Genomic DNA, 288,358 nt, shown 5'->3' with positions numbered 1-288,358 from the left:
CAAGAGGTAGCATCCTTTTTCATCCTGGCAACTCACAGACATTGGTTATTTATACCTTCAGGTCCCTCTCAAAAGCTGCAATGTCATATATCCAGGTCATTAAATAAACTGCTAATGACAGAAATTCTATTTTACCATTATCCCCTTCGGTATCACTGGCCACCATAGCATATCAAATCTGTCTTCCATTCCCTTCCATAAAGAAGGGGAACTGTCTATCAGACTCAGAATCTTAACTATCAAGATGCAAAAGGTCAGGATAGCATCTAAAAGTCCATAGCTGACAGGTTTTTTTCTCAAGAGCACACAGATTTTCTAACACAAACACTAAACACAGAACAAGGATAAACTTTCCCAGATGTTAGTCCAAGGCAGTGACATGATCTTTCCAGGTGATCACAAAATTGTGATCACCGCTTCACGGTGATGCACAGCTCTGATCTCCCTTTTTTCAGGGTCAGCACAGCACAGTGCATATTTCAGCAGCAACTCATGGCACACTTTACCCTTGAGGAGGCAATTACTGTGGACACGAGAAGATTCTCCAGATCCTATGCCCCCTACTGCTGTATAAAACCCTGCACAGAACAAACATATATTGCACTTAAGAAGTTAGGGTAACCAATAACCTAGGTATTACTGATAGAGTTCAAAACCCCTGCTCAGTCTGAGGCAATGTTTGTCCACTGAATGGAGATACACCTGCAGCACCTGTAGCTGTGCTAAAGGTATCATGAGTGGAGTTAGCAGCAAAGACAAACACACACACCCCTACCTAAGTTTCAATACTGTGCAATCTGCCAAGTGCCCTAGAGAATGTCTATATGTTAGGATACAATTTCATAGCTATTAATATCCAGGTAGCTAAATTAAAGCCAGCTCACGTACGTGCCACAATCATGCTTTCAATCACAGGACAAAAAATATCACAAAGAGATAAAAAGTGGAGTTAGCAACAAATACCAAGATTTTTGTGGGCACGCCGGACTGCACAGGCAAGTACAACTGGCTTCAGTACACACCTGGAAGACAGCCAAGGCCTGGTCATGCATCATGTGACGACACAAGCACTGTACTTTAGTGTGGTTCCTCTGAAGTCTCCTCATGCTGCACTGCACAGCAAAGCAGTGCAAACACACTGGTACAGGCAAAGGTTGCAGTGCTTCCTATTTCTGAACAGGACAGCTTTTATTTAATGTTGGAGCTATCCATTGTTCCCCAAGTTGCTGCAGGAAAAACACAGCCCACATTTTCCTTGTGTGGCTGAAGGAGGTCCTGGCACAAGAATGGGGTTCTTCTCCACAGGAGAAGGGTATGAGTTACTGCTCAGTTCAGAAAAATTTGTCACAACATTATTTTGTTCAGGCAAATTATTAAATCTTCTCTTGTGACTTGTTTTTTCCACCTATAAAATTCACGTATGTGCCTGAGAGAAACACAGTGCTACCTCTAAACAGCCCTTCAGAGATGAAAATATCTAGGTTAAGTGCTTATTAAATATGAAGAACAGGTAAAAGTGCATACAGAACCATCATCATCTTCCCACATCTATGCATTATTTTTGTGTGCATTCTGTAGATTTTAGTGCTTTCTTTTGTAACCAGGTACAGAGAAATACATCCTGAGTTCAGCTGCTGCAGAGAAACACTTAAAAGGGTTAAAAAAGTACATATCTATTTTAAGCAATCAGCAACATAAGATGACTCTGATAATGTCACTGTCTCTAGTAACTAAACTAGTTTAGGAGATTAAAGGTGTCTTCTGCCCACTTGTCCCTGATCCTCAAACTGGGTTTATTCAACCAACTTGAGATGCATAGTATAAATACATTCAGCAAAACCAGCTAGGTTAAATTAAAAATACAAAAAAAGAAGAATCAAAAGATCACATATGCACACCCATTGGTCTTGCAGAAAGGAAAGAGGTGAAAAAGAGTTAATCCAGATCAACTAAACAACCTGTTTAAATAAGCAGCTATGTAAACATGGTTGGATAGCTGTGGTGCCCAACCTCCCACATGCAAACACTGAACTACACTCTCACTGGGGAAGAAAGCTGGGCTAACAGCTTTGGTGAAAGGCTCCTGGGCTGGCTGCAAACATGTCTGCTAATTTTGTAATTTCTTTTCAATTTTAGTTTTGATGGGGCCCTCACATACATTTGTCCTGCATGTGTAGGTCCAGAGGCTGACACCACTCTCTGCTGCCAACGAGCCCCAGCAGACCTTGTGCAGAGCTGCTTCACTGTGAAGTCCAAGAGGAAAAAGCTTGAGGAGCAGAGAATCAAACACTCCTAGATATAGGGATGGCACTAAACCCATACCACAGCAGCTGGGTACATCACACTGCACATTAGCTGTAAACCTGTATGCAGGCACATTACCAAATAGTTTATGTCAGGCATTTTCTCACACTGCTGCTTGGCAAGGACAAAACACTGGTGCCACTGGCGGGCAGTTGCTGCCTGGGACTGCCAGTCTCCAGGTGTCTGAAAGCAAGAGCAGCAGAAAACAGTTGAAAAAGAGACTAGCCTTTGTAATCCCCATTTTGGACACAAAAAGGGTATCCAGCACAGGTTTGTACATGAATGCCCAGGAGCATCCTGCAGCTCCTCAGCAGGTGATGTGGGTCATTACTCCACGTCTGCATCGAAGCACAGGGGGATGTCATGGTCCCAGTCTCACTATGAGCACACTGCCTATAGAAGGCAACCTGGACCACCTCTGCATTGCATGTATAGAAACGTAAGTACCTTAGAGGGGAACAAATGCTGCAATCCAGATGAAGCAAAGGGTGTTGAAGCTCTCAACCAACAAATTCCTGTCAAACTAAGCCAAGACTATTCTTACTGTTCTTACCTCAGAACCTGCCTAAAAAATGCATTTAATATGCAGGTCTAGTCACAGTATAGTAGTATACAAGCTATTGGAACAGTGTGTCCTATCAGGAGCATTGACCAGGCACTAGTCAGGCAAGAAGAGACCTTCCCTATCATGAGAGGAGGCTCTTTCCAGTTGTGATGCTGTGCCAGTTTTCGACCATAAGGCATCTTCCAGAAACAACCTCCCACTTTCCAAAGTTGCCTCTGGCCTGGGTGAAATTTCACTACATGAATTGAAACTGTGAAGACACATCACTGAGACATTACAAAGCCTGTTAAAGCTTGCATAGAGTTATACAAACTCTACAAGGGAAAGCAATGAGCAGATATGGTCTATGTTGCTCCAGTTTCCTTGTTTTCATACATCTATTTTGAAAGATATGTCAAAACAAAGAGAAGACCACAAAAATAAGTGAGATGCATCTTCTGCAAGTGTTACACTTTAAGCTAAAACACAGCCTAAATGCTCAAAAGAGCACATAAAGATAACCTGACTTACTATCAGATTTTAAACTTTTTCTCTCCAACCTCTCTTTCTTAAAAAACTTGTGTTGACTCACTAACCCTGTCAAAATTAACAATTTGAAAAGCAAAATTTTTATGTGGTGTTAGTTGGGATGTTTCTGTTTACTAAAAAGCTACCAAGACTTTGCATTTATACCCCATGTGATTTACTTTGTCTCAACTTTATTTCCATTTTATTTGCAAGAATAATAATTGCCAATATCAAACTATGCCATTTTGAATGAGAACTGAATACATGCAACACATTCCTATTTCATGTGCAATTGTTAATTAAATGAGAACAAAGTTCCTGCTAAAATATCCATAACATAAATAACTGAACTTCATGACAGGAAAGGCACCAATGCTAAAATCCTGAAATGCTAGATCCTGAGATTCTCCCTAGGTATTAGAAGCTGAGTAGATAGAGCAAAAAGGTGCCATCTCTTTGTATTTACTGGCAAGGAAGAATTTTTTTTAATGTAAATTAACTACTCCAGATGACACTAGACTCACTTATTCCATTTTGTCCTATCTGGAGAAGGAAGACAAAAAACCCTTTAAATGAAAGCTTTGTCCACCTTCCTACACTAGTAAAAATAAAAAATCTTCAAGCTAGCAGGAAGCAATATTTGAACAACTACCTGTGATAGTATTTGTGTTTTACAGAGGTGTACAGCAAACAGTGCTTCATGAATACACCATCTGCCTAGGCAACCCATTCTCAGAGTTTCAAAACTACTCACCAAACACGACAAGACATTGAAGTACATTTCAGTAAGAAGTGGCAAAGTTTCCATGCATATCACTGGGCTGCAGATATAGTATCATGAATTTCCCTCTGGTTTGCCATTTAGTTTTTGCATGGCCTTGAGCAAGTTACTTTACACCTCTCCTTTTCACTCTGCTCACACATTTCTTTATAGTGTCTTTAGAGGTTCTTTACTTCTCTTATTAAAAAAAAAAGCTATTAAACTGTAGCCTTCATACAGTGAGAACTTCTGTCAAGTTCTGCAACACTAACATACACAAGGAGTACGCCTGGCAGTTCTGCAATTTGGCATTGTGTTTATTCACTGTGCTCCTCTTACCCTCAGGTTTCAGTGAGCTCATCAATAATAGGGTCCAGGGCTTTTGCCATTCCCTATTCTGGAGAGGATTTTAGGATAAAGGGAATATAATAATCTTAACCTAGGTAAGACAAATGCTCCTGAAAACAGCAGAAACAAAAAATCCTACCTTAAAAAACCAAACCTGTCTCCCACCATATTGCAAAACTTCTTCTCTGAAGTATGGAAACCTTAAAGTTTGTTAGGTTGTTTTTAAATAGCTGTAAAGGACAGCTGTTTCCTCTGATTCATGATTTGAAATAGCTTTATTATTTCATTTCAAAACTCTCCCCTTGCCAATCTCTGGCCAAGGAAACAGATTAAGACAGACATACAGTCGTTAAGTTTAAGTGGTTCAGCTCAAAGAGTTAAAACTCATGTAGTCATGACGATTGCCAGCAAAGTAGCATATTAGGGCCCAAAAAACAGATGTGCTGCCATGCACATACAGTAAGATCTGATATTCACAGAAAAAATCTTTCCACAACAACTAAAGATATTTTAATGCAAAGTATATTTTACAGCCTATATTGAAATTTATCTATAACATATTTTACTTAATAAGAAAACAAATAAACCATTTCTCCATATTTCCTGTATTTGACTCACACTTGCAAACCCAAAACAACAGTAGAAAAGCTGAGTGTAAGATTGTTAATTAGTTGGACATGTGTTTTTCACTTGATCTGAGTGTAAAGAAGGCACCATTCTCTCCTTTTATGTTAGAGTACATTTTGTCCATACTATTGCAGTGCCAACACAAACACATTCTTACGTATAACTTAAGAGGGAAATTACATGTAGCTTTAATTTCCATGCATCTTTCAAAGGCACAACTAAACCCAGAAAACACCAGAGGAACAGAAACACAACCAAGAAAGAGCCCCTAGCCATCATGTATTTCTAAACACAGTAGTTCTTGAGCACTGTGAAACAAAAAAACCTACACCCAAATGAAGATACCAGCTAAATAACAAAAAATGGCCATTGCTAGAGATATTAGCGCAATTTTCACAGGACAGGGGAAAAAAACAAATTAAATAACTTGCTGTTTCTACCCTTGTAATCTTTTATTTTCTAAGTCAACACAACAAAAATTGTAGCATATTTCTCCTGCACAGTTTTCCAAGAAGTCATGTTTTCAAGGGAGTGAATAAAACATTTTCAGGGTCACAAGTTCAGCAGGTACAGGGCTATCTGCCTTTTCTCCTTGGCTAATCACCATGCACAGCCTGGAGCAATAAACCCTGCTATGGAAAAGGAGAGAAATGGGGGATGTAGGACTTTGGTTGTCCCTACTGGCTTCTATCAAAGCTGTTTAGATGGCTGATGTATTCTGCAGTCAAGGTTCACGTTGCCGCTGCAGAGGTGCTTACATATCCATCTTTATTCACTTAGAGCAAACAAGTACTTTCTTCTCTTTTCCGTGCCCTTCTGAAACTCTTTCGTATGACACTAGAAGTATCTGATTGTGGTTCGGAGGAATATATTAAATCATCCACCTGCAGCCAATGGCTCTGGTGTGATTGTAGCCAACAGTGGAGAGGCAGCCTGTGCAGGCAGGCCACTTACAGGCAGAAAACACAAAGGGATGGCTTCCCAAAAGGCACTGGTGGTACCACATAGGTTGAAAACAAGTGTTGTTCTTCAGCGGCTGAAGTTCACCAAGATCATGTCATTATTTCTTCCAACAGAAGAAACCAGAATCAGATTCCCGGCATTCCCGAGATACATGACTTAGTGTTACAATCATCATCTACTAACAAAAGCTAAAGAAAAAAAGTAAAATCTTCAGTTACACACTGTAGCTTGGACAAGTGCAAGACCCAGTCCCAGCTGCTATTCTTCCCCTTTGTTCTGGAGCACAATAGGTACAGTGAAAGTGCAGCTGGGGTAAGGCAAAACAGATAATTTGACTGAGTCAAAATTAAAAAGGAGGAGAGGTATCCTGAGTCTTAAGTATCATTTTGGCCATAGTAATTACTTTGGTAATACAATGCTTTCTGTGTGACAGGATCGGCTTCACAGTTCTTTGGGCTTCCCCATGTTTTTCTTTCATTATCTTATGAAAATCTTGGTTAAAACTTGATATATTGCTCTGTGCCACAACATACATGGTAGATATGGCTGTGTTGTGCTGGACTATGAACAAGAAAAGGGCACTGCCATCACTGCATCCATGCAGAGAAAGTACAGGTCTCCCCACAGAAGTGACCAGGGTCTGCTGACCTGAGTTTTGCTCTCACCACCAAGCCCTGTAGGATTTATGAGACTGCAGTTCAACCATAAAGTGCAGCATAAGGACTCATAAGGACTTACCTAGAAAGAAGGTTCTGTCTGGGAGCAGCACTGATTCCGTCATACCTGCAGACTTCAGAGACTCCGTCTTTGACATTAAGTCCCATAAGTATTGAACTAGCTTTCCCACCATGGCAGAAGTGCTTGATCTAGACTGACATCTCCATTATATCATATCTTTCACTTTCCAGAGGACTGGTTTAGCAAATTACAGCATGTATGATAAATCTGATTCCTATATTCTCCATAAGAAAACAACACCAAAAGGACCTTCATGTTCCAGGCATATCAAACTACATTTACCTTCTCAAGAACATATTCCTTCTAGTAGAAAAACAGTAACTACTCATATAAGATTTGTTTCTTTGCCTTTCTCTTCATGCAGTGTTCTCATCAGTGATAATTAAAATCTCTTCCTGAAAAAAGTAAGCTTTAATGTTTATCCTTTCTGTCCCTACAACAGCTATTATAAAGGCCCACTGATGTCCTTTTGGGTCTTTGAAATACTCATTCTTCAGGTAATTGAAACCCAGGATCCATGGAACAACTGGACCAGACACAAAGAGGTGTTTCTGCCACTCCTTCCCAGTCAAGCTGACTTCAACTTCCAACATCATCAGCTCTTGAGAACCTCCAGTCACCCCAGAAATAGAATAGACTCCACTTCCACATATTCTGATTGCATTATAGTGCATTGTGCACCACTGTCAAGAAAACCTTTGTATTCTTGTGGGTCTGATGTCCCAGGTCTTTGGATCGACATAATCCAATGGACACAGCTATCCCATGCCTCTACCTGGCTAGAGGCAATGCATGAGAGTGTAATAAATGCTATTATTTTGGTCTGTGTCTGAGCGTGTCATCTGCTAAGTTATAGGAAAACATGAATGTAAAGAGAGTACTTCTAATTTAGATAATCAGTGGAGCATAGGGGGGTGAGAAAGTAATTATAACATGCTGGGAAACCAAGCATAATATTGTACAAATCAACTGTATGACACTGGATGTTTTCTATTATCAAGACCTTGTTGCTCCTTGGCTTAGCTCCACAGTGCAAGATGGATACTAATATCCTTGAAAACACAATGGTAAAGGTTGCACATAAGGATGAGAAAGCTGATGGTAGGAGGAAGATAATGTGGGCAGGGGTTGCACAACCCCTACCCAACAGGCGAGCATGCCCAGACTGTTGCTATTTATGTAATTAATAGACAGTGTTTGGCTGCCACCCAGGCATTCCCTTATACTGCATACCAGCCCTATACAGTATAATGGATAGCTGATAAATAAGGACACCAGGAGTGGGGAAGCTTAGCTCCGCGGGGATGCCCACTAAGCATGGATGACGTCCAGCTGCTGCCAATCCTGGTAGTCCTGGCCTGTCTCCTCAAGCAAGCATCAGTGATAGGAAGCAATCACTGCAGCATGAACTATTTTGTATCCTTTTGTATCCTTTTATTAAGTTTTAAGTATTTTATCTTTTTATTCCCTTTTGTATTAAGTATTTTTATATTTTTTATTCTTTTTTGCCAGCTGGTATTGCAACAAATGCTATTTGTAGTTTTATGACTGTGATTATCTTTATTCTGGACATATATATAAAATGAACTGATTCAGGCATGGCCCCTCTCGTGCTGGTTTTGGTAGTTATGACTTTCTCTTTATGCATACATCCAGAAGGTCTCTTCCAGAGGATTGGACACGTCATCATCCCTCCTACTCTGTCCAGGGGCTTGCCCATGGGAAACTGGAGCTACATCTATCCTCGATGAGTTGCCTCTAGTATTCATTTTTATCTTTACTCTTGTCCTGTGCTGCTAGACCAGAGGTGGGTTTCCCATCCAATCTTCGCATATCTTCCCTGTGTTCATTTAAAAAGAGTCACAGGTAGCCTGGTGTAGCCAGGGGAAGCCTGTGTCTAATAGCTAGGGTTCTAATTTGCACTGGCAAGACATTGACAATGCTCTCTTGAAATCCTCTTGGAGTTTCTTGTGGTTATTTTTAACTTCCTCTTAGAGTCCAGAGGTCTGCAAGCTGTTGCTCTATGGAAGAGATGTGGACCTACAATGGGGTGTGGAAAATCTCATCATAGGTCGAGAGTTTACTGAACATAGTTCCCACTGCCTCTTGGTCCTCCTTACAGTGCATTGCCAAAAAGAAATTAGAGTGCAAGGATGGCCCTTGGCATGGAAGTTTTAGCCCCATTTTTGAGGTGAATTTGACCTGGTCTGTGTCATAATTGGATTGCCATTCCTTGCAAAAAGTATTCCTAGTGATGTCATTTCTCTCAGGTGTAAGATTCCTTCCTCCATGGTCTCTCAGGAGCAATGATGCCCCTAGAGGTTCTCCCTGTAAGCAAACCTCTCTCTCACACTTGTTAGAAGCTGTGTCCACAGATGAAGGTATTCTGATTTCCTCACGAACCTCTGATCAATACCCACATCTTGAGACAGAGATCCTAAAAACCTCACATCAGTACCATCTACCTGTGCACTTTCACCTGCAAGATACCAGACTCAGATCAACCAGGTTAAAATGGGCTTATTTGGTTATTGAGCGCAAATTGCCAGACAGGAACAGAACTTTCTGTATTTTACATACAGAAACAGCACTTTTTAAAATGCAGATCTGATGCAGCACATCTGAAACAAACGTACTTCTGCATTCTATAGAAAAACACTTCAAGCACTTGAAAATCTGAAAGGCAGGTGACTGTGATTAGCTATTTGCATAATTGGCTTTACTGATCTGTCCTAGTTTAGTAAGCTGGGACCAGTTTATCACTGTGTGGGTGTGACCAAAGCTGTGCATTCTAAACCCTCTATTCCATTTCTCATGAACTGTTAACAGTGGACCATTTGCAGCAGCTGCCCAGGGCACACCGATGCCCGTAGGCTGTAAGCTGGGTGTTAAAGAAGCCTGTGAGATAAGAGGTGTGATAACTCCCTTCCAGGAAGTCATTAGCACCTCCACACCCAGCCTGAGAGGTCATCTGCTAATGGTCCATCAATGATTGCAAAAATACCCCATGACTCACAGAGTTAGATCACCCATTGTGGAACTCCCTGCCTTGAGGGAGGTACTGGGCGTTCCCACCTGAACCTGAGGTATATAATTTTGGAGCTTGGGAACTTCTGGGACCACTCATTGGATCCGGAGGAGGACTAGAACTTTTACAGGACTGTGACCATTACTCTCAACCAGATTGAAATCATCATCTGCACCAACAGGTTTTTCTTTCCCTTCCTTTTACTTTCGACTCAGGGGAAAAAAATGGGCCTCAGCACAGGGGCTAACAAACACCATTCTTTTTGTTCCCCAGGGTGCTGGGTTGTACTTCTGGGTTTTGTGGGTTAAAACCAATTTCTCTTTGTATCATTGCATTTATTGAAGGATTTTTATTAAATTGTAATTCTGACTTATAAACTCTTTTGTGTTGGGTTCATTTCTACTGCCGTTTAAAGCAGCACATGATCATAATCCATTTATGCAAAAAATGGTATATAGACACTACAATTGCTCCAGGGAGAGTCCACATGGCCATTGAAGGATCAAGCGTACATTACTGTTTCCATGAAAAGATTAAACTCAGGGCTGTTTGTTAAGCCAAGGTTTATTAAAACCCTAACCATGAAAATAACTTCAGATCTGCCCTCCTGGGTCCTGCCCATAGCATTGCATGGAGTCCTGATGCTCCACGAGGGAAAACTTCTGCATTATCACAGCCCCACGCCACCACCATAGCTAATGCACAGGCTTCCCATCATAATAATTTGTGTCAGATGTTTACTTAGCTACTGCCCTGCTAACTCTTGAGTGTTTGCTCGGACTGCACTGGTTACAGAGGCCATATGTTTCACTCAGGATGGCTGATAAAGTCCTGCTGACATAGAAGGGAAAAACTAAAAGCATCTTAAGAAGTTCAAACCTCAAAGTTGTTTCGCAGTCTTATGTATTCCAACTGTTGAACATGACAAGATCATACAATAGGAATATGCAATCACAGAATGTTGTGGGTTGGAAAGGGCCTTTAAAAATCATCTATTACAAACCCTCCATCAATCAGGGATATTTTCAACTAAATTGGGTTGCTTAGGGCCCCATCTAGCCTGACCTCAAATGTTTCTAGGGATGAGAAAGACATCCACAACTTCTCTGGGAAACCTGTTCCAGTGTTTAACCAGCCTCATTGCAAAAAACATTTTCTTTTTATGTAGCCTGAATCTAAATCCTTTCTGTTTAAAGACCCTCTCTCTTGTTCTGTTACTCCATGCCCTTGTAAAAAGTCCCTCTCTGGCTTTCTAGTAAACTCTCTTTAGGTACTAGAAGGGTGCAGTAAGGTGTCTTTGGAGCCTTCTCTTTTCCAGACTGAACAAGAGCAGCTCTCTTAGTCTTTCATCATCAGATAGGTCTTCAATGTGTCTAATCATTTTTGTGGCCTTCCTTTAGAGCCAGTCCAACAGGTGCATGTCCTTCTTGTGCTGGGGACTTCAGAGCTGGGTGCAGCACTTCAAGTGGCATCTCACCAGTGCAGAGTAGAAGGGCAGAATCAACTTCTTCACCCTGCTGGTTATGTTGGTTTCAATGCAGCCTGGGATATTTTTGCCTTTCTGGACTGCAAGTGGGCATTCTTGAGTCATGTCCAGACTCTCATCCACTAGCACCCCAAAGTCCTTCTCATCAGGGCTGATCTGCTCATCTCCCAGACTGTATTGACATTAGACGTTGCCCTAACCCAGGTGCAGCACCTTGCACTTGGCCTTGTTGATTTTCGTGAGCTTCACGAGTCCACTTCTCCACTTTGTCCAGGTTCCTCCGGATGGCACCTCATCCTTCAAGTGTGTCAACCCCATCACTCAGTTTGGCATCATCTGTAAATTTCCTAAGAGCACACTTGATCCCTTTGTCTGTGTCATTGATGAAGACATTAAATAACACTGGTCTCAATAAGGACCCCTGAGGGACACCACTTGTCGTGGATGTGCATTGGGACATTGAGCTGTTGACTACTACTCTGTGGATTTGACCACCCAGCCAGCCAATTATCCAATGAACAGTCCACCCATCAAACCCATATCTTTCCAATTTAGAAAGAAGCATGCTGTAGGAAATAGTCTCAAAGGCCTCCTAGAAATCCAGATAAATGACAACCATAGCTCTCCCTTTGTCCATTGATGTAGTCATTCCAATGTAGAACACCACTAGGTTGGTCAGGCAGGACACGCCTTGTTGAAGCCATGCTGGCTGACAGGCTAGTGCCTCTCAGGGTCCTCCTTTCTACGCGTTTTAAAAATGGGTGCATTATTTCCCTTTTTCCAGTCAGTGGAGCCTTCATTTGACTGCCATGTCTTTTCAAATATCACAGACAGTGGCTTGAAAACTACATCAGCCAATTCCATCAGAAGTATGAGATGTATCTTCTGATCCCATAGTCTTATGTGTGTTCAGGTTCCTCAAGTGGTCACAAACCTGACCTTTGCTCCCCAATCCCTGCCTTGTGGTCCACCCACTTAAGAGGTGCGGGAAGAGAGATAGACACTGAAGACTGAGGCAAAAGACCTGTTGAGTACCTTAGTCTTCTCATCTGTCGTTACCGGTTTGCTAGCCCTGTTTAACAGGGTGGTACTTCTTCTTTTACCTTATATTTCTAGCTGACATATCTGTAGAAGCCCTTCTTGTTCTTCTTTGTGTCCTTTGTCAAGTTCAAGGCCAGCTGTGCCTTGGAGTTTCTGACCCCCTCCCTAGACAAGCAGGCAGCATGTCTATATTGTTTACATGATACTTGTCCCTGCTTCCACTGCCTGTGCATTCTTGCCCTTTAGTTTGACCAGCAGATCTTGAGTTATCCATGCCAGTCTCTTGCCTTCCTTTCCTGATTATTTACATGTGTGGTGTCTTGGTCTGAGCTGGCAAACTGCCAACCCTCCAAGTACAGGGTCAGAGCCTCCCTCCCAACACCGAGGAAAGAGAGGAAAAGAGGGGAAGCAAAAAAAACTTCAAACCCACATTTATGCTAAAACTACATATATTTTACAGAAAGAAAGAGAACATTAAAAGAAAGTACAAATACACACTCACACAAGTTGGACACAGCAAGGAACAATTTCTCACTTCTCAGTACACACACAAATCTCAAAATTTTAACCCCAAATTTTCTTAAAAGACTCAGTCCCCAGAGAGTCAGACCCGAGCAGAAAGAGAAGAACCAACAACAAACATTTTACTTCCCAAAACAACTGCTGGGCCAGTGCTGGGCCTGGTCCTCCCCATCTCTCCTGGGACTGCACCGTGTGTGTGTCCTCTCAGCAAGAATGCTGTGGGGTGACTGACTAAACCACACTGATTCTACTTCCCTGGAAAATGATGTCGTAATATGGTATGGAATAAAACACTATTGGCTGGGAGGAGTCAACTGTTGGCTTAGTCCAGCTTAGATCAGCTGATAGCTCCAGGCCTAGTCTGAACTTCAAAAACTCAAATTTAGGCCCATGTAGGTGAACCTATGACAGTGGATCAAGAGCTCTTGCGCTCTAAGGAAAGTGACCTTAAAGACCTGTCAGCTCTGTTCTGCTTCCTTGACCTTGAGGGCAGTTTCACAGGGGACCTTATTGCCTAAGTCCTTGAATAGCCAGGGTTTGCCTTTCCAAAATTCACAGTCCTGACTTCAAACTTTGCCTGTCACATATCCCTCCGGACTGCTGACTCCACCAGTTTATCTTCACTGCAGCCTTGGCTGCCTCCAATCTTGATGTCATCCATCAACTCACTTGCACCGGTGACCACCAGGTCCAGTAACAGATTCCCTATAGTAAGGCTATTATCTGGCTTAAGAAGTTATTCTCCATGTATTCCAGGAGTCTCTCTATAGTTCACCCTGCTGCTTTTCCAGTAGATGTCAGGAGTTGAAGTCCTCTAGCAGGATGAAAGCTTATGAGTTCGATTCTTCCTGTAGCTGAAGTAAGAAGGCTTTGTCACCACTAGGCTCCCCTTTATTGGGCAGCCTATAATAGGCACCAGTCACAAGGTCCCCTTTGCTGCCTCAGTCTCTGATTCTCACCCATAAGCTTGCAACTGCTCTTCAGAGAGAGCCCTGCACGATCATTTGTTCATACAGAGGGCAACCCCTCCACCCCTCCTCCCTTGCCAGTCCCTTTTTAAGAGCCTGTAGCCACTGAAAGCTGTGCTCCAGTCATGGGATTCATCCACCAACTTTCTAGTAATGGCAATCAGGTTGTAGGGTTCTAGCAGCATCGTGGCTTCCAGCTCCTGTTTTTTTGAAGATCATAATGGTGAGCTGATTCGTATGTCTGGGGATGGTCTCTACCTATCAAGAAGTCCATAGGGACTTAGTGAGGTGAAAGGACCCAAGTAAGTGTCTGGCACCTCCACAACAAGCTGTGGAGAAGTGAGTGTCTACTCACTTCTTATATTCCTGTTTATTCTCTGAAATCTTGTAGTTCTTTGGTGAGGACCATGATTTATATTCATCTTTCCAAGCTTAGTGTTACCTTTCAAGTCAGAGGTGGAGAGAAAGGAAATAATGGCTCTGGCTTGTAATAATTACCAGAGTCATTCTGCTCTTTCCAGAGGAAAAAAACAGGACAACCTGTCTCTAGTTACTCCACAGCTTCACTTTAAGACAGTGTGGAAAACCCTCTCTTTTTTTTTTTTTTTTTTTTGGGGGTGGGGGGGCACCAACTAGTGAAGTTTCACTCATAGTTGCATTGACAGCAGATCTGGGGTATGGAGAAGTTTCTCCTTGGTCACCCTGGAAAGGATCATAGAAACAATCAGCAACATGGTGTGGCTAAGACATTGAAGACTATTTTGTCCTGGAGGGAGCAGACACATAGTATCTTTGGTATATTAGTGTCTCCTAGTTCTGCACAAGCCTCACCATACTATCTTGAGAACTGAAATACCTTAATCCCACTACAATCTTCTGTTTTGAAATACAGCACATGGACAGAAGCTGACAGGGTGCTCCAGGCAATGGGGTGTTCTCAAAAGCTCCTTATAATTCTCACATTGATGGCATCCTTCTGTGAGTAGTTAGATGCTACAGGTAATTTAAGCCTTAAGGCACAAAAGAAAAGAAAAGGAAGGCAGAGTTTTTGGGGCTTGTTTGGTTTGGTATTCTCATAGCAAACAGTTGGAAAGAAGTAACTCACTTAAGTACGCAGTTACATTTCTGGAAAACAGAAACCACTTTACAGAGATGTTCTTCCACTTTTTGCAGAGGTTTAGCACTAATATCTATTACACTAATGACAAATGCTGCTTCATGAGCAAGCCTATTGGCTTCAAGAGAAGAGAACAATGACACATTGTCTTCCAAAACTATCACAGAATGCAAGAGTCTCTTATATTTGCTTGAACAGGGTCAAACACTTCTTTTTATTTAAGATAGATCTAGTCTTACAGTTCAATTGAGACCAACTTTATGCAGAACACTACATGTTATTCAGTACAAAAGAGGTCCTTGAAAGTTTAACAAAAAGCTTTTTCATGGATTTTTTTTTCTTTGACTGGAAACTCTCTGCTGGGGGCTATAAAGATTTGGGGGGTGGATGATGTGCTTAAAGCAAAAGAAAATGCTAACCATGTGAGAGCCAGCGAGAGACAAGTTTGCAATTTGCCTCATTAAAACTCTCATCATTGCCCATTTAACCTCCAAAATATTTGTGAGGATTTGTCTTCTTACAGTATTCTGCTTTTCTACATCTCTTTTCCTGTCAGCACTGTTTTAACTTTTGAATTTAAATCCTCCCTGCATGCACAAGCACAACCCCCAGATGAATAAAAATTATGTTTCTTCAAGACAAAAGCAAGATATGGCAGGCTGAACTAGCCTAACACAACTAATAGCACAAGCTGCTGCATTTTCCTCCAGTCTAGGATCTTGTTGACCCTTTCAATAATTCAGACAAATTAAATATACTGGCAGAAACATAAGTCAAAGTTTTTCTGCTCCATGAGTTGATTTGATGCATGGAAGGATATTCAGAAAGAGCTAGGTCTGTACAATTTACCATGAGGATCAGAGGGACAAGTTAGGGAAGATCTTCCACCTCTTTCTAAGAAGAAGCAGTTTCTTAGGCAGTCTCTCTGGTAGAGCTGCACTGTCTCCGTGTGGACACAGATGTAAGTAGCTTTGTGTCATACACTGCAGTAGCTTCTCTCTCTCATTATCCTTAGGCATGTATCTGCCAGCACTAGCTAGGTACTTTTGTAGCACGAGAGCTGAACCATGGAAGGTACCAAGACAGAAAACATACATAGCACACTAACTGTGTCCTTACAGTTATGAAAATACAAGCTGTGTGTGGACAAGTCTTTACTTGTTGGAATTAGCAAATTGCAAAGAGAAAGTGATTACTAGAATCACACAGTTATTCCTAAATGTATCATTGAAAGTGAATACTAAAGCTCTTTTGAAGACTTTTGAGGCTGTCTGAGAGGTTTTGTGCATTTACTGTCTTGTACACTCTGCTGTGCCAAAGCTAACTGCATGAGTGCGGGAATGGTAGTGCAACCTCTAAAGAAAATGCATAAAGATCCTGCTGACAGCACCAGGAGGAATGATTCATTGCCTTCTTTGCCTTCTCTCTTGGTGTGGATGTTGCCTTCCCCTCTCTTTGTTTACTTTTTTCTTCTCCCTTGTTTAGAAACTGGCATAATTTCATTAGATGCTTGGCAATATCTGTATAAAAACCTGAATTTTGGTACAAGGTGCTTATCTCAGGAACCTAAATATGCACATTTTTTATAACAAGAATGTCCAAATCTCACTTACTGTTTGTTTTGTTGCATCTGGGATGGTATCCATCTCTGTTCTACACAAAACACATGAAACAGTCGAGCTCAGTAGAGGCAGTAAAAAGCCAGACTTCTCTGTTCCTATTCAACACACTTTGCCATGAGGTGCTATTTTTATTTCTGTATTTGGAATATTAAAGAGGAAGTAGATGGAAATGTGTGCTTCTTGTGGCTTTGTTACATCAAATATTCTGCACTAAATTGTCTCAATATTTGCTTGTTTCTGGCATGCTGACATCTCATAACCTACAGTGAACAGGAAATCATCAAGAATTATTCTGTTTACTTTTAGATGTGGAACACACATTGCTCATAATTAAGTGGCAGCATCCTAAGCACATATGTTAGGTAAAAAGTCGGACTGAACTCTATGAAAATTAAGCTTGCCTTTCTTAATCCCAACTAGATGTTACCAATGGCATGTAACTAGTCTGATTTTGTGCTTTCAGCAAAAGCATTTAGCCACGATGTTTACAAAAATGACTGGGGGCAGAGAGAAGAGAGTGAAATCATATTCCTCAAATTTTTCAAGTCAGAATTTCTACCCATGTCTCATGAGATAAAATACAACTCAAAAGGGAAGCATTTTGAGATGCAGAATGAAAACTCAAGGGAAAAACCAAAGCATTCCAAATACAGATAAACTAAGGTAGAATATTTACATGATTTGAAGGCTAACTCTTGCATTGCAAGTTTTCTTTGTTAACCCTAACTACCTGGAAAACCTACTCAGAAAGTTGATACAGTTGGTATTATAAGGGTCTATTTTCTCTGTTCTTCTAAATTAAGCACAGCTGAAGATGTAATGACATGCAACACTATCTTTGTATTCCGGAGGATGTGGCTGCTTTGTATCTTTCCTTATTGCGCAGAATAAATCCACATCTAAGTCACTCTGGAGGTTCATAATTGCATCCAGATGGCCACATATTCAGCTCTGATCTCTCCTGTCTTCATAAGACATAGTAATTTAGACATTCGTAAGGATTAAACTTCTGGTATTCACAGCCAAGAGCCCAGGCATCTACACCCTGAATTAGAACTGGATTTAGGAGTAGATCTCCAAAATTATGACATTCATGTATGCCAGCAAGCACCAAATTGCCAAATTTGGGTTTTAAACTGTCTTTAATCTCTTCTTGCAATTTTCAACCATAAACCTGAAGTTGGACATCTGAGTTTGCCCTGGTTTTCTACCGAAGAAAACAGCTCTATTAGAAGATGAACCCTATTGAATAAAACATTTGGTTCCACCTCCTACTATTCAAGTGGAATAGAATTTGAATGCAGGTTCTGTGTTTGAATGCATCTCCCACAAAAAGACCAACCTATCTTCACCCATAGTCCTGGCTGTACCAAGCTCAGGTACACAGATGCCACCTGGGAGCTCAAGCTCTTGGTGCCCCATGCACAGAAACCATGAGTCTGGGAATCCTGCACCCAAACCTTTATCTTCTTCTGGCATTGTGAGCAGATAATCCAAGGGAGGTCATATATTGCTAAATGAGCTCGCTAGCAGAAAACTAAGGAGAAGCTAACAATATTTCTTAGCAAGTAACTGTTAACTAAATATCTGGTTTTTATATTCAGCTACCAATTCTTCTGCCTCAGACACAGTAAAGAACGCACAGATGTAGTCAGCTGACACTGACTGGATGCCAGGTACCTCCACAATTGGACAGGAGAGAGAAAATATGTTCATAAATTAAGACAAAGAAAGGGAGAATTCATGCTCCAAGAGTTTACCAACAAAGTCAGAGGAGGACAATGAGAAGTAAAACAAATCTTCAGAACACCTTCCCCCCACCCATTCCTCCTTTCTGGGAACTACCTCCTCCCCTAGCAGCAGCACAGGGAGACAGGGAGTGGGGGCTACAGTCAGTTCATCAAAGGTGGTTTCTGCCTCTGTTCAGGGAGAGGAATCCATTCCCTGCTCCAGCATGTGGTAACTTCCAGTCTGAGTCCTTCCAAAGGCTATAGGTCTTCATGAACTGCTCAAGTGTAGTCCCTTTCCATGGGGTACAGCCCTTCAAGCCAGCTTCACTGTGGGTCCCCCAGAGGGTCACAATTCCTACAAGGAAAACCTGGTCCACTGTAGGCTTCTTCCTCCATGGGTCTGCAGGTGCCTGCCAAGAATCTGGGCCAGCAGGGGCTTCCCACAGGGTCACAGCCTCCTTCAGATATCCACCTGCTCCAGCATGGGTTTTCTCCACAGGCTGCAGGTGGATCTCTGCACTCCGTAGACTGCAGGGGCACAGCTGCTTCACCATGGTCTTCACTACAGACTGCAGGGTACCTCAGCTCCAGCACTTGGAGCACCTCTTCTCCTTCTTTCTTGACTTCACTCAGTGATGCACATGTCCTCTTGAAAAGAGATATGTAGCCACGTGAGGGTCAGCCTCTTCCCCTAGGCAACAAGCGACAGGATGAGAGGATACAGTCTTAAGCCAGGGGATGTTTAGGTTGGACATTAAGAAGAATTTCTTCACTGAAAAGGTGATAAGACATTGGAATGGACTGCCTAGGGAGGTGATGGAGACACCAGAGATGCTAACAAAAAGACTGAACATGGCATTTAGTGCCATGGTCTAGTTGACACAGTGATGTTCAGTCATAGGTTGGACTCAATGATCTCAGAGGTCTTTTTCAACCTGATTGATTCTGTGATTCACCAGTCTTGGTGTCTGCATAGCTCTTCCTCTCACACATCATTCCTCTCCTCTCTGGCTGCAATTACATCTTTGCCGTAAGTTTTCTTTTCTTCCTTGTTAAATATGTTATCACAGAGGTGTTGCTACTATTTATGACTGACTCTGCCTTGGCCAGAGTGAGTCCATCTTGAAGTTATCTGGCATTAGCTCCATCAGATATTGTGGGGTGAGAGCCCTGATAATTTCTTGATGAATTAAAGGAAACTCCTCAGCCCCTGGAGGGGTGCTCCCAGGAACTATTGTCAGAGGACAAAGGAACACCAGTGGCTTTCCAAAGGTGCTAATGCAACACTGATAAGATTAGCAATGGATGGAGTGTTGTGGAAATGGAGCAGCCTTCCTTTGTCACATCTTCTGGGAGCCACTCCTTTGGCCTATGTCATCTGTCTATCACCCCAAAAATAATTATCAATCATAGTCACTCAAACTACCTAAGGAAAAAAAATGTATAAAAAGAGATTGGACGTGAGCAAAAAAGGGGAGAAATGCCATCATCTCTTGGGGGTAGCTGGAGTGCTGCCCTGTCTCCTCTCACCTCTTTCAACAATGTAGGGGTGAGAAAGTCATGTACTCTTTATACCTTATACTTTACACTCTTACAACGCTTATTATTTCATACACTATATCTTATGTCTTATACTAGGCCCACTATCTTATAAGGGACCTTATAGTCTTATAAAATGCTTCCACTCTTACCCTATAGCTACTTTGATACTAATTTTACCAGCATATATCTCTATAGACATCTTATTTACTAACTCTATTTTGATGTATCTTACTGTATATTGGTTGTTGTGTTCCTTTAAGGTGTGCAGTTCCTTTTAACATGTGTGTAGTGGGAAACAGCTATATTCTTTCCTTTAGCTTCATGTTACCAAGTATGTTACTTCAAAGTGTGAATGTAACACGTGTGTTACTGGAAAGGAGCTATATTCTTCCTTTTTGCTTTGTGATATAAAGAATGTTGTGTGCAGTTCATTTTGTTGGTTTGTGTTACCGAGAGGGTTCAGATTTTTGGTTTAGGTTGTTAAGCTTCTGGTTAGTAATTTTCTATTGTTAGTTAAGTATGTGATGAGGGAAGGGCATTGTTTGAGTCTGTACTGAAGCTTAGGTTGGTGTGCTGTCTGTAGCGTGTGATTTGTGCGGGTTTCTTTCGGGGGTTTTGTCATCAATTAAATACAATCATGCAGCTAAACGTTATCACCAGCAACACGAAACCCACAATAACTGTCACATAGTTGTAATAATAAAAGTTATTTTGGCAGCTGCTACAAAGAAGGTTCTTTCTTGCTCTTAGGTGGGGTCTCATAGCATATCAAAAATCCTTTCACACAGTGGTTCTGTCCAGTGTTATCTCTTTAAGTGAGACACAGACTGGCTGATTTGCATTGTAAAAGGCTTTGATATTCTGGGGAGGTTTATAGCTAGTAACTTTATATTAATACAGGTGGGACAAGAAATCTTTGCATTTCTGCCCTCTCCTTTTCATGTGACAGACATGGAGTAAGGCTTTAGTGGCTTCTCGCAGAAGCCACCCCTGTAGCCCTCCAGCTAACATAACCCGGCTGTGCAAACCCAGTACAACAGAGTGCAGATGCTCAACAGGGGCACTACACTTCAACTGAAACAGTTGTTAAGAAATTCTCACCAAAACTTGGCACCATTCTCTTGCAAAAGGATGTCCTGGTCCAGGTGCTGCACTGGCCCTTCTAAGTCATGCTAACACTGTGATGAAGAGCCATTCTTCTCTACAAAAGTTGCATCCCTCTGATCCCTACCTAAAAGACATACAATATAGTATCATTGGGTCTTCTCACTCCCACTCTGTTACCTCCAATTGAGCAACAGAAAAATTCAGATCAAGTAGAACACTAAATGCTGCTGATTCAGGTATCTGTGAGGGAGTGGCATAATTTCCCAACTTTTGCTGATGACTTTTGGTATGATCCCAAGTGAATTCCTTAAACCTTCATTTCTCATATCACCTTTTTTTAATAAATTTGAGTGTTTACATTTACGTATATATACTGATGACTACTGGCTCTCCACCCTTCCCTGCTCACACATGCAGACAAGCACTGGCATACTACCATAGTGGAGACATTGAGAAGCTTAGATGAAGTTGGTATAAGCAAGAAGAGAACCCTCCTGACCTTCCTGTGAGGTATGCTAATGCAGGACTATGCAAATTACTAGCAGAAAAAGTGTTACTTTGCTCTTAATTCTATAATTACTTTAAATATATGCAACCTGAGGATAATGTGTTGCTGACAGAACTATTTTTTGTTGGTTTGATAGTAGAAATATTGGACTATTAATCAAGGGACAGGACTACCTATTATTAATGTACATAATTACGAAGAGAGCTCCCACGAGTCTACAATATAAGCCTGCTGGTACACACAGCTGTTTAAGTATTGGGGTCTTTCTGAAGTGCAAACTAATAAGAATTTACTAAAACAATGTGTTTAAAGTAGACTTGGGGAAGGGGGAAAAGCACTTTTTTTTTTTTTTGCAATACAGAAAAAGTACTTTTATACAAGACTGTTGGCTCATCGCATTCCCTGGGAACTTGGACCTCATGGCTGAAAGGTTTCAAGAGAAACAAGTATGGGAGTAATTAAAGAAAAATAATTTTAACTACTTCCAAAGAGTTCTTATTTCAAAAATTGATTGTTCCAAGGTGTTCCAAATCAATTATTTAGATGTGTAGAGCAGAGCCAACAAGATAGAATAAAAGGGGCTTAGTGAGGTTACAAGCCTGAACCTGAAGCAACAGTCTCTGTGGCAGCAGAAGCAGGCAGTTCAAGGGTCTAGCAACTGGTGCACACAGAGGTAATCTTAGTGCTGGGGAATGCCAGGGACCTTCTGCAGCTGGATGTAAAGCTGCAGTAGGGCTCATTTACCAAGAGAGTCCTCGGATTCAGGACGGTCTCATGTGAGCCACCTTTCCTACAGGGACAACACTGAAAAGCAGACATTTAAGTGGAAAACCTGACCTCTGTATTTAAACAGCTGCCTCAGCCCCTCTCCCTGCTGCTTTATTTCATCAATTCCTTCTTTAGTCATGTCCCATATGTAAAATGCAGTTGGTGATAAGAAGAAATCTGTAACACTGCGGAAGATTTCCATCTGTCCTCCTACTTGACTTCTAAGGTCACTGTGAAAACTGTGTCCTGAAAAAAAATTGAATTGGTGGCCCTTCTCACCTCCTTTTCACAACTAACTTTGAATTGAAGATTTCAGTTAAAGAAATAGAAAAAGGCTTACATAAGCAGAGGAAATTAAAATAACAAAACAGGTAAAGGATCTTTGATTGTACAAGCATATAGGCTGAAGCACAGCCAGGTGAATAAATGAATAGACAGGGCAAGGAGTAAGAATGTCACAGCAAAATAAAGAAACCATGTGAGAAAGGGTCATTTAAGAATTCTGGAAAATATGTTGTGTTGAAAAGTCACCCCTTCCTTGCCTTTAAATTCAGACTTCATCTTGTTTCTGCATCATCTAATATTAATTAAAATAAAAAGTATGTGACAGAAGCACATAGTGGAGAAAATAAGTCAGATTTAGAATAAGAATTTTTAAATCCCTCCCAGAAGTTGTCTAGTGGCCTTCACTTGCATCAATGTCAATCTTCTTTGCAGGGGAAACCACTGTTTTTACTCCATCTCCAGGTCTTAACTGCTCTGAAAGGACATTAAAAGGTGTTCCATTTGAAGTGTGCATTTGCATTTTGAAAAGGGATAATGACTGCCCATATTCCCAGTGAAACAGGTAATATCTCAAGCAGCTGGTCATAAAAGTTTTGTTCAATTTCTTGGCAACACCTAGGAGACCCAACAGCAAACAAGCATGAAACTGCACTACCCCTATGCAGGTAAGGATCCTGAAATCAGTCTATTTTCCTTACAACTAAAGTTTTCACTGTATCATAGATTGCTAGAATCATAGAATTGTGTAGGTTGGAAGGGACCTTAAAGAACATTTCATTCCAATTCCCCTGGGCAGGGACAGGGACACCTTTCACTACACCAGGTTGTTCAGAGCCCTATCCAACCTGACCTTGCATGCTTCCAGGGACGGGGCAGCCACAGCTTCTCTGGGCAGTCTGTTCCACTGCTTCACCATCCTCAGTAAATATTTTTTTCCTAATACTTAATGTAAACATACCCTCTTCCAATTTGAAACCATTGGCCCATGTCATGTGATTACTTTTGTAAAAAGTCACTCTCCATCTTCCTTGTAGGCTTCCTTCAAGTACTGAAAGCCACAATTAGGCCAACCCTCAAGCCTTTCCTTTTCCAGACTGGAGAAACTGAACTCTCTCAGGCTTTCCTCACAGGAGAGGCACTCCATCCCTCTAATCATCTCAATGGCCCTCCTCTGGACCCACTACAACAGGGACACTTTCTTGTGCTGGCAACCTCAGAGCTGGATTAACATTTCAGGTAGAATCTCACCAGAGTGGAGCAGAACGACAAAATCACCTCCCTCAACTTTCTGGCCATGTTGCTCTTAAAGCAGCCCAAGATACAATTGGCTTTCTGGGCTGTGAGCACACATTGCTGGGTCATGTCCAGCCTCTCATCCATCAGTAACCCCAAGTCCTTCTGGCCAGGGCGGCTGTTGATCTGTTCATCCCCCAACATGTGTTGATACTGGGGGTTGCCCCAAAACAGCTGCAACATCTTGCATTTGGTTTTCTTAAACTGCCTGATATTCACATAGGCCCATTTCCCAAGCTTGTCCAGAAAATTGTAGGTATTGCTCAGTATGAATCTTTGTATTTTTTCCTAGCACAAGGAGGAAAACGTTAAACTGGGAATGTTGGAGCCTTTGCAGTTTGTCAATGCAATCCCTACAGAACAGCAGGCGGTTTACTAGCCCAAGCATCCAGCGAGCCTGACCATTGATCCTCAACTAAGCAATACAGTGCTGTTTTTGAGCTCTTCTGTATTGCTTTCACACAGGATAAGACAATTTATCTGGAGTTCAGTGCAGCAGTTCCTGTGTCCTCAGACATGGCAATCCCAGCAGGTTGGAGTTCACTGCCTACATAGTGAACATAGGGACAGCAATAACAGTGAAACTTACTGTCCCACAAAGATATTATCCTTTCTGATTGCATTTTGTCTTCTCTGCTCCTTTATTCTGCAGAACTGCCATAGTATAGTGTATTTTCCACGTGCTGCTGCATTCATCTGAGCAATCTTGTCTCTGCACTTCTGTTTAGGCTGCTGCTAGAAGTATAAAGGCCAAAATACCATGAGTAAAATTACTCACAACATTTCAAGCATTTCTAGAACAAGAATGTATCTACATTTTGGAAAAGGTTTGCCCTTTTAAGAGCTTAGTCCAATTTTAGGGACCTAAGTTATGTGAATCATTTCACATTATTTTTGTCCATTCTCTTCTCTTAATATTAACATGGAGACTAACTCCCTTTTGGTGCATGCTGCATTTACCTAGTCAATTGAAGTACAAAGTAGACCGTGATGGCTGCAGTAGAGCAAGATGTGCTGCTGCTGTCCTGGGCCTTGCTGCTGTCGTCGATACTTTGCACTTTGAGTTCAGGGAAGTAGAAACATTTTATTGCCATTCTCTTTCTTTTGCTTTGCTGGGCATTTTTTGAAGCGCTTTATGAATCTAGAGTAATGAAATCTGGTTTTGATGGGACACAGAAAATTGTTGTTACATCTAATTTGTGTGTGTGTTATATTGTAGTTTTCTTTTAATTTTCTCCTTTCTGTATAAATATATAAACCTGTGTTGAGTTTCTAGGTTTTTTTCTTTCCTCTCTTTACTCGTCAGGGGGAGGGAGGCTGACACTCTGTATTGGGAAGTTGGCATTTTGCCAGCTCAACCCAAGACAACACCCTAAAAGAAAGTATGTTGCTTTAGGCATGCTGGTGTGAGGTATGGATCTGCTTATTATATTGAAATTAGACGTTTCAAGTCTCCACAAATACAACTATTTCAAAATTTGGCAATGACTTTAAGTGAATAGGAAGGGATTTCCTAACCACAAGAAATGTACTTTAATCTTGTATAAAGTCAGAAGCAGTTCTGCTGGCAGATAATTTTTTAATTCCCTCATCTGTACCCACTTGATTCAAACAAAATGTGACCATGTCTAAGAAACCAGAATTTAACAATGAAAAACCTTTCTGAAAGATCACAGTTACTCGGCTTCTGCACGTTTCTTTGACAGAAAAATACTCAAAAGTGTTTTGGTGGGTTAGAGGTTCAGGCACAAAAGGCACCCTAATGTGCAGCTCATCTCCTGTGTCATTGAGGTGACCTGTGTGGGCTTCCCAGGGACACAGACACCCCACCACCAGTGAGCCTCAGCAGATGCCTGATCTGGGCAGGGAAGAGTTGCTGGGGCTGCACATGGAGACTTCCTGAAAGGAAACAGGGACCAGATGAACAGAGCAGAAGAAACCAGAAAGCATTCTAAATGATCAAGATAACCATGGTGACTGTACAGAGAGGTCACCCACTCCTTGGGTATGCTTCAACAGCAGGCAGAAGCCAAGGCAGGGAAAGGAGGAGCTGGAGGAGCTTTTCTTCTCCTTCCATGGTGACTGTTTTCCAGGTCTGCCTTGAAGGCAAAAAAAAGGAGCACCATGGTGGGCAAATCTGGACCCTGACTAGAGGAGCTGGGAGACCTCCTAGTTGTCCCTGAGGAAAGGCTGAGAAGTGGGAAGATAGTTCTCATCTAAAATGAAATAAAATAGAACTAATCATGAATAAATAAAAATAAAATAACAATTAAAATTTGCATTTTATTTTATCTGTTTTCAGTACCGTAAATAAGGCCCGACTTCAGATATCAGTGAAAACCAATTTTTACTTTCTTTTAAACACTCAGTGGGTACTTCAGGGAAATCAGGATAAGGCCAATAGTGAGCTGTCTCCATAGGGAGTAGATGGAAACCACAGCAAGGAGTATCACAGACCACCTGGAGGGAGCTGCATGCAGGAGATGTATTGTGAAAAGCTAAGGATCAAGGAAAGGTTACATCTCAGCCTGCCATGGACCACCATGATGTAAGTCCTTGTAGCCTAAGAAGTTGAATTAATTCCTGCAAGGACTAATTGGCCAAGAAAGATCCTAGGGCCCTCAGACTGTCCCAGCACCACAGACACCTTCATCTCCTCCCACCAAAGATACTGTAAGTCCAGCCATCTTAGATCTGAATGTGTATTAGAGAAAAATTAGCCTATGCATTGCCGACACACACATGCTGCTGAAGATTCACTGTCTCTGTACCAGGTTTTTAAGAGGGGAAAGCTTACAGCTGGCAGTCAGCAAGGGGAATCTGGGTTAAAAGGAGCTCAGAGTGCATTTTCTTTCTCCTAACTGTACCCTAGAACACCCTATAAGAAATGGAGCATACTTGAATACCAGAGGTAACCTCTGCATCATGAGCCCTTTCTGAAGTGCATATGCTCATCTGCTTATTCCATGCAGATATACCATCTCTTTAGGCTGGGGTCCCAGCCTAAAGCAGAGTTATTTCTGTGGCATGTCTATTCCCCTAACATGCAAGTCCTAAACCTCTGCCAGTGTTGTGCAACCCAGAAGAGGGGGTGGTCTAGAAAAAAAGCAAAAAGAAGACTGTAAGCATGGTGAGCTTCTGTTGAGAGTTCTACAAGATCAGATCAGTACTTCCATGCTAATCTTGCCAGGAAGCAGTCACAAGAAATAATTTCAGAACTGCAGATGATACGTTATGTGATTTAGCATCAGAAATTTAAGTTAAACCTGTAGCAGCAGGATGCCACGCTGATCTGCCAGAATGGCAATGAAACACAGAAGCCAGTTGCCCTCCACCTTCCAGGATCCTGAAGTACCTGATATTTGCTGAAGTTTGGAGAAGTACCATAATTCTAAAAGCAGATATGAGCAGGCCACTGACTTTGGGAGAAGATAGACCAGGACATCCCCCAGTTCAAGAAGGAAGTACTCTAGTTTTCTCTTGACTGCATAGAAATGGCTACATTAAACACTGAAATCTAGTAAAAGTAAGCCAATAGATGTGTAATTCCATATTTTGGTAAAAATAGGGAATGGGATTCCTGAAGATCTGTATCTTCTAATGTTCTCATAATGGTATGTCAGATGTTACCTCATCACTTGCCCCAAAGATGCATGTGTAGCCATCAGTCAGTCTGTCTGTAGCATTCAGATAAACTCTGAACTGATATCAAGGGGGAAAAATGCACCCTCGGGATTTTGAATTAGAAAGCCTCTGAGGTCCGTTCTGACCTGCAGGACCATGATCTAATTCTGCAATTACAAATACAGCCATCATTTCCCCCAGAACAACAAAATCACCTGAAGCAAATCAGTCAACTACCATTTGCTTCACTCTACTGGTATTTAGACTGTGTTCCACCATCCTTTGTTTCACTTAGCCTGTAAGATCCCTAGAATAAGAGTAAGGAGGCATTATTTCCAGTTACACTTCACCTTCTAAGAATTTTAAATTTATCACTCTATGATTCCGTATAATGTTCATCCCAGTACTTTTGGTATCTTTCCTCTCTTATTTGTGGCTTCTTTAATTTTCAAGTCCATTAGACAGATATCTCCATTCCTGACTGTGGGAAACAACACACATGTACATGCATCATAAATGAAACAGAAAACCAGCTTCTATGGATAGGAAAGCTGATAAGTGTTGATCTCATCTTTCATTGTTGCTTGCAATTGATTTGGAATAAAGCTCTTTAGGTGGGGGGGTGTTGGGTTTTTCCCTTCAACTGCATTTTAATGTATTTGAGGGCTGTTTCTGTTTTATAGTGGCTGGGCTTCATGAAACATTGGGGTGTTCTGTGGAGTAAAACCTCTGCTACAACTCTTCTAAGAATTAAGTATGTCCAAGAACTCGAAACCCATAGTTATGTCATTATTTCAGGTTCAAAAATGGTGATTTAATTGCTATGCAATGTCTTTCCTCTTTACATATTGTCCACTTTACCCCTCTCAGCCTTCCTGAAGAGTGGTATCACTAACTTCAAGTGTAGGTAAGCAAAATTTGTCCATTGTTAGTCTGAGGCCTATAGGGCTTATTTGCTTTTCTCCAGCCACTTTTGAGCATTCAAGTTTTCTCATTTCTATACCTTTGCAGCAGATCTTCATTCATATAACTTTGGATGTGTTCCTTTGCTCAGACAAAAAGAAATCCTGGAAAACTTCATTCTCTCAATGCAAAGAATTTTTTTGTTCTTTCTTCTCTCCATTCTTTTCACCTTTCCCCAAAACCCGTCTCCTTCAGCAATAATTTCTAGCCATGTTCCACTGATTGTGTTTTCCTGCTGTGCAAAGTGATTTTCACTAATCTGCTACTTGGTAGGTAATTATTAAAATAGTTTGTCCATATTCATAAGTAGTAAAACATCACTGATTTTGGTTAGAGTCATATGAAGAATTAATGTGGCCTATTAATCTTACAGAATGCTGTTGATCTGAAAGCAGATATGTTTTGCAGTTGCCAAGAGTGTTGCTGTCTTCTCCAGCTCCTAGGGTTGTAGGGATTCTACAGTATCTTCACCTAAGATAAAAGTTTTGGGAAGCTATTTTTTGTCCAACAGAATTATTTGCTTTACCTGGTGATTGTAATTAACATTAATTTTAAATTTTCTGATGAAAGTATGTCAGTTTGTGCTCCATGATATTTCTAACAATATATGCTATCACTGTTGACCCCATGTTTGGGTCAAACTTGTCTATATAATGAACCTATGCTCTCTTTCACAGTATATCACTAAAGTCTTTTTAATAAAGAGCTTGTGTAAAAACCATCAATTTGAGTGAACACTTGGAGTAACCAGATTTCCATGCAAGACTTTTTCTCCCATATATTCGTGGCCTTCTGATGTAAGTGAAAACTTGGACATTTCTCTTTGGACAAAATACACTGTAAATGACAGAACGAAGTTCAGTGCTATCCTAGTTCAGCAGCCGGGACCAGTTTATCACGGTGTGGGTGTAACCAAAGCTGTACATTCTACATCCTCTATGTCATTTCTCATGAACTGTTAATAATGGATCATTTGCAGCAGCTGTCCAGGGCACACCTGACACCTCAGGCTACCAGCTGGGGGTTCAAAAACACTGGGAAACATGGGAGTGTTTCCTTGTTTTCATACCAATGTGTAATAACTCTTCTCCAGGGAGTTGTTAGCACCTTCACACTCAGCCTGAGGGGTCATGTCTGCTAATGGGCCATCAATGATTCCAAAAAACTCCATGACTCACAAAGTAAATTATCCATAGTTAAACTCCTCACTCTGGGGGAAGTACTGGGTAATCCCACCTGAACCTGAGCATATATAATCTTGGAGTTTTGGGACTTCTGGTACCTCTCATCAGATCCAGAGGAGGACCAGAACCTCAACAGGACTGCGACTGCCACTCTTGACCAAACTGTGACCATCATCCTCACCAACAGGTTTTCCTTTCCTTTTATACTGGACTCAGGGGAACCACATGGGGCTCAGCACAGGGGCTAATAAAGACCATTCTGTTCATGCCCCAGAGTGCTGGGTTATACTTCTGGGTTTTGTGTGTTAAAACAAATTTTTTTCTCTGTATCATTGTATTTATCGTAATCTTTTTATTAAATTTTAACTCTGACTTGTAATCTCTTTTTGAGTTGGGTTCATTTCTCCTGCTGATTTACTCTTCCAGCACAAGTGCTTTTAAGGTCTTTTCATTTGATACAAAAATTGATTTGCTTGTATGTCCATTGGTCTTTTTTATTTTAAGTGGCTAGAAGATTGTTAATGGTAAATCTTGAGGATAGGTGCTCAACTTGGAAAGAAAACATGGAGGAGGGGAAAATTAGCAGACAGGTAGGAGATACTTCAAGTTTCTGTCATCTGGAAAGACTCATGGGGGAATTACAGACTATTTATGGTATGTGGATATTTTAAAGAAAAAACCTATTAGTTTTAATCAATTACAAGAAATCTATGTTAATATTAAGTTTTAATGAAAATACATTGTTTAGATGCATTATCAAACCTCCTGTAGCCATTGTTTTATAAATGTATTGCATATTGACGGGTCATTTTGGCTTCACAACCCAAAAGATTACAGACCAAGATTGTTTGAAAATCTTAACAGCTCTGTGTCTCAGAGAAGATCATAAAGTAGAAGTCTATTGATACCGAAGAAGAACATGTGCACCTGTTAGAAGATTTATCAAAAGCCCCTTGGACTCTGTATTCATTTATTACACCAACTCAACCAGGCACAAAGAACTGAGAAATCTGTAGCTACAAATTAAACTTTGTCCTTTTGGTACACAAGCTTAGTTTAAAAAAAAGGATTTCCAAGTGACCAGTTTGCATACCCAAAGAATAAGGTCACGTTTTCGGCCCCATATGCCCTATCTTTGCACAAAAAGAGCAAAGGACAGTGCTGCTAAGAACTCTATAAATAACTCAAGAGCAAGATTTCTCTGCAGTTTGATCTGACTATGAAGACTACACTTTGCTATAGGTAGTTAAAGAACAAGTATTTCAAAAAGATGAAAGGAAGAACAAAAATAAGCTAAGTACATGAATGCGTATTTTAGAAATGCAGGTTTGAAGTTCAGCAACTAACTGAATCCATGAACAACAGAAGATATGATCGTCTCTGCTGTAGAGAAAATCCCTGCTGAGGAACAAGGTCCCATGGAGCCTGTTGCAGGCAATGGTGGCCAAGGATTCAGTTGAGGATAGTAGACTGCACAATCAGCAAAAAGGCATGAGTGAGCCTTGGCTTTGCTCTCTACAACATCTAGACTGGACGAGAAGAGGACCAGTGGCAGGGAAGAGACAATTTGTATCTCTAGACCCAGATCTACAAATTAAAGAGTAATCCAAGCCCATCAATAAGAGTGGAATTTTTATTAGTAGTTTTATTATGTGGTGACTTAAGTCCTGGTGCAGCCACAGGTGAGGGCTTATCTTCAAAAGTCTCTCAGAGGCAGGTCACAAAAGCAGTTTTGACATCCTGCCCTACCTGTTAATTTAATCCTTCTAAAGAGATGCTCAAGGTAAAGCTCATCACCAACCTTAGTAGAGCCATGGGAAACAGTTTGGGTATAGGTCACCTTCAGATGGTGGGACATGCTGGCAGGACTATCAGCAGCATCACACGGGACTAACACCACCCATGTAGAATGGGAGCAGAAAAGAAAGAGGGAAAATGGGAAAGTTACAGCCAACCCGTTCACATGCTAATTAGAAATTTGAAAATAGCATTTATAAAAATATTCATGAGGATTAAAAAAAAGTAATAGGAAGAGAAGAAATAATTTCCAGCAGATCTCTCCAGAATGAGATGCTTATTAGACAGCTGGTTTCATTAAAGTCAGGTTTCCAGGCAGCATCCAGAGAATTCCAAGGCATGTGTCAGTGTCTTGGTTTTGTTTTGGTTTTCCAGCCCCCGAGCTGCTCTTTTTCCTTCCTCCGCTACTCAAGGAGGGAAAAAGGAAAAGGGAAAATAAACTTGAAAGAAACTGAGTTAAGTCGGGGTATATATGTATCTTTCTAAACATTTACATTTTATATATACAATCTGCACCTACAATAGGAAAAGGGAAAGGGAAGAAAAAAGGGAGGGGAGAAACACGCACAACAAAGAGACAAAACAGAAAAAATAGGTACCAGACACCCCCACCCACCCTCCAGGCAAACTAGCACAATACAATCCTACTAACAACTCTCACACTCTCTCACGTCCTCTCTGATCTCCTGAGTGGCTCCAATAAGGGACCGAGAGCAGCAATACTCCCTGTTCCCAACCCTTGCTGGAAACAGAAGACCCACCCACATCCTATCTCCTCCTCTCATATCCTCCCTTGTCACGTGGGAGGGGGGGAAAAAAACAGGTGAGGCATACCTGGGAGATGAGGCTTTCTTTAGCTACACCTGGTTACCAGGGAAGGCCTGGATCAAACCATCACAGTCTGAAATAAAAATCAGACGCAAACCAGGAGCACTCAGATAAAACCTGGCCAAACCTCCAGGGAAATTAGCAAGTTCCCATGTGTGCTTTTAAGTAAATGATCATTATGTCTGCTTTATTGTTGCAGTTCTGGATCCTAATGAAATTCTCTCTCCCCCATGCCTCTAGGTAACAAAAGGGGGTGGTCAACAGCTCTGAATTCCAACTTGATTGCTGAGGAGGTGAGAGGGGAGGAAGAGGTTTCTCTGGAGTGGGGGATGTCTCTTTTTGGCCAGTTGCATTGAGGAGAAGCCACTGTTTTCTTGGACTCATGAAGGTGTCTGGAGGTAGCTAAGTTGCCTCGGTTTCAGCCACCCACAGCTCCAGCTCAGCTCTGGTATTCTGTGCTGCTCATCAGAGGGAGAGAGGAGAGGGAGAGGGCCTTGGATTTCTGCTACAGATCCCTTTCCTGAGCTAGTTTTCCATCTACAGAGGAGTGAGTACCATACTGCCAGCCAGAGGGTTCAACTCCATCCTTTTTCATGGCTTTCATCTCCCACATGAGTCATTCAGAGGAGTCAGCACCTCACTCATCACCTTTTTGTCTTTGTTTTACTGGAGGAGTGTAACTTTGCAGCCAGCCGAGGTGCGGCAGCAACCCTGCTGTCTGTAAATATAATTGCACCAAAGGGAGCACAGACAAAAATTCAGTTTCATTTAAAAGGTTTGTTATTTTCTTTGGGGGTGCAGTGTAGTTGTTTGTTCTGTCCTAGTTTTGGATTTATTTATTTGTTTGTTTGTATGTATGTATATATATATATTTGTAGTTAAGAACTCTTATCTTTGTTTCTATACATTTTTCTAATTAAAACTCCCAAATTTCAGAGCTGTGGTGATTTTGGGGGGAGGCCCTTTTCTGGTCCATATAAATATCTTAGTTTTCTTCTAAACTAAGTGTGGTAGTTTGGGCTCTAGTTTTAACTATGCCTCAATTTAGTAGGCTCAGACAATCTATGTAGATTAGGAGAGACGGGAATCACCTGACTTAAACAACCAAAGAAATATTTCATACCGTATGACGCAAACCTGAGATATGAATACAGGAGTAGGAAGTGTTCTCACAGTTCCATCATGGCCGAAGTAGAGGCAAGACACACAGCTGCTGTCTTGCTGGAGTGGGCCCTGCTGCTGCTGCCGCTACTTGCCTTTTGTTTGAATTCAGGGAAGTAGAAACATTTTGTTGTTATACTTTTTGTTTCTTTCTGGGTGTCTTTTGGGGTGCTTATAGACCTAGGGTGATGGAATCTGTTTTCGGCGGGAGGTAGAAAATTGTTGTTATATCCAACGTGTGTGTGTGTTACATTGTAATTTTCCCTTAATTTTCTGTTTTCTGTATAAATATATATAGTTAGTTTAAGCATAAACCTAATTTGAGAGGTTTTTTTCCTTTCCTCCCTTTTGTCGGCGGGGGGGAGGGAAGCTTTGACTCTGTATTAGGCAGTTGGCATTTTGCCAGCTCAACCCAAGACAATATACACATTTATATACACACAATTATATACACCATTTATATACACATTTATATACACCAATTAACCTTGCATGAAGAGTAACACTGAGGAACCACCATTATTCTGGGGTGAGTAAATTTTTTTTCTGTAGTCTCTTGCTTTTTATGCAGGCTACACTGGTGAGAAGACCAGATACTTAATCAGAATAGCCCCACATGCTAGAGCTGTACTGGAGTGTACACGGGGTTAAAAAGGCAGTACAAACAGCTTTGTCTTCACTGACGCTTAATAGATAAGTTTTTTGGGGACAAGGAAGCATTAGTCATTAATTTGATGTCACTTCCATGGATTAATGGTTGAGTTCTGTTCACAGCACCAGCTGGAAGTTTGGCAGTATCATATGCATGGGACAAAAGTAAAAGTATAAAGAGATGTGGAGGAGAGGGAAGGTACTGCAATGCATGCCAGAAACTTTGTTTGGTTAGAGCATGGTGCTAATAACACCAAGGTTGTGGATTTGATCCCTGCATGAACATTCACTTAAGATGATCCTTGTGAGACCCTTCTGACTCAAAATACTCTGTGATTCTGTGGTATAGACATATTTCTCCTTTCCTCTAAGAACTATAAAATGGTTTGGGTTAACCCTTTCCAAGCGGATGTTGAACAGTTCTAGAAATGGACACTAATAACTTTTCTAGGCAACATGTTCAGTGCCTCACCACTCTCATAGTAAAGAATTTCTACCTAACATCTATTCTAAACCTACCATCTTTCAGTTTAAAGCCATTCCCCTTTGAACTATCACTACATGACCTTGGAAAAACTTGCATTCCAGCTTTCTTATAGGCCCCCTTCAGGTACTGGAGGGTCTCACCAGAGCCTTCTCTTCTCCAGCCTGTACAACTCCAGCTCCCTCAGCCTATCTTCATCAGAGAGGTGTTTCAGCCCACAGATCATCTTTGCGGCTTCCTCTGGATCTGCCCAAACAGCTCTACGACCTTATGTTGGGGGCCCCAGAGGTGGTCACAGAGCTCAAAGTGTGGTCTCACCAGAGAACAGTGGAGGGGCAGAATCATCCCACTCAAGCAGCTGGCCACACTTCTTTTGATGCAGCTCAGGGTACAATTGGCTTTCTAGGATGAAACTGCACATTGCCAGCTCAAGCTGAGCTTCTCACCCACCAACACCCCCAAGGTCTTTCTCCTCAGGGCTTCTAAAAATCCATTCTCCATCCTATACTTGTGCTTGTGATTGCCTTGAGCCAGGCGCAGGACCTTGACCTGGCCTAATTGAACTTCACAAGGTTCTCACAGGCCCACTTGTTAACTTTGTTCAAGACCCTTTCGATGACATCCATTCTCTTCAACCTAGTCTGTTGAGACTTAAAGGATGACTCTGACACCACGTGTACAGCAGAGCCAAGCACCAGGACCTGACTGTCTGTTCATAGAGGGCAATCCAACATGCCTTCCTAGCAGAGCTGGCATGAGGAAGCATCACCTTCCATCCTGGCACAACAAGAGAGTGAGATTTCTCACAATCACACTTCTCTCCCTTTTGTCAAAAGCAGGAGCAAGGGCTGCAAGCTATGGTGGTCCTGCCAGCAGGACTGACACCTTCTTTCCTACACTGACAGACCAACAGACATATCACAAACTGTACAGAGCAACCCTGTCCAAGGGAGGGACATTCACACAGTCTGATTAAATTGCTTTGGTCACCAGCTGGTTATCTTTTCGTATGTCTTATTTTTAATTTTTTACTCTTATTTTTTCCTCTGTAAACCAATCAACACGATTGGTTTCAAAAGGCTAGCACGAATTTTGAAGTGTGCACAGCACTGATCTCTGCACTCAAAACCCCAAACTGTGCTCTGTTTCTCACAGTGAGAGAAAGAGTCATACCAACACCTCTGGACTTCATAGGTCCAGTCCACTGAAAGTCAACAAAGGAACATCAAGCAACTGTATGTTTTTTCCTGCGTAGTGGGAGAATCCACTAGCAGTCCATTGGGATGACTCTGCACAAGACATGCCCAAGAGTTAAGTGGAGGGTCTCACAACAGCCACTGCCAAGTCCTGCAGGGCTGCAAGGAATGGAATCTGTTGGGCAAAACCCTTCTGTCATGCTAACTAGAGGCAGGCAACGGTTAGGCAAGGCACAGAAATTTTAACAAAGGGACCCATGCAGTTGCAGTAGATTACATAGCAGCATATGTTTTCCATTTGGGGCATTTGATCAGCTCAAAGGCCTTTCTGTTTTCAGAGAGGTACTTGAATTCATCTGCAGCTCAAAGAGCAGACCCCAGTGGCAGGAGGCATGGTGGGAACCCACTGCTTTCAGAGTCCTGGGTTCCAAGGTGGTATTGCAGGGGACACTGGAATGGGTTTGCAGAGTTATTGCATGCAGCACAGCCCCTAGATGTGAGAACTGCAGAGAAATTGAAGGAGAGGCATCTGGAAGCAGGGCCATCAGCAGAGGCTAATTTTACAAATTGAAACAACAATAATAATGGTAGAGGCATGACAAGCCTGGTTGCAGCTGGTTAGGATTCAGACAGCTTTATGCTGTTTTGATTAGCCAGACATTCAGCTGGTGGGATGCTTCTATGGGCACATGTGTGGGTGGGAAGATAAACACAGCTGAGCAAATCTGGTCCCTCATCTTGCTTCTCCACAAGCAAATGGGCTTATCCTCAGCTCAGATGAGAGCCATGGCTGCCCTTCCCACATCCAAAAAGGTGCAGCTGCATTTTAATGGTAGTACATCACGAGAGCATTTGTGGCAATTTTGCTAATGTTTATTGTTATAGACAAAGCGCAAATGCTTTTAATGCTGTGTCAAGGTTGTGAAACTGAGAGAAGAAAAAAAATGTACTGCATCACTTGGGAAGAGGAGAAGGGAAAAGCAGCAACATCCTGACAAAGAAAATATAACAGTTTAAATAGGATTCTTCCTTGTCAAGCTAAGATTCCCCTACAGAAAGCTGACTTTCAACAAGTTCTTGACTGTAGAAATGAGGCAGACTTTATTCAAAGCCCATATTTTGGTTCGTATGGTATGTTAATGGCAACAGGTTGTAAACACAAATTGAGCCTGAAAGAAGACCTCCAGGGAACAGGTGAAGGGAGAAAGAAGGGAAATATTAAGTCATTAGAAGGAGGGAAAGCAAATGTATGAATGGCTTGAGAATGAAAAAAACCCATCATCTTTCCAAGGCAAATTGTTTCACAGTTCTCCTATCTCTTCAGAAACACACTATATATGTTTTCCCTTTTCTCTGTTTCAAATGGACGGTGTTCTCCAATTCTACAACCTTTAAAAAACCCAACGTATCTTTCCTGTAGCTTATATGAAAATATAATAAAAAATTATCATAAATTGACAGCAATATCAACTCTGTATTCTGTCTTCCCCTACAGCTTCTCAGAATTGGAATTCTTTTTCATAATGAATGGTAAAACAATTTATAGGAGGCACAAGCCTACCCAGGGGTTAATAAATGAGCACAGATAGCTGAAAAAGCACAGCCAAGACTTTGTACCTCACGGTGGATCAGAGGTTGTAAACCCACTCCTACAGTTTGCTAATTCCCCTCAACTGCACCTCAGTGTCCTGTCAAATCTTCATTACCACTGAATTCCTCTTTTGAGCACCCAACACATCAGAGATGCTGAGGGGTGGTAATACTCAGATTACCACTAAACCCTTTGCCACTGCTTCTTCCTCCTCTCCTGTTTCTGCCATTTAAGAGGCCTGTGTGTAAATACTCCCTGACTCCATATCTGTCAAGGCTCTTCAAATCACATCAGCCAGCACCTAGATCAATTTGACAGACACATAACAACTCCACAAGGAGAGAGGCAGCATGCCTTTCTAGCACAAGAGCTTTAAGCATATTCAACAACTTATTTTCATCTATTAACACTAAGAGTTTAGTGCAAAGGACTACTTTATCTCCAGTTCTGCTGTCTGTGCCCCTGCCAGCGATATCCTCATTAATTAGAATGCAATGAGGGTAAGTACTTAAGCAATTACACAGCAGGAGGTGGAAACCCGAGATGCTTTGTGCCCATCTGTGAGCTGGAAGGGAACCAAGGGATTTCAAAAAGTAAGCATAAAACAACATATATAGCTGCTCAAAATGAAGAGGGAAATTGTTTGCCTGACACTGCTTGCCTCAGGCTTGCCTGAACAAGAAAAATCCACCATATTCACGTAACTAGGAGGTGAGTGGAACTTATTGATATCAATTTACTTAAGCAAAGGATGCAACATATAAAATATAATTCATTTTGCCTTTTGTCTCCTCTATATCATGTAAGGTGTGCAGTACATACCACCATGCAAAAAATGGACTTTTTCACATCTTTATTATTGGTCATGTAGTAGAAGTAACTACTTAAACAAATTATTCCATGTATATTGTTTGGAAACGACCATGTAATTAAAAATTCCATTTTTGATCTATTGTTTTTAAGTAAAATAAACCAAAACTCTTTGGAGAAGACACAATTTATCATTCAATCAGCACCAAAAAAAGGTGCTGATCTGGTTTGTATGTCTTATTTTGCTGAAAAAAAGTCTTAAAAGTGAGCTAGAATCTATGAAACTCATTACAAAATACAAATAACTGGTTTATGGATACAAATACTGTTAGAATTGTTTGAATTGGTTATATCATGACTCAGTCTTAATCTTGATAATCCACTCAAGGAGAGCCTACTGTTTATCACACAAGAAGGTTTTTCTGCATGGAATGGGATTTCTCCTAACACCAGTACTGCCTGCACACCTTGTTCTATGGAAGCAGAAGGACCACGGTCAGAGTGTGGGCCCTTGTGAGCTAAGAATCTGACTAGCACAACATACAACACAGAAAATCTTTGAACCTTTTCCCCCATCATAGAGTCACAGAATAGTTAGGATTGGAAGTGACCTTTAAAGATCACCTAGTCCAAACCTCCTGACAATTTGCAGGGGCATCTTCAACTTGATCAGAGCCCTTAACTTAGCTTAAATTTTCCCACAAATGGGACATCTACGACTTCTCTGGACAACCTGTTCCAGTGTTTCACCACTCTCAATGTAATCAATCTGTTCCTTATATTTTGAATAAATCCACCATCTTTTATTCTAAAAACATTATCCCTTGTCCATCACAACAGGACCTGCTAAAAAATCTGTCCTCATCTTCTTACAAGTCCCCTGTAAGCACTGGAGGGCTGCAATGAGGTCTTCTTGGAGTATTCTCTTCTCCAGCTCTCAGCTTGTCTTCATAGGAGAGGTATTCCACTTCTCCTATCATTTTTGTGGCTCTCCTCTGGACCCACTTCAACAGATCCATGTCTTTTCACTGCTGAGAACCCCAGAGCTGGATGCAGCACTCCAGGTGAGGCCTTACCAGAGTAGAGTAGAGGGGCAGAATCACCATCCTTGATCCACTGGACATGTTGTTTTTGATGCAGCCAAGATTAATTATATGTTGGACTCCGAAACAACCAAAGGAATAATTTAGAATTCCAACAACAATAATTAAATGCAATCTGTATCCTACTTTCCTACTCACTGGCTTTCTGGACTGCCATCCACATTGCCAGATCATGTCCAACTTTTCATCACCATCACCCCCAAGTCCTTCTTAGCAAGACTACTCACAATCCCTTTGTGCCTTAGCCTTTTTTTGATACTGGGGGTTGCCCTAACCCAGATGCAGTGCCTTGCACTTGGACTTGTTGAACCTCTTGAGATTCCCATAGGTGCACTTTTCCAGCTTGTCCAGGTTTCTCCTTCAGGTATGTCAACAACACTACCCAGCTTGGGCTCATCTGCAAATTTGCTTGAGGACGCACTTGATCCTTTTGTCTATGTCATTGATGAAGATATTAAATAACACTGGTTCCACTACAGACCCCGAGGGACACCCTTGTCACTGACATCTGTTGGAACACTGAGCCACTGACCACTACCCTAGGAATGCGTCTGTCCAACCAATTCCTTATCCACCAAACAGTCCACCCATCAAATCCAACCCTCTCCAAATTAGAGAAAAGAATGTTGTGGGGGACCAACTCAAAGACTTTACAGAAATCCAGATAAATGACTTCTGTAGCCTTTTCCTTGGCCACTGATGCAGTCACCCCATCACAGAAGGTCACTGGGTTGATCAGACAGGATTTCCCCTCGGTGAAGTCTTGCTGGCTGTCTTGAGTCATCTCCCTGTCTTCCATGTGCCTTAGCATATCTTCTAGAAGGAGGTGTTCCTTGATTTTTCCAGGCACAGAAGGAAGGTCAATAGGTCAGCAGGTTCATTTTAAATCCAGCTGTTTGGCCATCAGAACAATTGCAGAATCAAGAAAATCTAAGTTTTGGCCCTGTTCTTTCTACATAGTGGTTGGTCCAGACATATCCATAAAGATGGACCATCCCTGCCAAATTCACAGAGACTGTCTAGCCATTTGTTGTTTGGTTTCAACAGAGAATAAGTTTGTTCTTGGTGAAATTTATCTAATTTGATCCAGACATCAGGAAGTCTCCAACAGTAACTGTGTCATCTGTTCCTCCGCCCAGGTGTACCCAAGAGAAAGGATTTCAGTTACTCACAAGGCTCTGATGGGCAGCTGTGAATGTAACCATTCCTTAGCAGATACAATACCCTTCCAGCATCAACAGTGTAGTTCTGCTGGATATGAGCTAGCTGACCAGTCCATCCAAAATCTATTTGGTCAGAGAGCATGCAACATAACAGAAACTAGTTGTTTTCATATGTAACAGATTGACAAAATCTACCAACTATCAAAATTAAAAAGTAATTAACCACATTGTCAGGATTGTCTAGCACATGAGGTACAAAACATAGAGGCAGCAGAGAAAATGCAAAAACTTGATGACATGCAAAGGCAAACCAAAGGATTAACTGAAGAAATTTAGCACTCCAGCAGCAATAATTAAATATAATCCATCTTCTACTTTACTACTTGTTGATTTATTTTAGTTTGCCAGTGTACTGAGTCATACAAAACTCCACTTCAGGACTTCAATGTCTGTTGGCTCTGGTGAATTTTTATTAAGTATAAAGGTACTATAAAGAAAATTGAATTTAATCTTTTCAATCCATTCCTGATTATAGGGTGGGCCCCTTTGCTTCTTTTTCACCATATCTTAAAGCATTTATCTGGGGACTTGCAAGCCAAACCCAATGGCTGATCATTTAAGGATAGGAGATGGAGCGGCCAAATGCTTGTAAAAAGATCTGACTGTAATAGTTTGACCTAGGCCTTTTCCAGGTAACCAGGTGTAACTAGGGAGGGGCTTGTCTTCTAGGTATTCCTCACCCATTCTTTTCCCCTCCCATGAGAAAAGAGACAGGAGATGATGAGTTTAGCTCTCTTCAGTTTCCAGTAAGGGTAGAGTGCAGAGGGCTCTCAGCTACTCTTAGTCCCTTATCAGACCCACGCAGAAGATCTGGTAAGAAATGTCAGTGTGACCGCCCTCCACGTGAGAGGGAGAAGTTAGCTTCCTTCTAAGAGCGTTCAGTGGGATTGTGTTGTACTGGTTTACTTGGTGGGAGGGTGGGAGTGTTCTTTTGTACCTATTGTTTTTTTCCTGTTTTGTCTTCTTTTTGTTGGCCATGTTTTCCCCTTCCCTTTTTCCCTCCCCTTTCCCTCTCCCTATTGTGAGTGCAAATTATATTCATATAATTGTAAACATTTAGAGAATACATATATATATATATATGTATGTATATGTATATATATATATATATTTATACTGACTTACCTTGGCCTCTTTTAAGTTTTTTTCCCCTCCCCATTCCTTTTCCCTGCTTGGAGGAGCAGGGGGAGAAGAGAGGGGCAGCTCAAGCTGGGGGTGGACCAGGACGAAACCAAGACACCAACCCAGTGAGTATCTACTGTAAGAGAGAAATCATGCAAAACAGGGTTTAATAGAAGAATCGATGGTACATGTACAAAGCAGACAACTTCCACGGGCAGCAACTTGCTGAAGTGAGGGAAACAGGCATTTTTTTCCACACCGGAGTGCTTGCCATGCAGGGAAGGAACTGAAGAGCAAGCTAAGAGCGAGCATGGGCCCTGGTGGGGAGCAGTGCTTCCCACACTCCCAGCTCAGCACCCCAACTGCAGCAGCACACTCAAGTCTGCAGAGCTTCTCCTCAGATGAAGTTCACCAACCTCTACACATTGGTACAATGAAATCTAATTTTCCCTGAGCTGCTGAAGATCTCTGCCCCAGATGTGCTTCAAATAAAGGGACAATTTGTGGTGGAGCAGAAAGGAATTTGGAAATCTCGAGTGTCCCTGGAGCAGTGGGCAAGAACAGTCACCACAAAAGGGCCCAGTGACAGTTAATGGAAGTTAGCCAGACCTTTATTCCTACTCTCCTTACCAAAGATGGTTTGGATGTTTCCAGAGCGATCATTTCTGATATAGAAACTTCATTCCTTCAATCACAATAATTGTTTGTGTCCTGCCATTATAAATAAAGTTTGAAAGAATCTCTGATTTTAATTTTCTCCATAACATTTCATTTTCAGATGTACTGCCAAAACCACTAACACAAAACCAAAATAACATAAATAATCATCATGTATTCTGAATTAAGAGTATGCTATTTTTGTCATCTGTATTTAGAAACAAATAATTTTTTACATTATTTCTCTGGGGGAAAAAAAGTAAATCTCGTCATTACTAGAAAAAATAAATCATAATTTATCATTTTGTGTTTGACATGAAAATACCTGCTTCTGGACTGAACAGAAAAACCTTAATTCCAACAAACTGCTATCACAACCTATGCCATAAGTGAATGTCGTGACTAAAGTACAGCTTTTCAATTTCTTTCCATCATCTACCATCAAAGATACTTCTAAAACAAAAATCTTGCCTTCATCCAAAAGTAAATCTGGTTGAAACAAACTCTAAAGACCTCAATAAAAAAAGTGACAAAATAATGAGGTCTGGAAGCAGCTGATAAGCATAAGAAAGCTTAAACAGAGCATGAATTTTGATCTTTATGGCTCCTACTACCATCTCACCAAGGGCCTGGAGAGATCTGAGTTTTGAGTTCTCAGATCAGAACAAAGTGCAACAACACAGTAGGGACAACACTTTGCAAAATCCAAGATGCAACATTTCCTTCACCGAAAAAAGCTCACAGAGGAAATCCAGGGAGAACTCCCCAGTCACCTTCGTAAACGTTTACAATTTATATTTTCACAAATACTTGAGGAATTGGCTTCGCAGGCTCAATAAATCTAATCCCAGAGGGCAAATTGGACTTTCATTTGCACAAGAGAATAATCTGGATTGTCCTAGTGATGCCAATCAGCATTCCTTGGGGTTATATTCATGACAGGGCATATGTTGTTTCTCATACAAAACAAGAAAGTGCACTTCAGAGTCTGTAGCAATGAATCACTGATGGCATTAAACTTGTTGACTGTCAAAAATCATAGAGTCATAGAATAATTAAAGTTGGAAAAGATGTCTAAAATGAAGTCCAGTCTTTGACCAAACACCACCATGCCCACTAAACCATACCATGAATTGTCATGTATATGTGGGTTTTGAGCTCTTCCATGAGTGGCAACTCCCTGGGCAGTCTGTTCCAATGCTTAACCAATGTTCATTCAGTGAAGAAACTTTTCTCAATAGCCAACCTGATCTTCCCCTGGTGTAACCTGAGGCTAATTCTCCTAGTCTCATCACTGGCTGGAAGAAGAAGCTGAACCCCCCTGGCCGCAACCTCCTTTCAGGTAGTTGCAGAGTGTGATAAGGTCTCCATTGAACGTTCCTTCTCCAGATTAAACACCCTTCAGCTGTCTCAGCTGCTCCTCATAGAACTTGTGCTCCAGACCCTTCACCAGCTTCATTACCCTTCTCTGGCCACACTCCAGAATCTCAATGTCTTTCTTGCAGCTAGAGGCCCAAAACTGAACATGGGATTCAGTGCTGAAAACAGGGGGATGACCACTGCCCTGGTCCTGCAGCCAACACTTTCTGATACAGGACAGAATGGGCACACTGTCTTCTCATGTTCAGCCACTGTTGACCAGCACTCCCATGATTTCTGGAAACTCTTCTCCCAGCCTGTAGTGCTGCCTGGGGTTGTTGTGACCAAAGTTCAGGACCTGACCCTTGGCCCTGTTGAACTTCATACTGTTGGCCTCAGCCCATAAATCCAGCCTGTCCAATCCAGCCTGTCCAGCCTGTTCAAATCTACTGAGCCTTCCTGCCCTCCTGTAGATCACTCCCACTCAACACGGCATCATTTGCAGACTGATGGTGCACTCAATCCCCTCGTCCAGATTATCAATGAATATATTATGCGATTTACTACTGAACTGTCAATGTGGGTGCAGGCACCAATCCTCAAATAAGCCAGCTACACATCACTAGTTCTTTTATTTCAATTTTGCAAGCAGGATAAAAATCTGACATTGTTTTTATTTTCCTTCAAAGCACTGTACAGATAATGAATGTACATGTTTGTTGTCACACACAATTCCTCTGAAACTCAGCAGGTAAGTAGAAACACTATCTGTTCACAGTAAATATAAATCAGTTTGTCAAAGCCTTCACTCCGGAAGAGATGCAAAATTCAGATATATCAAAATAATGTCAGTATGAGAAAGCTGTTATGCATCTTATGCACGATTTGCTGATGAATTACCACCAAGTGCTGCAGAAGATGCATTGGCCAATTTCTGCTGAAGTGATAGCACTGCTCCCATCTGCTGCCCAGACAGCAGACCTGTCTTCCAACAACCTAAGTGACTTCCTGGGACAAGGATTCTTTGTGGATGCATGACACTTTCAGGTGTAGTCAGCAGTTAGCCAATTTTATTATTGTAATGAATTATTACTCATTTTCATATGCCTTTGATTTGGGAGTTTCAAGACAGCGCTCAGAGAAAACCACTAAATGGAGTCATACAAGCCTAACCAGAAATTACTGGAAACATTAAGGGCAATTTACTCTTTCAAGATTATCTAGGCTAATTTTGCAGCCCGAAGAAGTTCAGAGGTAATTTGGACTAATCTGAAATGCTGGATGCTTCTGCCAAACAATCAGTAAAACAAAGCTCTGCTTTTGCTAGGCACTAGTTACCACTACATAGGAAGAGGCCATTCTATTAAAATGTTACATTGCTTATTCCATACCAGAATTGTCTTTCACAATATCAAAAGGCCACAAGGCTTTTTGAACTTTGAAACAGTGGTATCACAAGTTTGAAAATAAGAGTGTTAATTCACCCTCAGGCAATATATCAAATTTTGCCAAACGGATCAAAGCAATGTCTCTCTCTCTTGTCTTTTTTTAATGTGCTTCCAAGTTGGCAGCTTCTATAACAAGTTGCAATATGATACTATTTCAAACAGAAGAGATAACAAGCAGTACCATGCAAACCAAATTGCTTAGTAGAAACTAAGGAAAAAATACATCTAGATAAATATATCATGTGATGGGTGAACAAGTAGATGGCAGGGCACAAACAAAGGGTTGTAGTAAATTGGGTTACACTGGGCTGGCAACCAGTCACTGGTGGAGCTCTGCAGGGCTCCCTTCCAGGCCCAATTTAACATCTTCATAAGCAATTTGGATGCAGACGTCTGTATTTTGATGATTCCTCTAAATAGCTTTAGAACACAGTTATAGGGGGGTTTCAGTTCTTTACACCGTGGAGTACCACTGTCCTTGTGAAAGTGGGAGCAGTCAGTCCCTGGACAGAATTTTCATCCTGATTAAAAAAAAAAAAAAGTGTTAAAAAAAAATCCAGCTGGACTTGCCTAAACTCATCCAGTAAGGATTGTCACCCCAATCCACAAAAAGGGCTGCAAGCAGGACCCTGGCAACTACAGGCCTGTCAGCCTGACCTCTGTGCCTGGCAGGGTTATGGAGCAGTTCATCCTGAGTGCAATCACACAGCACCTTCAGGGTGGACAAGGGATTAGACCCAGCCAGCATGGGTTTAGGAGGGGCAGGTCCTGTCTGACCAACCTGATCTCTTTCTACGATCAGGTGACCCACCTGGTGGATGAGGGGAAGGCTGTGGATGTGGTCTATCTGGACTTCAGCAAGGCCTTTGATACTGTCTCCCATAATATACTCCTGAAAAAGCTGGTAGCCCATGGCTTGGACAAGTGTAGCCTCTCCTGGATTAGCAGCTGGCTGGAGGGTCGGGCCCAGAGAGTGCTGGTGAATGGAGCTGCATCCAGCTGGTGGCCGGTCACCAGTGGTGTTCCCCAGGGGTCTGTATTGGGTCCAGTCCTGTTTAACATCTTTATTGATGATTTAGATGTGGGGATTGAGTCCATCATCAGCAAATTTGCTGATGACACCAAGTTGGGAGGGAGTGTCGACCTGCTGGAAGGCAGGAGGGCTCTGCAGAGGGATCTGGATAGACTTGAGAGATGGGCTGATTGCAATGGGATGAAGTTCAACAAGGCCAAGTGCCGGGTCCTGCACTTTGGCCACAACAACCCCCTGCAGCGCTACAGGCTGGGCACAGAGTGGCTGGAGAGCAGCCAGGCAGAAAAGGACCTTGGAGTACTAATTGACAGGAAGCTCAACATGAGTCAACAGTGTGCCCAGGTGGCCAAGAAGGCCAATGGGATCCTGTCCTGTATCAAAAATAGCGTGGCTAGCAGGACCAGGGAAGTGATCCTTCCCCTGTACTCTGCATTGGTGAGGCCACACCTTGAGTACTGTGTTCAGTTCTGGGCCCCTCAGTTCAGAAAGGATATTGAGATGCTGGAGCGGGTCCAGAGAAGAGCAACAAGGCTGGTGAAGGGACTGGAGCACAAGTCCTATGGGGAGAGGCTGAGGGAGCTGGGGTTGTTTAGCCTGGAGAAGAGGAGGCTCAGAGGTGACCTCATCACTGTCTATAACTACCTGAAGGGAAGTTCTAGCCAGGTGGAGGCTGGTCTCTTCTCCCAGACACTCAGCAGTAGAACAAGGGGGCACGGGCTTAAGCTCTGCCAGGGGAAATTTAAGTTGGATATCAGAAAAAAATTTTTTACAGAGAGAGTAATCAGGCATTGGAATGGGCTGCCCGGAGAGGTGGTGGATTCACCATCCCTAGAGATCTTTAAATGCAGATTGGACGTGGCGCTGGGTGCCATGATCTAGTAAATGAACTAGAGTTGGACCAAGGGTTGGACTCGATGATCTTGAAGGTCTTTTCCAACCCAATCGATTCTATGATTTTATGATTCTATGATTCTATATTAATGTCAACAGAATTTGGGAATGAAGTTTGTATCGAAAAGGGGCTGTAATTCGAAGAGTTTGTTCACAAAGAAAATGAACTGCATGCTTGACACACCCCAAAAGGTTTTTCGTCCTGTCTAATGTTTTAAAAACCCAAAGATACTTAGCTAGCATAAGTCAATACAATTTCTCTACTTCAGTAAAATACATCACGAAAAATATATATGGTACAATTTAAGTTAATTAAGGCCTCTCCTTTCAGAGGATGCAAATTACAAAGCTTCTGCAGCAACAAGATACAAGACAGCAGCAGTGTAGAATAAGCATCTTATCACTACTCACTTTGCCCCATTCCTATAATCACTGAGCACAGACATCAGCACAGTACAGTTGTACAAATGCACATCACACTGGCCCTAATCAGATTAAGTTGATCATTGTTTTTCTATGTACTGCTTTCTGTGAAGTTGAACTGAGCTTTTTGACACATTCAGGACTGCAACAACTCCTCTTACAAACTTGTACAGGACTTAAAACTCCACCACATCTGTAATTCCCAGGCAGAAATGCTCAGCTAGTACAATTTGATCCCACAGAGCTCTGCTGATACCCCACTGGGAATCTACTTAAAAGAAATAATGCTCTTCAGCTTTCCAACACAGAGGCTCAAATAAAACTGAGGTTGAAATAAAAACTGAGAAGTGAATTAGCCAGTGGAGGTATAACTTCTGGTAAAGGTTTACTGGCTATTTTAATGACACCAATCTATACAAGAACTATACATCTGAGATGATAATAAAACTGGCAGCTGGCACCTGTGCAAACTCTTGCCTGTTCCTCCTGAATGCAGAGAGAGAGAGGAGAACTTCAGTACTCAGTATATGACTAGCTTCTTACTTATCTGAGCACCCACCAAGGGTGAGCCTGGGAGACAAGGACTCTGTGCTAAAGGGACCTTCACTCTGACACACTTCATGTAACCAGGAAAGGGGTGTAAAACAGCTTTCTGGAGGTGAGACACTGGCATTTTTAGCAGTGATAACACTCCAGGCTCCCACATGGCAGAGGAACTGCACTCCTGTCTGCTGCAGCAGACATGTGCAGACAGGGCAACAAGCTGCCATACAACACATATATACCAAGTTAAGCTTGGTTGTTTGCAGCCCCATTTCTACACTCAGAATATTTGTCTGATGCAGTGGCTACAATGGCACAGTCAGGATGGTGAGATCAGGTCACCAAGAAAATTCACCTACCCAGTCCACACCAACTCTTTCTCAAACACTTTGTGGCTTTGTCCTCAGAAAAACACCAGCTGGCAGATGTTCTGCCATAGTTTCACTTCCAGCCACATTACAGGAGCATGATGAGGAGGAAAGTCATGAGACTGGGAACTGCAGAGATAGCCCATCATGTAGCCCACCTAATGCCACTAAGGGGAGCACCATCACCCTAACTGCCTTGGGCCAGGGTGCCGACAAACCATCATATTGTACCTTTAAAGCAATAATGCCAGGTAGCACAGTAACAGGGCTGGATCTTGCTGAACTAGACTTTACAAGAAACCACAGAAAAAGAAGCAAAAGGAAAATTTGAAATGCTTTACTCTTTTGCAAGTGTTTTCGGACTCACAGATTTTGCCAGACTGACTTGAATTAAAGTGGCCCATGGTCCCCTCATTAAATTCAGATGCCATAATAAAGTCCTGTATTTGGTCATATTACCATAGCATAACAAGTTCATTACTGCAATCAGTAACACCTAGCAAGGGGACAAAACTAACATGAGCACAAAATTAATATCAGAAATAAACTGTTTCTAACAGACACCATCATCATGCATCTTCCAGTGTAACAAAGAGGCAGCTGCTTGAAATCCCTCAGCTGGTAACAGCATGAGCAGAAAGAGCAAAATCAACTCTCCCTCTTTAGATTTGCAGCCACACTGAATAGCATCATGTATTGCCTATGTTCTGCTCCAAATAGAAACTGAATTAGTTTCATCCACAAGTCCTCAAGTTTAGCCATTAAATCATTCAGAGCTGGGAAACAAACAGTAGTTTCTGTCCAAGTATTTTCATTATATGAGTTTGAGCAACATCCACCACCTAAAATCAGCAAAGGAAATTCTTTTTCATTGCTGAGGCATAGCTAGTGAATCCTAATTTTGGTGTCAATAATGAATGATAATTAGTCAGTTACTGGTATATGTGGGAGTTACAACACACAAAGACCCCAAACGATGCTTAACAAAGCTTCATATTGTTTATTGCTACATCAATTTAAAGCCTAATTTATGGTCTATATAATGATCAAATTAACTTGCTATGGACTGTCATTATGTCCTACCCTCAGGAAATGCCCTAAATAGTTAGAGCTAAAGGAAGGACTCATTGCTAACTATATTAACTCACGAGTGAAAATAACATCACAAGTTATAAATCAGGGTTGGTTCAACAGCAGCAACAATTATGAGTTTTGCTCTATAGGGGGCCGATTAGAAATACATTTCCATAACCAATAGGAAAACAAATAACTGATTTAGGAAATGCAATCACTCTGACTATTTTCAGTAACTAGTAAGCTCCTGAGGAAAAAAAGTATGAGACAAATTCAAAAGAGATTGTGTATGCTGGGTTAAGTCAGTAGGTATGTTTCTGTGTGTGTCAAGACGGAAGAATGTGTGAAGCCAAAAAGAAAGAAAGGCATGAAATGGGACCCATAAGAAAATCTTTTGGGGGAAGCCATCCCTAATCCTTCTCCTTATCATCCAGAGACAGATGAGGATTCAGACTTGGAGGAAGACCATTCAGCCCCCACCCCAGACCTAGGAGTGCAGCTGGGAAAAACAGAGAGCAGCAGGTTCCTAGGGAATTGTTTCCTCTCAGGGAGGTTCCCATGCAAAGGATATGTCAATGTCTCCTTAACAAGCATAGAAGTGAGAGAATCACAAGTGAAATGAAAAAGCTCTTGGAGGATCCATTGGGTCTAGCAGAAGAATTAGATCAATTTTTAGGCCCAAATATTTACACACGGGAGGAGATGCAATCTGTTACGGAAATATTTTTCTCAGTGGAAGAGGCAGATGATCCGAGTGGCTGGGATCAGAGTTTGGGATTGAGACCATCCTCAGGGTGTGAATGGAATGTGTGGGGAACAAAAGATGCCAGTGGCTAGACCAGCATGGAACCAAAATACAGAAGAAGGCAGGCAGAATATGATAGACTACTGGAGTTGCATTATTAAAGGGAGCAGGGAGGCTGCTCCCAGCGCACAGAATATGTCTAAGGCTTTCAAAGATAGGCAAGGAAAGGATGAAATGCCCACTGAATGGCTGGAGCAGTTAAAAGGGAGTATTCAGAAATACTCAGGAGTGGCAGTGGATACCCCAGCCAGGCAGCAACTAATGAAAGTTTGTTTCATAACTCAGTCATGGCCAGACGTAAGGAGAAAGTTAGAGAAGGTAGAAGACGGGAATGAGAAGGGTTTGAATTGAGTTCGTTAAAGAAGTACAGAAAGTATATGTGAGGAGAGAGGAAGAAAGGCAGAGACAAAGGGCAAATTTGATGTTACAGTGGTGAGGGAAGTGTGTAAGAAAGGAGAAAAGGGCTGAGAAAGAGCCAAAGAAGAACCATGATGGAAGAAAAGGGAAGCTCTGGGAAGCATGGAAACGGAGGGGGTGAAAACATTAGGAGATCTGGATGGAGGAAGAAAGAAGTTTAATACTGATACAGTAAATGAACGAGGCAAGGGAAAACACTGTTATTATTGCTGCAAAGAAGGGTCATTTTAAAAGAGAGTGCCCAGAAAAAGTGGTAGACACAAAGGCATTCCAGTTACAGGGTGATATGGATTAGAGGTGTCAGGGGCTCTACCTCCTGGGAGCTGAGTCTAGTGAAAAGCCCTTGATATATTTAAAACTGGGACCCCAGGAGGAAGATTATGTGTTCCTTCTAGATTCTAGAGCAAAACGTTCTTGTATAACGAAACTACCAGCAGGGGTTACTATATCAAAGCAAAAGCTGTGGGCAACAGGGGCTAAGGGTGAAAAGTTTGAGGCATCTGTGATTCGGGGAGTGAGAATTTTAGGAAATAGGTGGGCAGTCCAATGGGATTTGTTGTTTATACCAAGGGCAGGTATTAATCTGTTGGGCAGAGACCTGATAGGTGTATTAAGTGCTGGGATAATGCCATGTGAGGAAAGAGTTATTGTTAAGTTGTGGGTGCTGAAAGAGGGGTTAAGCATAAACTCTGAAGTATGGGCAGAAAACAGAGTACAAAGGAGGTTAAACCTAATTCCAATAAGGGTGAGATTTTACACTGAAAGACCAGTGAGACTGAAACAGTATCCAATTTCTTTGGAAGGAAGGAGAGGCTTAGTCCCAGCGATAGAAGGATTAATTAAAGATCAGTTAATAGAACCCTGTGTGTCTCCTCATAACACGCCTATTCTGCCAGTTAGAAAAACCAATGGGACGTATAGATTGGTTCAGGACCAGAGAAAAAAAATAAAATTGTTTAAATTCAGCATCCTGTGGTCCTCAACCCTTATACCTTAATACGTAAAGTACCACCAAAATGTGAACAGTTTTCAGTCACAGATCTCAAGGATGTGTTCTGGACTTGTCCGTTAGAAGAAGGGTCAGAGACATTTTTGCCTTTGAGTGGGAATGCCCAGAAACTGGTAGAAAACAACAATACAGGTGGCCAGTACTCCCACAGGGGTTGCAGAAGCTCCAAATTTATTTGGACAAGGCTTAGAAGAAGTAATAGAAGCTTTCTGTCCAGTGAAGGGAGTATTTGTGGTTCAGTACATAGAAGATTTATTGGTGGCTGGAGAACATCAGGAAATAACTGAAAGGGAGACGGTGAGGTTATTAAATTTCTTGGGGAATCAGGGATTAAGGGTAACCAAGAAAAAGCTACAATTTATGGAAAAAGAGGTTAGATATTTGGGACATGCTCTTACAAAAGGTGGGAGAAGAATAGATCCAGAGTGCGTTAAAGGGATTTTGATATTACCAGTACCTAGAACAAAATGAGAAGTTCAGCAATTTCTAGGATCAGTAGAGTTTCATAGATTCTGGATTGAGGGGTATAGTCAGAAGGTCAAATTTCTGTATGAAAAATTGACCGAGGAACAAGGGAAAATAACTTACTGGACTATTCTGTGGAGGAGTTTGAGAAACTTGAAGGATTAAAAGATGCTGTGACCTGAGTTCCCATTTTATCGCTGCCTGACTTAGAAAAGGTTTTGGATCCGTTTGTTAATGTCTCAGAAGGTACTGCTAAAGGGGTTGTGACTCAGGAGTATAGTGGAATGAGGAATCCCCCCAGTCGCCTTTTTATCTAAGATCCTAGATCCCATGATTATGGGTTACCCTATATATATACAGGTGATGGCAGCAACTGCCATATTGGTAGAAGAGGAAAGGATATTGAGATTTGGGGCTAAAATTATAGTATACACCCCACAAAACGTCAGGAACATATTAACACAAAATGCTTGAAGATAGATGACAGATTCCAGGATTTTGAAGTATGAGACTACTCTGATGGAAAAGGATTATTTAAGGATAACAACAAGCACAAGTGTAGATCCATCTCAGTTTTTTTTGGGGGAAAAAGAAATGAAACCACAAGAACTGGAACATGTATGTCTAGAGATTATAGAGTATCAGATGAAAACTAGGAAAGATCTCTCAGAAGTACCAACGTGAGGAATTTCTGTGAGTTTGTTACAAAGGACTGATTAATAAATGCGAGGGGGGGAGGGGTTGAAAGTTCTAGTGTTAGTAGTTTCTTTAAGTAAACACAGTTATATAGTCATAATAGCGTTCTGTTAACAAAATGAAGGTTTCTAGGAGTTTCTGGGGGGTTTCCATGGGGAGGGGTGGCTTGGTAGCTAGGTAAAAGGCAAGAAGTCTGTAAGACAGCAGCTCCAGTCAGGGATTACTGCCAGGGATGTTCCAGCCAGTGCCTAGGTGTGGGAGAAGACCTAGGTTTTGTGAAATGGCAAAAGTACTACAAAAGCTGGGTCTGCGAGGACACAGAATCTACAAACCCCAATGTCCCTAATATTCATATCTTAACTCAGTGGTGTAATCAAAAGTGCATCACAAACATGTCTTCCCTATTGTATTTTCCCTTAGTCATCCCATATCCAAGTTTCTTCTTCCCTTAATCCCCTAGGGTTTCTTTCCTGCCATTTCTCCCCATTGGTTAGAGTTCTGTATCCTCACTGGTTCTTATCCCCATTCTCTGACTGGCTGATATCCTTGTTCTATCACTGGTTGTTGTAATGTTCCACCCCTTTATCCTATTGGTCCATTTTCGATCCTTTATTTGCATGTTTCCTGACCAATAGAAAGCCTTGTACCGCCCACCCTTCCAGAACCTTCCCTGCCTGAGATTATATAAAGGTTGCTTCTTCTGCCACCAAACCTCCTGGCCTCTGGTTATCCTTTGGCGCATCTGGGGCTCAGGTGGGCTTGGCAGAGAGGAAGCCTTCCCCAGCTCTGGGGAAAAGTCTTCAGAGCGATTTCATCCACCAAGAACTAGGGCAGATACGGCAATATGGACCACCAATCAGAAGGAATGTCGTAACAATTAACTGACCATATAAAGATCTCCGACTGGGAAATTAGCCAGCACAACAACATCCAATCCCAAAACAACAACCCAAAAGAGGAAGAGGGATGAGCCATCAAGGGAGTGGGAGGGGGCATGGAAACAAGGGTATAAATATAACAAAGCCAAGTCTGCTCCCAGGGTGTGCTTGTCGGTTGAAACTGAGCAAAGCACCCTGTATTACAGTGAATAAAATTTTTGCTCTACTTTCAACTGAAAACCGTCTTCAAATTTTTGTTCAGAGAATTTTTCTCACAAGTGGGGCTCGTCTGGGATCCAAAGTCCACTGGCTTGACTGGGGACTTGGAGGACCTGGACGGCGCACCCCACCCATTTCAGTGGTCCGGGAACCCAAATCCCTCTTCAGGACGGGAGCGACTGAGGCCCTGAGATGGACAGCGTAGAGCAAAAATATAAAAAGCCGGATCCAGTAAAGGGGAAAAACCATGGCATTGTCATCACCTGTGGACAGAATCCAGTAAGAAAGGGAAGAATTCCCCAAGTATTACTGGAAATGGGATAAGGGAAAAAGGGGGGGCTGGCTGAGGAGTGTGTGTGTGTATGGCTGAGATGGGATGTAGTCCCAGGGCAAGTGAGGAGCCCTTCTAGCTGCATTTCTGTACCCTGGTGATGGGATCTGCCAGCAGAGGGGCAAAGTGAGGTGCCTGTGTGGAACTACTCTGGGTGGGGAAAGATACAGGGATTGGGAGGTCCCCAGGTTAGGGTCAAAGAAGTGGCCAAAGACTCCTCTGAGGCAGGGAGGAGGGTGGGAGACATGAGGCTTGAAGAAAAGGGTCCCTGAGGGGGTTCTGAGGGTGGATTGCCCATCCCTGGAATCTATTACAGTTGTTGGGTCTCCACAGGTTGGTCCTGGGGCGGGCTGGTGGTGTCTTGGGCTGGGTCTTGTTTGTGTGTGTAGGAGAATGACAATCCTACAATCAGCTGTCCCTGAAGAAGACCAATGCACTGTGAATGTTTAAGGGATTCTAATGGACATTTAATGAATGTTTTTTGAGTTATGTATATTTTTTCCTGTTTGGTAATGGTTATTTAAACAGAGTCCTAGTTGTTCATTTTTCCTGTAGAGATCCTATGTTTTTGTTCCCCTAATCCCTCAGGGCTGCTTTCTCACCTCTGTCAGAGCCTCAAATTTCGATTGGCTGTTGGACGCAATCCCCTATTGGTTAGTTGTTGAATCTCTTCTCCTGCTATTGGTGCGTGGACGCGATCCCGTATTGGGTAGTTTTTCAATTCCTGCACCTGTTATTGGTGCGATTTTCAATCCTGTTCTCCACCAAAGAGCATCCATGTCCCAACCATACTTCCAGAGAGTTCCACCCCAACCCTATAAAAGAATGTGTTTCACCTTAATAAAGTGCTTCCATTCCACTGCCTCTTGGAGTCCTGTAATCTTTCTGGGAGCAACACTGGGAGTGGGAGCCAGGATCACCAATCCAATGGCTGCCAAATTGGTGACCCATGTGAGGAACAGTGGATGCCTCTTCAGGGAAGAGGGTTCCCCAGCTACCGAAGATCACAGAAGGCTCAGACGGAGGAGAGGAGGGACCTGAGATTTTTCTCACACTCCCTTTACCTTGGGGGGGCGGGTGGAAAGGAAGGGAAGTGTCTGACAGGCAATTAGGCAGTTGGTATTTTGCCAAGCTAAACTAAAACACTGGATCATGAAAATCTCAGGTACACCAAAGGGTTGGGTGAAGTGATTTGAAGTAGGACTAGAGAGGACTTGAGGGTGAAGGCTGAAGAAAAATTCAACATGAGCCAGCAATGTGTGCTCATAGCCCAGAAAACCAGTGAAATCCTGGGCTTCATCAAAAGCAGCGTGGCCCAGCAAATCAATGGAGGTGATTCTGCCACTCTTCTCTGATCTCATAATACCCCACCTGGAGTGCTGCATCCGGCTCTTATGACCCCAACATAAGAAAGACATGGAACTATTGGAGCAAGTCCAGAGAACAGACATGAAGCTGCTAAGAGGACTAGAGCACCTCTACTATAAAGACTGATAAAGTTGGGACTGCTCAGTCCGGAGGAGGCTGCTTGGAAACCTCATAGCAACCTTATGATATCTGAAGGGGGCCTACAGGGAAGCTGGAGAGGGGCTCTTCATCAGGAACTGTAGTGATAGTACAGGGGAGAATGGGTAGAATCATAGAATCATAGAATCGATTGGGTTGGAAAAGACCTCTGAGATCATTGAGTCCAACCCTTGGTCCAACTCTAGTCCATTTACTAGATCATGGCACTCAGTGCCACATCCAATCTGTGTTTAAAAATCTCTAGGAACAGTGAATCCACCATCTCTCTGGGCAGCCCATTCCAATGCCTGATTACTCTTTCTGTAAAGAATTTTTTTCTGATATCCAACTTAAATTTCCCCTGGCAGAGCTTAAGTCCATGCCCCCTTGTCCTATTGCTGAGTGCCTGGGAGAAGAGACCAGCCTCCACCTGGCTAGAACTTCCCTTCAGGTAGTTAAAGACAGTGATGAGGTCACCTCTGAGCCTCCTCTTCTTCAGGCTAAACAACCCCAGCTCCTGCAGCCTCTCCCCATAGGGCTTGTGCTCCAGTCCCTTCACCAGCCTTGTTGCTCTTCTCTGGACTCGCTCCAGCACCTCAATATCCTTTCTGAACTGAGGGGCCCAGAACTGAACACAGTACTCAAGGTGTGGCCTCACCAACGCAGAGTACAGGGGAAGGATCACTTCCCTGGTCCTGCTGGCCATGCTATTTTTGATACAGGCCAGGATCCTATCGGCCTTCTTGGCCACCTGGGCACACTGTTGGCTCCTCTTGAGCTTCCTGTCAATTAGTACCCCAAGGTCCCTTTCTGCCTGGCTGCTTTCCAGCCACTCTATGCCCAGCCTGTAGCACTGCAGGGGGTTGTTGTACAAACAGAGAGGGAAAATTTAAGCTAGGTATTAGGAAGGAAGTCTCCACTGTGAGGATAGTTGTTGGAGGTGGCAAGTACATGGATGCAAGAATGGAGAAGGGCAAGAGACCGCCGGACAGAATTTGACGGAGGGAAGGTCCAGGAGGACCAACCCTGAACTGGACTGTGCCCCTTTAATACGGACTTTGCTTGTTTCTACCCCTGTTCTTTTTCCTTGGATCCATACTCCCCCTGTCTCCCAGTTCTAGAACCTTCCCCCAGGCAGGCAGGGGCTGTCACCAAGGCTGTCACCAAGGGTGCAGCTACCATTGGTCAGCTCCCTCTAGGGGGCGGGCCTTGCCCTGCCTGTCATTAGTCCACTCCCCAGTTCACTCCCCCTCAGTTCTCCTACCCTATAGTTGTTAGTGGATTTGCATGCTCCGCCTTAGTTCCTCCCCTTTTCCAGAACCTTCCCTATCCCAAGTTATATAAACCCCTGTTCCCCTCAATAAAGGGAGATCAGCAGATCAGCCTGGATCTTCGGATCAGGTCAGACCATCCTTGGCTCCTTGGTGTTTGTTCTCAGCTCACGAGGCAAACCATACCTTGGGTCAAGGAATAGCCGCGAACGACAACTCAGCAGGCAGTCTGCGAACCCCGTCGCTGGTCTGGTCCCTTCGCAAAGAGACCAAGACTGCGACAGATAGTGAGATACTGGAACAGGTTGCCAGGGAAGTTATGCATGCCCCAGTCTTGGCAGTGTTCGAGGCCAGGTCAGATAAGGTCTTGAGCAGTCTGGGCTGGTGAGAGTTGTCCCTACCCCTGGCAGGGAGGCTTAGGTCTAGATGGTCAATTATGTTGTTTATCTATCTTTCTTCCGTTAGTAAAACATTGTTAATAAAGTCAACAAAGTCATGTTTGCAAATGAAGAAAATTAGAATGCTGAGGAACAGAAAATTTAATTTTAACTTTCCCAATCTTCTGAATGAGCATGTATGTGTTCACTAGGATTTGAACTCAGCCCTTGCTACCAGTCAAGTCCCAACAGAAAAGTCATAAAAGATAATGAAGTTTATTAGGCCTTTCCCTTTCCAAGGCCTAAAACAGCAGCTTCAGATCCTTTTTAACATCCAGGCTATGATGAATCCTGTCAAAACAATTCACATGTCTCTTTCTTGTGGTTTCCTTAGTAAAAAACACAATAAAAATTCTGTTCATACTCAGTTTTGACCACTTGCCTAAACTTATTTCACTAAATTGCCAACAAACAGGATGCAGTGTCATACTGAAATATCACTTCACCTGAGACCAGCCAAAAGTGACCAACAAAAGGCTGAAAAAATAGCCACAGAAACTATGTGTAACAGGGCTCGGTAGGGTGCTAAATACACAGTACGAATGAATTTTGGGTGAAGAGGTGTTTGGCTGGGGGAATTACTCAGAATCAAGCTATTGCTGTCTTCAGGGAGTATTATTCAAGTGTATCCTTTCAGGTGGCTTAGTACTTTCTCTTTCACTAAGAAAACCAATCCTTTCCTAGCAGTGTACTTGCAATATGTTGTACATGTTCAGGGATTGCGGGGGGGAGGGGATGACCAGTTTCATAGTGAAAGTACTAGAGAAGACACTAGCATTGCCCTCAGCCCTCTCACTGTGGTTTAGGACCCTCACTTGGATTTCAGGATTCCCTCTGAGCCCCAGCAGTGCTTTCCCTGCAGGACAGCTGCAGTTTGCAAGCTGAGAAGCCCCATTAGTTAGTGGGGGAACTAAAAAGTAGGAGTTACCTACATAAACCATAGAGCAGTGAGTAGTGCAGCCCTGTGCCAGGACCAAGAGGCCAATCAAATGGTTGTGTTCACTCCAAGATGTTTGTCTCTCCCCCATGTGGTTATGATACTCCCTTTTCCTATTTTACACTGCTTGGATGTTGGGAAAGTACAGCCCAGGGTAGTACTGCAAAGTACAGAAACCATTCTGCCCCTAATACCCCTTTTTGCCATTCTTCAGTGCTAAATACCTCTTAACACAGAAGGAAAGCTCTCAGCTATCACTCCCAATTTCAAAGTTGATAACAAAGTGACACTTTATTGACATGGCTGCTGCCTTAAACAGAGTAGGGCAAGAACTTGCTGGGAAAAGGGGTGGAACTGGGGCAGAGATAGGGTGGAACATGCAAAACAAGGGGTTGGATTTACTATATAGGGAAAACTACTGCAATGCAGCAAAAACTAACCAATCATAGGGAAGGGTTCAGGGCCATAAAGAACAGGGGACTTTTCCAGAAACCACAACTGGTGGAACAACATGAAACTCATCAAACATTATGCAAACTTGGAAATAGAACAGTAAAACAATCCATAACCATGAAACAGTCTACTCATTTTCAGTTGTCAGTTCTCTAATCTTCCAGGGTCCATGGTCTGATGTCATCTTTCCATTCTTCGTGTTCCTGCACTCCCACATTAATTCAATAGTTATTCAATACACCGCCAGAGGGTGGTCTAGGTGAAGCTGGTCTTTGAGGAGCACATGGCAATGCTAGATTTACAGAAAGCTGAGCTATGGAATAAGCCAGCTCTGCTAGTTTTCCGCATGGATGCATCTTGTTAAATGTTGGATCATGCTGAAGCATGCAGGAAGTAGAATCATCATCTTCCAGAACAGCTTCTGACTGTATTGCCTGTTCTCATTTTGACTTACTCCAAGATGAGTGGAAAAAAATTTTAAAACTGGCAGCTCTGTGTTTTCTCTTATTTGTGACTCCAGTTGTTCTCTAATACTCATATAGGTCCCATCATTATTTAGTAAAGTATGCAATCCTGTGCTTTGTGTTTCCTGGTTTGCAGTGTCAGTTTCTAGAGGGTGCTTCACTGACATTGTCCCACATTTTTACTATTTTGTACAGGAAGATGTAAATGAAAGTCCATCTGATCATCCATCTGAGTGAAGACTTCCTGAAAATACACTCTTTACAAAGGAAGAACTTCTCAAAGCCTTAACTGCCAATCCCCTGGAAAATTAAGAAAGTTGGGACTTTCAGAGTGATGGTGTACTTTGTCTAGCTGCTTGCTGGTCACTGTGGTACCATAGCTAGTGTTGTAGAAAATGCTAAAGTGCCTAAATAAAAAAAATGTCTAGTTTAAACCACAGCTTTCTCACTGAAAACACTTCACCCTAACATTTATCCAAAGGTGATACATTTGTTCAGTCTGTAGAGCCATCCAAACTCTGAATCCCTTCTAATACTGCCAAGAGTTAATGAAGCCCACAACAAAAAGGAATCTTATCATCCAGTGTATGAAAGCCACTGAGTAGTAGCAAGAGTAGAAATTTTAGTCCTTATCAAGGTACATCAGAACTGACCTTATATTGCCAAATATGTGCTCGCCATATTAAAACAAAATCTTTCTCAGGAAAACTCTCTGGTGCTTAGAATTGGAGTGTGAGAGACCTCATTTCACCACAGTTTGCCTTATATCTCTGGACTAGAAGGATTCTCTTTTTGCTTTCTTCAGTTCACTGCATGTGAAACAAGAAGAACACCTTCCCTTTTGCCACAAAGGTATTGTAGATGTATGTTTCTGAGGCATTCCTACAGCAATAGAACTGTGAATTGTTTCAACAATCTGTGGTGCGAAATATTTTTTAATTTGTCTTTATAAGTAATTTGTTTTTAACTGGCTTGCAAGTTTTTCAAAAGCAGCTTTACAAATTAAAAAACTAATTTGATATATTCATTCAGCCTTTGATAGGAAAAAATAAGTTATTTCTACAGGGTTCATGCACCCCTTGAAGAATATTCCAGATAGTTCTGTGATCAAGAAGAGCTGTGTGATCAAGAGTGACTGCAGGTTGATCGTTTCCTGATCAATTACTATCTTCTACTGGGCATTGAATACAAAAATTTTGTCTTCCTCAAAATTCTAGTGCTGGAGCTAAGGAAAAATAATTGTGTTCATTTTGCACCCCATCACCTTGGTGACATTTCAGGCAGCCAGATGCAGCAGCCTCAGCTTGCTCTGGGGAAACACCATAGGTAGAGTTAGAGATCTACGTCGGGATGTGTTACCATGACAAACACAAGCACAAAGCAGGCACTGAGCCCCCAGTTTGCCCTTAATTGGAGTAACATACAGGCAAGCAGGAAGGTGACAGACTGGCAGTCGCGGATATGCTACAGAAGAAATTTTCTGTCTTATTTGTAAGTGCTAAGTTTTTAATGTGCAGACATACTTGAGAGAAAAGTTTATAACAGCACTACTGTTGTTCTTTTTGCAATGGATAAAATGGCAAACAGCAAATCTGTCAGCCTTTTACCTTCATGCCTTTCAGCCTGACAGCAACCTCTCACAAAAATATATAGAAAAAATAATTTGAACTCTGAGGAATTTAATAAAACAGGAGATTAAGTAATCAACTGTAATTGAGCTGAAATCAACAATGCTCCACCAACTACAACTATTGAGATGATTGGTTATTTATTTTGACTTTATAACTCCTTTTAAGGACTGGTTCTGATGGTATTAAACTCACTGATGAAGGCCCAAAAGCATCTTACCTTCATGTGCTGCGCTCCCTCTACTCCCCTGCTGCCTACAAGGAACATTATTAGTCTCTCTTAGCTGTGTTCTGTGCAACACAGGTACCACAGTCACTACCAGGGAACTGCTGTAGTGTTTGCCAAGCTTTGCTGTCTACAGTAGTGATGGTAAACACTTAGATTTTACAGCAGAAATAAATTTGACAGAGACCAGAATGTTTCATCATTTCTGATACAGCCATGATCATTCTCCCAGACAGGAAATCTTCTGAGCAATTTCTTGGTGAAATCATTAGTTCGCTTTATTAATGTAAATCTATTCTGAATGCCCATGCTATCCTGGCTGTGTAGTACATCCCCAGAATCCAAGATGGTGCTGTGTCCTCTAAGGTTGCTCTGCCTGGACCGACAACAGGCAGATCTTTGGGAGTTACTCAGTCAGAAGCCTTGTCTGCTGAGGTCTGACAGTGAAGAAAGCAGCAGTCATTCAGATAGGGTCAAATGAGGAGCTGGTGAACAGTTTGAGCTTTAGGAAGCTGAAAGCCATTTACAGAATAACAAAATTTAGGTTGAAAAAGATATAAAATGTCATTGGGTCAAAGCTTTGACCTCCACCTTGTCTACTAGAGCATAGAACTAAGTACCATGTCCAGTCATTTCTTCAACACTTTCAGGGATGTTAACTTCACCAGGTAGTCCATTCCAATGCTTAAGAACCTTTTACATGAGGTTATTCTTCCTGATGTCCAACATGAACCTCTCCTAGAGCAGCATGAGGCCACTTCCTCTCATGCCATCACTGGTTGCCTGGGAGAAGAGGCCAACCTCTACCTTCCTCTAATTTCCTTTCAGGTAGTTGTAGAGAGTGATAAGGTCAGCCCTATACCTCCTCTTCTCCAGGTTAAATAACCCCAGCTCTCTCAGTTGCTCCTCATAGAACTTACCCTGTAAGGCTCTCGCCAGCTCCAGTGACCTTCTCTGGGACTCATTCCAGCACCTCAATGTCATTCTTGTAGTGTGGGGCCCAGAACTGGACACAGGACTCAAGGTGAGGCCTCATCAGTGCCCAGTACAGGGTGCAAGTCACTGTCCTGGTTCTTCTGGCCACACTATTGCTAATACAAACCATGATGCCATTGGCCTTCTTTCCCACCTGGGCACACTGCTGGCTCATGTTCAGCCACTGTTGACCAACGCCACCAGGACCTTTTCCACTGAGCCGCTTTCCAGCCACTCTGCCCCAAGCCTGTAGTACTGCCTGGGGTTGTTGTGGCCCAAGGGCAGGACTCAGCACTTGATCTTGTTGAACCTCATACCATTAGTCTCAGTCCATTGATCCAACCTGTGTAGAACTCTCTGCAGAACTTTTCTGCCCTTCAGCAAATCAACATTCCTTCGCAACTTGGTGTCACCTGGAAATGGACTAAGAGTGCCCTTGATCCCCTCATCCAAATCATCAGTAAAACTACTGAATGGGATTGGCCCCAGTGCTGAGTCGTGGAGAACACCACTTGTTACCGGATGCCAATTGGATGTAACTCCATTCACCACTACCCTCCCAGCCCGGCCATCCAGATAGCTTTTAACCCAAGGAAGAGTGCACTTATCCAAGCCATGGGCTGCCAGCTTCTCCAGGACAATGTTGTGGGACATGGTACCAAAGATTTGCTGAAGTCCAGGTAGACAACATCCACAACACTTCCCTCATCCACTAGGTGGGTCACTTGGTCATAAAAGTAGATCAGATTTGTAAAATCAAGAGCTGTCTTTTCTAAATCCTACTGGCTGGGCTTGATATCCTTGATTGTCCTGTATATGACATGATGTCACTCAAGATGATCTGTTACATAATCTTGGCAGGCACTGAGATCAGGGTCTGAAAGGCCTGTAATTCCCCAGATCCTACTTCCTAATATTCTTATGAATGGAATGTGAATTTAGACCCCAGAAGTTTGAGCTCTAGGTGAGAGGTGAGGGGAGAACAAGTCCATATTTGGATTCCCTGTCCCTGGAATTGTTAAAAGCTGGGCGGAACAGAGCTTGGACCAGCCTGGTCTGTTGAAAGATGTCCCTGCCCATGGCAGGGGGAGTTGATTTAGATGATCTCTGAGGTGACTTCCAACTCAAATCATTGTATGATTCTAAGTCTTTAGATGTGTCACTACAGGGCTGGTTGTGGATACCTCCAGGTTTCCTTCAGTTCTCTAGACCTGAAAGCAAATTACTGTATATCATGCAGTCTTAATGACATTCTTTTCAAAACCACAATTCTAATTTTTTTTCTTTGGAGTACTGTTAGGAAGGCAAATGTCTGATAGAGACAGTCAAAAATGGTGAAGTCTGTAAAACCTTAATTCTGTAGTTCAAGTATGGAGTCTTTTTGAGCAGTTCCAGTGAATTCCATGTATTGGTAAGTGTTGGCAGAACAAGCTTTGCTATTCAAATTTTTGCTTAACAAAGAGCAAAGAAAGCCAAGGAGCTCAAAGAAGTTGCCAGCCAGAAAAACCTTAGCAGTAAGTCTCAGATGAGAACTCTGTCGCATACCACCATCATCTCATGTGCTTATTCATACCATAGCATTCCAGTTTTCTGTTTATTGATTTACAAGCTACAACAGTTTTGAAGTTTCTCTCAAGCCTATGACTTGAGTCTCAAGTTTCAAAACAATGAAAAATTGTTTAACCACCACCTAACAGAGTCACTATGAACAAAACCCTTCATTGATGCCAAATTGACCCTTCTGGACAGAAGGCATTAAAGGTTGCTGAAACATAAGCAGGAAATCCAACTGCAGGACCACAGGAACAGTCAGAATCAATGCAACACAGAGGATGAGACTGGAGTCCAATGAATTATTTTAACATTAAATAATTAAAAATCAACCAGCAGCATTCACTTCTTGCTGTGTTGGGAAGGAAGAACAGAAGCCACCACGCTGGCTGAGCAGACAGATCCTTCAGGCACTGCAAAAAAGAATTCTTTATTTGCTTCTCAAAAGCTGTTAAGCTCTTGTCAGAGGTTAACAAAATGGCTTCTGCTGCAGTGCAGTGGTTAAAAGTGCAAACAAAAGAGGCATTGTTAGGTGTGGTATAAAAAGCTAATCAAAGCAGGGCAGATTTCTTGATCTCACTGATGCCAGTTGAGATGGAAAATGACCCTTATCTTCCCTAGGAATGTTCCCCCAACTCCTGAGAGCAAGAGGCCACAAGCTCTGCTTTTACGCCGTTCTAGTTTAGAAACATTGTGTGAAACTGAATATGCGTTGGAACAGTACAGAGATACAGAGGATGCTTCTTGCTCCTCTTTTTACCTCAGCATACACAGAGTGCCCAAAGATGTTGAATTAGCATTCCAATACTTTATTTTGCTACATGAAGAAGGCAGTTTGTACATATAAAGTTACTAGCTCTCCCCAGGGACAACACGGATTCAGCCAGGCTCAAGCTCACCACTGCACAAATGTGACTATCCATTCTCAAGACCAGTCCACTCCAAGAAGCTGAAGAGGAGCCTTAGTGGAAATGTCACCGGTATTCTTCACAAAACATCTTATGGTGTCCTACGAGCCCAATTCACACAGCCTACACCATGTTCCCATCATAAGCAACTTTCAAAACCACCTTGCATGCAGTGTGACCTATTAGGTATGAAATGGCTCTGATGTACATCAATATCTTTATATTCTGGATTTTTCCTCTTACTATCCAGCCTCCTCCCCTGCCTCCCTAGATATTGAGTAATTGGGAGTACTTAGACACCAAACCACTCTAAATTCAGAAAAAATTACCAGTTGTCATACCAGTTTCGTTCCCTTTCCCTTCCCTTTCCCTTCCCACACCTTCCTTTCCTTTCCTTTCCTTTCCTTTCCTTTCCTTTCCTTTCCTTTCCTTTCCTTTCCTTTCCTTTCCTTTCCTTTCCTTTCCTTTCCTTTCCTTTCCTTTCCTTTCCTTTCCTTTCCTTTCCTTTGCTTTCCTTTCCTTTCCTTTCCTTTCCTTTCCTTTCCTTTCCTTTCCTTTCCTTTCCCTTTCCCTTTCCCTTTCCCTTTCCCTTTCCCTTTCCCTTTCCCTTCCCCTTCCCCTTCCCCTTTCCCCTTTCCTTTCCTTTCCTTTTCCTTTCCTTTCCTTTCCTTTCCTTTCCTTTCCTTTCCTTTCCTTTCCTTTCCTTTCCTTTCCTTTCCTTTCCTTTCCTTTCCTTTCCTTCCCTTTCCCTTTCCCTTTCCCTTTCCCTTTCCCTTTCCCTTTCCCTTTCCCTTTCCCTTTCCCTTTCCCTTTCCCTTTCCCTTTCCCTTTCCCTTTCCCTTTCCCTTTCCCTTTCCCTTTCCCTTTCCCTTCCCTTCCCTTCCCTTCCCTTCCCTTCCCTTCCCTTCCCTTCCCTTCCCTTTTTCCTTTCCTTTTTCCTTTCCCTTCCCCTTTCCCTTCCCCTTTCCCTTCCCCTTTCCCTTCCCCTTTCCCTTCCCCTTTCCCTTCCCCTTTCCCCTTTCTTTTCCTTTCCTTTCCTTTCCTTTCCTTTCCTTTCCTTTCCTTTCCTTTCCTTTCCTTTCCTTTCCTTTCCTTTCCTTTCCTTTCCTTTCCTTTCCTTTCCTTTCCTTTCCTTTCCTTTCCTTTCCTTTCCTTTCCTTTCCTTTCCTCCTACCCTTTCCACTTTCCCCTTTCCATTTCCCCTTTCCCCTTTCCCCTTTCCACTTCCCCTTTCCACTTCCACTTCCCCTTTCCCTTTCCCTTTCCCTTTCCCTTTCCCTTTCCCTTTCCCTTTCCCTTTCCCTTTCCCTTTCCCTTTCCTTTTCAGGGTGCATGTCAGGGTGCACTGACATGCAGAAGTACAAGTACTTGAGGAGAAACAGGTCACAGGCCCCGGCTAGGGAGTTTCACCACCACTCATGCTCAGATCTGAGGCAAGAAGAGTCAGTGGAAGCTCTGCGTTCACCCTTGGAGTCAGAGCAGAGTGCATTTGCTGTGACAGCACAGTTTTTCCCCTCTCTGTTTTCCCCAAAGGGAGTTGTGCATGCTGTATTGTATTAATCATAACCAAAGAAAATGCTGGCATAGCAGAGTACCTGACATAGCTGTAGCTTTGCTTTAACCCAGAAGAGCAGCTCCTGAGCACCAGTGGTGTTGTATAGCCTGTGCTGACACACCAAAGACAGCTGCAATTTTTTGTAGGATGTAGCTATGTATTTCATTTCAGCACAGATAATCCCACACTGCTTGCTTGAGGGCAGATGTGAAGAATAAGACCTTTTCCTGAAGTGATGCAGTGTAGCAACAGTTCCTCATGCATCCACATTTATCTAGTAAATGTACATCTAATAAGCAATAAATACCTTGTTCCTTAATGTTCATGTGCTAGAAGTATTTCAGTATTTGACATTAGAGGACTGTGCATGATTCTTGGGGCATTTTAGCCTTCAGAAATATATTTCAGTGTTTTGGTTCAGTTTCAGTCCTACATCTGAATAAAATCCTTACCAAAAGAGTCACCAGAGTCAAATCCCACTGCTACAAGAATTTATTCCGCAAAATAATGATGTACCTTTGAAGCCAGAGCTGGGAGCTTGCAAATCCCAGCACAGTAATTGCCCTGCTGCAAAAGGCTTCAGACTGATTATGTCCTTTAATACACACACACAGGGGTGCAAATACCTGCCCCAGAGCCTGCTTCAGGTGCCTGGCACAGTGTAGTGAAGGGCAAGTAAAGACTGGTAGGACTGAGCTGGCTCCCCCAGCCTTTCCCCTTTTTTAATTGCTTTGTATCTAAAAAATCATGTATAGCCACATAGGAAAGGCATCTATATCCAAGAAAACTGAAAAACTGCTGAGTTTATTCTACACTTTCAAAGCAGAGGACATATAATTTTCTAGACATGAAAGCTTAACAATGCCTTAATTTAAGCCAGCTGACTGCTGGAAATATGATTGCTGTTAGAAAATTAACAACACATGATAATTTGCTTCTTCCAGAGTTCATCACTTTGAACATGGAGATGAACTGAATGTTTTCAGGTCATACAGAAAGAAAAGCTTTAAAGGATTTTTAAACCTGGGGTGATTTAAAGTGAGACAAATGCTGTCTGTTTTAAGTTTGCTGTATTCAGTCCCACTCTTCCATATTAAAAAGGCTCCCTTACCCTTGATCTGAAACAGAATTGTGACTGATGACAGCAAATATGAATATGAAAAATATGAATGTGCTACTGACTCCAGGGGAAGAAGTCTCTGATTCTTTATCGGATTTCCTGTGGGGGCTTCTTGATCAGAAAAAAAAAAGTTATTTTTAAAAATCTGTCATCAAGCGAATGCTACTGCTATGATATATCTTAATAAAATTCAACTTTAAAGGGGCTTTATAATAGGAAGAACAGAAAACAGAAATAAAGGAAACGAATATGCAGAATTCTAATATGTGGCAGGTAAGAACAGTACTAAGCAAAAATGAGTCTAAGCTATGGTATCTAAATTTGACTACCATCTTTCACAACTACTGGAGTTGCTATGTCTTTGGGTGTGGTCAATAGTTACCACCTTGTGTTACAACTGATTCTAGTATTCCATTTCCTTTGTCTTTTGTTTGACAGATGAATAGACTGAATCTTCACCAACAGAAGACAAAAGAGGAAACTGCAGGTATTTTCTGAAGACCTATAGATAGAAAATGGGGTTTTTCCCTTCTTACCATGGAGAATCTTCCAGCCTTCAGCAGCCATCTTTTGTATTATTTAATACATAGAGATTAGACACTTTATTCAGCTGTGAGTTGGACATTTTGTCCAGAAGGATCCTGTGAGCAACAGTACTGAAAGCTTTACGGAAATCCCAAAAGATTACATCAGCTGGCTTCCCTTGATCAACCAGGTTGTAACAGGAAATCAGGTTGGAAAAGCAGGACTTCCTGTTATGAAGCTGTACTGGCTGTAACCAGTGACAGCATTGTCTCTCAGCTGTTTATCAATACCCCCCAGAATAATCTTCTACATAACTTTACCAGGTATTGAAGTCAGACTGACAGGCCTGTAGTTTCCAGGGTCCTTTTCGTGAAAATTGTGACAATTTGCTGGCTTCCAGTCAGGTGGGACCTCTATGGATTCCCAAGACCATTCAAAAATCAAGAGAGGTGTTAGAGGTCAGCAGATCGGTAGGTCTTTGGGGATCTCAGGAAGAATCCCATCAGACATCATAGATTTTTAGGGATGTAGTTGAAGTAGCAGATTCCACACAATTTCAGAGTCAGATGGGAACTGCTGATTCTTGCAGTCATGGTCCTCCAGCCCAGGACACTGAGACCCCCTTGGTCCATCATCTGTGTTCAAGACATTAAACACCTGTGTCTTTTTTCTGTTCCTGTTTCTGAAGTGACCCTCCTCATTCTGTAACAGGCCTATGATATTTCTGTACTTCCTATTGCCATTATTGTATTTGGAAAAGATTTTTTTTATATTGTCCCCCACATTTCTGGCAGCTTCAATCCAAGTCAAGCTTTGGCCACACAAATTTTCTCCCTACAGCAACAAGCAGCAGCACTATTCTTCACATGTCGCCCGACCCTGCTTCCACTGGGAATATGTCTTCCTTTTTTGCCTTTATTCCAAGAGAAGATACATGCTTTGTCAAATGGGCCTTGTGTCTTATCTGCTTGAATTCCAGTATTTAGGAATTGTTGCTCCTGTGCCCTTAGGCAGTGATGTTTAAAAAGTGACCAGAATGGATCGATACCAGAACCTGTAAAAACATTTTTCCAGCAGACCTTACTTTCTAATTCCCTGAGCAGCCTAAAGTCTGCTCTCCTTATGTCAGAGTTGAGGTTTTCCTGGCATGTATCCTCCTGTCAACAGAGATTTTAAACTTGATGCAAGATGGCCACCAATCTCTACTTCACTGACAAGACCCACTCTGTTGACGAGCAGCAGATCAAGGAGAGTATCTTTCTGAGCTGGCTCCCTTAGGACTTGTTTCATATAGTTGTCATCCAGGTTGAAGCCCGTAAGAACAAGGACAGTTGATTTGGAAGTGTCCCTTAGTTCCTCAAAGAATGATTCATCAGTGTCATCATCCTGGACAGGAGGTCTATAGCAGACTCCCACAGTGGCATCCTCATTATTTGTTTGCCCATTGATTCTTACCCAGAGGCTCTCAGCTGTGCATGGCTGACTGTGAGCTTCATACACTCTAACCCTTCCTTTACATACTATGCCATCCCCCTGCCTCTTCTGCCCTGCCTATCCCTCCTGAAGAGACTGTCACATCCAACAGAGCACTTCAATCACAGGTCTCATCCCACCCAGTATCACTTTTACCAGTGATGTCAAATCTCTGGGACTGGGACAGAGTTTTGAGCTCCTCTTATTTGTTCTTCATGCTGAGTGCATTGGTGTAGAAACATGTCAGGTGTGGTACATCGCGGCCAACACCTCTTCAGGCAGATTGAGGGATCCCATGAATGCAGGTTTTCTCAAGTTTTGGCACACCATTCCATCACTCATCACTGGCAAGCCTGATTTTCTCCCTTTCCCCCTTCCAAGCTGGTTTAAAGCTCTGTCAATGAGCCCCGTTAGTTCCTATGCTAGAACTTTATTCCCCCCTCTGAGAAAGGTGCATCCCATCAGGTGTCAGTATAACAGGTGTTGAGCAGATCATCACATGATCAAGAATCCCCAAATTTTTGAGATTACACCAATCTTGGAGCCATACATTGACTTCATGGATCTGCCTTTTTCTATCAATATTATTCCTTGTTTCTGGAAGGACTGAGGAAATCACTACCTGTGCTCCTGATCCATCTACCAATTGTCCCAGTGTCTTGAAGACTGTTTTGATGGCCCTTGGACTTCTCTTTGTTTTTTTCATCTCTGCCAGTCTGAACAACCCATAGTGGCTAGTAATCAGAATGCCTTAGTAGACTGGAGAGTTCCAGTTATGCCCCTTATCTGAGCCCCTGTGAATTGTGTCTGATCTGCATATCTGGCCTTCCATTCCCCTTTAGAAGGGAGTCTCCTTTACAACTACCCTTCCTAACTATATTTATGGTCAATAGATGAAAAAGGAACTGGTAATACTTGACAAAAATGGGAAATGCATGCTTTTCTTATGAGCGTTACATGTGGGGGTTCTTTATAAGCAGTGTATGTGAATTTATGCAGCTTTGGCATACATACACTCATGATTCATACAGTGTTTTCAGGTGTCAGATATTAATTATATGAAAACCAGTCTTATTTGATCATAAAAGAAACTGTTCCTCTTCCCACCAACACAGTGACAAAATTTCTAGTAATTTCAAAAGGAAGCAGGAACAGATCAAGAAACTAAGTGACCTTTTACCCTGCTCCCAGTTTTTGCTCTTTAGAGCTATTATTTATGTATGAAGATCAGCATCATGAATTAAAAATACTTTTACCTTCTGACTAACCATGAGTTTCAGTGAATGGTCAGAAAACAAAACATATGAAGTCTGTTTTGTCTGCTTAGAGTGGTGATAACTGGAACAGCATTGCTGCCCAGCACAGTCTGTGTAGTGAGACCAGCTGGCAGCCAAGATCCGGTGGCCAGCTGAAACAATGCAAACTGAAGGGATGCAGCTGCAGGCACACACTGCCTCCCAAAGTGCCCCACACACAGGGGCCTGAGATCCTGAAAGACTGAAAAAAGTTATTGCTTATGTAAGCCCAATCATTAAGTCTTAACTGGGTTCCCTGTGTATTCTAGAAGGTTCTTATTCCCTTAGGGGTTTTTTTGTCTTTTGTTTGTTTGTTTGTTTGTTTAACGATATTTTTGATTTAGATTTTAGAAATGAAAAAAAAAACCTAAACAAAAAAAAGAAAGAAAAACATTCTAAGAAATTCTGTCAAGGTGTCCAGAGCAAATAAATTTTCATTCATGTTGTGTGTGTTTGTTCTCACTGACAGGGGCCTAATGTTTGGGGGCAGGAGTGGATTCAGTAAAATTAAACCAGAGCCAAAGTAGTCAACACTTTGGTCATGCAGGAAGATTAAGATATACAGTATGGGTGCAACTTGAGTTTGTGGTGCTAGCAGATCTTTAGCAGGCCTGCTGTAGATTGTTGAGCGAGTCACAGGTGAGTCTTGAGCCAGGTTTAAGCAGCAGGTCTAAAGGAAGAAGGAGACTCATTCTTGTCTCTCTAGAGTGACTGGACAAGCTGCACAGTGACACTAAGTGAATCCACCAGCCACCTAATCTGTTTGAGGCCAGCTTGTGCAGCAGCCCTGTAAAACTACAAGCCTTCCATATTTTCTCCTGCCAAGGTGAGGGCAGATATGGGGGGTAAAGGGAGCAAGTTGCACAGACATGTTATCTTCCACTCTCTGTATGGAAACAAGCACAGACAGGGCCTCCCTACCACCACCCTTATATCCCAAAGACTAGAAATACACTGAAGAAGATGTGCTGTAACAGGAACAAATTGCTAAAGAGTTATATCCTGCCCAGAGAGATAAAGGCAAATTGCAACTTTTAGTGTCATTGTCTCCTGCTGTGAAATCTCTAAGGATCAGCATTACCTCCTGTATGGACTGTGTGCACCTATTGTATACTAGATGTACTTATCTAGTCTGTTTCCACCCTAATTGACAACTACACCCAAAAAACAGCCCAACTTTTTGGTCGTTAAATTTTCATTTAAGCTGTAAAAAGGACCTCCTATTTTATTTATTTTTATTTTATTTTATTTTTCATTTTATGTTATTTTATTTTATTTTTAATTACAACTTGAAAGCCACCATAAGTATCTCTTTCCTGGCATCTTTATGCCAGAGACAGGCATAGTGCAGTCTCACTGACATCAAATTTCACCAGAAGCCATCACAGTCCACTAAAATGCTGCAACTCTTATTCTTCCTTTTGAAGAAGAAAAAGCTTGCCCCAGGCTAAAAAGTTTATATAGCAGAATTCAGTCCCAGACTTCAAACAGCTGAATGGAGCTGCTGTAAGAAGGGATTATAATGAAACAGCCTCAGAGCTCAGAGCGTGGGGGTGGGGGAGAAAGGGCTGCTAAAGTGAACCCAGAGCCGAATGTTTCCTGTGACGTTCCAAGCTTCAAAGTCATATGCTAAATTGGTGTGCTCAAACAAAATATGACATGATGTATAACCACACTTAAGAAAACAAAATTTTAAAAAATGTCCTTAAGCACTGTGTGGTCTGTTGGGACACAATTACCAGAGAGCCGCATTAGATGCCACAGAGCAATCTTCATTCCTGGATTGGGTGACTCATGACTGCTGGCACAAAATAACATCACACAGTCCAATTCCTAACCTACTGCTTCCTCCTCAGATCCTTCAGGGCATGCAATATGCCATATTTCCTCTCATACCATTTTATAAACCACGCACCCATCCAAAGTCTGCAGCCCACCTCCCAAGTTTACTACTCTAGCAGTAGGGACAGGGAGAGAGATGCTATCTGGCAGACCCAAATTATCCCTGCCCTGGACAACTGCTGTTCAGTATGTTGACCTCCACTCTGACTGCTCTCTGGAGTGCAGGGTGCGTGTCCTACTCCACAGCCCCTGCAATAACATCCCACAATGGGGCAGGGGAGACGGCTGAGGACAATACACTCTTAAACCACTTCAGCAGCAGACGCCAGCACACAAGTCCACAGGGTATCTTCTGATCTCCCTTCCCTTAGGGGTTTGCTTTTGATGGGGCAGGAGTGGAAACAGAATGTATAACCCAATCCCCATGCAAAAAAATCTTTTCCAATCCCTTTTGATGCTTGGCTTTGACAGAGGCAGCCTACCTCCTTATAGACCCATATGTTCACCATAATTAACTTTCCCACGCCAGCTGGGAGCAGAATGTCACAGCATAAAAGTTAATGCTGATGGGACATTATCTCTTCCTGCAGTTGCCTTGGGCAATAGGGACAAAAAATGAATTAGCAGTGTGTTTCTGTCTCTAATACCTATGAGTTTAACCAGGGAGGATAAACAAACAGAATTTTCCAATAAAATAAACAGAACTGACATTTAAATACCATCATTAAATTTAGGAATGATTAACTAAATAAGAAAAATATATTAGCCAAAAAATTGCCAGTAATACATTTAGGAAAACAGCAACATTTTGTACTTTAAGTCTCCTGGCCAGGAAGAACATATAACTTCCCGTGCTTGGACAAAATGCTGCAATCTGGACATTTACAAAGGCCCTTTAAAAAATGAACTGCAATTATTTGGTATTGACTGAAGAAAATCATCCTTTCATTTTGAAGGTTTTTTATGTGTTTGTTGCCCTAAATACCAAGTGGCTCATATATATATTAGAAAACTAGTTCTCTGCTCACTTCAGGATGAATGCCTGACAATGGAAAGGGAGGGGAAAGGCAACAGAAATTCTCTTCTGGCTCCCAGAGACCTGGGATGTATGGTGGTCTTGTCCCAGCCGCAACACAACCCTGTCACAACCACACACATACAACAGTCAAGCTCCTGCTATGAAGAGAAGTTATTTCAAACAAAGACTACAAATTGATAGTTTCAGACAAAAGCCAGATCAAGCAGAACAGCCACTAAATCAACATCCCTTCTCATTATGGTTTTGATCAATCAAAGTGTTCTGCTTGTCTCTGGTTTGTGTGTTAAAGTCCAACATTATGAAAAGCAATACATGAAGAGGGAGGTGGGCCCTCTGTTACTCCCTGTGGAAAAGCCTTCTGCTGACTACAGCGGCAGCTGAATCAGTAAAGTCTTTAAATACATAAAAGAGATCATTCACCCTGACTGAAGATCCTGGGGATGGTGGCTTATGGTCATATTCTTGCTATCAGTAATTTGGCTTACAGCTGACTGTAAAGTACTACTTTGAATATTTTATGCAGACAAGAAAAAATGTAGAAGAAGAATTCAAGATTATAATGAACCAACTACAATATCTGAGGCAGCACAATGGAAACAATAGTAACTGAGTCACTGAATATATGGTGCGTCATATTTCAAAAGAGGAGCATCTCTGAATGAATCAGTTATTTTGTAAATAATATACAACCTCTTTATTACAATATCAGGCCTGTGAGCAACCTATCACCTCTGCATTTTTGCTGTTATCTTCTAAGTTTATACTACTGAAGAGTGGAGATGATGCAATTAGTTTTCAAGAAACGTACTCTGTTAGGAAAAATCACATGACAAGAACTGCTGTTTGCCAGCTCAGCATCCAAAACATTCAGCCTACTGGCTCTTCTCTGTTTTAATGGAAATTCATTTATAAATATTTATTTTGACATTCCAAGTTGAAGCACACAAACCCTGTCTTAGACGTTGGTTCCAAAATCTCAACTGTTTCAAGGGCGTGGTCAGACTGTAGGTTTATCATTTGCACAGGCTGCTGCCTTCCCTCTGCTTGAACCACAATGCTACCAGAAAAAAACAGGCTGAGACACATCCCTCTGTCTTTCTTGCCCCAAGACAACCTTGGTGGCAAGCAGGGAAGACCTTATCTCTCTCTACAGGGCTTTTTCTAATTATGACTTTCAGTGCCTGAAGCCTCTATGCCATTAGCACAGTGTCCCTATGGTCCCAACCCTCTGCTCTCTCCCTGGGTAGGTCTTTGCATTTCTGATTCTCCTCACTTAGGGCTTATGGGATTATAATGGCATCATACCCCCACATAAAGAATTTTATGTACAGGTGGAGAATGCAAACTTTTAAATATGCCAGCAAATTATGTGTTGGGCATCTGATTTTGTAATTCTATTTGTATTAATTACTTCCATTTAGAGATTTAAAATTATGATAATAGTTTTATATCTAATCAATCAAGGCTGAATTTGATTTCTTCTTTTGAGAATATGTAGGGAATTAATAAGTTAAATATCCTTCTTACTCCCATGGTCCCTTACAACACCTTCTTATTCACAGTCCTTCACTTTCCTCCTCCTTGTACCCACAAGCATCCTGCAGCCCTCTTTCACACCCTACTTTCATATTGAATTGAATATTTAACACTACCACCATGACCTTTCTTCAGTCAAACCTTCTGACCATTGTCTCCAGACTAGAAAGGAGGATCTCAGTGAAGTTCTTCTTCACATGTCCTCAGAGTGGGCTTAAAAGTGAATGCTTGATCCTACATGCTACCCTAACAATCCAGATCCAATTACCCTTCATCTAGTTTTCTGGAGACAAACATTGACAGAAGACTTTTACAGACTGCCATCATTCATATTTCCTCATTATAGTGATGAGAGACACAAATGAGACATTCAAACTTCACTAGGCCCCAAATTTTGGTGGCTCAGGGAAAAATGAAGCTTAGCCATCTTCCACACTTTTTCATTTTTTTAACAACAAAGATTATCTCTCTAGTTCAATTTTTAGAACTCTGTTCCTATCTTCATCTTTGTTCTTTTCTTTAAGGCAAGATGTACCCTAAGCCAGATCAGATTTTAATAACTTTTGTGGTTGCTGTTTAAAAAAAATCCACAAAGTACAGGGTTTTCTCCTATTACAACTAGTATTTTACCAGATATAAGCAGAACCTTTGTGAAAAAAATTTCCAGTTGAAACTTTCCAAAAATATGGAGATCATACAAATCAAATCCTATTTTTTATTTCTTTTTATTAAAATGAATCTGATCAATCTTAATAATTGTCCAATGAATAGGAAAGCTTTTAAAAACTTGAATATTAAAAATTCAGTAGAAGAATCAAAAAATATTGATTCGATCCATCTTTGGGTCTCCTTTGTAAAAAATATAGGGTAGCTTGTAAGTATTTCCAATGAAGTGTGTAATATGAACTCCTTATATCATCACTCAAAAACTGTCATAAGCAATTCATAACAGCCATCAGTTCCTTCTGGACTCATTGGAACTTACATCCTGGAAACACATAAATTGTTTCCAGTGCCTCTTTATTTATTAGAAGGTCCCCAAAGTAAAACAAAAAAAGGATATTTGACTTCTGAATTACCTACATATCCTCAAAAGAAGAAATCAAATTCAGCCTTGATTAATTAGATATAAAACTATTATCACAATATAAAATCTCTAAATGGAAGTAATTAATACAAACAGAATTACAAAATCAGATGCCCAACACATAATTTGCTGGCATACTTAAAAGTTTGCATCCTCCACCTTTACCTAAAATTTCTTTATGTGAGAGTACAATGCCATCATAACCCCATAAGCCTTAGGCAGTGTCTTTATCATGGCAAAGAGATATTATAGACTTAACCAAAGGAGGAAAATGCTATTCTTTAACAGATTAAGCCCAACATTAACCAACATTAATCATCACAAGCCATAATTTCAAAGTAGTACATGAGGCTATTGCAAAACAAAAAAAAAACCCAAGCCACTTATTATAAGCAGAGTCTTGCATGCCTTATTGGTTTTAGTGAACACACAAAAGCTTCCCCTTGATGAGATTTAGCAAGTCAACAGAAAAAATTACCAAGGGGTAACTCATAGGTGTGACAGGGTAGTCTTCAGGACAATCTCACCAATCACCAAATTATGGTCTTCAAAAACTGCAAAGCTCTGCACCTCAGAGAGCAGGCCCTTAGCTACAATATCATACAAGGACTTTCAACACACACTCTTGAATGCACACACATGGAATTTTGTCATTCATTCTTGGAACAAAAACTTTGCACTCCTCTACCAAGGAGATCACATATCCTTTGATTTCTGAGAGAAAGGTGAGAACTGTTAAATGCAAGGGAAGGTCAGGGCTCAGACATGAAATGCAGAAGCTCAAAATTTATTTTTTAAAAAAGGAATCCTTTTGTATACAGCATTTTTTGGAAAAGTATTCTTTGGAAGAAGGGGGAGTACAAACTATTTGAATCTGCTATATTGAGGATTAAGAAGATTCCCATCAGCCATGTAAGTGTGGATCTTATGGCTGCTCAGGCATTTTTTGGGGGGTCTAAAACTCCAAACTGTGAGCTGAGCTCCCCTACATGGCACCTGAAAAAGGAGGGCTACCCCCATTCATACTGAACAGTGTCCAGATTTGAAATTACTTAGGACCTATTCCTGGTACTTCTTTATTGACCTTGGCCGAGTCACTTGGATTTTCAGTGTAAGTTCTGATATATCTAGAATGCCTCGACCATTGATTCTTATTCAGTGTCTATGAAATGTGCTGGGTTTACCTGGCGCTAAATATTTACCCCTTCTCCTGACCCCAGGTCAGCAGTTGCTAAATAAGCCTTACACACAATTAGAAAATTCTGACATCACAGTAAAAGTTCAAAAATAATGTAAAAGTCTAATCAACACATTAGAAGTTTCATCAAAACTTATATGTCATAGAAAGCCAGGGAAAAGGGTTGGTTTAATAAAATTATGCAAATAATCAAAAGCAGATCAGAATCAGCATAGCAGAGAAAGAAGAACAAAAATGCTGCTTCCAAGACATGGAATAGTTATCCTACAGAGCACTGAGCTGCATCAAGTGCTGACATGAGCATTATGTCAATGTGAATATTCATCTTGCTTACTAACTCATTTTGAGCAATATTACTAATAGATGCCTAAATCCCAGAACAATTAGGGAATGATCTCTCCCACTTTGGGCTAACCTGGGGCCTCTAAATACAGGGAGATTCATTTCAGGACTCCTAGTTACAAAAAATTCTTCCGTAAATTTGAATTTGATTAATGACCTGTTTAACTAACTCTGTAAACCCAGTGGGCACCCTTTGCAGGATGAACTTTTTAGGTATCCTTAATGGGGGCTGCAAAATGGAAAATACAGGCATAGTGGTATAGTAAGAGCTGACACAGCTGAAGAACACACAAGGTGATCAGAGCCACTGAAAGGACGAAAGTTAAGGATGCACTCATTAATTAAAATACAAACAAAACCCAAATAAACAAAAACTGACAAAATAAAAGTTTTTCCAAGCTTTGACAACTTATTATAGCTGGAAAACACATTTTTCTTTTTCTATTCCATAATAATGTTCAACTAGGAGAAGTAATGGTTATAAGTATTTTCGTTTCCAAAATAAGATTTTTTTCCTCAGCATTATATATTTTAAATTCAAGAGAGAGAAAATTAAGTGTAATTAACTCTCACAGCAAAGACAAAGACTTTTTCCATTTAAAGGAAAAGTTTCGGTGTAAAAATTGAATTCAATAAGGAAATAACATTAAGAAAACTACCCCTTTTCCTGAAGAATCTCATGGAAAACCTGACATTTACAATACTACAGTGGAAGAAAAATAAGACAAGCTAGAACTGAAGATAACACCAAAACAAGCTGTGAGGCTTTTCCAGCATGCTTTCATATGAAGGCATATTTTAATAACCACTTTCCATTTTTTACTTGCATGTGCCTATCTCAGAAACATTTTATAATTTCGTGAATCACTTCTGATTAGGTTGTTGGCCAATCTATAATCATAAGACTGGTAAGTTTGTTTATAAAGACAGTGTGTCTGGGTACAACGGGTTCCTCGTTGAGGTTTCCTGTACTGATTAAATCACTATTCCATAATGTAGTTTTCTTCATGTCTGCATTCAGTGGCCAAAATATTGTCTTTATTTATATTATTAGCTAAATAAATCTTGGAAGTTTTAAGTTTGCAGCTATGTAATTTCCAGTATCAATTTGCTAAAATTAGATGTACTGTACTTTCCACTTACTAAAACCACACTGTCTTTCTGATCAGAAGTGTACAGGCTTTTAAATTCTGACACTACTTTTTCAAGAGTTGCTGTCAGGAAAGTATAAACAACATTTTTTTCCCTTAACACTTACCCATGGAAGTTTGATAACAGCATCTTTATTCACTGTGATTTAATAGTATTTTGCATTTAAAAAGTCCAGCAAGAAATTGCTTTGTCTTTTGAGTTTGAAAATGTTCTGTTTAATGAAGAGTTTGCTAGCATTTTAAAGAAAAAATTTTGGTATGGTTTTAGCTCTCTCCTCTGCAGGTGGAAGCTGATCTGCTGGGCCCTACTTAATTGTTCCATTTTCTTCTTAGAGATAAAGCCTATTATTAGACTGAACTATCCATATTTGCTTCAGTGAATCTTCCATTTGTTTCAGCCATCTCTAACCATATTCAGTGGTAGTTTCACCATAAACCATTAATAAAGGTAGTTTCACGCTACATAGTTTACTTGGTCAGCTGGTACTGAGGCACTGGAGAGTCCCCTGATGCCAGTGCAGGAAGGGCTGTTTCTTCGGTTGTTGGAGTACCTGTGTGTTGGAGAACACACCACTGGACACCACACCATTTTTATTGAGATTGTCAGGGTCTCAGATTTTCTCTTAGCTGAGAAAGCCAGTCTGTTCCCTGGAAAAGATTTTGAGGATGAACATTAAAGCATAAAGCCAGTGATATCACCCTCATGGATCCAGGAAAGCAGGCACATAGAAGGTTGGGCACAGCAAGGGCTACCCTGTTACTTCATACTAAGAAAACTGCATCTTTACTTCACACAGAGACTGTAAGTGGAGACTTTAATCAAAACGACCACATAGATAAAGCCTGAGAGGGAGCAACTATTTGTACACATGAAATAAGAGCCTTTGTTCAAAAAAGATTACTTCCATTGTTTGCAGAATAAATTTACTCAAAATCTATCAGAAACCACCTTGACCTTTCACTTCCCAGAAGTGACAAAATATTATAGAACTTAAGTGAGCATGTATAGTTAGTCTGCTTTCAAAAGATGTGCTTCTTACCCAGGGAATTATGAGAGACTTCTAGCCCACTTGGTTCCTCAAGTATTCAGGATAGATGATGAGTAGTATTTCTTGGTAGTCAGTACATCAGTCATCATTCTGATTTCTTGGAATAAGAAATAGATGAAAGCTCCCTTGTTCAAAATTGTTTATGAAAACAGTTTATTTGAAAACTAAATATCTTATCAAGAAAAAGCATAAAGAAAAAAAATTGGTACAGACCTCATTATGATCAATCAAATGGAGATGTCTTTTGCTCTTTGCTGTAGTATAAATATTGAAGAGATGGATAATTGTAGCTGTGGAGCACTCTCTACCTTACCTTATCTATAGATATTAATGTAAAGGGGAAAACAATTGCCTTTCAGTTCTAACTTTCTGTGTATGAGAGAAACAAAAGGATGCAATATAGAAAAGTAGTATGCAGAGAGCACTGTACATGGAAGGTACGCATCACCTGTATAGAAAATATAACAGGTACTCTGCTTGCTCAAATCAGCATGTTTGTTTGGTTTTATTTTTAAAGGTGCATAGAAAAAGCAAGTCAAAGAAAACAAGACAAGGTAATCAGGCTGCATGGGTGAGAGATGTGGAGTTACTCTGTCGGGCAACATTCATTCTGCCTACACTCACCTAAAAAGTAGTTGTCTAATCTTAACAGGCTTTCCTAGGTTTCCTCCACAGTTAGTGAAAAGGGATGTGAACCTCCATAGGCCTGTTCAGCCTATGTACCTTAAAAGGAACAAATTAGCTTATAGAACTGGCTTTGTGCACTGACAACAAAGGGAGCATAAGGTGATCTGCGTGGCTAAAAACCTAACCTTCAGCTGATTCCTCCCTGTTTTGCCTTCATCTCTGTGATACCATGGCCACTTGATTCCTCCAGAGTTACAGAGGACACATGTCCTTCTGGAATCCTTAAAGCCTGTGAGCCATTGGTTTACATGCTGCCAGTGCACTCAGGCATGCACAGGACACACGTGCTTTATAAATATCTCCTAGCTCTAATATCTGCACAGAATAGATTCCAGAGGCTTTGGATCCTGTGCCACACCTGCAGCAATGTGGAGATACCCATTGGCTTCATCTGTTGTAGAACAAGCATAGATGAGAAGGAAATCCTGAGGGTTATCCTGCACCCTAATAAAGTGCAACATCTGGCCTTTGAAAGTATGCATTGCATTTTTATAACTGCTTTGCCAAGTTTCTTTTAAAAGTGTGAGGATTGTAAGGATACTTTAAAAAAATTACGCACCTGCCCATCACAATCCTTTGAAATGTATTACCTCACGCTCCAGGGATTGGAGGAACACATATCATTTAGGGAAGGTTGAAAGTTTGAAAAACTTCAAAGTGACAGAATTCTTGCCTTTCACAGAGAAACAGTATTGATTCTGTAAGTGGGGAAAAGGCAACACATCAACATGAGCCATCAGTAGTTTAAAAATTAAGTTCTCATTTTAAGAGTTCAAAATGAGAATGTGATTATTCAATGTCATCTTGAAATGAGATTTTCCTGTATCCCAAAACAGATGGTCCACAGTTAATGTTTCCTGTACCTAAAATAATTTATTCAGTCCCACAAAAACAACTTTGAACAGCTGCTGAAAATAAATATTAATTATAGCAGGAAGATATAACTATCTACTATGTCCCAAAATCATCAATAAGTCAACAAACACATTCAGAGATGACAGGAGCCATTACAATAAATGGTACCTTGGTTTGTGTGTGTGTTTTGAAACCAAAGAGACTTTGTCATTTATGGTTAATTATTCTGGGATCACTGCCATGATTTTAGTCAAGATTTGCTATCTGGTTTTAATAAATTAATGAGGTGTTGGAAAAACCTTTATGTGCACGAAAAGAACGCATCATCAGTCTTTATACAGCAGTCCCAATATCCCAATATCAGCTGCTGTTCCTCTCCTCAGAAGACACCATAAATGACTACAGGCACACCATGTGTTTAATTACCTAACTAATCCTTCTGTATAATACAATGCAGTCTTATGCTTATATTCACCATTTCATCTTTCCCAGAGAGACTGTTCCAGTTTAAGTTCTCCATACTGGATGTTTATTACAATCTTTGGGTGATTTTTCAGCAAAAGCAGCTATATTTGTTTGAGAAGAGAGCTGGGAAAAAAGACATCACTTGAAATTGGTGAATCTGTCATAAAAGATGCCTGAGATCAGACCCATATATGAGACAGAGATAAGGAAGGGAGTATCAACCTCAGTTATTTAAAATGTCCTTGCAGTTTCTATAAAAATCTGTCCAGACTGGGGCAGCTTACACACCAGAGGTTTGTTGCAAATGCTGTGGCTGCTCAGAGCTTCAGCTGCTGCCTCAGAAGCAGCTGCCCCCCTCTGCATCCTTCAGCAAGTCTGGGGCAGGGCATTGCCTGGTCTGGACAGGGCATTGGGCTCTCAGGCACTGGCCAAAGGTGCTATGGTCACCAATGGACCATCTTGCTGATTCTCACATGGGCTGGAAGAAGCAGGGTTTGGACCAGCCCTTTGGAGATGTAAGAGTCCTGCCAGATGAGAGATGGGAGACTTGAGCAGGACAGAGAGTTTGCACTGCTGATGGGCACTGCCATGGCTTTTTTTGCCAGACACCTCCAAAAGCAATGTAAATAGGGCTGATCCTAGAAAATTGAGCCTCCTCTGCTCTTCACCTTCAGTAAGGATTCAGAGGAGCTGGACTCTCAGTATGAGGTAAGGTGGAGGACCTGGGCCAGAAGCAGGATATGTCATCTTGTAACTAGAGAAGATGATTTTGCAATGCATATGCTAAATAAGATTGGTTAAAACACTGTCATTTTGGCATTACTTATGTTGTAAATACTTTGCAACCCAGATATTTCATGATATCTCCTTTTTACAAAGTTTTTGTATCAGTGCACTATTAAGTATAAATATAAGAGAAAATAAAAAATCTACTAATATTTAACAATAATGATAACTAATAACAGATCAGTGCTATTCCCTGGAGAATGGAGGATGAGGTGAGAGGGCTGGTGGCCCAAGGAGGGGCTGGGAATTACTAGCAAAGCATTAATTACCTGAGAAATACCATGGGACAAGGTTGTCCTTTCTTTAGCAGGGATGCCTGTGAACTTTAGCTTTGAAAGCCTGATTGTAATCTGTAAAGCATGGACACAGGAGAATGAGTACTGCTCCCAGGCTTGCTGCTGTGGGAGCACAGAGGCCTCCACTGCTAAGCAAAAGCAGCAGAACGGATTAGACTTTCCTGTTCAAAAATTATTAGTATGTCATTCAGTCAGATCACCCTTGAGTAGAACTGAACATTCCCACTGAAGCAGCAGTTTAAAAAGTTTTTCTCTGGCTGCCTCAATCCCCTGAACCTATTTAATTAATCCAGCTGTCAGACATTTTTAATTGTGTTCTGCTCTCTACTTGCTCTTTTTGTGCCTGAGTCTAAATATTGTACTATGTAGGGTATTGCTTATGTCAAATATTTCAGCTTTGTACCTTAAATTAGTCTGAGGCAAAAGATGTCAAATCAGTATCTGGTTTCACATGATGGGGTTGATTCATATATTCTGATGGGGAAAAGTTCTTTTCTTCAAGTTAGCAGTGGGGAGCAATTAATGTAACTTCTTGGACTGTCTTAATGATGCACTATTGTAACAGGGATAAATGCAACATATGTGCTAGATATGGAAGGATATGTATTTTATACAGTGCTCATAATGATCTCATCTGGACCAGTATGCTGTAACAAGTCTTCCTAAAATGTCAAGACTAGAAGTTTATTTATACACAAATGCATACACAGACATATATACACAACACACAGAGAAAACATTTATTATGCTATAATTCCTGGATTTCTAGCAATTCTATATGCAGCCATGATTTAGAACAAAATAAAAATAAGCAAATAAGAACAACAACAAAATCTTAAAGGAGTTGAAGAACCTGGGTGGGAAAGGTGTAGTCTCTGAGCATCTTTGCACCATTGGGATGCTGCCAATCTCAACCAGAACTTTATTCTTGCAGGTGAAAGATGCAGGTACCTCCTGAGACAGGCAGAGGATGTGCAGCCAGAGTAGGTACTTAACATATTTTTCTTGTTCTCCCCCTCGTCCTACATGACCATAAAGGCCAATTAATTTTCTTTCCAAATAAGAGGACTGCACATGTCTAAGTAGGTCTTATATTCCGTGGATAAAAGCAACAAGAATATATCTTTATAAGAGGAAAAGTATCAATCCTATCCAAGTCTTTGGCAGCCTTTGTCTCAGAGACCACTACACTATGTGTATGACACCTGGCCAGCACTGTGTTGAAGGCTTACCAACAACGGCGCTTTGCTTGCATACCACTTACAAGGAAAGTTTGGGACCTTCCCTGGCAAATGTCACTCTGGAAAAGATTGTGCTGCTTAAAACTGAAGCTTCTTCACATGAACCTCCACACCCACAGAGTGCAGCAGGCTGGCTCTGTTCTATCCAAGCAGGAGAAGGAACACTCCTATAGCAACTTTATTTTACTTCCATTTGTTACATACAGCAGAAACCCCAGGTAGCTTCAGTGACAAGATGTCTTCTGCTACAACAGCAGCAGGTAGCTCTTTCTATGACCAAACTGATAGCCTTCTCTCATAAGATGGCCAGATAGGTCAACGAGGGTAGATCACTTGTCTGCCTCAACTTTAAGAAGGCCTTTGACACTGTCTTCCATAATATCCTCATAAGTAAGCTCAGCAGAAATGAGTTAGACGAATGGACAGTGAGGTGAACCAAGAACTGGGTGAATGGCAGAGCTCAGAAGACAGTGATCCCCAGAGTAGGATACAGTTGGAGGCCTGTAGTCAGTGGTGTTCGCCAGGGATCAATACTGGGTCCATCCTTATTAAACTTGTTTATCCATGACCTGGACAAAGGAATAGAATGTACCTTCAGCAGGTTTGCCAATGATACAAAACTGGGCGGAGTGGCTGATACACTGAAGGCTGTGCTGCCATTCATCCATTGATAGGCTGGAGAGCTGGGCACAGAGAAACCTAATGAAGTTCAACAAGGGCAAGTATAGCGTCCTGCACTGAGGAGGAATAACCCCAAGAACCAGCATGGACTGGGGACTGACCTACTAGAGAGCAGCTCTGCTGAGAAAGACCTGAGTCTTGGTGGCCGAGAGGTTAACCGTGAGCCGGCAGTGCCCTTGTGGCCAGGATGGCCAATGGTATCCTGGGGTACTTCAGGGAAGAGTGTGGCCAGCAGGTCAAGGGAGGTAATCCTGCCACTCTACCCAACCCTAATGAGGCCACATCTGCAGTGCTGTGTCCAGTTCTGGACTCCACAGTACAAGAAGAACAAAGAGTTACTGGAGAGGGTCCAGTGGAAGCCACAAAGATAAGGTATCTGGAGTATCTTTTGTATTAGGAGAGACTGGGAGCTGGGCCTGTTTAGTCTAGAGAAGACTGAGTGAGGATCTCACTAATCCATATAAATATCTCAAAGGTGGGTGCCAAGAGGATTGTGCCAGGCTCTTTCATATGGTGCCCAGCAACACCACAAGGAGCAACGGCCATAAATTAAAACACAGGAAGTTTCACCTAAATGTGCAAAAGAACTTCATTATGTTGAAGGTGACAGCACACTGGAACAGGCTGATCAGGCAGGTTATGGACTCCACCTCTCTGAAGGCATTCAAAACCTCCCTGCACATGTTCCTGTGTAACCTGTTCTAGGTGACCTTGCCCTGGCAGTGGGATTGGACTGGATGATCTCCAGAGCTCACTTCCAACCCTAAAAATTCTGTGATTCTTTAAATCAAGAGCACACAGACTTTCCTGCAAGTGTGATCATACCCAAATCAAGTAAAAACATTTAGAATAAATCTTAGCTCCCATCCTTTAAGATCTGTTAAAAGCCTAGTTCCTTTTAGAGGGAAATGCAAAATCACATGTCTTCCATGTTATTTCGCCATTCTGCAGAGCAATTCATAGAGTTACACTGAAGGGAAATATTTACGTACTCCAAAGGCTGAGTGTCTTACTCAAGAATGAACTTCTATAAATTAGCATAAGCATGACCAAATACTGAACTCTGAAAAACTACTACTGGACCAAGCAAATTCATAATAAAGCAGTTTACTGGGCAGTAGTCAGAATACGTCTGTTGGGTGATGGCCCCTGATAAGCCCTGATGGGTTGAGGGAGACACCTCAGCCCCCTGGAGAGGTGCTCCAGCAGAGAACAAAAGCTTTCAAACTGATGAGATTAACAAAGGGTGGAGTGTTAAAAAAATGACACAGCCTCCCTTTTCGATATCTTATCAGTCAAGGAGCTACCCCTCTCTCAGGCATCTGCATCACCCTACCAAAAGATTGACTTTTAGTCACACAAAACTATATGAAGGAAAAAAAAGGTATAAAAAGTGTGGAGTTTAAACTCCAGCAGAGAGGAGAAAATGCCACGACTCTGTGAAGGGAGCTGCTGCAGCTTGTTCTGTCTCCTCCAACCTCCTGGAACAATGGAGGGGTGAGGAGACCATGTGCTTTCTGTTTTTCTATACTTTACTTTTTAACATTGCTTTCTTGCAAAGCTTATTCCTTTATACATTCTATCTTACATTTATGCTAACAGCTACTTTGATTCTTGCTTTATAAGCATCTCCTTTACTAACTGTGTTTTGCTACCTTAATACTAATAACAGTAACTTGCTTTACACTTTGCTACTTTAATTGGTTATTGCTTTTTGCTATTCTTACTTTATAAGACCGGCTCTGTTTTGCAACTACAGTAACTTGCTTTACTTTCAATGTGCAGTTTCTTTTTCCACATGCGTGTTGACAAGAAGCAGTTCTGTTCTTTCCTTTTGTTTTGTGTTACAGAGAGAGTGGTGTGCAAGATATTTTATTGTCTTATGTTATTGAAAGAGTGTCTAGATAAGTGTTTTCGGTGGCTGTGTTTTTAGTTAGTAGTTCTTTGTTGCTAGTTTCTGTTTGTTGTGAAAATGGGATACATTGCTGTATTTTAACTTGAGTTTAGTGTGTTTGTCTCTGTAAAATGTGTTTTGTGCTGGTTTCTTTTGGGGTCTTTTATTATCAATTAAATACAATCTTGCAGCTGAACGTTATCACCGGCAATGCAGAACCCACAATAACTGTGACATATTTGTATTAATAAATGTTATTTTGGGAGCTGTTGTGAGAAAAGTTCTTTTCTGGCTGAAGTGTGGCTTCATCAGAGGTCAGAAATCCTTCCAACCTGTGGGCTGTCCATTAGTTGACAGAAAGTGTTGGGGACATAAGGCTCTGATTATCTAGAAGCACTTATTGCTAATAATTTTCTCCTTGGCTTAAGTGTAGCTTCATAAGCATAGGTCAGAAACCCTTTCAACCTATGTACTGTCCGTTAGTTGACAGACAGTGTTGGGGACATAAGACTCTGGTTGTCTGGAAGCGTTTATAGCTAGTAATTTCTTATTAATACAGTTAAGACCAGAAATCTTTGCATTTCTATCTCCCTCCTCCTTTTCACGTGACAACATCCAAACATGCGCTCACATGTACAAAAGAATGAGTTATGTATCAATAATTTCACAGTTACTCAAAGAAACTGTCAACAAAGAGAAAAGACTGAAGAGGAAGGAATGTTTAAGGAGTAAATAAGCACAGTGATGATCTGTAAATTTTGAGCATTACGATGCATGTGACATGCTAGTTGAAATAAAACAGTTGGCTACATTCCGCTACATAAGTCATAACATCTCTAATACCACAAGGATAAATAGATAGGGGCTAAATCTAATTGAAAACAGAAGTAAAATACTGATTAATGAAAATGCTAGTACAGACGGCAGACACAACATCAGATTGAGGGTATGAAAATCAGAATTACCTCAGATAAAGTGGAAGCAGAAGTGAAAGATTTTGTGCATTCTGGATTGAAGCAATTGGACAAACTCAATCTCAAAATTTTTAAGGCTCTTTTCTAGGAAATATTTTCTTTGATAATAAATATTTTCCATAAACCTCTTAAGATAGTGAAGGTACCATAGAAGCAGATAACAGCAAACTAACATCCATACTCAAAGAACAGGGAGAAAAAATGAATTAAGAAAACCAACCTATGTTAGCCAAACCTCAATAACATATAAGGTTTTAGAGCAAATTAGGAAAGGCACCTTAAGAAAAGGCAAAGTGAAATGGAAACAGGAGAATAAAAGAGTATCAAAGCTAAAGCCAGGCCAATGTATTCTTTCTCACAGAATTACAAATTATGCTGAGTTGGAGGGGAACCACAAGGATCATCAAGTCCAACCTTTAAGCCCTACACAAGACTATCCCCAACAGTCACACCATGTGCCTGAGTATCATCCAAACACTTCTTGAACTCTGTCAGCCTTGGTGCTGTGACCTCTTCCCTGGGGAGCCTGTTCCAGTGCCCAAGCACCCTCTGCATGAAGAACCCTTTTCCAATATCCAAACTTCCCCTGACACAACTTCAGGCTGTTCCCTCAGGTCCTGTCACTTATCACCACAGAGAAGAGATCAGTGCCTGCCCCTCATGAGGAAGTTGTAACTGCAATGAGGTCTCCCCTCAGTCTCCTCTTCTCCAGGCTGAACAGACCGTTCCTCATACGGCTTCCCCCTAAGGGACCATCTTCATCCTCCTTTGGACACTCTTTAATAGCTTAATGTCTTTATCTCATACTGTGGTGCCCAAAACTGCACACAGTATTCAAGGTGAGGCCAATCCAATGCAGAGCAGAGTGGGACAATCCGCTCCCTTGATTGGCTGGGGATGGTTTTGACTGTGGTAGAAAAGAGGAGGTCATTGCTGGGCAGGGTCAAGCAGGAAGGTCCAGGATAGTCCTATGGAGCCTGGGAAGAGGAAATGTGGATGAAGAACACCATGGCAAAGTTCAGCAGATGAGCAACAACATAATTATGTTGCCTGAATGCAGTTTGAATAGTGGACCTTAAATAAGGTCCTCCACAGGGAGAAGCAAAATGCTGATTGAGAAAAAAAATTGTATGGAAATGGATAGTTTAACAGAATCTTCCAATTAGATAATTCTGGGTAAAAACTTCAAAAATTACCCAGATCTCTCCTTTCTTCTTCTGTTTTTCTTTTAGAGAAAAAACCTGGTGGTGGCTTTATTTTTGTTCTTAGTGCAAAACAATGTGTCATCCCAGACACTTACTTTATATGAAAGAATTCATAAAATGAAAAGGGTAAAATAAAAACAAAATGTTCTGAAAATACTAAAAGAAAATTCAAAGGCAATAGCAATTTTCAGCACATCAACTTTTTACCTGAAAACAAGCTGAGAACCAATTCCAAAACATAAGATTTGGCTAGGAAAAAACAATTGTGTCCCAACTGCATTGTGAATTCAACTCTAATTCTGGTGTGCTCTACCTTGCAGACACTGGATTTTCAGCCTTAGTAATAGTTTCCTCCTGCAGTTTGAGTGTCAGCTGGAAGCACACTGTGCAGGTGGGGGTCTAGTGAGGGGGTGAGTGTAAGCGCATTCCTTAAGGAAAGCTGTTTTGGAGTTCTACCTTTAAGAGATCAGAGTTACCTGGAGTATGTGTGGTGGCTTGTGACCAGTGAAAGGCTGTGGTGTATGCAAGGTGAATTGGTTAACCAATTATGTGTTGGCATGTTGGATATGAGAGTGCTTAAAAGGCATTACTGCGTGAGAGAGAGATCTACTAGGATGTGAGAGTGAGTCAGATCTAGGTCTACTGCTGTAATAGGAACCAACTACTTCTACTATGAGCTATGAGAACTGTCTGTTAACCTATCTTGAATAAACTCCTTAAGTTGTGAGCCTTCTGATCTAGCCTTCTGATGTCTGCTGTGCCAGAGCTCTTCTGACCGCCAATCCACACCCAGCTCGGTGTAGGGGGCTCCCCCTGTAGTCTAGGGGCTGTAATTCTGGCTGTGCTGAAATTGAGGGGCTTGGCTGCCTCCAGCTTTTCACAGCAAAGGTCTGCTTATCTCTTTTGCCTGTTAAAGAGAGAAACAGATTGGAAACACAGAGCAGAGATGGAAAACAGTGTGTTTTGCACCATGCCTCTGGTTCATGGCAGATGGTAGGTGATAAAGACTTGGCCTTGATACTTGTCTGACCAGCTCCTTCTGGAAGGGACATAGAGACCCATGAGTCTCCTGAGCTCCACCTGCAGCTGGAGCTGAACAGGCAGGACACCGTGTTCAGCGATATCTGAGGACTTTATTGTTGCAAATATTGCTTAACCATAATAGTTGGTTTCAAAAGCAGTTTCGACTGAGCAGAGGCCAATAACTGTATGCACCCCAATGTTCAACTTGCATCAGGTATTTTAATGAAATGTTTTTCCAGGCTGCCAAACTATTCCTCTTCATTAATAGCATCTAAAGCAATAGGCCAGTGGCTTCTTTTATAAGCCTATATTTATATTTGTTCAACTGAAAGGACCTAGTTTTAACATATTTAATTTAGTGATAAGAACCGAAAATAAAAGCTTGCAGGTCTGAAGGATACCACAGCTCTTCAGATGCTCGTAGTAAATATTTGCTCTCAGAAACATGCTGTGGTTGATTCTGGTTCAGGTAATACAGTGCATATGCTTTCATCTGCTGGACTGTGGTTCCAGGAAGCCCTGACCAGGCATTCAGTTGCTAAATCCCTATGTATACATATACATATATATGTATATATATAAAGAGCTCAACAGCAGTGCACCCTTTACTTCCTTAAAGTTTCTTGTATCTTGAGCCAATGCTGTACAGTTGCTTTTATATAATATGTACAAAAATCACTGCCTCTTGCTGATAGGTGGTTGTTCTTGTAATTGTGCATAGCAGCTCCTTAACCTTACAAAGTAACACTAGATTTCAAATGAGCATGTGAAAGGAAGCAAAAGAATAAAGCTTCAGGAACAGTTCCAAGGCAGCATATGATTTATTTGTATCTTGTGATGCATCAGGGAAGAAATTTTTTGTTTAGGGATTTTTTTTTTGCTTTCTGTTATTTCTGTTAAATGGAACATATTAATGGAACATATTTAGGCTGAAGGTGCTGAGATGCAATAAGTCAAACCATAAAGAAGCAACTTTTATGGAGTTGCTTTTCAAGCTAGGACCACATCTCTGAGGAAAATCTGCTGGAATTCATATTTAACCAAACCATCTGGCAGTGCTGACATGTCTTGCGGTAACTTTCATTGGAGTTTGTTGTGAAATGTTTACTTTATTGTTCTTCTCCTTCTTCCCACATTCCTTTGCAACTCCAGCTTCCCCACCCTGACCTCACAACAAAGAAATTAACCAGCCTCTACCACAAGTGCTTTGGAACAAAAGGAAAGGACATGTTTTGTTTTGTGAGAAGAGAAGGTTGATGATGATCCTTGACTTTGCAAGTACAGATGAATGTGATTGGTTTTCTGGGCTTTTCCATGTATGAAGCTAAAAGAGCTACTGAAGTGAGTAAAATAAAACACTTACCTCAGTTTACAGAATTGAGGCTATGTTTTCAGACATTTGGTTGTTTATTTACTTTCAAAAATTAATCAAAATGATGGAAAATTGATTTTAATGTGCCATTAGGCAAAACATGATTAGAATTGGTAATCCATGAAAGGCATTTATGTCATGGATAATTTCTAGACTGAAATTAATTCTGCAGTATATTAATGACTGTGCCCCAGTACACGTTCTGGCAATTTCACTAATTCTGTCAGGCTGTTCTTGTTTCCTTGTCTTACTGCTGCTGTTTCTGAAAGAGACTTTCAGGATGATCACAGATGATGCCAGTGTGGGTAGACCTTTATTGACATGTCTTTTAGGTCACTGAGGTAACAGATGGCAAATGTATTTCATTTCCAATAATGAAATAATAAACATGAGCACAAATAACTCATACTCAGTAGCCTTGCATTTAATTGATACTCTTTCATTCTGTTATATTGAAGATTTCTCTTTCAGAAGTGCATGGGGAGACTTTGTAAGATAAAAAAGGCTCTTGTTCTACTGATTGCTATAGAGGAGGGAAAATGCAGAGTGCTTCCTGACTGCATGTAATAAGAATTGAATGCACTGGGTTGTAAATCAGAAAAGATACCATCACAGCATGCAAGTTAAATGAGAGCTCGGCCACAGCACTTTCTTAGAGATTCCTGCATTCTTTCCTTATTGGCCTATAAGACTGAGACATGAACAGATATACAGGCACTGCTGAATAGTATCATTTACATTTATGTATTGCCAACAACAAAAAAAAAGAGAATGCACAGCTCTCCTACTATCTTTACCCTTTTAAGTACTTCTGTTACAGAGGGAAGCACTCCTCCTCTTAAGGTTGTTTTATTTTTCATTAAAACGATCTCAAAATGAGAAACTGAGACTTAGAAGTTACTAATGTTTTCCTGAGCTGGCCAGTGTTCATGCTGATGTAGATGCTGTAGAGATATAAAATGTTAAGGCAGAGGCTCCAGTTCCTTACCTTATGCATGTGTGTGTGGCTCAGCTTCGTGAACGAAGATTTGGGAAGGGCTGTCCCCACGTGGGTGTGCCCTTCCAGCCTGCGCAGTGCAATTTTTTTTTTTTGTACGGTGAGGCACAGCGTGCACAAAACTGGCCCCACCGTTTAAGTCCTGAGGTTCATCTGCCACGGCCGAGCGAGCTTGGGCGGTGACAGTGAAGTCCTCAGGACTAGAACCTACAGCACCCGGCATTTCCCAGGAGGTCTCCCATCCAAGTACTTAACTGGGGCTGACCCTGCTTAGCTTCTGAGATCTGACGGGATCGAATGTCAGGGAGATCATAGAATCATAGAATCATAGAATCACAGAATCAATTGGGTTGGAAAAGACCTCCGACATCATCGAGTCTAACCATTGGTCCAACTCTAGTCCATTTACTAGATCGTGGCACTCAGCGCCATGTCCAATCTGCGTTTAAAAATCTCTAGGGATGGTGAATCCACCACCTCTCTGGGCAGCCCATTCCAATGCCTGATTACTCTCTTTGTAAAGAATTTTTTTCTGATCTCCAACTTAAATTTCCCCTGGCAGAGCTTAAGCCCGTACCCCCTTGTCCTATTGCTGAGTGCCTGGGAGAAGAGACCAGCCCCCACCTGGCCAGAACTTCCCTTCAGGTTGTTATAGACAGTGATGAAGTCACCTCTGAGCCTCCTCTTCTTCAGGCTAAACAACCCCAGCTCCCTCAGCCTCTCCCCATAGGGCTTGTGCTCCAGTCCCTTCACCAGCCTTGTTGCTCTTCTCTGGACTCACTCCAGCACCTCAATATCCTTTCTGAACTGAGGGGCCCAGAACTGAACACAGTACCCAAGGTGTGGCCTCACCAATGCAGAGTACAGGGGAAGGATCACTTCCCTGGTCCTGCTGGCCACGCTATTTTTGATACAGGCCAGGATCCCATTGGCCGCCTTGGCCACCTGGGCACACTGTTGGCTCCTGTTGAGCTTCCTGTCAATTAGTACCCCAAGGTCCCTTTCTGCCTGGCTGCTCTCCAGCCACTCTGTGCCCAGCCTGTAGCGCTGCAGGGGGTTGTTGTGGCCAAAGTGCAGGACCCGACACTTGGCCTTATTGAACTTCATCCCATTGGAATCAGCCCATCTCTCAAGTCTATCCAGATTCCTCTGCAGAGCCCTCCTGCCTTCCAGCAGGTTGACACTCCTTCCCAACTTGGTGTCATCAGCAAATTTGCTGATGATGGACTCAATCCCCTCATCTAAATCATCAATAAAGATGTCAAACAGGACTGGACCCAACACAAACCCCTGGGGAACACCACTAGTGACCGGCCGCCAGCTGGATGCAGCTCCATTCACCAGCACTCTCTGGATCCGACCCTTCAGCCAGCTCTTAATCCAGGAGAGGGTACGCTTGTCCAGGCCATGGGCTACCAGCTTTTCCAGGAGTATATTATGGGAGACAGTATCAAAGGCCTTGCTGAAGACCAGATAGACCACATCCACAGCCTTCCCCTCATCCACCAGGTGGGTCACCTGATTGTAAAAAGAGATCAGGTTGGTCAGACAGGACCTGCCCCTCCTAAACTCATGCTGGCTGGGTCTAATCCCTTGTCCATCCTGAAGGTGCTGTGTGATTGCACTCAGGATGAACTGCTCCATAATCCTGCCAGGCATGGAGGTCAGGCTGATAAGCCTGTAGTTGCCAGGGTCCTGCTTGCAGCCCTTTTTGTGGATTGGGGTGACATTCACCAACCTCCAATCATCTGGGACCTCCCCAGAGAGCCAGGACTGTTGGAAGATGATGGAGAGTGGTTTGGCAAGCTCTTCTGCCAGCTTCCTCATCACCCTGAGATGGATCCCATCTGGTCCCATAGACTTTTTAGGATCCAGCTGGCTCAGTAAGTCAGTAACTAATTCCTCCTGGAATACAGGAGGGCTATTCAGCTCCCTCTCCCTGTCCACCAGCTCCGGAGGCCAATTGTCTTGAGGGCCACCTGTCTTACTGGTGAAAACTGAGGCAAAGTAGGTGTTAAGTACCTCAGCCTTCTCCTCATCTTCCTTAACTATATTTCCCTCCAAATCCAACAGAGAATGGAGGTTTCCCTTGCCTCTCCTTTTGTTATTAATGTATTTATAAAAGGACTTTTTGTTATCCCTAACTGAAATAGCCAAATTTACTTCAAATTCCACTTTTCTTTCCCTAATTTTTTTCCTGCATGACCTAGCTCTATCTGTAAATTCTTCATAAGTAGCCAGCCCTTTTTTCCAGAGTCTGTAAACTTTCTTTTTATCCCCGATTTCTTGCAGAATCTCCCTATTTAACCAAGCCGGCCGTCTTCCCCTCCGGCTGGCCTTTCGGCACACTGGTATAGCCTGTTGCTGTGCACTCAAAATTTCCTTCTTAAAACATGTCCATCCCTCCTGGACCCCTTGCCTTTAAGGGTTGTTTCCCAGGGTATGCTCTGAATCAGTTTTTTGAATAGGCCAAAATCTGCTCTCCAGAAGTCCAAAGTAGAGGTTTTAATGGTGGCTCTCCTTACATCCCTGAGGACGAAACTTCTATTATTTCATGGTCACTATGCCCCAGGCAGCCTCCAACCACTACATCATCTACCAGCCCCTCTCTGTTTGTAAGCAGTAGGTCTAGCAGGGCCTTACCGCTGGTAGGCTCATTTACCAGTTGATGAAGGAAATTGTCCTCTATACACTCCAGGAACCTCCTTGACTGCCTCTTCTCTGCAGTATGAAGCTCCCAGCAGATATCTGGCAGGTTAAAGTCACCCACAAGAACAAGGGCTGGAGATTTTGAGACATCCGCCAGCTGCTTGTAGAATAATTCATCTCCTTCATCATCCTGGTTGGGCGGTCTGTAACAGACACCCACAAGGGTGTCAGCCTTGTTGGCCTTCCCCCTGATTCTGGCCCACAGGCACTCAACCTTGTCACTGCTGACCTCAACTTCAACAGAGTCAAGAGACTCCCTAACATATAAAGCCACTCCTTCACCTCTCCTTCCCTGCCTGTCCTTTCTGAAGAGCCTGTAGCCCCCCATAGCAGCACTCCAGTCATGTGAGTCATCTCACCACGTTTCTGTGACAGCAACTATGTCATAGTTTTCCTGCTGCACTATGGCTTCCAGCTCCTCTTGTTTGTTTCCCATACTGCGTGCATTGGTGTACATGCACTTCAGCTGGGCCATTGATTTCATTCTCAACTCGGGCTCTATGCCCTTAGGCTTATCTCTGGAGAGCCCAGTTGCTGTCCCTTCCCCCTTCAAACCTAGTTTAAAGCCCTCCTAACCAACCCTGCCAACTTATGGGCTACAGTTCTTTTGCCCTTCCTAGATAAATGAAGCCCATCTGCTTTGACGAGACTGGGCAACACAGAGTTTGCCCCATGATCAAAAAAACCCAAAATTTTGACGATAGCACCATCCCGTAAGCCACCTATTAGTAAGCTGGGCTTTCCTAAACCTCTCCTCATTCATCCCAGCTAGCACAGGAACTGAGGCAATTACTACCTGTGCTCCTGTCCCCTGAAGAGATCGGGTCAGTGCCTTGAAATCTTTTTTAATTACTCTGGTACTCCTTTTATTAATGTCATCACTTCCAACCTGGACAACCAACAGCGGGTAATAGTCTGAGGCTTGGATAAGCTTAGGAAGTCTTTTGGTAATATCCCTCACCCTGGCCCCGGGAAGGCAGCAAACTTCCCTGTGGGACGGGTCTGGCCGACATAGAGGGCCCTCAGTTCCCCTCAGAAGGGAGTCACTGATTACAACAACCCTTCTCTTTTTCCTCTTACCTGTAGTTGTAACCTGTCCGGTAGACTGGGGGTAACCAGAGGACCTTGTAGACAGATCCTCCTCCTGACTGTCCTTCACCAGACAGTCCAAGTCCAGGGCCATATTCCTGTTTTTTAAGGGCACCTTGGCAGGTGAAAGGGGTCGAGAGGGGGTGTTTTTGCCTCTACGACCAGGCACCTGTTTCCATTTGTCCCCATCCCTATGGTCTGTTCTGTCAGCCTGATGGCCGGAGGGGCTGGGCTTCACCACTTCCTGCTGGGCTTCCTTAGGAGTGGAAAGGGTGTGACTCCACCAGTCAATTTCCCTTTCACTCTCCCTTATGTTTCTGAGCCTATCCACCTCTTCCTTTAGCTCTGCCACCAGACACAGCAAATCATTCACCTGCTCATGTCGTGTGCAGGTGCTTTTCACACTGTCCTCTGGTAGTAGGTCCAGGCTCAAACAGTCTATGCAGCCAGAGGCCTGAGTGGCTGCATCCTTTTTAGAGGGTTCTGTCTCTAGTGACACCCCCTCTACTGGTAACAGAAGCAACAGCTTTCAATTTTTTGGGAGGCATGACTGCCTTGAGCTGTGGGGAAAGGTAGAGAAGAGAAACAAACAAACAAACAGAGAAAAAAAAAAAAAGACTGCAGAAATACCTAGGCTTATGCCCTGCCTGTTTGCCCTGCCTGTGCCAACTGCCGTGCCACGCCCTCACTGACGTGCCACGCCCTCACCGCCGTGCCACGCCCCTGTTTGCCCGCTCCTGTTTGCCGCGCTCCAGGTCGCTTGCACTCCCTAGAGATGTTTTTAAAGCCTTTCACTCTCCTGCTAACGAGCAAGCACCGCCTCCAACTCCCCTCTGAGTCACCTGCTGATAGCTGAAAGAGCAGCAAACAAAGCCTGCCAGGAAAAGGTGCAGAGGTATCCTTTCTATGTTCTCCCATTCCTACTTTGGCTAAATCCAGTGGGCTTCAGCCAGCACATAAACACTGTGAGAGCAGTAAAACAACCAACTATGATGTGCTTTGTGAACAAAATAGCAATGAAGACATTATGAAGAGAAATGTTAAGGCAATTCAATACTGGCCATGAAAGAGATATTGTTTTGCCAGATATATAATCTGGGAGACACCAAATAACCTAAAGGATGGGCACACCCAGAAATTTTTCATCTTTTCCCCAAGTATAATGTTTGATTTAATGAGACACCATCTCTCCCTGAAGACCTTGGCTGGCCAAAGTACTTCTTCCATGATTGATGCTACAATGCCCTTCTTGGACAGCCAGCTCCAAATGCAGTTGCTTGCCAAATGCAGTGCCTCTGTCCCTGAGGGTGGTCACGCTTTTGTGGACCTCTATCATTGTCTTCCTCAGTTGCTTCTTTTTCAGACTGAGAACTCTGAAACAATAAACAATTTTTTTTCTTAGTGGGAACAAATCGATGCCTTTGAACATCATTGTGTGCCTTCTCTGAACCCTTCCCAGATCCATTATATGCTGCTGAAGATGGGAGTAGTGGAACTGCACACAGTATTCAATTTCTGCATAAACCCTCAATTTACAAAGGGATATAATGATCTTCTTGATTCTAGTCTCTGTTACTTTTCCAAGAATTCTTATTATTCAATTTGCTCTTTTGACAGCTGAGCATTTATCATAATCTCAAAATTTTGTGGTAGTAATGGTCAGCTTGGAAAGCACCATTTTAAATTTGGAATTAGGATATTTTGGTTTTCTCCTTTGAGGCTGACTTTTTGATTATCTGCCCTGAATTTCAGCTGTGTGTTATTATCCAGTCATTTGGTCTTGTGAGATTGTCTTGAAATTGTTGAAGATTGCCCTTTTCAGATACCCTGAATAAATAAGCATCAGAAATGTCACCACATTGCTGTTTCTATGTCATTTTAGATTTGTTCAACACCACAAATTCCAGTGCAGATCCTTGAAGAATGCTGCTTGCCACCTCCCTTCATGGCATAAGCTGATTGCTTGCCTCTGATGTTATGACTGCTGAATGTCCCTACAAATCCTTGGTGAATGACCTTGCTGATAGCATTAGAAATGCAGAGAGATTATCTGACAGTCATGCATAGACCTCCACACCTGCTGGTCTGTCCAAACAACTCAAAGAGGGGTGTAGAAGAGGATGTGCCTTTGCAAAACTGTGCTGACGATTTCCAAGTCCACGCCTCTCTTTCCCTATTTGGTTAGTGTACACCCATCCTTCTTCATTCTATATATTTTCATTCTTCACAAATGAGGAAGGCATCTTTAAGGCTGTGAGGTCAAAGAAATGCTGAACAGAAAGGGTTAGTTTTGGTTAATCAAGATCTGAGATCTCCTGCTTCTTGAAGTCTATTCGACTGCTTTTTTCTCCCGCTCCTCAGGTTTTTATTGGTTTAACCATTGGAGTCCTGTGTCCTTTACTCCAAGGCTATTCATGAGACTATGAAATAACACCAGTGCCCTAAAACATGTGTGAGGGAACTGTCCCTCCAGAATGACAGTTCTCCTTACAGCACAAGTTACTATCAGCATTCCTGAAGAGACTCATGGGTCCTTCTGTCCCTTTCAGAAGGAGCTGATCAGACAAGTATCAGGGCCAAGACTTTATCACCTACCATCTACCATGGACCAGAGGCATGGTGCAAAACACACTGTTTTCCATCTCTGCTCTGTGTTTCCAATTTGTTTCTCTCTTTAACAGGCAAAAGAGATAAGCAGACCTTTGCTGTGAAAAGCTGGAGGCAGCCAAGCCCCTCAATTTCAGCACAGCCAGAATTACAGCCCCTAGACTACAGGGGGAGCCCCCTACACCGAGCTGGGTGTGGATTGGCGGTCAGAAGAGCTCTGGCACAGCAGACATCAGAAGGCTAGATCAGAAGGCTCACAACTTAAGGAGTTTATTCAAGATAGGTTAACAGACAGTTCTCATAGCTCATAGTAGAAGTAGTTGGTTCCTATTACAGCAGTAGACCTAGATCTGACTCACTCTCACATCCTAGTAGATCTCTCTCTCACGCAGTAATGCCTTTTAAGCACTCTCATATCCAACATGCCAACACATAATTGGTTAACCAATTCACCTTGCATACACCACAGCCTTTCACTGGTCACAAGCCACCACACATACTCCAGGTAACTCTGATCTCTTAAAGGTAGAACTCCAAAACAGCTTTCCTTAAGGAATGCGCTTACACTCACCCCCTCACTAGACCCCCACCTGCACAGTGTGCTTCCAGCTGACACTCAAACTGCAGGAGGAAACTATTACTAAGGCTGAAAATCCAGTGTCTGCAAGGTAGAGCACACCAGAATTAGAGTTGAATTCACAATGCAGTTGGGACACAATTGTTTTTTCCTAGCCAAGTCTTATGTTTTGGAATTGGTTCTCAGCTTGTTTTCAGGTAAAAAGTTGATGTGCTGAAAATTGCTATTGCCTTTGAATTTTCTTTTAGTATTTTCAGAACATTTTGTTTTTATTTTACCCTTTTCATTTTATGAATTCTTTCATATAAAGTAAGTGTCTGGGATGACACATTGTTTTGCACTAAGAACAAAAATAAAGCCACCACCGGGTTTTTTCTCTAAAAGAAAAACAGAAGAAGAAAGGAGAGATCTGGGTAATTTTTGAAGTTTTTACCCAGAATTATCTAACTGGAAGATTCTGTTAAACTATCCATTTCCATACAATTTTTTTTTCTCAATCAGCATTTTGCTTCTCCCTGTGGAGGACCTTATTTAAGGTCCACTATTCAAACTGCATTCAGGCAACATAATTATGTTGTTGCTCATCTGCTGAACTTTGCCATGGTGTTCTTCATCCACATTTCCTCTTCCCAGGCTCCATAGGACTATCCTGGACCTTCCTGCTTGACCCTGCCCAGCAATGACCTCCTCTTTTCTACCACAGTCAAAACCATCCCCAGCCAATCAAGGGAGCGGATTGTCCCACTCTGCTCTGCATTGGATTGGCCTCACCTTGAATACTGTGTGCAGTTTTGGGCACCACAGTATGAGATAAAGACATTAAGCTATTAAAAAGTGTCCAAAGGAGGATGAAGATGGTCCCTTAGGGGGAAGCCATATGAGGAACGGTCTGTTCAGCCTGGAGAAGAGGAGACTGAGGGGAGACCTCATTGCAGTTACAACTTCCTCATGAGGGGCAGGCACTGATCTCTTCTTTGTGGTGATAAGTGACAGGACCTGAGGGAACAGCCTGAAGTTGTGTCAGGGGAAGTTTGGATATTGGAAAAGGGTTCTTCATGCAGAGGATGCTTGGGCACTGGAACAGGCTCCCCAGGGAAGAGGTCACAGCACCAAGGCTGACAGAGTTCAAGAAGTGTTTGGATGATACTCAGGCACATGGTGTGACTGTTGGGGATAGTCTTGTGTAGGGCTTAAAGGTTGGACTTGATGATCCTGGTGGGTCCCTTCCAACTTAGCATATTCTGTAATTCTGTGATATTCTTGCCCCAGTTCTTTTCTTTTGGATCATTTCATAGCCACTGCTTCATTTCTTTCTGTTCCTCACAAAGGTGTTTTTATTTCCCAGTCCAATCTAACCATCCCTCGCTGGCAGTCTGTAGAGACAGAGGCTGACATGGAAAAAGAGAAACCTGGAGAGGTGGAGCTGTACCCAGCCACCTATATCTCTTGTCATTCAATTGCCCCTGTCTGCAACTTTCAGGTAGCCATGGTTAAAACTTTCTACAAGCTCCACCAACTCCCTTCAAAAAGAGACACATACATTAGTTAACCTGAGATAGACTAGACTCACAACACCCATTATTTCAGCCCATTCACTGGACATCTGTCAAAGTAATAAGAAAATTGTTATAAAAAAAGAAATAAAAATTCATCTAATGGAAAGCATTAGGCATACATAATAAATAATGTGAATTTTTGCTGCTGAAGGAAAGATGGACTTTCTGTAACATGAACCTGACTCCTAGTCTTAGAGGGCATTTTCCCATGTTTTACCTGTCCCTCTTGTGCCTCTTCCCATTCCTTTAGTCTCTCGTGTTCCTTCCCACATTTTAGACAAAAGTGAAATCTCACCAAAACAGGTCAAGGCCTGACTGAGTGTCCTCTTCCGTGGAGGAGGAACTCATTGTACCATCATAAGAGCAAACTCAGGTATGCAAGAAGTCATGGCAAGTGATGTCAACTCTTCTATTTATAATCAGTTCATGGATTTTAGGCATATAAACTAACTTATACTTTACCTAAGCAGGATAAAGATTTCCTTCTCAGTTAACATGAGTCTATAAAACAAATAAGTATTATAGACAGAGGTGGTACAGATTCCAGATGATCTCAGTTTCCCAGGGCTGATGCCACTCAAGCAATGTCTGAAGTGGCTCTGAGGGTCCCTTTCTGCCAAGCACCAAAACACCCAGAGGCAGAGGACATCCTGGGGAGTCCACTGAAACATAGTTTCGGATGGGAAAAGAAAAGCCTGGCAAAGAGGTGTGATGCCTGTTGTGGTGGAACACTGGCAGACTTGTAGAAAGTCTGTATCACAAGTCACTCAAGGAGTGACTTACAAACACCTGCCGAAATATGATGTCACCACACAAGGATTGGGAGGAAGCTCTGCCAGCTGGCAAGGGCTAAACCACTGTCAGCCAGCCTTGTCTGGGAATACAGCAGCACACACAGAGCAGCACATCTGGTGACCTGGTGCTAGCTGAGAGACAAGTGTGCCCCAGCATCTTCAAATCTTGCTGTTATATTCATTAAAAGGTGTCCTTGGGGGTGATAGATGAGAAAAATACCTACTCTGGGCAATTAATTGTTATCTGATTTAATTAAAGGGCTGTGTAGTTGAGAGCTGATAAACACACAACAATGCTAAGCATTCACAAAAATTTCTCATTCCCACATTTTTCCCACCTTAGGAGGTTATTAGAAGCCCATGTGAACTAAACAGTTCATCATCACTAAAATGGAAAAGACACACTTTGCTTCATTAACTCAGTCAACCACTGCAAAATAAGTGTCCAAGGAATTCTAAGACCCTAATATATCTACCCAAAGTCTGAAACTCGGTCTATTCACCCAGAGTTAGGCTTGACAATAGTTGCCAGTGTATAGTTGTGAAGAGAGGGACATCTTGTAGTGACAGAAGTTACTGTTGTGAATTTAAGTGCTCAGATATGGTACCTTAAAATGAAAATGTAGCTGAAAGAGCATGAATAGTGTATTACAAGAAAAAAACCTATAAGTGTAGAGACTCAACCTCAGCAAAGTCCAAGCTTTAAAGCAGAGTTAACACTGTGTTGAGCCCAGCACGGACCAGAACCAGGTCTAGATAAGAAATGAGCACAAGTGGCATTGACAAAACAAGATAACCTTTTAGAAAATAGCATTTCCCATACTTTGTTTCCACTGTTAAGTCTCAGGACTTGCAGGTCATTGTCCTTTATGGAGGACCAATCTCCAGGGGTGCAGGACTTAGATCCTCTGTTCAGAAAGGAGACCATCACCAGGACTGACTCCTGTATATCCTCCACTGTCCTGCCAAGCACAGCATGAGGGTCAGTCACAAGCACTGGAAGGCTTGAGCAGGGCCAGAGGGGGTCAGACCACCACTGGGAACCCCACAAAAACAGACTGAACCAGGCAACTGACAAGGAAGCGGTGGAAAATCCAAGGATGAATACAAAGTAGTCCTGATTCATTTCACTGGCTGAGGGCAAATGCAATTTTTATATTTAAGAAATTATCATATGCTGTCCTTCTGTCCTCCGCCTTCCCACCACATACTTTTCCTAATTGCCCTGATTGCACAAATTGCAAAGGGTTCTGGAGAAGTGGAGCATATTAAAAAAAGTTAAACTGTCTTTGCTTTTTTTGACTTTTTTTAACTGCTTCATTGCATAATATTAAAAAGCCTGACTTTGGGTCCATTACCTTAAAACAACAGAAGATAAACAAGTCATGAGCTTTGTCAGGATAAGATGCATACTAAAGACCATTTAATTTCCATCAACCATACAATTACCAAACAACATGCAATTTTCAAGCATTGCTATGCTTCCTTCTGGCTCTGTCAGTTTCAGATCACGTTAGTGATTTATGAGATGTTACACTGATCTGTCAAGCTAATGCAAAAGCACTTGGAACAGCCTCAGCTGCAGAACCATACCAACAATCTCTTTCCTTTAAAAAAATAAAAAAAAATATTTTTTAAAAAAATTAAAAAGAGGCAGCAGAAACTGCATGTAAACAGACTCTGAAAGTCAGGGAGATATTTCACAAGACAGGTCAAACAAACATCTCACGCTCACCAGAAGAGACAGTTCCACTTTCTCAGAACAAAATCAAATAGATTTGCAGTTTTTTTCCCCAACTGAATGAGCTGAATCAGCTCACCAGGGGTCAAGGACGTGTGAGCCAATTCAAGGGGGACCATAGCACAGAGGAACATAGACAGTAGACAATAACTCTGGAAGCAGAACCTTTTCCTGATAGCAGTGACATGACAGATTTGCTCTGCCAGTGCAATAAAATTACACCTCCATTTGTATCTTAAACCCAGGCTAGCAGAGATAAAGTTGGCCATTGAATGGGTGAAAGATAAGAGGCCAGCTTCCTAACAGCAATGTCTGGCTGATCCAGGGGAACTCTGAATCAATCAGCACCAGAACTTCCCAGGCAGAAAGATCAGCACAAAACTAGGATTTTTCTGGGCAACATTTAACACAGGTAACTTCACAACAACCACTACCACAAAGCAGAGGCATATAGCAGCAGGTGAAGTGCTTGCTACCTCTCAGAAAACTATCATTTTTGCAAAAAATGAAAAGGCAAAACTAAATGGCCAGTATGTTTTTGAAGGTATCCGCTATGTGCATGATAACCAGTGTCAGACTGTAAAACCTTAGGGTTCTTTGAATCATATTGCTTAAATCAGTGCCATTTTCCTCTTTTCTGGTATAAAAGGCCTGGAGTATAAACAACAGGAATCATGGGGGCACAAACTAGCATTGTATGTGCACAGCAGGACCTGTCTGGAGAAAAATTACACTATGACTTCTCAAATGGACATAACAGAAACAAACTCCTTTTGTAACTTCTATTGAATTTATCTTTGCAGTTGCATAACATGTAACTTCCCTTCCCCAGTTCAACTCTTACAGAAATTAGGACTCAGTGATCAGCCTCTGAGTTGGATCCCGTGATAAATCATTAAATATTTCAAATCTAAAACTTGGAAATTATCCTTTCATAGGCATATGAGACTTGACCTTAGCTCTCCATAGTACAAGGGTACTTTGCAAGTGAACATTGTAAGTCACATTAAGAGCCTTTTTGGAACATTGTTTTCCTTCTCATGAATAGTAAGAAGATCTCTTGCTAGCAGGAATCTACAGCATACACCTATTCACTTGAAAAGGCAAACTTTGAAAAATAATGTGGAAAAAATGACACAATTTGAATGAAAATTCTTCAGACTCATTCCTGTCATCCTGCAGATAGTAAATAAGTCTCAGCACAGATCATATTTTGCAAAGAATTCAATATGGTTCCTAGAATTCACCTATCAAAAAGAAAATCAAAATAAACAGAACTCCCCCACTCCTGCCTTCCCAAGAAGGATGACTGAGTGGAGAAAAAAAGAAAAAAAAAAAAGATAACCTGAAGTTTCCTGTGGAGTTTTGATAATTTTTTTATTTTTAGAAATCTACCAGAGAAGAGAACCATTTCTGTGCTCCTGTTTCCAAGTTTTGGTAAACTGAGCAAGTGACAACTCTGCAATCAGGACTTTTGGCTGTTTATATCCACCATGTGACACCTTAAGAGACCAGAGAGTTTTTAGTGTGCCTCCTGCGACAACAAAACTCAAGTTCGTAACTAAACAAACAGACACACAACAAGGTAGGACTAGGGAAGGACTCATCAGCATGTGTTGCTAGCTCACATGAGGTAGCCTAACACTGTAGTTCAGACCCATTTCAGTCTCCTGTCCTATCCAGTTCCTGCCATCCTTTTCAATTCTGTGCTTGAGTTGGAAAGTAGGGTCTCTATCCTTTGTAGCTAAATTTCTTTCAAGGAGGGAAGTAGCTGGACAAGAAACAAACTGAAGCATCTTAAAGCACTATCTCTAGGATTATCCAATTTGCATTTTAAAAACAAAAACCAAATATGAGCTATTTTGATTCAGGAAGATCATTAATAATCTTTGAACTCTGCTTGTCCTGTAAGTTAGGACCCACAACCATATTTCCATCTCCTTTCAATCATCTCCCCTTATGAAAACAGGTGTCGTATAACAGAATATTGTCCAAAAGGGAGTAAACAGGGAGTAAAAGGCATAGAGACTGCCAAGAGTTACTGCAGATGAATCTGAGAATTCAGTTTTTACAGACAGCTACCTATCCTTGACCCTTATATGCCGTACTACCTAAAGCATCTCCAAATAATTTTCATCCATAGACTTCACTGGTGTCTCTCCTCTTTATTTACCATCGTGCTACCACTTTTCTGTGTATGGATGCTGACCTTCATACCAAACAAACTATTTTAAAAACCTCAGACCTTGACATAGTAAAAGGATGCTCAGAGCTTAAAAATCAGTGCCTCCTTCTAAATCCCAGTAGTGCTAATCACAAACATGGTAGATTTAAAAAATACCATAAAGTCCACTAAGCACAGAAAAGTGTTATTTTTATGAATCTGGAACTCACCAAATCTACAAATAAGAACAATTTCATGGTTGGACTAGGTCCAGCTGAGTTCTGATGCCGTGAGAGACCCCCATAAAGCAGGACTCTGAGCCAAGTTAGTATAGCACAAGATAAAAAGCGAAAGTCCTTTAATATCAGGCCTACGGACCACAGGAATACATGATGACACGCATGTGCACCCCCAAGCTTTAGTTTCCATGGCTTTTATAATATGATCCATTCACACATTTCTCGGTCCAGCCCCGGTCCCACCCCTTTTCCACCCCCCAGGAATTGGGTCTGGGGTTGATGTGACCTTCTCTTCATCAGCACTCCTCTTCCTCAGCACACACAGGGCTCTTGGAGGTTTTCCACTGTTCTGATTTCTGGGTCACTCTGCCCCATGTTTATGTCTCATTCTGCAAGCTTTCTGATAGTTTTCAGCTCTTTACCTTGAAGAGAGTCTAAACAAGACTAAATAACTAAAAGAATTTGAGCTACTGATATGTGCTAGGGGTTAGGATGCATAAATATTGAACTTAAGCTGCCAGAAATATTAACACACTTCATTTGCTACAGCTACTGTGTTCCTAAAATCTATAAAATGTGAAAATCGAAAATCAAAAATCCTTCCTGCATCAGTACCCTAACTCTCCAGCAACCAGGTACAGCAATGTGGGTGTAAGAAGAATGGTCAACACAGCGATAATTTCTGTGGACAATGTCCCTACAGGCCTTCCTGAATCAGAGTTTGTGTATTCAATCTCTTTCCACTGATTTGCTCAAGGTCTTCTTGAACCATTTTCAGTAAGCAGTTACTTGCTTTGCTCCAATTCAGCCTCAGGTTCCTTGCATATTGCTGTTACAGAAGACAGAATGTAAAGCTGGATTTCCATGGCTTCCCCCATATGGAACAGAAATAAAAAGAAGCATAGGGAAGCACAGTGGAAACTCAGCCAACCTGCATGGATGTGAACCAAACCCACACAGTTACATTGGCTGCTCTGTTTCATGTTCTTTGAATTTCTAGGACTTAACTTTGGGAACTTGCTGCTTCACTTTCCCGTGGGCAAGAAACCTGGCAGGAGAAAAGAGAGGCAACAACTCTCGTTTTGCTGTGAGACATGGTTGGGTTTTCTGGCCTCAGGTGAAACATGAACAAAAGGAAGCGAGTCCCAAGTCATGTACTCCATTCACTTCAGACCCCACCACTAACTTTCACCCTAACCAGTCTCAAAGCAGGGCTATTCAGACCTGGTAGAAGAAGAAGAGAACTCAGCTGCTTCAGTCTGTGCTAGAAATTAGGGGTAGCGAAGGGGAGCAATATCCCCTCCCACAGCTCTGACCCTAGATCCTCATATTGCTACAAATTGCTATTTTCACCTAATTTGATACCCTTGCAGTTCAATGAGCACATGTTGGTAAACAAAGCAGCAATGGAAGGGCAGTATCCTGTTTACATTTCACTGCAAGATGATTCACTTACAATTCTTCAGCAGGCAGAGTCTGTAATCATGCAAAAGGTCAGCAGTTTCTGCTAGAGCTTTTGCATTTAGTCAGATAGTGTTTAGGTTAAGAAAAAAAAATCTGATGTTGATATAATCCTGCTGAACAGTCTTCATCTTTCCTGGAAATCAAGAGTTTGACGTAGATGGAACTTCTTTAATTTAAAGCATGGAAAAAACTCTCCATGTTTCAAAAGAGATTTGATTACCTTCAAATGTATATCAAATGTAATCTGCCTGCAAATTGTACCTTTTGGTGGGCATTGGCAATATGACATCTCCCATAGATCTCCAAAACCAGCATTGCCGGACTTGCAAGGTGAAGGAACATAACTCACCCTGAGCACCCATGTCCTCTGTTAAATGGGGGTGGGGAAAGCCCTGTTATTAGTTACATAAATACCTAGAACAAGCAAATAATCTAAAGCACTTACCCTTCTATTACAAACTACATAGCCTTCAGGATCAGCCATTTAACTTCAGCATCCAGATATCAGGACATGATATCCAGCAGAGTAGGAGTTGATCAGTTTATGATGAGCTATGATTTCTTCATGCTTAGCATATGCCTGAAACCTCATCTTCCTGGTCACTGAGCTGTACCTTTCACATGCATTATGTAATATCTTATGGTAAGACCTCAGTGTGAGGCTACAAAACATGCAGGCAGTGCTTGTCTCCAGCTTCTGCAGGAACACACTTCATGAAATCCATGCACAAATTCAGCTTCTGCAGGAACACACTTCATGAAATCCATGCACAAATTCAGAAACAAGCTATTGATTTAGAACTTGACACCAGCTCTTAAATATAGCAAACCCTCCCAAGGTATATCCTGTTCAAACACTAATCTTAGCTTGCCTGTACCACAATACACACAAAGTACAACCTTCCCCAGATGTCAGAAGAGCCTGACCTTAAAATGCTGCATGATTTATATTACAATCAAATAAACATGGCTTCTGAGAAGGTTAGAGCTACTTACTGCTTTCCAAATACTCCCTCACATACACACTTTCAAGCCAAAGTCCTTAAATCAGTAAGTACTTCAACAAGCCCTCGAGCAACTAGGATATAATTATTACAGCAGCAGCTCTTGATTAAGGACTTGTTTTAAAAAGTGTTCATTAGTTTGCTTGCACATCTGATTGACTGTGATGGAAGGGAGCCAACAGAGAGTAGGGCACTGGTGCCCCTGCATAGTGCTCGGAGCATCAAGTACATGCCTATTAGAAGAATCACCACCTGTTTGTTTTCCCTCTCTGCTGTACCTTAACCCCTAAAACCTCCAATCTCTCCTTTTCTTGCTGGCCTAATTACTATAAATAGTTCTGTGTAAGTCTGTCCAGATTGCAAAGAAAGTCTGACCTGGTTCCAAAGCATACACAACCAGAGGGAGGGATATCAGCATGGCTGTGGAACTGACCTGCTGAGTGTTTTCCACTTCATTCTACTGCTATGTAAAATAGAGGCATCTTATAGTGATATGAAAAGTAACACTGTATGACTGCTAATGTTATATTAAGGACTGCTCAGAAAAATGTCAAAATAGCTCTGTTTTATGAGTACTTTTAAATAAGCAGAAAGATTTAATCACAATTTCACCTGTACTATGAAAAGAGGGGTTTATAAATTTTAAACATCAGGGCTATGCAACTGAATTATCACAGGAGAGTTTGCCACAGTTACACTGGAAACCACAAGGAAGGCAGCTAAAATTACCTTGCTCCGTAAGTGAGACAAAAGGCACTGAAACAGGAACAACAGGAATAATAAGTACACAGGAGTACACTTGTTGATTCTCCTGGCAAGGTTCCTCAGCATCAGCTGATGGTACCACAAATCCTCAGGAAGGAGGGACCCCACACACAGAGGGGCCCAGGCACCAGCAGAAAGATCTCTCTCACCAGTTCTACTCTCGGCACCAGCACAAACATGAGCAGATACTTTGGGTCCAGTTTCCCAATACCTATGTGTAGCTGGTGGGAAGTACGTATAACCTCACTTTGAAGATGATACATACCCTGGAGCCAGCTGGGTTTTATGGAACATTCTATGAAAAAAATCAGAAAAACTTCTGTAGAGATGTCAGGAAGGCTCATTTTCTTCCTGACACTGCAGAAATGCAGAGGAAATACGCTTGTCTTCCCAGTTACATGTGAACTTCTTCCAGCTGTATAATGTTCACTATTTCAGGTCAGACATCGGTGCTGCTTTCAAGCAAGTGGCAGGTCTTGCACACAAAATTGTTTATATTCATAATTCCAGAAAATTATGTCTTAACAGTTGCAAGCTGTTTGGGAGCAATAGATCTTCTGTGCTCCCATCTCCATTCCTCTTTGAACGTTGTTTGACATCACCAGGTCTTTAGACACACAAGCTTTTAACCTGCTGCTGATTCCAACCACTCCCAAGGTTTTTCCCAAGCTTTAGGAGGTTTTCTGTTCTGTTTTGCTGTACTAAATATCCACTTGCTTGTTTGTCTTGGCAAAAACATTCCTGTGTTCGCACTTGAACTTTTAAGAACCTGGAGGAATCTAAGAAACAACCACCTTTTTCTCCACAATCTTCATGTGATGACATTGGCAGCCGGTGCCCCTCTGCTGAACATGGTTTGTTTACACAGTTCTTCCCAAGAACTACTTCTCCCCCTTTTCCCTCCCCAGAGTTTATTCTCACGCTCCTGACAACACAGTACTATTGGATATCTTGACTCTGAAGAGCAGTTCCCTCTGCAAAAGGGCCACCTCTGAGGCAGTCAAATGCCAGATATTCAGGCCTTATAAAATGTGTTCTACAAATACTGCACAAAGAAAAACAAAAGTGTATTTCTTTGCCTTTGTAACTACTTCCCTTCCAGTTTGCTTCCCTTGCTTTGTGTGTGTGTTTTTTTTTCTGTTGATAAGCACAGAGGACCAACAGATATAGAGATCACAGGGAGCTCTCTGCTGTCAGTAGTTATTTAACACTTAGCAATCACCAGAGGCCTGGCAGGGTGGCCATGACTGTGCAACACTGCACTGGTGATGAACCCTTTCCCAGGACTGCTGTGGTTCTGGCACAGCAGTAGCCAGAACTGACACGTTGCAATGTCCAGAGGTGACTTTGCAGGCTTCTATGAGCAATCATCTTTGGGATATACAAATGTTTTCACACTGCGCCTACAGCAGCAGTAACAGGGGAAATCTCCAAGCAGCAGGATGGGCTGGCAGCTCTAAACATCACCTCCCCTCATCTCAGAACAGAACCCAGTGCCAGGGCACACTGTTTTGGCAGAGGTCACACTGGCTGTACACCAGCATGGCACAGTGCTGCAGAACCCGTGGGGCCATACAGCAGCCTGGCCCCATCACAGCCCCTCAAATTTCCTGCTGCTGTGCCACAGTGGCACAGCCCCAAGCAGCCAGCACCAGCACAGTGGGAAGCGCAGGTGGCATAGCCCTGGAGATGCCTCCCAGAAGAAGGTGGGAACTCCAAGCAGCCCAGAGTAACATTACCTCCACATGAAGAGTAATCTTGATGAATTTGAACCCACTGCCCATCCTTGAAGGTATTCAAAAGCCATGTGGATATGATCCTGGGCAACGAGCTCCAGACAGCCCTACTTGAGTAAAGAGGTTGGGCAAGATGACCTCTATCCGTCCCTGCAAGCCTCTAACATTCTGTGATTCAGTGCAATCTTAAGATCTTTCAGTTTCTGCTGAAGAAAGCTGTGTAACTCCAGTTCAGCCATATATAAAATTCATAAAATCTATGTGACCAGCTTCATTCAGTGCTTTTGTTGAAGACTGTAGAACCAGAATAGAATAAGATTTTAAAACTCATAAAATACAAATCAGCATATTTAGATGAACATTGTCAGATGGACTTAGGTCCAAGAAAATCTTGCTTTTCAGTAGAAAAGAAAAAAATGGTTTAATCTAGCTGTCCCTGCATGCCTGCAAATCAAATATTATTCCGATGTATGGGAGGTTTTCTGTTTATATAACCTGAGAGTAAGAATACTACAGAGATCCAGAAAATGAAAATTGCTTAAATCAACATGAAAATGAAAATGCTCAAATTCAATAATATGTAAAGTGAATTACTTGCATTGCTTAATAAACAGAGACAAAAACAAAGCTTTAAGACCTGCAGGCAACAAGTCACAGCAATATTGGTTAAAAAAAAAATTACTTTGCCCCTATCCATTTATTTTATTCATGTGAAGGCTAGCAAGAATGTAATAAAGAATGTCAACACAAAACTAAGTATTACAAAAGTGTATTTGCATTTCATTTAGGAAAGATCTGATACATGAAAGCCAAGAGCTGTTGATTGCTGGGTTTGTTTCCCAAATGAAAACCCAAGCACATTGTAAGGTCTCTAAAAACAACAACAAACATGATGAGTTCATTGGACAAAGTGTTCGCTTTAACCCCAGAATATATTAGTCTGTATGTACAAACACTGTGAGATGAGTTCTCTGTTTCTCAATTACCCACTGTGGTTTTTAGACATATAGTAAATAACCTTTGGAAAGGTTGCCTACAATTTCCCTGCATAGTAAGACAATTCACTGCTCAAACATAAAAATAAATCACATACTTCACAAAAAAAAGAATTGGCTTTCTTTAAAAACCCTGAAAAGGGGAAGCATTTGTCCTGTGCTCAGTCGGTGCACTGGCAGCAGTGACCCCAGAAGTGACCCCAGCAACAGCCTCGTGCCCTGCAATACTTCTCACATGTGGGGAAAGCATGCCAGAGGGTCAGACCAGCTCCACCCCAACTTCTAAGAGAACTGATCAACATATTTAGAAGTTACCATGTGGTTTAGCTTATACTGAGAAACAAGTGGCCAACACAAGAAGTATCCACTGAAGAGATGTTAGAGAGATCTGCAGGTATTATGCCTGCACAGATGACATCTGCAAGTTATTGAACAGGCAGGTCAGGAAGGAGATAGCTTAGTTACATACAATCTGCTCTTCCAGACCCTCATTTAGACTTATTCATTCCATACCTACTATACTTGGAAATATCCTGTGAACACTCAAGGCCTTAGCTGAGAGTTTATATTTTGATTCACCAAGGCAGGATTTTAATCAGTAACAAACACAGACAGGTAACTTGTTATGACTCTCGGGAGGTAGTCCCAGCCTGGAGGGAGAAGAAAACCATATTCTGCTTACACAAAGCTGCAGTTGGGTGTTCCTCTGAACCTCTTTATGTTGTGTCAAACCAAGCACTTTCAGCAAACGCTGCACCTCTGCTCACTGCATCAACCCATGTAGCTTTGGATACCTGGGCCTTACTAACTACAACACAGTCAAACTTCAAAGCAACACATCCTTTAGCAGAGAAGGCAGAAAAAAATGAAACATTCCACAGAAAGTGAGATGGCTGTCTTGGTTTGAGGGGAAAAATTAAAATGTTTACCCACAAGTGGGGAAGGGGGCCTCCTCCACAATAATCACGCCACTCTTTATCAAATTTAAGAAAAGGAATTTTAATACAAGAAGGATAACTGTTCTTAACTGCTATATATAAACAGACTAGTGCAAACCGCTTCCCCAACACCACAAGAGAAAGAAAAAAAACAACAAAACCCAGCAGGTTTTCCTCCAGGAGGAAAGTTATACTTAAGCAGTGTCAATGTCACAGCCCGGCTGGCTGCGGAGTGAGTTTTCCAGTCCCTCTCCAGCAAGACAGACGAGTGGTGAGCTCACAGATGAACTCTGTCTCTTCCCCCTGTGTTCCTTGTCCAAGAAGCAGGAAACACGAACAGCCAGAAGCAGTCCCAGGGCAGGCAGCAGCAGTGGCGACCAGAAACAGTCCCGGGGCAGGCAGGAGCAGCGAGCTGGCTAGAAGCAGTCCCGGGGCAGGCAGTGGCAGCGAGCGGCCAAAAGCAGTCTGGGCCAGGCAGTGGCAGCGAGCGGCCAAAAGCTGTCCGGGCCAGGCAGGAACAGCTTCCCTCCTCGTCAGCCACCACTCCCATGTTCTGCCAAGCTAAGAAAAGAAAGGTGATCCCAAAAACCAAAGAGACAAACCTGCCCCCATCCAAGTGATCAGCAGTTAACTACTTCTTTTGTTAACTGCTGGCATGGGCAGTTAGTGGCAGGGGAGAGAATTTACATAATAATCCCAAACTACAACATTATCCACCCCTAAATTCTCTTCCATGCCAATACTCTACATTAAACTTAAATTTTCTTTCAAATATTTAAATGTTTACAAATACAGTAATAGGAGTCGTTTACCCAGAGATAAGTTCCCCTTGAGGTATGCATCTTGTCTCTCCATCTTCCTGCATCACCCACCAGGTGGAACCAGATCCTTGAGCAAAGACAACCCCATGAATGGGTTTGCCTTTGCCTGAGGCAGGGTTGATCCAGACTGTTTTCCCTAGCATACCTCTCAGGTGTATTACAGGGACTTTGTCTCCATCTACAGTGTGAAGGGGTTCTGATTGGGCAGGACCGGCTCGATCGACAGAGCCTCTAGTGTTGACTAGCCATGTAGCCTTTGCTAAGTGTTGATCCCAGTGTTTGAAAGTCCCTCCACCCAATGCCTTCAAAGTGGTTTTCAACAGTCCATTACACTGTTCAACTTTCCCGGCAGCTGGTGCATGGTAGGGGATATGATACACCCACTCAATGCCGTGCTCTCTCGCCCAGGTAGGAACTATGCTGTTCTTGAAATGAGTTCCATTATCTGACTCAATTCATTCTGGGGTGCCATGTCACCACAGGACTTGTTTTTCCAGACCTAGGATGGTGTTCTGGGAGTGGCATGAGGCACTGGGTGTGTCTCCAGCCACCCTGTGGTTGCTTCCACCATGGTGAGCACATAGCGCTTGCCTTGGCGGGTCTGTGGCAGTGTGATGTAGTCAACCTGCCAGGCCTCCCCGTACTTATACTTATCCCAGCGTCCACCATACCACAGGGGCTTCATTCTCTTAGCCTGCTTAATGGCAGCACACATCTCACAGTCATAGATAACCTGAGAGATAATGTCCATGGTTAAATCCACCCCTTGGTCTCGTGCCCATTTATAAGTGGCATCTCTGCCCTGATGGCCCGAGGCATCATGGGCCCATCGAGCCAAGAACAGCTCTCCCATGTGCTGCCAGTCCAGATCTGTCTGTGATACTTTCACTTGCGCAGCTCGGTCTGCCTGTTGGTTGTTAAGATGTTCCTCATTGGCCCGATTTTTGGGCACGTGTGCGTCTACGTGGCGGACTCTCACAATCAGCTTCTCTACTCGGGTGGTGATGTCTTGCCATATACCGGCAGCCCAGATGGGTTTCCCTCTGCGTTTCCAATTGGTTTTCTTCCATCGGTCTAACTATCCCTGGAGAGCATTGGCCACCATCCATGAGTCAGTGTAGAGGTAAAGCTTTGGCCATTTCTCTCATTCAGCAATGTCCAGGGCCAACTGCACGGCTTTAAGCTCTGCAAACTGACTCGACCCACCTTCTCCTTCAGTAGCTTCTGCAACTTGTCGGGTGGGACTCCATACAGCTGCTTTCCATTTGCGATTAGTCCCTACAATGTGACAGGAGCCATCGGTGAAGAGGGCGTAGCGCATTTCCTCTTTTGGCAATTGATTGTATGGTGGAGCTTCTTCCGCACGTGTCACCTGCTCTTCCTCTTCATCTGCTAAACCAAAATTTTCACCTTCAGGCCAGTTTGTGATGATTTCCAGGATCCCAGGGTGCTTTGATTTTCCCATATGGGCGCGCTGCGTAATCAGTGCAATCCGCTTGCTCCAGGTAGCATCAGTGGCATGATGTGTAGAGGCAGCCTGTCCTGCCAACATCCACTTCAACACTGGTAGTCGAGGTGCCAGAAAGAGCTGTGCTTCCGTGCCAATCACCTCTGAGGTGGCTTGAACTCCTTCATAGGCAGCTAGGATCTCTTTCTCTGTGGTCGGCCTTGAGTCTCACCAGGCACCTTTTGCCAAAGGCTCCGAGACAGCCATTATTCCCGGCAGCAGAGTAGAGCATGTTCTGTATGTCTGGTCCTGTCCTGACTGGTCCAAGGGCTACAGCCTGAGCAATCTCATGCTTGATCTGGTCAAAGACCTGTTGCTGTTCAGGGCCCCAGTGGAAATCATTCTTCTTACGGGTTACCAAGTAGAGAGGGCTTATGATCTGACTGTATGCTGGGATATGCATCCTCCCGAACCCTATGGCACCCAGAAAGGCTTGTGTTTCCTTTTTGCTGGTAGGTGGAGACATTGCTGTGACTTTATTGATGACTTCTGTTGGAATCTGACGGCGTCCATCCTGCCACTTCACTCCCAGGAACTGGATCTCTTGGGCTGGTCCCTTAACCTTACTCCGTTTGATGGCAAAGCCAGCTCCCAAAAGGATCTGGATGATTTTCTCTCCTTTCTGAAAAACCTCTTCTGCTGTGTCCCCCCACACAATGATGTCATCGATGTATTGCAGGTGTTCTGGAGCCTCACCCTTCTCCAGTGCAGTCTGGATCAGTCCATGACAGATGGTGGGACTGTGTTTCCACCCCTGGGGCAATCGGTTCCAAGTGTACTGCACACCCCTCCAGGTGAAAGCAAACTGTGGCCTACACTCTGGTGCCAGAGGAATGGAGAAGAACGCATTAGCAATGTCAATAGTGGCATACCACTTTGCTGCCTTGGACTCCAGCTCATACTGGAGCTCCATCATGTCCGGCACCGCAGCACTAGGTGGGGTAACTTCATTCAAGCCACGATAGTCCACAGTCAATCTCCATTCTCCATCAGACTTACGCACAGGCCAGATGGGGTGTCCTAGTTCAGCAGGAGGGACCAGCTAACCCTGTGTGGGGGTGATCAAAGCTGTGTATTCTACCCCCTCTATTCATTCCCCAAGGTCAATGGGCCATTAGCAGCAGCTGCCCAGGGAGCCATTATCACCTTCACACCCAGCCTGAGGGGGGCGGAGCTGCTAATGGGCCATCAACAGCTCAATACCCCCTGGCTCCCAGAGTTAATCACCCATTGTGTGAGTCCCTGCCCAGGGGGAGGGACTGAGTGCTCCCTGAGGGTACATAGTGGTGGGTAAGAAGACCTCGGGAACTTCTCATCGGATCCAGAGCAGCAGCAGGACCTTGACAGGAGGAGATCACCACTCTCGCCCAGACCACAGCCCTTGCCTGCACCAATAGGTTTTTCTTTTCCTTTTGCTCTGGACTTGGGGGAACCACAGGGGTCTCAGCACAAGGGCAAACAAACCCCCTTGGGTTTGTGCCCCAGGACACTGAGTTATACTGCTGGAGTTTTGTGAGTTGAAAGCAATCTCCCTTGTGTGTCAGTGTTGTTATTGTAATATTATTATTAAATTTTAGCTCTGACTTATAATCTCTCTCGTGGTGAGTTCATTTCCCCTGCTGGTTCACCTTTAAACCAGCACATGGGACTGTTGAAGGGTGAGTGGGTTTTGCTGACCACCCCTTGGCTCTCCAGTTAATGGATCATCTTATGGATGGGGATCACAGCATCACGGTTCGTTTGGTATTGCCGACGGTGCACTGTTGTGGTGGCGATTGGCACCTGCTGTTCCTCAACTTTCAACAGTCCGACAGCAGGACTTTCTGAGAGACCTGGCAATGAGTTTAATTGTTCAATCCCTTCTGTCTGTACAGTGGCTATTCCAAAAGCCCATCTATGCCCCTTTGGGTCCTTAAAAATATCCATTCCTGAGGTAGTCAATGCCCAGGATACATGGGGCGGCTGGACCAGTCACAATGGGGTGTTTCTGCCAATCTCTCCCTGTCAAGCTCACTTCAGCTTCTAGCACAGTCAACTCTTGAGATCCCCCTGTCACCCCAGAAATAGAAATAGTTTCTGAGCCCACATGTCCTGGTGGCATTAATGTGCATTGAGCACCGGTATCAACCAAAGCCTTATACCTTTGTGGGTCTGATGTGCCAGGCCATTGAATCCACACAGTCCAATAGACACGGTTGTCCCGTGCCTCTACCTGGCTAGAGGCAGGGCCCCCCTCACACTGATCCTGGTTGTAACAGTCAGAACCTTTTCTCGATGAGTACACCTGGGAGGTGCCCTCCTGTGGATCAGATTCTTGCCCATGGGAAACTGGGACTGCACTTACTCTCACTGACCTTCTTTCATTCTCCTTCAGTTCTTGTGCTTGGGCTGCACAAGCACGGGTGGGTTTCCCATCCCACCGTCCCATGTCTTCTCCATGTTTGGCCAAGAAGTACCACATCTCAGTTCGTGAGGTCTGTCCACTTCCTCTGTTTGGGGGGCGTCTGGCTCTGATTTCAGAGGTTCTCATTCACGCTGGTGCCACTTGGAGACTGTCTCTAATCTCTGCTCTAATCTCCTCTCTAAGTTTCCTCTGCTCATTCTTTACCTCTGCAACCAATGTCTCTACAGCAGAAATATAGGCCTGCATTGGGCTATGGGTCATGCCTTCATATATCCGCAGCTTATTTGCTACAGCGCCCACTGTTTCTTGGTTCTCTTCCCTATACATGGATGCCAAGAAATCCGTGTATTCAGCTGGCCCCAAGTGTGAGAGGTTCCACCACATATGTGGTGTGCATCTGACCTTGTCAGGGTCATTATTGGTTTGCCCACCCCTTCCAAAAAGCACGTCCATCATTGCCATCTCCCTCAGACGTAAAATTCCTTCTTCCATCGTCTTCCAAGTCTTCTTAATGTGATGTTCCTGCAGGATTTCTCTATAAACAAACTTCTCTCTTACACTCATTAGAAGTCATGCCCAGAGTGAAAGGGGCTTTGATTCCCTCACAAACCCCTGTTCAATAGCCATATCCTGGGCCAGAGCCCCCAAAAACCTGGCTTCAGCACCATCCAGTTGTAAGGTTTCACCCATAAGGTCCCAAACTCGGATCAACCAAGTCAGGATGGGCTCGCCCGGGTGTCAAGCAATGTCTTTCCGCAAACTACGGAGATTATCAAACGACAGTGACTCAGTGATGATCTCAGGCTCTGGGTCTGCTTGCTGTGAAGGTGCAGCAGCCCCCTCTTCATCCGCTGGATGGGCTGGTTTGGTCTTATATTTCCTTTTCTGGATAGGGGCTACTTCCATAGGCTTGGACTGTCCTCCTGGTTTAGCCTCGTCCTGCATCACTGTAACATCAGAGGTTTTACCCTCTTCCCCGTTTTTAGCCCCATCCTGCGGCACTGTAACACCAGGGGTTTTACCCTCTTCCTTTTTCCCCTTCGCTGTGGCATCAGGGGTTTTATTCTCTTGCTTTTCCCCCTTCACTGGGCTAGGCTTCTGAATGCGTTCTCGAAAAACCCTGGCCCTACCTTCAAACATTCTGTAAGCCGCAGGGATACAACCTTGCAGAAAAACCATAAAGAGCAACATATCTCTGGCATCCAGGGAGAATTTAAACATCTCAAAAGCAGTTGTAGCAGACTTGAAGGGGGAATGGACGAAGGGTTGGGAGAAAAGATTTCCCTCTGTTCCTTCCCAAGGGTCAGTACTATTATCACTGAATCCCCAGAGGTAGCAGCTTAGGTTACGGCAGGAAAACAGCCTTGACAGCACCACCCAAATGACACCCACAGGCATTGAATTCATAGCACCATAAATCCAGAGTAAGAACTCAATAATAATTGTGGCTATTTGAGTTCTACTCATTGATTTGTTGATAAGACTTAAACCTGCCGCTCCTTTTGGCATAAATTTGTACCAACAAAAGGCCAATATATTATACAGGATGGTCCTGATGAACCCTAAACTCAACACCCACATGGGGCCACAAGAACAGTTATCCTTCTTTGTTTACAAGCCCCACATTCGGCGCCAAAAATATGTCTTAGTTTGAGGGGAAAAACTAAAATGTTTACCCACAAGCAGGGGAGGGGGCCTCCTCCACAATAATCATGCCACTCTTTATCAAATTTAAGAAAAGGAATTTTAATACAAGAAGGATAACTGTTCTTAACTGCTATATATAAACAGACTAGTGCAAACCACTTCCCCAACACCACAAGAGAAAGAAAAAAAACAACAAAACCCAGCAGGTTTTCCTCCAGGAGGAAAGTTATACTTAAGCAGTGTCAATGTCACAGCCCGGCTGGCTGCGGAGTGAGTTTCCAGTCCCTCTCCAGCAAGACAGACGAGTGGTGAGCTCACAGATGAACTCTGTCTCTTCCCCCTGTGTTCCTTGTCCAAGAAGCAGGAAACACGAACAGCCAGAAGCAGTCCCAGGGCAGGCAGCAGCAGCGGCGACCAGAAACAGTCCCGGGGCAGGCAGGAGCAGCGAGCTGGCTAGAAGCAGTCCCGGGGCAGGCAGTGGCAGCGAGCGGCCAAAAGCAGTCTGGGCCAGGCAGTGGCAGCGAGCGGCCAAAAGCTGTCCGGGCCAGGCAGGAACAGCTTCCCTCCTCGTCAGCCACCACTCCCACATTCCGCCAAGCTAAGAAAAGAAAGGTGTCCCCAAAAACCAAAGAGACAAACCTGCCCCCATCCAAGTGACCAGCAGTTAACTACTTCTTTTGTTAACTGCTGGCATGGGCAGTTAGTGGCAGGGGAGAGAATTTACATAATAATCCCAAACTACAACATTGGCTTAAAAAGAAACTAAGGACTGAAACATGATCTGTTTTCAGAGTCCCTATACAATGTAAAAATTTCTAAATATATATGCACATATACACACTCATATGCATTGGTTTTAAAGAGTTTACAGCGGGATAAGTAAAAAAGAATCAGCAAACTTACTATATAGTCTTTTTTAACAGATTTCATTATGTTTTTGCAACATCATCTCCATATGAAAGTTATAAAAAGTTTAACAAGAAATTTCAATACTTCAGCTGAAGAAAATTAGATTTCCTACTCAAAACTCTCACCTCCAGAGCCCCTGCATGCTTATATCACAACATGCAGTGACATTTATAAGATGATTAGTTAGCTCTCCTACATTTCACCTTGCTGTGTTGTTCATCCACTGTACAGCCAAGTGTTTTCTTTCAAGCACTTGCTGCCTGGCAGCCTGATCCTTCATATTTTTGTCTGCTTTATCTAGTCTGCCTTTTCCAGAAGAGCAAGGTAGAGTACAAAATGCTCATTCCTATAAAAAGGAATGATTTGCACCTATCTTACAGGCAATGAAAGTAATTGGACTCTTATGTCTCTTATATGAAAATCTGGACTCTTAGAATGGCCTCTGATGCACAGCTCTGCCTCAAGCACTGCTGCACAGCAATGCCATCTGCTTATAGCAGCATGATGCACCACGCACGCCCCAACTTGTGCACCATCACTGTAATCATCAACGTGTGAAAGATGAAATCTGATCTGCCTCTGGCATAATCAGGAGAAATACTCAGATTTGAAACACTGCAGGAAAGTGCTGCTGAGAACTGAAATGCCCAAACTTTTCTTGAAGGGCTAAAAATGCAATTGAAGGAGTAGAAAGATGAAGGCAGATGATTACTTTTAAATCACTCTTTGCAAGTGTGTTTTGGGGTATTGTTTTTTAAAGGAGTGAAAATCTGGGCCCTGATTTAAATGGTGAACAAAGTGGAGGCTAGCATGAGAGATATAGCAAAACCTCTTGTGCAGGCAGATAGGGCAAACAATTCCTCCTCTACAGAAGTAACAAGAATAAGACCTATGGATTTACTTGTCTTGGGTGGATGCCTGCTGTTTTCCAAGGAGCTGAAGACAATACTGGGCAGCTTTATTCCACTTGGACCTCCATGAATCCTCAAAGTTCTACCATAAAAGAACTTAGTACTGTGTAAGTGCAGGACCTCCATTATATATGTAGCCCTTGATATTTACTTATAAAAATCCTTAAGCAGCTTTCTAGCCCCACACATCCCTACTCCTTACAGCAGGATATGTTCACAACTACAATCAAATATGATCGAGAAACTAGAGGCCATTTAACTGAGGACACAAATACCTGCAACATCTCTTTTCCAGTGTGATTACAGAAGAAACTAAAGAGGAGAGCTGTCCATCTCCCTGAGTAAAAGGCAAAATACCACCTCACATCCCAGAAACAGGCTGGCATGTCAATACATGTTATTTCTTAACTCCTTTAGGTCTGGATAGCTAAAATAAATTTGCTTTTAATTAGAAGTCTAAAGTCAAGTTATGAAGTCTTGTTTTCAACCATGGTATCTGTTACTCCCACTGGTGAATAGGAAGAAGTTGTTCTCAATCTTTGAAAAATAAGGTAATTAAATGTTCAAGTAAAGGTGCTTAATGCTAGGAACTCAGATTTCAAGTGATGCCCAAAGAGTTTTTGTTCTGATTTTCACATTTTGCAGATTTTAGGAACACAGTAGTTGTAGATTTTTAGAGGGTTAATATTTCTAACAGTTTAATGCCTTTCTATCACTACCCCTGTCCCAGAACAGGGAACTCAAATTCCTTTAGTTAATTAATCTTGTTTAGACTCCTTTCCAAGGTAAAGAGCTGAAGGATATCAGAAGGCCTACAGAATGAAACATAAACATAGGTCAGAGTGACCCAAAAACCAGAACTGGATGAACTCCAAGAGACCTTTGTGTGCCTGAGGAAGAAGAGTTGATGGAGACAGAGGGGCTTGACAACCCCAGACCCAATTCTGGGGGTTGGACCAGGGGTGGGACTGGGCTGGACTGGGAAATGTGTAAAGCAATGATTGGAGGGATCTTATTATAAAAGCCATGGAAACAAGAACTGGGGTACATGCATGTCATCCTGTATTCCTGTGGGCTGTAGGCCCTGTGTTATTAAAGGACCTTTACTTTTTATCTTACCCTACGCTAACATGGCTCAAAGTCCTGTTTTGGGGGGGAAGGGTCATTCACGGCATCACAAGATATTTGTTCAAAAGCCATAAAAACTCACTACAAGTGCTCATGGCTCATTTCCAACACAGATGTATCATCACCAGAAGTGCAGGGTAGAATAGAGATTAAAACTTCTTATAAAAATCCAGGGGGGGAAAAAACCTCCTTGAAGGTAGCTGCAAGTTGCAGACTATAAAAAGACATCTTGTCCTAACACTGAAGAGAAGCAATCTAGCTGAAAATACAAAAGAACATGTCTCAGTTATGTCTCTTCTGTCCTCTGGTGTCAGCTTTTTGTGATTAACAGAATCAGAACAAGCCTTTTTGTGTTGTCCATCTTAACTGCCTTTTTTTTTTAAGCATATTGCCCTATTTGTTAACACTGAACCCTGCTGAGGACACATCTAAAAAGAAGCCAAGTTTTGACTGAAAAACACCAGTCCTCCCCAAAGCTACCTTCAAAGTTTCAGACAGCATGACTGTAGCATGTGAGTGCAACCAGCAAACCTCAAATAGGGATTCCACTCCACAGGAGTATCATGGCAGAAGAGAGACAGCAACTGATTTTGCTCCCATCTTTCCTTTAAACATGTGTTCTTGTATGCACAGAGTTTTTGTAGCTAAAAATATGATGGAACACTCTTTTCCACCTCAGTTTACAGTGAATCTATACCTGCAGGCTGTTGTACTTAAGAACTTCTCTAGCCAAACTCTAATAAGCAGCAGACAGCCATTTCAGGCGTTTATGCCAAAGTACAGGCATAAATTGTTCCAAAACAGAGCAGTTCTACAAACAGTGCAATTGTCTCTGATTTAGGTGTTGGTATTAAAGTATTAGAAAGGCCTAGAACACATAGTTACACTAGATCAGAAAAACAAATCCAGATTAATAATAATTGCATGGAATCTGAGCACAACAGAGCCCAGCAGAGCAGAAGCAGGGAGCAAAGCGAGCCGAAGATCTCCAGCACCCTCTTCTGGAACCTGTAGGCACCACCGCCGCTAGAAACCGTTTCTGCTCAAGTACCATCGATAGGCTCAGGTAATTACACACGCAGAGGGGTAGCTACGGGATGCCAGTGCCCTCAGCAGCACTGAACTGTCTAGGATAGCCTATTGTTTCGAAAATTTCGTGACGAGATTTCGCCTGTTGAGGTATTGTTCCTCAGTCTCTACATACACTGATACATGAGGATGACAGTGCCGGCACATTGCAGCCGCTGGGCTCCCTTACCCCGAACAGTGTTAGGAAGTACCTTTACACACACACTCCCACCCACTGCAGTGCTCACTGCACCTCCGGTGGGGCAAGGGCTCAACCCACTCACCATTCATCTCCCCCACAACAGGTCCTCCAGCTCACCTCCCAATAAAACCAACAACACTATGTCCCCTATCACCCTGCAGTTCTGTCAAGATTGCCACTATTTCAAAGGTAATCAACAAGCTTTCTTCTTTGCTGAGACTTTCTACTTATTCATTAATGGAGCCTGTCCATACTTATTTGGTAAATCCCAAATTATGTTACATAGCAGAGATGGGTTCTATCTTTTTTTTTATTAAAATAATTATCAATGAAGCAGTTGCAGAACCAGGCTCCTCTTCTCAACTCCCCTGCATCCTCCATCCACACGCCACCAAGCAACTCACTGCTCAGCCAGAACTGTACCACCCACATTTCTTCCACTTGTGTCCACATTTAGTCTTTGGCAGGGTTTGAACACCATTACAGCACTCAGACATCCACTCACCTGCTTGCACCAGGTACAGGCTGCCCTAAGAAGCCCTCCAACTCAGCCTGGAGCTGTAAGTCCCTGTTTTCCATCACTCCTTGGAGCTCCAGCTTCCCCAGGCATACTTCTGTGCCCCCCAAACCCTGCTGAGCCCCCCCACTCTCACGGTATCCATTGCTCCTGCAGACAGCACAGCAGCAACACAGGCTGCCCTCAGGGCTCTCCCTCAGTGTGCTGCAACAGCCCCACCAGGTGGGTCAGGTCCAGGTCCTGATCCACAGCTGCAGCACCGACAAAGCCCCTCTAATTCAACATAGTCAAGCTGACCATCCTTGATTTTGCCCAGCTGTTTCTACTAAACACTGAGCTCTTCCACTGCCCAGCCCTGACAGCAAAGCCTCTGCAGAGTCCTCTTCACTCTTGATTACTACCATTTCATTAGAAACTTCACCGTCCCTCAAAGCCAGCTCTACCTGCAGTTGCTACCTGCTGTTGCGCATGCAGGGAAAGAAGGCAGGGAATTCTAGAGGATGATGGTGTCATGTCTATGTCCTGCTCCCTTAGGCCAAGTGCAGCAGCTTTTGGACAGGTCCTTTTGCTACTCATTTGCTGTTTCTGCATCACAAAATCTACCACAAATTCAAAGGTGAAGCCATTTGCCTTTCTGAAGTCTTAATAATGGCCAGACAGGAAAAAAAATAATCTGTAAAAAATGCAGATTTATTCTACACTGTAGCTGCCCAGTTTTGACCAATGCATGAGTTTACCCAGGCTGTGTATAAGTTTTCTTTTTATTTTTTAACAGTCACATACCAGCCTCCCCTCCTCAAAGAGCTGGCTCTCCCCTGCTCTAGCAGTGATCCATCCTTTAGGTGAGGGCACTTCTACACTCCAAGGTTACTTGGAGGACGCACTCTCATCCTCACAACCCACAGAACTGTGCCTGCTCCTAAAAACCCCTTCAGGATTTTACAGAAGATTCAGCTTTTTTCTAATCTTAATTTTTCTAATTAAGAAGCTATTCTAACATCAGGACCACCTTTGTTAAGTGGCACAAGACAGACATTCAAAGCAAATTAAAGTCAAGATGAGAATTAAAGAACCTTGCTGAAGGCCAGGAAGCACAAGCCCATACAACCCTCAAGCCCTTGCAGGCATGTGTTACCTGTTAGTCTTTAATTGCATGAGCACATACCATTCACCCGGCAGGACACCTGTCTTACACAATATTTTGTTTTTACCTACTTAAAACATCATCCATGCTGTGCACAGAACACAGAACTACTCCTCTCCCTGTTAACTGTGTCTGTACTCCTGTACCAAGTTCATTAACTTACCTTTGTCCTTGTTGTTAGCCCAGAGTGTGATCATTTTCTTCAAGTAAATAAATTAGCAAGGTTAAGAAAAAAATTTTCAGAAACATCTACTAAAATCAATATCTTCCTTGGTCATTGTTAAGCCTCGCATGTCCTGACCAGCTTTCTGTTTTCTCAACATAAAGCAAAAAATAAAAAAAAAAAAAGGGGACAAGAAATAACAGAACCACATCAAACCCCCTAAATGAACCACCCCAAATGCTGACTTTCTTACAATGACATGGCTTAATTTGGGATCATCAAATGCAACAAATATTGGCTCTAATCTTCTAAGACAATATCAGCCCCTGAGAGGCAGGGAGGAACACTTCACGGACATCAGACTCTCACTCTATGTGATCAGAACAGAAACATTTTGAAGATCTTTCTTTTCAAAATTATGAGCCTATTTGCTCCCATTTATCCTTGTCACTGAAAGTTCTTTTCCCTCTTTTGCCATTCAGTTCTTCAGGGTTGTGGCTGCCTTCAATGAATCTGCTGGGCTCTGCCACCCTATAGCTGTGTCTCGAGTGACTTGGTTAGCCAGGGAAAACTAGTCCCACAGAGTTATGTGGCAGTTAAGTGGAGACAAACAGATCACTCCACTGCAAGCATAATGCAACCATAACCACAGCCAGTATCACCAGTTTCACCTGCAATAACATGTTTGGTTTTCAGCAGTTTAAAATATTAAAAATTATACAAATTTATAGTTAACTGGAACATTCAGATCCTTCCAAACTGTATTTTCAGAATAACTAATTCATTCATCTCAACCATGAAAATGTATTTATTCTGTAAAAAGATCATCTGTGCATGCTCACTTTGGAGATGGACAATGAAAGAAATTGAAGAAACATAAATGTTCATGTGAGGATTTAGTAAAATATCTGTGTAATTTACATACATACTTGAGCTTCTACCTGAAAAAGCCTTCCAATGCAGACAGAAGTATTTCTCAGCTTTTGGTAATGAAGCTTTGCATAAACAGTGGCTTGATTCAGCAGGCTGCTTACAGTATATGTCAATACCTCACAGATCAGCTCATTTCCAACCTTTTCCTTTCAAACAATATGCCTTGCTACATAAAGCAATGTTGTAGGGGAAAAAAAAGTGAGCGTGGAAATTGAGGGAAAGGCACTTTGGCCTGGGGTAGAAAAGAATGTGATACTCATGACAGGGGCCACCAGTAACACCAAGAGGTACAAATTGTAAGCACAGGAAATGGGTTATTGCTGACAATTCCACAATGTCCCCTTGTATTGGATTCAAATTGTAATAGAGCACACACAGGCCACACAGTGCGTGCTCATATATGCTAAATGAGTCAAAGTTCAATTGTTTTTCACTCTCCCTATGATGCAGTCATTTGAGCTCATGTAGGGATGCCCTATGACTTGCTAAAAATGGTACCACTTCAGCAGTCTTCAGCAGGAAGCAATGGCAGGTGCAATTACAATAGCACAAAGCTCTCAGATATCAAGCTATGACACAGAAGGAAAAAGAACCCTAAGAAGGGCATCATGCCAAATCCATCATCCTTGAGTAAAAGCAGAATCAGAGCTGTAAATCATGACCAACTATTGGCTATACTGATTAACAGACTGGAGGAAAAGCTACATCATGTTGCTGTGACAGCTTTAAGGCAACTGTGGATACTGTTTGGTTTCAGAGTTGGTCAGGAGCAGTCTGTTGGTACCTGATGCAGAGAGGCCTGTTGCAGAATCTAGAGGCTGAGAGAAATGCAACTGAGAACAGCACACAGCCAGTCTGGTAGACTAGACAGCTTAGGCCACCAGGCTGTTCCAAGTTTTCAAGCACTCAGAATTTATTGCATCAGTTCTCAAATCTGACCATTCCTGGCAGAGTGGAAGGAGTTTGTTTTCCTTTGCTCCCCAAGCTGAAACTCTGTAGTGCCTTGCTTAGTTCTTGCAGGAGTTATCTGCCCACATCTCACAAGAAGAACTCATGTTCTCCCATATTGACCCAAGCTCCATCAGTCTATTAAGCAGATACCTGTTTGGACATCAGCAATCATCAGTTGCCAAAAATACTTTTTCATTTCAAAGCTGTAACTTTAACCTGCATAGGAAAGGAAATAAATGAGCACTTGTCCTGCAAGTATGGAATATCATTTCTCTACAACATTCATGCTAGTGCCAGGGATGTAAAAAACTGCATACTATGAAGATGTCCAAGAAGATGTATACAGAATGAAGCCTAAATAGCAAACTTACTCTCAGGTATCTTTCTAGGAATTTAAGAAATGCATCCCACTATATACCTTGTGATACCTCACAGATCCATCAGATGATTTTGACCGCACAAAAAACTGTGATGGAAGCAGACTTTGGTAGGCACTGGATTCAGTAACAGCAGTCAACAAATTGGTATGAGGTACCAGGTTTTCTTCAGTCTGTCTGAAGATCTTTTCCAGACAGCAACCCACTATGAGACAAACCCCAGAAGCTGCTTATAAATCTCCGAGGAAGCAGAAGCCTCCTGAGACAAGAATTTTTGACACTGCCTTATGCCTCACACAGAGCCGGATTGCCTTGCAGATCACTGCCAGTGCTGGTTTAGCAAATGCATTTCCAGGTACCTCTAAGGAAGGCTGCAGAGAGATCCAGGGCATGAAATAAACCTCATTCAGTTTGCAATACAGCTCAATGATAACTAAAAACTACAGCATGAGGAAAGCTGACCAGCTGGTCAGCAGACTTATCATCCTAATGAGCCAGTAATTCTTGGTGCACAAGTGAAATAATCCTTTATCAGAGCAGAAGTTCCTTGCAACTGACTATACTGCCTCAGCCACTGCCTAGCAGCAAACAGAAAATGGGAAAACAAACACATCCTTTACTAAACTCCTTCCAGTTTCTAGCAGCGAGCAGTTTAAATGTATTTACTGTAGAACAGGTATTCCTTAAAGAAGAAAGCCTAAAGGTGAGATCTCCATCACAAATCAAGCAAATTTTTCCCCCCCACAGGCAACTGAATAGGTGAATAAAACAATTTCCTTCACATTTGGTAACATTTTTCAAAGACTGAGATGACCATCAAAATCTTCTTCAGAACATTGATTGGATCCAATGAGAGTCAGTGGACACCTTTAATGTGGTTAACACTGTTTTCAGGAAAGGTAACCAGCTTCTCTTCCTCCCTAAGTGAGAGGAAGATCTGGCACAAGTCAGTGACAGAGGCCTCTGGTCATTCTAGATTAGATAAAGCAGTCCCAGCTCCCCATCATAAACACAGGTATGCTCAACACCAGCAGCAGGCAGAGGGCACATCACAGATCAACAGCAGACAGGAAAAGTCCATGTTATCTCTTCTCTCCACTTCTGAAGAGGGTTGGAACAGGGAACAAGGAGCACATCCTTCCCTGCCAATAGAGTGAGGATGAGGAATAGAAATGGTAGTGACTGCCAATCATACAGCAGTGCCATGTCTGCATGCAGCAATTGGTGATTACCATCACTGAAGTCAAACTCTTTCAGCCCAGCACTGACAAACTGTTCCAGCAGACATTCTTTACCATCCAAAGCTGATTAGTATCTACCATGGCCATGGGCAAGTTACTCACCAACTTCTTAGGCCTTTAAGTCAGACATTTGCTCAAGCAGAAAAACAAGAGAGGATTTACCCTGGGAATGGACCATAGTCTACGTATGAGAGCAGAAGGCAGCAAATGAATACTAAAATTGCCCTAGGAAAGGAACAAAGTCAGAGATGGATAAAGTTGCATTTTCAATACTAGAGAATCAGATGTCAATCTGCTTTACATCATCAAGCACTGAACAAAAGGGAGGGGAGCAGTGCAATAAAATGCTTTCATACATTTTATAGAAGTGAGGTATGAAGACCAAACATTGTTTCATGTAACAATTTCCAGGAAAATAAAAACACCTGAAAAGAGTTCCACAACAAGTGACTATAGAGTTTCTTTAGGTGACACAGAGGACAAATATTCTCTACTCAGCTTTGCTGTAAGTAAATATAAGGCAATGCAATTCCTCAATGGAAATACCAAATCTTACCCACTTCCACACTCTGTGAAAGGCAAACAGAAGTAACAGAGCAGAGAGATAACCATTTTAGCTATGGAGTATGCTGACCTCTGTCAGGTCTCTGAACTGGTACAACAGACCACTGTACAGGACAAAAAAGTAATCCAAAAGAATCAGACCCAAGAAAAGAAGCCACATACTTACAAAGAAGTTACAAAAGATGTAAAGGTGTTTCGTTCTACAAAGCAAAGCAAAACCACTGCCCAATTCCACTTACCTCCGTTGCTCACAGCTCATTATAATCACGTCTTCCATTACCAGTTTCAGGATACAAAGAAACAAAAGAAGTACGAGGTATGACTAGTATTTCTACTTTGTCTAAAGAGAATTTTCTCAATTCCAACTTGTGAGTTTCCCAAGTCTATAAAACTGTAACATAGTTCTTCTATAATTATATGATCTTCCCAAAAGGTTAATTACAGAAGTGACACTTGTTACTAAACAATAAAGAGGGAGTGAAAAGTCTATATCCCACTCTGAGAAATGCCAAGGCAAAAAAGTTTTTACTTAATATTAAAAATAGTGCATTCACATACCACTATATAATTAGGATAGGCAGAAGATCCTGTTGATAGTATGTGAAAACCAAAAAGTGCACAAACTACACCAAGGTGTCAAAGTCAGTAAAAAAAATGTAAGAAAGGAAAAGGAGAAAGGTGCGTAAGGCATGCAGGCAGGAATGACTTCATTATTGATATGGCAATTTTCTTCTTAAAAAGGAAACATTTTTATCTTGTTAAATTTAGATTAGAAAATGAAATATTCAACACATTGTGTCAGAATTAACTACATCAACATTTGCATGCCCATTCTAATACCAAAACTGACCTCTTGAATAGAAATAATGTATTTAAATTAATAATAAAAAAGAAACATACCAACTTTGGCCTAAAATTGATGCTACCTTATTAAAAAAAATATTTTCCCTAAGAAATATGGTCAAAATCTCAACTTTATAAATACTTTTGCTTTACAGTTCTAAACTGCAAGTAATTTACCATAAGAAATAGTACAATTCAAAAATATCTTGAAGGGGAATGTCTATATATATCAGCTATGTCATGAACATATGTGACATCACTGAGAGCAATTGTGCTTTTATGAATTAACGCTACACAGTTTGTACAACTGTGGAAAATATTTTAAGAGCTAAACCAAACCAAATAAAACTGTGAATAATACAATATTATTTTTTCAATGTGCAATCATAAAGTCTGACATAAAGTAAGCAAAACAGGTGGTTATTGCACAGATATACTTCTGCTGGTGTAAAAGAAAGATCTGTGATGAAAGTATTTTTACCTCATTCTGATCTGCAGCCACTGCTGACAAAGTACTTTCAATATAAATGCAAACAAAACTTAGCAGATTTAAAAACAATACCCATGATGGTATGCACTGAGACAATACTCTGTATATCAGTTTATTTCCCATGTAGTGGACAAATCCAGTCAGTGTAATGATTTTTCTGCATGTTGAATAGTAAAACTCAGACTGCTTGTATTTCCACAAGAAATGTTTTCGCTGTGAGAATAAGGGTCCTGCAATACACCTCAAAGATTTCAAATCAAAGGTTAATTCTACAAATTTGGAACTGTAACATCGGGTATTTCGCCATTAATAACAACGGCGACATTACAAATGGCTAAAGAGCAGTTATCTGTGGAAGTAGAACAGCTCAACAGCTCACTTAAGGAAGAGTTTTAGTGCATTTTGCTCATTTTAGCCAACATGCTACATTGCCCTTTTTGTGTACAAAAAGAAATTACTTGGTAAGCAAAACACTGTGTCAAGTTGCCCTTTTTTTCTCAGACATTTTAAGACAAGAAGCTTTGCAAGACGTTACACAATTCTTTGCTTTTATTATTAAGTGAGAATGTCTGATTTGTATCATTGTCACATTGCTAGTCAGAAATGCTTCAGTGATGAAAGTCAATGCTGGGTCAACCCAAGGCCTCATTCTACAACATTTGTTTACAGAAAAATTATAGTGATTTTCAACACACCCAACAAAACATTCCTTGCTTTCTTCAGGGAAAAGTCCCGTGATTCTTCCTCTAGTAGGCATGTTACTCCATAAATTAGAAGTTTTTTTTTTTGGACAACACATTCCCAGTCTTCATGAGAACAAAATGAGCTTCTATAGATGTTACAGAAGTCTTCACACATCATCATCATCTGATGTATCAGTGCTGCTTGTCTCAGAATCCTCATTCTCCAGAGCAGGTTTGAAAGTGCTGTTTTTCCAGGGGCTAAATTTAAACTTGCAGATGAGGCCATTTTTCAAAATGCCATTTTTCCGAAGGCCATTTTTTTGTAACTGAAACGTGAAAACATGATATATTTAGAAAAAGAAAAAGCCAAACACAGCAATCTATTGCAATTCAGCATTCTCTGCATCTTTGTTTCTGGGCTACACTGTATCCACAGCACTACCTTCTTGTACACACACACCAAGGAAAACTTCCCTGAGCACCTTTACTTCTGGGCCAGCCACCTGTATCCAAGTACTCCAATTGTGCTAAACTCCAGCAGTCAATGAGAGTTCACCCACTTCCCCACTGGGCTTTCCCCAGAGATCCTTCCTCCCAAATGAGCTCTTCTGCAATGCTTTCCCACACTGCTACAAACACTTGTGGTAAGAAGGTCATGGTCTGCAATAAGGAAGGGGCCCAGAAGAGAAGCAGCAGGAGGGATGGGTAACCCAGTCTGTCTACCTGATGCCATTGGACATTCAAAGATACTGAAGAGAAAGGAAACAACCGATTCTATAACAAGAAAGGAATTACTGCATTTCCACACATAATGCAGAAGGTGAGTAATCAGACAAGCATTTGAGAGTTTAATCTTTCAAATGCTCTCATCAGTATGTGTGTGACTAGACTTACAGAAATATCAAAGGTTCAGATTTAACACCACACATAATTCTCCTTTCCAGTCCTACTCACTCACCCCACCAGGTATACTCAACACTTTGAATTAAAAAAAAACTAAGAAAAAATTCACTCTAGATTGACATTTCATACTTTGTCACAAGTGAATTAAGTGTCTCTCGGTTCCCAACACATAAAATGCAGACCAGAGAGTACTCAAGAAAACTGCATAAAAACTTTGAAAGATTCTCTTTTCTTAGGCTAAGATCAGGAGCTGGAAAGCCTGTGCAATTAGATCACCAGCAATGCTGAAAGTACTCAGAAGCACTTCCTTACCCTTCCCTTGATATTCTGTGAATAGGCCTTAGCTACAATCAGCACTCATACCCTGTGTTTTTAAAAGCAACTTTACTTTCAAAAGCACAGTATTGAAATGATACCAAAAGAGCAACATCAGTAACCGTCCAAATTACTGCAGATCTTCCTGAAAGGTAGGCATTTCGCATAAACCACAGGTTAACAATGGAACATTAAGTCAATGTTACCTGTTCACTAATGACTTGGAACTCCCTCATCTCATCCTCTGTTAGTGGGGCACATGTCTCGTCATTTTCACTGTCTTCCTGCCAGCCCATCTCCTTTAGCAACCTTTAAATTCAAAAGGACAACATCAAGGAATGTACTACACACATTCATTCAAGCTCTGTCTATATATATTTCTAAAGACCTCTAACAAAAGCATTGATTAATCAGTTGGTATTTTTCTTAGACAAACTCTTACATGGAAGTGGGTTCAAAGCCTTCAAAAAGATACGTTAATCACAGAAGCTGAGTTCTCAGGTCCCTCACAGATGATCCTGTTATACCACTAGATGTGGTGAAAACTGTACCTTTATTCTAAGGCAAGAGATCTGTGTCAGGTGGAAAATTGAGAATTTATTTCCTTAACATAACTTAAAACTGCCAGTGGATCAGCAGTGTATCCCCTTGAGAACAGTAAGAGACAAAGACTCACAGTGAGGCAATCTGCAGTTTTTCCTGGAAAACAGAGCTGCCATGAGGAGTATTGGTGGTGTCCTCTGATGGGAACCAATTCAGGATGCAACTGCCTCATATAATTTCTTTTTTACAGCAAGACCTGTGCCAGGCTTCCTTAATCTCTGTCATCAGCACATGTTGGTACTTCAGCACAGACAAACTACAACTAGGACTGAATTTTGGGATGAGAGGAAGTGAAACAAGAAAGATTCCTCTTGTAACTGAGATATCCAAAGAGGCAATAGGCAACATGTTTTAGCTAGTGCCAAGATAAGGATAGCAATATCTGAGCAGGAACAAGATGGTTTTACGTATGAAGATGCTGTCTGAGGGTGAAAACACTGTGACACTTAACAATGACAATATGAACTTTGTTAGCTGTGAAGCTTTTGGCAAAAAGATTAGCACATTCTTCAGGCAAATCAGGCATCTGTTGACCTTAAACATTAAAGGAGATTAAAGCACAAAAAATAAAGAGGTTTCTAAAATATAAGCCAGAACAGGCACTCAGGACTAAAGAACAGTGAATATATTAAAATAGAGAAGTAAGACAAATTCAGAGCTGATGTCACATCCAGGCACTTCAGTTAGCCAAACATCAGCACAAAAAATACCCTTTAATATAATCGTCCCCACAAAGAACTCTATGTCCCAATACAATGCATGTGCATTAGGCAAACTTGTAGGTTATCTAAGCAACTAATTACTGTTGTTAGAACCACAACAAAAACTTGTACTTGTAGAAGAAGGAGAAAAACACCAATCTGTTAAAAAGAAAGTCAGTAGGACAATAACAGAAGTGGAAATTGCATCCTCTCTAGCATTTGGAAAAAGCTGAACAGTGTAACAGCCAGGAACAATTAAATAGTCAGGAAGCAGTAGAAATAATATGTAAGTCATCCAGAATTCTAAGAGAACACATGCTTTTGTTGAGCTATACAGAAAAACAGTCAAAATGCCAAACATAGTCAGTGATACTTGAGACAAAGTTTCTGCAAGCAAGCTCAGATGTTAACACTGCATTCAATGAAGTAAATAGTTACAGAGCTTCTGCTAACATAAGTAAAATTTAGGGTAATGGCTAATTAAGTTATAAGCAATATTACGTAAAGTTACCAGTACCAGTATACCTTTAAATTGACACTAGGCTTATAGAATGATTAAACATGTGAAATATATAAACAAATTAAACTTTGGATTAGCAAACTTGATGCCAACGGGATTGCTGCATTTTGGAAACTTGTCCACCAGGAAAGAAGCTCAAGATGCATTTTGTACAAGTGCCAATATGTTATTAGGTATGCAAAAGTATCCTGGGAGTTAGGCTGGTGACTTCAAGTACAATGTACCACAAAAAGGCTTACTGTAACATCTGTCCACAAGCACGCTAAGCTCACAGCCAACAGGCTGGGACAGAGGGAGACAAAGGCTCTCTGAGACACCACAAAGGAAAGACATTTGCCCAGAAATCCTATGAAGGCCATTTAAAGTAATTTGAATTGAAAAATTATGAGTTAGATTTGACTCCCATTTTCCGCTCCGAAAATCTCTAGTGGCCTAACATTTCATAGAATCACAGAATATCCTGAGCTGGAAGGGACTCACAAGGATCGTTGGGTCCAACTCCTGGCCCTGCACAGGACACCCAAAAGATCATACCAGGTGCCTGACACTATTGTTCAAATGCTTCTTGAACTCTGTCAGGTGTGGTGCTGTGACCACTTCCCGGGGAGCCTGTTCCAGTGCCCAACCACCCTCTTAGTGAAGAATCTTTTTCTAATACCCAACCTAAACCTCCTCTGACAAAACTTCAGGCCATTCCCTTGTGTTCTGTTACTGGTCACCACAGAGAAAAGATCAGCACCTGCCCCTCCTCTTCCTCTCCCAAGGAAGTTGTAGACTGCAGTGAGGTCTTCTCTTCTCCAAGCTGAACAGACCAAATGAGCTCAACCACTCCTCATACAGCTTTCCATCAAGGCCCTTCACCATCTTTGTTGCCTTCCCTATCAATGCTCTCTAATAGCTTAAAATGTCTTTTTCTTATATTGTGGTGCCCAAAACTGCACACAATATTCAAGGTGAGGTGGCCCAATACAGAGCAGAGCAGGACAATTCACTGTCTTGATCGGCTGGCGATACTTTCCTTGATGCCCCCCAGGACACAGCTGGCCCTCCTGGCTGCCAGGGCACTGCTGACTCAGATCCAACTTGCCATCCACCAGGACCCCCAGATCCCTTTTCTGTGGAACTGCTCTCCAGCCTCTCCTTTCTCAGTCCATACGTACATCTGGGGTTACCCCATCCCAGGTGCAGAATCCAGCACTTGCCCTTGTTAAACTTCATACAGCTGGTGATTGCCTATCCCTCTGATTTGTCAAGATTCCCTCTGTGGGGTCTCTCTTTCCTAGGGGAAGCCAGTAGCTCCTCTCTGCTTAGTGTTGCCAGCAAACTTTGAATACCTTCAAATCCTGCATGCAAGTCATTCCTGAAGAGAATCTGCCCTAAGATGGAGCACCGCAGAAACTGGTGACCAGTTACCAACCTGATATGACCTCATTTACCCCCTCTGCCCAATCCATGAGCCAGTTGCTCACCTACTGCATGACGTGTTTATCCAGATGTGTGCTGGACATTTTGTCCAGAAAGAGACTGAAAGACTATCCATAACTCTACTGAAATCCCAAAAGATTACATCAATTCACTTCCCTTGATCAACCAGGTCAGTTACCATGTCATAGAAGGAAACTGAGTGAGTTAAGGAGGATGAGGACTTCCCCCTGGCAGTCATACCTGGCCATGTCCAATGACTGAGCTGTCTTTCAAGTGTTTTTCAGTAACTCCTAGAATAATCTTCACCATAATTTCCAGTCACTAAAGTTAGACTGACAGGCTTATAATTTCTCGGGTCATTCTTGCCCTTCTTGTAAACTCGAACAATATACACCAGCTTCCAGTCGACTGGGACCTCTCAAAATTCCCAAGACAATTTAAAAGCCATTGAGAAAGGTCTTGTGATGACATTAGCCAGCTCCTTCAGCAACCCCTCAAGCCCCAGAGACTTACAGCAATCCAGCTGGAGCAGCAAATCCTACAACTGGGTTTGACTGTGACTTTATCATTGTTGCAATCATCCTCCTCCAAGCTTTAACACCACCATCAGTGTTGAAGACCAAGGCAAAGTAAGTACTAAAGGTCTCTGCTTTGTCTGTGTACCTGTTTATGAGGTGACCATCCTCATCAAGTAATGGGCCAGTGTTACTTCTGGTCTGCATTTTGCTATTTACGTATTTTTGAAAGCCCCTTTAATTGTCCCTCACAGTACTGGACAGCTTCATCTGTAACTGAGCTTTGGCCACAAAGACTTACTCTCTACAATGGCAAGCAACACTTCTGGAGTCTTCCCACATCCAAGGTATTACCAGTTAACATCTGGCAAGCTGAAATCCCCCATTAGGACAGGGGCAGTTGATTTAGAGGTCTCCCTTAGTTCCTTAAAGAATAGTCAGTGTTGTCATCTTGGGTGGGTGGCCTTTAGCAGACTCCCACAATGACATCTGCTTATTTTGTTTGTCTCTTAATCCCTACCCAGATGCCACCACTAACTGCAAGTTCCATACACTCCAGCCCCTCCATGAGATACAATATCACTCCCCCACCTCACTACCCATCTATGCCTCCATAACACCCCAGTCACAGGACTCACTTAATGCCAGTGAAGCTGCATCCACAGGACTAAGCCAAGGATTTCTGTTTCCACAGCCAACGGTGGAAAAAAAGGCACAAGGCAGGGGTCATTTCACTTTTCATATTCATGAGGAGTAAAAGGAAATGAAAGTTTCTTCTGCAGGTACTACAAAAGGAACAGTTCTCTAGTCCAATGTATTCACAGACTCTATTACAAAAAAAAATCTGTCTCATCAATCACTGCAATTCTGTAGTTGCCAAAAACATAAGAATCTGACAAAGCTCATGACAAGTTTCTCCAGACTGAGTTGTGATTTTCCAGCAGCATCACTCTCATCTCTATCAATCGTTAGTGTAGTTACTTTAATAACAGAATTGTTTCAATTCTTTTTGTGAAGTTACTTTCTCACCTTCCAATGCACTGTCTTGTGATATCACTGACAGTGTCAAGTAGTCAGCTATAGAAATAATTAATTACTTTAATCATGACAACAAACTCAGTAGAATTTTATGTAAGATTTAAAGTATTAATATAAATGGCAATTACATGCATTGTTCCTCCTAGACATATCTAGACCAAAATCAGATGGATGAAAATTTGCTTTTTTTTTTAATACAGAAATACAACAAATTTTAACTAAAGCAAGTTTAGTTAGTACACAAGTCTAATAGGGAAAAAGTATACTCCGTGTTAAACTAGTACATGTCTAAAAGATAAATTTTACATTACTCATGAAACATCTTATGTGTTCTCAGTTTTTAGATTCAGAACTAGTAAGAATTTATGAACATGCTCACTTCCCATGAAGTAACACACTTTATACAATGAAATACATACCTATGCTCTGCCTCAAGTGAGCTTGAAAGAACATTTGCCTGAGGGAAAGCTGAAGACTGAATGATCTGTTGAGGTGTAATTGAAGCATTGCCATTCTCCTGTGGAATTTCATTTTCAAAGTTTTGGTTTATATCTGTCTCATGATGAGGACTGTTGCTGTTATGCAAGTTAAAGGACCCACCATCCTGTTAAAAACAATTTTACATTACAAAGTTTAAAAGTGAATTCCATCCACAAATAAATATCCAGAAGTGCTGCAGTTCAGTGATTCCATTTAGATTAAATTAAGTTTAAATGGAGAGACTGCAAACTCCCTCAGAGGTACTTCTGTTCATAACGAATTACAGTTTGCAATACCTACAGGCTCCAGGAATCTCACAGTATGCTACTGATCAGATAATGTCGAAAGCAACTCCCGAGCTTTTCTCAAACTTTTTCTGTAAAGTTTCAAACACATGAAAATTCAAGCTTGCTTAAGCTGCCCTTCATACTTACAGAAGTACATGAAGAGTACTGAGATTGCTGCCAGAAGCCACTTTCTATCATTTATCAGCAGTCACGGATAACCAGAGAGGTCACAGGTGACTGGAGCCTGGCAGATGTGACACTCACCTACAAGAAGGGTTTGGAAGGCGATTCCAGGGAAACACAGGCCTGTCAGCCTGACCTTGGTACCAGGGAAGGTCATGGAGCAGATCAGTGTGAATGCCATATAAGTGTGGCACATATAAGACAAGAAATGGACAAAGCCCAGCCAGCACAGTCCTCCTTGATCAACCTGATATCCTCTCATGACCAGGTGATTTGCTTAGGAGATGAAGAAAAGGCAGTGGATGTTGCCTGCTTGGACTTTAACAGAAGCTGGCAGCCCATGGCTTGGACATGTGCACTCAAATGGGTAAGAACTATACAGATGACCAGGCCAGAGTGGTGGTGAATGGACTTACATGCAGCTGGCAGCAGGTTCCAAGTAGTGGTCCCCAGGGCTCAGTATTGGGGCAAGTCCTGTTTAAAATACTTACTGATGATCTGGATAAGGGACTTGGGTGCACTCTCTGTTTGCAGATGGGTGGGTGCGAGTGTTGATCTGCAGGAGAGTAGGAAAGTTCTGCAGAGGGATCTGGACAGGCTGGGTCAATGGGCTGAGGTCAGTGGTATGAGGTTCAACAACGTCAAGTGCCAAGTACAGACTGCAGGTCACAACAGCCCCAGGCAACACTACAGGCTGGGAAAGAGTGGCTGGAAAGCTGCCTGGTGGAAAAGGATCTGCGTGTGCTGGTCAACATCACTTGAACATGGGCCACCATGTGCCCAGGTGGCCAAGAAGGCCAATGGCATCATGGCCTGTATCAGCAATAGTGTGGCCACCAGGACCAGGGAAGGGATTGACCCATGTGCTGGGCACTCGTGAGGCCTCCCCTCAAATCCTGTGTCCAGGTCTGGGCCCCTCATTACATGAAAGACATTTTGGTGTTGGAGTGTCCAGAGAATGACAAAGAAGCTGGTGAAGGGTCTGGACCACAAGTTCTATGATGAGTGGCTGAGGGAGCTGGAGTTGTTTAGCCTGGACAAAAGGAGGCTCAGAGGGGACCTTATAACTCTCTACAACTACCTGAAGTGAGGTGGTGGCAAGGTGGGGATTGGCTTCTTTCCCCAAGTAACAGGCGATAGAACAAGAAGAAATGGCCTCAAGTTGTGCCAGCAGAGGTTCAGGCTGCGAATCAGGAAGAATTTCTTCACCAAAAGGCCTGTCAAGCATTGGAACAGGCTGCCCAGGAAAGTGTCTGGGTCACCATCCCTGACAGTATCTAAAAGACAAGTAAATGTGGCACCTGGGGACACTACTGGTGGACTTGGCAGGGCTGGGTTACTGGTAGAACTCAATGGCCTTAAAGTTCTTTTCTAACATAAATGAATCTATGATTAGGTTAATTTACTAAGCCTAATTTATTCTTTTTCTTGTTGCTAAAGACACACATACCAAAGTCATTAACATGTATTAACAGTTACTGCAGAAAGATAAAAAGAAACTACTAGGCAGCACTGAAGAAAGATTTACATCATTCAAAATGTAATTCCTTCATTTAGAGATCCAAACCTATGAGTTAACAGCTGGTTACTACAAAGTAAGTAGTTTATGATTCATCTGAAAACTACGATGGCTGGATCTACAATAGGTATGAACAAAAACTACCTTCTCCCGCACATCATGATTCTCATCTTCATGTTCCTCTTTCATTCTCTCTCGTTTCAATGCCTTCAGAAATTCACTCTTCTTATCAGCCCGCATCCTCGTCAATTTTGTTAAACGAGGCTGACCAGATCTGTCCACAGGGGATGAGGAATTTGACCGATTACACTGACGTAGGAATCAGAGAAAGAATGTTAGAACTTTATTCATTTAGATAACTCCTTGAAAGAAAAACAAAAGCACATATAGTTTCAGGTTTCGCACACATTTGCAGTCAAAAGCAGAGGGGAGATTTGTATTTCGGTATATAAACTTTTAACAGGTAAACCTCAGGATGCAGATTTATAGTGCACTGCTAATGAAGAGTGGACCTTGGCAGCTTTGAAATTTAAGCCTATCAGGTTATACTTCCTAATGCAAGGGGTTTATTCCAAAACAAACCTACCAAGGAAACTGTGAAGCACATAAAGGCCACTAATGTGCCTTCCATCTTTTCTCACACATTAGCGTTCAAAAAACATATTTAATACAATTCTGCACAAAACTTACGATTGCCATCATCTAACCAAATACAGATTTGATGAGAAATACAGACATTATTTTACCTCTTTCACTGAATTTTTTGTCACAGCAAATGCCTTCACAGTTGTTTTGAAAGGACTGAAACTGCCAACACCATATGCAGACTCAGGAAGAAATGCATTTCCAAGTTTATTTTCTTTTGCTTGATTTTTCCACTGTGTGGGCTAAACATAAACAGAAATTTAAAGTCATTCACTACAAAAGGAGCCTTTTCAGAAATCTTCAGAAAAATTATTAAGCAAAACCAAATCGTAACTACAACCTTAATGTAGTGCAAACGTCTGCTTTCTTGTGGAAAGGAAGCTGTTTATGAGCAATTCATCTGCTCACAAATATTGTTTACACTACTTATATAAAGACTCAAATTTCAAAAAAATTAAGATCTACATACTTGAGGTATTAGAATGAAAATTTGAGTCTTAAACAGCTGAAAGTATTCTTTTTAAGTGCAGAATGTTAGAGTTAAGAACTAGCCCATCATAAGCTCTTAAGAGCAGAGGAAAATTCCTGAAATAAAAATCTGGAGACAATTTCAAAGAGACCAAAATGACACTAATCATCTCTGAATATATCTGGGACAAATTCTGATGGTATTATTATGCTGCCTATACCTCCCCACTAGGTATCTAATTTTTTTCTATTAAAATCAAGTATACAAAAGGCACTATTGTACCGTTAATTAAGAACGTATTTTTCACTCTCACTTGTACAGCTCCCGCACTTCTCAAAATGGTAAGTGAGAAATAAAGAGAGATCCAATCACAGCATAGTTTAAAAGTTGTTTCTCTTCATTTTTGGGTTTGCTGCACTTAGGAACAGTAGTTTCAGGGATGAAATAAGCATATTCAGAATCACAGTGTGATTTTCCTTGGCATGTTTTCCATGTCAGCAACATCCAATACTCACCTTTGCAGGTGAAGTGACAGGTTTGGGGACTAATCCTTTGTAAACATTTGTGCCAGTTCCGTTCCTCACTGGCTGTGAATGAAGACTTCCCACTGCTGGAAATCCAGATATACACAGTTCTTTTGTATTGCCCTTTTTAATGACCAGCATTCTTTGAGATCTAGATTTAGGATTCAAAGGGTACTCTAAAAAAAAAGAAAAATTAAATGTGTGTGTGTGCACATATGTGCATGTGTATACAATCTTTCTAGTTTCTAGTTCAAAAGGTACTGGACAGCTACATGGTCCAGAGCAAACAGGCATAAATGCAGAACTCAGTTCAGTATTAGCTCCACAAATAACATACTGTACAAACCTGGATAAACACATGTTCTGTTTCATTTTCTGCAACCTGTAAAATATTTTACTTGGCAATGCAGGAACTGCACTTTTTGAAAGTAAAGATATTCTTCAAACAAGCCAGCTACACGGTTCTACAGAATGCTACACAGCAATTCTAAAATCAAAATACTATTAGTCGTTGATAGTTACCCAAACTTCAGAAGAGATTCTGGCTTTCATATCACCCTTAAGGTTTCTAAAAGAATTAATTACTTACATATTTATTAACAGCTCAGTTTAGAGCCAAATGGTCCACAGGGAGGCTCTGTAAACATGAGACAAGATGTGCACTACTCCAGACCATGCCAATAACCAGTTTCTCTAGTTCATGCCTCAAATGGGCAAAACAGGACATCTGAAGCTTACAACATTTCCACGTTCAATGGAGTGCCTCTTAAGAGACATACAGTCAGCTGTCATACTAGAGAAAATAACATTTAGTATTTTCAGGGCACACCTATTAAAAACAGATATAAAATTTTCAAAAAGTCAAAATATATATATATATTTGGTACATGCATTCCAATGCTGTGTTAAGTCTTTTCCAAGATTATCACCTCTTTCTACTGGCAATTCTATTTCAGTGGCAGAGTCATTATATCTTCCATTTGAAAAAACCTATCTTAAAAGCATATGTGACTTCAGCTTTCTTTTGCAGGCAGAAGTTACAAAACATTTGCCATAATTGTAACTTCATTCTCATTAAACCTTATGACAAAGAGTTTTCATTGTACTTGCATGCTGGCATCAAGTATACAAATGCTAAAATGAAATCTAATAGAAGCATACATTTTTAACAAGTATTAGAAGGAATTGTAACACTCCTCTGTACTAATATGGTTTTCTTTAAAAGGAAATAATAGCAGGCCTAATTCCAGTTTTTCAATTACAAAACAACGTTTTCAACTGCAAAGCTGAAAAGTTTTAACAAGTCTCTGCACAGTATCTTACAGGTTGGACTAGGTGATCTTCAAAGATCCCTTTCAAACCAAACCATTCTATAATTTTATGTAGCTAACAGAACTGTTCCTTCCTTTGCTTGTGAAGACTGATGTCCAAAATGCCTGGAAAGCTTGCCTTCCCTCAAGTTGCTATATATTTTTCCCAGCTTGGTTAGGAAAGAATTTAGTTATTGTTGTGATTTTCACATGAAAGCTGCTAAATACACAAAACCAGAAAGCTCTTCAATTGTTCAGGATCCTGCAGAGGTTCATAGCAATTACATATTTATATCGAAGGGTTGGCATACATCCAAAGTTACCCAAGAGTGCAAAACAAACTGGGGAAGTATGAGAACAAGAATCAACAAATTAAAGCACCATTTAAAATCTAAGTATTAGCAATAGTTTAAGTAACAGCTTTTGTGTTTAGTTAAAAATATTTTTAAATAATAGGAAATGTTCTTATTTTTAGTACATTTATTACTTTAAAACCTCTGCAATCTAAAGCTACCACCTTCTTAAGGGTAAACAAGTGACAAGATAAAACCCATAGAATTGTAAAGTTATAGATAAATGTGAGCAGATAGAGATGAGAAAACAATCCCAGACCACAGTTCTGTTCAATGCCTGTCCTCAGGATTGGATTTGTTACAAATAATTCATAAACACAACCAACAGCTTAAGACATTTGCTTCCAGAGAGAGACCTTAAAGCTAATCTACACTTCCAAGCCTACCAGGCTTCTCTCCAAATTCTTCCAACATGTTTAATCAGTCAGAAGCATAAAGCCTTCAACTAACAATCACATTGCCAGTTTAGGTGACCCACCTGCACTGCATTTCTTTTTGAAAATAAAGATAAATGTCAAGATAAATTCTTGACATCTTTACAAGAAGAGGTATACTTGTTCCAAGAAAGAATCCTAGCTGTGACTGCAACTACAGACCAATCAACTGATACTCAAATAGAAGTGTCAGCTCTTTGAAAAAAAGATACCTACATTGTAGTAATATTAAATTTTCCTAATTTCAATCTATACCTTTATAATTCTAAAAAAAGGTCTGTGTATTAAATAAAACTACTCTATATCTCCACTACCTTTTCACATTTAAAAACATCAAAAATACTCACCCCATACACCTGCAGCTAAAGATTTATTCTGGTTTGGTTCCCTCTCATATTCAGGGTTTAGAGATGGCTGAAAAAAAGTTTTATAATTATAAAAAAATAAGTCTTGAATTCTGGGATGAATGAAATGAAGAATCACAGCAACGCCTGCAGTATGACCTCTGCTGACAAAGATGTTTAAATGGAGACAGACTAGACACTTCTCTCTGTGATCCAAACAGGTCCGTGCTCACTTATTTCTCTTCTCCAACCAAACACCTCAAGAAGCAGCTGACGCCATTACACAAACCACCCAGAGAAAGCAAAAAAAACACCAATGTATGTTTCTTCAAAGAGGAATATCACCCTCCCCCTTACATCCTACATTCTAGACTAAAGCACTGGATCCCAAAAGAACACTGGCATAAAGATCACTTTGTTACTATTTCAGATTTCCAATAAGGTAACCATGTAGAATTTAATACGTACACATATCACAGCAAACTGGAACTCAACTGTAGTTTCATTTAAATACACTAGTGACAATAAAAAACATATCATGATAAAATCTGGATACAAAATGAGAAACATGCCAGAGGACAAACAACTAACATCCTCCTACTACAGATCCCTTCTATGATGACTTGAAACTAGTGACATTTCATGAAGTAGCTCGTAATGGGCAAAACGGTAATTGCAAAGAAAATGAAACCTTGTTTGTTATAATTACAATTAACTTACAAAGTCCTCAGCCTCAAACTGATTGGGTACTTCTTTGTCTTCCTTTTTGCGCATTTCATTATCAGGTACAATGTTTTCATGCAGTCCTTGCCCTTTTCCACAGTGGAAAGTGCTGGTGCGAGTACGGGAACCTCCGCCATGGTATGCCCCACAATGGTTTAGGTTTTCTGGACAATTTCTGCCTTGTGAACGCCAACTATTCCTCTCTTTTCTCCCAAAATGCCCTTCAGATTTTTAATTTCAAAGAAACATAATTACAAACAATTTAAAAGAATATTCTATTTTTGCATAATTTTTAAAGAAGTTAAGTCAGCAGCTCTGTATTCTGGGATATGATAACATAGTAAAGAAATCTTCATTGACATAAAGAGCAGGGAAAAATTTACACAACAGTGCCAGAAAGAAAGGACAGTCAGCCAACATTAAGACAAGTCAACCTCCTTATTCAGCCACAAATTTATATACTGTTGGTAATGTATTAACTCAGTGCTCGTATTCTTCTCAGGAAAGAAACACACTTGGAATCATATTACTTAAACCAAGCCTTAGGGCTCACATCCCCACCCAGATCTGTCTTTCCATGGGCTCTATTTTAGCGCTGAAAAAGAATTTAACCTAGATAAGCTCTCATCATCAGACAACTTCTCTAGCTAGAGTACTACAAAGCAGTTACATAAACATATTCACAACATTCTGTAAATTATACCTCCATTAGGCCGTCCAATGTTAGGATCAAACTCCTCTGAAGAGTTGTGTCTTCTGCGATTTGTCTCAAAACGATTCTCTGCCCACGAAAAATTTTCAGAATGTTTCTCAAAATTCAGTGACGACTGCAAAGGAACACAAGTGGTAGACCTGAGATCTGATTAATAACAGAATCATCAGAACTGAAACATGGACATTGTTCACACTATGTGCAGCAATCCATTTTTTGAAGAACTTTGAATGACAGATAATGCGGCAGTCCTCAAGTGTGCGCATGTTCGGAGCTCTGTCACCATCTCTCATGCTGGCAAAGTGATGCTGTTTCTTCTGCTCCAGGACACTGAAACAGCACTGAGCACTCTGCTTGTGACACAAGGTAAAAATTCCAAGTGTCCCTGGTTTTGGCAGCAGAACAAAGCACAAGTGACATGTGTTGCAGCAGAGGAAAAAAATAACAAAAAAGGTACGAAAGGACAAAAGACCACAGTTGGAAAGACAGAAAAGAAGTCTGGCGTCACAGTTTGGATTGTCAGAGACCACACATACTCATTCCATAGAAAGCAAGAAGTCACTTCCACCACAAGCAGCTGTACCTAAAAGAAGCCAAAATCGTTAGTCTTGTCATTATAACTTAATATGGAAAATATAGCAACTCATGAAGTACAAATAAAACTAGAGCCAAAAGTGTACAGATTCACAAAGATACTGGAAATTTTCAGCTTCTAAGTAGACATGTAAGAAATTTTTTAAAAATTAAATTTTAATTTATCAGCAGGAAGTACTTTATAAATGAAAACCTTATATTGAGGAATAGCCTTCAGAAATCAAACCACATTCTGATTACAACTCAAGACTAAATGAAAAAATATCTTGTCTTATCCAACCCATCTTCTTTATAACTTCTGTCTGGCTGTGCCTTTTTAAGAGTCTACCATGTCTTTCACTGATACATGTTGAAAATTCAAAAACTAACGTTTCGTTCTGCAGAAGTAGTGCTGAGTCCTTACTGCTGTTCACAGATATGCCCCAGTGAGAGGCAGCAGAGAGTTGTGTTACCTCCAATGCAGATGAACTAAACCCCCCTTCCATCCCAGCAGGCTCACTGTGCTGCACATGTACAAAAGATTCAACACATCTCGGGGCCACAGGAGGTACAAATGTATAAAAGCACTGCTGGGTGCAAACATGCTTGTTGACAAAAAACTCAGCATGCACCAGCAATGTGCGCTCACAGCCCAAAAATCCAACAAAGTCCTGGGGTGCACAAAAAGCAGCAAGGCCAGGAGGTTGAGGGAGGCGATTCTGCCCCTCTACTCCACTCTGGTGAGACCCCACCTAGAGTACTGCATCCAGCTCTGGGGTCCCCAGGGCAGGAACAACATGGAACTGTTGGAGCAAATCCAGAGGGCCTCAAAGTTGACAAGGGGACTGAAGCACCTCCCATATGAAGAAAGGTTGAGAAAGACAGAGCTGTTCAGCTTGGAGAAGAGGAGGTTGCATGGAATTCTCATAGCAACCATCCAGTATCTGAACAGGGCCTACAGAAAAGCTGGAGAGGAACTCTTCATCAGGAAGTGTACTGACAGAACTAGGAGGAATGGCTTTAAACTGAAAGAGAGTAGGTATAGATTGGATATCAAAAAGAAATTGTGAGGAACTGGAACAGTTTGCTCAGAGAAGTTGCAGATGCCCCATACTGGAAGCGTTCAAGGTCGTGCTGGATGGGGCTCTGAGCAGCCTAGGTTAGTGGAAGGTGTCCTTGCCCATGGCAAGGGGGTTAAACTAGACAACCCTTAAGGTCCCTTCCAACCCAAACCACCCTGTGATTCCAGGAGTATCGACTTTGCCACACCCAAAGTACCAGTACCAACTCTGCTGCCTCAAGCTCACTCCTCCTGAGCTGTCGCTTCAAGAGAAAAAGCACAGCAGTAATGGTGAAAGCCTTGAGTTTATTTCAACAGTTATTACCCAGTCACATCTAATTAAGCTATATCAGTGTTGAAACTACTCCACCAAAGTGAGCAGGGAAAAGAAAGCCCCCCATGAAAAAGGACATCAGAGAAATGGGTTTAACTACCTTGGAAAACATATTGAAGAAAATTATTTCCTTCTTTCCATGTCCCCCACAGAGACAATGACATACAAAAAAACATACCCAAGTTCTACTGAAAATACCCCTGCAGACCTCAAAGTGTTGTTCAAAATTCACTTCTTAAAATTCAAACTCAAAATAAGCAGATATGTTTAAAACTCAAAGCATATACTTCCAAATGATACAGAAGTCAAATGCAAATTGACTGCCTGCTCAATTTGAGACCTGGGAAGCAAATTACTGGACAAACTGGGAGAGAGAAAAATCAGAAAACTGCAAAAAACAATTAAAATATTTTAGTTCAAAAATTTTAAAATTATTCTAAATATTTCAGTAAAAAAATAAATCCTTAAACAGATTTTGAATCAGTTGTCAAAAATTTCAGCAAGTTCCAGACCTGACAATCATAGGTGAAATTTTAGAAGACAGCTTTGTGTGCTCATTTACATACAACAACATTCTAATATTGCCTTTGGAATTTAACTTCCATTTTTTCATAGTAACTTCAAAAAACAATCAACATTTTCCTAAGTGCCACTGACAGCATTCACATGTAATGTTTGAGTCGTACATGATACAATGAATCTAAAGCCTCTAAATTTTGTGCAAAGATAATGCAGTTTGCATTTTCCCCACATGATGGAGGTACCAGCCTATGAAACCTGTTGTGGCAGAAATAAGTCAGGTTTGTAAACAACAGAAAATCTATTGGCAAGTTCGGGAAGTTGAGAAATTATCTGACTCAGTTCAGCCAGCCAAGAAAAAGGGAAAGAAGCAACACAGATTTCTGGCAATAAAAGAAAATTTAGTGATTAGCAAGATGTAAAAGTGAACTTCCAAAAAGTGAGTTTATTTGCCTGCCTGCAATCTCCACATACACTCTTTGGAGCAATTCTTCCTTAAAAGTTTTGTCTATATGCCAAGATGGCTTTATGCACCTTCCCATTTTCACCTGCCCATCTGCAATACTGCACTGACACAAACAGAGTAGTTCCAAACCTGGACAAAACCTACTGAGTGATGCATAGCCACTCATCTAGGTGGATTTTGCTCTGTCAATAAAGAGATTACAGAAGAGAGGAAATCAGCAGCAATACATACGATGGATTTCAGTCAAGCTGTAATCTGCATGTCACATTAGAAAGCTCATTCACAATCACTGCTTCCTGGCATCAAGTTTTTACAATGCTAACCTTGAGCTAGGCTAAGGAGGTAAGGAGGAACATCTCAGGTACCAAGGATTGAGGGGGGAAACCAAGCTTCTCTAGCTGCAATTGCTAGAACTGCCTCTTCAAGAAAATAAAAATTTTCAAGTGCTTATTATCCAAATGTACTGTATGTCACAAAATGCTGATCACTGAGGGAGAAGGTAATGCAGGGAAATAAGGTGCATTCCCAACAATGACACACTAATACTATAACTGAGTAAGCATCCAATACAGAGTTATTTTAAGAGAAGAAGGTCTAACTAAACTCCTTTAGGCAAAGAATCATGGAAGAGAATAGGATCCACAATACACACTTGCAATGTAATTTTGCATAATTCAGGAATGCAGCGACAAATACAACCCATACCTCAGATACATTCGAGTGGTAAAAGAGAAGTTCTGAAAGTTACTTTTATCCTGGTGTTTTGACACATCAAGCATGCAGGTAAAGCTCTTTCAGGAGATTCTTGAAATATGTGATGCAGACTGTTTTGCAATTGTTGTACCATATTAAATAAAACTCCAATTACTTATCCAATTTAAAACATATTAAATTGAAAAAAAAAAACAGATCAAAAGTTTTGAATGCATTGGAAGTGATGAAGAATGAAAACCGAGTCTGTGAACCAGCATGGAACAGATAGGCCTGATGTTCCCAGAAAAGTAACTGAGTTGCTGATAGACTATACTAAACAAAGGATATAGCTGAGTCAGGGAAGAAGCAGCATAACCAGAGCAATAGAAATAAGGACATTCAACAACCTGACCAAAAAACTGTGTGTGTGTTAAGTGTGTGTAGACATACATAAGCAAAGTAATAGAACTAACACTTCCAGCTATTTGTGTGTTTAATAATACCATAAGCCTATTGCCATAAATTTATCGTGACTAAGCATTTTTTCATGGACACGAAAGACTGCATGAAACTTTATATAACTACACTAAATAAAGGCAAAGTCATTTTCATAGCTGCAGACAGAGATATTGCACTCAAAACATTGTAATGAAGACAGGTGTATATATAGGAAAACAGATGACAGGAGTTTTAATACCCAGTGCTGAGTCTGCTTCTGCATTTGCACAGATTAAGAAGAAATAGTAGAAAGACAGGCCAGGAAAAAACAAGCATTCCCAGGATAGACATACTCAAGACTTCCTAGAATATGTGCAAATCCTAACAATTCAGAGATTGCTATTTCCTGTTTCCAAGTTAACTGACCCATTATATAAAGTAACAGTAGTTTAAAACAACCAGAGTGAAGATGCACAACAGTTTAAAAGTACCGCACTCCACCAAGCATCTCATCATCAACTGCAAAGCCATTCTAGAAGATATAAAAAAGGATTTTTTTTATTATCTGGATGATACAATAACACTCCTGAAAAATTTGTGTATGTATGTATGGCCAGACTTTGCAAATAAAGATTTGGGCAGGGCTCTCCCCATGTGGGTGTGCCCTTCCAGCCTGCACAGTGGATTTTTTAGGTCAGGCACAGCATGCACAGAACTGACCACACTGTTTAAGTCCTCAGGTCCTTCTGCCAGGGTCGAGTGAGCTTGGACAGTGACAGTGAAGTCCTCAGGACTGTCACAGCACCTGGTACTAACCAGGGCTGACCCTGCTGAGCATCCGAGATGTGACGGGATGGAATGGCAGGGAGGCTTTGAACTGCCAGGGGATGGTCCCCACTGAGATTCGAACTCAGGACCTTGGGATTCAGTCCAGAGTGCTCTCATTTATGCCACAGGACTGCCCTTGCAAAATTTATAGGATGCAGAGAAAGTCCGAAGCAAGAATATCAAGTCCATGCCTCTGTCTTGGTACTTCTAGGATGGAATACAGTCATTAATTTTAAACTTCTGATGGAGGCAATCTTAATTCAACCACAGCTCCTGCTTCTTTATATGAGTTCAGCTGCCCAAGCAAAAAAAAATTCTACTGGAAGTATGAGTTTGACAATCTTGGTACAACTACTTAAATCATGACAACAAAATTTGCTAGATATCACCTGTCATCACCCTTTTCACTAAGAGGTTTTTACTGTGATTGAGGTTATGACATTTAAACTTCCCAAATAATGGGAGTGCCTGTTCAAAAGAATAACACAGAACATACCTTTGTTGATGATGGTGGAGTAGGAAAATTAAGCCAGGCTGGAGCAAAGTCATGCTGCGCCATTTAGGTCCAGTCTCACCAAATCAATGAAAAAAGGCTCAGCACCTCATGGCAAGTCCCTGCAATCAAAAGAACAAGAAATGAGTACTTTCAGATGTTACAAGAGGATTACACTTGTTGTGCTTTGATCAGTATTTCCCTTCTGTTTTCCAGTACTGTTTTCTCACACACATCTGGTTTAGCATATAACTACCCTCATGTCATTTATTTGTGCTTTTATTACTCAAGTGTCACACAAATATTGCAGCTATCATGAAAATACAACTGTAACGTTAATTTCTTTATTTCCTCTTCTAAGTGGGATGAAGTATTTTGTGAAGTTCTGACTCAGAACACTATAGCAAAATAAGCTTGTTGAAATACTTCTAGTACTATCTAGAATGGCTTACAGAAACTATTTCTTTAGCTTCCTAGAAGCTGATATTTTTAATTAGTCCTTAACAGTTGGTCTCAGAGGCCATATTAAAATTCCTTATGAAAAACTAGATGCCTGGGACAACCACAAACCCCACATTGCCTCTAGCTTCAATGGAAACAATCAAAATCTCGTAAAATTGTCCTGTTTGAATACAGGCAAGAGAAAGTAACAGCTAAAGTTTAAAACCCAAGAATACTTCTATCCTACACTCTTCCCACAGGTAACAAAACACTTCTCCATAAGCAAAAGAATGCAAGGTAATATGAACTGTATTATCTGAAGCTGAACTATAGCACAGACAGGAAAGAAATGGAGGAAACACTGCCTGAATTATGACAGGGTAACTGAATCGTGCTCTGCAGCCAGTCCCTGCAAAATGACCAATAATTCAAAAATGCCTTAAGTATGATATATACACACTACTAGAAACTCACCTCCTAAAAACACAATTAGCACCCATATGCATTTCGTAGGGAGACCCAAGTAAATGTGTATTTCACATCTCTGAACAACACAGTGCAAATCTGTTTGTCAGTGAGTGCTGATGTTGTTCACTGTAATCTATGGCTGCTTAACGTAAGAACTGTGGAATCTGGTACATGGTAACCCTTAATCATTGTCATATTCTGGCCTGAACCAGGCTATTGCAGATTTCCAGTGACAGACAAGAATGCCCCAGCTTCTAAAAGGAAGTCTAACAGAATTCTTAGACTGTACTTAGTGTTAAACTGTAGTTAGGTGAGTTGCTGGTTCGTTTTAAAGACATGATGTCATACTTAGGTTTTTAGGTACTCCAATACCAGAGTTAAACTGTAAGGTAAGATGGACAATTATTATCATTAAATAGAGAAGACAAGGTTAAAAGTATGTCTCACACAAATAACTCACTATAAATTATTCTGCTGAAGTCATCCAACACTCACTTCAAAACTAACCTCACAAAAATCCAGAGAAATTTTCCAAATATTTTAGTTATGTTAAACTAAAGCAAAACAAATGAAGAAAGTTCTAGAGTTAATGAACATTCACATAAATGGCTTCTCATTCTAACAGGAACCATATTCACTTTCATACTATTCAGCAATACTATAGAAAAGCATACATGTTTACAGATGAACCAACAAAAGAGATGTTAAATTCAGAAACAACAAATCTGAGCATATTCCAGGAAAAAAAAATTTTATTCTCCTTCCCTCAGATACAGTTCTCATCTCCAAGTAGAAGAATCATGAAATCTTTAGAGAGGATCAAGACAGGTATCCATACCAAAAAATCAGCACAACAACAAAATCTTCAGATCAAGGCACTCACAGTCTGAAAACCAATGAATAAGATCAGGTTTACATCAAATAAGAACGTAACAAAGATTCCACAAAGCATTACCAAGTTATTCATGCATCAGCTATTAGGAACAGGACAACAAATGCACTAACAATGTGATTTTTTAGTAGATTGATCTAACTGTTTTGAGAAAACTGGTCGAGCTTCCTAACACTACTTATGCAACTGCCATGAGAAATGTTTGTTATTAACTCGCTAACATTCCGATCTTTTACCCTTTGCAAAAAAAACAATAGTTCAGAAAGACTTGGTGATCACCAACCATCCTAGGACTGTAAGAGTGTTTTTGAAAGAGCTTTTCCCACAGCTCACTGACTCTGGGTGTCTATTTCTTCATGTAACAATTGTTCTAGAAGCAGATTCAAGTCTTCCTCATGTTCTCAGCTTAAAAAGCTCTAAAAAAGGTTTTGATAGTGCTGCTCTGTCATATGGGTCAATCCTTTCTCTACAAAGCAGTATAATGAAATGGTAAAAACAGAGGCCTGGGCCATAACTACACAACACTCAGAGCACAAAGTTAGCACCAGAGTATCTGTAAATACCACTAAGTCCATAAAACTCTTTTAGAGCTAATTCTTCCAAATAGTTTTGATAAAAGAACAGTGAGAACAAAAGCAAAGATTTGTTTCTAGAACATTATTGACCAAATTCACAGGCTTACAGTTAAAGACCAGCAGCAGAAAAGCAATTCCTGTGAATATGAGCCTCCACACCAAAGTCAAGAAAACACTTTCTTTCACAAATTCTACATGTGGTTAGTCTGGCAAGGGAACATCGAGTACTTTCACTATTAAACCTTTCTAACTTTGAACAGGCACAAACATTTCAGCCATAATTAAATGGGAAACAAACAGCAGGTCAGGAGAAGATATTTTCTTAAAACTGCTTTAGAGTACATTGCCTATTCAGCTTAAAGTTACAGGTCCATGTTCTACCAGGCTTCATTAATATTCTTACAGATGTTAGCTCTCTGATGTTGCCAAAAAATTAATTCTAAAATGTATTTTAATATAAAAAATTTCCATTACAAGTGTAATCTCTGCTTAGATAATCTGACTGAAACTTGATAGCTCTATGATACTCTTCATTCTCAGGAAGCTGTTTTAGATAAATTGAAAACAGATCCCAAACTGTAAGAATGGGATGTCAGCACCACAGGCAGGATTTACTGTGCTTAAATCCCCTCATGATCAGCTGGGTTGCCAACACTGGTGTGTTCCTTGCTTGCTTTACAACTTAACTTAGACCAACAACCAAGTCTAGCAAATTATTCTGCAACACATTCCAATACCAGAAAAGTTTCTTCTGCCAGGTCTGAGTCAAGTGTTTTTCCCTTGCTATTCAGGTACTTTACTGAAGCTATTCCAAGAAGTAAGAGACATGTCTGCATTTTGCAACCTTTATTCAGATTTGTATTATCCACAAACTCAGTAAGTGTACACTCTACTTCATTACTGTAGTTATTAATAAAAATACCGAAGGGACTTCTTATGAAATGTACTTGGTAATGTATTTCCAGCTCGACATCAAACAACATCTGCCTTTACAGAGACTGAGGAGACACTAAGGCTTTGCTAACACTGATCATCAGCAGAAACAGAACTACTTTTAAATTAAATGGAAACAACATTTAAAGCATTTGAACAGAATGACAGTCAGTAAAATATGACAATGCTTTAGTTATACTGACATGAAAAATCCATATGTCTGCAAATTTTCTCACATGCACATCACCCTACAGACAGACAGCCCCTGTTCGGTGACACCACCAAAGCAGCTGATGCCCTCCCAGCACTAACACAGCCACCAGAATCAAACTTACTGAGGCAAACACCACAGATTTGAGCACAATCCCAGCATTTTCAGAAACACTCCTGGCAACAAAAGAGTAGGCCCAAAATTTATCACTGACCATTTAAGCCATCAATCCGTGTCAGTACAAATCTGCTGCTCTTCAACCAATGTCACAAAAGCTCAGCTTGTCTAATACTGAAGCAGAGCTGCAAAATTCTAGAAAGGTAAGAAAAAGATACCGAAGTACTGCTATCCTCATACTATTAACACTCAAATGTCTTTGATCAGACTGCTCAAAATGTTGTCCCTTCTTAGCAGTACCCTCTGGGGACCAATTCAAGTACTGTGCAGAGAATTCAGTAAAGAAAGTCTTCCACAACCCACAAATTCAGGTAAAATTCATGTGTGCCTGTGTTGTGGATAATCAAATAGTTTACAGTGAAGCTGAAAATCCTGTTCTTAAGTTTTACATCCTGGGGGCTTGGATTTGAGAGACGTCTGTAAAGCACCGTGCTTCAGGCAGCATGAAGTAATTACTCTAATAGTCAATGAAATGAAACAATTCTATCATTTTGTGAAGTACAATCTTCAATAATATGACACTGACTGCCAAGGAATAATGAACAGCTGGTTGCAGATGATACACAGTGAAGAGATTTGTCACAAATACTACACAGTCATCTACTCTGAGCCACATCTGCAGCTAAAATAAGAACACTGCACCAAATACACTTGACCAACATACAAAAAAGCTTGGGATGGAGCGTTTCATGGTTCAGTCAATAAGTCCTTTTGGGACAGAAAGTGTTTCTCATGAGTTGTCAAGCAGCAGGAAACACTACTTTCTAAACAAATTTGTGTTATATGAAGAGCATTTGGGAAACCTTAATATATTCCCTCTCTTTTAGAGAAGGAAGTAACATGCAGAGAAGCGGAAAGCCACTGGAGAATTAGGACTCACGACTTCTGTGAAAAGGCTAAGAAACAACACTCAAAGTCAACCCCAAACCCTGCAAAACAACAAAAATTAAACTACCAACCATTAAACCAACCATCATTAGTTTAGCTTGTGCTTACCAAATAAATATTAAACAGTATAGTCAATTTTCCCTTCACTACTACATTTTTCCTTTTTAAATTACCACAGAAAAAGACATAAGTGAAAATCACACTTTGAGTAAAAGCACAGAAATTCAGAATTTTATCTCAGCCAATAATGAACTATTTTCAGCATTCAGGGAGAAGAAAAGTCTAAGCAAATCACTTGTCTTGTTTTGCCTTATAAAATGAGGACATGAGATGTATTTAAGAAGTGGTTATGGACATCCGAAGGAATAAATTTCACCAAGAAAGGAGATATAATAATTCAAAACCATCAGAATCAGAGGAAGATATCAAACACAGTACACTGAGGCTGGATACATGTTCTAAAGATCAGAAGAGCACCATTTTGAAATAACTTTAAGACTTTAAACAAATGCTTGAACCTGTCAGTTTCTGACAGGTTCTGACTTCTAACTCAGACACTAATAATTGTAAGTAAAGAGTTAAATGGGGCAGACTGTGCATGTACACAAAATTAACACTGTAATTATTAATCCACTTTTTCTGCATCCTCAGTGGTAACCATGTAAGAATACTGTCTCCCCAGCAACTATTTCCCCTCTCTCCTCTGCTACTTGAAATCCATACACTGCTTAAAAAACAAACCTTTTCAGCATGAAGAACCCCTTTTTTTTCCTTGCAATAATACAGATAGCATTCAATGTGGTACAAAAGCAGAAAACACCATTGTATTCACGAACATTCAGATGACCTTAGCAAAGTGCTTCTTCAAGCTTCATCTTAATATTACAGTTTTCATTTTATATTCAACCTCCTTTATTTTACTATTGCTGGGACTAAAAGTTAAACAGCCAAGACTACTAACATTTATGTTTCGTTTGCAAAGCTTGCTTGTAAGCTAAAACCTCCACACAGTTCTCACACAAAACAGGGGAATGAGCAGATCAAGAAGATCCTGATGAACAAACTGTTCAAAACAGTGTTATGGAATACATCTTGGCTTTAATAAATGCAATTTCTCACATTTTAATACAGTCTGTGTAATTTCTTATAGTAAAAATTCATTTTTTTAAATCCCTTTTTTTCCTCCCCTATGTTTACCAAGAGACAAAAGAGGGGGAAAGGGAAAAAAATGCTTGCTTATTGTGACTCCGTAATGCAAAATTGGACTGTGTTAAAGGTTCAAACACAGGAAGGTGGTGTTGGAGAAGCCCTCTCAGAGAATTTTTCTCACCATACCAACACAAAAGGTTTAGGCTTGGAGTCCCAGGAGTGAGGACAAAAGATAGCTGACGACTTCTAGATTCAAGGTTAATGGTTGGGTGGAATGACAAAACAGAACCCCAGCACCTGGAGGTGGGGAGAGGTTTTTCTTTCTTTGTTCCCTGTGTGCTGCTTTGACTTTTTGGGGTTTTTTCTTTGGGCAGCTGCAGAAAAAAGAGACACGGCTTGCTGGTGAGCTCTCGTTTTTTGGCACTGCTCTTTGCTTTTCCCCCTCCATCTCTGTGCACCCTGTGCTTTGGCAAGAGAGAGAAGAGAGGAGAGACACAGCTACTTCAGGACACTGCAGACCTTTTTTTTTCCATCTTCTTGGGGATCGATTTGGATTGCAAGGAGATTCCTGGGAACTACCACCATTTCCTCCACTCCCAGCTTTAATCCTTCTTCATTTGGGACAAAGGACAAAGAGAGAGAGAGAATTCATGTGAGTGCTCCCCACTGTCTCTGCCTTGCTGGGAAAAAGACTGAGAATTCACCTCGCAGCCAGCCGAGGTGTGACACTGACACTGTCCATAAATAGAACTGCTCCAGGAGGAATCTACATTTGGGGGTTGTTCCCTTTTGTTTTTTACCTTTGGTGCTGGGGGAGTAGTTTGCTCTGGTCTTTTCATAGTTATATTTATATCTACATATATATGTAGATATATAGTAGTTAAGAACAGTTATCCTTCTTATATCCATTTTCTAATTAAAGTTCCTTTTCTTAAATTTAATAAAGAATGACATGATTATTGTGGAGGAATCGTCTCCTCTGCTTTTTTGGTAAAGATTTTGGGGTTTTTCCTTCTAACTAAGACAGACTGCAAGCACCACAATCATGTCAGTTGCAGATTTCACTCTCCTTCACTCTGGAACAATTTCACCAAACAGGCAGACTGGCTGCACGTGGCAATACTTTCCAACTGCTGGAGAAGCCCAAGAGCACCACAGGCCAAGCACAAAGCAAAACCCCAGCAAGCATCTGTTACTCCAACTCGTATCTCTGCATAGCACAACAACAGTGGAATACACTGCAGTCACATACCAGACTCAGTACAGACAATGCAGAGTCACTACAGACAGAATCATGTGCATTTATTAACCCAGCTGCAGTGCCACACCAGGAAGAAGTTGTGCTGCCAAAAGTTATGAAGCAAGAGGATAAGGCATGAAGAAAGATCTAGACTGTTTTTTCCCCCATGCCAAGCACCTATAAAATTAGCCCAGACAAAGCTTTAAAATAAATAAAATTAATACTAACACAAACAACAACAACAACAACAACAAAAACCCAAAACACTAGAAATAATAAGAGTCTCCAGCTCAAGTTCTCAAACACTTACAATACAACCAGAGTATTTTCATATAGCAGAAATTCATATCATGTTTTCTGGTCTGCTCCTGATAACAGTGGAGCAATAGCAAATTCCTTTACAAAAGTCTTTAAACTGGCCTTAAACATATCACAAAAACAAAGGCTACTGAGGCCTGGAATAAACTGGTTACATAAAATGTAATTCACCTGATCACTCCTGCTCCCTGATAAACACAATCCTTCCCTAGAATTTCTCCTGGATTCGTATTCATTGAATCTTTACAACATTAAAAATCTCCTCTAACTATTTACACAAGACTAAAAATAGAAACACAGCATCTCTGGAAGGGCACAATGCTGTTCAGAAGTTGGAAAAGTGACTCCTATGATAATTCAACTCGAGGCAATCTCTGTACTGCCTGTGTCAGTGGACATGAGAGCCCACAGGTGGCGGATAAGGAGGAAGGAACCGGAACCACCTGAAATATTGCAAGGGCAGAGAGCAGAGCAAGCAGATGTAATCAAAGCATGTGCAACTTCACTTCCATGGTTTTACTATAAACAGGTCAAAAAAGACAAAAATAGACCTCATTATTAAAATACAGAATCCTGAAAGGACCACGGAATATCAAATAACATGCATTCAAATTTAACTGCTGTGACTTTTTTTGAGAGGTTCATTATTCAGTTTAAGGAGCTTTAACTAGAAGAAATACATTTGACATGACCTTTTTAATAAACTTAACTATAAACACTGTAACAATTTCACAGCTTCTAAGAATCAAGTGTAAAAACATGTAACCCTACCTTGTTTTTTTCCCCAGGTCCACACCCTTCACAGATTATTGAAGGAAGTTCTCAACAATACAACTCTTTAATTTATGACAAACAGGGCTTTGAAATTTAAGTATCAACTTGTAACAAAGTTACCTTGCAACACCCTTCTGAGGGCAACCTGTCTTACTCTTGTCCTAGAGGCCTGCAGCATTAACAAAAATAAAGTCTCCATCCTTGTTTTCACCTTCACACACGAGAAACATAAGTTTTTAAATTTTAAATTTGCAAATTACCCTCAGAAAAATTAAAATATAGCATCCAAAGACAATTTTGAAAGACTAATGACCAACTTGTATGTATGTATGGCCAGACTGTGCAAATAAAGATTTGGGCAGGGCTCTCCCCACGTGGGTGTGCCCTTCCAGCCTGCACAGTGGATTTTTTAGGTGAGGCTCAGCATGTGCAGAACTGGCCCCACCGTTTAAGTCCTAAGGTCCATCTGCCACAGCCAAGTGAGCTTGGACAGTGACAGTGAAGTCCTCGGGACTGTCACAGCACCCGGTACTAACCGGGGCTGACTCTGCTGAGCATCCGAGCTCTGACGGGATGGGATGGCAGGGAGGCATTGAACTGCCCGGGGACGGTCCCCACTGAGACTCGAACTCACAACCCTGGGATTCAGAGTCCAGAGTGCTCTCCTTTATACCACAGGACCGCCCCATGACCAACTTGTACTTCCCCAGAAATTCAAACCAAGTATCAGCCTCTGCAGTCCCTTTATCACCTGTGTGGTCCTTTGCTGAACTCACTCCACCAAGTTTCCATCCCTCTCGTATCAGGAAGCCTGTAACAGCGTTACGCAGCCTATACTGTGACACAGCCCTACCCATGAGGCATCACCAGGGCTGAGCAGAGAAGAAAATTGAACTCCCCTGGATCTGCTGGCAACACTCTCCTCAATGTTGCCCAGGGAGATGTTGGTTTCACTTGTTAGGAGGATGGTTTGCTGGCTCACCGTCAACTTGCTTTCCAACAGGACCCTCCAAGTCCTTCTCCGAAGCTACCATGAGCAGCTCCTACTACCCACAGACAGGTGTTCGCATTTGCCCTTTGCTTCATAAGAATCCTCTCTCCAGTTGTCCAACCTGTCCAGGTTGCTCCGCATGGCAGCACAAATATAAGCAGGGGTGTGTATCACTGTTTTCTCCATTTTTGATCAGCTGCAAACTTGCTGAGGGTTAACTCTGCTCCACTGTGCAAGACTTCAATGGGGTTGTTCAGTAGTAGGGGCTCCAGCATTGAACCCTGGGGTACACAATAATTGCTTCTTCCAAATGGTCTGTGTGCCACCTATCGCAGCCCTAAGAGCCAGGCCTGACCATTCAGCAGGTTTTGGATTCTCAGCACTCACTTCCCTGGACATACTTGGCAGCTTCTCCATGAAGATGACGTCATGGAAGACAATGTCAAAATCCGTACTGAAGTCAGGATAAACCCCATCCATTGCTCCTCGTTCATCAGTGAAGCAGTCACCTCACCATACAGGGCTATTAACTTGGCTAAGTGTCATTTCCATCATGAAACCATCCTGACTGCAGCCACTCACCTTCCTGTCCTTCACAGGTTTGGAAACAAGTTTCCAGGATCAACTCTTGTCCAACTTACCCATGGACTGAAGCGAGGCTGACTGGCCTGTAGTTTCCTGGATCCCCCTCCCTACCCTTCCTCAAGACAGGATTAATATTTGCTCTCTTCTCATACTCAAGAACACCTCCCAATGACTATGAGACCTCCCAAAGATAATGAGGAATGGCCTCGCAGCAATGACAGCACCCAGATCCCTCTGCACTCATAGAAGCATCCTGTCAAGCCACATGGACTTTGAAGTTAATTTAGCTAAGCTTACCCTAACCTGATCCTTTCTTCACTGAGGGTGGAGAAAAAACACAGCAGAACTGGAAGATGACAAGGACATGAGATCAGAGACTGCCCCCACCCAATTTTAAGAGCATGTTTAACTTGTCTAACCAGTATTCAGCTGGCAAACACAGCTCCACTGGTACTGAACAGATCCAGCTGCAGCGAGGTCTCTTCAAGAAGAGTACAAAATAAAAATAATTCCCTAGCTCAAAACGCTGTCTTCAATATTTAAGACAGGTTCCATTATTGTTGATGAGATCCATTTGGTAACACTATTTGTCTGAACTACTAGAATAAATAAAAATAGCTTTGCTTTTTCATAATGTCCTAGCATGAAGAAACAGATAAAATAGTGACATCACTACAATAAGCAAAAGACTGACCAGTGTAATAGTAAAATAGCAAAAAACCCTACACACTTTATAAACCTGATTTACTAAAAGTTTGTGTGCTTTTGGCCACATTAACAACTACATCTCTTTTAAGTGGTGCTGACAAAAAATCTGCAGGAAAAAGAAATCTTGAAATAATGCTAAAAATTAGGAAAAAAACCCCAACCCTGACAGCTGAACGCACCACTAGAAGACAAGGCAAAACAGTTCTGGATACTTAGCTACTATACTCCCATGCTCTGTGGATAGTCTATATCATTTTACAGAAAACAGTTTCTGTGACATTTGGGTATTTCAGAGATTGTCAGAAGACCATTAAAAGGCAATCTAAACTCAAATAGTTAGACATACTTGAAGGTTGTGAATGGAATAGCAAATTTAATAACAGACAAGAAAAAAAAAAAGAAAAAGCTTCAAGCCATGAATTCACAAAGTTAGAAGGGAGATACAAATTTAAATTTCCTGATGCCCCCCAAAGATCAGTTTAGAAGTTCAGTCTATTGATTTGCACAGAGAAAACCATGAACAAATAAATGCTAAAAGCACATCAGTATATGCACATTCATATATTCCAGGGAAGTCTAAGAACACTATGTGTGCATATCTAAGTGACATGTTCCTATGATCTTTTGCTTCACAGATTATTATTACCTTAAGTACAGCACACCATAAACTACATGTGGGAACCTCAACTCATTTGACAACCCATTCTCATCTTGTCACCATAATTCTTAGTATAATGTTTATATATGCGGCAAAAGAAGGTTGTAAACCATCAGAATTAAACTGTATTATAATGTTGCAAGAGTAGGGGAAAAAAAGGTTACATTCAGTGTCTCAAGTTTGTATCTCCTGCTGCTGCTTTGCTTCCTTGGTACTGAGCTCCAGCAAGTGTATCAAATTATTTCATGGGCATGAATTTCAGAGGGTCCAACAAGTCAGCCCGCAGGATGCCTTAGAAAAGACTGACCATCAGGATTAAAACCAAATGTTTACTATCAAAGCATTTCATGACAACAAAAAGATAAAGGCAATTGCCACAGTCATTTTTTTTCTGAAGAAGCATCACCACAGGCAAAATTCTCAGCTACACAGAGCAACTCTAGAATACCAAGCTACAGAATAAACTGTGCCTTCAGTCCTCCCATCACAGGCCAGCTTCAAATGTTTACTTCAGATATTTAGCATGAGCCACAGAAAAACTACTAAGTTGTGGCCTGAATTAGGCAAAGAAACCATGCACACAAGTCCCAGGCATCAGACTACACTCTCTTTATACACAGAAATATCAGCACTTCTTTCAAACTAAGTAGGCCTTCAAAATAACCCTCTCTATCAAAAGACTTTTCTTCTGCCACTAAACACATCTTCTGCCAAAAAGACACTTGCTGTGATTACAGATCCTTCTCTCTTATCTCTAGTCAAAAGTAGCACTAATTTGAAGCTGTTAAGTGTAGACTCTAACAATACTTTTGTTTTAACTCTATGAATCTCCATTTTCATCCCACTTTTAAAGATAAATTTTCTTAGGTATCTTCCTTACTACTCTGCAATTCATGTGGTTCCAACAAAGCAAAACAAGCTAATTCCAAATTATTCTGCTATCCAGAATTTGCATGTTAATAAAACAGAAAATAATATTCAAACTCTTACACAAGCTTCACGAGTTCAGAAATCTCTGCAAAAGCACGACAACTACTTCAGCTTAAGATTGTTTCTTTCTTTTCTCTCCATGTAAACAAACAGCCACCTTACATGTTTACAATCAAGCTTTTAACTCTGAAGGGAAAGTGTTGGTGCCACCGTTGCTACATTTTTTTTAAAAGTCATTTTTTTAAAAGTCATTTTTTTAAAAGTCATTTTTTTAAAAGTCATTTTTTTTAAAAGTCATTTTTTTAAAAGTCATTTTTTTAAAAGTCATTTTTTTAAAAGTGTTAAATTTGGATATGGTAATTCTCTCAAGTTTTTTGGTTCTCTAAAATTTATTGCCAAAGATTCACACCTTCAATGAAAAGGAAAGAGAGTTGAACCTTTAAAGGTCTATCCCACTGGTTTAAGAGACATTTAAAAGTTCTGAAACAGTTCAACTCAAGCCTCTTCTTTCTCAACCATGCTACTGCAGAGCACACAAATCCTCTAGTTTTAGTTCTGGTGTTCCCAACATCCAATTTAGAACTGTCCTGATGAGTATTCTACCACTGGGCAATATAGAAGAACAAAAGAAGATATCCATACAATTTATAATTTGCCTTCTTCCCTTGTGTTTTAAAAAGAAGTACAGGCACTAAGGCTTTGTGCAGAACACTAAGGAGCAAGGTCCTCTGTCAAACCTGAACCCTCCTAAAAGTCTTATGATGTGCCTGGGCATGAGAAGTGTCCAGAGTCAAACTGCAATGGTCCATTTTTTAATCATTTAAAACCAACATATTCTCTAGTACAGGCACAGCACTAACACCCACCTTTACAGAGACTTAGGGAAAAAAATAAAACAAATAGCCAAAAGAGAAAAAGGAAAATCCACTTCCATTTTTATTTAAGTCTCAAGCTCCTTATGGGAGGATGAACCAACCAAAGCACACATTATTTTGCATAAGGATCTAGAATGTTAGCAGACTTGGAGAGGAACACTGATGTTCTAAAAATCCCAACCACTGCCCTTCATCATATGGTCCCCTTTTCTACACACACACATCTGAAAAGCAACAGGCTTTACATCACCTCTGTGAGTCCAATATAAATATCACAATAACCAAAGTTAGTTAAGTGCTTCAAATAACATAATCATGACTTTTTATCAAAAAAATGTTTTTGTCCTAGCACTGCAACAAAAAGTAGGATTAAAAAAAAATTTCGTAACATGAGATATCATCATATTTGAAGGTAAACTACAACCAGATCTCTTCGGCATGTAACTCTACACAGTTCAGTGTGCAATGGTTCTGCTAAATGGTACTGATCATTCAGCAGAAAGCTTGACAAACACTAATTTCTTGCTCTTTTACAAGGTTCAAAATCCAAGAGCTGAAGTGTGAGTTCAGTAAATCACCATCCCAGTCAGCATCCACCACATAATGAAATCACCAGGAATTACTGTGCACTTTGAAGCCTTCACAAGGATCTGAAGAAGCAGCAGTTGAAAAAGGTAGTTTTGATATATCCTGAGCATATAAAGCAAAGAAATAGTTCTCTATATGAGCTGTTTCCCTGACTATGTTTACCCAAAATATGAAAGGAGGCAAGTGTGGAAGAGTCTACAGCAGCACACAGGGCATTAACATCAGTTGCCAAGTCATACTGCTCAAACACACACAGCAACAAAAACCAAAACAAAAAGCACGCCAAGTTTCATTCACATTTATTTACAATAAGGTCTGCAAATAGTTCTCCTTGCAGGACAGAATTTACTCAGACTACAAGAAAAAAAAATTAAAATCCACTTCCTGAGAAATTATTGATGAACTATCACTGTTTTATCCACACATTTTAAACAGAATAAGCAATTAGAACGGGGTAGAAGAGGGAAGGAGCATACAGTACATTAACTTGCACAAAGCTAAGTATCTGTTCAGCTGTGCTGCAAGACTAAAGGGAACTTCTCAAAAGCACCCACCAGCAGATTTTTCAAACAGCAGAGCAGTCTACACCACTCTTAAAGAATTAGCCAATACAAATGTACCCTTTTTTACAATTCTACCAGAATAAAAATATCAGTAAAACACACAATTTGCTGAGAGTTATTCCACTACAAAAACAATGTTTACATCAAGGTTTAATGTATAAGCTCCTAGGGGCAAAAACTTATCTTCACAGTTGTCTGCAAACCACTTAACAGACTATCAGCACTTCCAAAATTAAAATCAAAGAAAGAAATTAAAGTAGACCAGCATGCTTGGCATTTTCTCCTCACTAGGCCTCATTCACATAAGACTTTTGTTTAGGGTGCAGGGCACAGCTGTAAAACACACCTGAATCCTTGTGGAACACATGCACACAAATAAGAAAAAAACAGTTCTACAGGATCCCAGAGCATAAAGGGGTAATGTGTGTGTCTCAAACACCAACAGCTGGGTGGCTGTGGAGCCAACCAAGGACCTGGTATTAACACTCTGCTAAAACTCCCAACAAAACAGGATGTGGCCAGAGAAGGGGCCATGCAGAAGTCGTGAGTGTTCTCTTTTTCTCTTTTTGTTTTTCATTCTTTCTATTGACCTTTCTTTAATTAATCTCTTACCTTTTCTCTTCCTTTTCATCCCTTATCCAAAACCCACTGCCATGTGCTTACATTGCACATCAGGGATTAACATGCCAATTTAGATGCCAAGTGTGTAGTTTTGTGGACCCTCCGACTTTTGTCATTCCTTTCAACCAATGAGCATTTACACATCTTGGGTGCTTCCTCCCCCTTAAGCGTTGGACATCACAATTTCCCCAGTCTAAAAACCATGAAAAGAATAAAAGAATTACCTTACCAGCATACAGAGAGGTGTACAAACAGAGCTAATTTAATGAAGCTAAAAAGCAAACTTCAAAACCTCCAGAAGAGAAAGAGTCCAGATAAAGTCACCCAAAATAGTAAGCAGGGGAAGAAGCTCCTTGATTTCAGTTAGAGCCTCTTGACAACAGGTAAAAGTATCTCTTAAGTCTGTAAATAGCTTGGAAAAAAACAACTCATCACTTTTCCTAAGAGCTAAAAAGTGAAAACTTAGATTACTATCATGAGCGTAAAATAGACAACAGTCAAATGAAATGGCCACTCACACCTGGACTGTTCATTTACCAAATGCTTTCAAACAAAACACATTAATCCAAGCACAGGAATGGGGAAGATCATTCTTTTCTATTTTCTCGGTTCCTTCACATGGACTCAGCTCCTCAGTCAATTCCCAGCCACACCGAGACTCAGCACAGACGAACCCACAAGCCACAGCCAGAGATTACAGGAACAGTCTCCTGTTCACGCTCCACAGTTTCTATGGTTTTAAAAAACAACAAAACTAATATAGAAGTCAAAGTGACAAAACAGCAAAACCACACAAAGCAGAAAAACAAATCTAGTTCAACTCGTGGATACTGACAACACATGTGACTTCAGTGAGCCTGAGAATTTATAAAACTTAGCAGATCCAAGTCCTTCATTTGTGAATAAAATCATGAGCTACAGAACAAAAAAACCCCACTCCGGTAATCTTTAAAAACAGTTTCACATGCTTAACTTCACTTTTTCTACAAGGTTTTAATACAAGCAATCTTCCCAAACATCTTTGCAGTGCCTTTATTGAAAACCTTTTTTTTCCCATTAGTTTCCTACTAATTAATATTGCGGAAGCTCTCAAAAATATTTTAAAAGCTGACGACTAAGGTAAATATGTAACGTTTACCAGATACTCAGTTTAAGATGTAACCAAGAACACTTTAATTATTTAAAGCTTTATGAATCCTCAAGGTGGGGTAGGGGAGAGAGAACTTCAGTAAAATTACCACTGACTTTTGAGTTACGTTGCTCTGTTCATCTTTATTTTCTTTGAGGCAGTAGCAGTTCGGTTGAATGCAAACCTACAAAAAATATTATAAACATATTAATTTCCACATTTAAACTTTATCTACAGAAATATTTAATGACTGTAGGAGGAAGGGAACTGCAATACATCTCAAAATAACATGTAAGATATGCCAGTTCACCACCAGGTTTTGTTTTGAATTCCCCCAAGATGAATTGTTTTGGTAACGCTACACTTGCAGACCAGCCAGACTCACTCATTCCCATTACAGACCAGAAAAATACATTGAACCCAATTTTAAAATATCAGCACGGTATAAGGTTAGTCTACACAGACAGTAAAATAATTTTTGGTCAAAACCACCTAACTAGGTGACAAAGAACAGTGGAGAGGGGGAAAAAAAGGAAAAAACGCCCCTACATTGCTATTACCTTGATGCTGCAAAAACATCTAATACAAATGGAAAGACTGAGGCATGCAAGGCATCCAGCAGACTTGTTTAGGAGGATATAACAGCTCATTGTTGAGATGACAATATTAACATGAAGGCTAAGTTCCTTCCAGATTTAGTCTACTTTTTAATCTCCCATAAAAATCCCATTCCTACCTACACGTTTCTCCATGCACAAGTATTCTTCAATTACATAAAGAATTATTCCATTAATTATAAAAAACAGCAAGTAAAAATTAAGAAGCTCATTTCAAGGTTCTCAAAAACAAATCCCTAACAACACCCAGGCAGTAAACATCACTGGTTTAACTGTTCTACTGATAAAACGTTTATTCAAGTGTAAATTGATTTATGAACACTTACCTAATCCAAGAGGACTGCACAAGGTGTTGGTACTGCGTGATTTATATTTTCCCAGTTTGTTCTCCTTGAGATGATACCCGGAGTTCCCGTTGATACTACATTCGTAGCAGTTTGACATAGATTTCACCTCATAGAAATCAGCTGCCCATCCTTCTCACTTACAGATCTTGCAGATATTTACAAAGTTGGCCAACTGTCTGTCTTAAAAGGCCTTTCTTGTCTCTGACAGCTTTTTCTCTTGTCTATTCCATGTAAATATTACTATAAGAAGCATCAGTTCCAGGTAAAATAAATACACGTTTTACACCACAAACTGTGCAGCCAAAAATCCAAATTTCACACATGAGCTGTGGAACATTTCCCAGCTTCAGGTAGTAGAGGCATTTGTAAACAACAGCTATCTGGATACCTCCATATTGCTTATTGGCAACAACATTTTTCAATAAAAATATTAAATAAAATATAAAAGAAAAAATGATAAACTTCTATTAGATTCTTCATTTAGGAAAAAAGTCGCACTGCAGACTGACAGAAGGCTATGTCAGAAAACCTAAAAAATAAGGTAAGAGGGAAAAAATATCTGCCATGAAACTTTTCAGCAACGTCTACACAGTGACTCAGGCCACATCTAACCTGGAGCCAGTAAGTAAAACTGGTTACGCCTATGACCCAGACAGAATGCTGGCTAGAAGTAGAAGAGTATCAAAAAACAAGAAAGCACTTTATTTTGCCAGCTGGAGTATTCAGAAGTTGATAAATTTAGCGATATATCCATGCCATGTGGACAAAAGAATCCCAGGGTGATGTGCTCAGCACTGCTGGAAAAAAAACCCGTCACGACTTCTTCAATTCTCTTCTAAAATGACTACTGCTTGTTAGAGAAGCCTTTTCAGGTCGAAGCACGCACAAACAATCCCAGAACAGTGTCCGAGACTTCTCCCCTTTCACAGGAAGCAACTGCTCACGTCAGTGTCAACCTTTTCTCTTCTCTACGAGATGAAGCAAAAGGCTACAAACATCCAGCACTGACTGTCGTTCAAGCCGACTACGGTAAAAAGAATCAGAATAATCAGTTCTCCTTTATGAAATCTCGACTGGCGTTAGAAAAATAGAAAACAAACAAACAAAGAAAAAAACACAAACAGAAAATCGCGGCTTAAAAACAAAAACAAACATAAACCTGGATCTTAAAGAGCAAACACAGCTGCAGTAGGGGAGCCGAACGCGAGAGCGGAAGCCTCGGCTACACCTCCACTCACAGCCCGGAGAGGGCGGCAAGAATGTGTGACGGAGAGCGCAGCCTATCAACGGAAACCTTGTCCTGCTGCTCATTCCCGAGAGCAAAACAGGGGCAGGGAGGGAATGAAAGGGGGGCGGGGAGGAGCGCAAAAAAGGAGGGTGAGTTTGGGGCGAGAGGAAAACAAAATCCATAGGGAAAAGCAGGGTAACTGTCGTTTTATTGGGAAAGGTGAACGGCTCTGCAGAAGACAGCGGGGCGGAAAGGGCTGCCCTGGGACCCTTCCCAGGGGAGCGCCCGGAGGCCCCGGACCGCCCCTCGCCGCCCGGGGGTGCGCGGGCAGAGAGGCCCCCGCACCGGAGGCGGGCCCGGCGCGGCGGGGGAGGGACCGGAGCGGGGCGGCAAGGCTGCTCCGCGGCTGCTCTGCCCGTATCCCGGGGGCGCCCTGAGGGTATCCTGTGGTTATCCCGGGGGTATCCCGGGGGTACCCCGCGTGTCCCCGCTCCGCCCGCACACGCACCGCGCGCCCTCGCTTCCCCCCGTCAAAATGGCGCCGGCCCGCACCGCGCGCGCGAGCCTCGCGAGAACCGGCGCGCGGCCCCCTCTAACCCCCCCCCTCCGGGCGCGGAGCGGGAGACGGGACTTCACGGGCCGTCCCGAACGTTCCGCGCGGCAACGGGAACACCCACTCCCCGCCGCCGTAATTCCCCGTGTAGCGGCGCAACTTCTCCCGGCGGCCCCGGCACCGGCGGAGAGCGGCGGGCCCGGGCCGTGGCGGGGTCGGACCGGCCGCTACGCCGCAGCGCCAAGTGCGGCCCGAGGCCGGTAAAAGCACCAATAAACACTGTTTAATCCAACAACAAAGTATGGGGCATCTGCGCTGAGCGGACGCGAACACCTTCCTCTGAGAAGCACGCGAGTGGAAATGCCCCGGGGCGTCCGCGCCGTCATTCATTCTGCGCGTGCCCTTTTTGGGGAAAACGGGAGGGATGGATTCTTACTGCCTGGGATCCAAATATCTGGAGTAACGTTTTGAAATCCCACCTCCAACGCAAGTAAAAACGTTTTTGTTTTTCAATTAATTAGTTAAAAGAAGTACATTTACAAATTTATATTCAGATAGCCTTAGGAAAGGTGGTGGTGACAAGTGTTCGTAGCACCTGCATTTGATTCTGGATCTTCTTTCAATGACAGTTTTCTCTATAAAACTTAAATCATTGTAGGAACTGAGATTACGCACTGACTTTTGACAAAAATCGTTTCAAAGTTTCCAGTCCTGACAAACTCTAGGATTCTTTTTTTTAATGTATTTTACATTTATGTGTAGCCAAAATAGGCCATTTTCACAACTTGATAAAAATTACAAGAAAGCAACAATTACCAGAAAATTTACTAAAAATCAACAACTGAGAAAATAAAGTAGAAAAACCCATGATAGTTTAATCCTTAAACTGGCAGCAGCTCTGAAATAGCTGTTGTCACATTAAGCTTCTGCTCAACTCTGAGCAGTTGAACCGCAGTTTTGGTTTCTAACACCAGTGATGTTTTTCTAGCAGTTGGCATTTTGCCAGCTCAAACTATAACAAGGACCCTGTCACAATCTTGACAGCAGTGCAATCTCCTTCCTCTACCTCTTCCCTGAAATTGCTTGTCATTTTATTTGCCCGCGCAGCTGAAGTGAGGCTTCTCCAGGCAGGGTGAGAGAGCAGTCCCTCTGCTCCTTGGTTATTTGCACAGCTTGATGCCAAGCCTGAAACCATGAAAAGGAGAGGCAGCACAGTCCTCTGCCACCTGGCCCAGCTGTGAACCAGGTTTGAGGAGTATACACGCAGCCACTAGGACTGTAGACTAAAACTGTCCACACTCTCAACTTTCACGGTTAAAGCACTTTTCAAAGGTGTAACTGAAGGCCTACACATCCATCAATGTAACATGAATCAGACATATGCTGCAGTAGTAGCTAGAAGCTACTGGTTTTTCAATCAGGAAAAGTGACTAAAAGCATCCCAGGACTCCAGGACTCACTAGGCTGCTTGTCTCAAACACACACAATTTCAAGAAATCTCTGACCAAAGAGTTCAAGTCCCAAAACAATATACACAACCCGAAAATATAATGGATAATAGTCCAAGAAAACAAGGTAAGAGGTGAACCCAAAGAACATGAAAACAAAGTGCATAGACTCTATAAACTATCTCCAGGCCATTTTGATGACACACATGTAAGACATTTAAGTGAGTTATGGGTAAAGCCTCCAAGCTGCACAGCTGTGCTGAGCATCTAATGTGTTTGCAATGCATTATATATAAATATGTGTTGCATATATACAATATTTGTATTGTACAAGTGTGTATATTTTATACATTAGGGAGATGAATTGAATGTATGGCTGGATGGATAGATAGATAGACAGACAGACAGATAGACAGACAGATGATATATCATGGCTATCAAAAGAGGGATGCAGCAAGTACCAGGAGTTTATCAACTTACCCATATCAGTCTTCCTAATAGGTTTCTGTTCATGATGCTTTGTATATGATCCTTCCCTTTCCTTCCACTTACAGGAACCACAGAAAATGCTGTGATACCCATTGGGAAAAATAATTTACAGTAGTAATGGGAAATGGGTTTGATTTCTATCTCTAATTATTTCATAAAAGAAGGTATCATGCCATTTCCATTTCAGGATAACCAATCCTTGGGGCTAGCAAACAGCTGAGGTGATGTAATTACCTTACTGAGGTCCTTACCTTACTGAGAGGAAAGGTCACACTGAATTCAGATTGAGAGCTCTCCTCTTTTAATGCATTTCAGTTTACACATCACAAGCATTCAAATAGTTCCAGCAAAGTCAACAGGACATTCTTAGCATGCAAGGATTAGCTAAAAGGAACTAATTTGCTGGCCTGTGAATTTGGTTTGTGAAGAGGTTCCTGCCATGCACAGCCTAACTACACCAGGTGGTTGCCCAGGTATATAAACAGTTTATAGCAGCAAAACAATGCTACTAAAGCAGATAGTTTTGCTTGTCTGGGAAATACTGATAAACTCATATGTATTCCACCACTGATGAACAAATCCTAGCATAAATACAACCATTGTCTGTCATGAAATACAAGAGGAAAGACAGAAGCCTGTCAGAATGGGAAATCTCTGAAGGAATATTTATTACCACTATTGGGTTTAAAACACATTATTTGATTTTCTAAATCTAAACTGGACTTGGATCTTCAGAAGTCTTCCAGAGCAGAGATTCAGGTGAAAGTGTTAAAGTGAGTGACTGCTTCTGAAACTATGTAGGCTAACCAAACAATGTATGTTTTGAAAAACTCTTGTAGGGGGTTATGATGACATTTGTCAGAAATTGACAGGGAGGGAAGACATCCATGTGAGCAGTCAAGCAAGTCTTTTGCTAAGCAAACTTGAAGAAGTAGGCCAAGATTTTTGTCTCAGATGTGAACACATATTTTTAACAGTCTTTTCAACAAACCATGATATAAACAAAGTTTAACTCATGTAGAATTTATATAATTGTATAGGTTGAGATTCAGGGACAAGTTAATAATTACCGCATTTGAATAAATGGGTATCTCTGGGTAGTTTGATGAAGTGAAAAGAAAAACACATTTTGCAGTATCATCCAAATTTAGTGTTCCAAATACTATATGTAATTTAAGGTTCTGTTTACATCAGACTACAGACTGTGAGATAACTATAGAAAGACAGTTTATTCAGGGACTGTCTACATCAGTATAGAAAATCACTGAATACATGCAATGAAACCAAAATGCAGGGGAAATGCTGAGGTTTAAAAAATGAAAACAATAACATTTTAACTCGCTCCAAATACTACCCATTCATATTCAATACAAGTCTTAGAATTCATTCTAATATGAATAATGTATAATGAATTAAAAAAAATAGTGCACAAAAGTGGATCAGAGAATCATTGATGCTGGAAAAGACCACCAAGATCATCAAGTCTAACTTTGACTAAACACCACCATGTCAACTAAACTACAGTACTAAGTGCCATGTCCAGACATTTCTTGAACACTTCGAGAGATGGCGACTCCACTACTTCTCTGGGCAGCCTGTTCCAATCTGTAACCACCATTTCAGTGAAGAAATGCTTTCTAAGGTCCAACCTGAACCTCCACTGGCATAGATTATGACTATGTCCTCTTGTCCTGTCACCAGTTGCCTGGGAGAAGAGACCAACCCCCGCCTAGCTACAATCTCCTCTCAGGTAATTGTAGAGAATGATAAGGTCTCCTCTGAGCATCCTTTTCTCCAGGCTAAACAACCCCATCTACCTCAGCTGCCCCTGATAGGACTTCTGCTCCAGACCCTTCACCAGCTCCATTTGATCTGCAGACAGAAGACTCTACAACCACAGAGGTTATAGAGAGATACATTTATTTCGACTCTGGGTGCATGTACCATAGCTCCTTCAAAGACATGCACACCCATATGCTCCCAGGCGTGCTTATATGCAGTCAAAACATGTATATTCATTACTTTCATACATATGCATCAGTTTTCCTAGAAGAGGCAGGCTTTATTCTAATCAGTTCTGAGAACTAATTTCCATTTTCTCCACCCCAGGCTCCTCCTCTCTTAGTCTGTGTGTTGGTTACCGGTGTCCTTGGGCCGGGGCCTCCAAGGGTCTTTGGGGATGAAAATCTTAGTCTTCCTCAATATGTCCTTTTTACCTAGGCTTGAAAAGTAACTCAAACCAGTTTTCTTGGCTACTTTTGTGCAATTAGCTTGTTCTTTTGACATATCTCTTGATTTACCTCAGTTCCAAATGGTGTCCGTTCTATTTCAAGAACTTCAAGGATAGTTCTAATTGGGAACTGTCTTGGCTCTTTTCCTTTCCTGTGCACAAACCTCTACATATTTGTATTTTATATTTAAATTACTTTTACAGTAACTGCTAAACATACTCGACAAATAGTTTTTATAATAACTGTTAAGCACATTCTGTGATAGGTGGCAAACATGTCAATTGGTAAGGGCAAAACCCTTCATCACATTGCCATTCTCTGGACTCACTCCAGCACCAAAATGTCTTTCATGTAGTGAGGGGCCCAGACCTGGACACAGGATTTGAGGTGAGGCCTCACCAGTGCCCAGCACACAGGGACGATCTCTGCCTTGGTCCTTCTGACTACACTTGCTCATACAGGCCATCATGTCATTTGCCTTCTTGGCCACCTGGGCATATGCTGGGCCATGTTCAGGTGGTGTCAATCAGCATCCCCATGTCCTTTTCCACCAGGCAGCTTTCCAACAACTCTTCCCCAGGCCTGTAGCACTGCCTGGGGTTGTTGTGACCCAGGGTCTGGACTTGGCACCTGGCCTTGTTGAACCTCATACCACTGGCCTTGGCCCGTCAATCCAGCCTGTCCAGACTCCTCTGCAGAGCCTTCGGGTCTTCCAGCAGATCAACACTCCTGGCCTACTTAGGGTTGTCTGTCAACTGACTGAGAGTGCACTTATTTCCTTCATCAAAATCATCTGTTGTCACGTGAAAGGGAGGAGAGAGACAGAAATGCAAAGATTTCTAGTCTTAACTGTATTAATAAAAGTTATTAGCTATAAGCACCCTTAGAGCTTTATGAACCCAGCACTGCCTGCCGAACTCTGGATAGAACACAGGCTGGAAAGATTTTTGACTCCCCTATGAGGAGCTTCACTTAAGCCAGGGAAAAATTATTAGCAATAAGAGCTTCTAGATAATCAGAGCCTTATGTCCCCAACACTGTCTGTCAACTAATGGACAGCACACAGGTTGGAAGGGTTTCTGACCTCTGATATGAAGCCACACTTAAGCCAGGAAAGAACTTTTCTCACAACAGCTCCCAAAATAACATTTATTAATACAAATATGTCACAGTTATTGTGGGTTCTGCTTTGCCGGTGATAACGTTCAGCTGCAAGATTGTATTTAATTGATGATAAAAGACCCCAAAAGAAACCAGCACAAAACACATTCTACAAACACACTAAACTCAAGTTAAAATACAGCAATGTATCCCATTTTCACAACGAACAGAAACTAGCAACAAAGAACTACTAACTAAAAACACAGCCACCGAAAACACTTATCTAGACACTCTTTCAATAACATAAGACAATAAAATATCTTGCACACCACTCTCTCTGTTACACAAAACAAAAGGAAAGAACAGAACTGTAGCAAAGTGTGAAGCAAGTTACTGTTATTAGTATTAAGGTAGCAAAACACATTCAGTAAAAGAAATGCTTATAAAGTAAGAATCAAAGTAAGAAAGGAAGAAAGTAAAGTTAAGAAGTAAAGTTAGAAAAAATAGAAAGCACATGGTCTCCTCACCCCTACATTGTTCCAAGAGGAGCTGCAGCAGTTACCCTCACAGAGACATTGGCATTTCTCTCTCTCCTCCTGGAGTTTAAACTCCAAACACTTTTTATACCTTTTCTTTTCTTCCATGTGGTTTGTGTGACTAAGTCAATCTGTTGGGAGGGTGATGGTGATGCAGATGCCTGAGGCGAGGTGGCTCCTTTAAGCAGTTATAGAAGATATCACAGAGGGAGGGCATGTCATTCCTTAAACAACAGTACATGCTATGTTAATCTTACCAGTTTGAAAGCCTTTGTCCTCGGCTGGAGCACCCCTTCAGGGGCTAAGGCATCTCCTTCAACCCATCAGGCCTTATCAGAAGGGCCATCACCCCACAATCTGTAAACACATTAAACAGGACTGGACCAATACTGAGCCCTGGGGAACACAACTCATGACCAGCCACCAACTGGAGGTAACTCCATTCACTGCCACTCTCTGGCCCTGGCCATCCAGTTTTCACTCAGTGAAGAGTACACCTGTCCAAGCTACAGGTTGCCAGCCTTTCCTGAGAATGTTGTGGGAGACAGTATCGAAGTATCAAAGAGATTTTCCTTGACCCTTCTTTATTTTTTTCAAAAACTCTTCCAATTATCATTCACAGCAGTGGCTATATTGAGTTCTAGCAGAGCTTTTGCCTTTCTGATTTTCTCTCTACATGACCTAATATTATCTTTGTATCCTTCCTGAGTACTTCTTCCAATAGTCATAAACCCTCTTTTTTCACCAGAGTTCCAGCAAAAGCTCCCTGTTTAACCAACCTGGTCTTCTTCCCTGCAGTCTTTCGGCACATGGAGACAAACTGCTCCTGAGATTTCCTACTTAAAGTGTGTCCAGCCTTCCTGGACTCCTTTCTTACTAAGAACTGTTTCCCAGAGGACTATCTGAATGAGAGTCCTGAACAGGCCAAACTTTACACGCTGGTAGTTCAAGGTAGAGGTTTTGTTGACCCCCTTTCTTCCTTGACCAAGAATTGAAAACTATCAGTTTGTGGTCACTGTGTTGCCAACTGCCTCTAGAATGCTTTGTCTGCCTTTTTATTCTGATTAGTTGATCTACAGCAGAATCCCAGCAGGACATCTACATTGTTGGTCTTTTCCCCTGATTCTTATCCATAGGCAGTCACACTTATCACATCACTATCCTGGACCTCTATACAGTTGAAACACTCCCTTATGTACAGAGCCACCCCACCACCTCTCCTTCCTTTCTTAATGGGATGATCTATGAGACCAACATTTTAAAATGTATTATGACAGACACTTAAAATGTGCTGACTTTCATTCGTTCTAGTAGTAGAATACAAGTTAGTTACATGAGTATGGTACACACTCAGATTGTTAGTTAATGAATTAATAAAGAAAATTATGAAAACATACTTAATTTCTTACTATTACACATTTTTGTGTCACTGCATGAAGATGTCACTTGACATTGTACTAAAAGCCCAGTGTGGGCCAATATACAATCAATCTGAACCAAAGGATCAGGCAGAAAGCCAAAATCAACATTTTCATATAACAAGTTTAAATTTGATTAATACAGATTTGACCCAGAAAGCTTCTGATGCAGCCCCAATATTTAAAAACAAGAAAGCAAATGGCCATCTAATGTCAGTAATAAAAACCCAGCCGTACTGTATGTTCTTCTCAACAAGCAGTATTTGTGCAATCAGATCGCAAACACGGTGAGAATTCCTCTGTACAAGCACAGGTTTAATGAACAGTCCTTTTTGCAAAGTTTTAAATATCGTTCAGCTGCATGTTCACAATATGAAACATTTTAAGTAGCAAAATTAGAAGAATGGAAGCATTATACAAAGTGCGTAGTGACTTCTGGTCATTATCATTTGCAGTAACATGATGGACACTAGTATAAAGTGTCTGGGCTCATCTATACTTATGTATTATTCCTTCTGGGAAAGGATATCCAATTGATTCAGGATTTCAGTGGGTCTGTCCACACAAATAATACAACAGGATTTGACTATATTAAATAATTCACTATTATTATTCATTATTATTATTATTATTAGACTGTATGATGTATAACCTCTAGTTATTTGATTTTTCAAGAGTTTCAAGAGCATCTCTGTGTCCCAAGCCTTTAATACAATATGGAAGTACTGAACAGGTCTGAAAGTCAAAACATAAGTACTTGTTGACTCATTGTTTTCTGAAGAACTTTCATATTAAAATTACCAATGAATATGATGGTAGTAAAATTTTAGGCAATGGCTTAAATAAAGTTGTAGTTAACAGTTCTTATTTTGAAGCAATACCACAGTAAAAATTTATACATAAGCATAAATTTGACCTACATGACTGAAAATAATCATTTTATCTTGGTGTTTCTATGGCTGTTTCTACCTCAAAGAATCAGTATCTTGGAGACAGAAGTGAAAAGCTAGAATAAGAACTTGGAGGTCATGCTTTTGTTCATACTAAATTGGAGATTAAAACAATATTTAGAATCAAGTTTTTAAAAGAACATCTTCTCCATTTCAAGTTTTTTCACATATATTGTAACTGGATATAGCCTGACTAGTAGCTTTTTCCTGTTTAACAGTAAAAGCATCCATCTCCAATAATGTGTTTCAGAAACATTGTGAAGTATTAAACTAAGGGCTATTTGAAGCTTTTCTAATGGGTTATCTTCATTAAGTAGTATTCCTTTCGTGTAATGAAAACTAATAAATTGAGATTAAAAGGGTGCAACTGTGTCTCAAATATGTCCCAGATGAATGCTGCCTAAATTATATTTATTCTGTAGAAGGATAAAATCATGGTATTCAGCGTCTCCAAAATAATACACAAATAAATCCTAAATGTACATAGCTTCTGCCCTGTTCCACCCAGGAAAGTGAAGTAACAAGCAAGTGAATACTCACTGTTCTAAATTTTATAAAGAACTCAGTAACTGTTAACCACAAGAAACTGTTTGGATGAAAAGGCACAAACCGAAAGAATTATGAACTGAACATCCAATACCAAGTGACTAATTTTCCTACAATGCTTGTCTTTAAAAAGTGAAATTCCTGTGTTTTTCCCAAAATTAGCCTTGCTAACTTGTGAACTTAAAGCATATTAAAGTTGAAATAAAGAGACCAGATGACTAGCATGATGTTAGGATCTTGCACATACCCAAATATAAGCAGATCTCATTTTAATAAAGTTTTGTTTCATAGCCAAATCTTTTGCTTTATCACGTTTTTCCTCTTCAAAAATCTGTATTGATACAAACTTGTTCCAATTTTTTTTACTATTTCCCCCATTTTTTAATGACTAGATTAATTTAGAAACCTTTCACATCCAAGTGAAGTGAAGAAAAACATTTTTGTTAAGGATTTTCTGCAAGTTTTGCTCACCCTCCCTGTGCATAGTACTGTGGCTTTTCAAAGTATGTGTATCTTTGTGAACTGTTTGATAGACAATGATGATACTTTTTGTAAACTTGGTAATTTAGGGTGCTGAGGGAGCTTGGAAGAGCTCACTAAACCATTTTCTATTATTTATCATCAGCCTTGGCTAACTGAGGAGATCCCAGATGACAGGCGGTTGGCAAATGTGATGCCAATCCACAAGAAGGGTTGGAAGGAGGATCCGTGGAACTACAGGCCTGTCAGCCTGATCTTGGTGCCTGGCAAGGTTATGGGACAGATCATCTTCAGCATGATCATATGGCACACACAGGACAACCAAGGGATCAGACTCAACCAGCAGAGTTTAGGAAAGGCAGGTCCTGCCTGAGCAACCTGATCTCCTTTTATAATCATGGCCCACCTAGTGGATGAGGGGGAGGCTGTGGATGTTGTCTACCTGCACTTCAGTAAAGCCTTTGACACTGTCTCCCACGTCATTCTCCAGGAAAAGCTGGAAGCCCCAGCTTGGAGAGGTGCACTCTTCACTGGCTTAAGAATTGTCTGGATGGCCAGGCCCAGAGAGTGGTGGTGAAGGGAGTTACACCCAGTTGGCAGCCAGTCACTAGTGGTGTTTCACAGGGCTCAAATTGGGCCTGGTCCTATTTAATTAATCTTTATTGGTGATCTGGATGAGGGGATCAAGGGTACTCTCAGTAAATTTGCAGACAACACCAAGCTGGGTGGGAGGTGTACAAGAAATGACACAACATGGCACTTATTGCCATGGTGTAGTGGACAAGTTGATAATCAGTCAAAGGTTGGAGTCAATGATCTCAGAGCTTTTTTGCAACCCAGATGATTCTATGGTTCTGTAATGATTATAAATTTTTTCACAAGAAATAGGCAAAACACACTTGAGACACAAGTACAGGAATTCACACAAGTACAATTCCTGTTCAGGAAACATTCCTCCTCAGCCCTCCCAAAAAAATGAAATCTTATTACACTATACTAACTTTGCCAGAATGGTTAATAGCCTTTCTTTAATAAGTAATGGAAAGTTTCTTGAAAATATTTTTCAAATTATGATGGCAATGGTGTATGCATTTAAAATATGTAGAGAGACACTAAAAAGCACAACATTATTTTTCCTTCACCCAGTGTGACACATATGCCAATGTTATAAAATCAAAACTAGCAACATGCACTTCGGTACTCAGGAGAAATTTTTTCTTGTTGTGCTCTTCATAGCTTATAATTAAGTTACACACCTACCTTTCATTAAAAATTCCTACACTCCTCCTTGCCCAACAGTAAGGCATATAGAGGAGGTACTTGGTAATCTGTAACTTTTATGGCAGCTCTGGAACACATGTCATGAACTGCTGTGATAAAGTTATGAGGTCATACTATTTTATCCAAAAGGACTCAGTTATAATAAAACCACAGTTTTAAGTCTGATAAAATATTTTAAGTGGCAAATTAACAACAAATCTGTAGAATTACACATGATTGAAAACCTTAATCATGTTAAACAGCCCAATCATGAAGTAGATTACTCCAAAGTAATCTACTTCAGAAGTTAGGAAATAGCTACTTGCATCCATACTGGAGGGAATTCCTATTAAGAAAGTTTATATAGTAGCAAATATGTACCTTCCTGAACTGGGGATTTTTCCTGCTGCATTTCCTATGCTATTCGGTTAGTAAGATGAACAGGCCTGTGTATGTGTTTCACATTCTGAGTGGATGAGAAGCATTTTGCCTTACCCAAGCTGAGGCTTCAAGGGAACAGGGAACTGTGTCTGTTGTATTTGGAGAGAACAAAACTGAGAAAGACTAAGGAACATTAGTGGATTATAATGACATTCCAGACCAGTCAAAGGTGGAAAGGATTGTATCTGCTTTCTTAATTTTTGTGTGGAAAGGATTGAATCTTCCTTCTTAATGTTCGAGCATGTCCAGTCTCCTCTGACATAGCCTGTTGCTGATCATTTTAACCAGATGATTTTGAAAAAAAGTTGAAGGCTGATCAGGTATCAGAGGCTGAGGTACTGATGAAGCTGCCTGTGACTGTTACAGCTTTCCTAAAATGCATGTTTCTGCAAAGTCTTGCAATTTTTATGTTGCCACCTGTGTTGTCACTCCAGGTACATTGTACCTACATTGTAGACTGCTATGTAGTTTGAAGACATATAAAAATTTATGTACTGGAATTATATTAGAGTCAGCAGTGCAGCACATGATACAATTTAATTTACTCTGTTTCTCAGAGCAACAGGTCCAAGCAGAACAAATTAAGCAGCATAGAGCTCCACGGATCAAGTACTTAAACTATCTTCATATCTCTGCACTGTCTGCAAACTCAACTTAGGATGCATCCAAAGGAGCCGTTGACTTAGTAGCGGTACAGCCTTGACCATCCCCAATACCCTGCATGGGCCACAGCCTGGGGCACTCCTGTCCATGAGTGTTGTTGTGACCCACACCACTCCTCCAGCAGAGCAGTATTCAATATACCAAGTATGGCCATTGAAATCTTGTCCAGAAGTGAAAACATGACTCCAAAATTGAAAGCATCAGTCTTTATAGCCCAGGATGAAGAAATCTGGCTGAAAACAGCCCAATCCCACTTTATGTGCAGTAGGACAAAAAGTGCCACTAAGAAATAGGGAAGAGTGTGGCCAGTAGGTCGAGGAAGGTGATCCTCCCCCTCTACCCACAAATCACAGAATCAGTTAGGTTGGAAAAGACCTCTGAGATCAAGTTCAAGCTTTGACCAAACACCACCATGTCAACTAGACCATGGCACTAAGTGCTACATCAAGTCTCTTCTTAAATTCTTCCAGGGACAGTGACTCTACCACCTCCCTCAGCAGCCCATTCCAATGCCCAATCATTCCCTCTGTAAAGAACTTTTTCCTAATATCTAACCTAAACCTCCCCTGGCGCAGCTTAAGACAGTCCCTCTTGTTCTACTGCTGGTTACCTGGTAGAAGAGATCGACTCTCACCTGGCTACAAACCCCTTTCAGGTAGTTGTAGAGAGGGATAAAGTCTCCCCTGAGCCTCCTCTTCTCCAGGGAAAAAAACCTCAGCTCTGTCAGTTGCTCCTCATAGGACTTGTACTCCAGTCCCTTCACCAGCCTCGCTGACCTTCTTTGGACCTGTTCCAGCACCCCAATATCCTTCCTAAGCTGAGGGGCCCAGAAGTGGACACAGCACTCAAGGTGGTGTCACGTTAAAGGGAGGAGGGAGACAGAAATGCAAAGATTTCTAGTCTTAATTGTATTAATAACAGTTATTAGCTATAAGCACCCTTAGAGCTTTATGAACCCAGCACTGCCTGCCGAACTCTGGGCAGAACACAGGCTGGAAAGATTTTTGACTCCCCTATGAGGAGCTTCACTTAAGCCAGGGAAAAATTATTAGCAATAAGAGCTTCTAGATAATCAGAGCCTTATGTCCCCAACACTGTCTGTCAACTAATGGACAGCACACAGGTTGGAAGGGTTTCTGACCTCTGATATGAAGCCACACTTAAGCCAGGAAAGAACTTTTCTCACAACAGCTCCCAAAATAACATTTATTAATACAAATATGTCACAGTTATTGTGGGTTCTGCTTTGCCGGTGATAACGTTCAGCTGCAAGATTGTATTTAATTGATGATAAAAGACCCCAAAAGAAACCAGCACAAAACACATTCTACAAACACACTAAACTCAAGTTAAAATACAGCAATGTATCCCATTTTCACAACGAACAGAAACTAGCAACAAAGAACTACTAACTAAAAACACAGCCACCGAAAACACTTATCTAGACACTCTTTCAATAACATAAGACAATAAAACATCTTGCACACCACTCTCTCTGTAACACAAAACAAAAAGAAAGAACAGAACTGCTTCTTGTCAACACACATGTGGAAAAAGAAAGTGCACATTGAAAGGAAAGCAAGTTACTGTAGTAGCAAAACAGAGCTGGTCTTATAAAGTAAGAATAGCAAAAAGCAATAACCAATATAAAGTATCAAAGTGTAAAGCAAGTCACTGTTATTAGTATTAAGGTAGCAAAACACAGTTAGTAAAGGAGATGCTTATAAAGTAAGAATCAAAGTAGCTGTTAGCATAAATGTAAGATAGAATGTATAAAGGAATAAGTTTTGTGAGAAAGTAAAGTTAAGAAAGTAAAGTATAGAAAAATAGAAAGCACATGGTCTCCTCACCCCTCCATTGTTCCAGGAGGTTGGAGGAGACAGAACAAGCTGCAGCAGCTCCCTTCACAGAGTCCTAGCATTTTCTCTCTGCTGGAGTTTAAACTCCTCACTTTTTATACCTTTTTTTTCTTCATGTGGTTTTGTGACTAAAGTCAGAGTTCTGGACAGGGTGATGCAGATGCCTGAGAGAGGGGTAGCTCCTTGACTGGTAAGATACTGAAAAGGGAGGCTGTGTCATTTTTTAACACTCCACCCTTTGTTAATCTCATCAGTTTGAAAGCTTTTGTTCTCTGCTGGGAGCACCCCTCCAGGGGGCTGAGGTGTCTCCCTCAACCCATCAGGGCTTATCAGGGGCCATCACCCCACAGTGCAGCCTCCCAGCACCAAGTACAGAGAAAGAATCACTACCCTGGTCCTGCTGGTCACACTTTTCCTGATACAGGCCAGGATGTCATTGGCTTTCTTGGCCACCTGGGCACACTGCTGGCTCATGTTCGGCTTCCCATCAATCAGCACCCCAGGTCCCTTTCTGCCTGGCTACTCCAGCCACTCTGTCCCCAGCCTGTAGTGCTGCAGGAGGTTGTTGTAGCCAAAGTGCAAGACCCAGATGTTGGTCTTGTTGTACCTCATAGAATCATAGAATCGATTGGGTTGGAAAAGACCTCCAAGATCATCAAGTCCAACCCTTGGTCCAACTCTAGTCCATTTACTAGATCGGGGCACTCAGCGCCATGTCCAATCTGCATTTAAAAATCTCTAGGGATGGTGAATCCACCACCTCTCTGGGCAGCCCATTCCAATGCCTGATTACTCTCTCTGTAAAGAAGTTTTTTCTGATACCCAGCTTAAATTTCCCCTGGTAGAGCTTAAGCCCGTACCCCCTTGTCCTATTCCTGAGTGCCTGGGAGAAGAGACCAGCCCCCACCTGGCCAGAACTTCCCTTCAGGTTGTTATAGACAGTGATGAGGTCACCTCTGAGCCTCCTCTTCTCCAGGCTAAACAACCCCAGCTCCCTCAGCCTCTCCCATAGGGCTTGTGCTCCAGTCCCTTCACCAGCCTTGTTGCTCTTCTCTGGACTCGCTCCAGCACCTCAATATCCTTTCTGAACTGAGGGGTCCAGTTTAATCCTATGATTACCCACATTCACACAGACTCACCTGATGCACTCAGGAGAAACACCTCATACCGCAGCACATCTACCCAGCCTGTCCAGGTCTCTCTGCAGAGCCATTCTACAGCTTGGTGTCATCTGAAACTCAATCCCTTCCTCCTGATCATTAGTAGATATTAAACAGGACTGGGTCAAACACTGAGCCCCGGGGGACACCACCAGTGACCAGCCACCAGCTGGATGCAGCTCTGCTCACCACCACTCTCTGGGCCTGGCCATCCAGACAGTTCTTAACCTTGAGGAGACTGCACCTGTCCAAGCTCTGGGCTGCCAGCTTTTCCAGCAGTATACTCAGCTCTAGTGATGCCACACCTTGACTAATGTGTCTAGTTCTGGGCTCCTCTGTACAAGAAAGACAAGGAGCTATTGGAGAGGATCCAGCTGGGGGCCACAAAGATGATGAGTGGGCTGGAGCATCTCTCTTATGAGGAGGGACTGTGGGAGCTGGGCCTGTTTAGTCTAGAGGAGAGAGAAGGATCTCATTGACATGTATATCTCAAAGGTGAATGTCAAGAGGATGGTGCCAGACTCCTTTCCGTGGTGCCCAGCAATGAGATGAGGAGCAATGGCCATAAACTAAAATAAAGGAAGTTTCACCTCAGTATGAGGAAGAACTTATGTTCGTTGAGGGTGGCGGAGCACTGAAACAGGGTGCCCAGGAAGGCCTCTCTGGAGACATTCCAAAACCACCTGGACTGAGCCGTGTGTAACCTGCTCTAGGTGAGTTTGCCTTGGCAGGGGGATAGGACTAGATGATCCCCAGAGCTCCCTTCCAACCCTAACAATGCTGTGATTCAGTGATATGGAGTACCTATTACTTGCACGTAATAGACGTGCAAGTTTCAGATTTTAAAAAAGAGGGGGGAAAAAGCCTTAAAAACCACAACCAAACAACAATAAAACCAACTTAAAACATTGCACAGTACATTTCAGTTTCCCTGTTTAAGCCACAGCAGGCGCCGCGCAGCAGAGCGCTGAGAGCTCTGGAGTTCTGCTTCCTGTTCCTGGCGCTTCGGGGGTGTGCGGCAGAGCGGCGCCAGCGCTGCTGCTCACGGCACCGAGCAGGGCTCGGCACCGCGGCCGAAGCCGCTCCCGCCCCGCGCCCAGGCCGGGCTGTGCAAGCGCCGCGTCCCGGGGCGGGCGGAGGGCGGCGGGCGCCCTCTCCGGGCGGGGCCGGGCTGGGCCGGGGCGGGCCGAGCGCCGTCGCCGGCCGGGGCGGCACCGCCAGAGGAGGGTCCCGGCGGGTCCTGGCGCTGCTGCCCCGCCTCCGCCGCCCCGCCCGGCCCGGCCCGGCCCGGCCCGGTCCCGCCGCGCCGCACGGACGGTCCGGGGCCCGCGGCCGCCATTGGCTCAGTCGCCATCCGGGCACTCGACGCGGCGCCGCCGCTCGGCCCATCGTCCCAATATGGCGGAGGTGAGCGGGCAGAGCGGGCCGGGCGCGGGGCCCCGACCCGCAGCGGCCCCGCATTGCCCCGGCCCGCCCGGGGGCGCCCCCGGCAGGGGCAGCGGGGCCAGGGCGGCCGATCCTGCCGACCAGGCCGCGGGGCGGGCGCGGTGCCGGTGCGCGGCCCGGGGGCGGCCGAGTCGCCGCGGGTCGGGCCGGGCCGGGCCGGCGGTGTCGCCGCCGCGGCGCGGACGGTGGGTGGAGAAGGGCCCGGAGGGAGGGACGCAGGAGCAGTGAGCCCCGGGTGGGGAGCGGGGAGGAGGCGGCAGCCGGTCCGATCCATGTCACGTCCCACCCGGCCGGGGCTGGAGAGAGCGGGAGCGCCGGCCGGGCCTGGCGCGGCTCCTGGGGGCCTCTTGCCAGGGAAGGAGGAGGGACGGAGAACGGCAGGCGGGAGCGAGGAAAGGAGAGATGGCAGAGGGTGAGCGCGATGCTGGGGTCGGCAGGGCGGGCACGGGCGCCGAGGCCGGCGGGGAGCAGGGCAAAGCGGGGCGTCGGGGATGGGGCGCAGCTCAGGGGGCTTCACGGAGAGAAGAGCCCTGCCTGCTGCCAGGAGGCAGGGAGCCCACTCTCACCTCGCTTCTCTCTTCTCCCCGCAGGCTTCCTTTGGGAGTTCGAGCCCAGGTTTGTCCTCATCCACCTCCTGCCCCGCCACCCGTCCTGCCGCCTGCGCGCCGCTCTCCGTGCTACTCCTTCCCAAATTTATCCTCTTGTAGTGTTCCTAAAGCTTCGTGTGCACTGTGTTAACCGTCTGCCCCGTGTTTAAGATATGTGCCCTGCGGAGTCCTTCACTTAACTCCATTGCAGTTCGAAATTGGCTGTTCGGCATCCAAAATGAAAACAAAGTTTTGTAGCACTTTTAAGTCACCATCTCAGTAAATCCTTGTAGCCTGGAGAGACCAGCATCTCTGGTTCCTGATAATTAGAGACTTGTCTAAATTTTTCACTTATTGGTAATAACAGAAAATGTTTAAAACCATAACGATTAAGTAATTTTTAAGGCTGTAACTGCTGTTAAGGTTCTTTGGAATACTTTACACATGCAAGCGTAGTTAACATCAGCAGGGCTATTCTCCAGTATGTGGGGAACATATTTGCTTCTGTACAGCTGCTTTCTGCACTGGCTGTTTGTCATCCTAACTACTCTCGTGAAATTTCTTGAGCTTGTATGTTTCAGGAGGGTTTTAAGAACTTTAAATGGGATATTGGCCATTTAGAACTACTGAAGAAGTGGGGCTCTCTGATGTAAAGTCTGCGAGTGGAATAGAACTTCCCCTTGAGTTAAATGCAGAATGAGTTACAACAGCAATTAGAAGCAATAATCTAGAGCATACATACATAAATACAGGTTAGATAAAGGCAGTTGACACTTCTGGGATTCCTTAAAACTGGAGCAGGATGTGATGGTCAACAGTGGGAGAATTAAACACGTAATGTCGTTACTACAACTTTAGTAATTGTCAGCTAGAACCAAAAGATCTATGAAACCATAATATGAATAGCATGTTGTGAATAAAAATTTATTTTGGCCTGAATGTTTCTCTGCAGTATGATATTACCAACTTTCACAGTCTTGTCTTGAGCAAGTTAAACAAAGTTTAATTACCTGCATGTAGAGATCGAACACTTAGCATAACTACTGAAAAATTAGGTGCTTTAGGGTTCAGAACTGTTAGTGTATGCAGCTGTCTCTTTCACATCTAGAAGCAGTGCAAAGAGCGTTTAGAAGAGGATTGAAACTTTGTAGCTGTTCCCTTCCAAACTTTTGAAGAAGTTCTTTCTGGAAAATATTTCTTGATAAACCTTTTCTTTGCTGCTTGTAAGCCAAAGATTGTAACAGAGCACTAGTATGTAAGGGGAAACTAGAAGTAAAAGAGAAATACTCTAATCTGTTTCTTTTCTCCTTCCAGAAAGCTGTAAGAACGTGAACATTAGAGAGCAAAACAACCCTATAATTTTGTGATTTTTGTTGTAGAACATGACTTCTGGTGCAGAGTATTTGCCTCTTTAAAACTTACTGAATCTAATGATGGCTTTTCAAATTACAAAGTATTTAAAATAGTAACAGTATTTTTTGGTGACTTAGGAGTACTCAATAGTGAAACAGTGTCTGTTGGAGCACAGAGCTGTCACAATGGCTTGTTAATTAATGTGATTCATTCGAAGCATTTTATTTCTGGTCTATGTTCCTGAATATTTCTTGAAACTTGACTGTATATATTCTTCTGGATCAAGTGGCATGAATTAAGTCAGTTTTATTAGAGGATTCATCTGTGAGGCTAAAGTAATTGGAACTGAGTTTCACTTTATTTTGCTGTAAGTAGGAGGTGGATTCATAACCTAAGTTACTTGTTTACCAATGAAAAGCTATGCTGGTCACCATATAAGTCACATAAATAGAATCAGTCTATAGGTCAAAGTCTTGCAGCATCTGAAATCCGGTGATTTGTGTGGTTTGTAGCTTAATAATGATTTCAAGGGTATTTTGAACAACCTGTTATTCAGTAAAAAATTAATTTGGGATTGTACTTCCTGAAACTTTGTCTGCAGGTAGTTCTCCCAAGTCCTTTGTATATATTAAGAGAGAACTCTGAGTTTATTATTTATAAATATGAACAGGGAAGGTCAGCTAAAACAGCTGAATTTGTCAGGTAGTTATGAACTGAGAGTTCTGACCCTGTTTGTAAAAGAATTCATGGAACTATTTTTTTGACAGTCGGCTCTTTGTCATCTGAGGATCATGACTTTGACCCATCTGCTGAAATGCTGGTACATGATTATGATGATGAGCGAACTCTTGAAGAAGAGGAAATGATGGAAGAAAGCAAAAATTTCAGCTCTGAAATTGAAGATTTAGAAAAGGTAAGAGTGACTTGCTCTCTCATGAATGTCCGTACATACTGTAACTTTTCTAGTGAAAAGTATATTCAACCTATTCCTCAGATTGTATAGTGCAATTTTCTGCAGAATGCATTTGAAGCTTGTTTAAAAGAAGAAAATCTGATGTGGTTAGTATGTAGTAGTGCATCATCAGAAAAAAGGCAGAATTTCTCAAAGGTGCTAGTGTTTATATTCATTTTCATTTAGTGGCCTGTTTTCTTTCCTAGAGAAACCACTGAGGAAGGTTTTAGAGTCCTGTCATCTAAGATCACTTACAAGTTACTTTTAAGTTAAATATGTACATTTTGCATGCTATTAAAGCAACATCTCGCTGTGTTTAGTTCTGTCGGTCAGGTTTTGTTTTCCAAGCAAACAGTCCTATTTTAGGCATGGTGGTTCACATTAGTTTGCTATGTAAATGATATTTCTATGTCTGAGTTTCATCAGTTTGACATTCAGTGGATGTACAAAATGACCAGCATGCTCCTTGGCCTTTCCTATACCATTTTACATTTTGTATTAAGATGTTTTTTGTGTTTACCCCTCGTGTTGATCTGTGGCAGTGCATCACCCATTCTGAATGCCCGCTGATTGCTGAACACCCACAAATTGATGCTGCTCGAATTACTATTTGGTGACCCACTTACACCACTCAGCATAACTGCAGGTTTTGGTCAACAGACTTAGCAGAAAGTGTCACTTTTAGCATCAAATACAAGGCTGTGTTTATGTATTCCATGTAAAACCAAATTTTTTTAAATGTGGAGTTCACAGTGTTTATACTCTTGATACTTTTTTTTTGCCTTACTACTTTTACAGTTAGATTTTTGTTGATTATGAACTTGCAGTTGTAGTAGCGAAGCAGCTTTTCAGGTGTAGTCGTTAAAATGGAGTTGTTACACCACAAAAACTGCTTCTATAATAGTAGAAAGAAGGACTGAGAACTACTTATCTTAAACCCTTTATTACTTTAGGTCCTAATTCTGGAAAGACTTGGACATGAGTTTATGCCTACCCATTGTGAAAAGTCTTTGCAGAACTAATATCTTAGCTGATGAGAGAAAGTAATTTAGTCAGTGTATGAGTTCAACAAGAACTTTCATATGTAATAGAACTTTTCAAGGTATAAATATTGGAAAATAATTTTAATACCTTGGTGACTTAATCAGGTAACTAAAAAAGATCTTCACTGTTTATTGTTTTATTAATTGTATCAGGATGCAAGTATGATACTGCTTAAATCATTTCATCAAAAGCTGTTGAAAAAGAAAGTTATAAATCAAGTCTTTCTCTTGATTTTTGCCTTCCCTTCTTAGCTGTCTTTCTCCTGTTACTGTCTCAATAGTTGATTTAAATTCATTGTGCAGGAGATAAAAGGGAGGGATTAAAAGTTGCTATGTTGGTTTACTTTTGTGGGAATTTTCATATGTGCAGCTGTAGCTGTGTAGAAATAAAGTTTTCAAGTTTTTGTGCGTTTCTGTCGTGAAAAAATACTGACAAATCATGTTCTACAGTATGAACCAGGTAATGAGCACAGTTTTAATACATACTCTTAGTTTCATCTAATAAACAGTTTTCCCTGATAGCCTGACAGTACTTCACTGTATTCCAAGAGACATGTTTATGAATTATTTCCATCACAGAATCACAATTTTCAGTCCTGTACCTTAAGGTATTTCAAACCTGCTTTCCTGCTTTCAATAGAGTTTATTTGTTTTTTTACTTTTGTTCTTCAAAACATGTCCTATCCTCTTAGGCCGGAACTGTTTACAAGTACTTTGCAATGTGCTGAAATTTTGTTAATCTTGTATTAGGAAGGAAACATGCCATTGGAAGATTTGCTGGCGTTCTATGGCTATGAACCCACGATTCCAGTTATGGCAGGTTCCGGTGCGAATAGCTCTCCAAGTGAACTGGCAGATGAACTTCCAGATATGACTCTGGATAAAGTAAGTCACAGCCATTTCCCCCTGAATTAATTGTTTAAAAGCAGAAATCTGAGTGACTCTGATTATATTTCATGATGTCTTTATGTTACAAAATATGTATATTTGTTAAATATACGTTATAACACAGAAGTCTTACTATTTCAAGGATATTGAGGATGTGGTTATAATAATGATTATGACAGTTTCAAATGCATTGCAGCTTTAGTGACATTGTATTAGACAAAAGAGAAATGAGTACTTGTAACAGTTCTTCTAAAACACATGCAAAAACTTTTTAAGTGGGTGGTTTGTTGTTTGTTTGGGGGGTGTTTTTGGTAAGAAGTGAGATTTTTCTGTAACATATGCAGTGTCCAGAAATAATTCTGACTTCCAGCACACATCAGGTGCCCAAATGGTGTGTGTAACTTGAAAAGGTGCTGTTGAATGCCTTGCAATATTTTTTTTCAAATGCATATAATTTGTAAAGCTCTCAGCTTTTGGGAGAGACAAGAATTGGTTTTTGTGCAGTGACTGTATAAGTTGAATTGCTGACGTAAAACCCTGAAATTTCAGCTTTTGTAGTTTACAAGTTAAATTCTGAGATTTTTGGCTACAAAGCTTATACAGCTTGTAGTTGAGCTTATAAAATATGCAAGTAGTAAGTATTGCTTTTTTCTTGGTTGTTTTTTTTTAGTGTGAGTATGATGTAATGGTAAACTCCACAGAAAGAATGGTATAATGATGGCTCTGCACATCTGATTCTCATTAGGATTCACGATTGTGTTGAGGCTACAAATATGTAGCCGACTTGTTGTCTAATACAGTTCTTTCCCTTCCAAATATCAATCAGAGGGGCGTCTGCTAGTGGAGGCAGTGTGATTTTTGTTTCTTAGTATCTTTTCTTTAACAAACAAAACCATCATGTGTTTTGGGAAGTTGCCTGTTAACTGTAACTGGCCTCTCAGCAAAAGTCTACAAAATATCCCGGCTGTGTTTTTTTGTTTGGTGTTTTTTTCCCCCCAGAGTTTAGAGGGCTTTTAAAGCTTCAGTGTGTCTGTGGTGCAACGAATGACAGAGTGCCAAAGGGAGGCAGTTTACACTGGTACTTTTTACTGGATGCAATTGGAGGAACATCGGAGATTGATGCTTGCAAAAGTTAGTTCTTGTGTTTGTTGTACTAGAAGACAAAGGGGAAATGAACCTCTGTGTTCAACTCTGAAATTAATTATTATATTTGTTTTTAGATTTAGGAGGAGCAAACTGGCTTTTTAATTAAGAGAGTATAGTCCACTGCATTTCTTATGGTAAAATAACTCATTTTAATTAATGAGACAACAGTTTTCTGAGTGTAAATGCTTGCCAGTCTATACTTAATAGTCAGTCTGAGGTTTTATTGTTTTTATTTTAATGATACAGGAGGAAATCGCTAAAGACCTCTTGTCGGGTGATGATGAAGAAACACAGTCCTCTGCTGATGACTTGACACCATCAGTTACTTCACATGAGGCTACTGACTTCTTTCCTCGGCCATTAAGATGTAGGAAAACTAATTTTGTAACAGTACTCAAACAATCTTAGCATTATGTATAGCTTTGTACCTTAAAATGTCAAATTTATAGAGTAGTGCTCTCTGTACCAGGAGTTAAGAAACAGTGCTTTGCAGGATGTGATACATGAATGTTGCATTTGGTTGGTATTACTGGTTACCTAAAAGACTTAAATTTGGTTTTCTACTCAAAGCACAAGTAAAATTAATTTCTCTGTGAATAGAATAAATTCATAATCAACAGTTAATACAGTAATGAGAAGCACCCTTCATGATTTTCAATATATTGGTGAATTATGTGAATATGTAACCCATTCTTTTAAATTAGTGTTTCTCTACTAAAATTTTTGCTGCTGCTTTTAAGCCAGTGACTCCTTCGTGCAGCCTGTGGATGTGAACTGGGTCGCAGTGTCTTTGTGATTATTTCCCTTCACACATTCAACACCTTTCCATAGGACTTCATGGAGTGAGCCAAAGTAGTTTTATATGGGATGGGGTCTGTAAACCCATGACCACCCAAATTTCACTATCCATGGAGCTATGATGGGAAAGATCTGAGAACCAGTGGTTCAGTTATCCTGGATGAGATACTCGTCATTGCCTGTTGCATCTCATTTGTTCACTGGTGTCCTAAAGTTAGAGCAGTGTGGAGGATTTTATCTCAGTTTTAATTTGCCAAGTATCTGAAGCTATTCTATGGGGCATTTCATTCCTCTGGAGAAGGAAGGGGATAAAGGGTGTGTGCTGCCTCACCAGCAATCGTAACCCTCTGCATGCTGCTGTGTGATAAATGTAAGATGTTTGTATTGAAAAATACAAAAAAACAAAACAACGCCCCTTTTTCAGTTAAGCAAAGTCCAAAACTTGCTGGCACTTGTCAACTGTTAATGAATAGGACACTTAAATATGGCTGCTTTATACAAAACCAGTATTAACCCTTGCATCTTACAGAGCATTAAGAAACAGTCATCTTTGCTCTCAGCTGTCATGGTTTTCTATCAAAATGTTACTTTGTTAGAACATTAGGATGGACATTTTAAAATCAAATATCCACCATCTCAAGGAGGGAGATGTCATTCTCTGTGCTGTTGACTGTTCCATCTTTTTTCTGATCTCTCTCCGTTTCTCAGATACTAAGATAACATTAAGTTTTAAGATAAACATGTCTAATACATAACAAAGGTTATTTTGTTAAATTTACATTAGTTGGGTAAAATAATTGCCTGTGATTATGTGGGCATGTTACTATTTCATGCATTCACCTTAGCTTCTTGCTTTGCTACTTGCAAAACAGAAACGAGGGAGACTGGTGATTGTAGTAAAGACTGCAGGAGAAGAGCCTCAGTCTGTGCAGTCTTGGATATTGCCCCTGATGTTTGTGATTCTTTCTGGCTGTGATTTCAGCCCAATTTATATTTTTTCTGAAGCTGGAGAATACGAAATAGCTGTAATCATACCAGAACTGTAGACTCCATTCTGCTGGGGATTATACAGTTGTAAAAATGGAATAACTTAAGAACCCAGTACCAGATTATAAAATGTGAGTTATTCTAATGGAGCACTGTATTTGAATTGCATGGAGTGCTTCACTCTATTTCTTCCTAAGGGGAGGAAAAAAAGATTAAAGAGAAATAAGCAGTCTTTGTTGTCTTTTACTTACTCCATTTTGTATGTCTCTCCTGTACCTTCACACCCTGCAAAGGCAGCCTTGTTAAAAGGAAGATTTCGAATGCCCATTGAAACTTCTGATGAAAGGTCTTAGTAGGTGATAAAGGCATGCCTTCAGCTTTACTCTTTATGATTAACCTGAGGCTGTGTCATAGCCCTGGACGTTTTCTGGTTTTTCTCTAAGGTATAAGCTTTTATTGAGAAAATTGATGAAGAAAAATGATCTCATTTCCTTTTGACTCTTGGGTGTATAGTAAGGCGTCTTAGTTGCAGTGATGTTAAATGTTTCAGTTCTGCAGTATACAAGTACCAGTGCTTTCTGACTTCATGCTAGCTTGGATTTAATAAAAATGTGGATCAACCAACTCACAAGTGTGTCCCTTAATAGAAGCAAGTAAAGTATATCTTGTAGTTCTATTTGAACTGAAAATTATTCCTGGCTAAAAAAACCCCTTCTTTGTGTCTGAAGCAAACACCACATGTGATGGAGATAAGGAATCAGATGGTGAAGATGTAGAGGCCGACAATGGTAATTCATCTGAAGATTTGAGAAAGGTAATAATTATATTTTTTAAAAGTTAAACTTTACTGTTAAGAAAAATCCCTTAAGATTTATAGTATATATTTAAAATAGTACCTTAATTTGGGAATTCGCTGTTGAATGCCAGGTTAATGACACTTTTAATGTTAGCATACACAAAATATTGTTAATAACTTCTTATTTTTATTACATTTTCAGGAAATAATGGTTGGTTCACAGTACCAGGCTGAAATTCCAGCTTATCTTGGCAAATGCAATGATGATGAAAAGGGTATGTTCTTCTGACTGTTGTACTACTTATGTTTATAGATAGCACTTGATGGAAAAATGTTATTTAAATTGCTGAGGTAAATTCAGTGACTTAGCTAGAGTCTCAGAGACCTTTACAAAAAGGCAGAAGAAAACTAAATTAATGTAACCATATATTTTTATCTCAGAATTGTGACTCTTCAACTTGAAGAGGACATTCTCAAGACAAAATTGGAGGGTTAATTCTGAAGTATCTGGTAATATTAGGAGGCAACAAATTGTGGGTCAATAAGGTAATACTTTCATCAAAGAATCATAACAAGGCTATGGGCACGCAACTTAGTTTACATTGAAGATCTTCAAAACAGTGTAAGTTCAGCCATGTGAGTTACAAAATTGACATGGAAAACAAAGCGATAAACTACTTTAAATTTCCTTGATGTGGGTCCTGATAAACCATCTCTTAATAAGTGATACCTTATGTAAGACATTACTCCGGTGCAGATTCAAGTTAAAAACTGCAGTTGTGCTAGAGTAGAAAAAAAAACCTAATACAGTTTTATGTTGTATCTGTAGATATTCAGCACATATATCTGTGAAATTAGAAAGGTAAATAGTGAAAAAAATTTGCTCTTGGGTGGAGCAGCTATGAAATTAAGAAGCAGGGGGATATAATAAAGGGCATTTGAGGTTTCTTCTATACATTTTCAGTATTTTGTAAGTTACTTGTGTTCTGTTACTGTAACATTTAATGGGGATATTACTTAAATGAATTATATCAAGTCTCTTCAACATTGCCACCTGCTTTTTTGAAGAATTACCCTTTGCCGTAGAGAAGAACGTTTGGTATGGGAACTGGAGGTGTTAAGAATGAACATCTCCTGTATTCCTTAAGATCTAGGGAATGCTCCGGTTTTCTAAGATTGAAGCATGATGCTGATGGGTGATGAGAAATGGAGGAATAAGAACCGCATTTATGTGGGTAGTTCTTTTACTATTTACACATCTTTATGTCTCCTCAGCCAAGAACTAAGGAAGTGCCAGTAACCAGAGGATGACTGAGGATATCTGACAACTTTCTCTGTTATGAGATGGTACTAGAGAGAACCAGTGAGGGTTTTGTGTGATGGCATGGCCAAGAGTAAAGGGGCAGCTCCCAGTTCAGAGAGCTTGAGGAGTTCCTTTTGAGATTGTCAGTCATGGACTCCAACAAAAAGTGCTGTGTTGCCTTGGTTGATAAAGGAATCTGAAGCTGAATGTCAGCAGCACTCCAGAAGGTCGGACTTGGCTGTAGCGGTGGAGGATTCTATGAAAGCCTTTTCTCTACTCCCTGAGGAGCTAGTGATGGGAAACAGAGGCTTACATTTGTGCTGTATAGTCCCAGCTACCAGAATAGTGCTAGAAGGCAGTTCTGCTCTCGTATAAACTTTACACTTGTAGTGTGTCTGTCTGAAAGCTTTCCATGTTCTCAAGCCATAAAACAACTTGCGGAGGGTGTAATTGTATTCCCCACTTTATCTTAATGTTTCCTGTAGTTTTAGGAGAGCCTGGAGACTCTTTTGGGCTCTAACAGCCATTATGCTTGTGTGTTCGAATTGAATAACTCTAATTTTTAATTGCCAAAAGAGTATGTGAAACATAATGTGCAATGGTAATCACATTTATTGATCAGAGTAAAGGATTTATAGTTTAATCTAGTTCTTGAAACATATGCCCGTACTGACAAAAGTTCAGGCGAGTTCTTGCACATTTCCCGTATATTGTCCTGGAAATAAACTGCCTAAGAGGTGCATGTGTGGTTTCAGTGTACTATGAAGGAGGACTGTATATCCTAATTACTTGTAAAATATATGACATAACAAGTTCTTAATAGCTTTCAGTTGTTAGTGAATGGAAAACCAAATTACCACATTGGGATATAGACTGCCATTCTTATTAAGGAGTTTTTGGCAAATTTTAGTTGAAAATGACTAAATATCCGAAGTGAGCTGCAATTTAAAAGTGGCATGATCATGCTTGATTTGATTACTTCTGTGTTCCTGTTCTTTGTATTTCTGAAATAGCTTTTAATGTTGCACCCTTAAAAATGTCACACCTGGCATTAATGAATTTTTTTTATCAGCATATGAAAATGAAGACCATTTACTTTGGAAACCTGATGTGATCTCAGAAAGTAAAGTTAAAGAATATCTTTTTGAAACCTCCTTAAGAACAGGAAATGAAAAAATGATTGGCAGAATTCCTGAAGGACTACATACACGGGACAATGAGCAAGTAAGTTTTATGTCCTGCTCCATTTGTGACACATTGCTTTGTAGTTAATGTGCTTCTCTTTTTCTGCCCTGTATTACAAAAGCACCAATACTCAATTTCTTCATTCTTTAGTTGGATGTTACTGGATCAGGATCTTGTAATTTTAAACACATGGTTAAAATTACAAGTATTTGAATGTTGGCAGTGTTGTGTCTGTGATGTTTCTGATCTGTCATGCGGTTGACAAATATTTTTTTAGTAATTGCATATAATGTTTTACTTTTTTAATTAAACCATACCTCAACTTTTGGATGGTTTTGCTTTTGGTTGTTATTTCTAAATTTTCATCATGTATAGAGATAAGTCCTTGGGTTTTTTTACACTAGATAGGCTCTCTGGAAAGCTAATTTTGGAGGTCTAGGCTGGATATTGGAAAACTTTGCCTCTTTATAAAGACTTTTTCCATTTTGTAGGCGCTGTATGAACTTCTTAAAAGTAGCCATAATGTTAAAGAAGCAATTGAGAGATACTGCTCAAATGGAAAGACGGCTCAGGGTAAGAGAAAGTATCTGGCTTTTCAGATATGCGTGTTTGGAAAAAAAATGTGTGGAAAAACCTTGAGTAAGAATCAGATTAACAAGTACATCCATATCCATCATATCCACTGTGACTTTAGCACAGATGGTTTGGCCAGTTGGAAGTTCTGCTACAGAAGTTTGCCATTTGTAGAAAGGTTGGTGATTTGCTGACGACCTTCTCTTCTTTCATCCACTGTTACTGTAACAATAGCACAGATTGAGAAGACAGGTGATTCTATTGCCATAAGACAATTCTCAGCCACAATGTAGGATCTTCTTGAGATCATCATCAATTACAGTCCAGTGACAATTGTACCAAAATCAGGAGAACTTGACTGAGTACATAAATAAGCCTTGCCTTCTTCCTTGCTGTGCTGACACTGTGGTGTGCCAGCACTAAACTGGTTCTGTCGTATAGTTCCATAGCATTGCTTCAGTTCACATGGGAAAATGGGCTTCTGTCTTGTGTGTCCCTATTGCTCATTACTCTCTTAAATGGAAATCAGCATCTGTCATTAACAAAGACACTTCTTTGTCCTGTATTTTTGCATAGTGTTGCATAAAGCAGAAGTGGATTATGAGCCCTGGTGTAAGTTGATATTCTGGCAGATAGTCCCTACTCAGCACGAGGTCCAGAGGAAACTTGAGTGTTTACAGGTTGGGTGCTGGGAGGGACAGGTATCTAAGTGACATGCTGTAATCCCAGCTACTAAATATCACACAGCTGCTCACTCACTCTGCACTCCTGCTCCTTCCCTGTCATAGACAAGAATCAGAGGAAAAGAAAGTAAACCTTGTGGGTTGAGCTAAGAACAGTTTAATAATTGAAACAAAAAAAATATAGCAAGAATGACACTGATGACCATAATAGCAACAATAATTGTAATGAAAAGGAAAGAGGAATAAAAACAAAGAAAGGTGAGTGATGCACAATAAAATTGCTCTGCTGACTGATGCCCAGCCCATCCCCAGCAGCAGTTGCCCCCTTCCAGTCAGCTCACCCCATTTTATATAGTGGGCATGTTGGTCTGTGGTAGGAAATACCTGTTTGGCCAGTTTGGGTCAGCTCTCCTGGCCATGCTCCCCCCAGCCTCTTGTGCTCCTGCTTACTGGCAGAACATGGGAAACTGAAAAATCCTTGACTGCACACTTTGGCAACAAGTAAAACATCAGTGTGCTAGCAACGTTTTTGTGTGGGATCCAAAACACCACACTATACCAGCTACTAGGAAAAAATTATCTCAGCCAAAACCAGGACACTAAGGTAAAACTGAAGGGTACAAAAAGGACTATTAGAAGAATGCTTGAGAAACCCCACGTACAAGAAGAGATTGTATAGGCCTAAACAAAGTATCAGCTGTAGGACTGTATCCTAAATCCAATACTGCTCTAAAATTTAGATTCCTGCTTCAGGACTGAAAAATACCTATGTCCACTTGTGGCTGAGAAGCTAAAATTCTACCCTAAGGACTAGTACTCCCTACCTACACCCCACACCCAAGTCCAAATGGACTTGTTATACCCATGTTAAAAATGGTAAAGCATATGCTTAGTGGATGAGGGAGAGGCAGTGGATGTTGCCTACCTGCACTTCAGTAAAGCCTTTGACACTGTCTCCCACATCATTTCCCTGGAGAAGCTGGCAGCACATGGTTTGGAAGATGCACTCTTCACTGGGTAAAAAGTGCCTGGATGGCTGAGCCCAGAGAGTAGTTGTGAATGGAGTTACATCCAGTTGGTGGCTGGTCCCAAGTGGTGTTCCCCAGGGCTCAGTACTGGGGACAGTTCAGTTTAATATGTTCTTCAGTGATCTGGATCAAGTACCCCCTCAGTCAGTTTGCAGGCATAACCAAGCTGGGTTGGAGTCTTGATATGCTGGAGGACAGGCAGGCTCTGCAGAGGGATCCGAATAGGCTGGATCAGTGGGCCAAGGCCGGTGGTTTGTGGTTCAGCGTGGCCAAACGCTGGGTCCAGCACTGGGGTCACAGTAACCCCAACAAATCTACAGGCTGGGGGCAAAGTGGCTGGAAAGCTGGAAAAGGACCTGTGGAGTGCTGGTCATCAGTGAGTGAACATGATCCAACGGTGTGCCCAGGTGACCAAGAAGGCCAATGGCATCCTGACCTGTGTCAGCAATAGTGTGGCCAGCAGGACCAGGGAAGTGATTGGCACTGGTGGGGCTGCATCTCAAATCCTGAGTTCTGCTGTGGCCCACTCACTTCAAAAGGGACATTTTGGTGCTGAAGCATGTCCAGAGAAGGACAAGGGAGCCGGGGAGGAGTCAGGATCACAGGTCCTGTGAGGGGCATCTGAGGGAGCTGAGGCTGTTTTAGCCTGGAGAAGAGGAGGCTCAGGGGTGACCTTACCACTCCACAACTATGTGAAAGAAGGTTATAGCCAGGTGGGGTCCCTTCTCCCAGTTGACAGAATAAGATGAAATGGCCTCAAGCTGCACCAGAGGAGGTTTATAGTGCATATTACAAAAAATTTCTTCAATCAAAGAGTGGCTAAACATTTGAATGGAGTGCCCAGGGAGATGGTGGAACCACCACCCGTGAAGGTGTTCGAGAAATGACTGGACACAGGGCACTTAGTGCTGTGGTTTAGTTGATGTGATGGTGGTCGGTCAAAGGCTGTACTGAGTCTTGAAGGACTTTTCCAGCCTTAATGATCCTGTGATTCTATAATATTGTCAGTGCCTCTCTTTTAGAGTAACCTTTATACTGTAATCTGCTCTACCCACTGAAGCTCACTACTATTCTCAGTATAGGAATTAAAAATTCACTACTCCTGGGATAGTTTTTAACAGTGAGACTTTGTGGGGATATTTTCTTCTGATCAAACATTGAAAACTCTGTAGTAAGGAGTGAAAAATTAATGGGACTGGGAAAGAAGTAATATGGCAATGCAGTGAAGTGATTATCACTTTCATCTGGGAGCATAAAGGTCTTGGTTTCAGTGTCTGCTTCCAGAAATGTCTCAAAATGTGTGTGTGGGTTTTTCCCCATTGGCTCTAAGTGTTAGTTGAATGGAAACTTTGTGGACCACCATTATGAATCTCAGAAGCCTAAAAAATCTGACCTAATTTATATGTATACCTAAAGCCAAAATCAAGATAGGAAAGTAAGAAGAGACTTACTCTTTTTTGAGTGATTTTTTGTGGTGGTGTTTGTGAAATTAAAATCCGGTTTTAGAAAATGCAGGTTTTATCATTAAGGGGTTAAAAAAAGGAAGAAATATGTTTGCAGTTCCTCCTTAAGAGATCTGCAGGGATTATTTGTGGGATCTTCTGGAGCAGGTGGTTATTTGGTTTGTTCTGGATTGTCTGGTACCTCTGGTTGTCAAAAGCCTGGATCAGACAAAGTATAGTCCCAGTCAGCTGACCCTGCATGGCTGCCTATACTAGGCTTAACACTAAGGCATTCCTCCATGGTTCATTATGCCTTTTCCAGGGGTCTTACTACCTCAGCAGGGGCTTATGAGATCAGGGAGAGTGTTGGAGGTTCTGGGGAGTCTGTCTTACTTGCTGGATGTATTGGCTCTCTGCATCATGTTGGAATTGCCCTGCTGATGTTGGTTGTCCCACCCCATTTCTCAGCCATGATTTCCAATGCTGTACATCGAGGCTGGTGCTCAGGCAGGTAGTCAGCTCCTAGTAGGACATGGCCTAGACTCCTGGATTCCTAAGAGGATAGATAACACTGTTCCCGTGGTTTGCACAGCAGGGCTGAGCTCCGTCAGGCCTTCTGATCTGTGATGTCTGAACCAAAGTACCGCTCACTCACTCAGAGGAGGGCCATCCATCGAAACAGGATTTTCCTGCACTCTTTTCTCCAATAACCACTGTTCTTTGTATCCCATGTGAGAAGAAATGGAACAATTATCACACTTACCACCTTGGTGATGTTACCAAACTTTTTTATGACAAACTTATTAAAAATAATAAATCTTTGAATATCCTTTGCCCTCAAGGATGAAAAAGTTCAGAAATTAAATTCACCTAGAAGATTGTTTATAACGAAGAATGTTTTATTTCAGGGAGGATATCTGTTCATAGAGGAAATAACATGGATCTAAATTACTGAGCTGGTTTTTTTAGAATGCACTTGGCTAATCAGCCATTAGGAACAAAACTTTATTCTTTGTTAAAGGTAAGTGAATGAAGTCAAGTTTCTCATGCTACTTTTATAATTGTCTAGAAGAGATGACAGCATGGACAGAAGAAGAGTGCAGAAGCTTTGAACATGCACTTCTGATTTATGGAAAAGACTTCCATCTCATACAGAAAAACAAGGTTAGTATTTTACAGTTAAATGGAAGAATTGGTAAACTACGTGATGCTGAAAATATGTAAAAGTAATCTGTCAGAAGCTGTACAGAAGAGGGAACTAAGAACCATATTAAAACCAATTTGGCATTTTTGCACTGTTTTTTTCCTTATGTGTAATTGGAAACATTAGGTATGGCAAGATGAGTCAATGTATAACCTCTGAAATAACACATTGACATTAGTTGTACTTATGCATGTATATTACAATGCAGTTTAAATGGATGCCTCTCCTGGAAGTACATTATTTCTGTACCATGGCTGTGGAATTGGAGAATGCATCTTATCTTAAATTATTTTGTCACCAGGAAGGTGCAAGTTTACAGAATTAGGCCTAGCTCTTTGTGTTTTCATAAAGTGTAGTGATCCATCAGTACTCTTTTCTGAGCATCAGAGGAGTTCTAATTTGATCTGGATTGCTTCTGATTGGCTCTGTGCCTGAAGAGTAGGGATTTATTTTTTTTTTAGTTACCAAAAGCAACAGTTGACAATATTAATGTTTTCAAATTTCCTATATATCTCATTTATGCTTTTCATACCATGTTGAAGTTTTTTTTGATTAGGCATCTGGTGTTCTTCTTGTACTTCAGGTAAACTTTATAGGGTGGTTGTTGCTGTTTAACAACAGTCTGCTAGTCTTGCTCAACACCTGGTTTAATCCACCTTCAATAATATTTGGGTGGTTCAGATTTTAAATGGACCTTACAAATAAATATTAAAGCATCAGAGATTAAAAATAGGTTTTTTCAAGGTGGAACAAAGTACATTTGTTGATGAATCTGTCATTGTGGACCAGAATTTATCTAAGAAATCCACTGGTTTGGTTTTGGTTTTTTTTCCCAAGTAGGTAAAATGTCAGAAAGTTTACAGAAAGTTTTGGGACCTGGCATAAGGTGATGTCACTTGTCTAGGTGATACTTTCTGCGTACAAGATTTAGTGTTTGGGGAAACTTTACAAGATATGTTTCCTTATCACTGCACTGCAAAGAACTGTTAACTGGGACTTTAGCATACTGTCATACAGACACCTGTTCATTTCTTCCTCTGCCTGGTATATTTGTGACTAAACTATCAAGGTTTATTTCTACTCAGAAAGAATTCTGGATTTGCCACTGATGTTTGTGTAAGTTTGATTAAGATCAAACTTTCTTCACTGCCAGACTGTATCTGAATAAAGCTCTACATTAAGATATAAAACTTAAGCTGGAACTGTGTGACGATGATGAAGACTCTAGTTTTATTTTGTTGTCTAAGCATTTACTGTTGTGACTATCTGTTGTCAAAGCCTTTACAGTTCTGGATTTTTCCAAAAGGTATATATCCATAGAGTCTTTTCTGCTTCACTTGTCTTAGGTCATTAATTTGCTCAGCTTTTTCCATCCTAAGAGAGGATCTATCTTACAGTTTAAAAAATAGCTTTATATGTGTGTATTTACACACACACACACACACACACACACACACACACACACACACAAATATTTTTTTTTATATATACATATATAAAGTACTTTGGATATAGAGTTTCAATGAAGTTTTAAAAAAAGGCCAATGATGCATAGAATAGAACAAGTGTAGTACTTCACTTGAAACTGTAGATCTGTTTGAAGTCTCCTAAGGTAATTGCTTTGTTCCATAACAGTAAAAACTAACAAAATTGCAGCAGTTGGAATTGGAAGATGACAAAACCTAACTCTTTGCATTTATCTTCTTGATTCTTCTTGTTGCCTTTTAGGTAAGAACCAGAACAGTTGCTGAGTGTGTGGCTTTCTATTACATGTGGAAAAAGTCAGAACGCTATGATTACTTTGCTCAGCAAACAAGATTTGGAAAGAAGAGATATAACCATCATCCAGGAGTTACGTAAGTAAAATGTTCTTGAAATATGTTTTCTGTTGCAAATCATAAGTGTAGAAGACTTTCCCCCCAAGTCCCCACCTTGTGTTATTGTAGTGTAATACTTCAGTGGCTATGGCAACTGAAATTAAATCCATCATCATTTATAGGTCTTGTTTTCTGGTTATATAATACATAATGGGTGCAATGTTCTTTCAGAGACTACATGGATCGTTTGGTGGATGAAGCGGAATCCCTTGGAGGAGCAGTGCATTCTTCAGCCTTAACATCTAATAGTCGATCAGAAACCATTCCTGATCAACAGCTAAGCATTCTGAACTCTATCACTGCCAATGAGTTGACAGGTAAGTTAAGGGAAAAAAATTCTCTTTGTTAGAACTATGCAAACAACTATTTGATCTGCATTTGTGTTCATGTGTTTTCCAGCACTGACAAACAGTGTAGCTACAGTCTGCCACACTTCAGACGTGAACTGCCTGGATGACGCCTTCCCTCCCATGGACAGCTTACCACGAGCACCAGTTAATCATGTGCCTGTTGGAACAGAAGAATTGCTTAACTTGCCTAGCAATGGAGAAAGTGATTGTTTTAATTTATTTGAGACTGGCTTTTATCATTCAGAGCTAAACCAAATGAACATGTGCAGTGAGGAAACAGAAAGACCTGCAAAGAGATTGAAAATGGGAATTGCTGTCCCAGAGTCCTTCATGAATGATGTCTCTGTAAATAACCTTGGTGTGGACTTTGAGAACCACACACACCATATTACCAGTGCCAAAATGGCTGTTTCAGTGGCTGACTTCAGCAGTCTATCTGCAAATGAGACAAATGGTTTTATCAATACCCACGCTCTCCACCAACATGCTGCCCTTCACTCAGAATGACTGTGGAAAACTAAACAAACAGTGGGTACTTTATGCAGTAGCCGTAAACTTGATGGGAGCTATCAGGTTTGCTTAGTCTTTCACTGGAAGTTTGAACTTTATGACATCAGTGATGTCTTTCTATGTATAGAACTATATCTTGATTTATCAAGAGTAATTTCTTTTTTCAGTCCATAAATGTGGAAATGTCATAGGATGTTTGGCAGAGTTTGGGACTAAAAGAACTCTGTGGTGCAGCTTTAAGCTCTGCTTCAGTTTTATTTTAAAGCCTGTAGACAGAGGCCACCGTTTCAAAACCAGCACAGAAGTTCTGAATGGATTGGAGTGGCTTTGTAGTCTTAAGTTACTTTTGCCATAATGGTTGCAGTGGAATAACAATGTTTACAGGTACCAATCCTAAACCCTGTTCAATGTAGCATTTTTTTTCCCCTTAAAAACGCAGGGATGGATTTCTTTACTTTAAACTGCACAAACACACAAGGATGTTTTTTAAATGGAATCTTCTCTCATGTGATACTAAACTAGAGCACTTCAGTTTACAAAACAGCAAATTCATGTTGGTGGAAGCTAGCACAAGGGACTTAGTAACATGAGTAAAGTGAAGATCTACATTTGGATGCTGTCGCAAAATTATAGGCCATGGCTACCTTACACAGAAGTAATCATGCTGCCATAGATCTCTGTGTATTTTAAACTTACTGGCTTAAACAAATGCGTTACAGGCTATATTGTATTTGAATGGGTTTTGTCCACGACTTTGAAGAGTAATGTAATCGGGTATGTGAACTTCCTAAGGTAGCTGATGTTGTATGAAGCTACAGTCTGCACAGCTTAGGATTTACCACTAAACAAACAGTCTACATTTGGAAGACATTTTAAATTGTTTGGAGCACTGCGGTTCAAAGTGTTACAGTTTTTGAGGGACTGGCTAGTTATATAGGAGTAGTAGAACCTTGAAGTACATGCTTCAAAGTTTTTCTTTAGTGTTGATTGCATTTATTTGTTTTGGCAAGTCATTGGCTTCAAAATGGCACTTCACTTCCTTGGTCAAATAGGAAAGGATGAGTAAAAAATCCTCCCATAAAGGCAACTATTTAACTTCAGTAATTTTATTTTGAGCCTTTAGTGCAATTCAGCCATCCAGGAAGTTTGTCTTGCAAACGTTTATTCCAATTCCTGCAGGAGAGTCAAACCAAACATAGTTATTGGCTTGTAACACGTTGTAGCATGTAACTTTCAGAGTGTTTTAATGAGACCCTGAACCTTACTTTCCTGGGATTGCCCCTTTCCCTCCATACTTCTTTGCACTGTTTGTATTACGAATTTATTTGCCACTAATTTGTTTCCATTTTTTGAGTTATTAAGTTGGCATTGTTGATATTTGTCATAGTTACTTCAAGGTTATACTGAGTAATTAGAAAGTAGTGACTTTAATATTTGAAAGGGAAGAGGATATTTATTATGCGTACTGTGAACTGCATTGATATCCCAGGTTTCAGATGCAGCATTTGGAGTTTTCTTTACAGCATTGTCATGAAGGTTGCTTTGAAGTTTTTATGCAATAGCACATTTACTATATTAAAAACAGATTAGTTTAGGACAGTGGACAAAAGTAGATACAATTTTTTAATCAGTTGTTAACTTAAACATCTGAAATACATAACTTTATTAAGTACACAGTAAATAATGGGTAGCCTTGGCCCTGTGTTGTGTTCTTGACATTTTTAGCCAAGTTCTCAGCTTCTTACTGCTGTGTTTTATGCTGAACTTTGTACCTTTTGTTTATGAATCAACCCATTTTGTTTCTTTTGTTTATGAATCAACCCATTTTAAGTAATTTTGTAAAATACTGGCCATAAATTCTCCATTGCTATACATTCAAGTTTATGTGTGGGTTTACAGAGAGTTGCTGGTCTGCATAAAAATCATTATACGAAGATGACTGAATGCTTATACCACTTGCACTTAAATGAACATGTCCATTCTCATTAGCTGATGCAGTAATATATTCAGTTTATCTATGCATTGCTGGGCTCTTAATGTAGGCAGAGACTTGTCTAAGGTTTGGGTTGTCAGCAAGTTGAAAGGACACTTTAGTTATTTAATAAAGACTTTGACCAAAATTCAGAAAATGATATGAGAGAAAAGTGAATTCCGGGTAGTCTAATATAAATGCTGATTTTATTTAGCCTGTTGGCTAGCTAGCTGGTATCGTTTACTTTTAATTCCTTGTTAAAATGAGGCAATAATTTGCAAGATTTCGTAAATATGTAAATTCTTCATATCTTTTTAGATATCTCTTTCAATATTTTCTGACTACTTCTGTGTATAGTAACACTTTTGTGCATGCTTGATGTGACATTCATAAATTTGTACCACTATGACTTTATCCATGTAAAATAGCTATTTATTGAACTTTCTTTTTAAAAGCTGGACTTAATTTTTTTCTCTCAGTTTAAACATTTAAATGGAGAACTTGTTACTGTTTATTAAAAGAATTGCGTTTTGAAAGTGAGCATGGAGATAACTGAATCGCAACCATATGAAGAAATTAGAATTGCCTTCGTTCTTAGATGGTGAAGCACAATTCTTATAACAAACTGTGATGAATTCTGTGTCGTTTGCCACATGTTTTTTTCATACAAACAGACCAAAAAATCCATAATGGGCAATTGCAGTGTTGGTAAATGTATCCTTTTTATGTACAGGGAATCTGAAGAGGGTAGCAGATTCATTTAGAAGTGTAACTGGTGCTGTGATTATAGCAATACTTTCGCTTTGGTTGGTCACACATCATCTTTTCATGCTAGTTTCGAAAGTGTTTAGTCTTCCTCTTGTCATGGTCAAACTGCTGAATTTACTTGAATGTACAATACTGTTTGAAGAATATGTGAAATGGTATACAATTAGGTCAATGAATCGTGCAATTGAAACAGAGTAAAAAAAACTACAGGAAAACTTCAGTTCAAGTAGAACACAGTGATACTACTTAATTTAACCAAAGTCTAGTGAGTATTTCAGCTTTGAATGTAAATTAATGGATAAACTGACCAACAGGGACACTATTTGCCCAGCATTACAAGCACATTGTCTGCAGACAGGGAAGTGAAATACAGTAATTTGTAAGATAATAACAAGGTTACTATTTTTTTTATTCCTATTTTTCACTGAAAGAAGGAGGAAGATACTATCAATTGTAAAATAAAGTAGGAATGGATATAGTCTTCCTAATAAAACAGAGATTCCAGTTATTCTCAGTTCAAAGTAAGTACCCTGTGCATAACAACAAATCAAGTGACAATCGAACATATTTTAGTATCAGATGTTCAAGAGGAAGTCGCTGTTGTTGCATTGGTTTTAATATTTGTACATAAACACTGATTTTTTTGAGCATTATTTTGTATTTGTTGTACTTTAATACCTGGTGTACAGTTCCAGAAATAAATGTCTGGAAACCTTTCTCTATTTGTAAAGCTTTTCATGCATCTGCACTGTTTGCTACTTCATTTGAAGAGATACTTAGCAGTAACTGAACATACTTTATGAACTGTGGGTATTGCTAAAGCTCATGCTACCACTATCTATACCTAATGCTGCATAGAGAAGAGTGAAAAATGCAACATGCAGTGATGCAGGTAAAATAGTAAAGTAATGGTTTCTCTCAAACTTTTAAAACGTTATGGCTTAAGTATAGCAAATCTTGGATGGAACTTAAATGTGGCTTCAGTCATGCGTTCCAGCAGTATCACCCAGTACTCAGACTACACAGTAAGGTGTGGGAGACACATTCCTGGGGGAAGAAAACTCACCACGTTGTCAAATCTGTGTCAAGCTAGATTGCAGGTGAGAATACAAAAGCTTTTCTTGGCTTAGGCTTTAATGCAGAATTTAAACAATTTGAAATTATTTTTGTCTTGATTTTCCTTTCCCTCAAGAAAAAAAGCACTAATTTTGGACCCTGAAAAGCACTGTATTACTTGTAAGATCTTACCAATTCTGTCAAAGGCCAGATGCTAGTGCTGTGCTTTCCTAGGCCCAGAATGCTTGTTTTTACAGTGACTGGCACAGTAAAGTCTCAACTGAAGAACCTACTATTTTTTAATTAGGCATGCAAGCTGATTACAATTCTGAACAACAAAAGCTGTAATTGGCCAAGTAATGTGATGAGCTTTGCTTCCCCTGATGAACAGATACAAAGGTAGGTATCTGTCATGATGATGGTCAACACACTGTGCAAAACAATCCCAATCTAAAACACTTCAGTTACAAGCTGCACCTCCCTTTTTTGTTGTTTAGCATGAAGTTTGATATTAGGACAAATGACAATGACCAATTCCATCTAGTGCTTTGTTGCTTTTATGCACTTAATTGTTAGCCTTGCAATAATGGAGTCTTAAAAGTGATTGTAGTTTAGTATCTGTATATTCAATGTAAAACTCTCTCTCCAGTTTGGGAGTTACATTTCCATTTAAGCAGTCTCAGGACACATTAGTTTCTGTAACTAAAAAACCCCTGAAGCCCTTAACAGTGCTTGGCTGTTTGGTACCTAAAGCATAGAATCAGTCACAGAATATGCAAAGTTGGAAGGGACCCATCTGGATCATCAAATCCAACTCTTAGCCCTGCTCAGGACCATCTGCAAGAGTCACACCATGTGCCTGTGAGTGTTGTCCAAATGTTTCTTGAGCTCATTGGTGCTGTAACCACTTCCCTGGGGAGCCTGTGCTAGTGCCCAACCAGCCTCTGAGTGAAGAACCTTTACATAATATCCAAGTTAAACCTCCCCTTACACAGGTACATGCTATTTCCTTGAATCCTGTCTGGTCACAAGAATGAAGACATCAGTACCTGTCCCTCCCCTTCATAAGGCAGTTTTAACTTCTATGAGGTCTCCCCTCAATCAGCTCCAGGCTGAACAGACCAAGTGAGGTCAGCCACTCCTCATAGAGCTTCCATGCAGGGCCCTTCACCATCTTTGTTGCCCTCTGGACACACTCTAACAGCTTTGTATCTTTGTTATATTGTGGTGCCCTAAACAGCTCTCAATATTCAAGGTGAGATCACCCCAGTACAAAGCAGAGCAGGACAATCCCCTCCCTCAACTGACTGTCACCAGGCACTGAAGTCAGACTGACAGGCCTGTAGTTTCTGGGGTCCTCCTTGCCCTGTTTGAAAACTGGGACAATGTTTGCCAGCTTCCAGTCAGCTGGGACTTCTCTGGATTTGCAAGACTGCTCAAATATCATCAAGAGGTTTTGGTTTTGAAATTGCATCAGCAGGTCTTTAGGATTCTGTCATGAATCCCATATGGCCCCATAGATTTGTAGGTCCCACACAATTTCAGGGTCAACTGGGAGTTGATCATTCTTGCAGTCATGGTCCTCCAGCTCAGGGCAAGAATTAATGTAGGAATCGCTGGCTCTGTTTATACCAGCAACTCATTAAAAAACTACACAGCACACTTGGTCGGAATTTTTTCCTCCAGCTACACCACAACATGATGTTCTCTCTGAGAATAAAGCTATGGAAGTTGCCATATGCCAGGAAACTTTTAGAGAATCACTGAAATCAGGATAGGACAAGGCTTCAGACACACACTGCCTTTCCTCCTACCCTAAGACAGGCACAGCTGAAGCCAGTGGCTCAAATGGCCTCTGGCTGACAGTGCACCATGCAGGCACAGCTGAGGGGCCCAGCAGCATGGTTCTAAAATGGCCTTCAGTAAAGATTAGGACAACTGGCTACCCTGGAATACTTTTTAAAAGGAAGCTGATACCAAAAGTATCAACTCCATGAACATGAGAACAAGAACTAGTAACTACTGTGAACCATGAAGGTTATCTGAGTTCACAAGTGGGAAGTAATTTTACAAGCTGTGTCCAGAGTCCCAGTTACAAACAACTGTGCAATCAAGTAGACTAAACTTAGGTTTTAATTTTACCTACCATATGGACAGCTGAACATCAATAAGCAATAATATGAACAGCAGCAGACAGCTGAGAACCTAATGATGTAAATGGTTACACTTTCATCTGTGCATCCAGTGTGGATTATTTTCAGAAAAATTCAAGCCTTCAGCTTCCTCTCAAAATGGTAAAGCTACAGCCCACTCCCTTGAATAAAAATGATGATGAAGCTTGAACAACAGACACAGTACATACTTTATTGACACAGATTTCCTCAGTCTTGAATCTATTACTTCATCTGACAACAGTATAGTAATTTGAAAAAAGTTCTTCTCCTTGCTTGATGTCTCTGAGAGTGACAAGAACTACACACCTCAGGTGGCTGTAAAAAAAGGACATGCAAACCATGTGAAAGTGAACGATTATATTGGCCTTTGAGTTTTTTTAGTTCTTCATTTCAAAAAGCTAAAACAATGGCTTTGTCTAGGTTAGTTTTGGGAGTAATGTGCATAACACAGGCAGGGAGCATGGAAAAACAACACTGAAATACAGACAGTGAATATAAGCAAAACCAATTACAATCACAAAACCAGCACAGCCTACATGAGTATGCAAATAATGCTTCCACTCATACGATTATTCAGAAATTAAAAGTATTACTTAAGCCTGTGAAAAAGACACTTGCTCAGACAGGAGGAGAAGCAACAGCCAAAGTTTATGGAGCAGAAATCATTCCTCTAGACCTGCCTGCCCATAGGTGATGGTTGGCTAAAGCTACTCTGAGCCAATTCTGAACTGCATCAGAGCCCTGCTACAATCTACAGTAATGGGTGAATTCTCCATAAACTTCAAGCTGAAATCAGATGCTGACAAACAGTTTTCTTACAGCAATATTTAGAAACCTAGCCCCCCTAAATTTCCTTTCAGTAAATGACCATGCCCGAAAGCTGAAGTATCTACTCTAGGAAGGAGAACACATACTTATGCTGCTGATGAACCAGAAAGTGAAAAACAGCATCAACCTGAACAGTCCCCACTACTAATAATTTAGTGTGGGGCCATTTTGAAACACAGCAAACAACAACAAGGTAAACAAGTACTAAGAACTTTTTATAAGACAGCAAAAGATTTAGAAACCAGTTTACCCATGTTGCCAGCATTGTATATATTAGTATCAAAACAAGCAGCTGGAAGTAGACGTGATCTTTTGTCTAAGGGCTGTACACTGGGAGAAATGATGACTGAAAGGCCATATTTTTTTGCATAGATTCCAAGGAAGAAAGCAAAATTCCCCCTTCCTGAAATGGTCCCATAGCTTCTCTCCTTACTGTGTTTTCATACTTCAAGTGCAGCATCCAGGTTTCCTGAGAATTCAGGTCTACTGCTTATTTTATTAGCAATTATTTAATTATCTGCAGATTACAAGTGCATCTTTACCCTTGCCTCAATTAATCAGAAAAGCCATTTTTCCAATATGCACCATAACTTTCTCCAATCTGACTTTTAAAATAGCTCCAGAATTACATTAAAAGCTCACATGATCTGCTCTAAAATCCTTATACATCCTTGGAATGAAAAGGATTATCTGAGAAAGGTTTCCAAGTGTTTTACTTTCTGAATAAAGTGGATTTACAGGTCGTAACTAGGATATTGTAATTTTGTACTGTAACTAAAAGTCACATGCCTTTATACTGCATACTACTTCACTAGTCTCAATACAGTTTTACATTTCCCCTTGCAAATTCATCTACTTATTTGTCACATAAGCAGAAGACATGGAGAACCAGGAGAGTAAGAAGCCTAAAACTGAACAGTATCAGAAGAGCTTTGATTGGTTAAGGGTCACTAACTACATTTGAAACACATACTGAAAAACCTCAGTACTGTAATACAAGCACAACATAACCAGTGCTTCATGGGATGTAGAATTGCACTACAGTGCAACCCAGCCACTGCTTGTAAAACCATGTCTTCAGAGCTATTCTGATTTCATTTGCAAAGACATGGAAAAACAAACAAACAGCCTTGTAACTAAAATTTGTCTATTCAAAGTGCTACTCTCCCATGCAGTTTCACAGTTTTGCGTAACTCACTCCCATAGGTATTATTTTTCAGCCATGTCTGTTTTTTTCACACATGCAGTATGCTTGTATCTTACAGATCTATGAACTCTTTCATTTGCTGCCAACCTCTCTATGTCATGGCTGTACACGATGTTTGGAAGATATTGCTTCAGTTCTACTGGAAAATGTCCCGGCACGTCAAACTCTTGATAACATACATTTGCTGCTTTTTCTAGAAATAAAAAAATTCTCTGTGATACTGAGGAAATATTAGATAGTGCTTAGAGAGATACATGAAAACATCAAATGTACTGCTACAAAAATACCAGATGCTTAATCAGGCCTGAAAACCACACCTCTCTCAGGAGCTACTGCACTCTTCTGAAGTCCTACCTTGAATTTACACAAGAGATAGGCAACCAGCTATAGGAGCATGACCCAATACCATCATCCTGCTCGCTGCCAGGTATAGCTTACAGCACTGCTAATGTTGTTAACACACAACGTTTGCGTTTACCATTAAGAAAATATTGAAAAAACATTTTCCTGGTGTCAAAATATGTCAGTAATACAGCCAGTGAGGAAATCACCATCTGTCCAGCAGAAAGAGGGAAATTTTATTTATGTGGACATTGGATCTTGAAGAAGCAGTTTCATGTGACAGCCTGTGCCAGTCAATACCTGGTTTGGTACTCCAGCAACTTATCTGGATGCTACGCAGAGGCAGGGAATCTTTTGTGTAACACAGGCTAGGAAAGCCACTTTAGGAGCTAGATATGGTGGGTATGTATCAGTTCAACCCTCTACATATCCAAACATTCCTACATATCGCAAACATTCCTACTTAAGATAGTGAGACAGAATAAATAGCTTCCTTCTTCAGGTCCAACAGTGAGATCATACCAACAGTTTCCTAGATTTTGTGCATAAATGTAGTAAATCTAAAAGAAGTACTATGGTTTAAAAACAGCAGTGACAGAATCTTCCTGTATGTGCCACTGTGTGTATTGTTTTCCATGAAGCCTGATGGAATCAGACTGGGGAACTTGACCTACAACTCTGTGTACTGTCTCAGCCTGGTGGTCCTTTGCCAGATTACCCTTTCCCACCATCTCACATTTTGAGGTGTGTGCCTTTCATTCTATATACCAGGAGGGAAACTAGGGGAGTTAGTGAGCAAAGAACAAGGATATATATGTGGAGGATTCCCACACCAAGCTATGACAAAACACCTCAGAAACTTTTTATCCCATTGTTTTAAACAACACTGCTGTCCCCCAAGATCAGTATCGTGTTCTCTGTGTCACCTTCAAAATAATTTATATCCATAAAGACAAACTCAAGCCTTGAAAATTTACCTGGCAACTTACCATGTGAGCAGTTGTTGACATACTGTCCCACTGCCAGTGGGTTTTGTGGGGAAGCAGTGAGCCAGCTCTCATCAGTCATTTGAAATGGGCCAAGTTGGTCTCTCCTGCTGCAAGACCTGAAACGACCAACAGCATCAGTATCAATCACTGCTCCTCCACCTAACAGGCCATCCTACCTTCCTCCTGTGGAAATGGCCAGTCGCTGGATAAAGTTACAGCTGCCCAACCTGGGCACAGAACACCTTGAGAATACTTTAGAGAGAGTATTTAAACCTTCCTCTACTGTGTGTTGTCTTTCAGACTCTGGTGGAAGAACCTGCACAAAACTATCACATAGTCTTGCAGAAATCAACATCAAACATTACCAAAGTGTTGGCGTATCTCACTCACCTCTGAAGATGCAAAGGCTTATTAAAATACTGGTTCCAAATTCACTCCCAAAATTAAAATCTGGTATTAGTAGACATTAATATTCAACTAGGTATTATTTTAGAACATTTTGCTAGCTATTATTTTCTTTTCATGTCAAATTTAAACACAAATTGCTACAAATTGTATTTTAAGGTAAGCTAAAGCAGTGCAAGCTGGCTGTGTCAGGGGAAGTTCAGACTGGACATTAAGAAAAGATTCTTCACCAAGAGTGTGGCTGGTCACTGGGCTCCCCTGGGGAGTGGTCACGGCATCAGGTATGTTGGAGTTCAAGGAATGTCTAATGCAATACTCTTAGTCATATGCTTTGATTTTAGACAGTCCTGTGAGGAGCAGGGAGTGGGACTTGATGAGCCAAACTAAGCAGGTTTGAGCAACAGCTCAGAAATATGTAAATCCTTTTATGGTACATCCTGCTTATTAAAACAACTTTCTCTACAAAAAAGTCTCAGTACATCAAAATGCATCTCGCTGGTGTTAGAGATGAAGACAAAATAATTGATCACATCCAGCAGCTCTCAACCCTGTGTTGTTTGTATTATGAGATACACACAGGTGGATGATGAGAATCATGTAAACTCAATTTAGGATAACATAACCAGGAACTGAGACTATTAGTACCACTCTTTTACATCAGATGAGTGACAACCCCCATTTCTTTTGCTTACCTGTACACTGATCTTGATATTCCTTTATCATTCCCATCAATAAGGATGCCATCAATGCACCTAAAAATAAAGGGATTGCCAAGGGACTGGAAAAAGATGGGCTCATGTTTTCTGTATACTGTACCTGTTGCAAGACAGATATTATTATTTCAGAAGAAAATAAGTTAACTGTCAGAATGTGTTTATGGTATCATCCAGGCCATTCCACACAGAAACTCAAAGCAGAGATGGGCAGAAGTCTCCTCTCACTAAGTGATACTGACATTTGTAAACCTATTACAAGCATTTATACACAACTTTCTGGGATGCAAAAACCCCTCACTGCTAACTGAGATGAGGTATTCCAAAGAGAGGAGACATTGTAGGGCATCATCAAAGAGAAGGCCTGAATCCAGTATGTTTAGGACAGGTAGATAAAGCTGTACAGCCAACCGGTCTGCTTCAGACACAAGAATGTCAAGTGACATTTGTTCAGGAAAACACTGTTGAAGATACTAAGCTATCAAAATAGCTTACTATTATGTCAGGACTCTGAAAAGCACACACAGAGACAGCAAAATATCCACAACAGCCCCGTCCACCACACTGGACCAGAGATTTTGTTTGGCATAGGAGATAGAAAATGACAAATCAAGAACACATTATTTCAGTGACCATTTCCCAAATCTGCAGAGAGCATTAAACAAGCCCTGACTTCCAACAGCAATAAAGTGACAACAGACTCACAGTTTATCATGGAATTGCTGTTCTGCAGCCCACTGACACCCACTACACCTTCAGCACTCCTCAGCAGAGGAGTGCTGATTTTTCCAAGCATACTTTACAAGAATAGTTCCGCTAAATGAAGATTTTCATTCTCCAGTTTTGTACTTTTCTGGTTTGAAGAAGTTCATGCTCTTGTCTATTGACTTGTGCAGAGATCTCAGAACCTAATTTTTCAGATCCTGAACCAAAGCGAAAACCCCAAGGAATTAAACTGTAATGCTCAGCTACTTGAAATTTCTCCCACGTATTTCTGTTTAAAGAATCTGGAACAGCTTTTGTAGCAGCTAGAAATCAGACTTCGAGTACCAATATTTTTTATAAATAAAATTATTCCTCCCAATATTGTTTTGCTTATTTCCAAAACAACTCCAGTCAGTTTAGAAATATTCTCACACGCCATAACTTGTGATTTTGTTAAAGAGTGACAGAAGTAAAACCAAAAAATAAAAATAAAAATTAGTGTAGAACTTTGGCATTCCATAATTAGATGGTTAGAAATCCTATCTAAGTCAAAAATAAGAACATTCCATTACCAGGATACATTGACACAACTGTCCCTTTCGGTACAAAACCTTTGGTAACAAACACTCCAGTTCCAGCAGACACCAGGGAACTCCGGTCTCTACTAACAGTGAAGCCCAGTGTGTTAAAGAGAACTTCCTCTGGACTAAACACATGCTGACTCCAAGGGTTACATGAAGTTACTTTTGACTGCTTCTGCTCCAAGGTCAGTAATTCTAGATACTGACTCTTGACTTCTGGAAGTAAGGACAATATATCTGCTTGTCTACTGAAGTCATTTAGGAACAGAGCTTTAAATGTTTTTAGCAGTGTTTCAAAGACATCCTCATCAGAGATAATTTTGTCTTGAGAGCTTTCAGGAACATATCGGAGGGTCCTGTGAAGAAAATAAAGTATTTTTAAATGTAAAATACATAGTAATATTGTATTTTCTTTCCTAAATAAGGAGAAAAGAGCCATTTCTTTCCTAAATAAGGAGAAAAGAGTAACTTAGATGCTGTGTTGTTTCAGACCAACTTTTTTCATGCTTATTCTAGTTAAAAGCATTTTTAACACTAAAACCATCAAAAAGACTGTTTAGTTAAAACAAGTGCCTGTCCCACTATAAACCCATCATCTCTGTGTATTTACTCCCAGTCAAGGAGGTTAAACCCTACTGAGCTCTGTGATAAATGCACCAAAAATGAAACATGGCTATTAACGTTTATTAAAAAAAAATTGCAAACAGCTCATCACATTTTAAATGAGGCAAGGGCAAATATCATGCTGATGAGGGAGATTCTAATTTAGTTACTTGTTTTAATTTTGTTACTTTTAACAGTATCATAATATTTACATTCAAACAGTATGTTTAAAACTGGGCAAACACGCCTTACAGCAACCTTCAATCACAGAATCATGGAATCAGTTGGGTGGGAAGAGACCTCCGAGATCATCAAGTCCAACCGTTAATCCAACCCCACTTTGGTTACCAGATCATGGCACTCAGTGCCACGTCCAGTTTCACCCTAAAAACCTCCAGGGTCAGAGAATCCACCACCTCTCTGGGCAGGCCGTTCCAATGCCTGACCACTCTCGCTGTAAAAAACTTCTTCCTGATATCCAACCTAAACCTCCTCTGGCAGAGCTTAAGCCCTGTACCCCCTTGTCCTATTGCTGAGTGCCTGGGAGAAGAGACCATCCCCCACCTGGCCAGAACTTCCCTTCAGGCAGTTACAGACAGTGGTGAGGTCACCTCTGAGCCTCCTCTTCTCTGGGCTAAACAACACCAGCTCCCTCAGCCTGTCCCCATAGGACTTGTGCTCCAGTCCCTTCACCAGCCTTGCTTTTTTCTGGACCCGCTCCAGCACCTCAATATCCTTTCTGAACTGAGGGGCCCAGAACTGAACACAATACTTAAGGTGTGGCCTCACCAGCGCAGAGTACAGGGGAAGGATCACTTCCCTCACTTCACAAGCTGAAAAAACCCAACTAACAATCTATCTAGTGTCAACGCTAAACAGCGTGTCAAAGAATGTAAACAAGAGTTTCACGCCGGCCAAGGAGCACCCGAGGCTGAACCACTTTCCAAGCGACAAACCCGGGCGAGCTCCTGCGGCGCCCCCGGTCGCTGCTGAGGAGGCCCGCGGGGCTGGGGCCGTGGCCGGGCCCTTGCCCGCCTCGCTCACCTGCTTTGTCGGCGGAGGTTGAGGGCGACCCAGGGCACGAAGCGGTACCGGTACGAGCCCCAGCGCCGCCATAGCGCCCGCAGCGCCGCCCGCAGCATGGCGGCGGCTCCGCATGGCCCCGCCCGCGCCAGGCAGCCAATCCGCGCCCCGGACACGAGCGCGCGGGTGTGTGCTACGCTGCCATTGGCCGCACCTCGCGGGGGGCGGGCCCTGAGGGACAGGACAGGCAGAGCGCTCACAGAGCGTCCGCCAACCGGCACCTGCCCCTGCTGGGGCACGGGAGGCAATTAGAAATGGCACGATCTGCTACGGTGTTGAAACGTGGTTCAGGAATGGTCTGGAAGCAGATATGGAACCACCTCCTTGACAGCTGTGCATCCAGGAGCAATCCCGGCACTATCGGATCACCTTTCTAGCATCATCCAGGGCCTGCTGCTTCCATGATGCTGAATGGTGTTAGTGTCTCAGATGACCAGCGACTCAATTAGATTGGAAAAGATCGCGAACGTCATCGAGCCCAAGCTCTGCCCGCACATGAAACCACAGCACTGAGTGCCACGTCCAGCCACTACTTCAGCATCTTGGGGAGCACAACTCCATCACTACCCTGGGCCAGTGCTTCATAATGTTCAACCCAACCCTGTCACAGCTTTAAATTACGTCCTCTCATCCCGTCACTGCAGCCTGGGAGGACAGGCCGAGCCTCACCTGGCGGCTACACGCTCCTGGCAGCAGCTACAGGCACTGGTAAGGTCTCCCCTGGGCCTCCTTTTCTCCAGCTCCCTCAGCCACTCCTTGTAAGACACGCTCCGGACTTGTGATCTGTGTCACAAAGAGTGGATCAATAGCTAAGACCTGACACATGTTACACTTAGCCAAACACTCAGCGAAAGTGGGCAGAGATGACAAGGAGACGTGAGTTGCGATTTGGAGCATCATAAACTGCAAGTTGAAACATGCAGCGCTCTCTGACTGATGTGCAGCACCCTACAGCATCCGCTGCACACATAACTAGCCAGACTGAAGGGATACTCCACACATCATGAGAACTTACAACTAGGGGACATAAGCTTTTTTGGTGCCTCATTCTACCATCGTTTATCTGTAACATAATTAAAACCTAGTAAAGAGTTGCTCAGCAATTATCTTCGAAAATTAGCAAAGGCTCTCAAATCATCCTTTACAAGTCATTAGAGGTGTCAAGGATAAGGGTATTGTTATGATCTCTTTGGACACTGTGGTCCCTACTCTGCTTGGGTACCTACTTTCACAAAAGGTACATCTCTGGATGCTGCTCCTTATGTGCAGTTTTAGTTAAAAATTGCCAATGAATTCAGAAAATACTATGTATGCATGTATTTTACTTTCTTCAGAAACTAGTTTAAGTAACATGGAGCACTTGAGAATTGGATTGAGGTAAACAGAAAAAAATCAAACCTCAAAACACGCAGGGATGATATTCCTATTTCTGGATCTGAAATTTTGACAAGAGTTTGGGAATTTGAGGCAAGTCCCCCAAAGCAATGAAATGAGCTGGTTTAACTTCCCGCCTCTGAGCCTTGCAAATATTTATAAATTGCATCTTGATTTACTCCATAATCAGTTTAATTCTACTTTTGGCCTGGCATATCTTTTTCGAGAACAAGAGCTGAGCAATGAGCTATTGCAAACTGAAATAACTGAAGTGAACAACAGAAAAAGGCACAGTGGCTGCCTCAAAGTGCTTTCTGCCATCTCCCGGCCTTCTTCGGTAATGACAGGGAAGAAAGGTCCTGGTTCAATAATTCAGAACTCAGGATTTCAGCAGCTGTGTGCCATAACCAGAAAACAACATGCATGTTCACCAGAGTACATGCAGATTGCGGGTCTTAAAAGCAAGACAGTCACACTTGTGATTCAGGCCAGCATGGAAGGCCGAGTAATGAGTGAAAAGTTAGTAAGAGAAATAAAGGCTTTGGGAGCTGGGCCGAGTCAGGTCTCAACAGCCACACAAGTTACCCACTCATGTGATGGAAGGACATATGTGATCCTCAGGACACTCCAACATGTTCTGGAGGCAGTTGTTACATTTCAGCGAGAACTTGGAAAGATGAAACACCATCAGACTTCAACCTCTGACCATCCAGTGGAAATGTGACGTTATTCCCAGCAGAGAAATCAAAGCAAGCGTAGAGCTTAACATGTGCCTGTGGAAGAACTGAACATGCCCTTTGCAAATGAAGACATTTGCTTCTCTAAGTACGTGTATGTGACATTTACTGCCAACTGCCCAGAAAGGTGATCTCTGCCAGCCCTTTCCTGAAAGGGAGGCTGCAACATTGTAAGTACAACACAGTTCAGAACTTATACAGTAAAACAAATAAAGGAAGTTACATTACAATTAGTTTAACTTAATCCTTGTCATGTATTTTCCTTCCTGACGTTGCAGTTAGTAAATTTTTCCGATTTTAAAAATGAGATACTGGAATTTATCTGAAGATTTCTGCTGCCAGTTTTTGCTGGTGAGTTGGTATGTTTGTCCCTGTCTGGAGAAAGTCACATAACTAATGGAAACCATAAAAAGTGTAATCTTTGAAAATGAAGAATTTGTAGTCATGGAAAAGACTATAGTTGAAAATTGTGTTTCATAAAAAAATTAATTTTTAAAATTAAAAAATATCTGGCAAAAGACAAGCAGGTGAAACAAGCCCTACATACATGCAATACATACTCAGATTGCCTGAACAAGGAAAAACTTAAATTGCAAGCAACAGAATCATTTCACCAAAAACATAAAATAGCAGATCAACTTCCAAGACACACTTCTTCAGTGGCTCCAGAACTGATGTAATCAAGTCAACCCACCTGACTGTGTAATTGTTACATCTGCAGTAATGCAAAATTTAGACATTTAGGTTTTGATCTAAAGGCATAAGCAAGTGAGGTTCATAAATAACAGTGTTGTCATAAGAGAAATTTCTATCTTTATTATCAATTAAAATAATTTTGTTGCTTCCCCTTATCTAAACATTCTTTATTGATACACTCAAGATAAATTTATTATATATATATTGGTCAATACTCATTCATGTGTTATTTAATACCAGAAAATAAAACTTGATATGTCAAGTATGGTGTATGGAATTGTATATGTACAGTCAAGTGTAACAAAAATATTTTATTCACGTCAGTAAACTGAATGTGTTGATACTATAATAAGCAAAGGACGAAGTTTGTTCAAAAACTTTTATTTACTATAAAGACAAAAAACACCAAAATACGTACAAATTATACTATATAAAATTGGTTCAATGGGGTAAAAACTTTTAATTAAAATATCTCGATATATTTAAAATAACAAAGGATACAATGAAGCCAAATTTCTTAACCCAGAGATTTCTGTAAAATTTGCTTGCACAGTAAGGTGCTAATAGAAGTTAGCCCTTAAGCCCTGGAAGTCTTAGGAATCAGTCACATAGCAAATATAATTTCATTGTGAAAGTGAACTTTGGTAGAAGAAACTCTATAGGACACCTGAGGTAGTAGAAACTGGAATAAACAGCAGTAGACGTTATTTACAACTTAAGTACCAAATAACATTAAGAACACAAAAAAATAATTACATAATACAATTTTCAGTCCAGCTTTGATCCAAAGAAAATAAGAATATTACATCACATCTGCATTTTAAAAACACCACAATTACCAGCAAGCCGCGGGAAATGCAAACTCAAACAAATGCATTTGGGCACCTAAGAGGCAGTCTGAGTTTGAAATGTGGTAGGCATGGTGATCTACAAAGTAATACTGATTAGCTGAGGTTCATCAGTTTATACAGTTTACATTTCTGCCAGAAACAGAATTAATCTGACAACTGATCTTCCAGTACATGAATTGGCAAGAGTGCATCCTTTAAAGCTTGCACATAAGAAAGACTTGGAAACAATCTTATTAGAATGAGAAATTCTAAAGTGGTCAAAAAAAATCAAGTACAAAACAGAGCTACCAAACTTCACATTTCAGTATTACCTTTTTTAACTCTTCAAAGTCTGCCAATCTTCCAAAACAAAGGAATGTAAAATTTCCAAAAGAAACACATTCACAACTAATGACACTGCTTTTTTTTTTTTTTATTAGCATGAGCACTATCATTCATGTAAACTTTTCTTTAAGATGTTTTACTTCCAATTTGTATTATACACTTTTAAGGTACTATAGCTTATTTAGTTTGTCCTGAGTCTTTGAAAATAACCAATTCTGTTTGAGTCCAACAATCCAACTGGCTTCTGAAGAGTTATAACATGAACAGTATTGTTTTCAAAATGGATTAAACACAATCAGTATTAGATTAAAAAAGATCCCCATTTTTAAAAAAGCAAAAGAAAAAGCTGCCATTTTCCTTCAGAATTACATGCATCAGAATCTAAAAAACTGCCTTTAAAATAATTTTTAAAAACTGTTTAAAAAAAACACCACAGCTGCTAAAAAACTCCAAGTTTTGCACTAGAGGTGAAGATTTACTTCACATTTTACTTTATCTTGCTCTTCAAGTCCAGGTTTGTTTCTTGTTAAAATAAATACCTTTCTTATGGTAATATTTTTAACATTTTCAAATTAAATTATCACTAATGGCTACAGTAAATAGATGATGTACTACAGAAGGAAAACAGCAGGTAAAACTTGCTATCAATAGAGAATGTAACCTCAGTTTCTTTACACAAAGAATGAGATTTGCACATTTGGCACCTGCTCACACTGAAGTACATGTCAAAGCCTCCCATAAAAACTTTAATGGGAGCTGGGTTTGGGGGGGCTTTTGACATGAAACTTCCCTACACAATTTGCCAGAAGAAACTGCTATATGAAAACAAAAAAGGCTCAACAACTTCTAGCATGATTCAGACTAAGTTGCTTTATACAGAACAATCTTGTTTATTAAATAACCTAAACTATCAGAGCCTTCAACACATCTTTGTTGAAGGTGGCATTTTATTCCAGATTTCCAGCAAATCTGGTTTTAAAACTCTTGTGTCAGAAAAATATTCCATGACACAGCTTGCATCTTTTTGTCTAAAGACTAAAATATCCCCTTTTCATGAAAGTTAAAAATACAAAGAAAACAAATTTTAATTTCAAGAGAAATTACATGGCCAGTAAATACACAGTTAACCACAAGTGCCTGCTCTGACTTTATAGGTAGGCAAATCGCTTTTTTTAAAGTTACCATCAATTTTTGGATTTCTTACTCCAAGAACATCATGTAAAAGGACAGATACAGAATGTCCTTTTAACAAGTACTGAAAACTTATAATTGCAGAACATCTACATGATGTGAAATGGAACAGTGATTGCTATATTAAAATGGATCTTGAGCTTCTCAGCTGATAATATCACTGAAAAAGTGCTCCACATAAAATAAAAATCACTTACCTGCTAAATGATCATGCAGATAGAAGGAAAAATGCTTTTATGTTCACATGGAGCCAAATGTTTGAAAAGGCACAGTTTACAAATCTCTGCATGAATTGTCAAATGTTGCATACTGAGCTTAGGTAAAGATCTTGATTTGTCAATCACATACTTGGGTAGATCCCCCATTGGCCTTAAGTTCTTGATGTAGCTATCATTTAGGCCAGCAGAATAAAACACTTTGCTGTGCTTTAATTGCACTGCAAGACAGTTATTGTATATTCAGTAGCATTTTCTTCAGTATTTCAGCCTTACACATACGTCGCTACCATGCAGTACGGAAGACTGGGTGTTTCAGCAGCTCCCTTGAGGGGGGTCTGTCCTGAGGTTGAAGTTCTAAACACCGAAGAGTCACATCTTTCAAGCCTGGAGACAGATGTGTAGGGATTGATGGAGCAGTAGTTGCACTAGCAATCTGAACAAGGGAAAATAACTTATTAGAAGTCAGCAATTAAGCCCCCTCTTCTTCCCCCAAAACCCCTCCACATGCCAATCGTTTCTGCTGACGAGATATATTCATGAACTTCTCTCCATTCAGCATGTTTCCTACTGCAGTTTGAAGATTGCATTACTACTTTCAGTTCAAGTTGTTCTTCTGTCTATTGCTTTTCGCAGCCTGACTCTTTCCTTATACTTCTCTCTAAAGTTTCTGCTGATGGCAGGATTTTGCAGCAACAGGGCATAGGAAAAGTTCTTATGCCACACATACAGGTACTCTTCAGTCTACTAGTTGCCTTCACTGTTAATTGGCATAAGCCAACGTAGCAACAGATGAAACTTAGCAATGTTATATTACAATATGTTCAGCTGGGTGTGCTCTCCTGCACTGTCTTTACTGTGTTTCTGCTACCACCCCAAAGAGCAGTGTTTCTCAAACAGATGCAGATCTCTCTCAATCAAATAATTTTCATCTTCTTTACATCAAATTAAGCAAGGTGACTGAGAACACTACCATGGCACCACTAGAATCACACAGACACAAAACCGTGACAATTTCAACTCTTATCACAAGTGATTTGTACTTAATTAGAACATATTGAACACTGATGTGCTAGTTCTCTTTTGTGCAAACACCTTCTTCATTCACAAAAGTGAAAATTCTAATGGTGACTTTCTTCACTTGCAAAGGTCAATTAGACTTTTAGAATTAAATATACCTAATCGATTTTAGTAAGAAACATGAGTGCCAAGATGGATGATCTAGGAAAGGGCAATAATCATATATACCATGCCATAATGGTAAATATCTCTCAGCAAAATCTGAACATGGAACATTAGGTTTTTACCAAAAGACATTCCCCACTGTGAAACACAAATACACACATAAATGGTAACAAACCTCCTTTTGCACCTGTATTTTACAAGATTGTAAGAAAAAGTTCAAATCCCAATCTTCTGCCTAGAGTAAAGATCAACTCTCTTGCTAATTTTTCTTTTTTTCGCCTGTTACATTATGTATTTATATCTTAGAACAGACCTTTTTTTAGCAACCTGGTGTAGTGGAAGGTGTCCACATTGCAGAAGGGATGGTAGAACTAGAAGATCTTTAAGGCAACTTCTAACACAAACCCTTCTACAATTCCACGATTTGGCATATTTTTTTTTAAACAAGCAAGTAGGGTTACGTTGGTACCAGTATTATTTCTGTAGTAACAGCTGCAATATAAACACGAGCTATTACAACAATCCCTGTTATTTGTATGCAATTCGGTGTCTTTTGCAGGACACTGGCAGTAACAAAATACCTTACCTTAAATATCAGAGCAAGATGATTGGAGTGTTTCTCTGCGTTCCAAGGAGGTTTAGCACAAGCCATTTCTATAACAACACAGCCAACGCTCCACACATCACAGCTCCTACCATATTGCTGACCTCTCAGAACCTGAACAGAAAGACAGAACAAAGATCAGATTGTAGGCTTCAAACTCACTCAACTCCAAGTAATTTAGAAGCAAAAATCAAAATAGTCATCAACCAAGTGTATTCTGATTAACATTTCAGGTTGAGAGAGAGATTGGTAATGTAAATGCTGTAAGAGTAAACAGCTCTAGAGATCTAGTAAATAAAATGCCTGATCAAGTGGCTAAAAAAAGTACCTTGCAATAGCTTTTGACCAAGTGGTCATTTGAGTGTTAGTAACAATACTTGTGATGGGTATATCTTGTAGCAAAACTACTTAAAACAACCTTGACAGCAGGAAAGAAAACTCACAATCATTATGTTGGAGTCATTCCTAATCTTTGGAGCCAAGGCATTTAAAGCATTATCTGTTAATTGGCCATATGAATTAGCTTAAAGAGTTCAAACAATAACTTCCAAAACTGGTTTCTTACCTCCGGTGCCATAAATGCAATAGTTCCCAACAACTGTCCCTGAAACTCCCCAGCACCAGTTCCTTTTGATGCCAACCTGGCTGCAGCTCCAAAATCAGCAATTCTTAATCTATGACCTGTGCTGTCAATTAGCAAATTGGCACCTGTCAACAGCACAAGAAAAATACTGCTAGTTGGCTTTCCATTAAAGGCAAAAGGATGAACACACAGTCAACACTTTTCCTCCCTCCACGTCAAAATCATAAATAAGTTAACATTGCCCACCCCAGTATCAAGGAAATCTAAAAATCAAAGACTAGGTCTAATAACATCACTTTTCTGTTATGCCTGATAGTGCACGCAGCTTCAGGCTATTTCAGAGATTAACAGAAGTAATCAAACTTTCAAACTAGGGCAAACAGGGTTCTGGAACAATGCCAAGAGGTGGAATAATGGAAGAAAACGGTGACCTAAAACTCTGGAGAGTGTTATTGCCTGCAGCTCCTCATGAAATTTAAACTTACTTCATTATCAAGCAACTTTGAGTTGTTTTGAAGAGAATCACAAAGCAATTGAAAGTTTTACTACTTTCAGAAGAATTAGTACAGACAAATATTTGCCATTGGTGTGTATGGCCAGACTTCGCGAACGCAGGTTTGGGCAGGGCTCTCCCCACGTGGGTGTGCAGTGGATTTTTTAGGTGAGGCTCAGCGTGGGCAGAACTGGCCCCACCATTTAAGTCCTGAGGTCCATCTGCCACAGCTGAGCGAGCTTGGACAGTGGTACGTTACTACTTATATGGACATATGTTCAGTTCATGAACAGCTATAGTGACATTAAAGGGAAAAGTTCATCAAGGCTGGTATTTCTTGGTGAAGTCCACATTTTGCTCAGAATATTGTATTTATGTTCAATTAGGACAAAGGAAGAAAACTCATCAGAATATTCCTATGCATTAGAAAACTTGCCTCTTTATCTTGTTTGTTCACAGATTTTAGTATCACTTCAATGTAAATATTTACATTAATTTAGGTAGCAGTCTTCCAAACCATACGGTAACTTCACATCTTATTTTAACCGATTAAGAAAAGCAATTTTTCTAAACTGTTGTCATGGGTAACAAATATCCCCAAGCATGCTATGAATACTTTGATTAAATTCAGTAACATTTTGATTAATTTCAGTAATTAAAGGTTCTTAAGAATCATCAGAAAAACCCAACAGAAATATCCCTCCTGAGATGGTATCTGGGAGAAGCAGTAGTTTCAGGCCAAAATAGATGCTGCGTTATGAACACTCCTTGTTAAAAGACATTCCCAGTAATTCTCACCTTTAACATCTCTATGGATTATCTGATTCTCATGGAGGTAAGAAAGGCCACGTAACAGTTGTTCTGTGTAATTAATAATAACCGATTCTTTGAAGGCTCCATATTTACTTAACAAATGGGCAACTGAACCCCCTAAAAGATAAAACAGTACATTCTATCAACACTTGGAGTTTCTATTTGTAGAATGCAACACTGCCACCTAAAATTGGAACTTGGTATTAGTATTCGTAATTTATAACTAGATTTCTCCCTCCCCCACCCCCAAAAATTTTCATAGGCACAAAGTAATACACTCTGTCCCTTAATTACTTTCTACATGGAATTGTACACAGTAAAGACACAAGACCTCAGGCTTCCTAATAATTTCATACTTCCTTAAAAGAACGTACAAATCCCTAGTGTACAAAGTACTTTTACTGATAAAAAACTACACTTTATTCACACTTCACAGTAACATGTAAGCAGCAGAACACTGACTTTCTTTGGGACAATCGATATGCGCAGCCTCCAGTAAGCACTCCCTTGTCGGATCTGAATTTATCTTTGTTACTACCCAACTACCACTACAAAGAACTAAGCAGACAAGCAGCAAAAGGCAGTATCTTCACCCTGTTTTCCAAAATTGCTCTACAAATTTTAAAAGTTTGGATTTCCATTGTGCCTCTCAAAGTATTCTAACATAATTTGGGCTTGAATGAGGTAAACACAATTCCTTCCATCTCACTATCTAAATAATATTTCAGAAAAAAAGTATAATTAAAAACTTAAACACTCCTGAGAAGCTATTTCCTGCACTACTTGGGCTTGCTTATTACCACTCTGGTATTGCTAAGTGGTTTCTGCCAATGAATGCGAGTTTAAGTGCAATGTTCTCTTTTACAAGAAATAAGGATATATACAACACCAAATCTAGTCTGGGTGACTGGATGGCAACAACATATAATTCCATTCATAAAATTAATAAAACTACTTCTTGAAAAAAAGATATAGATCTTCTTGGTCCTGCTCTATACAATTATGAAAAGATTTCAAAATTTTTTACTAAATTACCTGTTAAGATATTTGAAATATGAATGAGTTTTTCCTAAAGCATTCTGGTTATTACCTATTATTAGAAATTTACTTTAAGTTCTTAAATTCCTTTGCATGTCACCTGCCACAATTTTCATGAAAGTGCCAGGGACACAAACAGGTGACAAGTATTCCAGCAAAGTTATTTTTAATAATAACTCAAAGCTACACAGGTACACTGAAAATGCAACAGTTTGAGAGACAGGCACTTCAGTTGGAAATAAATCAAAGTTTGTAACTTCTCATTTAGAGTCAGAAATCAAAGGAAAAGTAATGGAATCTTTCTTCAAGGTTTTCAACGTTTAACTGTATGGAAAATTCCAAATCACAAAAAGATGCTCCAGTATGACCATTTCTATGACCACTTCAACTGTTCTGTAAGTAGACCTTTATACTGGTTACCAATGGCAACAAAAACAGAAATTCACAAACTGAAGCAAAAAAAAGTATGAAATATTTCAAGACTCAAATGGTATTTACCTGCCATCCATTCAATAAAGAGGTTATAGTTGCTCTTCTCACATGTAGCACCCAACATTCGAATAATGTTAGGATGGTTCAGATGACTCATCATCCGTATTTCTTCTCTCAATGCTTCAACTACCTCTTCTTGCTCAGATGATGTGTTCCTCACATATGTCACCTGTTTTGAAATATGTTATTCAGACTTACCTATCTACCACTCCTGTAATCTCCCTTCAGTATAGCAACAAGAATGGATGGTTTCCACCATCTGGAAGTATTCTTTATCTCAAACCCCTTTGGCTGAGAACATAAGTCCATGTGAGACAGTCACAGAAAATTAAAAGTGATCTTCTAGGGAAATAACAACAAAAATCTCTCCAAGTACAGAGTGGAGAAACATCCCTCTTCACTCTCCACTGCTTAAATAGGTAAAAAAACCCTGAATTCCAGATGTTAAGGAAAAGAAAGAATTAAGGCCTGAACTAGGATTCTGACAGTGTTATTTGTAAAATTTCACCAGTGAAGTGGTTAATGTTTCATAACTAAAGCTCCTATCCCAGAAATTCAGCTGAGAGGGAAACATGACAGATCAGAAGCCCTGTAATGGAACTGAAGCCAACCTCAGATCTGATCCATACTCAATGTGAAATAATGGTACACTGCAGAGAATTTCCCCCAGGTATCACAATCATCATCGCTCCAGGAGGAAGGTCAAGGACCACATGGACAGTCCTGCTCTTTTACAAGTGAAAGAATTTCAAAAGAAGCATTGCTGACAAAAGATATTCTTTCCCTGAGCAATTTCAAAACACTTAATCAATTCCATAGATAAAAGTTAATTCTAGAATTGATAAGAAAATGTTGGGACTAAAATTCCCTCAAAGTTGTTACCACTGATTCAGACCTAGGGCACGTTAAGTGTCAATGATTAATCTAAAGCCTTCAAAATTCTCAAGTGATGCATGTGCATTTGGGCCTCTCCTCAGCCACACTCTGTATCAATCAATTCAAATATTGAGAATACTTGCCTCAAAGTTGGTTTTAGTTAGTTAGCAAAGTTGAATCAGAGGAAACAAACATTAAACTGTACTTCCTCAAGTTAAACTGCTTTAGGGAAAATATTTTTGACAAGTAAAGGGAAACTACTTTAAACAGCTATCTTGCAAATAGGGCATTAATTCAGAATCAAGAGATCTGGGCTCCATTCCTAACTCAGTCACCAACTGATCATCTTGAAAAAAGTAAAAATCCATTTGAAGAACTATTAAAGAAAATGGGCATATAAAAACCAACATTTTTTTTCTTTTAAAGAGAATTAAAAAACCTTGAATACGTTAACACCATGGAGGATAAAGATTTTTTTTAATCATGTATTACGTGAGAACACATGACAGGGAGCAGAAGATCAAAGAACATGAGGGGTCTGACAGCAGAGAGCTTTTTATATTCAGTATTCAAAAAAATACAGAGGAACATGCAAAAGTAAGTGAAGTATTTTCAGTATTTACCTGTTTTACAGCCATTAATGTCCCTGTTCCCACATCTTGAGCTTGGTAACAGGAAGAAAAAGCTCCAAGACCAATTTGCTGGCCTTTAAGCCATTCTGCATCTTCTCTGTAATGGTGTTTTGCTTTGGTATGTCCAGGCAGGGTTTCTGGTGTCTGCAAATTAAATGTAAAATCAATTCCAGGTTTACTAGCATACATCTAAAACACAGACATTCTAAAATGTCACAAAATATCCAAGGTTATATGACTTTCCCCTCCCTTAAACTTCTTTGTGCTGCATGTTACATATGTTTCAGTAGAGATCAGAGCACCAGTGTATTCTGTAACCCACATACTCCTACTAGATGTAGGAAGAGAGACCCTCCTCTATGTTACTACCTGATGGTGAAAGGCAAGATTTAAAGACATAAGTAGAAGCATGACTTCTTTTTCTGTTCCTGGTCTCACACCTGGTTTAAGCATTTAGCTTACACCTATAGTAAACAGAACCAATATCATGTTGTTTTCTACCTAATTTATTACTCCCACTTTATGCTGTACATGATATTACCTCATACAAAGGATCACAAATATAGTACTCCTTCACCTATTCTTACTTCTTGTGCTGTCCTTTATTTACAAATAAATAGACTTTTTTTCCTGACTTCTAAAGTAATCTCACATCTTCTCTCAAGGTGTGCTGACAACAAAATCTTTTCCCATTCCGCCTTTTCTTTCAGAAGCCAGATGGGTTTTGTACAATTGCCTTCAAACAATTGCACAGCACTAAGACTCAGAACAGTTCTACTCCTGCTTAAAACCTTTGTTCTCATTTCCTGGTTTCCTCAATTTTACACTTCCTTTTTTGCCACTTTAAGTGTTGGTACATGACATGAGGTTTCTCTTCCAAATACCTTCTCTAAATTTGTTAATAACATTGAAGGATTTTGTTAGCACCCTCAACTTGCTGATGGTTTATACTTGTACTCCTAGCAAAGGGTATTGTGCACCTTTGTGCTTTTGGAATAGAACAGCACTGCTTTATAATTTCAGTGAACCTCAGATGAGACATGGTAAACTCTCATATGTATACTTACGTCCTGCTGAATGATGATGATATCTTCACCATTTTCGACCTGTAGCTGGGGAATTATTGGCAGGGCATCTTGAGATGCTGACATTGCCATAGCAATAGCTAAAGCTTCTTCCTCTTCAGCTTCCATCTTCTCCTTGCATTTTTGATTATGATTTACATCATCTTTGTAAGTATCATCATTTTCTGCCCGCTCAGGAGAAAGAACTGCAACTTCAGACTTGAATGTAACTGTGCCATCACTTGTTGGCATGGAGGCCTCGAGTAGGTCCTCAATACTGGAATTGAGCTCTGTATTAACATCCAGGCGACACTTCTCATCTACTGGTGTGAACACAGTCTCTTCACTTGGTATAACTGCACTGCTACTGCTGTTGGCGTCACTCTGTGTAATATTCAGGTCAAGTGTCATACTGCTTTTTAAGGTTTCTCCTTGCTTGTTCACATCACTTGGGGTAGGTCGTGATGGCTTTGGCCTGTGTACATGACTGGATGGCAACGGCCTGGCTTGGGTAAAAACTGGAGAAAGTTTCTCAGATTCTTTAGTTTCAGAACAGTTTCTCTGAAACTGGAGAGAAAGTTTCCGCTGTGTTTGAGGAGAAGGTGAGGGGATTTTGCAGGGAACAAATCCCTGAGGTCTGAGTTTAGAGACATCTGTTACAGGGCCAGCTGGTACAGATGGGTTTGAAGGAGACAGAAGCATTGGAAACAGTGACTGGGAATGACTGGATGAGGGAGAGGAGTTCAAACACTGACTGTGGGGTTTTCCTTTTGTTTGAATGGCCGGTTTTGGTTGCTCAGTGGTTACTGATGAAACAGGAAGTCCCATAGCAAGGCCAGCCAGCGTCTCAGAAATGTCCTCTGGACTGGCACTCATTTTTTTATCACTTAAACATTTCCCACTTTTCCCTGATAACTGGACAGTATTGTTAGGAGTATTACTTTCTGTAGCTTCTGGAGAGTTATCTGGTACAGGTAGCTGCAAAAAGTCTTCATGTTGGCATTCTCCAGAGTGCATTTCTTCCATGCCCAGCTGAATGGCTTCTGCAATTTCCATTTCATCCGCTATGGCCATCAGACGTCGACGCATCCTTACATAATGACTTGAGCTTGTCGCACTCAACATTTCTAACAGCTTTACAAAAACATGAGGCACTCTTGCCACCATTCTTGCTGCACTCAAAAATACTCTTCGTGACAGTTTGCCAACCATTGAGTGGGAATTGTCAATTGACTGCAAGGCGAAAGTTAGGAGGGAAAGAAGCTTCTTATACCTAAAGAAAGAAAAGAGGTGTTTTATACACTGACATGCTCTAGTTAACTAGTGTCAAAAAAGCCAAATGTATTTAGCTGTCAGTTCTGAAGAAGGAAGAAGTATTGGGGTACTAGTACTTCCAAACTGCAGCCAGTACTCCATAAAGGCAGCCAGTACTCCATAAATCAAGCACCCTTTGCATATAAATATATGCTATTTCTTTACAGGGATTAGGACAATTACTTCAATGAAATCACCAACAACAAATTCAACTATGAAGAGTAACAGTTACACAGTATAAGCAAGTACCTGTCTGCTACAGTATCAGCCTGTAAAACGTCTCCACAGACAATGTGGGGATAAAATTCACCAGGAAATTCCAACAGAAGTCTGTCTATTAGACAAAGTCGCCCCAGCAGTGCTTGCCAGTTGCTGGATTCGGTTTGAGTTCCAAGAATACAATTTAAGACATAATCAACACCTCCAATACCAATGGACCCTACAAAAAAGTTGATAAAATGAAGATTAGCCATGTTCACAGTTTTCGATAAAGATTAGAATTGTATACAGAATTACACAGTGTACCCAATCACCCTTCCAAACTATCAAGAGGAATACTATTCTATTTGCCATGATACTTGATAAACCTTAGTGTATTTGCCTGCAATTGTAATTCAATTATATATGAAGAGCTATTATTACCAGATTTAAGTATTTCTCTCCCAACTGCCAGCTCGCCTGCTTGACCTTTACACATCTCTAATAGCGTTGAGACTGAAAGTTGACTTGTTCGACTGTAAGAAATCAAAAACAGAGAGAATTCTTTTAGCAAATGTTTCAAGGAAAAACATTCCAATCATTGTATTTCAAACTAGGAATTATGTGCATAAAATGATTTCACATCGCTTTATTCCAGTAATTTTCTATAACCCTCTCTCTGTAAGCTACTAATTCTTGTGACATTTGTTTACAAGGATACTTCCAAAAGTGTAATGTCTATCACTAATACACCAACGAAACCCCAAGTACCTCAACGTCTTGCAAAAAGTGGCCGTATCCAGAAATCAAACAATGTAAGAACAGTTTTATTTCAATATAGCTTTACATATTCTCTTGCTAGACTATTACTGGGGCATCTGTAGCTGCAGTTTCAGAGGAAATGCTGCTTAGAAACTAAAACTAGAGACAAAACTCAAGCTGGTGGACTTCTGCATCTAGTTTACAGTACAAGAGAAGAAATGGTTGGTCTGGCAGAACAAAGAGGATAGCCTAGGACAGGAAGACAAGCCAAGGGCATTCACTCTGAATAGCTACCTCCTAACATAACACTTCCAGTTCTAATTCAAAGTGTTATGTTCATGTTAACACTTCATGGCACAGATGTGCAAAAACTAGTGCTGAAGTAGGAAAACTAAGGAGAGCTTAAAGGGGAGTCATGAGAATCAGACCAAAGAAACATCAGCTGTGATGGAGGGGATGGTTCCTGACTGCACCTAACATCTTTATTTTAAGGGCAGGAAGAAAAGCCTTACCATAGCAGAGTATCATTTAAAATTTTAAGTGTTATAAAAATACAATCAGTTGCCTTCAAAAGCTCCATCTTTCAAGCCAGAAGTTTGCTGGCAGCAGTTAGACAAACAAAATCATGATATACTTATGATCCACACATTTTATTTACCACTAATTAGTTACACATGAATAGCAACAAACAAAGCTTTATTACATTTTAGTAACAATTCAAAATGAAGTCCATGAGACACCATACCTGTTGGCATCTGCACATTTAACTAATATCGTCTCTACAACTGGCTTGAGAAGACGCTGTAGTTTAGTCCTCTCTGCCAAAGTATGACAGGGAGTGTATACCAGCATGGCTCTTAAAGTTTTCTAAGAGAAAGGAAACAAACAATACATATGAAATCAAATCAGTTATATAATTTTTATTTTTAAAGACATGTAAATAAACCTTAAAGAGTTGTAAATTAAGTTTCATAAAAATTGTGTTCAAAATATATTCAAAGGATAAATAGTATACTACATACTCACTAATAGAAATAGCCAGGTCTTTCAGATCAGAAAGACATACTGTCAATACTTAGCACTATAGCAAGTACTTCCTTTTATTTGGCCAGTGAAGTTTACACTCACAATGAATATTTTGATCATCCCACTTTCAAGTGATTTAAAAGCCATCAGCTGTGCTCAACAACTATCAGAATCCCTGACCTCATGTATCTTCTCCCTTTCCCTCCACACCTTCAAAAACTAAGTAACTAGGAAATTACTAGAATACAACAAGTAAATAACTACTTACTAAAGCAGCAACATACACTTTGTAGACAGGGTCAGCACAGACCATGGACAGCACACTGCAGCAGGATTCCACCACCACATCTCCTGAGATACTGGTCTGAGATGACCCACTAGCTGCTCCCAGAGCTCCAGCACTTGTGTTGTTTCCATTGTTGCTTCCAGAATTTCCAGTGCTTTCACCATTAGCCAGTAATAGAGCACCACTAACATCATGGGAAAGACGTCTAAGTGCCATCTCTCGTATATTCCAGTTCCGAGAAAACAAGCAGCCAACTAACTCCATCCCAAATACCTGTCAAGGATGCAACATTACAGGAGTCAAACCGAGTAATACTGCAACTTAAGTACCTAAGAAGAGCAATCAAAAGGAGGGGAGAAATGTTTCTAGTGAAAAATCATCAAGTCTGGCAGCAAGAATGTGTTCTGTGATTGAAATGAAAATATCATAAATTTTAAGTCACTGGTTCTCTAAAAATTCTGTTAAGAGAAGTGGAAGGATGACTGTGTGGACAGTTTTGTTGACTTTGAACTTCAGTTATTCCGTATTAAGTTGACTTCTAGACATGGATATAAACAATCCTGAAACCACGGTCTGGCTATACCAGACAACAGTAGAAGTATAGGAAATACAAGTTCTCCCATTTTTCAGCGTGTGACCCCTGTTCAGCTGAACCCACCTCTAGACTCTAGAAGTTATTTAGGTAATTTGGCACTTATTTTTATGTGAGTTGTATTGCAGAGACCAAATCTGTATTTATGTGACACCTTGCACAACCAAAACTAGAGTTAGGAATACTACATTTTATTACATGATTTATTACATGGATCTTCAGCATGAGGCATGAGATTAAGTTCAAAGCTGAAATCTCAGTTAAAACAAAACTGTAAAACCTTTTTTTCTGATGCAAGTTAAATACAACCTTCTAGTAATAATTAACCACAAAGCTGGTAGGATCCAGAATAAATTTTTGTATTTTGATCTGACAAATCTAATAAAACAGTTAAAAATCAGTTTTTACATTTGAAGCTTCCTTACAAAGTAAAACTACCTGAATCCATGGCTCAGCTAAATCTTTATATGTAGAAGGTATCTGCTGGACCCCATAATGAGTAAGGTTAAAATTGCTATCCTGGGCTCTTCTCTGTGATCCAGTTGGAGATTGCTGCTGAGACTGTTGCTGAACCACACGGAGAACAGAAGAATCCACAGGGCTTGGCAGTTCATGACTACAGATCAACAACAAATAATATGGATTAACAGATTAAACATTTATTGAGGTAAATACCTCAGCATATTTAGAAACATCAGTGAAGGATCCAGAAAAAGATAGTTTGTTATACACCAACTGAATCCTCACCTATAAAAATCGTGAGATCTCCATTTAGATCTACAAAGAGGACAGATGAGTGGCTCCCTGTTTCTTCTGCATTCTTCGGCCCCTGTAACACAGCAACAGGATAATATGTACTTCAGTGTATGAAACCAGAAGACGGCATTACTATTTTTAAGTTTTACTGAAGAACATTAGTTTCAGAAAAAAACACTCCTAAACTCAGCCATTTGCAACAATCTGGGCATTTAAATATGGCCATTTAAACATTTTTATGCACGAAAAAATGCTTCGCTTTAGTACTACAATTTTAAGTTATGAACTGAAATGCAGTTCCTCTTGTACTTCCAAAATAGGCAATACTTTTTAAAATTTTATTTGTTAAAGCAAACTGTAAATATTTATATACTTCAATGGATTATATAAATTTTCATCATAATTCACAATATAATCATAGCTGACAATAGGTAACTCTCATGCATTCTAATGACAAGTCATAGGGGGTTGAAAGTCTGTTCCTACCCTTGTTCTTATTGGACATAATCTTTTCACTCAGGTAAAGGAGGTGCAAACCCCCAGCCCTGCAGCAGACTTCTTTCTCAGAGCATCAAATTACAAATTTAATTTGTGAGTAAGTGATAAAATAAGGCATATTACCAGTACCTGAACGATAAACTACCACAGAATTATCACTCAAGAGCAGGTTTGTGCTTTTTAAATGTACAAACAAAGCCCAAACCCATACTAAGTTATAATATTTTGCATATTCAGAGTCCCTAGAACTTTACAAAAACCAAGATGATAACGTACATATTGACATGCAGTGGTGATGCAATTTGTTCCTGCAGCCTTCTTCACACACAGTTAGACTCTCTTCATCCAGCATGCCTAACAAACAAATGGGGCACATCTGTTCTTCTTCATCCTTCATACTATAAAAAGAGGTATTTGTGATTCTAGAAGTGGCATATCAGAGTTCAGAACAGGCTTTAACAGTGAAAAAGATTAACTTCCAGTTCAGAACAGTCACTTCTGGACAACTATAGGCTATTCATTAAACATTCTCCTAAACCTTGGTCTCAATAAGTAAATAACCAGATTTTTAGAAGAACCGAGTACAGACAACACTTTGTTGAAATGAAAGGCAAAGTCACAAAATGCATGACAACTTTTCAAACTAGGTCAGAGACCAATTAGACATTGAAAGGCCCAGCTTTGGCCACTTAACATATTTTTTCCCTAAGCCTTCTTTACACAAACCAACCATAACTTCTAAATTAATCATCTGGTTTTGAAAAACTAAGTAATTTCTATATTTTGAAAGCTGCCCACATTCTTTTCCATCACACTTCTTTCAGAGTATGGAGGCATAGGGTAGTCTTTAGTCCATTAAAGGAAACTATAAATACTATTTGATGAACAGATATAAAACACAAAATATCAAAAACTATTCAAGAATTTTCTGCCACTAGCAGAAACTGATAGAATAAATTTACATGAACACTAACATATCTGTATGTCACAGGTAAATGTTTAAAAAACCCTATTTTTCTGTTTCTTTTTTTCCCCACCTTAATCTTCAAATGGATATAACCAGATATATATCACAAAAACTATTCTGAACTTCAACAACATATATTGAAAAACACTAGTTATAATCTTGTGCAATATTGTTTAAATGTGTAAAACTCTTATGATTCGTAGCAAAATATAACTTGGTGTGTGTCTAAAAGTTTGCAGGAACCCTCTATTTGTTCAGTAACAATATATCTTTAAAATAAAATTAACTTATACATACATTATTTCTATACACATATATTCCCTTCTATTTATTTGCAAACAGTTTAAGCTACTTTTTCCTTGAAAAAATCCGCATAAATAAGCTTACAGTGAAAAATTAATTTCCACAGCACATATGCATATTAATTAGAAACTTATTTATGAAGAATTTGCTGTAAATAAAAAATGAGTGCAAGTCACAGTCATTATCAGAACCAAATAAACTTTTATCTCAAATGAATCTGATGCTCAGTGTTCTCCAATGGTTGTACCACACAAAATCAGACTTGCCCAAAACAGCAGCTACCTCACTGAATCAATACTGCAAGGAACCAACCATTGGCTGTACTGGCAAACAACCGAAAAATCTTGCACCCTACGAGAAGTGCCACCTAACGCAATGAAGCTGACAATCCTACAGAAAAAAAAACAACTTCCTACACAGGGTATCTACATTACAGGAACTGGCTTGCCAGATATAGGTAGTTCCAGAGCAGATTATGTATTTAACAGCTTTGTTTATGCCATTTATTTACAGAGACACAATTTAGAAAAATAAGTAAAAGATGATGTGAAATTAAGGACACAGTCTGTATATCAGAATTTTAAACCTGTCTAAATATATTCATCTAACTAAAGGCTTATTATCACAAAGTAGCACATCCAGGTATTCCTTCAATTAGATTTCACCTCACACAAAAAAAAGCTGCCATTTGGGTTGCCTTCTGCAGTTTGACCTCTCGAGATGATGTACAGCTCACCCACTAACTAATGCAAGCACAAATTACTTGTCTAAATAATTAACCAGTACCTTTCCAAAATCACAGAAGAGAACATGTAAAAGCACTCAAGTAGAAGTAATCAGGGAAAAAAGTATCAAAGAATAAAACTCCACTTAAAATTCATAAACCAGGCATGATTTAGTATTGTATAAACTATAAAATAATTTATTAGCTCTCTTATAATAATTTAAGCACCCATTTTAAATGAAGTGTTACTAAAAATATATGCTTGCTTATGTTTATATGGTTTTATAAATATGTTTAGAGTGCATTTACCCAAAATTTCTTCAGTACACTGTCTTAGGCAGAAATTTTTCTCCAAAGCAGGACATGAGACAAAGAAAAATAATGTTTATTCTTTTGTCAACATTTGCACGGACAGGCTTTCCAAAGTTAACATACGTTTCATTCACTTACATTTCAAAAATTGGTTTCCCAAATTCACGAGGCAAAAAAAAATTCTTTGCACAACTCTTAGCATTTTCCAAACAGAAGTCACAAAACAAATATGCCCACTTGGTACCACAGTGACTAAATGTATGCTTGACTTGATTGCTTGCAAATGCAGAGACTTAATGTGGCTTGAAATGAAAGCAGCTTTGAACAAAAAGAATGTAGGTGATTCTAAAACTACAGAATAAAGCTTTCAATTCCTTTAAAAAAATACTAACCTGTTTTCTGAACTAGATGTAGAAGTACTAGATGATGACAATGTATGAGAATTTGACATGCGTGAGACAAACTTCTGGATGGTGTTACGAGATGGAGCTTTGATCCTCGAGCTACGCCTACTGTGATATTTCTGGAACAAACTCTCAACCTAACATCAGAAAAAGATAGCAACAGTCGTATTTATGCTACGAATAGCTCATAATTAAAGCAATATTATTGAAGCATAACTACTGCTAAAAATACCTGTTCACCTTCACAATAATGTATTAGCAGTAGCAGCAGGAATTTCAGAAGTTTTACTACTAAACAGATTACAAGAAACACTTTACAAGAAAAATTTATTTTATTATTAAAAATTGGTAACAGCTCTAAGTATGCACACAATCACTTCTAAAGTCCCACATTCTGTTTACCTTTTAGCAAATCAGCCAGACAGATAGACAAATACAAGTAGAAAATCCCAACATTTGAATCATTCACTAAACTACACTACTCTACTATTCATTCAATTATGTCTTATATTTGCAGATAATTTCTTCCACTTACAGAGAACTTTTGAGAGTGAATTAAAGACATAACTAAAATAGATAGTCTTGTTGCTTTGAAATCCAACAGTTTTCAGCATTTTTAAGATAATGTCCTAAATACATTACAGAGTATATATTAGATCTGTCATTAGATCTATTAGAAATTGATTACCTCAAAGTTCTTCAGTGTCTTTCTCCAGAGCATTGGATCTGAGGGTTCAAGCTGGAACACCCGCAGCATAACAAACAGCAGATGGATACAAAACGTCCCACGGCCACAGCTACAAGTCTGCAAAGAAAAGTATATGCTAAGGCTCTACTGACTTGTTAGTTTTTCCACATTTAAGTGAATCATAGAACATAAACTACCCAACTCCAGAGGAAAAAAAAAAGAAGAAAAAAAAATTCATGCAAAATGTTTCATGTGCAGGTATAAATACCCTGGTACTTGGCCTTACAGAAAATAAGAATTCCCAAAATAATATTCAGAAATAAAAATCAAAAAGCAAACAATTACAATACCAGTTTTCAAATTATTCCCTCCCCCCCCCCTTTTTTTATTTTTGGTAAATCAACTGCAGCTTCATACTAGAAGGAATTTATGCATATAATCATAAATCCACAACATGACAGCAATCAAACTTCAGTGAGATGCTTGGATGTATCCCAATATTGCATCACGTTAGCACCAAGAAAGTCTATGAAAAGGAGCCCATTATGGGTATTAATGAAATTATCACACTTTTAAGGGAATTATGTCATGTGCTTGCTCTTTTATATATATAGCCAATGAAGAGAGGAAGTGGTTGAATTTTAGCCAAAAATACTTAAAACATAAAATTCAGAGCCACTTCTAGGAATGACAAATAGACAAGACAAAAATAGTACCTTTTCTTTTTAAAAAAGATGAACTTTAGACAAAACTGATTTACAAAACAGAAGCTGATCATTATATTACATAAGCACAAATTACATCTTTTAGACATGACTTTATAACACCATGATCATCGATTAATCTAATTTGGGTTTGAACAGTTTTCTGAGATTAATCATAAATTGGCAAAAGCCACAGACAATACAGAAACATTCTCTACCTGAGGCCCAATAAACACTCTGTATTTATTATCAGGGCTGTCTCCTCCAATTAAGAAGGAGTTGGGTCCTATCTGCTGCAGCAAGTACAGTCTGGCCCGCATGACTTTGTTGACACGACGATTTGTTTCCTCGGGGCTGTATGGAGAGAATCCATCTGGAGATGGGGCTCGTCGAGGTGGGGTTATCCGTCCACTCTGAAACTACATAAGTGGTTCTGTCACAAGCATTCATAGGACAAAAGTATGTTTAATTAGGTGTGGTTTATTTCTTAATTTCACCACCCTCCAATGACACAAGTGTCCCCAAAACCTGTAATCACTACAATCTGCTCAGACTATATAACTTGAAAAACTGAAATTCTGTATCTGAAACTTGACTGATATTATGACAGGAGTCTTTTAAACCACTTCTATTTTCATATCTTGATTGGTTGCCTTGCCATATTAATGCTGAAGTATCAAATATAATTCAATCTGAAGATAATAAGACTCAATATAGGAGATTATTATAAAAGGTTATAACACAAATATATTTCATTAATGAGGAAATGCTATGACTACAGTTTACAAAAGAGAATATATGTTCAATGAAAACCAAAATTTTAAGAAACCTCAGAAATAAAAAAAACGTTCAGCTTTCTCTCTTTTGCATAATGAGAGTAACTTTTAGCTGATGATGCTTTTGGGTTCTTTTTAATATTGTTCCCCCAAAATCTAAAATTCAATGGCCCAAGCCTTTTATGAAAATTGTCTTCATTTAAGTTCTTCACAGTTCTGACATTATGTGTTAATGGTTCCATCCAATTTCAAATAAAATATAACCTGCATTTCTAACATTTTTAATGTGAAAGGTTACTATTAAACAAATAAAACCAAGCATGATAATATATTAGATAGTTTGGTGAGTTACTGCTGTTTTCTTTTTCTTAACCTTTCAATTTCTCTTGTCAAGAGGAAAGGACCAGCACTGCAGCGCTGTAACTCGTGGTATGTGTCTCTAGTTCAGAGGATTGGCAGCATGTATTTTAACTGACATTGGAAAAACTTGTTTAGAACAATGGGACAATTAGATCTTATTCTAACAGCACTGCGAATTTGAAGGCAAGTCAACTGAAGCTGAAATGTTGAGGTGTGATTTTACAAGCTTAACCCATTAGATATTATTGCTCAAAATATTATACTCTTGATCTTTATTAATTAAGACAGTTACTGTTGCTCAAAACATTCTATTCCAGACCTTCTAAAATGCAGTCATATCTATTTTAGACTTATAGCAATGCACATGTCTAAGTTTTCCCTAATCTGTACAGAGATCAGAAACAGAGGCTCACAAACAGCATACCAGTACCACTTCTCTGCAGGAATCTTAATCTAGTCCACAATCCTATCCTTAATGGAAGATACCTGCCTGGAGAACTGACAGGCAGGAAAAATCTGACTACAGGTTAAAAAAAAGAAGTACTAACACCTCTTCCTGATAATCAAGCTAAGCAAACATCTATGTTTCATGACTAAGTATCTGTATTTCTTCCTTTATTTCCTAGAAATTGAAAAATGAAAGCAGGACTGAACGAATTACAAGTTGCACCCTAAGAGTACAGAATAAAACTCCACGTAGGAGAAACATCACACAAGATAAGCTTTGTGTATGTCACTCAAGTGATAACCTGTCATAACCTCTTTGTATCAGCATCATGCTCTACAGAGGGAGCACAAGGTGCCCCTGTAAGCAAGAGATTGTAGACCATAGGCAAACTAAAAACATCACAGCTTGCAACTTACAGGCACTGGAGATACCCTTTTTCTTCTAACACCTGGTGACTCAGATTTAACCGTCCTAGCAGATGATGACGAGGAGCTGCTTGGAGAAGGACTACGTCTTCCTTTCTGTGTAGGTGAAGAAGCAGTGCTTTGTCCTTCAGCTTGAGGTTCTAGACAGAGTTTGTTCATTTCTGATCCATCTGTTTTCCCTGGGATAGGTTTCACCACCTTGTGGAAATTAAACCATGTGTTAGAATTAAGAATTGGTAATTTTACACTAAAGCAAAACAAATTAATCAAAACTTTTTGGCTATAACTAAGCCATTATACAAAACCCCAAAGTCTGCATATTCCTTGGTTCCTACTCTTAATGTCTAATAGGGATTGTCTTATTGATCTACATGCAACACAAAATCAAGAACCTTTCTTCCTGTCCATCTGTGCTGCTTATGTTAGTTGTGGCAGCAATGGATTAGATTCTCAAAAGTTCTCTATTTCTCATTGAAGATATTTAAATGAACAGCAGTTTCCCCATATGGATAGAAGTCAAAACATTTTTTTTCTACAAGCACTGTCCACTTATTAACAGCATAATATTGGACCCATCCATCATAAATAGAACCAGCTGAGAAACACTAGGGCTACTATTTCTACAGCACAACACTTATTGCAAAGTACAAATTTTAAACCTGGAGGCAATCCAGCAAAACTAGGTGTGCTGTGCCATGTTAAAAAAAAAACAAAAACAACAAAGCTTTTTGTCTGCTGTACAAGTAAAATAGCTATATCATATCTGGTATCTGCCCTAATCACTGTGCACAGTGCTGCACGGCATGGGTAGACACAGGTGCTCAAGCAAAGGGAGTAATACTTTTAATACAGGGCTTTACTGCATGAACACTTCATTTTGACACAGAGGATTGGAATAGTTCAAGACAAACCTTCAGCTTGGGAATAGTTCAAGGCAAAACGTCAGTGCCTGTCAGACCCCCATAATGCATAAGAAGAGTAAGGTCCCTGAGAATCAAATTAAAAAACAATCACACTGGGCAGATTCAGTTTTAGTTCTACATTTCTCAATGACTCAGAGCCTTGACTCAAAACTGGAAGGAATCTCCAAGTAAGACCTCAGGTAAACGGACCAGACCTCTTCTAGAAACTTCCAGAGGTCTCTTTGAGACAAAAACTGAAAGGGCCTTTCCCTGTTCAGGGCATGGGTAGGAAGAGACATCTACAATCAGTGCCTAGTTCCCAAAGTGAACAGGATAAAAGAGAAGTCTAAAGAGCAGTGAAAGTCTTTTTTCCCCTCCTACCAACTACTGTAATGCCTCTTCTTTGCTGGAAAGTCAGAATCCAGATACCTATATATATAGACATGTTTAAGTTATGAGCTGCCAGTGCTTGAAAACATCTGAAATTTAAACTATAGTAATTGAGAATCTAGAGCATCAAATGTATTACAACACCGAGAAACCTCAAGGGAAGTGGGCTGAGCAGACAATCTCAAGTTATGCATTAACCTAGATGTATTTAAATTTTTTCAAATAAAAACTGCTTGGTATTATTTGACCCTTTAACTTACTGGTTTTTCATGCTCTTTTAAGTATTTTCAATGTTATTTTTCATGTCAGAACCAACAGAATGTGCTTATTTCTGTTCTAGAAAACTTGCCCCCAAAAACTTGTTCAGTGCATCAGATGATCTTAGCTTTAAATTAGCACTACCCTCAAGAGGTAGATGGGTGTCACATCAACCAATGCAACTACATTTATAGGTAAGTACTGGCTATTCAGTAACCAGCATTATGCTGCATAGAATTGTAACTAATCTTAAAATTCTCAGGTTTGATCTCTCTGAATTTCTTAAAACTTCTTACAAGCCACTTATACAAAAGTAGCACCTAAACCAACATTTTCACATTCGATCGCTTTGAATTTCTTAAAACTTCTTCCAAGCTAAAACGCTAAAAGAATACTCTGTCATCCAAAGTTTAGCAGAGTTGAGATTAGGCTGAAGGAATAGCTCAGGTCTGGTTTTACTTATTGGGGGTTTTTTTACTAGTTTTATCAAGTTTTTACCTAATGAACAGCAGCTATTTTGGTTGTTGCCGTTAGAGGGCAGAATTGCCACAGCAGTACGTGACAGCGCCCAAAGCAGCAGCACAGCGACATCGCCTTCAACTTAAAAATAAAGCTCAACCAACACGTCTATTTCAGAAAGTCAGCCACAGTTTCTTGTTAAACACCTCATAAACAAAAGGCAGAAGGACCATAATTAAGGGTAGGAAAATTTTTAAGAAAAAGAGGTTTCTAACAGGAAGAAATCTAAGGGATTTTTATGTGTAATAACTATTATAGATATTGCCCTTCCATCAGTGCCACTCACCACTGGGCCTCTTCTGCTTCTTCTTTCTAGCCATTCATGCTTCCAGGCTGGCATACATGTTGCCTTGAGTTTCTCCCTGATCATGCGCTCTTCTGGGCGGTCATCCATCTTCTGCAACCCCCTGAGGGTTTCTTTATTCTCCATGTCACGACTACAGCAAAGAAAGAAAAAGTCATAAACACAATTAATTTTAGTTCAAGTATAATGCCACAGAATTCTTAAACTTTTTGTCACCCTCTTCTCCCTCTCCTTACAACGCAGCTGTTTAGACATTATTTCCAACAGACCAACAAGCCTGTTAAGAGTTACACTAATTTGTTATTCTGCCATTTGAAGCATACCTGTTCAGGGAGATACTGCTTGTCATACTCAACACCCAGCAAAAACAAAGATCCTGGCTAATATAAAACCAATACAAAAATTATCCTCTGTCATTCACCAAAGGTTCCACAAGTCTTGCCATGGTTCATGTATTCCTTGGCAATTCAAAGCTTGCAAGCTCTATTTTAAAACAATTTACAAAATTAATTTAAATTAATGGTGAAAATTTCCCATCTTCATAGGATGAACAGGCATGAAACTATGTATGCAGTGCCTCAATCTATATATTAACCCTTCTCAAAAAAGAGAACCTGTAAACTAATACTACAATAAGAATCACAGAATCCTAGAATGGCTTGGGTTGGAAGCAACCTTAAAGATCTTCTAATTCCAACCAGTTTGCCTTGGGCAGGGGCACCTTCACTCAACCAGGCTGCTCAGAGTCCCATCCAACCTGGCCTAACATATACTTAAACCACACAGAGAAGTAATGAAATTAAGGCTAGTAGCCTTGAGAGTTGCTTTTTGAGTGATTGATGACTCTAAAGATCTTCAATTTGGCTATGGTAATAGCAAAATTCATATCTGTATCTGTATTCATATTTGTATCTGTAAAATGAAAATTTAATCCATCTGGGCTTGTACTTCTTTGACCAACAGCAAAGTAGTTGCCTGTGATTGCTGGCAATAGCAAAAAAGCAAAAAGTACTGTCAGACACAAACTGAAAAACAAATATGAACAGTCTGGAAGATTTCCTGATTCTGCTGAGCCATCTGCTAAATCACCAAGAAAACCATGTTGTTAAGCAGCAGCACATGATCCCCACCCATCTTAATGAGGCTAGTGCTCTTCAAAAATAAGCAAGCTTGATTAAAGCCAACTGTCAGAGTGAGATTTTATTTCAGAAATAAGATCACAAAGTAGATTTGGCTATATAATAATTTAGCTACAACTGCTGCTCTTACATGCAGTCTCAGCTTTTTAAAAACATTCAGCTATGCAGTCACAACTACATTTATGTACTGTATGACAACATATTCCGTGTAACATTTGTGGTAATACAATGATGATAAAATGACAATTCCTATCTTCAGCAACGTATTTCTAGGGTCATTTATCGCAAATTCATACTTTAAAAACAGTTTTTGCTGGTCAAAAGAGTGCACTCCTGTTATATTTTTTTTTCTCTCATTGTAGAGACAAAGGAAACAAAGGATTCTGAGGCAGGAAATAATTCTTCCTGTCCAGCGCTGAAACGTAAGAAGCAAATGGGTACTGTAAACAAAACATATTTTCTTTCAAGCAAACTAAATCTAAGCTTACTGTTAATAACTGATTTTAGATAGGCAAAACTATGTCCAGTGATTAAAGACTTAAAAATGTTTATAAATAGAAACACAATCCACCTAGGAATGAATGTTTTTTCAGAGGTTAAGCATTAATGCTTGCATAATTCTCAAAGTAATGCAAGTGACATAATAATTTTTGTTCCAGCATTGAATTCCATACTATTGCCTTCTGAAAACTAGAGATAATCCTTGAAATATAAAAATATTAAAGTAGAAGGTAGAGTCCAAATATGAATATGCCTGAAAGTTTGAAATATGGAAGAAACCACTGTATAAAACAGACAACTTTACATTTTTATCTCAGTCAAAAAAAACCGTTTTAAGACAAAGAATCCTTGATAAGAACAGCACACCTTTAAAATAAGTTAAAATAAGTTAAAATATCATTACTCTGGTTTTTATGTTAGCTATTCCATGGCATGAACCATCTCAGTTGCATGAATACTTTCTATACTAGACAGAAAACACCACCCCAGCAGTCAGAGAATGACACAGTATTTCATTTGTTCATATAACCATGATTAACTTCCCAACTGATATAAAAAAAGTCTTTTAGAGGCCCTTGGACTTGAATTCATGAACAATGTAATACAACAGTGGAGCCCTCACAATCTCTGCTTGTTCTCTAAAAAGCAGAAGCAGCTATCTTTCTCTCATGTGACAGCTAAACCAATCTACCCTCGCCTGCACAAAGAACTCTTGTGCTTTCTCTCAGGGCAGGTGGGAGAAACTAGCTGAGTCTGAAAGCTCCTGCTTATTAAACCACAGTTATCTTATACTGAATTTAAGTACTTAGTATGTATTTATAGAACACAACTTCTGATGTAATCAAAACAACTTTGTGTTTTATCTCAAGACTCGGCTAAAATATTCATTAAATATTCTTATTTGCTGGGTCTGTGGAAAAAATATTTTTCCTGTGTCTGCACAAAGCTCCTGCAGTATGCAGGACCCCATCACTTACTGATCCTGAACCTACAAGGGGTTTTTAGCTAATTTTTTTAAAATTTAATTTTTATTTTATTTAATCTATAGTAAACTCCCCGACCTATTCCAGGCAAGCTGAAGATTTCCTACATGGCAATGGGCTAGGTTGTCAGTCTCTATCCCTGTACCTTAGCACAACATAAAAATAAGAAATCAAGAGCATATTCCACTGAGGACTTGATCCTGCAAGGTACAGAGAATTCTGATCACCATAAAGCAGCACCAATTCATGAGTCAAGGGAACCATGTGCTTAAGTGAGCAGGCAAAAAATAAGCACTGAGAACAGGTACGCTTGGGCCATGGAGCCTTATATTTCCCAACAGCCCACCCTTCTGCTTCATCAGGAACCAACGACTTGGCTCTTAAATGTTTCAGCTTCTCATGAATCAAGCAAAAAAGATAAAAACTTTGGGTTTTCATTTCTTATAAATTCTAAGTTTTGAACCTTGTCCCTTTAAAGCCTTTAAATCAATGACTCACTGTTTTAAAAGAAGGTATGTAATACACATGCTATTTTAGGAAACGATGATGAAATATACAAGCAATCTTTACCTCCAATAGCTCAGTGAATTCAATACTAATTCTCTGCAAGGACTTTTCTTACAAAGGGTATATAGTGCTATATGAAAGCTGAATAGTAGCTGCAATTCCTTTTCGTATGCTTCTCAACAGTTGGGTGTCTTGGCTTCTCTGCTGTCTTATTTGGGAAAAAAAGCTTTATCCAATAGCCAAGCTGGACCAGATTTTATTAGCATCAGGAAAACAAGAAAAGGGCAAGTTCTGAAATACCAGTCAATTCACGAAGCAAGGGAAGTTCTGTCTCTAACCCAGTCACAGCGAAAAGTTATTAGCTGCCTTTTTTAAAAAAACAAAACACCAAAACATTTGTCTAAAGGAAATTAGCAAAGGTAACTGGTACATCCGCAGTGGTCAAAGCATGGGCAACCAAAGGGAACACTGATGAATGGAACTGGTCATACAACAGCTCTATCAGAACAATCAAGACATTTCACAATAGGTTTGGTAGAAAGGCACTGAAAAATCATATATTCTGTTTAGTGCAAATGCCACATATGGTTTAACAATCAATACTGGAAGTGAGCTGAGATGGGATGTCAAGGTCTCATTGTCAGGACCTTAAGGAAGAATTAGGAGTATGGACACCTGCTAAATGCAACCCAATTCTCTACAGATCCCAAGAACACTGGGCTAGTTGACCAGCCAGCAGCAGTGCTCAGCAGTGCTCAGTGTGGGGAGCTGGGACTAAAGAGTCAGCCATTCCCTGAATTGAGGGGGTCAGCTATTAGATTTTTAGATAAATTCTTGCCACTACAGTTCCAGTAGCACTCACAGTTTCTCTTTTGCCATTAAGTACTTCTAATGATATCAAGATCAGTAATAAAAAACCAAGATCGAGATGGACAAGGCACGGTCTGTTCTCCTATCAGTCTCCCATTCCTTCTCCTGCTGATTCACTAGTGCTGGCGTTTACCATCTATCCATTTGTGTTCATCATAACATAGCAAAAGATCAGGTACAGCACATTCCATGAAAATGAAAAACTTAGGAACATTCTCAACCTGGTACTAAATAGCAGCAACTGATATTTAACAACATCACCAAACGTGCTACTTCCTAGAGACTGATGTATCTGGCTCCTCAAAACACTTACAGAGACTTTACCTCAAAGTTATGGAAGTGTGAAATGAAGTTCTATCATTCTGACAGAGTGGGATATCAAAAGGTGCAATTGTCAAAGACAGTATTTCACTGCTAACAGGACAATATTCACACCCAAAGCTCTAACTCCACACACTGAGAGCCACACCCTTCAGTGGAACCTCACAGGCCCTGGTCAAGAAGGATCATGCTTCCTGCAAGAGTCAGCCACGAGGGCTCAAATTCCCAAGACGGATGTCAAAAGATACAGAAGTGGATTTCCTGCATGAACATTCTAGCTCCTATGGAGTCAAATCCACTTCAGCTATACAAAACATCAGATGGATTGCTTGCTCTGAAGCCACCTAGCTATCCTTTAAGATATATCGCTCAATAGCCACTGAAAATGAGCCCTCCTACAAAAGAAGCCAAGAAACAACAGACTCTGTTTGCAACAGATGCCTGTTAAACAGCTAATTAAATGGGCTTCTTTCTCCTGCATGTTTCCTAAGAAAACTATCAGACATCTGAGAGAACTATTACAGAAAGCTCCTGTGGCACTCCTAATACTTTCTCTCACTATTTAATCTCCCAGTAGCAATTTACACACATCAATGTATACACATACTGTGGTGTTTTCAGTAGGTAAGAAATAGTTACATCACATGACCTCTCAGATTCTTTGTTTTCACACTAAATGCTTTCCAGAGAATCTGGTATTTTATCTCTAAACCCCTAGAAGTTTATGGCATTACTGAGCAGAATTTCTAGAAATTACAGGTGGTAGATAAATTGATCTTTTACTTCAGATCCTCCAAGTCTGTTCCACCCCAAAACAGGAGTATTAGGTGAAATGCGATTGGCCAAGATATAGAAAAGATCACATCAAAACATATATGGTCCTTGGTAATGTAAAAGTCTGAAGCCATTAAAAGAAAGATGGAATTAAAAGTAGGATAAAACCCAAAACAGAAGTCTGAAACCAAATTTTTCATTGGAGATTATTTTTATATGCCCATTTATCAGGTAAATGAGAGCATTCATACTGTTTCAAGTGTCTGTCTTACTTTTAAAGATTAAATTGCTTATTATCTACCGGATGACTCTCAGAGCAGAGTAAAACAGCTCCACCCATAATGCATGGGATAAAGAGTTTCTCAGCTAGTTTAACTCCTTGGTCCTCAACAGAGGAGAACATCAGGTATTTGATATAAAAAAAAATTATGCTTTGAGTCAGCTTCAAATAATAACGATAAGCAAATAAACTTGCATACTACATTCTCCACCTCCAACTGGAATGGTGGAAACAACATTCAAAAAAGTAACTTGGACAGGATGAGCTACAAAGACGTTCAAAACTAATTTCTGAAACTATCATAAGAAAGAGAATGTAGAACATTCTGACACCATTCAAAATGGTAGACTTATCAGCAGATACCAAATGTTCCAAGACTGCTGCTGGAAAGAAAATTTTAAACTTCTCTCAGCAAAAAGAAAGCAAATTAAAAAATTAAAGGCTTATAATTACGTTATTTCTAGTAAATAAATGTAAGATATTCTACAAATTTTAAATCTTAATTACTTGTTAGTCAGTAAATGATATGTAAGGCAAATGGGGAATTAAAATGAATCCGTTCAAAACCACTAAATCTTTAAATGATTCAAAGATAAATTCAAAAAGCTGTAAAACTCAGAAATCACTGGCCTTACAGGAGGAGACCAGAGATGCAGAAAGATGTTTAACAGGTTTGCTCTTCCCTGAAGAAGGATTTTACTAATGTACTCTCTTTCCAGGGTTATATTTGTTTCTTAGCATACACTGCTGACAATTACAGCCAATTACTGTCATCTACTCGTTGTACTGAAGCCACATTTAGAAGTCATGAAGCAGGATCCTGGTATCCTAATCATCCCAATTTGTTCTTAATTTTGGGGGTGGGGATGTTTTTTCTAAATTTTTTTTTTTAGTTCATGCTCTACTTTTCATTTTCTTTTCCTCTTCTTCTCTTATTTCTTGTCCATATATTTATCAGCCCAAGTTACCCTGTGAATTAATATAATTAGTATGATATCTTCCTATATAGGAACAATAGGCTGTACTAAACAGGCACTACGTGCTAAAGGGGTATGCCTTGCTCACTGAGACTCATTCAAAACGCCCTTGTTCTGTGAAGATTCAGATGCTGAGTTTTGCTCAAAATAAAGTGGACTAAGCGGTTCCAAATATATTTCTGACTTCGGCATTAAAAACTTTCCTAAGGTACAGAAATAAAGTAAGAAATTCATTGCTAGCCTATTCTGAGTAACTGCTGGGGAAGAAACATAACCCCATAGCAACTCCTTGAGCCACTCGAGATAGATCCGTGTTTTCCAGAGGTAGACAACCACAGATGAACTGGCTCTCACCATGAAAATACAGACTCAGGCTCTACAGTTCCCCCGTGCTCACATATACAGAGCCTCCCCAGGTGCAGAGTGCTCGGTGCTGCTCGGGCAGAGCTGCCTCCCCGCACAAGGAGACCTTTCGGTGCTATCTGTCAGCCAATCTACCCACAGGTCAAGCACACAATAACTACACCCACTTTAACAATGGCAGCTAGTATTTCAAATGTTTATTTTTGTAAGATAACAACAAGCTAGCACTGACAAAAAAATTACAGGAAAAGGCATTCAAAACTTCTGCAAGCTAAAAAATATGGCTAAAAATTAGTATAGCTTCAGTAACTCCTATTTTGTTTGCCTTAAAATCTCTATTATTAAAGAAAAAACGAGTGCAGAAATCTTAACTGATGGGGGGGCAGGGAGTGTTCAGTGAGACAATTTGAAAAAAGTTAGGGAAAAAAAAAACCTATGTAGTTAGCAAGCAATAAATACATTTTTTCCATAATAACCAAATAGGTCTGTGATGATAAAACCGGGATGCCAACACAAGACAGCAAGTACACAAAAAATAAATCTTAACAAAAAGATACCAACTTCCTTACACTCTTCAGTGTATACCTGAGATTTTATTTTAAAACTTTACTGCATTTATATATCATTAATAATAATGTACTTAAGTTTTTAATTTACAGGAATGAGTAATTCTTTAGAAAAGTAGTTCTTGATACTAGTTACAAATTACATACTGTCAGAGTGAAAATGCAGTTGGCTCACAACCCCTTGGATAACAGAAAATGTGTACCCAGTACTTGCTTAAAAATCGACGTGTACATTTCAGACACATTCACGTGGCAGTGTGAAAGCATAAAACAGGAAAAGCATCACTTCACCAGAGATTCAGCTTGTCATCAGTGATTTGAGGAAGGAGATCGTGTTCTTTGTGAAGCAAATTTGATCAGAAAGCCTTTGCATTCAAGTCTCAGATGAACCATTCCCTCCCAGACACAGAATATTCTCCTGTGCACAAGTACCTGTGAATAAGTTTCACAAATCCTGGGCACTCTGCCATAAAAAGACAAAAATAACATTACATATATCTAGAAAGACACAATTATATATGGAAAATATTACACTTATGCTAAACATCCTAGTATATGAAAAGGAATAGTCTGATTTCATCAAGATATACCGTGCAAGAGAAATTAGAAGCAGAATGAAGCATCTATACAGTACCTAAGGAATGATGTAAGCCTAAGAGCTATTGGGTCAGCTGGTATCATTCCTTCTATCTGTGAAACAATCTTAAAAAATAAACCCAGCAAAATCAATTAATTTTCATCTAGTGAGATGTATGTGGTGCTGCTAAGTCCAGGTTCATGAAAGAGCAGCAGTATTTGACATGAAGTGCCAAGTCTTAAAGACACCCTGGTCTCTTTAAAGATGCCTTCATTATGTTCAGATTCCAGTTAGGACACTGACTTCCAGCAGATTACTCCCAACCTGCCACAGATTTTGTGGGCCATCAAGAACTCTGCCAGATCTCTGCTCATTAAAACCAGTGCTCAGTATGTACAGTTCTACACACCAGCTCTCTGAGTCCCACTTGGACCACTGGCCTGAGTTCTCTAAACTCTTATCTCCCACCAGAAAATGCTTTGGCTACTTGTAATTTCTTGCAGTTATTTTTGAAATTAAACAGCCATTTTTGATTCAAGCATAGCACTTTTTAGTATTCCCATGCTTGCCAGCTACAAGAAATACTTTTCTTCCACCAGAATTGCAAAGAGTGACAGTTTAGCAAAAATTCTTAAAATATCATCACTATTCAAATTACACCACCACACCACTTTGGACACTAAGTCTTTCTGTATCTATGGCAGTACAAAAAGATCAAAAGATAAGACCAACAGGTCAAAATAAACCACACTGTGGAACAACCCCAAATCTACACTGACATTTACCCATCTCTCACTACTGCATTACCCAAACATTCCATGTACTTACATGGTAGATGGAACAAATCTGTCTCTAACCTCAAACAGGACTTTGAGACCACAAAATACACTGAAAATAAGCAGTAATATTTTAAAATGAGTAACAAATTCTAGCTAATGCCAACCACATGTATGATTGACAGAACAATGAACAATTTCTTACTACTGAGAAAAATGCTTTTGAAGAGGAATAAAGTTTTCCAGAAAGGAAGAGTTAATATTTTCCTGTCCTCTCTCATCAGCAGTATAAATGAGTAAAAGTAATCAATGTTCATAACTTCATTTTGAGATCTCTTCCCCAAGGTAACTGTATGAGGTTTGGCTGGGAAGGAGTTAAAATAGTAACTTAAAGTTTCATATACTACTGTTAAACAAAATAAGAGTATCTAAATTTACCACTATTTTTTATTGATTCAAATGAATCAGGGAAGGAGGAAAAAACTTGAGAAAAATGTGCATCTTATAAACAGGAATAAGCACAGACAATGGTGGAACACAAGTCCTCTGGACATGCAAAAGGGAGTTCAAACAACTATAAAAAAATTAAGCAGTTGAAATTGAAAAAGCACTTTATTCAAAATTATTAACAGTGGTACACAAGTAGTTTGCTTTATTACCAGAGATAGGTATCAAATTAAAGTGACTTCTAAGAAAGCTTTTTTAATTTATTCTAACCCACAAGGACAAAAGACTGTTGTCTTAGAAGCAGCAGCTATAAAATAAGCATAATTACAAATGAGCACATTCACTTTCTCATTGAGAAAATACAGCACTGGTTGTTAAGACAAGCACCAAAGGTATTTTCAGCAGAATGCATGACAAGTATACATGTAAGACAATTATCTGGAGCACGGGAATATAGAGATATATGTATCCTTCTGGCAGAGGAGACATGTTGTCAGTGACAAAGATCTTTTTCTCACATTTGATTACCTTACAACAGGAATTGGAGAAGCAGAGCTACAATAATGCACTTAAAATTCAAGTTTGGTTTTATTTAGGAGTTGGTTTAAGTATTTAATATGACAGTCATCAGAAATGTAATAAATATTTAGTACTTCTCAAGTGCATGATGTCATATCCTTCTTTATAACTGTCTACCCATTTAAACTTCTTCACCAGAAATTGACTGAGCATTTAAGATAATAGGTACTGATTTACCATTTAAGACCACAGATAGCAACTTTTCTTTAGTCACATAAAACCTACAACTACTCAGACCACCTTTCAGGTAGCCAATAAGAATGTCTGGGCCCATACAAACTTTTCATTTAATATAGTCAAAGCTGAACTGCAAGAAAGACTTGAAGCCATGAACCAGAAAGCTGCCATAAAATTCACCCACACTAAAAGACCCTGAAAGGTATGGATAGGAAGCAGTCACCATTTGTACAGTATGTACCGTACGTGCCCTCCAAGCAGTGCTTCAGCTGGGACAGCAGTGCTCAGTGAAGCTTCAAAGAGAAAAAACCCATTAACACACAAGTGTGCTTTCAGATTTTTAAACTTCTCTCCCACACAGCCCAAAAGACAAACATTGTGTTTGTTCTGCAATACTATACACTAGGCTTTTGTGGTCTACTTGTGTAAGCTCATCAAAGCAACCCTCAAACATCCATCTTCTGTCCACAGTTTGTTCTCTACAAAATAAGTCTGAAGTTTAATGGAACAATTCTATGGAAAGCTGACGTTATCACTAAACTTCCACTTAGAAATCCGAAATAATAATAGCAAGGCCAACTGCCAGAAACATACTCAACTGAAAGCACGCCCTTATCCCAAGTTTGATTTTTCTACATGCCTCAGCATGCTTCCCTAAAAAACCAATATGCCCAAGTGCTACCAACCATCTGAAATAAGCAATCTGAAATAAGGGAAAGTCAGATTACAACTATTTTATTCCTCTACTTCCTAGTTTTCACTGCCACCACTTGATTAACGAGAACAATCACTATTAGGAATTAGAATGATTCAGGCACTAGTGGAACTTAAGACATTTTTGCAGCTCAAGAGAAACTTCAGTCCTGAATTGCAGATGCTTTATTCAGATTATCCCAGAATGCTTTTAGTTTTGTAAAGTAAACAAGTATCAGAGCTTTGATTTTCAGTTTCACATATATTAGCTCTGTCCTTGGAAACTTTATTTTAATTAAGAAAATAACTTGCAGAGCAATTTAAAGCTATATGGGACATGCATGTAAACTGCACCAATGCCTAGTATGAGTGTCTCATTTATGAAAGGATCAAAAAATGAATGTATTTCATATTACATTTTGTTGCCACCAACACACTGAACATTTGAAGATCCGCATTAAGCAGAAAGCCTGCTACATAAAGCCCCAAGTACAGGACAGTATTTCCACAGATTTGTTAAGGTTTACAGATAAGACAGAAGAACTGTGGATGCTGCTGCAAACACACTGCACATACCCCTCCCTACAAGGAAGCAGTAACATAAACACTGTTCCCATGCAAAGAAGTGTTTTACCCATTAACTGTATCTCCCTACACGGAATGCTGCCCTGCACTGATACTGGATTTCAGATAATTTCAATACAAGTAATTCACAGTTAACACTATACCACAAAATGCTAGAAAATGTAGTCGGACTTATGGACACAGTTTCCTGCTCTGGAGGAACTGCAGCCTAGAGCAGACTGGTTTTCAACTCACCACCTCACACTGTCAGTACAACCACAGAAACACAAAATTCAGCATTGGGCAAAATGTGCAAACACGCAGTTAGACCAGAGTCCATGCACTGTTAATTGCCATCATTAAATTTAGCTCAAGCATTTGTGAGAAAATGTAGTTCCAGCAGTGTGTGACAGGCATTTGGAGTCATGAAGATTGCTGTGCTCCTCTTTTCAGGGAAGAGGCACAGTTGGATGTGATATATTGTCAGTAATAAAGCTACCATAAGATTCCAAACTGAAGCCACAACTGAAAGCTGTGTTTTCTAGGAAGCTCAGTTCAAAATAACTGCTTCCTGATGTCAGTTTTCTAAGTTCAACTTCCATATATTACAAAATAATAATGTTAGGCTATTTAGAAAAAAATGTGTAATTAATCTTTGATAATGTGCCATTCATGAAAACAAGATGCAACATTTTCCCTAGTTAGCTCATTAGAAAACAAAGTCAACTAAACAGGAATGTTAAATTTTATCTCAAAAAACCCAAGTAAAGCTGACCATTTTATTCTGATAATTCAAACTTAATCATGTACTCACAAAAGAGGCAAATGGACACAAAGTTTCCTCTATAGGCCAGAGTTGAACTAGATAACAAAACAGAAAAATCAGAAATACTGCATTTTTTTCAACATAAAGAAATTTGCAGCAGGCTGCAACCAAGTTCTACACACACAAGCACTACATGACAGAGATATCAAGGTATTTTAACATTATAATGTCATTTTTAAATAACAGTTGAAATGAGTCCCAGGGCATGCTATCAAACTGAAGTCACAAACAACATTTGTAAAAGTGGAGGTTCAGAGAGAGTACTAAGACTTTATTCCAGGGGACAACACAATAAAAGTAAAATTTTCCAGCTTTTTTATTTCTTCATCAAGCAACTTTCAAAAATTAGAGGAACGAAAACCAAAAAAAGTTAAAATGTTTTTTCAGATTATTCATCTGAAAGCAAAAGAACTTAAGCAAGGGATTAAAATTTCATTTTTTCTCACTCCTCTACCTGTCATTCCATATCCATTAAGGAAAAGCCAAGGTACTGGGAGTACTGTAAGTTTTTCAGTTTGGTAATGGATCTAAATCTCAGATATAAACACTCAAGATTTACAGATGCAGGTGTTTTTAAGCATAAAAAACACATTGAGTATTTAAAAAATAAGAATCAAACTGCAAAGAGCACCTAAAATATTTATATGCAAGTAGGATCTTGAACTTGCTGCTAGAATACTTTTAGATCAAGTACGAACATTAGAACTAAAGTGGTAACAAGCCTAGAAATACATTAGGTAATTTAAATACTTAGGCTCTGAATAAACAGCTATTTATGCCACTACAGAGTAAGAAGGGGCCAGAATATATCCTAACTTGGATAGGTAACCTGTTGAAACACTTCCCTATATCATCTTCCCAGATGCAACGTCAGTTTGAGGCGTTCCCACTCCCTGTCTCAATTATTCATCTCTATTTATCCCTACTGGTGCGGATCTGACTTCGGAACAAAAACATCAAACACTACCACACATATTGAAACTTGGAAAGGAGAAAATGGAAAACTGTAGGATTGGATTTGATCTTCCAACTAATTCATGTGGTCCTCTAATAATTTCCCAGGAAAACAGACAGGATGGCATTACTGACAAACAAGCCTTTCTCACAGTACACATGCACTGTAATACTGATTTATTCCAGTAGAGAAGATCTCCCTCTGTGCAGCAATGGGATTTACCACACCAAGACTACAATTTCACTGGCTGAAGGAAGTCTTAATAAAACGAAGCTGCCAAAGTAGAGACAATAGCCCCCAAAAGGTGAAGTTTGTTCCCCTTCAACTGAGTAAGAGAGCAAGGGGTTACAACCTGCAGCCAAGAGATTAAATGTATTGGAAACCTTATCAATCTGAAAGCAACTAACATTACTTTTTTTTTTTCTCCTTTTTTCTGATCACGAGGTTGCCCCCCTAAAATAACAACAGCCTTTGTTTCCTATTTATGGCAGGAAGAAAATGCCACACTTCCAGGACAGAAAGGAAACATGGCAGTATGACTCAAATGTAAGAACAGAGCTTACAAATAACTGCAGCCGCTCCCGGCTGCACAGTCTGTCACTTCACAGATCTCCCCATAAGAGCATCTCTGTAAGACCAAACCACAAGTCCATCAAGCCCAGTATCCTGTCAAACTGCAACTACCTGTGCACACTGTGGTAAAGCCACAGAACAATCTCTGAGCAACTCCTCCCACTAGATTCTTCCCCACTTTCACCAGCAAATGCCGGGTTTCAGGGAGGAATCAGAGGAGGATGCCTCCTCATGGATTTGTTCAACACATTTTTCATTTGCTGTAAACTGTCATCTGCTGGTTTTTATGTAGACTGTGCCCTAGAAACTGAAGATATGTTGTGAAATGACCTGAGATGTTTAAAAGAAGTTGAGCTGACCTCAAGGTAAACTTTAAGATTATGTTTACTCAGCACACCACAGTACTTAAAAAAAAGGCAGCGTGACAGCTGAACTGAGCTCCAGTAGAGAAAATTTTTAGATATACATTAGAGGTAAATGCACATTGTTTATCTGAAAATCAGAAAAACTCTAGGCTGGGGAATACATTAACTTTAAAAAGTTCTCAAAAAGTCATACATACACTTTGAGCTTCCCCTTTCTTTTAAAATCCCAAAGCAAGTATAAAAGAATGGTAATCATCAAACTTGCTTCTGTAGATAGGTCAAAAAAGGGTACTCAGGTACCTCCTAAGGTATTGAGAAAATAAACTGGTCCACAAGTACAGGCTTTACTTTCATTATTTTTGCTTTGGATAAGTTTATCTTGAAAAGGTTTTTGACTTCTCCAGGTAGAGGACATTGCATCGCCTTGACTACGTGCCACACTATCAGCATTATTACACAAGAGCAACACAAGAAATCCCACTGTTTCAATGTTCAGAAAAATGCTACATCAGAAATGCCATTACGTACAACTAAATTTAAACTACAATAAAAATATTCATTGAATTCTTCAATGAGTAATTATTCACTCAAATCAAGCTGGCAGACGGAGAAATCCAAGTGACCTACTTGATCTTTGGGTGACAGAAGAAGAAACTGTACAACTATTGTTCACGTTAAAATTCTCAAGGAAGACGTTTGTGCAAGCAGACATTCAACAAAAACATCTGTCAGTGTTATCAAGTATATACCATCCAGAAGAGGAGAGAAAGAAATACAAGTTACACTTCATAAAAGCTTTCCCTAGGGTAACCATACTAGCAATGAATCCTTAAAAATAAGGTCTGTTTGCACGATGCCTTGCTAAAAAAATGACTTCCAAGTTACACCTAAAGAAATATGCAGATGATAATCAATTACTAAACTACCAAAAAGAGAAAACAGAGTGTTCAGTTAAATTAGTGTCCTGAAAATAAGTAAATCTAAATCAGAAACACTGTGTGTTCGTGTCTTGGAACATGTTCTTAGGGATCTCAGTAGCTCTTCCTGCCCTCGGCATTGAAGTTTCTGACAAAGCATGAGAACCCTGTAATTTCCTGCTTTGTAAAACTATCAAAAAGACTGTCAACTTTTTCCAGCATCTAACAGGCAGACAGGAACAGATTACTGTAGCCAGCTGATGTGCTTCATTATCACACTGAAAATGGTACCTCAGCTATACAGGAAAGCTGACGGCAGAATTAAAGAAAAACAAAACCAAAAAAACCACCTTGGATTTCTGAGGGCATCAACAACCTCTCCACAAAGCCTGGACAGAACATGACCAGACATTAGTCAAAGATGCATTTTCATGCTCTCTCTGAAACAGAAAATTCAATACACATATTTTTCTTCACACAGATGGTATTATGACAAAGAAAATTACTAATGAAGTTATAGAAGGCTTCATAAGGACTCCTCTTGCACAGCCAGGAAACAAACATCTTGCACAATTTAGCTACATGCTTTCGGTTTCTCTTATCTAGCTAAGAAAAAGCCCTTCCCTTCCTTTGTAGCACACAAAAATCTGTGAAAATCAGTCTATGGGAGGCAGGTATCTGGAAAAGAGAGGTTACTTTCAAGCGCTGTTACAGTTTCTAGGTATGTTTTACAAAGCAATTCCTTTTTGACAGATTATTACATTCAAAAAACTAAAATGGCTGGACAAAGTAGAAATACAGCAGTTTGTTTCAACAATTATAAAAGGCTGTGAGTCTCACCTGCCTTTTACAGTGTTACAAACAGCTAAATAATACTAATACTAAACTTAAATTCACTGGAGATTAGGACTTTGTCTTCCTGTACTGCAGAGCACACTCACTGGGACCATTCTCTGCAGCATCTCATGACTTTACATCAAGTACACAGCAAACATAATCTACTGAAGATTCAACTGCAAAAAAATACATGGGACTTGTTACCTGCAATTCATCTAAGAACACTTTTATAGCAATAATTTTAAAGGTTCACCTAGGAGAAAGAAAACTGACCTGTCTTTTCTTTTTAGGGAGAGTTGTTTTATAGTTCACAAAATGCAACTATTTATCTTATAAAGTTATTCTTTTTACAGCAAAAGAAATCTTGTGTCATTCACGTACAATACCTTTAGCTGAATGTGGTAAAGAAAACATCATCTTATCTGGGAGATGTTACTATCTAGCGAGGACCTACCTGGCTGTTCCTTTTACAACTTACAAGCTCCAGTTTCAGAGTGCATTAGAAAGAAACCTACTTATGCACCCATAGGATATGGATATCCCTTACCCATAGGACAACATATCATACTCTTTCCACCGTCCAGGACCAGATAAGCAAAGAGAATTGTTCACAATTATTTAACAGCATTAATTTAAAAGCAACGTTCTTATCAAGAAGAAAGCAGGTAATGAAATCTAGCCCATGACTTGATGTGTCACAAACAAAATTATGATCAATTGTGAAGCCAGTTAGTTATCTGGGGTTTTTATTTTATCCTACTCAATTGACTTATCTATAGTTTTGTTCCCTTATGAAGGGCAGGAGCACACAAATATACGAGAACAATAAGCAAAAATGTGTATGTATAATTTAAAACACAATGCAGGAGTGCCACTAGAGTGTCTGGGAGTTGGGGCCGTGGTGCCAGGGAGGAACAGTTATCTTTGTCTGACTCCCTCTGCTTATTTCATATATCCTACCAGTTAGTACAAGTATGAGCAAATGATGATATCCCACTGTGCACCCCTTCACAAGTTCATCTGATCATTAAAAGCACAGCTTCTAGTGTGAAACACACAGCTAAGTTGTCACCATACGACCAAAAGGTATTAGACATATACTGTATCAATGTCGGTATCCAAGTGTGTAAGCACTTTTGAGGGCCTCCTTGGGAGTAAACACTACTAAAAACATTTAGACTCAAACATAGGTGTCAATAAGAAAACATATGCACTTTATTTTAAAAATATTATGTTTGGAAGTCATCTATCTAATTTGCACCTACAAGAACAACTTTATTTAAATTAGCATTTCATGGATGTCTGAGCTTTTAGGTAAAAAGCCAGAATCACCAACCCATCTTCAAAATCTAGTACAGAACCTAATTACAAGAGCAATTTTCCTGATTTTCTCTCAACTTCTTAGTGCTGTGAAGAACAACAAGTGGAAAATACCTGAAACACCGACAAAGGCAAACCCAGAAGAAGATGCACTCAATGACAACGCTGATCCTGCTACAGAGTTTCAGTAAAGCCAAGACTCAACTCTTCCTCTCCACATCCCACTGGCAGACACAAACCTCTACCAACACAGACTACAAGTCTGGAGACTGACTGAGAAATCACCTTGTTTTACAAAAGGTCCAATAACCTGATGGTTTGCAAATGTCATCATTTCACTTTGGCACTAACCTACAAGAGTTCTTCAGTTTCTTCACAGCACTAATTCACCAGCTGAGATACTCCTTCTGCACCATAGTGTTAACAGGAATTTCTGAAACTATTGCTTATATGCCTTCAGCAAGTTTTTACTCCAATTTATTACCCATTTCTCATGAAATCTCCAGTAGTTTTGACCACCACAATGCCCTGAAATTAGAAAGGCAGTAATTGAATCTGTGCTTTCAAGTGTGTCTTAATCTGGTTTCCAGAGCTTTTCCAGTTCATTTTATTTCAGTCTTCAAAGGGAAGGATCAACTAACATTGACTGAATCTTCTCTTTCTGTTCAAAAACCATCTTATCATTTCTTCATGCAACAACAAAGTCTGGTCCATTAAAATGATGACCTTAAAAAAAAGAACCACCAAAACTTCCTGGTACAAACTGGTGGGTGAAAGTCATCTAATAGTTTCTCATCATAGACACTTAACAAAAAGCACCCCAAGCAAGACATGCATTTTGAGAAAAGTGAATTTTTTCCATTATTCTTGGAAAATTCTTTACTTCCAACTTGAAAGTAATAAGGCAAATAACATTTCACATTGTGCAGTCAATCGTTAACAAGTCAAAATAAACCACATCACTTTGAGCAAACTGGCTGATAAAAATACTCCTCTGTTACTTTGTTCCCACTGTCAGCTTTGAGAAAAAGGGTATTGCACTTCTGAAGAAGGTGCAAGACTAAAAGTGATTGCATTCCTGGACTGCTCCCCTCCCTGCCTTCACATTTAAAAAGCTTCCCAATTCATACGAAAGTATCCATGGGATCAATTTCATTTTTTAAAAAATGCCAAGCCTCCCAAAGCTGTTACCAAATTTAGGCTTCACATTGAAGCAACTAATTCTGTATTTCAGCTGTATTTAAAATCCAACCTTCATCCTCTGCTTAAACAATTCTAGTCAAAGAGGGGACAGTAAAGAAAAAAGAAGATGCATTCTCCAGGAAACAAACCAACCAAATACGAACAAGAGAAATTCAGAAATATTAAGTGAATTTTAAAAGAAACTTGAGTAATGAGAGTGAGGTTTCATTTCTCATGAGCACTCAGACAGAAGTACAACAATCTAGAAAGCAGCAATACACGACCATAAGAATGTGACTTTAATGAATGAGAATCCAACTGGATATTTAAAAAAAAAAAGGGAAGAATTTGCTAGTTGGAAGTTTCAGTATGGTTTCTGAGCCTGTTCAAGTACCAGCACGTATTTAAGGCACAGGTGAGCCCCAGCTCACTTAATCCATTTTTGATTTGATGAAGCACAACTCACATAGAACTGATTTCTGTAATTGTCTGTACACACAATTATTTTCATAATGTAAAAATCTAAATTGCACAGCCCAAAAGAGTATTTTATCTTTGCTGTCCTTTTTACCCTCGAAATTCCTTCTGAAGCACATTCTTAGTCACTCACTCTTTGTAATTGGATTCATTGGACCAATCTACAAATGTTAATCTGACTTCATTTATTTGCCAGCAGCCATAGATGTCTTACTCACAATTCAGCGAAAGAAAAATGGAGAGCTAATTATATTCAAGAACATTAATTCTTATTTGGAAAGAGCAGATTGTCACATCTGCCTTCATAAAGCTTTCCTCCAAGTTTTATGAGTGGCTTTTGCAGAAACAATCATAAGTGAAATCACTAAGTTTTAAGTTGTCCACACTTGCACAGTATGTTTGAGGATTTAAAACCAGAATCTACACAAAAATCAGGAGTAACCTAAATTACAGTGTTGTTTCTTTGAGCAACACATTTAAACAGAAAAAACACAAAACGCAAACTCGGACTGTAACTTGAAGCAGTGATAGTAATGAGAAACATAAAAATATGTGAAATAAGACCCCAAGATTTCACTGAACCAACTTAAGGTAAATTTTCCCCCTTGTTACAGAGGAAACATCTTTCACCCAAAAGAAGTCAGTAATAACAACTGAATCTGAGTTCCCTGAAGTGCTCCCAAGAAACTCATCAGCAGTGATTCTGCATACGAAATGATAAAACAGCAGCAAATTAACACCGTGATTACTGTGCAGTCTGAGCAGCACAGCGGCTCCACTGCTCCGCTTGTGACTATCCCACTGTGTTATGACTCTTCTAAACGGACTTTCAACCTTAGTTAAAACAACTTGCTTACACGACATAGCAAGAAATCTACCCCAGAATTTGATTATTACAAACTTATAATCAAATTTAATTTTCTTTAATTTGCTATTCAGTCGAAGTTTTACTTTAAAAGAACAAAAAGAGTGGGGAAAAAAAATCCTCACCTCTTGTAACTCTAGAAGGTGCTCCAGATTAATGGCATTGCCACACATTAAGAGATTATAATAGGAATCTTACAACAAATCAATGCATGATCAGAAGTCTTACAAAATTAACCAACATCAATGAAACACATTGGCAATATGCTCATTTTACAACCAAAAGAACACTATTCTGAAAGACCTTCACAAGACAAATATATAAGAAAAAGAGAATAATAATAAAGCATTTTCTTTTACACACAGAAAACTTACCCAATTTTAATAAAATATTCAAAGATTAAACTAATATTTGTAACCCCTGGAGATGTCAGACCCATTTTACTTCTTACCACAAAAACTTGTGTAATAGGAGTAACCTCTCAAATAATGAACAGTAACTGGGAAGGGAGTCTCACTTCTTTAAACAGGTATGCAAGTGCTTTTCAAATGACTATGAAACCACAATACTTACATAAAAGCCAAGAAATAAAAACCAGTTTCCAGGACACACCAGTTGGGGGAAAGTCTGCATGTGAAACAAGTCATGACCTTGTGACTTACTAATGGACTGTTTATAGAAATACTTTTCTCAACAAGTTAATCTTATACTAGGTACTGGAGTGACCTGGCTGTGAACTAGAAAACTGAAGACCAATGCCACTCATTGAATTAATTGCTACATTAAAATGTCAGGGACCTGTAACAGGCAAAGGCTGACAGAGCCCCAGGTCCATGCAGATATCAAAAGCAAGACATGCCTTTGAAGTGTAGCTGGAACAAGGCTAATTGCAGCCCAGGACCAGGGAAGAACACACTGTTACATAATCCTATCCTGGAAAACCAAAACGCACTTGCACAGTCAGATTCAGCCATATTTGTAACAACAAATTCTCCAAGAACACTCAGACACAGGCCACAAACCATCACTCTGAACACTGTCAACATGGAATGCCAATACTTTCAGAAGCAAGCCTTCCTATCTACTTGCTTAGTATGTCTGGGTTAAGCATTACCCAGCCAGTCATGCATTTACACAAAGTTGGAAAGAAGCTGCTGGGTGAATATAGAAAGGCAGAGTTCTCAGTTATTCCCTGGCTGCCCACTCTCAACTACTGAAGTACCAATGCAGTTAAACTGAAAGGGTTAGTAATTTTAAATCCTGTAACTACAGATTATTTTAGCAACTGTAAATAAGTGTAGAGTAATGCAACAAATCCTTATCAAAAGTCACCATGGTAAAAACCAGCTACAGTAACCACTTCCCTTGTGAGAGCCAGTTTTATCTCCTACCAGTTACAAAAACATGCCATTTATTGGAACATGGAAAGGGAGTAACAGTGCTAGACCCATATTGTCTCATTTCCTATTTCCTTTTAGGTATCAAAATGCAGACCTTGTCACAATAAGCTTCAGAAATGCAGCAAAGCACACACTGGGCCTTCAGAAGAGAAAGTGAGATGTTGGTTCTCTAAAACGAATTTCCAGGGGGAAAAGACTAAGTTCTACATAATTGGGTTTTAATTTTTATTTTCCAAAAGTGATTATAAAGAAACTTGAGCAGATTGGACAGACTTACTGAAAAAATGTCAAAATCTTACCCAATAAAAATGAAAAAAAATTGACTGCATTTAAGCTTATGCACTAATTATTTGTGGTTTCAAGCAAAATCTAGTAGTTTAAAAAACGTCTTTAGGGTAAAATCCATATGCCTAATTTTTACCTACACCAAATCATAAATTTATTTGTCATCATGTTTGCTGCACTAAGAAAGTATTCTGAAATCTGGAGGCAATGGTGTCTTCTGGCCCAGAGATTGACATTACTTACAGAAAAAGAGTCCACCCTTCTTAAGGCATCAGCTCCCTTAACACAAGGTGTGTTCTCCCCACAGAGGGGAGACAGAACACAGCTGGTACTAACTAGTACAACCAGTTGAGCTCTTTCACACAGATAAGATTTCACACATCTGAAAATGCTACAACTGCATAAATTAGCCCTCCATCTGGTTTAGGCTTTGTCCCTATTCAGTTTACCCACTTATGACTTGTGCAAATTAGAGAGATGTGTAGCACTTCTGGCTCTACAACCAGAGAAACTTGATGTATGTTTTGTACCAGTGGTAACCAGAGAAGGTAAATTTATTCAGCAGTCTTTCCCCTTACAAACATTAATGGAACAGAGCAGAATTATTTTCCAGTTAACTGGATGAAGCAAACTAATTCTTCAAAATCTTATGACTTCTTAAATAGAGTTATTGATAGTTAAAGATCCTAGATACATTAAAGAAACAATTATATTGTTACTTTTGACCACTTTTACCATTATATGCTCTGAATAAGGGTTTCATTCATGGCAAGAACTCACCATTTTTAGACATTTAATAAATATGTATGCACCAAAACAGTAGCAGCATGGCCCAGGCAGAAGCAACTTCAGTGCACTAAACAAATGTGAACAATGAAACACACATTTCTATGTAGATAGTCTGTTGGAGCCAAGAGGTCATGCAGTTTGTAGCACACACCACACTACCAGATATTGCACCCTTCTTTTTCCCTGCCAAGTTCTAGAGGCCTCTGCCACCTGAAGCATCAGACACAGTCCAGCTTACTAACTTTACAAGTTACATAAAAACTTTAATGCAGCTGAGGGCCAGAAGATGCACAGAACTTTTCTAGTTACTGTGAGTATGACAGGTCTTTCAATAGTCCATCCTGCTGCCAACTCCTTCACAGAGCTGATGAGCTGTGAAACCTTCCCCAGAACCCTGACAGACTCACATCTAACTCCGAGATGGGCACAGTGGTAATCTGTGTCCTGATTTTAGTTCAAATTGGGATTTATGTTTTGAAAAAACCCAGACTAGTTCCACCTACTTAGCGATACACTTTACTGTATTTCAGGCTAAGGTACCAATACCATAAATAGGACAGATTCACAAGAAGTGAATACTTGCTCACAAAGAATATCAATAAAGCCTATAGGGCTCCATCATTGCACGAGGTTTTTACTAGAGGCTCACTCACAAGATTAAAACCTGCATTTTTCTTAATCCCAACAATCTGCAGCTATTTAGGTCTCAACCACTTTTGCACATGAAAGTACTTTAAATGCAGTGGAAACACTAATGCATACAGCTAAGCTGCTTCCTAGAAAGAAATACTTTCAAAAAATTATTTATCAATTAAGAAAATGTGAAAGGCCTATTTTGATGGAGCTCCTATGGACCTTTGTCTTCATGTTAGACAAGCTGGCAGATTTCCTATTAATTCCCCTTGCTAGCCTCCTCTGCAGTCCATCCTGTGGGCTGAAAGGAAGCCAAAAGTCTAAAAGTTCTGGCTGTGCTCTCCCCTGCAGCCTTGATTCCCAGAGTCTACAAGTGGCTTGCCCTGGCACTGGACCTATATTCTCATTTGCAGTCAATTTTAAAATAAAGGAATACAATTCATACATAGCTGATTTCAAAATGCCAAAGCATTTGTCCTTCTCCAGTTGGCTTCACTCCTAAGTAGCAGAGCTGTAAAACATTGCCACAAACATACAGCTCAGAGCAGGTCAGAACAAGCAAACAGTGGAGCACGCTAATTATCTGCTGAGATATTAATGGGAATTAAATACTTCAGCACATTTACCACGACAAGATGGCTTACCATCGTACCTGAACACGCTCAAACTTAACCACACATTTTAAAGACAAACCTGACAATGCAGCAGCACAATTCCTCTTACCATATGTACACTTAACTTTTTAAAGAACAAAACTATACTTGGAAATTTTCAAAATAAGTAACTTCAAGATCAAGTAAAATTCTACTTCAAATGAGCTTAGAAAGATGAACAGTAAACAGTATCATTAGTTTATTATCATGAATTATAGAAATTAGGGAAAGACTTGTTAAAGACACTACTTTTCTGAGAAATGCCAGATTTGTGACATTATTAGTAAACTGTTATTCTATAGAGTATCCCCAAGAGCAACAGTCAAGGAAAGTTATTGACATAGATATATTTGGTACGGACAGAAAACATTTGAATGAGATGCCATCAAGCCCTTTCTCATGGACAGTCATAGGCAACTTCTACCTCAAACCCTACCAACAATATTTTTTTCTTCAGAAAAGGAAGTCCAGCTTCCACTGGAGAAAAGAAAGAGGATTTGTGGAAGAGTTTAGAAGTCAGTGTGAAAACCCTTACTTCTCTCCTTCTGTGAAGGACAAAGTGCTCAGACTGAGAAACTCCTTTTGGCTAAAATGATGAAGCATCTGATGTACAAAGTAATACTTCACATTTGTTTGTATTACTATTCTGGTGCTTTCTAAACCTTTTCCCAATGTTTTCTATTCCTAAGACAGTCAACTTGGACCCAGCTAGCTCTGAAGTATCTATACAAGGGAATAGCTTTCTTTTACAGAATTGAATCCTTCATTACCAGCAACACAGCAGAAATGAGTGATAACAGCAACCAGTCTGCGCAGAGGATGCTGGCTTGCAGCAAAGCCAAATGCAATGGTCAGACACAAATCACCCAAGTCGAATACTTTGCTAACCAGTATCTCCCCTCACTCAGCTTACTGACCATACCAGTGTATGTTGGTTTACAATACTGAACATATCCTGACAAGAAAGCACCTTACAACCGTGAATAGAGGACTTCTTATTTTAATTGAAAATATTTATTAATTTATTATGTGCCTTCTTCCCACAAAAAAAGACACTCAGCTCTGTCCGTCTGTGTGCCAACCTTCACAGTGAGAGAAACCAAACTAGTAAGTAATTCAATCTTTTCTGTATCAGTCTGGCACAAAGCATTTCTAAAATGACAACCCAGACCGTCTGCACTTCTCTGTGCCAGAGCCCTGCACAGCTTAAGGAGTTTCCTTTCATGCCTTCCTGACTGCAAGGCTGGGGTGGGAGCTTCTCCTCCCCCTCCTGTAATATTGGCTTAAACCAAATACAGAGAACAATCTCCGCATCTTTAAGACCTCTTCTCCATCTCCCCCTGCTCTTCCTCCCAAGAGCCTCTGGGAAGGGTAAGTTGCACCTCCGAGTAAATTCTTGTCCAGGGACAAACTGCAACTCCCAGATAATTTTAGCAATATGTTTGAAGAAGGTGTGAACAAAGCTGTGTGGAGCAGAACGTACCAGTGCACAAGATCCTTGACCTAACCTTGGAGGTTCCAAGAGAAAGGTAGTTATCCTGGTTATTGTGACCTTGCCAGAAACCAGGACCCACCCTGCAGGGCAGACAGTGAAGAGCCTGGCTGCATTCAGTGGGCATTATAAAAGCAGTTTCCACACCTACCATGGAAAACCTAACAGAAAACCCAGAGCCCTGGCACTTCCTCTACAGCCAAGGGCATACGATTTGACTGCAGAGATCAGGAAATGTACTGCAATAAATTTATAGAAAAGCTCATTTTCTGGACCTACATACATGCACTACTGAATTCATCATCACGGCTCAGCTTCGTGAATGCACATTTGGGCAGGGCTCTCCCCACGTGGGTGTGCCCTTCCAGCCCGTGCAGTGAATTTTTTAGGCAAGGCTCAGCGTGTGCAGAACTGGCCCCACCGTTTCAGTCCTGAGGTACATTTGCCACGGCTGAGCGAGCTTGGACAGTGTCAAGTGAAGTCCTCAGGACTAGAACCTACAGCCCCTGGTACTCCTAGGAGGTCTCCCATCTAAGTACTAACTGGGGCTGACCCTGTTCAGCTTCTGGGATCTGACGGAATCGGGTGTCAGCGTGGAATTTAACTGCCTACTACTGAATTAACTCTTTAAAAAATAAACGTATTCATATTAATACAATTTTAAGAGAAATTCCATCCAGCTCCACACCGTTTAAAACCAGTTGTTCACATTTCCATTTCAAGTCTGAACTGCATAAGAACTTTACACAAATACAGGAGCCAGCACCTGTGTTTTATTGATACAAATAATCTTAAAAAATTAGTATGTAACACAGACCCTTGATACCAAAGATCCTTTCCAAGTTTCCAAGATCACATTAACACAGTCTCAGCAAGCTCCCATGCTAACCACAACTGCAATATTTTCTTACATTAAGCAAACAAATCTTTAATCTTAGCCTAGGCTCCTATACAGGCACTTACTTTAGTGAAATAACAGATGTTTCAGATATTTATTTTTGGGCACATTTAAGACATTGGTTACTTATCTGGTGTAAAACTTTCTACAAGAGAAAAACATTGAAAGGAATACTGGAATCAGACCTGGCAACTCCACAGTCTAAAACCATGAAAGAAGTTAAAAAAAAAGAAAGAAAAAAAAGAACAGCAAAACTGAGAAACTGTCCCTGACTACAAAAGAATTTTGAAGGTATATATTCAGCAACCAGAAATTAAGGTACTGTCATAATTCAAAGCAATTAGAATATTGCCTTAACCATGCCCATAAACAAACATTTGCCTGCTAGAATGCACTAATCTGACAGGCTCAATAAACTCTACATGAACTGCAAACTGGATGTCACTGCAAGTTTCACCACCGTTTGAAAGGTACTTGCATTTTTGTATACATCTCTAAAGAGCACCTAAATGTTACCTGAAGACAATGGGAAGCCCCTGTGACCCTCTGAGCTTTGATGCTTCCCTTTTAAAGACTACAAGGAATTACTAAAGTAAAATTCTGCAGGAATTTTATTTACAGTAGAATGGGAGGTAAGAGAAACATTTGTATAAAAAAAAACCCCAAACTGTTTCTCTTTTCGTTGTTATCACAAATTAGTTTTTTTTTCCTTCAGCTTTTTGAATATTCACACCAAACTCTTTCAGCATCTGAAAGGAGCAGTCCTGGAGATACAAGCATGATGGTCATACAGGGCATCCAAAAAACCCCAGGGTGTAAGAGGGTATTTCAGTGAAATAACAAGTGAAATTACACATATATTTGTACACCTTTGACAGGGAACTACCAGCTCCCAAAGGACTTGATCACCACTGCTGACAGCTGAGCAAGAATTCACTTCAATTTGCTCAAAAGCAAGAAGAGGATGAAAAAGAGCTCAGAAAACAAATTGTCAGATTTGGTCAGATGTCAGTGAGGTCAAGCAGACAACTCATTTTCCAGCACTCTACTCCCACCTTCCACAGTGACCCTGTATAAGTTACAAGGAGCTGCAGTACCAAGAGCAGTGTGACATCTATGGATGGGAAATACTAGGGAAGAACTGAAGTCGTCTGGCACAATAAGCATACTAGCAGTCATTCCACTACAAATTAGAATACTAGGACAGGAGAGGTGAGAACAAACATTATTATATTTCCATCAGTTACTTGAATAGTTTACTCTTCAGGGGCACAAAAGAAATACCTGGAGACAGTGCGAAACAAAGGTAGACTGAGTCAAATTCCAACTTAATCTCAGAAACAGGAATACTAAATGACACTCAAGTCTGAAGAAAAAACAAACACTTTGCAAACACGTTCAAATCATTAGTCAAGAGATATTAAACAGCACCAAAGAAATGGACATTTACAAGCAAAACAGAGAAGGATTAATGTGTCTATGGTCTTTTCTTAAAACAATTTGAAAATTATTTCATCAGTTTCCAGACAGAAGGTTAACAATTCCTCACTTCAAATTATTTTTTAGTTGCAAGTAAATAGAGCTGCTGTTTTTTCTGGACATTTTTCAGCCAAGATCCATCAAAACTGATCTTCCAAATGCAGAAAAAAACCCCAAACAACCTCAACAAAACAAACAAAACCCCCAAAATCCAACCCAACCAACTCCCCACCCAAAAAAGATCCAAACAAAAAAAATCGACAAAACATAACCCACAGGTCAAGAAACACACATACACACAAAACCAAAACAAAACCCTGTCAACCAACAAAAAAAGTGAAAACATACCAAAAACCCCCCAAAACTCCAAACATACAGGAAAAAAGTAATCAGGGCAATTCACCAACCACCCAGATTCTCCATTTCTACAGTGGTGAGACAGGAAAGCGGAAGCATCCTGCAGGCAATACACTCAGCCTCCGGGTAAAGATAAAAAGGGAGTGAAGTAACAGAAAGCAACTTTCCACTTAACCACATTCTCCCAGTCACACAGAGACAAATAATGAAGCCCTTTTAAAGGCTTTCTGTCCACTTTGCCTTAAGCAAAAGAATGAACTGTAATTCTAGAGTTTTAAGTGGGAGCACAGCAGATAAAAAGTAAATTAAGATGACTCTTGGGTCCCTGCAGAGAATCCTCTGAGAACACTGAGATTAGCATTAGAAACTCAGAACTCAAACCAGATCCGTCCCTCTTATCACCACTGCTGCTGAAAACTAGCTTTACAAGTTTGTTTAAAGAACAGCTACATGGCAACGTACGATTTATGTTTTAAACATGCTTAAGCCAAGTTTCACCAATACTGGAAGCCAGTGAAAGCCAACAGAAGCACTCCCAGAGTCACTCCACCCCTCCCTCATGCTCTCCTGCAGCAGCATAAATCTTTGCACAGCTGCACCACTACCTTTACTATGACTTCAAACGACAAAAAACATGATAGTGCGCTAAAAGATGTTATGAAGTTCAAATCCATCATACAAAAGGGAAAAACTGATCCTCAAATCTTGTGCTCTACATGTTTGACCTTTGGGTAAGGTACAATTGCACATGTTTACACACAGGTACTGCACTGAGTAGTACTTGGACTCCACTGAGTGACACTGGAGACTGAACCTTTAGTATCACTAAATCCAATGAGACAGAAAGCTCCAGATTAGTTAGTTACAATCTATTTACTTTGCACAGGAACAAAGAAACTGCCATACCAGATCAGACCATTTAAGCAGAACTCTACCACTTGCAATAACTAAGAGTGATAAAAATCAGACATGCTAGAGGGTGACTCTCTTCCAAAAGTGCTCTCAAGCCACAGAGCACAGAAGAGGGAGCAAGTGAATCTTCTCTCACACCAGTACCCAGATCAAACTGGGAGCAGAAAATAGTTACACATATCCAGCTATAGAGACTTGGATAAATACAAAATCATATTTTACCTTGGCTAAGAATAGCCAAGTTCAATAATAAGCTATATTTTTTTACCTTGGCTATATTTTGACAACGTGAATGGAGAAAGTTACCCTTTCAGTAACACACACACACAACCCCCCTGCCAAGTTGAACCTTGGCCACACTGTGCTTTCATTGTACGTGCTCTCCCCTCCGTTTCAACTACAACTCCCAGTGCTCTGTTAAAAGTATTCATGTCCTTCCCTGAAAGTCATCAAAGGTGCTACAACAAATTAATTAGCAGAGATGAAAGTGATGAGCTTTTACAAACACACCTATACATACGGACAAAAGTTTTAAAGGGTGTCTTTGGTGTCTCTAGCAGGTGTCAAAAAGTAACTGCAGAAAAATACATTATAAATACCTACCAAGGGTATTTTGCTGCTGAACTGTATAGCACATACATTTCCAAAGATTTAATTTTCATGCCAGTCACACAGTATATGGTTACTGCATGCAGAGCTCAAGAACTGCACCAGTTCTTGCTTTTCTTTTTTATAAAATCATGGTTGAGGCATTATAAACTAATCTAGTACCTGGGGATGTAAAAAGTCACCTACACAAATTCAGACACTAACATCACTAAAAGGGTTTTAAAAGCACATTGCTAAGGTTGCAGAGAAGGTGGTGCATTTTCCCTATGTGGATTTCCCTCAAGCTACAAGAAATCATACCGCAGTTATCACTGAACTCACTATTTGGATCTTTTCACAAAGAAAATCAATATATTGTCAGTATAGAATATACATGGGGTAAGAAAACTGAAGTCCTTTATGCTGAAGCTGCAATTCCTAGTAAAACAACTCCCTCTTCCTCTTAGAGTGATGTAAAAAGATAGTTTACACCCTTCACTGCTTTCAGTGAAAATATTTGCTCTACTGCCTCGCAAGCAGAATGCTTGAGAGATTAAAGACAACAGGGAGGATTTACATCTATAACTTAACTGCAGTCAATTTCCCCTCTCAGTTTCATTCTGAAGCTCATGCAGATCTTCCAGCATACACAGAAACAGAGATTCTATTTAAAGGAAAGTAACTGTAATACCGAAGAGACTGATAGGGGGACTTTGGAGCAAGCACAGTATCTTCTAACTAGCAGAAGAGCCTTACAGGAAAGTACATCCACCTGTATTTAAAAACAAAATATAAACCTGAACATAATACATTATTTAGATTATGCCTTTCAGTTTTGCCTCTTAATAAATTTTTAGGCAACTGCTGCATACACAACTTCAATGTGTAATACACTGTTATTCACATATAAATTAGCCTCTTTCAGCTAAAATAAATCAATTAATATTAAATGAAAGGCAGAGATGTGTTTTAAATTCTTGATACAGCCTGACAAAGTAGTACTCGAACATCTGTTTATTAGTAACACAGCATAAAGAATTACTGAGATACTCTACATGAGCATTTATAGAATATTTCTGAAGGACAACCATTATTAAGGTTGTCATGTATTTTAAACTGCACTCATAATAAATTTGGAGTAGGCATTCTCCCTAAAATATCAAAGAGAGAAGCACTTGGCATTCAGTGTTTTCTAAGATTTCTTAATATTCTTTAAAAATTCTAAGTATCAGAGAGCACATGAAAGTGTTCTAACTTGTACAGACATTCAATACACTGATTTGCCCAAATACAGGTACTTAAAAGTAAGCAAAACTGCCCATGTGAAAAGGAAAAAAATTCTATAGCTGCTCTGTCACTGCTATTGTGGGACTATCAAGGATGGATGCAGTGTTTAAGGAGTGATGTAACATAAATTGACCCTTGAGAATCTAATGTCAAGCCTAAATCCCACTTGCTATCACCATGAGACTCACTAATTTTCAACACGTTCCGATATCAATTGTTTATTCTCCTTGAAAGCCATGAAACTGGATACAATCATATTACAAGATACAGACATTATAATTTCATTACTCAATAGAGACAAAGATGGTGCTAAGAGTTATAAAAAGGCAAGGCACTCACTAAAATCCATATATTATTTCCTTTCTCCAAAACATTCATGATTTCCTGCTAATCCTGCTGTAAGTACAAACCATTTCTTATCTGCACAACCATATTATATCAAGTATTTTTACCTTGCCCTAGAAACAGGTCAAAATCCCTCTGAATTGCTGAGAAGATGTACGAACAGGACATTGGTCTTGAAAACAGTTCTTAATACAATAGTCCCATGATAGGTCAACATTTTTTAAATATCCTTCAGGTCTACCTGACATGAGACACAAGTTCTGCAAAAGGAACATGCAAGTCCCAAAAGAGAACTGTATTTCCTTCTTACAAGGTTTAAATGATTAGCCAAACCATAAGGCATCATCAAAACAGGTCCCTGGATGTTAATTTTAAGTTCTTAAACTACAGAATCCACATCAGATAAAACCTTACAAGAAATCTATGTGAAATTGTCAACCTCACATCAAAATTACACAGTCATACTGCAGTGCCTTCCCACACACACAAGTAAGACCCCACCAGGACAGGTTAAAGCCAAAATGTGCTTTGAAGTGCTTCACGACAGACATGAGCTCGGTTTCACCCTGAATACTTGCACACGTCAAATAGGCTTAATACAGACAATTTTCAATGAAATGGACTTATCAATTAATACGTACAGAAAGCAAATATGGGCTTTGAACACCAGGGCGCTGAATGAAACCACTGAAATGTATAACCTACACTAAGCCACGATAAAACTATTTTCTCCTGGAAAAACAGAGAGGACATTTATGCTTTAAAGCCCTTCCTCTCCTTTCTAAAAACTACAAGAAATCAGCTCTGCACTATCGCGATGCTGCAAATTACAATTTGACTTCGGAGAAACCCCTCCGGGGGGGCGGGGAAGGGGGGTGGGGGGGGTGTTAAAAAAAGCAACGAAACCTCAGGGCAGATTACTCAGCGTTGCAGCGAACTGCAGGGCAGCGGCCGGGGAGCCCCGAGCAGGGGCACCGCCGCCGCCCGAGCCCGGGGCAGGCAGCGCGGCCCCACCGCGCCCCAATGGCTGCTGACACATCCGGCCCCGAGCCGCCGCCGCCTCGAGCTCGCCCTTCAGAGCCTTTCGGGACTCCGGCAGAAGTCAAACACAGGGGCGCCCCGCAGACACACGGGCCGCCCCCGCGGCTCCGGTCCCGCGCAGCGCCGCTGACAGCTGCGGGCGACCGGCGGGGCAGCCCAGTCCGGCCCGGCCCGGCCGCCCCTTCCGCACCCCCGTACCAAGTGCCCTGCGAAGGCAGGCGGCGGGCGAGCTCCGTCCGCCGCGCCCCAGCGCTGAGCCCCGCGGCAGCTCCCGCCGCCCCCGCATCCGCCGCCGGCCCGCGGGGGAACGGGGGCACAGCCCGCGCCGAGCCCTGCCCGCGGGAGCGGCCCCACCGCTGTCACCGCCGCCGCCCCTGCAGCCCCCGGCGCCCCTCACCTCGCGGTGGGGGACGGCTCCATCCTTCGCTCGGCGGCGGCGTCCGTCCCCGCCGGGCTCCCCGCCGGCAGCGGCTCCAGGAGCTCGGCGTAGCGGCTGGGGGAGGCAGCCGGGCTGGCGGGGCTGGAGCGCGGCGGCCCGGGCAGGTAGTGGAGCAGCAGCGTCTCGGGGGGCTCCGGCGAGGAGGAGGAGGAAGAGGAGGAGGCGGCCGGGGCGGCGGCGAGGAAGAGGGGCGCCTCCGGCAGCCGGTCCAGCTCCACGCTCCGCACTTTGCGCAGCTGCTTCCGTCTCCAGTCAGAGCGCTGTTCCCGGCAGCCGCCGCCCGCCTCCCGCAGGAGTCCCCCGCCACTCCCGGCGACGCTCCCCGCCACCGCGCCGCCCTTCAGGCTCCCGCAGGTGGCGGCGGCGGCGGCCGCCTCCGCGCCGCCGCCCGCGGATAATCCCGATGACGAGGCGCGATCCCCCGCCGCCGCCGCCATTTTCTGTGGCGGGTCACATCGGGCTCCCGAACACCGGGAGCGGCCGCGGCGGCGGCGCTGCGCAAGCGGCGCTCCCTGCGCAAACGGCGTAGGGCGGGGGCGGGCGGCGGGCGCCGATTGGCGGCAGGGGCGGCGGGGGCGGGGCTGCCGCCCGAAGGTGCCGCCGCGGGGCCGCGCCCCGCCCGCCCCCACGCAGGTGTCGGCGGGGGCACGGAGCGCGCGCGCGCCGCCCCTCGCAACGCCGCGGCCGGGATGGGCTGTCTGTCAGTCCGTCCGTCCGTCCGTCCGTCCGCCCGCCCGCCCGTCCGAGCAGGCAGGCAGGCAGGCGAGCAGGCCGGGCCCGGGAGGCGGTGGAGGCGCCAAGCGGGGAGCGCGTGCCCGCCCCCTCGCGGCCCTTCCCACGTGCGGGAGAGCGGCCCCAGTTCGTTCGTCCGTCCGTCCGTGCGGGCAGGGCTCCGCCGTGTGAGTCCCGCGGAAGCCTTTCCTGGAGGTGGGATCGCGCCCCACCTCGTACGTTACCCCCCCCCCCTCCCCCCCCCCCGTAACTTCCCGGGACGCCTCCAGGGCTCCAGGAGGAGAGGAGCGCCCGCGGTGCCTCGATGCGCTGCAGCCTGGTAATTGCCGCAGTAATGTACCCCAGCTCACCTGCTCGTCCCTCTCCGGAGTTAGTACGAAATTAAATGCACATCCTTGCCCGGAGCATTCGCGCGTCCTTCTCCGGGCTGCCCTCGGCTGGCAGGCGCCGCTTCCCCCCGCTCAGCTACGGCTCCATGTCTGTCAGGACGGAGGCGCGCTCATGTCTCGGCGGAGCACACCCGACTCCATGGGCGTGCAGGTATGCACATCTAGATCAGATTTTAGCCTGACACACACACGTACCGCCGCGGCTGTTTCCCGAGAGACTGAGAGAGAGAAGAAAGGCAGGAGACATCACATGACCAGAACCTTGGGGAGGTTCAAGTAAAATTTTCTCTTGGCCTGAATTCCCACTCGACTGCAATGGGGTGGATTTGATTTTTGGTCTCAGATGAGGAAAGCAAAACTAAATCTTGCTATGCATGCAAGGTTGTTTTAGGAGTGTGTGGATACAGTAGAAGTCACACAGTTTAAAGAACTTCAGCTGAGTATCTTTGGTTTATTTTTCAGAATTTGATAGGCATCCAAGTGTAACATTATCTAAGCAATTCAACAATGATTATTAGTATGGTCACTTTAGTGGGATCACTGCTTTTATCTGAGTGAAAAGCACCTCCTAACAGAAGCAGATTCTTTCTTACCTTACATATGTCATCAGATGCTGACCTAAATGTAGTCTCTTTGCTGGAGGATGTGATGAGCAGATTGGAAGAGGTCTTTTCTCAGGACAAAACCTGAGGAGACTATGCTCTCTATACTTGCAGAATGATATCAGTAGATATATGCATATGGCCTCAATGTCACGCCGAGTCACAGGGACTGTCAAGATGCTTCGCTGCACCTATCCTTGCAAAGGCTTCTCAGTGAAGAATGCTCTGAGAAAGTCAGTTGTATTCATTCTTATCTTGCAAGTAGGGTTCCTTTGTGATAAGCAGGTCATCTAAATATCCTCTTGTAACATACAACTCAAAGATAGAACTTAATTCTGAATTTCCTAGAGAAATCATTTGACACTTTTTGAAAGTCTCCTCCTATACATTACAGACAATTTTCTGGAAGATTCCTAAACCAAGCCATATTGACACAGTGAGACTGTGACTAAATGCAGGGAGTAAGATAACAAAGTATCCACCTTGTAGAAGCAGCATGAGACTAGTTGCCTGGAAATTCTGAAGGAGACAGTTGTATCAAACTCAAGTTACTGTTGGTAATGTAACCTGCATGTACATAGATAGGATCCTCTAGTCTTCAACAGGAAAAGAACACCAACAAACAGTGCTCTGTCACAGCTTTTCAAGTATTCCTCTCTGCCACAAAATCACATTCACAGAAAAAGAAAGACAAAACAAAGTCAGAAAAACCCCTAATCCAATAACTCTATGCTTTTAAAGAAATCTAAACAGAGAAAGAAAGCAACCTTAGGAAATTTATAAACACTTGTCACATGAGGGAGGAACACACCTTTGAATAGGAATTGATTGGAAAAAATGCAGAGAAGAAAAAGAAAATATTTAATAAATGTCAGTCTAGTAGATAAGGCTGCATATGATGTGTATGACAGGCCTAGGGAACACCTCTCTCAGAGTGCCAAGACTGACAAGGGAGGAAGAAACTTGGGAAATTCAAGGCAAATTGTCAGAGTGGTATTCAGATACCAAGGAATGTGTATTTGCACTGAGGTGAAATGCTTTCTGGAAAGCAGCTAAGAACAGGGCAAAACATAAAATACAGGACCAGTGGGAGGCACCAGTGCAAGAAATAAATCTGGAAAAGTGCTGCCACCATCCCTGTTAAGGCATGGCTTTGCCTTTTGAATAAGGCCAGCACTGTCAAGGATTTGAGTTGCTTTTGGATAACATGTGAAGTGGGAAAACACTCACTACTCTGTCATTAAAGAATATCTGGCATGCCTTATAATGGTTATTTATTTCCTTATTATTGACTGAAAATCAATTTAATAAGTTACATTTTGCTTATAATCCTTATATTTTTTCAAATGGGTATTTCTCCACTCTGCCTTCACCAAGGAGGGCAGCACAGTGGCAAACAAGGAAATGCCTTCCATGCCTCACTCCAGAACACTAAGTAATGCACTGCTGGGATGTAACATAGATTTATGCACAATATACCAACCTCTGCCTTTTGAAATCAGAAATTAAACATGCTGATTGACATCTGTGTTTTCTTGTCATTCTCTCTTTAAAATCTTGCCCTTAAACATGTGAGTTGACCTGATTCTAAAAAGCGTAAAACTTACTGAGGAGCTCAGAAAGATACTCGTTACCTCTTGCACAGATTATTTCTCAGTCTGCCTAAAACACAGGTCTAGACAGTAACATGAGACTTTTAGCAGTTTTCAGTGGGCTTGTTTCCCCTAAGTCACAAGTAGCGGCACCCTGGGTTTGTTATGAAACAGTGGCCTTTGGCCTGAAATTAGCATCATGCAACATTTGGAACATCTACTTTGTAGACAAAGAAACTTCTGTTTGGGAACACACTAGGATTTTGCAAGCCAAGGAGTTTCCTTGTTGCACAAAACTTGTAACAGTGTCATGAATAATCAACCATTTTCAACATGCTAGAGATAGGAATCTGCCATGCCCCTGAATACATAACCTAGGCATCATCATCCACAAACAGGATAAATATGAGAGAGAACACAATCAGTAGTTTCTGATCTTGACTAAACATGCATAAAGTGCTTTAATACTGTATACAAACTAGATTCTCCTTGTCTAGTTCTTCTGTGTAGAAAGACTTATCCCCACCTTGATCTTCTATTCATTCTTTCCATTGTGAGAAAGGGAAAACAAACCTGGTCCTAAGCCATAACCCTTTCCTGTTTACTCCTCAGTGTAATGGAGAAGTCAACCAACAGAAGGAGGGCAGTAAGAGGTCTTTTTCATACTTGATTCCTAGGTCCTACTGAAAATCTGCTGATGTCTCCGTTTCCTGTAGATATGCTTTGCCATCTTGCTGATGCACTTTTTTACTTCATAGCATAACAGGTGTACCCTTCGGAAGAAATTACTCCTCAGAAAATCAGGATGTATCGCTTTTCAGGAGAGAAAAAGCCAGGTAAAACTAGAATCTGTTACAGGGAATTCTAGGGGGTTTGTCACACCCTGGGAATGTCTAGTCTTCTTTTACTTATGTATTTATTTTCTTAATGTTTTACTTATTAATGTCTTTATTGATTTCAGTGGAAAATGTGTTTAAAGATTTCTTCCCTCACACTTCAGTCTGCATGGAAATGAGCTTTTGTTAAAAATTAATTTTGGATCCACAAACCTGAAGATTATGATCTAGGTGTCAGACACCTCATATAAGAGCTCTACTTAAACCTCCTTTTTCTGCCAAAGCATGTATTAACAGTTTCATTTAAGAACTAGTGGTACTGATGCATCTTACAGCGCTCCAGCACTGTCTAGTCACATTCATTACACTTAGCAATTTTTTTCTGTAGCATTTGCTCACGAACTGAACCTTTTGGTCTATCCACCACATGATCCAATGAGAAAAGGTAATATGTTTATGAAGGGTTTGCAATTTAAGTGTGAAAGACAAACAAGCAACAGAGCAATGACTAAGCTAGAGTGCAGTCTTTGTACAGTTGAAGTCTATTTGCTATCTTGATTTTTATGAGGGTTGATTGGTTGGTTGGTTGGTTGGTTGGGGCTTTTTGCCCACTAGTTTGTGCATCTTGCGTTAACTGTGAAAGTTACTTCGATTTTTGATCTCAGGTAATCTTTAGAATATTGATATCTTGATGTCTAATTTGGATATTTTTCTTGACTGTGCTACGGAGAATTTTTCTGATGTTGCATAAGCCACCGTCCTTTCATGGTTCACCTACTTCAGCCATGACACAAGGCTGAGAGATTTAATATTATTGAGCTATCTGGTGAACCTTTGCTCAAAGGAGGTATAGTAACGAAGTGAGCAAAACTTGTTAAGCCTCTTCTCATACATCACTCATGAAGATCTACCTGAACTATTGCAGCCATCCCCTCTTTGTCTCATACTCTTCAAGATAAGTAAACCGACAACATAGCTCTCGCCTGGATCAGCAATTCCATCTATTGGAAGCACCACTATCTGTTCTCTCTCTGGGGGAAGGCAACTGTACCATTTCAGACTCAGGAGACCAATGACAGCTTAGTTTTCCTTCACCCTGCTATCACTATCTGTTATGTCTCTTTCAGCCTAGGTGTTATGATTCCTTCCATTCTGTGTTACTAAGGCACAGACAGAAGTACAGCTGTTTCATGAACTGTGGAAGCTTTTCTCCAAGGGAACTTACAGATTTCCAAATTAGAGGGTAACAGATGGAAGAATTCCTTTTTATTTCTGTCTCTAAGGGCAATATAGGATGGAAAAAGGACCACTTCCTCACTCCCACCAAAGAAGTCCCTGCAGTTATTCTTTTTCTCTTCCTACTGCTTGTCACCCTTATTCGGCCAGCAGCATAATCATACAGTGCCAACAATAAACTGCAGTTATTAGAGGACAGAAACTTGACAACAGCAAAAACACCCAACCACCAGCAAATATTAGAAATTTTGTTGGTGTGTCTCAGCATGTCTATGGTCTGTAAACCAAGCCTCATGTGATTGATGTGTCCAGCACATACCATACAAGCCTTATGAGCATTCTGTAAAAGAGAAGCAGCAAACACAGGATTTGACTTAGACCTCTGGATTACTGCCTTCCTGCATAATTGCCAGATGGACAAGGAACAGGCAGGAACACCTCCACAGAATACCCTGCTAGCTTTCTCCAGAGCCAGTGCATATCTCAATAATAATTTCAGGGTTTAGTCTGACATATTCTCTTCCTGCTTTTCACTTCTGTTCATCCTATCTTGGCCCTGTAGTCAGAATGTTTGTATGTTTTCATTCATGATGCCAAGCAGTGATGGCAGTACTGTTCCTCTTCCTAAATCCAACAGGAAAATGTGCCAAGGTCCTCACAGCTGTCGAAGTAAGAAAACTCAGCAGTAGCATCAGTGCCTTGTTCATCATGTGATCTCATTATGCCAAGTCTATCAATTTGCTTGGCAGAAATGAATCTGTAGCTGTAATGATGTTGGGGAATCCACAGGTCCTAAAGGTAGTTATGGCATTTTATATGTCCAATCAGATCTTTATCACACCCACCTCTTTAGAGAAGACTGCATCATTTTTTAACTAAGCTCTTACATTTCAGTTATTCCCTCCAGCAATTATAGTAAGCACAACACTACCTTATTGCTTGTGTGCCAGTGGCAGTCACTGAGAATGGTGTTTCCAAAGCCATTTAAGCAGAATGTTCCAAGATGTCATCCAAACTAAACATTCTCCAAAACCAGATTATCTGAACATCAGTAGTAGGCATTTGCTTGACCTGAGACAAAACATTTTGAAATTGTGTTGCTTCAACAGTCTTCTCTTCTATGCATACATTAAAAGTGAGAGGCATAGAAAAGTTTCCCATGTACATTCTAGAAGACAAAAGATTTCACTTGAGAGTTCTGAGGAAAGTAATTTTTCAGTCTTAGTGCTTGTTTGGTACAAGACCCAATAGTCATATCTTTATATAGCATGAGAAGCTGGCTCCAAAAGAAATACAATGAAATATATATTTGCAAAACCAGTTTCTGACCTTTCTTGAGCTCTAATTTACTGATAAAAAGATTTTTTGAAAAATATTCCATTTATTCTGCAGTATAAGCCTATTTGTTGAATATGGTTGGTGTCCTGAGGTCTATTTATCATTCATAGAGCTTTTGCTGCTGTATACCATAACTTCCCTTGCTACACACAGTTTGTTTATCATTTTTTGATGTTTGGATACTAACAAATCTCACCTATCAATGAATAATGAGTAGGAAAATCCTCTACTGTCTGCATGCTTACCTTCCTTGTGAAATCACAGGAATTTGCTGTTGTATTTGTTGGTGGTCTTTGATATTTGTAAAGTTAATTTGCATGTACTATACATGCAAATAGTGTAAATATATGTATATCATATATATACTGCTTCTTTAAGAAATTCGGTTTATATTTTGCAATTCTAATTTTTATGATTTCATTTCATCTTGCTGATGATATTATCAGGGAATAAAACTGAGCTAACTTCATGTGCTGTTCATGTTTGCACTATGAAAAGCTTTGAGAAGCAAAGAATGACCTTGACAGAATATGTTTGTGTGGATCTGGGAGAGGGCATTACTCTAATGCTTGCCAAGGTAGGATACACAATTTATTTTGACAGATTGCCTATCTTCCTTGTTCTTTGTGGTTTAAGCCAAAATGTTTCAGAATTTGAACAAAGGCTTGCAAGTCTCCAGAGCATAGCTGACCACTTACTGCTGAGGGTATTAACCATGCAAGCCACTTCCAGTTAGTTGTGTAACTGCTTTTCAAGGATGGTGCCTTAATCAAGTTTGCTGTGCACTATGTTAACAGTGCAAATCAGATCAGTTAAAAAACAAATGTCACAATTTTCTCTTGAACTTCAAAAACAAAAGAACAGTATTGAGCTGCTGCTTTTATTTTCATCTTTAGACACAAGATTTGGAGGTGATTTTATTTGCAAATGTTAGCACCATTTTAATTATGTTGTCTTCATTAGGTGGTTTCTAACATCTTAATTATACAGCTGCATGAACTTTCTGGTTTATGTTGAAAAGAACAATATTCCTTTTAATTTCTATACAAGATAAGAATGTGTGTTAACACATTTACATATTAGTCACAGAAGTCTTGAGATAACAGCTATTTGTTTGCTCTGTTTAACCAGAACAAAGACTCCTTCACAGAGTGTTAACACACCTTTTAGTCTACAGTAAAAACCACTGCAGCCACTTTCTAATAACTTCTTTCACCCAAGTATATTTGAAGTATAGAAAGATACCAAATATAAAAGAAAATACAGACTGATGGTACTAAATAAACCCTTCTTATTTGAAAGTTCCCAAACTGAAAACTGTCTGAGTTATTTTCAAATTCCTTTGGGTACTCTAACTCCCCATGTTTAATATCAATTGAGACAATATATAATCCTTCTTTTCACAGATAACTGAAATTTATTTGGGTTTACTTGAGTATAAGCAGTAACATTTTATTCTAAATATGAGGAAAACCCAGTTCTCCACATCACTTAAGCTACGTGTTTAAACTCTTTAAACCCTAAGAAAAAGTACTTTTCATATGTTAAAACACTCTCATAGTTCGGGTCAATCCTTTATTCTCTTATCCAGTGAATTAAATTTTAATAGAGTATATTGCCATTCACTGTATCATTAAGCAATACATAGCTCTCCATTTTCCTCTGAGTAGAATCCCTTTCCCCCCCACATTTTTAAAAATTACTCCCTGATTCTTAAAACTTGAATTTAGTTTTGGGAGTCTGCAGTCCTAGCACAATGGTCATATATAATATATACCTCTACGGAGCACTGTGCATGTCCACCAGAAGAAGGGGTAGTGTATACACTACTTTATGAGAGTCTAGGTATCAAAGAACAACACAACTCACCTTTTTAACATTTTAAGTAATCCAGTGTTTGAAGGAAGATGAAGAGTATCTGAAAAGTATCACTGGAGAAAATCACAAAAGGAGAATATGGTGAATTGGAAAAGCCTACAGAAAGTAAAAAAATCTTATCTTTGAAGACCATAATTTCTCATAATATGAATGGTATAAAACAACTTATTTATGTCTAAAGTAAAACAGAATTATTTCTGTAATTCCTGTGAATCAGTCAATAAATGCAAAATTCTTTGTATGCATTTTTTTTCTGTTAAAATTATCTTTTGTCCTTATTTTTCATTCTAAAACTATCACTGATGACAGCATATTAAAGTGGTCTGTAGCATAAACTCCTGTCGCTTCCCTCCTTCCCTCTTTTTTTATATTACTGAAAGTAGAGAAGCTAAATTCCAATGCATTTTGATGATGTCATAAAAGCTAAAGTTGTAGCTAAAAAAAGAAAATGTTTCTATTTCCTCTGCTCCCAAGAAAACATGAGATAAATTGCTACTTTTTGAAATAATAATGATTCAGATCTAAAACTTAGACTAGCTTTATAAACCTGCCAAAAAGTTTGTTTAAAACCATAAGTAACAGTATATTTGCTGCATGTTGCAGGACCATGTGAGGATGTTTGTTTTGGTATATTGGAAGGCATTCCAACCATCTTATTTTAGTAATTGTACCACACCAAAGACAACAAAAGCTGTCCTGAGATTGAAGTGTATGATGTTTTCAAAGCTTGTTCATTGTGAATATTCAGGTCAGAGGTCTGAATTCCACTGATGTCTTGCATTCTAGTCTTGTTGAAGAAGACAGGAAAGTATGAATGAAAATGTTGCTAATAAGCCTAAGCTTACCATATGATTTTCTGAATATTTGGGCATTCATTGTCTATAAGAGGCTATATGGAGGTTCCAAAATTACACAGAGACAAAATCAGTCCATTTGTCCTTTGCAATCTCAGCTAAGCTTTTGTGGAGCACCAGTCATGGTCCAGAGGGTTCAAGTCCAGGCATAGGGACCATTCCTGCTAAGGTCCCTAGGCCCAGTGAAGGCAACATCTGCCTAGAGTTCTCTTTTGCACAAACCCCAGCATTAATGGTTCTGCATGTTGTCCCTATGAGAAGTTCAAATTTAGAAGAGCCTCTTAAAAATTGAAAAGTACTTTTATCTAAGTAAGGCAAAGACAAAATTCTGTATGTCATCCTCTCTGAAAAGTGTGTGGTGTCTTGTATTAATACTGACATGAAGTTGTCCTTAAACAAAGCAATCATCGTAAGGTGAAATATTAAGATTGCCCTACACTTTTAACCCTGGAATTTTCTGAATATCCAGGTTTTATTTGTGTAACAATTCCTAAAACACGGACAAGTGAAACAACTTACCATCACCCAGAAAAATCATGGCCTAAGCTGGAAGTGAAATCAAATGAGAACATCTGCTCTGGACAGCAGGCACAGGCCCATCTCCTTGTGGAATGATGAAAGACTTAAGGGGCTTCCATGTCATAGCCTGGGATTTCTCTTTGACTCAGCAACTAGTATTTTGAAGAGAGAGATCTAGCATTCAGTGTTTCTCAGTCTAAATGTCATTGATTGTAGTTAAGACATGGTTTCTCTTGAATTCAAGCATCAAAATAGTCTCACAGGAATGCTTATAGTCATCTAAAGAAGAATGTTGGAGTCTCTTTGTTGCAAACTCATGTACTTCTCCCATAAATTAACAGAAAGTCATTCAGGATTAAATTAATTCATCTAGGCCATTACATTATGTGGTACTTATTCCTTCTCCTATTTACAGACAAAAAAGCCCACCTGAATATTTTTAAGTTGTAATAATTTTATAACATGAGTCAGACATAGTGGTTTATGGTGGCATTATACTGAATAGCACAGCTCTTTTGCACTTCAAGAACATGCACAAAAGCTACAACTCCTATCACAAGACACATTGAACAAAAGACACAGTTCAATTTTCACTAGATCAGGGTAGCAGAAGTTGTGACAAGGGGACTCGGAAGTCTGCAGAATAAAGGGGCTGTGGTGGTCACACCCTCTTCTTTGCCTCACTGGGCTCAGCAAAAAGCAAACTGAGCTGGCCAAGAATAAGTTGATTCAGCATGCTCTGCTGAAAAGGCTCTTAAGCTGTTCCAGATAAAACTATGAGGAAGGATGACAGTGACAACACCATCTATCCTTCAGGCTAAGTCTCCCCCCACACCCCCCTCCTGGTTTTGAGCTGCTGCCAAAATGAATCATCTCTAGTTTAAAATATACTGGGAAGTTCATGTCTGGCACAGGTTGTTCCTTAGTTCTTTTAATTGTCTTCAATGGCAGCACTATCTACTGAAAGTTGCAAATATTATTTAAATTGCAGACCAAAAATGTGTGGTTTAACTTCAGGTAAAAAGGCTGAAACATGTTTGCTGTTATTTGCTACATTCATTTGTACTGTGTCATCCAAAGCTAAAGCAGGAAGAGGTGAAAACTGATTGAGACTGAAGTGCTTGCTTCAGAGAATTTCACTTTGCACTGCTTGACCTACAAATACATTCCCTTTCCCCTGTACTTATTTCTTCAGGCTTTTTCTTTGGTCTCATCTGTACCATCGAAGTTCCAGTGTTTTCTCTGAATCAGTTTCCAAAGGAACATATTTAAATCAGACCAATCCACTTGTAGGAAGATTCAAAACCCCCTCAAGTAATTTCCAGAGATAAGATCTTTTATTTAGTATCAGCACAGTTTCTCTATTAGGGGTGTTTGTTTTGGTATTTTTCATTAATAGATCTCAAAGCACTTTATAAGGTAGTTTACTGTCATTTACTCTGTTTTGCAGATGGGGAACAGATGAAATTATTTTCTTACTTGTGGATAAGTAGAAAGCTGGGAATAAAAGCCTATGCCTGCCCAACTCAGTGTTTCAACCACAAAACTACATGGGATTTCCAAGTTTTCCTGATGTGAATGTGCTTTGAGGATCACATGTTTTCTAACCTTGTAATGATGTTCCAGTCATTTCATGGTAATCTTATTCAACTTGAAAAGTACAAAGTAATAGGACTTATTTGGTGTAGTGTAAAGTGGTGGAGGTTTGTTTTGTTTTGCTGTGTTTCTTTTAAATACAATATCAGCTCATAACAGAGCAACAAAGCTTAGTTTTTGCCATGTAAAAAATATTGGATTCACCTGTAAAATATCTAAAGCTTCTCTTCCTCCATCAGATCCAGGCCACAAAAAGTTAACTGCAAAGCTATGTTCAGATACAAGTAAATCATTTAACAGCCAAAATACAGTGCTATAGCAGGACAGAAATAGTCCTAATGTGTGATCATGCAGCTAATTTAATGAGAAGCAAGAAGAAATAAAAATGTTTGAATTGAAACAGTACCTCATTTTCTATTCAGCCTTCAGAATGCAGAGATATGCTCTCTGTGGTAATGTTGTCCTACCACTGGGCTAACAGGCAGTGGGCTGCTGCTGGATAGTTTTCTATTAAATGTTCTTCCTCTGTCACTGGAACCTGATGGATGTAGTGACATCTCC

General features: G+C 40.6%; 4 protein-coding genes across 15 annotated transcripts; 1 reads left to right on the top strand and 3 right to left on the bottom strand.

Moving 5' to 3' along the window:
* Nucleotides 1-130,495: 130,495 nt before the first annotated feature.
* On the bottom strand, nucleotides 130,496-185,633 carry GPBP1 (GC-rich promoter binding protein 1). Of its 8 annotated transcripts, none has more exons than XM_071581287.1 (13): nucleotides 168,929-168,950; nucleotides 167,172-168,216; nucleotides 166,345-166,412; nucleotides 150,518-150,636; nucleotides 145,102-145,225; nucleotides 144,396-144,619; nucleotides 143,679-143,745; nucleotides 141,226-141,410; nucleotides 140,343-140,483; nucleotides 139,741-139,905; nucleotides 137,547-137,731; nucleotides 132,532-132,634; nucleotides 130,497-131,433 (listed from the first exon to the last, which is right to left on the bottom strand). In XM_071581287.1, exons 4-13 carry the CDS (start codon nucleotides 150,578-150,580, stop codon nucleotides 131,275-131,277), a joined length of 1,416 nt encoding a protein of 471 aa, XP_071437388.1. In that variant the 5' UTR covers nucleotides 150,581-150,636; nucleotides 166,345-166,412; nucleotides 167,172-168,216; nucleotides 168,929-168,950; the 3' UTR covers nucleotides 130,497-131,274. The 8 variants fall into 8 exon arrangements, with proteins under 8 accessions (XP_071437392.1, XP_071437388.1, XP_071437386.1 ...); XM_071581285.1 differs by lacking the exon at nucleotides 168,929-168,950 and adding an exon at nucleotides 165,091-165,829 and having other exon boundaries at nucleotides 167,172-168,468; XM_071581286.1 differs by lacking the exon at nucleotides 168,929-168,950 and adding an exon at nucleotides 165,091-165,292 and having other exon boundaries at nucleotides 167,172-168,468.
* Nucleotides 184,728-207,160, top strand: MIER3 (MIER family member 3). 2 transcript variants are annotated; one of them, XM_071581283.1, is made up of 13 exons: nucleotides 184,728-184,962; nucleotides 185,592-185,616; nucleotides 187,709-187,854; nucleotides 189,687-189,821; nucleotides 191,217-191,337; nucleotides 193,484-193,569; nucleotides 193,754-193,826; nucleotides 195,927-196,078; nucleotides 196,531-196,612; nucleotides 200,835-200,929; nucleotides 202,698-202,825; nucleotides 203,018-203,163; nucleotides 203,246-207,160. In XM_071581283.1, the coding sequence occupies exons 1-13, from the start codon at nucleotides 184,954-184,956 to the stop codon at nucleotides 203,701-203,703; spliced, it is 1,656 nt and encodes a 551-aa protein (XP_071437384.1). In that variant the 5' UTR covers nucleotides 184,728-184,953; the 3' UTR covers nucleotides 203,704-207,160. The 2 variants fall into 2 exon arrangements, with proteins under 2 accessions (XP_071437384.1, XP_071437383.1); XM_071581282.1 differs by having other exon boundaries at nucleotides 184,879-184,962; nucleotides 200,838-200,929.
* Nucleotides 207,161-209,845: 2,685 nt separating this feature from the next.
* On the bottom strand, nucleotides 209,846-217,209 carry SETD9 (SET domain containing 9). Of its 3 annotated transcripts, none has more exons than XM_071580912.1 (6): nucleotides 217,094-217,209; nucleotides 215,438-215,802; nucleotides 214,140-214,263; nucleotides 213,043-213,158; nucleotides 211,768-211,904; nucleotides 209,846-209,991 (listed from the first exon to the last, which is right to left on the bottom strand). In XM_071580912.1, exons 1-6 carry the CDS (start codon nucleotides 217,189-217,191, stop codon nucleotides 209,899-209,901), a joined length of 933 nt encoding a protein of 310 aa, XP_071437013.1. In that variant the 5' UTR covers nucleotides 217,192-217,209; the 3' UTR covers nucleotides 209,846-209,898. The 3 variants fall into 3 exon arrangements, with proteins under 3 accessions (XP_071437013.1, XP_071437014.1, XP_071437015.1); XM_071580913.1 differs by having other exon boundaries at nucleotides 211,799-211,904; XM_071580914.1 differs by lacking the exon at nucleotides 211,768-211,904.
* Nucleotides 217,210-220,304: 3,095 nt separating this feature from the next.
* Nucleotides 220,305-277,552, bottom strand: MAP3K1 (mitogen-activated protein kinase kinase kinase 1). 2 transcript variants are annotated; one of them, XM_071580581.1, is made up of 20 exons: nucleotides 277,308-277,552; nucleotides 244,199-244,349; nucleotides 241,835-242,041; nucleotides 240,053-240,253; nucleotides 239,131-239,247; nucleotides 238,431-238,579; nucleotides 236,009-236,130; nucleotides 235,226-235,307; nucleotides 234,917-235,094; nucleotides 233,869-234,159; nucleotides 233,320-233,441; nucleotides 232,257-232,348; nucleotides 231,864-232,053; nucleotides 230,304-231,573; nucleotides 229,228-229,380; nucleotides 227,735-227,897; nucleotides 226,184-226,315; nucleotides 224,875-225,017; nucleotides 224,292-224,423; nucleotides 220,305-222,956 (listed from the first exon to the last, which is right to left on the bottom strand). In XM_071580581.1, the coding sequence occupies exons 2-20, from the start codon at nucleotides 244,340-244,342 to the stop codon at nucleotides 222,807-222,809; spliced, it is 4,038 nt and encodes a 1,345-aa protein (XP_071436682.1). In that variant the 5' UTR covers nucleotides 244,343-244,349; nucleotides 277,308-277,552; the 3' UTR covers nucleotides 220,305-222,806. The 2 variants fall into 2 exon arrangements, with proteins under 2 accessions (XP_071436682.1, XP_071436680.1); XM_071580579.1 differs by lacking the exon at nucleotides 277,308-277,552 and adding an exon at nucleotides 276,184-276,693.
* Nucleotides 277,553-288,358: the final 10,806 nt, after the last annotated feature.

This window comes from Pithys albifrons, chromosome Z, assembly GCF_047495875.1.
Source record: "Pithys albifrons albifrons isolate INPA30051 chromosome Z, PitAlb_v1, whole genome shotgun sequence".
Lineage (NCBI taxonomy): Eukaryota > Metazoa > Chordata > Aves > Passeriformes > Thamnophilidae > Pithys > Pithys albifrons.
The sequence above is the reverse complement of the archived record's forward strand: the minus strand, read 5'-3'. Positions and strand labels throughout refer to the sequence as shown.

Coding starts and splice junctions, on each gene's coding strand:
- SETD9 (XM_071580912.1), bottom strand. CDS start 217,191: ATGCTGCGGGCGGCGCTGCGGGCGCTATGGCGGCGCTGGGGCTCGTAC. Junction 215,803..217,093: donor AACCTCCGCCGACAAAGCAG/GTGAGCGAGGCG, acceptor TTTTCTTCACAG/GACCCTCCGATATGTTCCTG. Junction 213,159..214,139: donor ATATCAAGATCAGTGTACAG/GTAAGCAAAAGA, acceptor TGGTCGTTTCAG/GTCTTGCAGCAGGAGAGACC.
- MIER3 (XM_071581283.1), top strand. Junction 189,822..191,216: donor CAGATATGACTCTGGATAAA/GTAAGTCACAGC, acceptor TTAATGATACAG/GAGGAAATCGCTAAAGACCT. Junction 202,826..203,017: donor AACCATCATCCAGGAGTTAC/GTAAGTAAAATG, acceptor ATGTTCTTTCAG/AGACTACATGGATCGTTTGG.
- MAP3K1 (XM_071580579.1), bottom strand. CDS start 276,662: ATGGCGGCGGCGGCGGGGGATCGCGCCTCGTCATCGGGATTATCCGCG. Junction 235,308..236,008: donor TCACCACTGCATGTCAATAT/GTACGTTATCAT, acceptor GCTGTGTTACAG/GGGCCGAAGAATGCAGAAGA. Junction 222,957..224,291: donor ATCTTGCTCTGATATTTAAG/GTAAGGTATTTT, acceptor TCCCTTGTTCAG/ATTGCTAGTGCAACTACTGC.
- GPBP1 (XM_071581289.1), bottom strand. CDS start 150,580: ATGGCGCAGCATGACTTTGCTCCAGCCTGGCTTAATTTTCCTACTCCA. Junction 140,484..141,225: donor CTGTCACTTCACCTGCAAAG/GTGAGTATTGGA, acceptor GTTTATGTTTAG/CCCACACAGTGGAAAAATCA. Junction 137,732..139,740: donor ATCATGATGTGCGGGAGAAG/GTAGTTTTTGTT, acceptor TGTTTTTAACAG/GATGGTGGGTCCTTTAACTT.